Source organism: Protomyctophum bolini (genome assembly GCF_963924005.1).
Source record: "Protomyctophum bolini genome assembly, chromosome: 16".
Taxonomy (NCBI): domain Eukaryota; kingdom Metazoa; phylum Chordata; class Actinopteri; order Myctophiformes; family Myctophidae; genus Protomyctophum; species Protomyctophum bolini.
In genome coordinates this window covers 35,467,414-35,748,904 of record NC_137877.1, presented here as the reverse complement: position 1 = coordinate 35,748,904, position 281,491 = coordinate 35,467,414, and the positions used below count along the sequence as shown (strand labels likewise).

The 281,491-nt window shown below is 42.0% G+C and overlaps 12 protein-coding genes and 1 long non-coding RNA gene across 42 annotated transcripts; 5 read left to right on the top strand and 8 right to left on the bottom strand.

The window, feature by feature from the left end:
* Positions 1-19,810: 19,810 nt before the first annotated feature.
* Positions 19,811-71,516, bottom strand: LOC308331001 (uncharacterized protein). Of its 12 annotated transcripts, none has more exons than XM_080786086.1 (71): positions 70,948-71,516; positions 70,183-70,779; positions 69,435-70,034; positions 68,623-69,222; positions 67,858-68,454; positions 67,110-67,709; positions 66,306-66,905; positions 65,541-66,137; positions 64,793-65,392; positions 63,981-64,580; positions 63,216-63,812; positions 62,468-63,067; positions 61,656-62,255; positions 60,891-61,487; positions 60,143-60,742; positions 59,326-59,925; positions 58,561-59,157; positions 57,813-58,412; positions 57,001-57,600; positions 56,239-56,832; positions 55,491-56,090; positions 54,674-55,273; positions 53,909-54,505; positions 53,161-53,760; positions 52,349-52,948; positions 51,584-52,180; positions 50,836-51,435; positions 50,019-50,618; positions 49,254-49,850; positions 48,506-49,105; positions 47,689-48,288; positions 46,939-47,520; positions 43,603-44,211; positions 42,328-42,960; positions 41,597-42,193; positions 40,054-40,668; positions 39,518-39,852; positions 39,336-39,414; positions 37,763-37,908; positions 37,548-37,640; positions 36,846-36,899; positions 36,226-36,297; positions 36,083-36,109; positions 35,935-35,979; positions 35,576-35,629; positions 35,411-35,473; positions 34,689-34,754; positions 34,471-34,524; positions 34,341-34,376; positions 32,217-32,279; positions 31,867-31,929; positions 31,308-31,370; positions 30,824-30,886; positions 30,146-30,196; positions 29,750-29,785; positions 29,562-29,624; positions 28,891-28,953; positions 28,481-28,513; positions 28,267-28,303; positions 28,105-28,116; positions 27,292-27,785; positions 26,853-26,955; positions 25,763-26,464; positions 25,481-25,583; positions 25,347-25,402; positions 24,992-25,258; positions 24,398-24,472; positions 22,789-22,977; positions 22,084-22,146; positions 20,972-21,160; positions 19,811-20,630 (listed from the first exon to the last, which is right to left on the bottom strand). In XM_080786086.1, the coding sequence occupies exons 1-71, from the start codon at positions 71,468-71,470 to the stop codon at positions 20,590-20,592; spliced, it is 25,479 nt and encodes an 8,492-aa protein (XP_080642212.1). In that variant the 5' UTR covers positions 71,471-71,516; the 3' UTR covers positions 19,811-20,589. The 12 variants fall into 12 exon arrangements, with proteins under 12 accessions (XP_080642212.1, XP_080642201.1, XP_080642211.1 ...); XM_080786075.1 differs by having other exon boundaries at positions 20,972-21,163; positions 70,948-71,515; XM_080786085.1 differs by having other exon boundaries at positions 20,972-21,163; positions 48,506-49,102; positions 70,948-71,515.
* A 225-nt stretch (positions 71,517-71,741) lies between these two features.
* Positions 71,742-72,383, bottom strand: LOC308330935 (collagen alpha-3(VI) chain-like; the record flags this gene model as incomplete). Its single annotated transcript, XM_080786003.1, has 1 exon — positions 71,742-72,383. One exon carries the CDS (start codon positions 72,381-72,383, stop codon positions 71,742-71,744), a length of 642 nt encoding a protein of 213 aa, XP_080642129.1.
* A 111-nt stretch (positions 72,384-72,494) lies between these two features.
* On the bottom strand, positions 72,495-79,380 carry LOC308330933 (collagen alpha-3(VI) chain-like; the record flags this gene model as incomplete). Its single annotated transcript, XM_080786002.1, has 9 exons — positions 72,495-73,129; positions 73,347-73,946; positions 74,112-74,711; positions 74,929-75,528; positions 75,694-76,293; positions 76,511-77,110; positions 77,276-77,875; positions 78,093-78,692; positions 78,858-79,380. The coding sequence occupies 9 exons, from the start codon at positions 79,378-79,380 to the stop codon at positions 72,495-72,497; spliced, it is 5,358 nt and encodes a 1,785-aa protein (XP_080642128.1).
* A 271-nt stretch (positions 79,381-79,651) lies between these two features.
* LOC308330932 (collagen alpha-3(VI) chain-like) lies at positions 79,652-83,303 on the bottom strand (the record flags this gene model as incomplete). The annotated part of the gene is made up of 5 exons (XM_080786001.1): positions 82,770-83,303; positions 82,008-82,604; positions 81,260-81,859; positions 80,443-81,042; positions 79,652-80,274 (listed from the first exon to the last, which is right to left on the bottom strand). The coding sequence occupies exons 1-5, from the start codon at positions 83,290-83,292 to the stop codon at positions 79,652-79,654; spliced, it is 2,943 nt and encodes a 980-aa protein (XP_080642127.1). The 5' UTR covers positions 83,293-83,303.
* A 265-nt stretch (positions 83,304-83,568) lies between these two features.
* Positions 83,569-86,129, bottom strand: LOC308330931 (collagen alpha-3(VI) chain-like; the record flags this gene model as incomplete). Its single annotated transcript, XM_080786000.1, has 3 exons — positions 85,374-86,129; positions 84,291-84,878; positions 83,569-84,191 (listed from the first exon to the last, which is right to left on the bottom strand). Exons 1-3 carry the CDS (start codon positions 85,903-85,905, stop codon positions 83,569-83,571), a joined length of 1,743 nt encoding a protein of 580 aa, XP_080642126.1. The 5' UTR covers positions 85,906-86,129.
* A 671-nt stretch (positions 86,130-86,800) lies between these two features.
* On the bottom strand, positions 86,801-113,337 carry LOC308330930 (collagen alpha-3(VI) chain-like). The gene is made up of 10 exons (XM_080785999.1): positions 113,011-113,337; positions 100,867-100,982; positions 96,283-96,879; positions 95,016-95,609; positions 92,562-93,188; positions 91,843-92,433; positions 91,124-91,735; positions 88,815-89,414; positions 88,045-88,653; positions 86,801-87,468 (listed from the first exon to the last, which is right to left on the bottom strand). Exons 2-10 carry the CDS (start codon positions 100,949-100,951, stop codon positions 86,825-86,827), a joined length of 4,959 nt encoding a protein of 1,652 aa, XP_080642125.1. The 5' UTR covers positions 100,952-100,982; positions 113,011-113,337; the 3' UTR covers positions 86,801-86,824.
* Positions 113,338-137,275: 23,938 nt separating this feature from the next.
* mlphb (melanophilin b) lies at positions 137,276-182,750 on the top strand. 3 transcript variants are annotated; one of them, XM_080785158.1, is made up of 15 exons: positions 137,276-137,425; positions 142,193-142,363; positions 156,909-157,130; positions 157,770-157,903; positions 161,343-161,384; positions 163,630-163,694; positions 168,560-168,734; positions 169,432-169,670; positions 171,554-171,637; positions 176,358-176,729; positions 177,806-177,955; positions 178,908-178,976; positions 179,345-179,393; positions 179,820-179,914; positions 181,882-182,750. In XM_080785158.1, the coding sequence occupies exons 1-15, from the start codon at positions 137,418-137,420 to the stop codon at positions 181,906-181,908; spliced, it is 1,902 nt and encodes a 633-aa protein (XP_080641284.1). In that variant the 5' UTR covers positions 137,276-137,417; the 3' UTR covers positions 181,909-182,750. The 3 variants fall into 3 exon arrangements, with proteins under 3 accessions (XP_080641284.1, XP_080641283.1, XP_080641285.1); XM_080785157.1 differs by having other exon boundaries at positions 176,358-176,735; XM_080785159.1 differs by lacking the exon at positions 179,820-179,914 and having other exon boundaries at positions 176,358-176,735.
* Positions 182,751-186,160: 3,410 nt separating this feature from the next.
* LOC308330483 (ras-related protein Rab-17-like) lies at positions 186,161-188,406 on the bottom strand. 2 transcript variants are annotated; one of them, XM_080785354.1, is made up of 5 exons: positions 188,218-188,406; positions 187,794-187,945; positions 187,522-187,647; positions 186,611-186,704; positions 186,161-186,344 (listed from the first exon to the last, which is right to left on the bottom strand). In XM_080785354.1, exons 1-5 carry the CDS (start codon positions 188,399-188,401, stop codon positions 186,214-186,216), a joined length of 687 nt encoding a protein of 228 aa, XP_080641480.1. In that variant the 5' UTR covers positions 188,402-188,406; the 3' UTR covers positions 186,161-186,213. The 2 variants fall into 2 exon arrangements, with proteins under 2 accessions (XP_080641480.1, XP_080641481.1); XM_080785355.1 differs by having other exon boundaries at positions 186,238-186,344; positions 186,618-186,704.
* A 2,088-nt stretch (positions 188,407-190,494) lies between these two features.
* On the top strand, positions 190,495-245,269 carry lrrfip1a (leucine rich repeat (in FLII) interacting protein 1a). 14 transcript variants are annotated; one of them, XM_080786525.1, is made up of 32 exons: positions 190,495-191,043; positions 210,467-210,553; positions 215,763-215,780; positions 215,920-215,991; positions 217,404-217,448; positions 217,758-217,799; positions 218,864-218,905; positions 219,274-219,315; positions 219,686-219,727; positions 219,953-219,997; positions 222,177-222,245; positions 222,341-222,382; positions 223,044-223,100; positions 223,392-223,451; positions 224,212-224,289; positions 225,817-225,879; positions 226,812-226,889; positions 227,454-227,552; positions 228,284-228,307; positions 229,149-229,274; positions 229,729-229,800; positions 230,386-230,556; positions 231,570-231,662; positions 232,462-232,554; positions 232,721-232,813; positions 233,925-234,036; positions 240,327-240,376; positions 240,962-241,079; positions 241,273-241,352; positions 241,447-241,551; positions 241,880-243,599; positions 245,163-245,269. In XM_080786525.1, exons 1-31 carry the CDS (start codon positions 190,954-190,956, stop codon positions 241,985-241,987), a joined length of 2,316 nt encoding a protein of 771 aa, XP_080642651.1. In that variant the 5' UTR covers positions 190,495-190,953; the 3' UTR covers positions 241,988-243,599; positions 245,163-245,269. The 14 variants fall into 14 exon arrangements, with proteins under 14 accessions (XP_080642651.1, XP_080642652.1, XP_080642647.1 ...); XM_080786526.1 differs by lacking the exons at positions 232,462-232,554; positions 232,721-232,813; XM_080786521.1 differs by lacking the exons at positions 240,327-240,376; positions 240,962-241,079; positions 241,273-241,352; ... (1 more) ...; positions 241,880-243,599; positions 245,163-245,269 and adding an exon at positions 235,660-240,149.
* A 247-nt stretch (positions 245,270-245,516) lies between these two features.
* On the bottom strand, positions 245,517-248,412 carry tyw5 (tRNA-yW synthesizing protein 5; the record flags this gene model as incomplete). The annotated part of the gene is made up of 8 exons (XM_080785998.1): positions 245,517-245,867; positions 246,197-246,313; positions 246,596-246,683; positions 247,013-247,150; positions 247,269-247,313; positions 247,566-247,635; positions 247,813-247,967; positions 248,404-248,412. The coding sequence occupies 8 exons, from the start codon at positions 248,410-248,412 to the stop codon at positions 245,542-245,544; spliced, it is 948 nt and encodes a 315-aa protein (XP_080642124.1). The 3' UTR covers positions 245,517-245,541.
* A 177-nt stretch (positions 248,413-248,589) lies between these two features.
* Positions 248,590-252,376, top strand: maip1 (matrix AAA peptidase interacting protein 1). Of its 2 annotated transcripts, XM_080785382.1 has the most exons (6): positions 248,590-248,888; positions 249,397-249,468; positions 250,472-250,598; positions 250,738-250,897; positions 251,822-251,905; positions 251,993-252,376. In XM_080785382.1, exons 1-5 carry the CDS (start codon positions 248,604-248,606, stop codon positions 251,898-251,900), a joined length of 723 nt encoding a protein of 240 aa, XP_080641508.1. In that variant the 5' UTR covers positions 248,590-248,603; the 3' UTR covers positions 251,901-251,905; positions 251,993-252,376. The 2 variants fall into 2 exon arrangements, with proteins under 2 accessions (XP_080641508.1, XP_080641507.1); XM_080785381.1 differs by having other exon boundaries at positions 251,822-252,376.
* Positions 252,377-255,172: 2,796 nt separating this feature from the next.
* LOC308331246 lies at positions 255,173-257,353 on the top strand. The gene is made up of 3 exons (XR_013965559.1): positions 255,173-255,279; positions 256,773-256,901; positions 257,136-257,353. It is a non-coding gene; the product is annotated as an uncharacterized lncRNA (long non-coding RNA).
* Positions 257,354-259,130: 1,777 nt separating this feature from the next.
* pgap1 (post-GPI attachment to proteins inositol deacylase 1) lies at positions 259,131-281,191 on the top strand. 2 transcript variants are annotated; one of them, XM_080785849.1, is made up of 26 exons: positions 259,131-259,481; positions 260,220-260,373; positions 264,391-264,566; positions 265,014-265,185; positions 265,742-265,902; positions 266,035-266,087; positions 266,243-266,309; positions 266,392-266,497; positions 266,982-267,040; positions 267,179-267,262; positions 267,469-267,518; positions 268,401-268,452; positions 269,134-269,211; positions 269,923-269,998; positions 270,305-270,378; positions 271,003-271,054; positions 271,948-272,014; positions 272,302-272,407; positions 273,256-273,294; positions 273,389-273,573; positions 274,085-274,315; positions 274,838-274,973; positions 275,180-275,230; positions 276,114-276,322; positions 276,896-277,000; positions 277,136-281,191. In XM_080785849.1, the coding sequence occupies exons 1-26, from the start codon at positions 259,350-259,352 to the stop codon at positions 277,272-277,274; spliced, it is 2,814 nt and encodes a 937-aa protein (XP_080641975.1). In that variant the 5' UTR covers positions 259,131-259,349; the 3' UTR covers positions 277,275-281,191. The 2 variants fall into 2 exon arrangements, with proteins under 2 accessions (XP_080641975.1, XP_080641976.1); XM_080785850.1 differs by lacking the exons at positions 259,131-259,481; positions 260,220-260,373; positions 264,391-264,566 and adding an exon at positions 264,690-264,768.
* The last annotated feature ends 300 nt before the right edge of the window (positions 281,192-281,491 follow it).

Here is a 281,491-nt window from a genome sequence, read left to right as displayed (position 1 = left end):
CTATTAATGACAACTTTAATTTATTTTATTTGTGAATTTATAATCTCACATCCACCCGTCTGTTGCTGTTTGGATCATATCTGGGCAAGACTGATTCAACAATATGATGTCAGAGATTCACATGGAAGCCACGCCTTTGTGGACCCCATAATATTTTTCTATTAAGAACAGGTTGTGACGCCCCTGACTGACCTGACTTTCATTTCAGTTGCAGATGGACTTAAATGCATAGCCCTATCCCTACCCTCTGGTTTATCTGGTTGTAACATATATAGCAGTACTATGTCATTGTGTGCATTCTGTGTATACAAACACGTGTTACACACCAGCACATGTCCTGGCATGAATACTGCTGATGGTCCACATGGCTGTGAGCGAGAGAAGGTAACTCAATCTGACCCCTTTTAGTGATTTACTGCTAAACTTAGAGGCACCCACAATGTTCTCATACCTGGGAGGGGAGAAAGCACTACATTTGTACATGTTGTTGCAGACAGATGGACAACATGCATTTGGATCAGTGTTGTTTTTGGCAGCAGATTTTAGTTTTAGTCATAGTCTCTTCAATAGTTTTCATTTAGTTTCAGTCACATTTTAGTCACCTGGAATGTTATAGTGTAAAGTGTAAAATGACTTATACTGGATCTCTTGTCCACTAGTCCCTTCCTAACATTGTAGTCTAGTTTTTATTTGTTGACGAAATTATCAGTATATTTAGTTTTAGTCATCATAGCTCTTTTTCATTTAGTTTCCATTTAGTTTTCGTCAGTTTTCGTCAGAGGTCGACGAACATTTTTCGTCTTCGTTTTAGTCAACGAAATCAACACTGATTTGGATGCACTTGCACCACTGACTCCACTATGAGCTAAACTCAATGGCTATCTACTGCATAGTGTGGGCTTAAAGTGGTTCAATAAAATAAAGTTCAGTTTATGTGTATTTTCCTTTGTTGTTTGCTCTTTGGATAATTTAAGTGAAATGTTATTTTCACATTTTTAAGTTAAATATAAAAGTTAAAAAAAAGTGTTTTGAAAACATCAGCCTCCTGGTGGCGCTATAACAGGCCGATGTGAAAACTTTGTGGCAGAGGTTCTGGCCTCCATTCACGTTGATTGGGCCAAAGTTGCCGGAAATTCTCTGTACATAAACGGACAGTCGGGGACACACGGTCAGGGGTGAAATTATAGTCTCTGCCATGCCTTCGGCCTGGTGGAGACAATGAAGGAAAGAGTAATTCCTCAGAAGTGTCACAGGGTTGGCAAATACTAAATCATTCTTTATAGGGCCACTTAAGACTTCTTATCAGACCTGTAATATTGAGTAATATGATACGAGTGTGAAGCCAGCAAAGGTCTACCAGCGGTGGGAGATATATTGAGAATGTCAGAGGAATGTTGAGAACCAGCTGGAGAAGCTTTGATGTTGAAGACAGAGGTCAGAGGCTGGCAGACTTCAGGAATAGACCATTGTGAGTTTTTTCTGGAAGTCATGTTATATTGGGAGGAAGGGAAACGACAACACAAGTAGCCTCCCTATTTACTAAAATAACTAGGCCTAACTACAGTACAAGGAGGCTATTACTGTAACAGGAGTGTTGATTTTGTTCAGTGATCTTTGTAGTCACCTTTTCGCCACACGCACACCTAAACACAGGGCCTTTTTGATGAGGTCACTTTTTCCAAGGGTCAGAGGTGAGTTCTGCCTTGCATCACAGACTGCAAGGTCCCTGGTGGTTTCATGAAGAACGGTAATAAACCTGCACACTAATCTGCTACAATGTAATTTAATGACATTGGTTTATTATTTTTCTTCTTGATCTTTTCCTACCCAGCACCTCAACCAAGTGATGTAACCCCACTTATGCCAGCGCCTATTAACATTCTTCACCACTAAAGGTAATTAAATTAAATGTGCTTTACATTCACTGCTATGACAACTGTAGTGTTGTAGCCTACCTCTGCTCTTCTGAACAAAGTTCATACAATTGTTTTGTAGAGGTTTTTAAAAATATAATGCTGCTATAATGGCTCTGGTGGTTAAGGCTTAATGCCTAGACCTATAGTCTAGAAACCAGACAAATCAGCCACAGCTAAAATAAACAAATATCTGTGATGTACGGCCATGCCATGCTAATAAACTGCAAAGCTACAGTATAGAGGTTACTCGCCATTCAAAAGGGAGTCACTTTAAATAAAATGTGAGTGTTTTATATAATTTAAATAAATGAGAGAACCTCAAAAACACAATGGTTGACTGAAGGGGGGGAAATGTGTGAGGTGAAACTGTGATAAGAAAATGCTATTGGTCAGTATGGCCAGTAGGGGTCAGTCCTTCACTTGGAAATAGACTACCTGACTTACTGCACATTATGTTAAAAAGCATCATAGGAGTTTATAAAGTTATCACCCAAAATGCAATGGTCAATGCCAGAAAGAGAAGGTAGGGGTGTGTGTGTGTGTGTGTGTGTGCGCGCACGTGCGTGCAAGAGAGATCATGAGAAAGAGAGGATATTTGTAGATATTTTCATTAAGAGCAGTAAAGCCCTCTTTCTGGTCTCGGGGTCAAAGTGTTTCCATGTGGGACGGTGAGTCATCCACATGAAACGGGAGGAGGACACTCCAAGAGGATGTGGGAGAGAGTATGAGAAGAGGCTGATGAGAGAGAGAAAGATGGGGGAGGGAGTCTGGGAAAAGAGAGGGTGGAACTGCTGAAAGGTGGGGGGAGTGGTAGGGTAGAGAGAAGTCTTCAGTAGTATTGTCGTCCATCCATCTTCAACCGCTTATCTGTAGTCGGGTCGCGGGGGCAACAGCTCCACCCGAGAGCTCCAGACTTCCCTCTCCAGAGCAACATTAGTAACTTCCTCCTGGGGGATCCTGAGGCGTTCCATGGCCAGTGTGTCGATGTGATTCCTCCAACTGCGCCTTCATGGTTTGCCCCGGGATCTCCTTCCAGTGGGACGTGCATCAAGGACCTCCCTAGGGAGACGCCCGAGAGGCATCCTAACCAGATGCCCGAACCACCTAAGCTGGCTCCTTTCCAAGCGAAGAAGCAGCGACTCTACTCCGAGTCTCTCTCGCGTGACTGAACTTCTCACCCTATCTCTAAGGGAGATGCCAGCCACGCGTCGAGGAAAACTCATTTCGGCCGCTAGTGTTCGCAAGCTTATTCTTTGGGTCATGACCATAGGTGAGAGTAGGAACGGAGGTTTCTCGCCAATGCTCGGTAGACACAGAGCTTTGCCTTCTGTATTGTCTTCTAGTATTGTCGTATGTAGGTAAACCGTAAAATTATGATCCAGTTTGAATCACCTGGGCGTTGAAATGTCTCAGCATTGAGGGCCAGTGCGTAATTCTGTCATTACACTTTATAATTGATGGATAGTTATGCAGCTACACAGTGAAATCCTCACCGTTTTGAGGATTAAAATAGACGCTGATGTAAGCCTACCCACCCAAATAGATAATGTACGGTACTGTGGGTGTCTTCTCCTCTCATGGCTGTAAATGTGAAATTTACAGCATTGCAGCAGACGGGCTGCAGTAAAATGTGACGTTTACAATGGCCACATGCTGCATATAATTACCGGTAAGTGTTTCTGAGTTGAGAGTTAAAAGTGTACATTTGTAAAGGATTCTAAGAGGGAGCGTTTGGGTCTTGTTGGGAGGATTTGTGTCAGTGTGGATCGTTGAAGTCTGTGTACTTCATGTGATCATAACAGCAAACAGCTAGCAAATAAGCACAATATGAACACAGATCAAAGTGTATTCTATTAACGAGTAAGACGCGCAAACGCGGGAAGCGAACGCAGCTCGTACATATTTGGGTTTTGGACGTATAGCTGCTTTGGGGACTCCTTATATGGTGCCCCTTTTGTGCCCATATATGGAGCTGAGTGATTGCTGATGCAACACACTCCATATTTGGATAGCGGGACAGACACACAGACAGACAGACATGATCTGCTAGGTCTCATAGTAAGTGCTCACTGCGTTCGCAATTAGACTAAATATCTAAATATATTTCCAGCGACTATCAGTGAATGTTTTCAGAATCTTATTTCAGGTCATATCCTAATAGTCTGTAAAGGTCATCGGCTACCCATTTAGCAGCCTCCATTTCCCTGACCAAAGATTTAACAACAAACTGTTTTAGTAATTTTCTAAACTGTGAAGTGGAACAAAAAGACAGCATGTGTTTGCTTCAGATTAACACTTTTGGATATACATCACTTCCAGACACACATCAGCACCTCACCCTGCCAACACAGTGCATGTTGCAACCTCATTCTCATGGGAGTGGAGCATTAGATACACTTTTCTTTTGCAGCTGTTTTTCTGTGTCATGTGACCTCTGTAAAGAGTTCTCAGATAAAAAGCTCTGGGTTCCGTGTCGTCTCATTCTCGGTCCAGAAGATTTCCTAATTCACTGTTAAAACTTGAGCTGTCCCCTAGGAGACTGTTGTCAGTGAGCGGCATCCCTGACTGCCAAGATGGTGAATGGGTCATTATCCCCACCAGCAGATCTGCCCCGTGTCCTGATGTCGAGGTGAGGTCTTAAGTTCACCATTGAGACTTTTTCGTCATTTGCCAAGGTAATTGAGTGAGCAAACAATTGCCCACAATTGACCGTCACCAACAAGTCAAAGAGTAGCAGCAAGGAGTGTTTGGGTGCTTTGAATGGCTGCTCTTTCCATATTTTGGATATTGAGAAAGTCTGTGTTTCATGAAAATCGTATCAAACTGCAACAAAGCCAAAAACAAATGGCATCCTACTGCGAAGAACCATTGCTGCTGAAAATAATTTAACAGAGTTCAAACTGACAAGACTTGTATATATGTTACATTACTCTTTTCCAAAAGACGGCAAGACCACCCCCTCCCCTCAAGGTCTTATAGAGCTGGTTAAAATAGATTTTAATGCAAATTAGGGTACATACAGTATAAGCTTCCAGAGTCAGAGGACCATATTGGAGATAAGCCTGCTGGCTTTTAATTGCGTAATCTTTAAATTGATTATTGGCTCCTTTTGGTGCAGCCATATTTAAATTTTTAATTTAAGCAATTCATGAATTTGTTATACTGTAGGTTATATACCAGCGCTTGCCCTGCAGTCTGCTGTCACCCAGATGGATGTGTGTGATGATGTGTGCACGCGATCTCGCCCTTTAGGGCGAGATCGCTTCTCGCCCTCAGGAGACTTACTGGTTTATGAATTATGATGATGATGATAGGGTGTACATTTGCAGCTAGTGTGACAGTTTGCTGTTTACTGACTGGCTAAAAGGAGCATTTTGATTTATTCTAATTAAGTGTCCCACTGGCTGTGACTCAGACACTCCACATGCTAATAGAGACCTATTTCAGAGTTTGCTCGTCCGATCGGCAGTTTGTAGAAAGTGTTAACTTATTACTCATGTACCAGATATCTAAAATGTTACTGTTGGATTGAAAAGAAACTGACTTTAAAGATGTTTAGATCTTCAATATTCAGTATCAGAAATGCTTTATTCAGTACATGTTGTGCACATCCATTCTTATGAAAATACTATGAGCGCAATTTGACATATTATATATGGTATTCAGTTGCTCTATAATGAAATGGTCGTCCATCACAGGGTTAAACCAAGTCATTGAGTTGTGGTTCTCAGTGAGTCATCACTAACATACCGTTATTCCATACACTGTTGTATTATATTTCCATCTTAAGAATTCTGTGGATATTTGAGGCAGCAGAGGAAACCTTTATATAGACCAGTATGACATGTTTCATATAGTATACAAAGTGACCGTTGGATACTACTCTGTCTGTCTGTCTGTCTGTCTGTCTGTCTGTCTGTCTGTCTGTCTGTCTGTCTGTCTGTCTGTCTGTCTGTCTGTCTGTCTGTCTGTCGTCTGTTCTTACTAGCATATCTTGAGAACCGTCCATCAAATTAACTGTGACTTTAAGGGTAGAACAGGCAAGTTACATCTCAATTTCATCATATTTGATGCTGTTATTACAAATTACTAATTTTGCTATCGACCCCCTGGAGATACTTCAAGGACCACTGGGGGTCCTCAAGCCCCACTTTGAGAACAACTGCTATAAACCCATGAGTTTGATTTGTACACTACGTTTCCCTTACTATTGGTTGTGGACGTGGTATTTGATTCATTTAGTGAAAAGAAAATGACTAAATCGGAACTTCAGTGAATACAAATGAACACTTCTTGCCTTTGGCCACTTCTCCACCATTTCCTTTACAAATGGTCATCATGTTTTAAAGGATATAATTGTGTTACATTCAGATGTTTCTAATCCACCCCTGAGGTACGTGATTTCTCTCCAGGAATCTGCCTGGATACAGATGGTGTTGTTCTTCATTGCTGTGTCATTATCCACTTGCACCATGACGCCATGGGCTTTGCAAGCTGTTAAAGCAGGATCATTGTAATTGTGACACTTCAGTGTTCTGCTTAGTTTTGCATCTCACTGGTTGGTTCTTTAGATCACTGGTTCTTTAAAAAAAAAAAATATATATATATATATATATATAGTTTTTATCCCACAATATTGCAACCCATTTTTTTCACCCAGTGTCAATTATCTAATGTAATCCTGGGCGCTACACTTCCTCTGCCAACCTGGGGGGGCAGTGGACTGACCTCATGCTTCCTTCTATGCATGAGGAGTCCAAGCTGCTTCTTTTCACCAGACAGGGAGGAATTTCCCTGGCCGGCTGACCAGGGGGAGGTAGTTTGGGGGAGTTCCAGGGGTCCCCAGCAAAATGAGGAACATTTTAGACAGCCATATTTTGTCGGCAACTCGAAAATAACAAATGACAAAAGCAACAAATCCTCTCTTATGGGGGTGAAATCTTTTCAAATGGTTTCCGCCTCAAAATATAATATATGAAAATGTTTTGGAAACCATTGTGGAAACTCCGGGGGCTGACGATCCAGGATGTTTATCATCTTGTTCTATTTAGCCAAATGTCCTTCATTTGCATATTTTATTGATTGTTGTGTTGTGTAAGAACATTTGTAGGCCTTCTGATTTAGGAGAGACAAGATAGTGAGGACAGGTCCTGATGTTCTGAGTTAGACCCAGGTGTGTTCCATATGGTCTGCTGGTTGAATCAGTAGCGTTGCTGCTGGTTCCGTGTCCATTACATAACTCTGCTGCATGCTATTATGTAAGTGACTCCATTTCAGAATGATGTCTTGCACGGTTTCATGTAACATTACTGGCGGCTCTCCTCTCCCCATGCTCAGGAACACCACCATGGCCTTGAAGCCCCAAAGTAGCCTAAGAGAAGTTCTCCAGTGTCAAGAGTTAATGGATTGTGATTGTGTATCACTGCCTTTTCAGTAACACAGAGCCCGCTAGAAACGTAGTAAGCGTAGAATTACTTTTGTATGGCAGCCCGCCAGAACCATAGCCTACGTTTTCTAGGATTTATATTCTTTAATCCATGTTTTGATCGAATCGTTAGCTGCTGCTCGCGTTAGAATCACAGTGTAAGTGGGACAGTGGCCACGGCCATTTTGAAGATTCACGCGCATCCACTTGCACTCTATGTGCTGCTTTCAATGGCCTGTATCTCCAAATCGGCGCAATGAATGTCGTTTTTCTGCACCGAGAACAACAACCGGTCAAGACGTCACACCACACACAGCATTATGTCATCGTAACACCCGGTTACGGATATTTGGCTCTTAAAAATAAAGGTTGAAAGGGGAAAAACCTTGGCAATGCGCGATAAATAGATGAATTAATGCTGGCGGCCATTGTGCAGTGAGCTCACAGGCGTTACTACTGACCTCAGAGCTGCAGGGTCCACAGTGGGGGAACCACCAAGACAAACTGACCAGGCAGGAAATTGAACACAGAGCTGTAAAACTATACTGTGTGTTTTAGTTCAAGTGAGAGGATGTTTGGTTATGACATAGAGCGATAAGAAGACATTCTTTGGCATGCTAAAACTACCTGGAAATAAAAATTGGGACAATAACAAAATAATGAGGAAATGAGGAAAATCATGACAATAAGATATTAAATAGCCTAGAGTTCAGACAAATGATTTGGTCTACTCGGTCTATATAGTGGTAAAGAAGGGCCATGAATTGAAAAATACATAATTTAAAACTGTATCCAGTTGTCCAAGACTGTATAACATCAATAGGGCCTATGGCATGTTTGTTTATTTATATAGTATAAAAGAGAGCTGGTCATCCTGTACTAAGTTATTAAAGTTGAAATGGAGACTGAAGTCACACTACAGTATGATTCATGTCCTGCACTTGTCCATGTTTCCATGATGAGTAACATAGTTATTAATGATAGATTAGATCTATTGATCTAGAATAGCCACTATAGTGATCTATTCTAAATGATAAAACTGACATCAATATAACCTGAAATTAGGTAGGCCTATAATCTATGAATACAGAGTCTTTTATACAGAGAATCATTATTTCTGAACAAATGAGGAACATTTAATTCACCTTGCTGTTTCCATTAGGTTTGGAAATGTGAAACCAAGTCAGAATGTCTGTTTTGCTTTCATGCCGTGAGAAAAATAGATCCCACAAAATAACATCCAAAGGTTTGTGGGCATGTTGTGAATTTGCACCAGCTGGAAATGTGGTGTCCATATTGGTAATGTCATGTGACACACGTAGGCAGTTAATGTGGGGAGGAGAGGGAGTTCCTTCTCTTCTGTGCCAATGTCCCTCTTTCCTACCGTGGAATGTTTCCACATTTAGAAACAGAGAAGCTCAGTCAACCTGCCATTGAACTCTCATTACGTAGCACATTATACAGTACAATATAGCTAGCTATACATTACAGAAGGACAAAGTAAATCAATCATGTATACTGCACGCACACGCGTGCACACACACAGTACAAAATTCTGTAATGCATACGTATGTCCTGTGGATTGCTACAGCTGTTTTATTTTATTATATTATATTTTATTATATTGGGATATGTTAGTAGACACCCTTACCAACACATTGGTGAAGAAAATTCTTGGTAAGAAATGTATTCCCAGATTTTATTAATATCCCCTGACTACATCGATCAAAGAATCTCTAAACTCATTCAGATTGAATATACTGTTATTACCAATATTTTTGTTAAGCCATTTACATTAAAATAGATATTATAACACAATGTATGCCATTCCTACTAATTTAGCAGTGAGTGTGTTTCACATTGAAATGTTTCAGCTCTCAGATTCCTTTCAGGTGTTTGAGGGAAAACATTCGTCCCCATGGAGAAATTCTGGAGAATTCACTGAACTTTGTCTTGTCAAAATAAGTTTGATAAGAGAATGTCTCTCCTTCTGTTTCTCCCCCCATGGAGACCATGGAGGTTCCCAACTTCCCATGAACTCCTTCCTGTCTAAATGATGAGGATTGGCACTCCAGGTTGTTTTACTTCATCTCTGCTTTCCAGTTTTTTGATTCATCAGGTTATCTGTTTGCACTTTGATGTGGCTCCTCAGAGGCAAGCCCCCTAGATGAGAGTATGTCTGTCTGTCTGTCTGAACGAACCTAATCTCACAAAGCGCTGGACCGATCAAGACCAATTATCTTGTGACTTCTGCACACAAGGAGATCAGCTTCAGGCAAACTAATGTTTTTTGCTGTTTTCCAAAGCACACTAAAACCAGCTCTAACATTTACATAAACAAATGATTTAACAGCACAAACATATTCCAGTAAACAACTTAGTGAACGATTATGAGCCAATTCAGTAAAAAAAAATACATAAATCATTGCAGTTTGTTTAAAAGTGAACATTTCACCAATAGTTTTGGTCTCGACTGACGGTTGACTCTGACCTCTGACTGATTCAGAGGATCAGTACAATTACACATGGTATTACACATGGCGTCGGTAAGAACTGGAGTGAGTCTACTCACATGGCGGTAAAACACAGAACCTCTCATTTTCAACTCTAATTCACATGAGTTCTAAATGACAGAGAGAGAGATAGAGAGAGTCCCTAGCTCTTTCCTTTCTAACTGAACCATGAAGGACCATATGGTTCTTCATGCTGTCCTCACGCAACTCATAAAAGATTTTAGCACATTCTTCTGGATAAAAACGCTGGTGAGTAAACTGACCCCTGCACCCTCTAATTCCCTCTGATCTTCTCGTCCAGCTCCTACGTCGGATGTTGAACTTGGCGCACAGAAGAATGCGTGGTGGACTGCACGCTCAGCATAAAGGCAGTCTGTGAATCAACATGGATGACAGGCAGGTTCATGGTGACAAGAAATGCCTGTTGGTGAGCGTGGCAGCCAAGGGGAGATGCTGGGAGGGAGAGGAAGAATGTTTCCATGGGAATACAGCTGTATTAATATTAGATGTTCAGTCTTTAAGGCACATTTTCTGAACTAATTCTGCTTCATTCACAGGGATATTTTTTCATATATAATTTTTTTACTTTGGATCTCTTGTTTTCAACCAAGGCATGGTCTGGTAAATAGTTGGTTTAAACATTTGGTTCTACTCTGTAAAACAACAAGGGGAGACTACTAATGACTACCATATTTCAGCCACATTTGCCCTGGCATAAAGCTACAGTCAGCAAGCATCACACTATAAGTAAATAAAAACACATATAATTTTGAGACATTTACCATTTGTTTCAGCGGGATCTTTCTTCTGAGCGGACAGGAGGCTGACTCATAGTGGAAAGAGATGGGAGTGCGTTTACAGCTCAATGTGAAAGTCATTACAGACCCCTGAGTTTGTGGCTCCTGTGAAAAGATCGAGGTCCAGCCCAGTGACTCACTGCTGTAATGCTTGTACAGTAAAGGTGTATAAACTGTGAATGAATGTATCTATTAGTAAACTACTGTACTTTAGTATTTTAGTATTTAATGTAACGCAGAATAACATGTTATTCTACAGATTTGTGATGGTGTTAAAAAAGCCGCCCATGAAAACATGATGACACGATATTGTCATTGTCCAGCACCTTTAGGAAATGGACTGTTGGTTTTATTGGGAACAGAGCAGAAACACAGCCATGGTCCAGCGACTGTGAGATAAATGGAACATCTAACACGATGTGAACCCTGCTCCTGAAGCTACATCTTCTGTGTAACGGAACAGCAATCCCACACTCTTATTTGAACACAGACGTAATTCATCAACTGTAGAACACAGCCTGACTAAAAGAAATGCAAGCACATGGCTGTTTAGATAAGCTTGTGTTGCAGTTACCGAATGGCCTCGCGGCTCGTTTCCAAGGAGGTGCACACTGTTTGAATCCCAGCGATCGGTTCACCGGTCATCACAGAAACATCACGCGCATGAAACCGTTTCCCTTTGCACTGCCAAACAGTTTCTCCCCAATTTAAGAAGGAAAGAAAAAAGAAATCACAATTCATGTCCAGCTACATCTCTGAAGACTGATATTGGCACCAGTCCTATTAAAGAGTTTATATTGGCAGTCTCATGGACTAATGCCTTCTGAGTAGCATACATACTGTATGACTCATCAGGCTGATGGAGGGGAATTGGTACTGTGGTAGGGTCAAAGTTCTCCTTTTGGTGTAATGGGAAGCGAGCAGACTCCCTTGCTTCCCCACTCTGTGGTTCCAAATGAATATGGGGTGTCAGAAGTAGGCTACAGTTGAACTGCTTCAAGTAGATGCAACAATTATGCGCAGTTACAGATACAACAGAACCAAAATATTTTAGCGTTGTTACACCTAAGCAATATTACTGAGTCTTCTTAGAGAGCTAAAGTATACTGAGTACAGACCAAAGAGCCAGATGGAAAATATTAAAACATTGAAACATGACAGGACCCAGATCAGGTGTAGTGGACCATAGAAGCGGACAGAGGGAGATGATTTAAGGAGGATAGGCAAGGACTTAAATACCACAATTTCAGACATACGGTATTCCTTCTTTATGAACCATACCATGTTTATCATCAAACGGAAAACCAAGATGATCTGCACTGTTAGGAGGTGAGGAGGTTATTTGTTTAAGAGGACTTAATTCATTTCTGTGACTGCAGTGGTTGCGTGGTGGTGAGGAGAGGTCCATTTGCTTTGGCATCAACTGAATGTCTTTGCAATGAACAGCACTTAGTCACTGAGCCGAACGGAAATTTTGAGTCACGCTGGTGCCAGCCTGCTTGCCTCGCATTTCTATAGTACATGGAAGCTTTTCAATTGCTTTCGAAAGCCTGAAGGGCCATCGACACCAAGCATTATATAAAATGAGAAAGAAAATGCTCTGTAATATAGTTAAAAGATGTTCTTCTGAATCAGATGTTGACTGTATATTTATAAATGTACTTACTAACTATAATAGCCTACTGACATTTCATGAAGGATGTTTACTTAATGTCTCACAGTGGTAGCAGTTTTGTTGACGCACATCACTTTTTCTGCTGCTAACAAATGAGTCAGCAGCAGCCTGATAAATAAAAATGGCTCACAGCTCACGCCTTTTCTCCAACATTTATTTGGACAAATAGCACAAATACAACATTTCCATTTCCAGCAAACATCACTGTAATTATCAAACATTAGCCAATGCTTTGACTTAATAAAGGCACTAGACAGACAGACAGACAGACAGACATTTATTGATATGGAGAGGGAAATTGTCATAACTCAGTAGGCCTACATAATGTAGGCCTACAGACAGCTAGAGAGATAAAACAGAAAATATAAGTACCAAAAATGAAAGGAGATGTTAGTGTCCATGTTAGGACCACCCAGGATTTGCATGTGAATATGCCAGTGTCGTGTGTGTGTGTGTGACTGTGTGTGTGTGTGTGTGTGTGTGTGTGTGTGTGTGTGTGTGTGTGTGTGTGCACACACACACATGTGTGTGTGTGCGTGTGAAAGAACGAAAGAAAGTTCCTGTGCATGTGAGACTGAACCCATGATGTTTCATCTGGTCTGGTGATCATCCCTCATGACTGGACAGGAAATGAAAGAGAATGAAGAACCCAGTGCTTACCTGCAACATGCAAGGTGGTGAGACAGATCTTGGACTTGGTATCCTGGTGTCTCCTTTCATCATACAGCGTGGCAAATGCCCAGAATGAGATCCCATTATCTCTCAGGGTTACATTGTTCAGACAGACTGGAATATTTCTGTTATTGGCCTAGCTAATTGGTGTCAATCATTGGTGCTTCTGATCAGAAGTCAGAAGCTGGTGGCAATCACTGATTGGCTAGGAAAACAGGAAATGTTCAAAAGAAAAAGCAGCAGTGGTGAACACTGGAGAGGAAAGAACAAGGAACAAGAAGACTAACCAAAGATTGGAGCTGAGAAGTCTGGAACCTATAGTATGAAGCCATCGAGGGGAATGCCACTGGTACGATAAGTGTTTATTATGCTTAATCATGGTGTCGTCCACAGTAACAGTTTTGTATTGAGTTGTGCTTTCGTTTGAAATGTACGCATTCTGCATACTGTTAATAAATTCATCAATCAATTATTTTACTTAAATTAACTCAAGGTTCAAGGTTGTCTCTATTTGTCTCCCTTGGGAGAAATTTGTCTTGGAGACAGAGTCACAGCTGCATACAAATAACAGACAGACCCTTGATAAAGTGCAACTAGTCAATAAAGTGCTTTTGGCAATCCCTGAATCTCTGAGTCAGTAACTCAAGTTTGATGAACTTTAGTGTTGTTCAGTTTTTACGCACTCCTTTGAGTGGGTAAAATGAACTGCCGCAAGCTTGAATGAATGAATTATTGTACTTCCGTGTCATGCGACTTTATGGCCCATATGTGCTTCAACACACCAAAATAACCTCTGGGTCAAAAAGGTCAGAGAGGTCACAATCAAGTGCAGGATAAAAACTACATAATCAATCATTCATATCAGATCTAAGGCATATGGTATTGTAGTTGCATAATTATATTATGTTGATGGAGGTATGCACTATAGCTATACTGAGTAAAATATTTCCATTTACTTTTATTATGTGTGCAGATGAACAGATGGCCCAATATACAGTAGCTATATATGTACAAGTTTTCCTTATCTCAACCTCTCAGTCAGTGACTAGTCCCACCCACCCCATAAATAATACGGTGATGCTCACAGTAGAAAGTAGCTTTTAGGGTTACTAAACCCTTGCAAGCTCACACTTACAAGCCCCTATAATCTCACAATGCATCGCTACGCAGCACACAACTTGGTGTTTTGGAGGAACATGTAGCCTCGATACCCAGGCTTTCATTTCGTTTGAAGAAACATGTTATTGGTGATAATGTATGTTGGAATAGATGCTTTGCAACTTCCTACCAGACATGACCACAGGGCCACAGATCATAGGAGATGCTGTTATTTTCATAGCATTATGTAAATGTTGGTGTTAATAATCTGTGTGCAAATTATGTCATTTCTTGGTCAGTTAAGGTGTGACATTCATAATTCTCTATATATTATGTTCTCTATTGTGTCCTGTTTTCAACATGTTTTGGTGTAGAGGGGAATACTAGCAGAACTAAGTAGTCTAATAGAGCCCAGGGCCATACTCTGGTCAAAGTATATGGTTCAAGTTAAAACATGACCAACAGATTCATTAAGGGACAGCAGAAGCCTGTCGAAGAAAATAAATGGTTACTGTAAATCATTAATGTCTTTCAAATCTTTAAACTATGCAAACCGTTGCTAATCCCTGACTGTAAATTAAAATGATAAAATACAGACAGGGTTATCGAAATGCCATTCATTACATTTACATTCCATTCAAGATGTTTCTCAACCTTCCTACATATTTAAATTGAGATAATTTATCCAGTGCTGTGTAATTAATTGGCTTGCAAACTAAATTGCTTTAATATAATTGGAGCTCTCTGCAGTATGATGAGCCAAGGACTAGAGCAGCAACCTGTAACCAATTCAATAGAGGGGGAAGAATCGATGTACAAATTCAACTGAAAATGAGATAGCCCACATTGCTGCTGAGTGTAAAATGTAAAAGCGGGCAAAATGGTGAAAACTCTTGTTAATTGTGTGTTGTGTTGTGTTGTACTGTACTGTGGTGCTTGTTGAAATGACTGATAACAGTAGAGTAGGCCAATTGTTTTAATAACCTGCCCAGGGACAACAGATGAAAATTTGCTCATTAGCTATGTTGATTAATGTGCACTGTCTGTGGTAAATAAACACAATAACAATAATAATCCATCCGTCGAATGTGCTATCAAAGCATGCACTACAACTATAATGTAATTATAATATAATAATACAATATAATATCGTACCATGTTCAGGCAATGTGTTTCTAGAGCTGACAATGACACAGTCAACATGTGTTGGTTATTTGCAGTATGTGTGCTAAACACAGTAAATCAGTTTAGACAGACTGCATTGCAGTGGAATGGGTTGTCAATGAGGACAGGAATGGCTGATCTGGGACCGATTTACAAACACGCAGAGCGGCCTGCCAGGAGGTAACGTGTGCGTGTTCAACTGCAACCTGTGAGGTTTGGACGCCACATGTATACGTACTGTATGTGTCAAGTGGCGTTTGTGTTTGTGTGGGTGACTGCATGCAGCACAAATACAAGCAATTCCATTCATTGGCGTGTTGTATACAGCTGTCAGGATCCTTTACACATCTGTGTGGAACATAGCTGAATGCTGTGCAGCCTATTCTGTCCAAGTACAAATTCCGGCGCCCCCTCCGTGTGTGTGTGTGTGTGTGTGGGGGGCATCTTTATTTATTTTTATTTGCTGCTTTCTTTCATTTTAACATAAACCTTGGTTGAAAAAAACTAAAGTTGTCCTTTAAGTGAGAGACTATAAGGTCAGTAGGTCACACAGACAATTTAATTGCGTGTACCACTAATGAGCAGCAATTGAATTACAATTCCTGTGCTGATGTACGTGGGACTTAACCCTGGAGGTTTCATCTACTCTCATGCCACACACGCGCACACACACACACACACACACACACACACACACACACACACACACACACACACACACACACACACATAGTGTGTGAAGTCATTTCCTGAAGGCTCAGCAGTCCCACCTGGCCCATAGCATTCCAATACAAATAAATAGTGTTACACGCACATAACACAGAAAACACAGTTGTTTTTACATGTAGATGATGCTGAGTCAGTTCAGAGGTTTCCATTGTTTAATCGTACAGAGAGTTCAAAGGCAGAGATACAGCTCCATCAGACCTGCATGGTTCATATGGATGACAGATTTAGATTTGTGTGCTCCAAACTGAAAAGTTCTTTCTCCACACCGTGCAGGGTGGTCCAGTCATTCTACGTTTTAGAATCTAAAACTTAAACTGCTCCTCAGTCCCTAGCTGTAGCACAAATTCCTTGTGGATGTGTTCCTTCACAATTGATTGATTGGTTAATTAATTTTCATTCATTCATTCATTTATTCATTCACTTATTGGCAACATGCTGAATATGGGTGTAGGTTTCACTGTCTTTTTTATTAAAAATATAATGTATTAATTTAATTATATTTAATTTTTTTACTGACAGTAAAAAAAAAGAAGATATAATTAATACATAAATCGATTAAGGCTAAAATATATATTTATTATTATTATTTTGTAACTGAAACTGTAACACCGGGGCTCCACCATAGGGGGCTCCACTGGGCGCGGTGCGTCTCCGTCACGTGTCAAAAAACGAACCGGGGCAATTTTAATGCAGTCACGCAACGCAACGCGGGAAGTGGAGCCACCCTTCTCCAAGACTGACGGTGACGGAGACGCGACGCTGACGTGCCCGGTGGAGCCCCGGTGTTACTGTTACAGCTATCTAACATACGGTAATAGAAATAGCAGAACTACAGTTCCATTGACAATAGTGTGACGCTGTTTTATAGCCTATTGTAAGCAAGCTTCAACTTTCAAGTCGGCTCCAATTCCTCCCCACACACGTGCGGGAGACAGCAGTTTAATTGACACAAGCTCCGGTTATGTTTGGAAGTAAAACACAAGAACATATATAGGCTAATGTAAGTTTAGTTTACCACATGACATATGGAAGTTGAGTGGAGTAACAAGTTGTCAGTGTTGTTGTCAGGTGTTGAATAACCATGCTAAAAGAAGACGTTGAAAGAGAAGAGAAGTTTTCATTACAATCTGCATTTTCTTTCCAGTTGAGTGGATTATCCATGCAGGTGAGTTAGCTAATAGCTAGTAGGCCTAGCTAGCTACCAACAGCTTTTTCATGCTTTAGCCTGATATTGAACATTTTGATGAAATAGAGCTGAAATGAGTGCAAATATTTCACTTTTATAATTTTGCTCTGTAAATCAATAGCCTAAAGCATGTGTGCTGTGTATTGAATTGTAATGAGCTGTGTTTGAAGTAGCTCCATATATAATATGGAACATTGATATCTCCCTGGGGCTATGTTTGACATAGTCTAGATGCCCCCATAGGTCCCATGTTTGACCCAGAAATGTTGTTTAATGTAAACTTTTATGATTTAAATGTCATCTATAGGTTTATAGCAGATGAGATTAAGCTTGGTTGCTAAAAGTTGCACATTGAGCAATTTGAGTAGGCAAATTAGCAAAATATGTGACCATACAGCTATAAGGCTAATAATAATAATAATTATTATTATTTAAGTAGCATGTGACACAAACTAGGGGGTTTTCATGATTCAGAGTCCATTCCAAAAGCACTCCTTGGGCAAAAAATTGCCATAACCGTCAGCATGTTTGGGCAATATAATGGCAGTTTTTAGCCCAATGTTTTTTTTGTGCAAAACTAATGCTTGGAATGGATTCAGAATCATGAAAAACAACTAGTTTCACACGTCACATGCTACTTAAAGAATGATGAAAAATGTATTTAATTATTTTCTCCTTCTCCTTTCTCTGCCAGGAGGAAGGAAGGCACTGGAGCAAACTCGGACAGTTAAAGCCTTTTATTCAACCGGGTGCAGGTAAAAACGACGTTTTGACGTAACATCTTCATCAGGTCAAGAAGTAAAAAGACCAGATATGTATGTAGGCCTATTATATTAAAATGAACGGCTAAATAAGCTTGTGCTTCAAGCTTATTTTGTGCATACATCGGTCATATACACTTGAATGAAAGCATGATGTACACCCTTGTCCCTTGTCACTTGAGTTGACCATTACAGTCATACCATACGTACTGTAATGTAGTAAACGTACATAATATGTCTAAAGGGCAGTCCTTACTGTCTCCGACCACCAAACTTTTCGTCTGAAAGATCAGACTTTAATTTTTTCTCCGAAGTAGAGTTCGGCGAGTCACAACATTTGGGAGTGCAGCTTTCAGAACAAAAGTTCAGAGGAATGCGTTTCAGAAGTTGCGAGTGACGTCATGTTGTAGTTGTACCGGAGCTTTCCGACGAAAAGTTCGATGGTCGGAGACGGTATGGACTGCCCTTAACAAGTTCAGTTCTGAATCAGGCATTATCATTTTCTTCATGCAGTTCTAGGGTCTGTCATGGCAGTAATTATGACATAATTGACAGTAATAAAGACATAAAATGTAAAAATACATGACTCACATTGTTATGTATTAGTCTGTCTGACACCTTGATCGAGTTGAGACTAAGATCAACTGCAATTATACTGCACGTATATGCAGCCAATACACAACGACACGGTGCTAGACCATGGCATGCACCAACGCTGGTCGGGAAAAATAAATAAATAAATAGACCAGGCATCCCCCAATACATACAGACCCATGTATGTTGTGTGGTGGCTCTTGTTGAAGGTAGGGAGTCATGACAGGGTACAATATGTGGCTTGTCACTTCAATCTTTCTTTCTTTCTTTCTTTCTTGCACACAGGTATACAAGAGTCTTGCTGATGACCCCAGACCCCAGCGAGGAGTTTAACATCTTGGCCGCGGCATTGCAGAGAGAAAGCTTCGCCACCTTGCCGGACAGAACGGGAGGCAATGCCCTGAAAGCTGGAGACGGCTAAGGTAGAAGACGGCTCAAGGTAGGAACCTTGTTTTTTTGTCTTTGCTGCTGCTGCTTGTGTTCTATGCTGTCTATGTACTTACATGAAGGTGTTGTACTGTTGTTGTCGTATTGGGACCCAATGACTGGGTTGCAATGAGACAAGTTCAGTGACTGTTTCCCGCCGTGGAATTGAATGCTGATGTGGATCTACAGATGTGTCGTGGCTGATGTTGAAGCTTGTGTGTTGTGACTGTATATGACTATTGACTAGCCTTGGAGACCACATAGGCGTTTTGTTTCAAAGGAGAAAAACGCCTGGGTCGAGACATGCATGAGAACTGGCATACGAGCAGAGTGAACCTTGTATTTTCACTAACCAATAAGAGTGCAGAGGGGCGTCACTCCAAATGTGGTGACGTCAGTGTTCTGCGCTGTGTGGAGTCAGGGGCGGGGAGGTGGGCACATAGGTTGGTGAACCAATAAAGTCCCCAGTCTCAGCCGGGGGGTGGTCCGCCTGTCTATGCCCACTGGCTTGTTGGCGAAACCTGTCTATGTAGACCTATTCCTCTCTCACACTCTCTCTCTCTGGATAGGAAACTTTTTTCCCTTTCTTTTCCTTTTTCCTTTCTTGCAGCTTGTGTTGTATGCTGTGTGTACAAATGTAATTCAAGCTTTTGCTCTATTGTTGCGAACGCACAGTTGTGCTGTACTTTTAGTCAGTCTATCAGATATTCTCTGGGAGGGATCATTTCCGGTCATCCCTCTGCAATTCATTTTTATTTTTATTTCGTCGTCCATAATGTACAGTATGTTCCATCTTCAAAGGGACGCCATTCTGTGATTCAAAGAACCATGGAAAAAAGAATCCATTGCTCGAGTTTATTAGAAAGTCTAATTCATTTTATTTCCCCCCTTCCCAGATGAAACACAACTTTAAGTAAAACAAAAACTAAACAAAAAAAATAACAAAAAACAGCTTGACAAGTACATTCCCTTTCTCAATAACTGGAACATGTGCATGTGTTTGAGGCAGCGGTTCCAGAAGTGCATTTGTGTTATATGAATTCTCTTTCCGCCTCTGAAGCAATTGGTCACTGTCTTTAAAACACACATTAAACGTGGCCGTTGACTTGGTGACTTTAGGAGTCTTTAACATCGCGAGGGGGAGATTCCATGGTGAACAAACTGATTTGAAATCAGTATCAAATCAAGGGTCGCTGTCGTGTGAGTGTGGATTGTAAAAAGGTTACTGCGTTTCATATTGACATTCCTGCAAATAACGATTTATCGATAATCTCTGTCCAAGATATTCATATATAGCATAGGTGTTTCTTGAATTTAACATAAAACTGCATTTAACAAAGATGAGGCTGTAGTCGTTCGAAAAATCATTGTTTACTTTACTAAACTGGATGTACGCCACACCTCCATCTGAGCAAAACAACAAAAACTATGTAGCACCAGTAGGTTTAAACAAATCATGCAGCAAATTGTGTTGCTTTTCTTTCTGTTTGTGAGGAAAAAAAAGACTACTTCAAGAAGTTTGGTGGAATCCAGTGCATCCACTTTTGTTTTGGCATTGAATCTCTATGGCCTGTTGATCTTCTTCACAATCCCCTGAAAAGAGGAATACGTCGGCCACCTTGTTAATGTCCTCCTATGTTCTTATTGCGGCGATAACTCCTTGTCCGACAGGTGCTGTATGGAAGGCAAATTAAAACAGCATTAGTTTTTGAGCTAGTATTCACATGTCTGAATTATTTATTAGTACTATTTAATTTTAGTTCAATATACAATATTTAGTGTTTTGATCCCTCCTTTTGTGATTTGAATAACTTTTATCTGTTGTACGGTTGATTACAGATGAGAAAGTTGTATAACCTTTGTGTTGTATGTTAAGCCCAAACCACATCAAAGGACAACTCATTTGAGTTGCAATGAGTTGCATTGGTGTGGTTGACCTTAAAAACCGTTATGCTCCGTTATGAGCGTTATCAAGTCTCATATCTTATACTTGATAAACCAAACTGGGTTCATACCTGGTTTTCCACAGGCCTTCTCACACTCGTCAAATGTGCTGAAGCGGTTCAGGTTTCCTCCACAGCCTCCATACCAGAAGCGCGTGCAACTCTTGCTGAGGGCATCGTAATGCCACTTGAGCACGAACTTGGCACACTCGCCCTCGTCTTTAGGAAGCTGGCAGAGGTCCACTACTGTAACTGTAGAGTCTGCTGGAAGACACAGAACAATATAAGAGCACAATTAATGGCAGGCAGTCATTTGACATACTGTAAACTGTAAACCCTTCCCCCCCCTTCCCATTCTATCATTCACAATTGGCCCATATCTTCATTTTGTGTTGAATTTCATGTTTATTTCTTCCAAAAATGGAACCAATTAAAGTTTGAATATTGGCAGCATTGGATAGTGCAACAGTAGATGTACTTAGCATGATGTTAACAGAGAGGTCACACTGGATGTTTTTGATGACCACAGATTTGCCTATTGGCAGACAGCAAGTTTTAGTTTAACTTACACATTGTTTAAACCTCTGACTGCTAATTTACTGTGAGATTGACAATCCACAGAAGAATAGAGTTTGCAGTTCTCACGAAGAAAAACAATGTGCTGCCAGAAAACCAAAGAAGCAGTGAAACAAGGCTTCCATTCATGGTTGTGACTTGGCCAGCTCATCAGAATTACTGAAGTAGAAGTTAGAGTTTTTTTTCCATGGCTAGAGTTTCATTTGTTCCTTGGATCGTTGTGGAACAGTTGGATAGCATAGCATGGCCACCATCAAACATAACCAGTCTTGTTTATCTATTTATTTTAATTGTGAAAGGAGTAAAATTGAATTAGTCAACAAATACTAGTATGCCCAGTGTAGTGGACAGAAATTCCATAGATGTTGGCAGGAGGGTCCGATTCAAATCACATTGAGTCGCTTGTTGGAAAAGGAGACTGGGAGAGGAAATGCATTCTCCTTAATGTTGGCTAGACATTTGCATTACATATGCATGCATGAATGCGTGCAGATCAAAGCGGGTCATATGTTCAGCAGAGGTATTTGGAGAGGAAGGAAACGTAACAGAATCAGGCTTATGGGACCACAAAAGACCCAGAGGCGCGTGTAGGGTGGAGCAGGACTCACCAGGTGTTGGAAGGATCTCAACCTGTTCCATCTGCTGTGATTTCTGCTGAGGCTCCACAGTTACTGTGGAAACATTAAAACACTCATTTGTGTTCAACTCTAAAGAAATACCCCTTCAGAGCTGGTTAGGAATCACAGTACAGTATCTATCTAGTATCTACTATCTATTATTTCATTTGAGATAATTCTACACCCACATTTCTTTGTGGCAGAAGCTCACATTTTTGTACTCAACACAGAGGTGGCGACATAATATATAGTCGGGCACATTTTCAAGAGAATAACAAAGGAATGTGGTCATGAGTCACCTGCACCTGTACCTCAGTAGCCTACAGTCTAATGTGTGGTCTATTTCCACGGCCTGTAACTCATTTAAATGTTTAATGTTGGCACAAAGATCATCATTTCCAGAGATGCCCCCCCCCCCCCCCCATGAATGAATGAATGAATGAATGCCCTATGTAAGTAGCAGAATTTGTAAATTATCATCAGATATTTGTTAACTTTCCTATCAATAATAATTACTCTGAGCAATGTGATTTGTATTCCGCTTTAAATTGATCATGCTCAAAATAGGTAAGCCATGTTGAAAATGCATGGATTGACAAACATTTAGTAATCAAATGCTAATGTTTTACATTGTGATGAGCATTTACCATCATTTTCTATCTCACACCAGGCAGTTCCTTAGACAGCCAGCCTTACCTGTCCTCATGCAGTGTCTCAGGCACAACGCCTCGGTCTCGAACCTATTGTCATTCCCTCCACACCCCCCGTACCAGAACTGGGTACAGATTCCGTTCTTTTTGTCAAAGAACCACCTAGCCTGATAGTCTTTGCACGGCATTCCAGGGTCATAGTCAAGTGAGCATGATGAGTCTGCAAGCCCGTTAACTATAACATGCAACAACACCAAAAATGACACGAACAAACAAAGAAACAAGATGGAGGACAGTGATGGACAACAGACAGAGACAGAGTGAAGATTATGTTTGTGAAGAATTAATTGTTGTTACTGTGAGCAGTCGCCTGCAGTGGTTTAATTATATTAGAAGATTACAAGTGCTAGCAGCTATACAGTTCACTGCTATAGGAAATAAAATAGCATTCAATATGTCACAATGACATTCTACAGAGGGTTTAATCTATTTTTATTAGCATTGTGAGGTGTATTAAAATGACTGAGGTGGTCAGTGCCAGTGGGAAGAAAGAGTAGAGATTAATATCAGTGAATATAAATTAGTTCTCACCACAGTTAATGTGTGTTAGTTAACTAAGTGTCCTAGGACCTGTAATGTCTGTAAGGTGTCTGTTAATAAAACATTAGTTACAGACAGTATCACTACAGTTAATGAACGTTAGTTTATTTTAGAGATCTCAGATACGTCAAGGTTGTGTGGTCACACATTCTGTACCAATCCTAAGTCCAGTCCAGACAACCTCAGAAAGGCCAGCTGGCCTTACAGGAGCAAAACCACAGGCACACACATTGGTTCTTCAACACCCGTGAACCTTCTAGCGTTGGTACTGATGTACTTTTCTTGGAACAATATAGGGCTTGTCTTATAAACTACTACTGAATGACAGGTCCTGTTTCAAACCTCTCTGTGGTGATGTCATGCCTCAGTAATGCTGCACCTTGTGTTTCTGCCATGCAGGAGGGGCCGACACGTCAACTATAAATCTGCATCGGTGGATTTATTTTCCACTGCAGTAGAGATATATTTAATCCAAAATGACTCCAGCCAGTAAGGTTAGTGGCTTGACACAACGCTAAGAGACAGTTCCAACTTCTTCAAAATACCTCTGCAGCAAAAGGAACAGGGCTGAGAGGAGATTTTTTATCTACATTCAAAGACAATAGAGTATTTTGTTGGTGAGCCGTAATGAGTTGATTAAGAACACATTTTTGCTGTAGTAAAGTTAAAATACTGTGATTTGTTTTTTTCTGCGCCGTTGAGCCATATATGTGTCATTTTTTATTGGGTAGCAAACGCTGCCAATGAAAACTAGCACAACACAATATTATGGAGATCATTAACAGAACAGGACAACGCCAGATGTGAAAAAGTATATATATCTGTCCCACATTTTTCATTTCCCATGATTCTTTGTTGTCAGGGTCAGGATTCCTCTAATTGGTCAGAGGTCATTTTCCTTGCAGAAATCTTCAAAGGGCTGGGTCAGAACTTAAGATGAATTGGGAGTGTCTGTTAGCTCTCTCCCACGCGCACGCACACACACACACACACACGCACACACACACACACACACACACACACACACACACACACACACACACACGGTTACTCACCAGTTTGCGGGTTGTCTACGGGAGGTGTGGATGCCACATGTGTAACTTGGGTGGGGGGGCTGTGATTTGCTGCTTCTGTCAGAGTGAAGCAAGCATGCAGTTATTAGAACAAAGTCCAAACCTATCCATTCAAATTCTTTACAGTCACATTCAGGTCAAGCACAGCAAATCGGCCATCGCTGGAAGCACGTACACTCTCCTAGTTTAATGTCTCTTGACACAGTATGGTGCTACCCGACCGCTGGTGGGCCGTGTGGATATTTAAAGTAGGCCCGCACAATGTGTGTGTGTACATGTACATACATATACATACCATCTGACCACTTAATGGGTGGGCCGCGAACGCTTCCAAGATTTTCAAGTAGGACCTTTTTTATACATGTCTTTTACTCAGAACTCAGTATTTTTGTATGGAATTGATACTTTTACTTCGTCCACTACTGGCATTAAGGGCTGACGTGTGTGACATAAACACAGCCCTCCAGTTGGGCTGGAGGGCTTTCAGTCGTGAGGTTTCAGTCGTGAGGTTGTAATCTTTACTGCCTGGAAGCACTCCTTTAGCGTTTATCAGAGTAATCATGTTGAGAGTCTTACTAGTGGTGATGACACCCTTGTGCGTGGAGACAACGTGACCCTGGACGGTGTGCGCCGAGACCACGGCATGGTACGTCTGGCTGCTCTCCAAGTTGTCCAACGACAGCTCTGTCCCTGTTACGTTGGTCCTCAGAACCAGGGCGTGGTCACGCAGGCGTGTCACTATCACCTCAAAGTAAGCCATGATCTTAGGATCTGGACTAGACCAGCGCAGCTTCAGGCCGCTAGAGGTGACATTAGTGACGTGGAGCTCGTCCGATTGGGACTCTGAATGGGGCAAAAATAAATCGGTATTTAATACACCGTTTCTATAGAACAGCAGCGTTCAGTCTGATAAGTATATTGCCGACTTTACCTTTGTGCTTTCTTTGGTGTACTGCCTGGTGGTCTTCATGGTGTTTGTGATCTTTCCTATGAAGATTTACAAGAGTTAGTGAATAAAAACATAGTGAGCAGGACTGATTAAATTAAGATGTTCAAAGGACTTACCCCTCAGGGGGTGAGGATTTAAAGGGGTTTTTCAATGGCTGATCATTCTGGAACCACTTGCAGTTTTTGGAGACTTCAGGGGACATGTAGAATGCATTCTCAACTGAAAAAAGTAGGACAGGACAACAGTTCTTACTGACAGAGACCTGCAGCTGTAATGGCATTATGCTCCAGGGTAGACAGGAGAACTTGTCCAGCATGGAATTGATTATGTAGTAATTGGTAAATAAAATAGTATTGTTGTTGTTGCTATTATTATTATTATTAATATCTTGCACTCACTGCTAATATACTTTGGCAGTAGTCGACCAAAGTTCTGGATGTGTTTGTCGTAGAAGTACGAGATGCTCTCCAGTCTCTTGAAGAAGACGTCGGATGGTTCGCTGGCCATGCGTGACAACACGCGAGTGTCCCTGGCGGTCAGCTTCTCACCCACACCCAGGATGACTAGGAAGTAGCCCTTGCACTTGACCTCGGTGGCCACGCGTACCAGCCGCTCCTCGTCATCGGCCACGCCGCCAGTCACGAACAACATCAGGACCTTGCGGTCTCTTTGCAATGGCGCCTTCTCGAAAACATGCTCCACCGTCTGCTCGATGGCTGCCGCCAGCGCCCGGCCACCCTCCAGCTGCGGCGTCTTCTCCAGCAGGAAGTTGATGATGTCCTGGGAGGAGCGATGATCCGTCAGGCCGATGTCCACCTGGATGGGAGAGCCGGTGTTGTTCAGGAGGAACTCGTAGGGTGCCTGCTGGACCACTGCCACTCTGGCGTGGTGAACGGACAACGTGGGGTCCGAGGCCAACTCCAGCTGCTCCACGATGTGTGACACGTATCGCTTCATCTCGGTGAAGACGGTGGGGTAAGTGGACTCCGAGCTGTCCATGACGAAGGCCATGTCGATGTCCACATCGGTGGTGAAGGACCTCCTGTCTCGGCTGGAAAGTGGCGGAATGTAGTCGCACACTTGGTCAGGAGAGCAGGTGTCTGCGGAAGAGAAGTTGGCTCAGAGGTTTTGTCTTGTTCTGAATGATTTTCTATTGACTGAATGGATTTGTTTGGAGAGTTAAGTGCGACTTTCACTGTTGTAAGGAGGCAATGTGCTTCCAATTAGGCAACAATGGGAGTATTGACATCTGATGCAGTGTGTGTAATACTCTTGAGATGTCTTGTTAAAAAAGGGTCAAACAACATCCTTTGGTTTGGCAGCATTACTATGAGGCTATTATTAGTACATATAGAATATGTATACTGTAGAATTACTTATATATACTGTAGTATACAGTGTCATTATTAGTACATATATAATATGTATAGGCCTACTGTAGTATTACCTGTTAGTACATATATAGTGTGTATAATACTATAGTATTACCAAGGCACACATGGCAGTTCATAATCTTCTGGATGGCTGAGTTGTATTGAGCACTTCCAGGACTGGGCAGGACAATCACCTGAGCCAGGGCTGTGTTGTTAATCTGATGCAAAGAGAACAAGAAACGATGTGTTGAAAACGCAGGGCATGCAACTTGTCAACAACATTATGAAATATACAATATTCGCATACCGGTAACTCCCACCCTGTGTAACTGGAGCCATATGTTTTACTGTGTCAATGGATTAAATAGGTTTGAATGCAATCCCAGCTGAGAAGCAAAAGTGGGGTCCATTCTGAATGGTGCTTTACTGTCTGATATCCTACAATACCCAGAATTCACCCAGAGGGCTTTGTTCTCAATCTGTACTGGGGTGCCCCAATTGGCAGAGGAAAGGGACAAGGGGTATTCTTTTCCACAGTACACTTGTGTGTTCACCTGCAGTGCTCTGGTCAGGGCTCTGTCTTCACGGTTGACCAGGAACACAGATGCTATCCCAGAGTCGTAGAGGCGGAGTGCTGCAGCACTCACAGGCTGTGCGTCCTTAACTGGTCCGTTGACAAAAAAGATGGCCACCTTCCTCATGAGGAAACCACTACGGACCCTCTTGAAAGTGTTCTGAGCCACAAAGTTCATAGCGGTTTCCAGGCTGCGCTGCTTGCGGGTCTGCAGAGTCTGCAGGCCCTCGATGCGCTGTACAAGGGCGCGTCTCTTCAACGCGTCGGCAAAGCGGATCTCTGTGGTCACCTCGTTGTTGTAGAGGGTCAGAGCCACTCGCGCTCCTCTTGGACAGTTACTCTCAGAGATGGTTATGTTCCCAACCAGACGCAGCACTGTTTCGCGCATGGCGTTGAACGCTGGGCGACCCACGCCGTCAGATGCGTCCAGGGCAAAGGCTAGCTCCGTCGGGTACAGAGGACACTCCTGTTGGCCTGACCACACAAATAAACACTTATTATTATTATTAAACATTGCTGTATTATGGAGTAATGGCACACATGATTATCTATGTTTTACTGGATCCTCATTCATGATTGGTAGTTTTAATGATTTTATAGGTGTTTAGACTATTAGAGCAGCTGGTGTAAATTAATTGTAATGGTTGACAGGTCAGTACTTCTCATTTACTAATTGTGGAACTGTGGAGTTTATACACCACAGTATATACAGTATGGTATATGATTTTTACTCTAAAATGTGTGGTCGTACAACACTTTAAAGTTAGACGCTTACGATCCCGGTGTTACTCACCATAGCAGCATGCTGGAGAAGAAAAGAGGGAAAAAGATATTTAGAGGAGTCTGTTATACAAGTTATCACACTGGACAATGTACATACTACATCAGTCTTATTATATTAGTATATAGTATATGAAAGTATTAAATAGCTATCACATTTTGTCATTATACTCACGACAGTTATCTCTGATTTTCTTGACCAGGTCACATTGCTGGGGAAAAACAGGCAACGGAAAAGATATTTGAACCAAGTCGATGCTACAGTGTATATATATATATATATATATATATATATATATATATATATATATATATATATATATTACCATATATATTTGGTGATTTTATAGCACAGTATGCATACATACAGTATAGTACATAGTACATACCACAACACCAGGTCCTCGAGGGCCCTTCTCCCCCTATGAGAACACAGAACAGTTTTATTAACAGCTGGACAGAACACAAACTTCCTTCGCTTCCTATGTGACAACTTTATTTGTGTTAAGTTGTTTAAACAACCATGGAACTTACTGTAATACACAATACATCTGGCAGCCATAGTCTGAGTCCAAATCACAGGGTCAAAGTACAAACCAAACCAAATGGACTCATTCAGTTAATTTGGTTCCGTTTGTATATACTCTGAGAGTTGTATTAACTGAGAAGTTTAATGTGCAGCGCCCTGCAGATAAAAGTTGTACAACCCCCACTCCATTAACTGTTATGGAGGCTTTTGTTTAATTTATATGGATTTTCCACAGCTTGTAAACAAATGGAAAAATGTTTAATTACTCACATAGGGTCCAGCATATCCGACCTCTCCCTTCTGCCCTGGTGTTCCGATAAGCCCTGAAACGCCCTGGAAGGAATAAACCACATAATTAAGTTATGTGATTCTGGTTTATGATTGTTTATTTTGGTTTATTCACTTCAAAGGATCACTCATTTCCCTTTAAAAGGGACTGGGAAATACGATCTTATTTCTGTGAGTGCACGCAATCGTTTCGCTTTCTACACTGCCATAGTAACATGTATCAGGTACACTAAAGTGGTGTATTTCAATTGGGGCTTGTGACTCAAAGGCTTTCAGCTTTCAGGAAGAAACCAAAAATACATAGGGAAGACATATTTGAATATTATAACCCGACCACACCCGGGGGTCTATTAGATTAGAGTAATGTTTACTCCATAGACACATACAAAACTATGGCACTCCATCTTTAAATACCAGTAGTTTAAAAAAGTATAAAACATGTGAAAATAAATAGTGGAGGTACTACTGTGGCCTACTGGCAGTGTTCACAAAGACATTGGCGCTGATTGGTCCTGCCTGTGGTTTGTGAGATTCGCCACAGGTTCTACTGCATGTTTGTTTTCTGTGTGCAACATTTGCATTTGACCCTGATCATCCAACAGTGCAAATAGGAGAGACCCGCTGATCTGAGCAGGGGTTTAACGCTCGCTCACCCTCTGTCCGCGGTTTCCTCTGGGTCCAGGGCCGCCACCCGTACCGGAGTCACCTGCTGCTCCCTGATCAGTGACAAAGACCGAGCACAAAATAGGAGAATGAAGTGGTGTGAACATTACATTGAAACCTGAGTTCTCTGTATCGTGAAACCATTGTATGCATGGCTCAACAGTTCTGACAATGTTACCTTAGGTCCTGGGAACCCTGGGAAGCCTTCATCACCCTGTGACACAAACACGTAATTAGTGTATCGTCATTGGTTTAATCATGATTGAGTGGGGTTGCCAGTTGCCAAAGCAAATTCCTTGAAATACTGTACTTGACTCTGTAGCAGAGGTTAACTACCTATTTTATAGTTTCAACAATTTAAAAATAACATAGGTGATCTATAAGCCCCCAGAGAGTCATGATGCAACACATGTGAAATTAAATCACTGGAGGTGAAGTGCATGCAGAGTGGAGAAGAGCAGTTCTGTGGCTTCCTGTCTGATCTCTCACTTAATCTGTTACGTGTGTGGAACATTAAACTCCTTTAACTTGATTTGGGGTTTGTATGGATGTGACAAGGTCATATTTCACTGACCCTCCTGCCGTTAGGTCCAGCAGTGCCAAACCCATCTCTGCCGTCTTCACCCTACAAGAAAACATTCCAACACATTAATACATATATTCTACATTTGTATTACTCTACATGACAATATGTATTTATCTAGCAAGAACTACATTTAGTTTAATCATATAAACTATTTACGGTTCACCATATTATGGTGATCCTAGTATCAGCTGTCAAACCATGTAGATGACAGAATGTACATAAAAGATCAACTAACCGCAAATACAGTCAAATGTCACGTGTATTTTGGTACAGAAGCAACCGCTTAAAGGCAGTAAGTTTGACGCAGGGAAATCCACAGGGAAAATACCATCTCCCTGATTAAAAACACACCATAGATACGTTCTTGGGGCCAGCTAAGACACAGAGACATAAATCCTACTTAAAACCATCCATGACGCACAGGCTAGCGTCTGGAGTTGATCCTAAGTTCTACTGCCAAGAGCATTCTCTTTTACAATGCCCAAAAATGACTACAATGACCCTATAAATTCATCTATTTAATAGTATGGAGCAGGAATGAACGGCTGGTTCAAAGACAACATGATTATTTGCATATGTCCTTATGCAACTTATTTATGCGGGGAGAAGGAAAAGGCTGCGATTTTACTGCCGTGGTGCACAGAGGGGATGAGAATGTGTTCTTACCGACTCCCCACGGGGGCCGAGGGGTCCCACAACACCTTTGACTCCTGGGTCACCAGGCTCTCCCTGCAAAGATAAGGGGGAATCATTTAGAGACCAAGACAGACAGTGCCCATAAAAGACAGAAATACACAGACAAAGATTACAAAGAGAGCAGTCAAGGTTAAACGTGATTTACAGAGGTAAAATAATACATTTATATACAGTATATATTTCTACAGGATATTGAGTGAATTTCTACAGGCTTAATTGAGCTCACATGCCTTAATTTGAAGTGGCTGTGAGAAGCAGCATGGTTGTTTTTTTAAGGGTTCTTTCATGTTTGCTCACACTGTGGGTGTGTGTCCAGTAATGTGAGAGTTCAAGGCATATGAGCCGATTGTGTTTCTAACTGAAACAAAGTATTCTTTTCCCTCCTTTTCTCTCTCTCTCTCTTTATTTTTTTTACAACCATGTCAATCATATTTTCTGTATTATGGTACTGTACCTTGCGACCGAGACTCCCTCTTCTGCCCTTATCTCCATTAGAACCTTGCAGTCCTCCAGGACCCTGGAAAACACAATCTGATTTTAGAAAATGTCTTAGTGATGGTTTGTGATGTAAAAATAGTCAGGACGTAATGTTGTGAAACCTCAGAGATAAGTGTCTTCCATATATTTGCCACCAACGGAAGATATTTTTGACTGCATTTTAGCGTGTACCTTAACGTGTATCACATAGGCCTACTTCCTTCCAGACATATTGCTGTTTTCTTCTGACTGTATGATGTTCGTGTGGACACATCGCAATCAAAACATGACGGTTGAATTAAGTTAATTCAAACTGAGATATACTCTATGATACAGAGGAATGTTCTTAGTCACGAGGCCAATATTCTCAAGGCCAACCTCTGTAGAACGTTGGCATAGCACAAAAAGGCTGGGCCAACATGGCATTACAGAACGTCCCAAGCTTTCAAAGCAGTATATCTTCATATTATCTTATGACCAGTGGGCGGAAGGGAGTCACAGAATAAATGGTCCTGACTCCTGACAGGTGCACTCACTCTTGGTCCAGGGTTCCCGTCCTCTCCTCTGGTTCCAGGTGTACCGATTGGTCCAGGAGGGCCCTGAAGAATTTGAACCAGACATCTTGACTCAACACATCTTGTCAAATAGAGGAAGGCTAAAAATATACTACCAAAAAGTATGCCAAAATATATATTCTGCGTAATTCAGTCATCAAGGTCCAGTCAAAACATTTAGTCATGCAACAAAAGCAGCCAATATAAGCAATTACAAAAGAGGCCTATGACAGAGGACTGTGATTTGTATTTGGCAATGGAGGACACGCGCTGCAATGAGCCGTCTGTCAAACACTGTATAAAGGATAGATGATGATAAAAGATGCACTCACCCTGGATCCTCCAATACCAGGCTCTCCCTGCACACCGTCAATTCCAGGTTTTCCCAGAGCTCCCTACAACAAGGTAGAATGCCAAAGCTTCAGTCTTAATGGAGTTTAACACGGCAATAAACATAGCATTATGGGAAAGATGCCATTTGTAAAACAAAAACATGACCCCCTCCCTTTGTTTTACAAATGAGGGGCATTTTATTGACCACTTAAGCTCAGTCTATACTTCATCGTAAAAAAACAAAAAAAAACTAGCTTCATATAGCTGATGTACAAGCTCAGCATTGTGACACATTGTGAACTTGTAGAACGGCTGTTTACGATATTTAAGATATTTTCTTTAAATATTTGAAAGATGCCCAAATACGGACGCCAGGGTTCATGTCCTTAACTAAACAAACTAAATTGTTGAATTGTAACATTATCAAATATAAATATCAGATGTCTATTTAATTTAATGACCAGAAGCAGGGATAAAATATATCCCCACCAGCTATTGTTATTTAGGAATTATTTTTTTATTGTATATTATGGAGCACCCCAACCTACAGTATATTTCACAGTGCATGTACTCATATGTCCTGACAATAAAGCTTTTTAATCTTGAATACTGTTGGGTCAATCAACAAACTATACTATAAATCAGGGGTGGGCAACTTTGATGCTGGAGAGGGCCAATATATTTCCACACTCACTCCAGAGGGGCCACATTGCATATACCATCTTAGCAAAAATAGCCAATATTTTTCTATATATTTTAATTGAAATCCTGAATAATTTTTTGCTATTATTTTATTGGAATCCTGAAAAGTAACCTTTTGTATTTTATTGATGCATTTAATTATAATTCTGTTAACATTATGAACAGCTGCAGTATTACGATATTAACCTGAGGGCCGCATTGAGTGAAGGTGGAGGCCGCATGTGGCCCCCGGGCCGCCAGTTGCCCATGTATGCTAAAAATACTGGTCAAACATTGGCCAACTTGTCAAATAATATAAAACATTGTGAAAATAGCGATATACAAGTTCACAATACCTCACAACGAACGCAAACTAAATTGATGTTGGGGGGTCACAGCCTGAAAATGTTGAGAACTACCGAGGGGAAGTTCATTTTGAAAGCTTGTGTCATCACATTGTGGTGACTGGTGATGTCATCCCACGGTGGTGGCTTGGACAACCAATGAAAAAACCAAATAGAAAAGTACTATATATTTATATATTACTAAATATTTACTTAAAGCAGCACTATTTTTGTTAATTACCCATTGACAATGAATGGAGAATTGTGTGTCTGAGCGAATCGACATACGTCATGAATGATGATGTATTGTACGATGATAAGAGGGCCCCTCACTTCACACGGGTGTGATTTATTTTTATACCATTGAGCTAATCGAGCCTGCCTGCTTGCTTGGGAGATAAATTGAATCTTGACCACCAGATCAAACTTCATGTGAGATCCTGTGTCATGACCTTTGACACCATCTAAACGTCTCGATTGAAGAGCAGGGAGACACAATACAACCACCCCAATTGTATATGTTATACTGTATTAACATACATACATATTGGACATTTTATTAATTAGAAAAAAGTTACATAGTGAGGCTTTAAGTACAAGTACTGTAGCAAGTTGCAAGCAAAAGTCCTGTATTCAAAATGTACCTGAGTAAAAGTGCAAATATATGGACATAAAAAAATGTAGATAAAGTCAAAGTACCCAAAGTAAAAGTTTCCATTATGCAGTTATGCTATAGTTTTCAAAATGTGTCAGCCACAGGTATGTTTTGTAATAATGAAAATCTGTAAAATAACTATGCTGTCAAATTATTGTTGTGGAGTAACAACAATATTTGCCTCAGAAATGTAGTGGAGTAGAAGTACTGAAAAATGGAAATACTCGAGTAAAGTAAAAAATACCTCATTAAATTGTATTTAAGTACTGTACTATCTCGACCGCAGTCGAAAATGATGATGATGATGACTGTAAAATATTGAATTACGTTCCAAAATAATAATAATGATGAATGCATCGAGCCCCTCTGTAAACTGTGTGAATCTTATACAGGCTTATGCTCGTACTGTTATACAGATAGTGACTGGAGATAACAATACTCACAGCCTGTCCAGGTGGACCTCTTCTGCCATCGGATCCCTAAAAAACAGGGCATAAAAATGCGTTTTAAAACACAAGTGAGCATTTAGACATTGTAGAGGTAGTGAACACAGTAAAGATAGTGACGTCATACCCTCCTTCCTCCTTCGCCAGGGCCTCCCTTCTTCCCGTCCTCTCCAGATTCTCCCTGTCATTGCAACACAATGGCATTGTTACCAGCAGTACATGGTTAGAAACAAGCAAAGTAGCCTGCATACTGTGCATAGCCATTAACCAGTGGGTCATTGGTGTAAAACGACAGGCAAGTTGATGATTGCAAAAGTAAGATGAATGCTGGATAGAGGACATTACCACTGGTCCAACATCGCCGTGATCGCCTTTGGCTCCGGCCTGTGTGTTATCTGCTCCTGGTGAGCCCTAAGAGACACAAAAAACAGTTCTCTCAAACTCAAAATCAGTTGTGGGGCAATTTTGTTCTGCCAGTATTATCGTTTCATGTGCCGTGGTTTTGTTTTTTTTTGCTTTTTTTAAAGATATTTTTTTATTGGTTTTTTGAAGGGACAGACAGTAGGCTGACAGGAAACGGGAGAGAGATGGGGGAAGACATGCAGTAAAGGCCGTGTCGGGCTCGGGAGTCGAACCCGCGGCACACTGCGATTGGATTACCAGTCGGGTGCCCAGACGGTTACGCCACCGCCTGGGCCTCATATGCCGTTGTTGATGCAGCTTTGGCTATATAGGAAAAGCCTGAGAGTCGTCGCACGGCTCTTGGGACTCTCAGGTACTTGGGACAGTAGTCATGACTCTCAGGTACTTGGGACAGTAGTCACAGGATTTTTTTAAGTGGCATTACACTATCTATCACTATCTATCTATCTATCTATCTATCTATCTATCTATCTATCTATCTATCTATCTATCTGAACCAGTAACTAAACCCATTTCATTCATCTTCAGACGTATACCTCATTACCTACCAATTTTGCATGCATACTTCAATAAATGTTATATATTATATTACTTCAGCCATATACAGTAGCCTACATAAAAAACAAACAAAGAACTGCACTCACAGGGTCACCTCTGATACCGATGTCTCCTCTGTCCCCTGCTCCACCTTTAGCACCTTTAGGTCCCTATAAACAATGAAAAAAGCAATTAGCAAATGCAAACTTGATTGAATATACTGTCTGAAGAGGCAACAAAGTGGAGTTTTTATGATAATTCAAGACACTCACTCTTCTGCCAGGGTTTCCGAGATCTCCCGGGGGTCCAGCCACTCCAGCTTTGCCCTGCCAGAAAGCAGCAGATGTCAATTAAAGTACACAGTCCATGCATAAACCCCAAATTAGGTTTGCATGTCTTTACCACAAGCAATATAGACTATCATTTGATTGATGATTGCTGAGAAGTCTCAAGTGAGATACTGTACAGTATATACAAGTCTGTCCAGACTGTGGGAGAGAAACAAGAATGTCCATTGCCAGAGTGGTAACATCAAGCCATGGTTATTCTTATGTTTACAGTACACTATGAGCTTCCATTTGGGCTTGGATTCCACACAATAATTAAAAGCAAACATTCACAACAGACATACCTCTTCTCCATTAATGCCATCCAGGCCAATTTCTCCAAATTCACCCTGTAGAACGATGGACATGGTTACAAATAATCATAGCAAAAGTCAAATTTGGCAGATTCTTAATTAGCATCTGACAATGACAGACAGTGGGAAACAAACTCACCTTTTCTCCAGAGTACCCACGACCACCCTGAAAATGGAGGGGAAAGCAGTGTTACATTGTTTTCCAATAGGCAAACGTGAATAATTATGTTTTTAGTATTTGCACTCCATATTAACACCAACAGTTGAAGGTGGATCTTTTACCTTGACGCCCCTCTGTCCAGGACAACCCTGGAAACCTTGAGTTCCATTCACACCGGGTGGACCTCTATCTCCCTGTTATTCAAGATCAAATATGTTATTCAAAGTACACATGTTGAAATATATTAGAATATTACATACTAAATGCCGATTCATTCTGATTGGTCAATCACTGAATTCAGCTGACATCATTAACAGACCACTGTCTAATCAAAGAGAACCTGCTCATATCAATTGTGTATTTTGTGCCGTATCCATCATGGCAGCTATGTTCATTGCACTGGAAGCTCCTGGCATGAATTTATGGAATACTTTTTTTTACTTTTGGGTCAATTTTTTATTTATTTTATTAAGTAGCCATGTAATAAGCAGGATCATGGGGAGAACAAACCCTTTCAGGGTGAATTGTGTTGCGGACTAAACACCCTGTCAAGATGTATTACTCAATAATTACCTGCTCCCCATTTATTATTTGACACATGAAACACATGAAAAGTTGTGATGGATTTTTCTTTTTTTTAACAGTAGGGAATCAGAAATGTATTATGACAAGAACAGCCTGAGTCCATCACATCAGTATCACATCATATCAGTCCAGCTTGAGTCCAGGAATTTGAACTTACAGGACCGCCCTCGTCTCCAGGATGTCCTGGGCTGCCCAGACCTCCTGGACCTCCCTGGAAGACAAGGCAAAAGACAAAAACAACAGACAGACAAAATTAGCTTGTGTCTGTATGACAACAATTAGTATATACTATTATAGTTATAACCTTTACGGCCCTATTTCTATGAATACAATATAAGCATGCCCATTATTTAGGTTCTTAAACACAATTTTATATTATAAGTTGTATGATGTGTTATTTTCTAGTAATGTTAAGACATATCTTGTGTGTCTGTGGGTTTAACAAATAATTAAGGATTGAAAAGTATTAACAAGAGCTTGTGACACTGAAAAGCACACTGAAAAGCACTGGTTTTGGAAAGGGATGCGCCATCCGATACTGATTTTTTGTTCTTATTCATTCCCCACCTTGTATGCCAATCCTCATTATAAAAAATAAATGACTTCAGTTCCAGTTGATTATGAGGCTACAGGTAGCCAACACACCAACAAAACCAGTGCATTACAACAGATAAATATCGGCTACTGCCATTGGTTAATACAAACGTAATATGCAGATAGCAGTCAACAAGGCACTGATATACAGCCGATATATATCGGTACATCCCTAGTTTTGGATATACAGTACAAAGGTTTCCACCTGACAGAGACAACATGGTGTATCTTAAAAAAATAAATATAAAGATGTTGTTCTGGTCACCTTGGGTCCTGGAAGGCCCACTGCACCACGGTCCCCTCTGGTACCCGTACACTTGCATGGTACAGCACAGCATTCCCTCTCAGCGATGTTATCCTACAAAGACACAGCGAAACACCAGCATTTAGAAACTAAATTCAAAGTTGAAAAAAAGGTTATAAGTGTATCTCACTGTATCTCTTTAACTTATATTATGTTATGGAGTTATAGCTCCTCACCAGCTCTTCCAGCAGCTCATAGTCCAGGTCCATAATGTTGACACGCAGGGGTCTGGTGTATCTGAACCCTCTGCCAAATTCCAGCATCACAGCCTCATCGAATTTGGGCACACGCTCCAGACCCACGAGGATGAAACTGTTCACACCTGTCAGGTACATAGCAGAGTTATTGGGCGGGAACCCCTTTTGGTGTTTTAAACATTATGTTATAATTTAGCTATTGAAAAATAGAAGCTCTACAAGCTCATAGCGCGCCACCGAGTGGCGAGCTTGTAGGTCTGCTATTTTTTTTTTATCGTGAAAATATTTATTTCAGAAAGCTGGAGGATTTTTTTTGTTGAGGTCAGGCCTAAATGGGTTAAACAAATCATTTATATAACCCATGTTAGGACATGGAAGTCAATTCAATTAAATTCAAAGGGCTTTATTGGCATGAGAAAACATACGTTTACATTGCCAAAGCAGAAAGAACAATACAACAATACAGCAATACAATCAAAACAAAAATTATGTACTTTGAAGGTCAGAATCTTCAATAGATCAACTTCTGTGTACCAAGATAACTCGATGCAGGTATAGTGCAGGAATATACACAATGATTAGTCTTTAGGGTGGTTGTGTTCCATTTGATATCCTTCTCCTATCACAGCAACTCACAAATCTTGCTGCTGTGTTTGCACATTGTTGTACTTCGCCCAGCAGATATGGGAGTTTTTTGTCATTGGTCATGTTTTCAAAATCTCCGTGTGTGGTTGTAATCTGTGGGAAGTATGTGTCTCTGATGTCTTGGTACAATGGACAGATGGTTAGGAAGTGTAGCTCGGTTTCCACTTCGTTTAGTGTGCAGTGGGTGCATAGTCTGTCTTCTCTCGGGATACAGGTCTGCCTATGACGGCCTTTCTCGATCGCGAGACTGTGCTCACTGAGTCTGTACCTAGTTAAGATTTTTCTTTGTTTTGGGTCGGTCACGGTGCTCAGGTATTCAGCCACTGTGTATTCTCTGTTTAGGGCCAGATAGCATTCTAGTTTACTCTGCTTTTGTGTTGCTTCTTTCCAATGTGTCAGATAGTTTTCCCTTTGCTGTTTTATAATTTGGTTTAGTCCAATGGGTTTTCTATCTCGTGGCTCTGTTTGTGTTTGTGCCCGGAGTTCCAGGGCCAGCTGGCTGAGGGGGCATCTCTCTAGAGTTTCACTGTGTGTGAGTGCCTTGTTATGGAGTGCATCTAGGTGACTTTCTTTTAGGTGGTTGTAGAACTTAAGTGCTCTCTTTTTTATTTTGATTATGAGTGGGTATCGTCCTAATTCTGCCCTGCATGCATTATTTGGTGTTTTTCCCTGGGTACGGAGAATGGATTTGCAGAATTCTGTGTGTAGGGTCTCGGTTTGGTGTTTATCCCATTTTTCCAGGTCATGGTTTGCTAATGATCCCCAGATCTCGCAACCATAGAGGGAAATTGGTTCTATCACCGAGTCCAGTATTTTAAGCCAGGTTTTAATTGGGATGTCTATTGATGTCAGTGTCAGTGTCAGACAGTGTTGTTCCAAACGGAACAGTTCATATTATGTTTGATACCTGATAGTCGAAGCTCCTCAACGCGTCCCCTCATTTCAGAGTATGGTGCATCAAGACCGTCAGTCAGATGAATGACAACCTTAAGGCGGTTAAAACAGAATTTACTTTCACATTTCATTTCAACACTGATAAGCTGAGTTTGGTGTGTGTGTGTGTGTGCGCGTGCGTGCGTTATAATTCACCTTGACAACATTGTCCTGTCTGCTCTTGAACCGGTTGGTGTAAGCTGTGATGGTCCTGCCGTTGAGGAGGAAAGGCCCGCGGCTACGCAGGGCCTTGAAGGCCTCAAATAGCTCATCAGCGTTGTCTGTGAAGTCCAGCTGAACCGGCTCGTTGGCAGAGTCCAGAGCCAGCATGCCCACCTGCACAGAAGGAAGCTGGCCTGATGAGCAGCTAATGCTTGCCATCTTGGAGATCCTCTGAAGAATAGCACCCATCTTGCTCTGGAGGTTGGTCTGAGCAGCGAAGATATTCTGGGATGAAACGTCAAAGCCCACCAACACCTCCACATTGCAGGCTGTGTGTGACAGAGCAAGGTTGTTTTAGCATAATGGCTTGATCTTCTAACCAGAAGAATTTCTATTATGTCAGAAGCATGACTTATGCTCCATTAGTCATGGTTATATGACGGTATATATTCGATTGTATTCACGAAAGAAATTATTAAAAAATATATATATATTTATATATATATATATATATATATATATATACTCACTTTTGGCGGTGTCTGTCGCACCAGTGCACAGCTTCACACCCTTCACCTCATCATCCAGGGTCTCCAGGATCTGCTCGTTGAGCTCTGACAGCTCCTGGAACGTGCTGGCTCGTGCCACCGTGGATGGCTCGCTCGCCAGATTTTCCAGCTCATCCTCGATGTCACCCACTCCCACAGCGTAGATTCTCACCCCGGTGCTCTTCAGGGCCAGGGCTGCCGTCTTGCTGTCATCAGACGAGCGTCCGCCCGTGACGACCATCAGGATCTGTGGGACGCCCTCGTCCTTCCTGCTGCCCCGTTGTTTGACAAAGTGGTTGTTGGCAACGTGTTGAATGGCAGCACCGGTGTTGATCCGCCGTCCGCCTTTGTACTCGGTTCTGCCGATGGCGCCGATGATGTCGTCCTTGTTCTTATATGTGTTCAGGTAAAAGACGTCATTGACGTCGGTGGTGTAGTGTGCCAGGCCGATCTGCAGGTGGTCTCTCTCGGTGTAGAACAGGTCAATGAGGTTCAGGATGAACTCCATCGTCTCTTTGAAGTTGTCCTTCCCCAAGTTAATGGAGCCGTCCACCAGAAACACAATATCAGCTTTCTTAGGCAAGGGGAGGCCTGATGCTGTGATATGGGAAGTGGAGATATAACGGGGAAGGAGAAGTGAAGACAGGAAATGGAAAATAATTGACTCAATGGAAAAAAGATCATTCTTGTTAATCTAAAGATGTATTATATTTTATTTTATAAACTCAAGGTTTCCATAACAGCTAGACCTCATTTACTGTACATGTTGGATTAAGCACTCCTTATATACTTTGTTGGCTGGGGTCCCCCAGGGGTCTGTACGTGGCGCCCTCTTTTGTCCTAGTTTAAAAAGCAGGTGGCTAGCGCACATCCAGTTCTTTGCTGGTGCTGGACAAAAGGTAGATGCATACAGAGAAGGCGTAGTCCGCACACAGTCTTTGCTCCAACAGTGTTAAGGACACGACGTTTCGGCCGTGAACGGCCTTCATCAGGTGATGAAGGCTGTCGTGTCCTGATTTAATGGTGTTTTAACAAAATAAACACTGTTGGAGCAAAGACTGTCTGCGGACTGCTACTCCCTCTTTTGTCCTCTCTACACAACATCTGTTTGCCGGAAGTAGCCAATCTACAAGCTCACAAACGCATAGCAACAACACCGTGAGCTTGTAGATGTGCTATTTTGCCAAATGTTTGCATATTATCATGACATGCCAGGAATAGGGATGCTAGGGTTCATATGGTTAAAATTTAATCTGTATGACATGTTATCGGAACAAGCCCATATCACTGCTGTGTTTACATTTTGCAACTTGGTGACTGAGATCGCATACATTCGCATTGAACCAGACTACCTCCAGAGGTGGTCTGACAGAACTGATCACACTATGACTTCAATGTGCTCTGTGTTTTTACACCTTGCATTAATTTCGATATCCAAATAACATATCCAGATACATATCATAGCAATGAGTAAATTACATTATTCAGCATTATTATGTATACAATTTCGTTTTCCATAACTTACTAGGATCTTCATAAATGGTGGGGACTTCCTCAGGCATAGACCCATTCAGCCTGGCGATAAATCTGTCATGAATGCCAGGCAGACTCGGGAACGTTGCGACCTTGAGAACATCCTCTGGGCTGGTGGCAACCTGAGTGAGCTGCCTTGTGTCAGCTGCACCAGCTCCGATACCAATGCAGTTGACTCGGGAGCCTTTGAGCAATGATCCGTAGAATGACAGATCACTAGGGGAACGGTCGCCAGTGAGAACCACAAGGTGTTGGGAAGCTTCTGCACGCACGCCTGCTGAGGATACCATCTCCTTCCTGATGACATACTCAATGGCCTCAGCGAGGTCAGACGATCGGCCGCCCATTTGACGTAGCCTCTTGATGGCTGACAGAACAGCCGGCTTGTTGTTGTGTGAGTTCAGAGAGAACTCCGTCTTGGCTTGGTCAGAATACTGGACGACACCAACGCGCACCTGGTCAGGATTTACATCAAGCTGTTGGACAGTGTTGATGATGAAGTCTCGGATGTGGGCGATGCCATCAGAACCGGTGGTGTCTGATCCATCAATGAGGAAAATGATGTCTTTTCTCCCAAGGTGCAGATTGCCTACAGAGAAGAAGAGGATCAGGGTGTCATCACCATGTTCAGATGAGTAGTAGAATCTGAAACTTGCATTACATGCATAATAATGAATATTTATGTATGTAATATATATGATTTTGTAGTGTAGTTGTTCTTACGTGTTTCCACCACGGTGGTAGGAACATATGCGCTGGCGATATCATCGGAACTCATGGTGTTGACTGAAGCAATGAGCTGCTGCTCCACATTTGGAAGCTGCTGGAAGCTGTTGACTGTATATACAAGCTCAGGCTTCAACGAGATCTGTCTCAGTTCATCTGCGTCTGCGTTCCTTGAGCCAATGGCGAGAGGCGCCACACGGCTAGCCTTGAGATGGTTAGCTGCAGCTGATACATCATCTGTCGACTTTCCCCCTGTGACAAGGATTAGGAATTGCGGGACACCTTCCTCAATACGGCTTCCCGCTGATCTCTGGTAGATGTTTTTGGCAACCCACTCGAGAGCACGTCCTGTGTTAAGGCTGTTCCCACCTCGACTCCGAAGCCTTGAGACGGCCTGGCGGACTTCATCTTTGGTAGAAAATTGGTTCAGGAGGAACTCTACCTTGGCGTCGTCACTGTACTGCACAACTGCGGTACGAACATTATCTAGTCCCACATCCAGCTTGTCCACAACCCGCCTTATCATGTCACGGACAGAGGGGAACTCACTGCGCACCGCTGTTGAGCCATCAATGAGGAAAACCACATCCCTCTTGTCTCCTGAGGCGGGTACTTGACCACTGGTTACCACTGTAAAAGTTATACCAAATGTTGGTTAGCTACAGTTTTTACTTCATCATACATGACAAGCCATAATTATCCTTAGTTTCTACGATATATGTAAATGCAGTGTGAGAATGAATTGATAAAGCTATTTTGGAAGTTTGTGAGCAGCACATTAATGGACCACTTCACTCATTTTGAACCTTATCTTAATGTGTCTCAGAGGAAGGCTATGGACAATTCAGAAACATCATCATTGGAGAATCATTAAATAGAAACCGCAGACTTTCTATTCCTTGTTAATGACCAAACTTGCCTACCGATGATGTCACTGGTAGACGGGTTTCTGAACTGTTCACCCCTCTTCTGAGACACAAAATTATATTTTTCCTTTTTGAGGGGCGCTAGCCCCTCCTATATACAGGTTTAATGTTTGTTTTTAGTTCAATGTTTGTTTTAAAAACGCCATTGACAATGAAGGGAAAATGTATGTCATCTTGTCCCGAACACAAACATTAAATGCCATTAACAATAAAGAGAATTTAATGTTTGTGTTGGCACCCCTTTTGTGGTTGTTGTTGCTATGTACAGTATATAGCAACATATTTCTTTGTTTTGTACCATATTAGAAATAAAGGTATTAGAAATAATCAGAATGAGTAATATTACCATCGTAGGTTGGGAAAACTGGGCTTAAACGGGCAATGTCGTCTGCTGACAATGTCAGAGTGGCAGTGATCTGGTCCTGTACTGTGTACAGCCCAGGGAGGTCCTCCACGGTGTAAGCAAAGTTAGGAACATATGAGACCACCTGGAGCTCTGTGGGATTAACGTCTCTGGTCCCAACACTGAGTGACAGAACGCCAGACTGTTTGATGGATGATGCTGACTGTCTGAGGTCATCTGTTGAAGGTCCGCTGGATACAACAATTACAAACTGTGGTACACCCTCTTGCTTTCTGCCACCACGTGCTGCAGTCAGAACATCTCGGCTGACAAACTCCACGGCCTGGCCCAGGTTGCGCTGCCTTCCTCCCCTGTGCCTTAATCCCGTGATGGCATTCACAACACCCTCTTTGGTTGTGTGTGTGTTCAGATACATCTCAGCGCTTGGAACATCACCGAACTGGACCACAGAGATCCGGGCCTTGTTGTCGCCCACATCCAGGTTGTCCACAATCCTGCGCATGAACTCCTTGATGATGGGGAATTCCCGTCCAACGCCATCCGACCCATCAACAAGGAAAACCACGTCCTTCCTGGCAACCTGGGACTCGGCTGAATGAAGAGGAGAATAAAAAGAGAAAATTAGTAATGGGAAATGTTTTACCACTTAAACTCTATAAATAGACACCTTGACCAGGATCTGCTCTGTACTTGGTCCTCTTTTTCTTCCCCTCTTCACAAAATCTCTTCACCAAAACGCAATGCGTTGTGAGCTTGTAGATCTCCTATTTTTGGTGAATGTTCCCCCCGGAATAGTTATTCAATATGTGATTAATTACAAACAAAAGGAAAACAGCATTTTGACAGTGGTATTCATAATGAGTACAATTTACATCATTCACAAGTTCCCAACATATAAATGGCACGGAAATACCATTTATATGGTATTGCAACTTACCTGTCACAGAAATCTGCTTTAAATGAAAAAGTACATCTGATAAAGTGTCAGGGAGATCTCCAAAGTCACTGACTGGGAACACAAACGTGTTATTCAGAATAGCTGTTAAGGGATCAACAGGTTCCACACCGATGATGAAGCTGAGAATGTGACGGTTGTGTAGGGATTCTGCCTGTTGCCTAAGACTATCACTGGAGGGTCCTCCTGAGAGAATAATTAACAACTGTTTAATGCCCTCAACATGCCGACTACCAGCTATGGTTATGAAGACCTTGTCCAAAAGATGCTGTAAAGCTGCCCCTGTGTTCCGCTGACTTCCTCCCTTGTGCCTCAACGTTCGTATGATGCGGATGATGGTGTCTTTTGTTGAATGTGATCTCAAGAAGAAATGCACTTTAGTGTCTCTACTGTACTGGGCTACTGCAACTCTATCCCTGTATTTATCCACGTCAAGGTTTTCAACCACTCGTCGGATGAAGTCACGCATGGCTGGAAACCCTCTTCGGCTTTTGTCAGAACCATCGATGAGGAAAACAACATCTCTTCCCCGAGTGCGCAACTCTGCAGAGGAGAGTATGTCATGTGGATGAAATCGTTGACAAATCAAACTTCATGGGAAAAGCTGGAAACATGCTATAACCGTTGAATATAGCACAAGCAGGTGAAGTAAAACAATTTGAAAGAATGCCAACATCATTCAAAGTATGGAATGATGAAAAAAGTGTTGACAGGCAGAGAAGACGAATCCAGCATTTTATTTCAAAATACTGCTTTAAAGTTGACAGGTCCATGAAACTGCAGGAGGTCATCATGCTAGCAGAAAAAAAAACGCAAGACTACTAAACTCAATGTCCTCTTCAGGTGGACAATGGCAATTTCTTTACAATGCAACCATGTCAAAGAAAACACATTTTGACACAACTGGAGATATCAAAGAAAGTAAAAACAACCCATTGTTCTTCTATCAGAGAACAATGTCAGCCAAGCTTATGTAACATCCTGCAATTCAAAGAGAAACTTGGCTTAGAAGATTTGTAGAATATTTAATCTCATAATCTCTGCAAGAAGATATTAAAACTCTTTTTTATTTGAATTGGAATTGAAATATTTGCACATTTTACAGTTGACAGTTAACACATGGAGCCAGGGAGCAGCTTGGTTTTGGTTTGTAAAGGCTATCATTGGGTATCGTTATTAAAATAAATGTGATCCCTCATTTTAAGTCAACTCAATATTTTGTCATGAACAGTTGACTATTAATAAGGGATGGCTGCTTCCTTATTTCCTTCTAACTAATGCCATTACATCACTTAATTGGAAGTAGTTACCACTAGCAAACTATTTCGGTTACACACCGGAATTCGGAAGCACGCTATTCTGATGCGCTCAAAACTATTACTAACCCTGTCCCTAACCCTAAGCGCATGCGGGAGCCACATAGTCGGAGTGGCAGTGTGTGGGAATGCCACTCTGTTCCAGACTATTTCTTGAACATCCTGAAATTCAAAGAGAACAAAGAATGATGCAGGGTTTCAGAAACTTTCACTGTTTAAAATGGCTCAGAAGATTTGAAGAATATTTCATCTTATTGTCTCTGCAATAAGATATGTTTAGAGATAGAAAAGGGGGTATTTTTGATTAAACGAACAGTGAGAGGTTTAAGAAGAGAAAGTAGGAGAGAGGCTTCATTTGGATGCAATCCTGGGGAGCACAAATGTCTAACTAACATGGATGGATGAAGAGGACTTGGAGAGAATGGGGGGGGGGGGGGGGGGGGTGTAATACAAGTGTATGACTTTCATTATTTTCAACTAATGATCCAATGTATGACGGTTGTTTAAAAATGAAGTTAAAGGACCACTTCCCCACTTTTCAACCTATCTTTATATAATTGGTCCTCAATATTGATCATGATAAAATAAGCACAATTGTTTTCCTACTCAAGTCTGTGGACGGCTGTGGGCAGTTCCGAAACCTGTCCACCAGAGACATCATCGATGGGGAATCCAAGCTAATAGAAACGGCAGGGTTTCTATTCCTGAAAAGTTGCAATGCAAAAATGGAAGCCATCGTTCTCACAATAATAAAAATGTTTTCTGTTTAATAGAAAATCACTCTACATGATGTCATTGGTGGTGGACGGGTTTCTGGACTGCACACAGCCCTCCTATGAGACACAGACAGGGTAGAAAGATATTGTGATATTATCATGATTATCAATTTAATTATTTTAAAATGTTGGTGAAGTGGTGCTTTAACAATTACGGTAAATCAAAACAATAATGAATTGTTAGCAAAATAATAATTAATAATGATAAATATTTTGGCAACATGGAAAAAGTAAAAGAGTAAACATACATCAGCAGAGTACAATGATTTACCTGTCGGTCCCACATGTGAGACTTGAGAAAGAGCTGATAGAAGTTCGGGCTGTAGTCTTGGCAGGTCTGAAAACTCTCTTGCCTTGAAAATTAGCTGGGGATTGGTTGTGATTGTTTGCATTTCTCTAGTGTCATCCTGGCTAATAACAATGCCCATAATCTGGACTCCAAGACTTTTCAAATTGTGTGCAGGCCGGTTAAGGAAATCACTGGACCGCCCTGTGCTAAACACTACGAGAATCTGAGGGATGCCCTCTTGGCGTCTACTTCCAGAGGAGACAGTAAAGACGTTGTCCCTGACATATTGGAGGGCAGCCCCTATGTTGAGGGGTCTGCCTCCCCTGTGCCTCAGCCCTCTGAGCGTATCAACAATATCTCCTTTTGTTGTGTATGTGTTCAGATTGAAGTGGACCTCTGCATCTCTGCTGTACTGGACCACAGAAACACGGTCTTTGTTTTCACCAATGTTCAAGTTCTCCACCACTCTCTGAACAAAATCACGCATGGCAGGGAATCCATTCCTTGTGCCATCAGACCCATCCAGAAGGAATACTACATCCCTTCCGGCAGTGTCATCATCAACTGGGGAAGCAAAGACAGACATTATGTCAGATAAACTAGATCGAAATGGAGCAGAACACAATCATAAGTACTGGAGATGTTTTACTACTTCTTCAGTGTCCCCTAAACTTGCCTGAAACAAATATGTTTTCCTCTACCACCAGAAAAAGGTCATGCCTGTGAACATACCTAACACAGTTGGAGTTTCAGTAGTAACCTCAACAATCACTGTTTCCATGGAAGAGCGAAGTTTCTCCTGGACACTGGGGAGGTCAGTGAAGTCAGAGACAGACACAGCATTACTGGGCTCTTGGGATATCTTTTGCAGTTCCCTAGCATCAGAGCCCCTGGTTCCAATTGCAAAGGTCAAGACTCCCATCTCTTTGAGAGCAGAGGCTGGTGTGTCAACATTGTCAAAGGACCTTCCACCAATCAGCGCAATTAGTAACTGTGGCGCACCTTCCAGGCGCCTGCTTCCAGCGGAAGCTGTGAATACATTGTCTATCAAATACTGGAGAGCTGCTCCAGTGTTGAGGGGTCTTCCACCTTTGTGCCTCATGCCTCTGACAATGTCAAGGATCTCGCTCTTTGTTGTGTATGTGTTCAGATAGAATTGGACAGCTTCATCTCTGCTGTACTGAACCAATGACACACGATCTTTGTTCTCACCCACATTCAGGGTCTCTACTGCTCTCTGGACAAAGTCACGCATTGCTGGGAATCCATTTCTTGTGCCATCGGATCCATCCAGTAAGAACACAACATCCCTTCCGGGAGCACTGCGCTTAACTAGGGAACATGAAATGTGCATTACTATAGGGTTCATGTGTGTGGTGAAATGTGAAACAAAGGTCATTTTATCTGATCACATCAATTATCTGACCTTTATCTTTTAAAGTGGTGGAACTACTTGCACTAAGTTCAAACTGAAAGAAAACTAAATGTGGACACATTATTAAATGAAAAGACACTCTGGGTGTCTGTTAAACAATAGTCAGTGTCTTACCAGTTACTGTTGGAGTCATGGGTATAGCCCTCACAATGACTGTGCTCATGGCAGCGGACAGCTGCTCATGGACGTTGGGGAGGTCAGTGAATTCAGACACTGCAATAGCATAACTAGGCTCATAGGATATCCTCTGCAGTTCTCTGCTGTCAGAGGTCTTGCTTCCAATTCCAAACACAACAATGCCCTGCTCTTTGAGAGCAGATGCTGGTGTATCTACATTGTCAGAAGACCTTCCACCATTCAGCAGTATCAGCATCTGTGGAACACCTTCCAGACGCCTGCTTCCAGAGGAGGCAGTAAAGACGTTGTCCCTGACATACTGGAGGGCTGCCCCAGTGTTGTGGGGTCTGCCTCCCCTGTGCCTCAGGCCTCTGACAGTGTCCACAATATCGTTTTTTGTGGTGTATGTGTTCAGATTGAAGTGGACTTCTGCATCTCTGCTGTACTGGGCCACTGAGACACGGTCTTTGTTTTCTCCGACATTCAGTCTGTCCACCACTCTCTGAACAAAGTCTATCATAGCTGGGAATCCATCCCTTGTGCCATCAGAACCATCCAGTAGGAACACTACATCCCTTCTGGCAGTTCTTTGATCTACTAGGAGAATCAGAAATCAAAAACAATTGATTTCAACATACCTTTCTACTAGCTGCAAATTATTTGTCAGTTTGCTATGCATGTGTCGCCTATGCTAAGCAGGATATTGGGTGCACGCCGGGAGCTAACAAAGCAAGTGTTGTCTTACCTTCGACTGTTGGGGTTGTGGGGGTCTCTTCAACACCTATGGTGTTGAGAGAGGCAATGAATGTCTGCGGGACATTAGGGAGGTCAGAAAAGTCAGACACAGACTGGGCATAATTAGGATCTGAGGCAATCCTCTGAACCTCTCTGCTAGAATTTCTAGTTCCGATGCCGAAAATCAAAACCCCGTCCGACTTGAGGGCGGAGGCTGGTGTATCGACGTTATCACTAGAACGCCCTCCGCTCAACACAATCAGAATCTGAGTGAAGCCCTCTTGACGTCTACTTCCAGAGGAGACAGTAAAGACGTTGTCCCTGACATGTTGGAGAGCTGCCCCGGTGTTGAGGGGTCTGCCTCCTCTATGCCTCAGCCCTCTGACCGTATCAACGATGTCTTCCTTTGTGGTGTGTGTGTTCAGATTGAAATGCACCTCTGAATCTCTGCTGTATTGAACCACAGAAACACGATCTTTGTTTTCACCAATGTTCAAGTTCTCCACCACTCTCTGAACAAAATCACGCATGGCAGGGAATCCATTCCTTGTGCCATCAGACCCATCCAGAAGGAATACTACATCCCTTCCGGCAGTGTCATCATCAACTGGGGAAGCAAAGACAGACATTATGTCAGATAAACTAGATCGAAATGGAGCAGAACACAATCATCAGTGCTGGAGATGTTTTACTACTTCTTCAGTGTCCCCTAAACTTGCCTGTAACAAATATGTTTTCCTCTACCACCAGAAAAAGGTCATGCCTGTGAACATACCTAACACAGTTGGTGATTCAGGAGTAACCTCAACAATCACTGTTTCCATGGAAGAGCGAAGTTTCTCCTGGACACTGGGGAGGTCAGTGAAGTCAGACACAGACACAGCATTACTGGGCTCTTGGGATATCTTTTGCAGTTCCCTAGTGTCAGAGCCCCTGGTTCCAATTGCAAAGGTCAAGACTCCCATCTCTTTGAGAGCAGAGGCTGGTGTGTCAACCTTGTCAAAGGACCTTCCGCCAATCAGGGCAATTAGTAACTGTGGTGCACCTTCCAGGCGCCTGCTTCCAGCGGAAGCAGTGAAGACATTGTCTATCAAATACTGGAGAGCTGCTCCAGTGTTGAGGGGTCTTCCACCTTTGTGCCTCATGCCTCTGACAATGTCAAGGATATCGCTCTTTGTTGTGTATGTGTTCAGATAGAATTGGACAGCTGCATCTCTGCTGTACTGAACCAATGACACACGATCTTTGTTCTCACCCACATTCAGGGTCTCTACCGCTCTCTGGACAAAGTCACGCATTGCTGGGAATCCATTTCTTGTGCCATCGGATCCATCCAGTAAGAACACAACATCCCTTCCGGGAGTACCGTGCTCAACTAGGGAACATGAAATTTACATTACCATAGGGTTCATGTGTGTGGTGACATGTGAAACAAAGGTCATTTGACCTGATCACCTCAATTATCTGACCTTTCTCTTTTAAAGTCGTGCAACTACTTGGACTAAGTTCAAACTGAAAGAAAACTAAATGTGGACCCATTATTAAATGAAAAGACACTCTGGTTGTCTGTTAAACAGTGGTCAGTGTCTTACCAGTTACTGTTGGAGTCATGGGTGTAGCCCTCACTATGACTGTGCTCATGGCAGCGGACAGCTGCTCTTGGACGTTGGGAAGGTCAGTGAATTCAGATACTGCAATAGCATAACTAGGCTCATAGGATATCCTCTGCAGTTCTCTGCTGTCAGAGGTCTTGCTTCCAATTCCAAACACAACAATGCCCTGCTCTTTGAGAGCAGATGCTGGTGTATCTACATTGTCAAAAGACCTTCCACCATTCAGCAGTATCAGCATCTGTGGAACACCTTCCAGACGCCTGCTTCCAGAGGAGGCAGTAAAGACGTTGTCCCTGACGTACTGAAGGGCTGCCCCAGTGTTGAGGGGTCTGCCTCCTCTGTGGCTCAGGCCTCTGACCGTGTCCACAATATCGGTTTTTGTGGTGTATGTGTTCAGATTGAAGTGGACTTCTGCATCTCTGCTGTACTGGGCCACAGAAACACGGTCTTTGTTTTCTCCGACATTCAGTCTGTCCACCACTCTCTGAACAAAGTCTATCATAGCTGGGAATCCATCCCTTGTGCCATCAGAACCATCCAGTAAGAACACTACATCCCTTCTGGCAGTTCTTTGATCTACTAGGAGAATCAGAAATCAAAAACAAATGATTTCAACATACCTTTCTACTAGCTGCAAAGTATTTGTCAGTTTGCTATGCATGTGTTGCCTATGCTAAGCAGGATATTGGGTGCACGCCGGGAGCTAACAAAGCAAGTGTTGTCTTACCTTCGACTGTTGGGGTTGTGGGGGTCTCTTCAACACCTATGGTGTTGAGAGAGGCAATGAATGTCTGCGGGACATTAGGGAGGTCAGAAAAATCAGACACAGACTGGGCATAATTAGGATCTGAGGCAATCCTCTGAACCTCTCTGCTAGAATTTCTAGTTCCGATGCCGAAAATCAAAACCCCGTCCGACTTGAGGGCGGAGGCTGGTGTATCGACATTATCACTAGAACGCCCTCCGCTCAACACAATCAGAATCTGAGGGAAGCCCTCTTGACGTCTACTTCCAGAGGAAGCAGTAAAGACGTTGTCCCTGACATGTTGGAGGGCTGCCCCGGTGTTGAGGGGTCTGCCTCCTCTATGCCTCAGGCCTCTGACCGTATCAACGATGTCTTCCTTTGTGGTGTGTGTGTTCAGATTGAAATGCACCTCTGAATCTCTGCTGTATTGGACCACAGAAACACGATCTTTGTTTTCACCAATGTTCAAGTTCTCCACCACTCTCTGAACAAAATCACGCATGGCAGGGAATCCATTCCTTGTGCCATCAGACCCATCCAGAAGGAATACTACATCCCTTCCGGCAGTGTCATCATCAACTGGGGAAGCAAAGACAGACATTATGTCAGATAAACTAGATCGAAATGGAGCAGAACACAATCATCAGTGCTGGAGATGTTTTACTACTTCTTCAGTGTCCCCTAAACTTGCATGAAACAAATATGTTTTCCTCTACCACCAGAAAAAGGACATGCCTGTGAACATACCTAACACAGTTGTTGGTTCAGGAGTAACCTCAACAATCACTGTTTCCATGGAAGAGCGAAGTTTCTCCTGGACACTGGGGAGGTCAGTGAAGTCAGACACAGACACAGCATTACTGGGCTCTTGGGATATCTTTTGCAGTTCCCTAGCATCAGAGCCCCTGGTTCCAATTGCAAAGGTCAAGACTCTCATCTCTTTGAGAGCAGAGGCTGGTGTGTCAACCTTGTCAAAGGACCTTCCGCCAATCAGGGCAATTAGTAACTGTGGCGCACCTTCCAGGCGCCTGCTTCCAGCGGAAGCAGTGAAGACATTGTCTATCAAATACTGGAGAGCTGCTCCAGTGTTGAGGGGTCTTCCACCTTTGTGCCTCATGCCTCTGACAATGTCAAGGATCTCGCTCTTTGTTGTGTATGTGTTCAGATAGAATTGGACAGCTGCATCTCTGCTGTACTGAACCAATGACACACGATCTTTGTTCTCACCCACATTCAGGGTCTCTACCGCTCTCTGGACAAAGTCACGCATTGCTGGGAATCCATTTCTTGTGCCATCGGATCCATCCAGTAAGAACACAACATCCCTTCCAGGAGCACTGCGCTCAACTAGGGAACATGAAATTTACATTACTATAGGGTTCATGTGTGTGGTGACATGTGAAACAGAGGTCATTTGACCTGATCACATCAATTATCTGACCTTTATCTATAAAGTGGTGCAACTACTTGGACTAAGTTCAAACTGAAAGAAACTAAATGTGGACACATTAAATGAAAATACACTGTGGGTGTCTGTTAAACAATAGTCAGTGTCTTACCAGTTACTGTTGGAGTCATGGGTATAGCCCTTACAATGACTGTGCTCATGGCAGTGGACAGCTGCTCTTGGACGTTGGGGAGGTCAGTGAATTCAGACACTGCAATAGCATAACTAGGCTCATAGGATATCCTCTGCAGTTCTCTGCTGTCAGAGCTCTTGCTTCCAATTCCAAACACAACAATGCCCTGCTCTTTGAGAGCAGATGCTGGTGTATCTACATTGTCAAAAGACCTTCCACCATTCAGCAGTATCAGCATCTGTGGAACACCTTCCAGACGCCTGCTTCCAGAGGAGGCAGTAAAGACGTTGTCCCTGACGTACTGGAGGGCTGCCCCAGTATTGAGGGACCTACCTCCCCTGTGCCTCAGGCTTCTGACCGTGTCCACAATATCGTTTTTTGTGGTGTATGTGTTCAGATTGAAGTGGACTTCTGCATCTCTGCTGTACTGGGCCACTGAGACACGGTCTTTGTTTTCTCCGACATTCAGTCTGTCCACCACTCTCTGAACAAAGTCTATCATAGCTGGGAATCCATCCCTTGTGCCATCAGAACCATCCAGTAAGAACACTACATCCCTTCTGGCAGTTCTTTGATCTACTAGGAGAATCAGAAATCAAAAAAATATGATTTCAACATACCTTTCTACTAGCTGTAAATTATTTGTCAGTTTGCTATGCATGTGTTGCCTATGCTAAGCAGGATATTGGTTGCACGCCGGGAGCTAACAAAGCAAGTGTTGTCTTACCTTCGAGTTTTGGGGTTGTGGGGATCTCTTCAACACCTATGGTGTTGAGAGAGGCAATGAATGTCTGCGGGACATTAGGGAGGTCAGAAAAGTCAGACACAGACTGGGAATAATTAGGATCTGAGGCAATCCTCTGAACCTCTCTGCTAGAATTTCTAGTTCCGATGCCGAAAATCAAAACCCCGTCCGACTTGAGGGCGGAGGCTGGTGTATCGACGTTATCACTAGAACGCCCTCCGCTCAACACAATCAGAATCTGAGGGAAGCCCTCTTGACGTCTACTTCCAGAGGAGACAGTAAAGACGTTGTCCCTGACATGTTGGAGGGCTGCCCCGGTGTTGAGGGGTCTGCCTCCTCTATGCCTCAGCCCTCTGACCGTATCAACGATGTCTTCCTTTGTGGTGTGTGTGTTCAGATTGAAATGCACCTCTGAATCTCTGCTGTATTGAACCACAGAAACACGATCTTTGTTTTCACCAATGTTCAAGTTCTCCACCACTCTCTGAACAAAATCACGCATGGCAGGGAATCCATTCCTTGTGCCATCAGACCCATCCAGAAGGAATACTACATCCCTTCTGGCAGTGTCATCATCAACTGGGGAAGCAAAGACAGACATTATGTCAGATAAACTAGATCGAAATGGAGCAGAACACAATCATCAGTGCTGGAGATGTTTTACTACTTCTTCAGTGTCCCCTAAACTTGCCTGTAACAAATATGTTTTCCTCTACCACCAGAAAAAGGTCATGCCTGTGAACATACCTAACACAGTTGGTGATTCAGGAGTAACCTCAACAATCACTGTTTCCATGGAAGAGCGAAGTTTCTCCTGGACACTGGGGAGGTCAGTGAAGTCAGACACAGACACAGCATTACTGGGCTCTTGGGATATCTTTTGCAGTTCCCTAGCATCAGAGCCCCTGGTTCCAATTGCAAAGGTCAAGACTCCCATCTCTTTGAGAGCAGAGGCTGGTGTGTCAACCTTGTCAAAGGACCTTCCGCCAATCAGGGCAACTAGTAACTGTGGCGCACCTTCCAGGCGCCTGCTTCCAGCGGAAGCAGTGAAGACATTGTCTATCAAATACTGGAGAGCTGCTCCAGTGTTGAGGGGTCTTCCACCTTTGTGCCTCATGCCTCTGACAATGTCAAGGATATCGCTCTTTGTTGTGTATGTGTTCAGATAGAATTGGACAGCTGCATCTCTGCTGTACTGAACCAATGACACACGATCTTTGTTCTCACCCACATTCAGGGTCTCTACCGCTCTCTGGACAAAGTCACGCATTGCTGGGAATCCATTTCTTGTGCCATCGGATCCATCCAGTAAGAACACAACATCCCTTCCGGGAGTACCGCGCTCAACTAGGGAACATGAAATTTACATTACCATAGGGTTCATGTGTGTGGTGACATGTGAAACAAAGGTCATTTGACCGGATCACATCAATTATCTGACCTTTATCTTTTAAAGTCGTGCAACTACTTGGACTAAGTTCAAACTGAAAGAAAACTAAATGTGGACCCATTATTAAATGAAAAGACACTCTGGTTGTCTGTTAAACAGTGGTCAGTGTCTTACCAGTTACTGTTGGAGTCATGGGTGTAGCCCTCACTATGACTGTGCTCATGGCAGCGGACAGCTGCTCTTGGACGTTGGGAAGGTCAGTGAATTCAGATACTGCAATAGCATAACTAGGCTCATAGGATATCCTCTGCAGTTCTCTGCTGTCAGAGGTCTTGCTTCCAATTCCAAACACAACAATGCCCTGCTCTTTGAGAGCAGATGCTGGTGTATCTACATTGTCAAAAGACCTTCCACCATTCAGCAGTATCAGAATCTGTGGAACACCTTCCAGACGCCTGCTTCCAGAGGAGGCAGTAAAGACGTTGTCCCTGACGTACTGGAGGGCTGCCCCAGTGTTGAGGGGTCTGCCTCCTCTGTGGCTCAGGCCTCTGACCGTGTCCACAATATCGGTTTTTGTGGTGTATGTGTTCAGATTGAAGTGGACTTCTGCATCTCTGCTGTACTGGGCCACAGAAACACGGTCTTTGTTTTCTCCGACATTCAGTCTGTCCACCACTCTCTGAACAAAGTCTATCATAGCTGGGAATCCATCCCTTGTGCCATCAGAACCATCCAGTAAGAACACTACATCCCTTCTGGCAGTTCTTTGATCTACTAGGAGAATCAGAAATCAAAAACAAATGATTTCAACATACCTTTCTACTAGCTGCAAATTATTTGTCAGTTTGCTATGCATGTGTTGCCTATGCTAAGCAGGATATTGGGTGCACGCCGGGAGCTAACAAAGCAAGTGTTGTCTTACCTTCGACTGTTGGGGTTGTGGGGGTCTCTTCAACACCTATGGTGTTGAGAGAGGCAATGAATGTCTGCGGGACATTAGGGAGGTCAGAAAAGTCAGACACAGACTGGGCATAATTAGGATCTGAGGCAATCCTCTGAACCTCTCTGCTAGAATTTCTAGTTCCGATGCCGAAAATCAAAACCCCGTCCGACTTGAGGGCGGAGGCTGGTGTATCGACATTATCACTAGAACGCCCTCCGCTCAACACAATCAGAATCTGAGGGAAGCCCTCTTGACGTCTACTTCCAGAGGAAGCAGTAAAGACGTTGTCCCTGACATGTTGGAGGGCTGCCCCGGTGTTGAGGGGTCTGCCTCCTCTATGCCTCAGGCCTCTGACCGTATCAACGATGTCTTCCTTTGTGGTGTGTGTGTTCAGATTGAAATGCACCTCTGAATCTCTGCTGTATTGGACCACAGAAACACGATCTTTGTTTTCACCAATGTTCAAGTTCTCCACCACTCTCTGAACAAAATCACGCATGGCAGGGAATCCATTCCTTGTGCCATCAGACCCATCCAGAAGGAATACTACATCCCTTCCGGCAGTGTCATCAACTGGGGAAGCAAAGACAGACATTATGTCAGATAAACTAGATCGAAATGGAGCAGAACACAATCATCAGTGCTGGAGATGTTTTACTACTTCTTCAGTGTCCCCTAAACTTGCCTGAAACAAATATGTTTTCCTCTACGACCAGAAAAAGGACATGCCTGTGAACATACCTAACACAGTTGTTGGTTCAGGAGTAACCTCAACAATCACTGTTTCCATGGAAGAGCGAAGTTTCTCCTGGACACTGGGGAGGTCAGTGAAGTCAGACACAGACACAGCATTACTGGGCTCTTGGGATATATTTTGCAGTTCCCTAGCATCAGAGCCCCTGGTTCCAATTGCAAAGGTCAAGACTCCCATCTCTTTGAGAGCAGAGGCTGGTGTGTCAACCTTGTCAAAGGACCTTCCGCCAATCAGGGCAATTAGTAACTGTGGCGCACCTTCCAGGCGCCTGCTTCCAGCGGAAGCAGTGAAGACATTGTCTATCAAATACTGGAGAGCTGCTCCAGTGTTGAGGGGTCTTCCACCTTTGTGCCTCATGCCTCTGACAATGTCAAGGATCTCGCTCTTTGTTGTGTATGTGTTCAGATAGAATTGAACAGCTGCATCTCTGCTGTACTGAACCAATGACACACGATCTTTGTTCTCACCCACATTCAGGGTCTCTACTGCTCTCTGGACAAAGTCACGCATTGCTGGGAATCCATTTCTTGTGCCATCGGATCCATCCAGTAAGAACACAACATCCCTTCCAGGAGCACTGCGCTCAACTAAGGAACATGAAATTTACATTACTATAGGGTTCATGTGTGTGGTGACATGTGAAACAGAGGTCATTTGACCTGATCACATCAATTATCTGACCTTTATCTATAAAGTGGTGCAACTACTTGGACTAAGTTCAAACTGAAAGAAACTAAATGTGGACACATTAAATGAAAATACACTGTGGGTGTCTGTTAAACAATAGTCAGTGTCTTACCAGTTACTGTTGGAGTCATGGGTATAGCCCTTACAATGACTGTGCTCATGGCAGTGGACAGCTGCTCTTGGACGTTGGGGAGGTCAGTGAATTCAGACACTGCAATAGCATAACTAGGCTCATAGGATATCCTCTGCAGTTCTCTGCTGTCAGAGCTCTTGCTTCCAATTCCAAACACAACAATGCCCTGCTCTTTGAGAGCAGATGCTGGTGTATCTACATTGTCAAAAGACCTTCCACCATTCAGCAGTATCAGCATCTGTGGAACACCTTCCAGACGCCTGCTTCCAGAGGAGGCAGTAAAGACGTTGTCCCTGACGTACTGGAGGGCTGCCCCAGTATTGAGGGACCTACCTCCCCTGTGCCTCAGGCTTCTGACCGTGTCCACAATATCGTTTTTTGTGGTGTATGTGTTCAGATTGAAGTGGACTTCTGCATCTCTGCTGTACTGGGCCACTGAGACACGGTCTTTGTTTTCTCCGACATTCAGTCTGTCCACCACTCTCTGAACAAAGTCTATCATAGCTGGGAATCCATCCCTTGTGCCATCAGAACCATCCAGTAAGAACACTACATCCCTTCTGGCAGTTCTTTGATCTACTAGGAGAATCAGAAATCAAAAAAATATGATTTCAACATACCTTTCTACTAGCTGTAAATTATTTGTCAGTTTGCTATGCATGTGTTGCCTATGCTAAGCAGGATATTGGGTGCACGCCGGGAGCTAACAAAGCAAGTGTTGTCTTACCTTCGAGTTTTGGGGTTGTGGGGATCTCTTCAACACCTATGGTGTTGAGAGAGGCAATGAATGTCTGCGGGACATTAGGGAGGTCAGAAAAGTCAGACACAGACTGGGCATAATTAGGATCTGAGGCAATCCTCTGAACCTCTCTGCTAGAATTTATAGTTCCGATGCCGAAAATCAAAACCCCGTCCGACTTGAGGGCGGAGGCTGGTGTATCGACGTTATCACTAGAACGCCCTCCGCTCAACACAATCAGAATCTGAGGGAAGCCCTCTTGACGTCTACTTCCAGAGGAGACAGTAAAGACGTTGTCCCTGACATGTTGGAGGGCTGCCCCGGTGTTGAGGGGTCTGCCTCCTCTATGCCTCAGCCCTCTGACCGTATCAACGATGTCTTCCTTTGTGGTGTGTGTGTTCAGATTGAAATGCACCTCTGAATCTCTGCTGTATTGAACCACAGAAACACGATCTTTGTTTTCACCAATGTTCAAGTTCTCCACCACTCTCTGAACAAAATCACGCATGGCAGGGAATCCATTCCTTGTGCCATCAGACCCATCCAGAAGGAATACTACATCCCTTCCAGCAGTGTCATCATCAACTGGGGAAGCAAAGACAGACATTATGTCAGATAAACTAGATCGAAATGGAGCAGAACACAATCATCAGTGCTGGAGATGTTTTACTACTTCTTCAGTGTCCCCTAAACTTGCCTGAAACAAATATGTTTTCCTCTACCACCAGAAAAAGGACATGCCTGTGAACATACCTAACACAGTTGGTGATTCAGGAGTAACCTCAACAATCACTGTTTCCATGGAAGAGCGAAGTTTCTCCTGGACACTGGGGAGGTCAGTGAAGTCAGACACAGACACAGCATTACTGGGCTCTTGGGATATCTTTTGCAGTTCCCTAGCATCAGAGCCCCTGGTTCCAATTGCAAAGGTCAAGACTCCCATCTCTTTGAGAGCAGAGGCTGGTGTGTCAACCTTGTCAAAGGACCTTCCGCCAATCAGGGCAACTAGTAACTGTGGCGCACCTTCCAGGCGCCTGCTTCCAGCGGAAGCAGTGAAGACATTGTCTATCAAATACTGGAGAGCTGCTCCAGTGTTGAGGGGTCTTCCACCTTTGTGCCTCATGCCTCTGACAATGTCAAGGATATCGCTCTTTGTTGTGTATGTGTTCAGATAGAATTGGACAGCTGCATCTCTGCTGTACTGAACCAATGACACACGATCTTTGTTCTCACCCACATTCAGGGTCTCTACCGCTCTCTGGACAAAGTCACGCATTGCTGGGAATCCATTTCTTGTGCCATCGGATCCATCCAGTAAGAACACAACATCCCTTCCGGGAGTACCGCGCTCAACTAGGGAACATGAAATTTACATTACCATAGGGTTCATGTGTGTGGTGACATGTGAAACAAAGGTCATTTGACCGGATCACATCAATTATCTGACCTTTATCTTTTAAAGTCGTGCAACTACTTGGACTAAGTTCAAACTGAAAGAAAACTAAATGTGGACCCATTATTAAATGAAAAGACACTCTGGTTGTCTGTTAAACAGTGGTCAGTGTCTTACCAGTTACTGTTGGAGTCATGGGTGTAGCCCTCACTATGACTGTGCTCATGGCAGCGGACAGCTGCTCTTGGACGTTGGGAAGGTCAGTGAATTCAGATACTGCAATAGCATAACTAGGCTCATAGGATATCCTCTGCAGTTCTCTGCTGTCAGAGGTCTTGCTTCCAATTCCAAACACAACAATGCCCTGCTCTTTGAGAGCAGATGCTGGTGTATCTACATTGTCAAAAGACCTTCCACCATTCAGCAGTATCAGCATCTGTGGAACACCTTCCAGACGCCTGCTTCCAGAGGAGGCAGTAAAGACGTTGTCCCTGACGTACTGGAGGGCTGCCCCAGTGTTGAGGGGTCTGCCTCCTCTGTGGCTCAGGCCTCTGACCGTGTCCACAATATCGGTTTTTATGGTGTATGTGTTCAGATTGAAGTGGACTTCTGCATCTCTGCTGTACTGGGCCACAGAAACACGGTCTTTGTTTTCTCCGACATTCAGTCTGTCCACCACTCTCTGAACAAAGTCTATCATAGCTGGGAATCCATCCCTTGTGCCATCAGAACCATCCAGTAAGAACACTACATCCCTTCTGGCAGTTCTTTGATCTACTAGGAGAATCAGAAATCAAAAACAAATGATTTCAACATACCTTTCTACTAGCTGCAAATTATTTGTCAGTTTGCTATGCATGTGTTGCCTATGCTAAGCAGGATATTGGGTGCACGCCGGGAGCTAACAAAGCAAGTGTTGTCTTACCTTCGACTGTTGGGGTTGTGGGGGTCTCTTCAACACCTATGGTGTTGAGAGAGGCAATGAATGTCTGTGGGACATTAGGGAGGTCAGAAAAGTCAGACACAGACTGGGCATAATTAGGATCTGAGGCAATCCTCTGAACCTCTCTGCTAGAATTTCTAGTTCCGATGCCGAAAATCAAAACCCCGTCCGACTTGAGGGCGGAGGCTGGTGTATCGACATTATCACTAGAACGCCCTCCGCTCAACACAATCAGAATCTGAGGGAAGCCCTCTTGACGTCTACTTCCAGAGGAAGCAGTAAAGACGTTGTCCCTGACATGTTGGAGGGCTGCCCCGGTGTTGAGGGGTCTGCCTCCTCTATGCCTCAGGCCTCTGACCGTATCAACGATGTCTTCCTTTGTGGTGTGTGTGTTCAGATTGAAATGCACCTCTGAATCTCTGCTGTATTGGACCACAGAAACACGATCTTTGTTTTCACCAATGTTCAAGTTCTCCACCACTCTCTGAACAAAATCACGCATGGCAGGGAATCCATTCCTTGTGCCATCAGACCCATCCAGAAGGAATACTACATCCCTTCCGGCAGTGTCATCATCAACTGGGGAAGCAAAGACAGACATTATGTCAGATAAACTAGATCGAAATGGAGCAGAACACAATCATCAGTGCTGGAGATGTTTTACTACTTCTTCAGTGTCCCCTAAACTTGCCTGAAACAAATATGTTTTCCTCTACCTCCAGAAAAAGGACATGCCTGTGAACATACCTAACACAGTTGTTGGTTCAGGAGTAACCTCAACAATCACTGTTTCCATGGAAGAGCGAAGTTTCTCCTGGACACTGGGGAGGTCAGTGAAGTCAGACACAGACACAGCATTACTGGGCTCTTGGGATATCTTTTGCAGTTCCCTAGCATCAGAGCCCCTGGTTCCAATTACAAAGGTCAAGACTCCCATCTCTTTGAGAGCAGAGGCTGGTGTGTCAACCTTGTCAAAGGACCTTCCGCCAATCAGGGCAATTAGTAACTGTGGCGCACCTTCCAGGCGCCTGCTTCCAGCGGAAGCAGTGAAGACATTGTCTATCAAATACTGGAGAGCTGCTCCAGTGTTGAGGGGTCTTCCACCTTTGTGCCTCATGCCTCTGACAATGTCAAGGATCTCGCTCTTTGTTGTGTATGTGTTCAGATAGAATTGGACAGCTGCATCTCTGCTGTACTGAACCAATGACACACGATCTTTGTTCTCACCCACATTCAGGGTCTCTACTGCTCTCTGGACAAAGTCACGCATTGCTGGGAATCCATTTCTTGTGCCATCGGATCCATCCAGTAAGAACACAACATCCCTTCCAGGAGCACTGCGCTCAACTAGGGAACATGAAATTTACATTACTATAGGGTTCATGTGTGTGGTGACATGTGAAACAGAGGTCATTTGACCTGATCACATAAATTATCTGACCTTTATCTATAAAGTGGTGCAACTACTTGGACTAAGTTCAAACTGAAAGAAACTAAATGTGGACACATTAAATGAAAAGACACTGTGGGTGTCTGTTAAACAATAGTCAGTGTCTTACCAGTTACTGTTGGAGTCATGGGTATAGCCCTTACAATGACTGTGCTCATGGCAGTGGACAGCTGCTCTTGGACGTTGGGGAGGTCAGTGAATTCAGACACTGCAATAGCATAACTAGGCTCATAGGATATCCTCTGCAGTTCTCTGCTGTCAGAGCTCTTGCTTCCAATTCCAAACACAACAATGCCCTGCTCTTTGAGAGCAGATGCTGGTGTATCTACATTGTCAAAAGACCTTCCACCATTCAGCAGTATCAGCATCTGTGGAACACCTTCCAGACGCCTGCTTCCAGAGGAGGCAGTAAAGACGTTGTCCCTGACGTACTGGAGGGCTGCCCCAGTGTTGAGGGGTCTGCCTCCTCTGTGGCTCAGGCCTCTGACCGTGTCCACAATATCGGTTTTTGTGGTGTATGTGTTCAGATTGAAGTGGACTTCTGCATCTCTGCTGTACTGGGCCACAGAAACACGGTCTTTGTTTTCTCCGACATTCAGTCTGTCCACCACTCTCTGAACAAAGTCTATCATAGCTGGGAATCCATCCCTTGTGCCATCAGAACCATCCAGTAAGAACACTACATCCCTTCTGGCAGTTCTTTGATCTACTAGGAGAATCAGAAATCAAAAACAAATGATTTCAACATACCTTTCTACTAGCTGCAAATTATTTATCAGTTTGCTATGCATGTGTTGCCTATGCTAAGCAGGATATTGGGTGCACGCCGGGAGCTAACAAAGCAAGTGTTGTCTTACCTTCGACTGTTGGGGTTGTGGGGGTCTCTTCAACACCTATGGTGTTGAGAGAGGCAATGAATGTCTGTGGGACATTAGGGAGGTCAGAAAAGTCAGACACAGACTGGGCATAATTAGGATCTGAGGCAATCCTCTGAACCTCTCTGCTAGAATTTCTAGTTCCGATGCCGAAAATCAAAACCCCGTCCGACTTGAGGGCGGAGGCTGGTGTATCGACATTATCACTAGAACGCCCTCCGCTCAACACAATCAGAATCTGAGGGAAGCCCTCTTGACGTCTACTTCCAGAGGAAGCAGTAAAGACGTTGTCCCTGACATGTTGGAGGGCTGCCCCGGTGTTGAGGGGTCTGCCTCCTCTATGCCTCAGGCCTCTGACCGTATCAACGATGTCTTCCTTTGTGGTGTGTGTGTTCAGATTGAAATGCACCTCTGAATCTCTGCTGTATTGGACCACAGAAACACGATCTTTGTTTTCACCAATGTTCAAGTTCTCCACCACTCTCTGAACAAAATCACGCATGGCAGGGAATCCATTCCTTGTGCCATCAGACCCATCCAGAAGGAATACTACATCCCTTCCGGCAGTGTCATCATCAACTGGGGAAGCAAAGACAGACATTATGTCAGATAAACTAGATCGAAATGGAGCAGAACACAATCATCAGTGCTGGAGATGTTTTACTACTTCTTCAGTGTCCCCTAAACTTGCCTGAAACAAATATGTTTTCCTCTACCTCCAGAAAAAGGACATGCCTGTGAACATACCTAACACAGTTGTTGGTTCAGGAGTAACCTCAACAATCACTGTTTCCATGGAAGAGCGAAGTTTCTCCTGGACACTGGGGAGGTCAGTGAAGTCAGACACAGACACAGCATTACTGGGCTCTTGGGATATCTTTTGCAGTTCCCTAGCATCAGAGCCCCTGGTTCCAATTACAAAGGTCAAGACTCCCATCTCTTTGAGAGCAGAGGCTGGTGTGTCAACCTTGTCAAAGGACCTTCCGCCAATCAGGGCAATTAGTAACTGTGGCGCACCTTCCAGGCGCCTGCTTCCAGCGGAAGCAGTGAAGACATTGTCTATCAAATACTGGAGAGCTGCTCCAGTGTTGAGGGGTCTTCCACCTTTGTGCCTCATGCCTCTGACAATGTCAAGGATCTCGCTCTTTGTTGTGTATGTGTTCAGATAGAATTGGACAGCTGCATCTCTGCTGTACTGAACCAATGACACACGATCTTTGTTCTCACCCACATTCAGGGTCTCTACTGCTCTCTGGACAAAGTCACGCATTGCTGGGAATCCATTTCTTGTGCCATCGGATCCATCCAGTAAGAACACAACATCCCTTCCAGGAGCACTGCGCTCAACTAGGGAACATGAAATTTACATTACTATAGGGTTCATGTGTGTGGTGACATGTGAAACAGAGGTCATTTGACCTGATCACATCAATTATCTGACCTTTATCTATAAAGTGGTGCAACTACTTGGACTAAGTTCAAACTGAAAGAAACTAAATGTGGACACATTAAATGAAAAGACACTGTGGGTGTCTGTTAAACAATAGTCAGTGTCTTACCAGTTACTGTTGGAGTCATGGGTATAGCCCTTACAATGACTGTGCTCATGGCAGTGGACAGCTGCTCTTGGACGTTGGGGAGGTCAGTGAATTCAGACACTGCAATAGCATAACTAGGCTCATAGGATATCCTCTGCAGTTCTCTGCTGTCAGAGCTCTTGCTTCCAATTCCAAACACAACAATGCCCTGCTCTTTGAGAGCAGATGCTGGTGTATCTACATTGTCAAAAGACCTTCCACCATTCAGCAGTATCAGAATCTGTGGAACACCTTCCAGACGCCTGCTTCCAGAGGAGGCAGTAAAGACGTTGTCCCTGACGTACTGGAGGGCTGCCCCAGTGTTGAGGGGTCTGCCTCCTCTGTGGCTCAGGCCTCTGACCGTGTCCACAATATCGGTTTTTGTGGTGTATGTGTTCAGATTGAAGTGGACTTCTGCATCTCTGCTGTACTGGGCCACAGAAACACGGTCTTTGTTTTCTCCAACATTCAGTCTGTCCACCACTCTCTGAACAAAGTCTATCATAGCTGGGAATCCATCCCTTGTGCCATCAGAACCATCCAGTAAGAACACTACATCCCTTCTGGCAGTTCTTTGATCTACTAGGAGAATCAGAAATCAAAAACAAATGATTTCAACATACCTTTCTACTAGCTGCAAATTATTTGTCAGTTTGCTATGCATGTGTTGCCTATGCTAAGCAGGATATTGGGTGCACGCCGGGAGCTAACAAAGCAAGTGTTGTCTTACCTTCGACTTTTGGGGTTGTGGGGGTCTCTTCAACACCTATGGTGTTGAGAGAGGCAATGAATGTCTGCGGGACATTAGGGAGGTCAGAAAAGTCAGACACAGACTGGGCATAATTAGGATCTGAGGCAATCCTCTGAACCTCTCTGCTAGAATTTCTAGTTCCGATGCCGAAAATCAAAACCCCGTCCGACTTGAGGGCGGAGGCTGGTGTATCGACATTATCACTAGAACGCCCTGCGCTCAACACAATCAGAATCTGAGGGAAGCCCTCTTGACGTCTACTTCCAGAGGAAGCAGTAAAGACGTTGTCCCTGACATGTTGGAGGGCTGCCCCGGTGTTGAGGGGTCTGCCTCCTCTATGCCTCAGGCCTCTGACCGTATCAACGATGTCTTCCTTTGTGGTGTGTGTGTTCAGATTGAAATGCACCTCTGAATCTCTGCTGTATTGGACCACAGAAACACGATCTTTGTTTTCACCAATGTTCAAGTTCTCCACCACTCTCTGAACAAAATCACGCATGGCAGGGAATCCATTCCTTGTGCCATCAGACCCATCCAGAAGGAATACTACATCCCTTCCGGCAGTGTCATCATCAACTGGGGAAGCAAAGACAGACATTATGTCAGATAAACTAGATCGAAATGGAGCAGAACACAATCATCAGTGCTGGAGATGTTTTACTACTTCTTCAGTGTCCCCTAAACTTGCCTGAAACAAATATGTTTTCCTCTACCACCAGAAAAAGGACATGCCTGTGAACATACCTAACACAGTTGTTGGTTCAGGAGTAACCTCAACAATCACTGTTTCCATGGAAGAGCGAAGTTTCTCCTGGACACTGGGGAGGTCAGTGAAGTCAGACACAGACACAGCATTACTGGGCTCTTGGGATATCTTTTGCAGTTCCCTAGCATCAGAGCCCCTGGTTCCAATTGCAAAGGTCAAGACTCCCATCTCTTTGAGAGCAGAGGCTGGCGTGTCAACCTTGTCAAAGGACCTTCCGCCAATCAGGGCAATTAGTAACTGTGGCGCACCTTCCAGGCGCCTGCTTCCAGCGGAAGCAGTGAAGACATTGTCTATCAAATACTGGAGAGCTGCTCCAGTGTTGAGGGGTCTTCCACCTTTGTGCCTCATGCCTCTGACAATGTCAAGGATCTCGCTCTTTGTTGTGTATGTGTTCAGATAGAATTGGACAGCTGCATCTCTGCTGTACTGAACCAATGACACACGATCTTTGTTCTCACCCACATTCAGGGTCTCTACCGCTCTCTGGACAAAGTCACACATTGCTGGGAATCCATTTCTTGTGCCATCAGATCCATCCAGTAAGAACACAACATCCCTTCCGGGAGCACTGCGCTCAACTAGGGAACATGAAATTTACATTACTATAGGGTTCATGTGTGTGGTAAAATGTGAAACAGAGGTAATTTGACCTGATCACATCAATTATCTGACCTTTTTCTTTTAAAGTCGTGCAACTACTTGGACTAAGAAAACTAAATGTGGACCCATTATTAAATGAAAAGACACTCTGGTTGTCTGTTAAACAGTGGTCAGTGTCTTACCAGTTACTGTTGGAGTCATGGGTGTAGCCCTCACTATGACTGTGCTCATGGCAGCGGACAGCTGCTCTTGGACGTTGGGAAGGTCAGTGAATTCAGACACTGCAATAGCATAACTAGGCTCATAGGATATCCTCTGCAGTTCTCTGCTGTCAGAGGTCTTGCTTCCAATTCCAAACACAACAATGCCCTGCTCTTTGAGAGCAGATGCTGGTGTATCTACATTGTCAAAAGACCTTCCACCATTCAGCAGTATCAGCATCTGTGGAACACCTTCCAGACGCCTGCTTCCAGAGGAGGCAGTAAAGACGTTGTCCCTGACATACTGGAGGGCTGCCCCAGTGTTGAGGGGTCTGCCTCCCCTGTGCCTCAGGCTTCTGACCGTGTCCACAATATTGTTTTTTGTGGTGTATGTGTTCAGATTGAAGTGGACCTCTGCATCTCTGCTGTACTGGGCCACTGAGACACGGTCTTTGTTTTCTCCTACATTCAGTCTGTCCACCACTCTCTGAACAAAGTCTATCATAGCTGGGAATCCATCCCTTGTGCCATCAGAACCATCCAGTAGGAACACTACATCCCTTCTGGCAGTTCTTTGATCTACTAGGAGAATCAGAAATCAAAAACAAATGATTTCAACATACCTTTCTACTAGCTGTAAATTATTTGTCAGTTTGCTATGCATGTGTCGCCTATGCTAAGCAGGATATTGGGTGCACGCCGGGAGCTAACAAAGCAAGTGTTGTCTTACCTTCGACTGTTGGGGTTGTGGGGATCTCTTCAACACCTATGGTGTTGAGAGAGGCAATGAATGTCTGCGGGACATTAGGGAGGTCAGAAAAGTCAGACACAGACTGGGCATAATTAGGATCTGAGGCAATCCTCTGAACCTCTCTGCTAGAATTTCTAGTTCCGATGCCGAAAATCAAAACCCCGTCCGACTTGAGGGCGGAGGCTGGTGTATCGACGTTATCACTAGAACGCCCTCCACTCAACACAATCAGAATCTGAGGGAAGCCCTCTTGACGTCTACTTCCAGAGGAGACAGTAAAGACGTTGTCCCTGACATGTTGGAGGGCTGCCCCGGTGTTGAGGGGTCTGCCTCCTCTATGCCTCAGGCCTCTGACCGTATCAACGATGTCTTCCTTTGTGGTGTGTGTGTTCAGATTGAAATGCACCTCTGAATCTCTGCTGTATTGGACCACAGAAACACGGTCTTTGTTTTCACCAATGTTCATGTTCTCCACCACTCTCTGAACAAAATCACGCATGGCAGGGAATCCATTCCTTGTGCCATCAGACCCATCCAGAAGGAATACTACATCCCTTCCGGCAGTGTCATCATCAACTGGGGAAGCAAAGACAGACATTATGTCAGATAAACTAGATCGAAATGGAGCAGAACACAATCATAACTACTGGAGATGTTTTACTACTTCTTCAGTGTCCCCTAAACTTGCCTGAAACAAATATGTTTTCCTCTACCACCAGAAAAAGGTCATGCCTGTGAACATACCTAACACAGTTGGAGATTCAGTAGTAACCTCAACAATCACTGTTTCCATGGAAGAGCGAAGTTTCTCCTGGACACTGGGGAGGTCAGTGAAGTCAGACACAGACACAGCATTACTGGGCTCTTGGGATATCTTTTGCAGTTCCCTAGCATCAGAGCCCCTGGTTCCAATTGCAAAGGTCAAGACTCCCATCTCTTTGAGAGCAGAGGCTGGTGTGTCAACCTTGTCAAAGGACCTTCCGCCAATCAGGGCAATTAGTAACTGTGGCGCACCTTCCAGGCGCCTGCTTCCAGCGGAAGCAGTGAAGACATTGTCTATCAAATACTGGAGAGCTGCTCCAGTGTTGAGGGGTCTTCCACCTTTGTGCCTCATGCCTCTGACAATGTCAAGGATCTCGCTCTTTGTTGTGTATGTGTTCAGATAGAATTGGACAGCTGCATCGCTGCTGTACTGAACCAATGACACACGATCTTTGTTCTCACCCACATTCAGGGTCTCTACCGCTCTCTGGACAAAGTCACACATTGCTGGGAATCCATTTCTTGTGCCATCGGATCCATCCAGTAAGAACACAACATCCCTTCCAGGAGCACTGCGCTCAACTAGGGAACATGAAATTTACATTACTATAGGGTTCATGTGTGTGGTGACATGTGAAACAGAGGTCATTTGACCTGATCGCATCAATTATCTGACCTTTACTTATAAAGTGGTGCAACTACATGGACTAAGTTCAAACTGAAAGAAACTAAATGTGGACACATTAAATGAAAAGACACTGTGGGTGTCTGTTAAACAATAGTCAGTGTCTTACCAGTTACTGTTGGAGTCATGGGTATAGCCCTTACAATGACTGTGCTCATGGCAGTGGACAGCTGCTCTTGGACGTTGGGGAGGTCAGTGAATTCAGACACTGCAATAGCATAACTAGGCTCATAGGATATCCTCTGCAGTTCTCTGCTGTCAGAGCTCTTGCTTCCAATTCCAAACACAACAATGCCCTGCTCTTTGAGAGCAGATGCTGGTGTATCTACATTGTCAAAAGACCTTCCACCATTCAGCAGTATCAGCATCTGTGGAACACCTTCCAGACGCCTGCTTCCAGAGGAGGCAGTAAAGACGTTGTCCCTGACATACTGGAGGGCTGCCCCAGTGTTGAGGGGTCTGCCTCCTCTGTGCCTCAGGCTTCTGACCGTGTCCACAATATTGTTTTTTGTGGTGTATGTGTTCAGATTGAAGTGGACCTCTGCATCTCTGCTGTACTGGGCCACTGAGACACGGTCTTTGTTTTCTCCTACATTCAGTCTGTCCACCACTCTCTGAACAAAGTCTATCATAGCTGGGAATCCATCCCTTGTGCCATCAGAACCATCCAGTAGGAACACTACATCCCTTCTGGAAGTTCTTTGATCTACTAGGAGAATCAGAAATCAAAAACAAATGATTTTAACATACCTTTCTACTAGCTGCAAATGATTTGTCAGTTTGCTATGCATGTGTTGCCTATGCTAAGCAGGATATTGGGTGCACGCCGGGAGCTAACAAAGCAAGTGTTGTCTTACCTTCGAGTGTTGGGGTTGTGGGGGTCTCTTCAACACCTATGGTGTTGAGAGAGGCAATGAATGTCTGCGGGACATTAGGGAGGTCAGAAAAGTCAGACACAGACTGGGCATAATTAGGATCTGAGGCAATCCTCTGAACCTCTCTGCTAGAATTTCTAGTTCCGATGCCGAAAATCAAAACCCCGTCCGACTTGAGGGCGGAGGCTGGTGTATCGACATTATCACTAGAACGCCCTCCGCTCAACACAATCAGAATCTGAGGGAAGCCCTCTTGACGTCTACTTCCAGAGGAAGCAGTAAAGACGTTGTCCCTGACATGTTGGAGGGCTGCCCCGGTGTTGAGGGGTCTGCCTCCTCTATGCCTCAGGCCTCTGACCGTATCAACGATGTCTTCCTTTGTGGTGTGTGTGTTCAGATTGAAATGCACCTCTGAATCTCTGCTGTATTGGACCACAGAAACACGGTCTTTGTTTTCACCAATGTTCATGTTCTCCACCACTCTCTGAACAAAATCACGCATGGCAGGGAATCCATTCCTTGTGCCATCAGACCCATCCAGAAGGAATACTACATCCCTTCCGACAGTGTCATCATCAACTGGGGAAGCAAAGACAGACATTATGTCAGATAAACTAGATCGAAATGGAGCAGAACACAATCATAACTACTGGAGATGTTTTACTACTTCTTCAGTGTCCCCTAAACTTGCCTGAAACAAATATGTTTTCCTCTACCACCAGAAAAAGGTCATGCCTGTGAACATACCTAACACAGTTGGAGATTCAGTAGTAACCTCAACAATCACTGTTTCCATGGAAGAGCGAAGTTTCTCCTGGACACTGGGGAGGTCAGTGAAGTCAGACACAGACACAGCATTACTGGGCTCTTGGGATATCTTTTGCAGTTCCCTAGCATCAGAGCCCCTGGTTCCAATTGCAAAGGTCAAGACTCCCATCTCTTTGAGAGCAGAGGCTGGTGTGTCAACCTTGTCAAAGGACCTTCCGCCAATCAGGGCAATTAGTAACTGTGGTGCACCTTCCAGGAGCCTGCTTCCAGCGGAAGCAGTGAAGACATTGTCTATCAAATACTGGAGAGCTGCTCCAGTTTTGAGGGGTCTTCCACCTTTGTGCCTCATGCCTCTGACAATGTCAAGGATCTCGCTCTTTGTTGTGTATGTGTTCAGATAGAATTGGACAGCTGCATCTCTGCTGTACTGAACCAATGACACACGATCTTTGTTCTCACCCACATTCAGGGTCTCTACCGCTCTCTGGACAAAGTCACGCATTGCTGGGAATCCATTTCTTGTGCCATCGGATCCATCCAGTAAGAACACAACATCCCTTCCGGGAGTACTGCGCTCAACTAGGGAACATGAAATTTACATTACTATAGGGTTCATGTGTGTGGTGACATGTGAAACAAAGGTCATTTGACCTGATCACATCAATTATCTGACCTTTATCTTTTAAAGTGGTGCAACTACTTGAACTAAGTTCAAATTGAAAGAAAACTAAATGTAGACACATTATTAAATTAAAAGACACTATGGGTGTCTGTTAAACAATGGTCAGTGTCTTACCAGTTACTGTTGGAGTCATGGGTATAGCCCTCACAATGACTGTGCTCATGGCAGCCGACAGCTGCTCTTGGACGTTGGGGAGGTCAGTGAATTCAGATACTGCAATAGCATAACTAGGCTCATAGGATATCCTCTGCAGTTCTCTGCTGTCAGAGCTGTTGCTTCCAATTCCAAACACAACAATGCCCTGCTCTTTGAGAGCAGATGCTGGTGTATCTACATTGTCAAAAGACTGTCCACCATTCAGCAGTATCAGCATCTGTGGAACACCTTCCAGGCGCCTGCTTCCAGAGGAGGCAGTAAAGACGTTGTCCCTGACATACTGGAGGGCTGCCCCAGTGTTGAGGGGTCTGCCTCCTCTGTGCCTCAGGCCTCTGACTGTGTCCACAATATCGGTTTTTGTGGTGTATGTGTTCAGATTGAAGTGAACCTCTGCATCTCTGCTGTACTGGGCCACAGAAACACGGTCTTTGTTTTCACCAATGTTCAAGTTCTCCACCACTCTCTGAACAAAATCACGCATGGCAGGGAATCCATTCCTTGTGCCATCAGACCCATCCAGAAGGAATACTACATCCCTTCTGGCAGTGTCATCAACTGGGGAAGCAAAGACAGACATTATGTCAGATAAACTAGATAGAAATGGAGCAGAACACAATCATCAGTGCTGGAGATGTTTTACTACTTCTTCAGTGTCCCCTAAACTTGCCTGAAACAAATATGTTTTCCTCTACCACCAGAAAAAGGTCATGCCTGTGAACATACCTAACACAGTTGGAGATTCAGTAGTAACCTCAACAATCACTGTTTCCATGGAAGAGCGAAGTTTCTCCTGGACACTGGGGAGGTCAGTGAAGTCAGAGACAGACACAGCATTACTGGGCTCTTGGGATATCTTTTGCAGTTCTCTAGCATCAGAGCCCCTGGTTCCAATTGCAATGGTCAAGACTCCCATCTCTTTGAGAGCAGAAGCTGGTTTGTCAACATTGTCAAAGGACCTTCCGCCAATCAGGGCAATTAGTAACTGTGGCACACCTTCCAGGCGCCTGCTTCCAGCGGAAGCAGTGAAGACATTGTTTATCAAATACTGGAGAGCTGCTCCAGTTTTGAGGGGTCTTCCACCTTTGTGCCTCATGCCTCTGACAATGTCAAGGATCTCGCTCTTTGTTGTGTATTTGTTCAGATAGAATTGGACAGCTGCATCTCTGCTGTACTGAACCAATGACACACGATCTTTGTTCTCACCCACATTCAGGGTCTCTACCGCTCTCTGGACAAAGTCACACATTGCTGGGAATCCATTTCTTGTGCCATCGGATCCATCCAGTAAGAACACAACATCCCTTCCGGGAGTACTGCGCTCAACTAGGGAACATGAAATTTACATTACTATAGGGTTCATGTGTGTGGTGACATGTGAAACAAAGGTCATTTGACCTGATCACATCAATTATCTGACCTTTATCTTTTAAAGTGGTGCAACTACTTGGACTAAGTTCAAACTGAAAGAAAACTAAATGTAGACACATTATTAAATTAAAAGACACTCTGGGTGTCTGTTAAACAATGGTCAGTGTCTTACCAGTTACTGTTGGAGTCATGGGTATAGCCCTCACAATCACTGTGCTCATGGCAGCCGACAGCTGCTCTTGGACGTTGGGGAGGTCAGTGAATTCAGATACTGCAATAGCATAACTAGGCTCATAGGATATCCTCTGCAGTTCTCTGCTGTCAGAGCTGTTGCTTCCAATTCCAAACACAACAATGCCTTGCTCTTTGAGAGCAGATGCTGGTGTATCTACATTGTCAAATGACCGTCCACCATTCAGCAGTATCAGCATCTGTGGAACACCTTCCAGACGCCTGCTTCCAGAGGAGGCAGTAAAGACGTTGTCCCTGACGTACTGGAGGGCTGCCCCAGTGTTGAGGGGTCTGCCTCCTCTGTGCCTCAGGCCTCTGACTGTGTCCACAATATCGGTTTTTGTGGTGTATGTGTTCAGATTGAAGTGAACCTCTGCATCTCTGCTGTACTGGGCCACAGAAACACGGTCTTTGTTTTCACCAATGTTCAAGTTCTCCACCACTCTCTGAACAAAATCACGCATGGCAGGGAATCCATTCCTTGTGCCATCAGACCCATCCAGAAGGAATACTACATCCCTTCTGGCAGTGTCATCATCAACTGGGGAAGCAAAGACAGACATGTCAGATAAACTAGATAGAAATGGAGCAGAACACAATCATCAGTGCTGGAGATGTTTTACTACTTCTTCAGTGTCCCCTAAACTTGCCTGAAACAAATATGTTTTCCTCTACCACCAGAAAAAGGTCATGCCTGTGAACATACCTAACACAGTTGGAGATTCAGTAGTAACCTCAACAATCACTGTTTCCATGGAAGAGCGAAGTTTCTCCTGGACACTGGGGAGGTCAGTGAAGTCAGAGACAGACACAGCATTACTGGGCTCTTGGGATATCTTTTGCAGTTCTCTAGCATCAGAGCCCCTGGTTCCAATTGCAAAGGTCAAGACTCCCATCTCTTTGAGAGCAGAAGCTGGTTTGTCAACATTGTCAAAGGACCTTCCGCCAATCAGGGCAATTAGTAACTGTGGCACACCTTCCAGGCGCCTGCTTCCAGCGGAAGCAATGAAGACATTGTTTATCAAATACTGGAGAGCTGCTCCAGTTTTGAGGGGTCTTCCACCTTTGTGCCTCATGCCTCTGACAATGTCAAGGATCTCGCTCTTTGTTGTGTATGTGTTCAGATAGAATTGGACAGCTGCATCTCTGCTGTACTGAACCAATGACACACGATCTTTGTTCTCACCCACATTCAGGGTCTCTACCGCTCTCTGGACAAAGTCACACATTGCTGGGAATCCATTTCTTGTGCCATCGGATCCATCCAGTAAGAACACAACATCCCTTCCGGGAGTACTGCGCTCAACTAGGGAACATGAAATTTACATTACCATAGGGTTTATGTGTGTGGTGACATGTGAAACAAAGGTCATTTGACCTGATCACATCAATTATCTGACCTTTATCTTTTAAAGTGGTGCAACTACTTGGACTAAGTTCAAACTGAAAGAAAACTAAATGTAGACACATTATTAAATTAAAAGACACTCTGGGTGTCTGTTAAACAATGGTCAGTGTCTTACCAGTTACTGTTGGAGTCATGGGTATAGCCCTCACAATCACTGTGCTCATGGCAGCCGACAGCTGCTCTTGGACGTTGGGGAGGTCAGTGAATTCAGATACTGCAATAGCATAACTAGGCTCATAGGATATCCTCTGCAGTTCTCTGCTGTCAGAGCTGTTGCTTCCAATTCCAAACACAACAATGCCTTGCTCTTTGAGAGCAGATGCTGGTGTATCTACATTGTCAAAAGACCGTCCACCATTCAGCAGTATCAGCATCTGTGGAACACCTTCCAGACGCCTGCTTCCAGAGGAGGCAGTAAAGACGTTGTCCCTGACGTACTGGAGGGCTGCCCCAGTGTTGAGGGGTCTGCCTCCTCTGTGCCTCAGGCCTCTGACTGTGTCCACAATATCGGTTTTTGTGGTGTATGTGTTCAGATTGAAGTGAACCTCTGCATCTCTGCTGTACTGGGCCACAGAAACACGGTCTTTGTTTTCACCAATGTTCAAGTTCTCCACCACTCTCTGAACAAAATCACGCATGGCAGGGAATCCATTCCTTGTGCCATCAGACCCATCCAGAAGGAATACTACATCCCTTCTGGCAGTGTCATCATCAACTGGGGAAGCAAAGACAGACATGTCAGATAAACTAGATAGAAATGGAGCAGAACACAATCATCAGTGCTGGAGATGTTTTACTACTTCTTCAGTGTCCCCTAAACTTGCCTGAAACAAATATGTTTTCCTCTACCACCAGAAAAAGGTCATGCCTGTGAACATACCTAACACAGTTGGAGATTCAGTAGTAACCTCAACAATCACTGTTTCCATGGAAGAGCGAAGTTTCTCCTGGACACTGGGGAGGTCAGTGAAGTCAGAGACAGACACAGCATTACTGGGCTCTTGGGATATCTTTTGCAGTTCTCTAGCATCAGAGCCCCTGGTTCCAATTGCAAAGGTCAAGACTCCCATCTCTTTGAGAGCAGAAGCTGGTTTGTCAACATTGTCAAAGGACCTTCCGCCAATCAGGGCAATTAGTAACTGTGGCACACCTTCCAGGCGCCTGCTTCCAGCGGAAGCAATGAAGACATTGTTTATCAAATACTGGAGAGCTGCTCCAGTTTTGAGGGGTCTTCCACCTTTGTGCCTCATGCCTCTGACAATGTCAAGGATCTCGCTCTTTGTTGTGTATGTGTTCAGATAGAATTGGACAGCTGCATCTCTGCTGTACTGAACCAATGACACACGATCTTTGTTCTCACCCACATTCAGGGTCTCTACCGCTCTCTGGACAAAGTCACACATTGCTGGGAATCCATTTCTTGTGCCATCGGATCCATCCAGTAAGAACACAACATCCCTTCCGGGAGTACTGCGCTCAACTAGGGAACATGAAATTTACATTACCATAGGGTTTATGTGTGTGGTGACATGTGAAACAAAGGTCATTTGACCTGATCACATCAATTATCTGACCTTTATCTTTTAAAGTGGTGCAACTACTTGGACTAAGTTCAAACTGAAAGAAAACTAAATGTAGACACATTATTAAATTAAAAGACACTCTGGGTGTCTGTTAAACAATGGTCAGTGTCTTACCAGTTACTGTTGGAGTCATGGGTATAGCCCTCACAATCACTGTGCTCATGGCAGCCGACAGCTGCTCTTGGACGTTGGGGAGGTCAGTGAATTCAGATACTGCAATAGCATAACTAGGCTCATAGGATATCCTCTGCAGTTCTCTGCTGTCAGAGCTGTTGCTTCCAATTCCAAACACAACAATGCCTTGCTCTTTGAGAGCAGATGCTGGTGTATCTACATTGTCAAAAGACCGTCCACCATTCAGCAGTATCAGCATCTGTGGAACACCTTCCAGACGCCTGCTTCCAGAGGAGGCAGTAAAGACGTTGTCCCTGACGTACTGGAGGGCTGCCCCAGTGTTGAGGGGTCTGCCTCCTCTGTGCCTCAGGCCTCTGACTGTGTCCACAATATCGGTTTTTGTGGTGTATGTGTTCAGATTGAAGTGAACCTCTGCATCTCTGCTGTACTGGGCCACAGAAACACGGTCTTTGTTTTCACCAATGTTCAAGTTCTCCACCACTCTCTGAACAAAATCACGCATGGCAGGGAATCCATTCCTTGTGCCATCAGACCCATCCAGAAGGAATACTACATCCCTTCTGGCAGTGTCATCATCAACTGGGGAAGCAAAGACAGACATGTCAGATAAACTAGATTGAAATGGAGCAGAACACAATCATCAGTGCTGGAGATGTTTTACTACTTCTTCAGTGTCCCCTAAACTTGCCTGAAACAAATATGTTTTCCTCTACCACCAGAAAAAGGTCATGCCTGTGAACATACCTAACACAGTTGGAGATTCAGTAGTAACCTCAACAATCACTGTTTCCATGGAAGAGCGAAGTTTCTCCTGGACACTGGGGAGATCAGTGAAGTCAGAGACAGACACAGCATTACTGGGCTCTTGGGATATATTTTGCAGTTCTCTAGCATCAGAGCCCCTGGTTCCAATTGCAAAGGTCAAGACTCCCATCTCTTTGAGAGCAGAAGCTGGTTTGTCAACATTGTCAAAGGACCTTCCGCCAATCAGGGCAATTAGTAACTGTGGCACACCTTCCAGGCGCCTGCTTCCAGCGGAAGCAGTGAAGACATTGTTTATCAAATACTGGAGAGCTGCTCCAGTTTTGAGGGGTCTTCCACCTTTGTGCCTCATGCCTCTGACAATGTCAAGGATCTCGCTCTTTGTTGTGTATGTGTTCAGATAGAATTGGACAGCTGCATCTCTGCTGTACTGAACCAATGACACACGATCTTTGTTCTCACCCACATTCAGGGTCTCTACCGCTCTCTGGACAAAGTCACACATTGCTGGGAATCCATTTCTTGTGCCATCGGATCCATCCAGTAAGAACACAACATCCCTTCCGGGAGTACTGCGCTCAACTAGGGAACATGAAATTTACATTACCATAGGGTTCATGTGTGTGGTGACATGTGAAACAAAGGTCATTTGACCTGATCACATCAATTATCTGACCTTTATCTTTTAAAGTGGTGCAACTACTTGGACTAAGTTCAAACTGAAAGAAAACTAAATGTAGACACATTATTAAATTAAAAGACACTCTGGGTGTCTGTTAAACAATGGTCAGTGTCTTACCAGTTACTGTTGGAGTCATGGGTATAGCCCTCACAATCACTGTGCTCATGGCAGCCGACAGCTGCTCTTGGACGTTGGGGAGGTCAGTGAATTCAGATACTGCAATAGCATAACTAGGCTCATAGGATATCCTCTGCAGTTCTCTGCTGTCAGAGCTGTTGCTTCCAATTCCAAACACAACAATGCCTTGCTCTTTGAGAGCAGATGCTGGTGTATCTACATTGTCAAAAGACCGTCCACCATTCAGCAGTATCAGCATCTGTGGAACACCTTCCAGACGCCTGCTTCCAGAGGAGGCAGTAAAGACGTTGTCCCTGACGTACTGGAGGGCTGCCCCAGTGTTGAGGGGTCTGCCTCCTCTGTGCCTCAGGCCTCTGACCGTGTCCACAATATCGGTTTTTGTGGTGTATGTGTTCAGATTGAAGTGGACTTCTGCATCTCTGCTGTACTGGGCCACAGAAACACGGTCTTTGTTTTCACCAATGTTCAAGTTCTCCACCACTCTCTGAACAAAATCACGCATGGCAGGGAATCCATTCCTTGTGCCATCAGACCCATCCAGAAGGAATACTACATCCCTTCTGGCAGTGTCATCATCAACTGGGGAAGCAAAGACAGACATGTCAGATAAACTAGATAGAAATGGAGCAGAACACAATCATCAGTGCTGGAGATGTTTTACTACTTCTTCAGTGTCCCCTAAACTTGCCTGAAACAAATATGTTTTCCTCTACCACCAGAAAAAGGTCATGCCTGTGAACATACCTAACACAGTTGGAGATTCAGTAGTAACCTCAACAATCACTGTTTCCATGGAAGAGCGAAGTTTCTCCTGGACACTGGGGAGGTCAGTGAAGTCAGAGACAGACACAGCATTACTGGGCTCTTGGGATATCTTTTGCAGTTCTCTAGCATCAGTGCCCCTGGTTCCAATTGCAAAGGTCAAGACTCCCATCTCTTTGAGAGCAGAGGCTGGTGTGTCAACCTTGTCAAAGGACCTTCCGCCAATCAGGGCAATTAGTAACTGTGGCGCACCTTCCAGGCGCCTGCTTCCAGCGGAAGCGGTGAAGACATTGTCTATCAAATACTGGAGAGCTGCTCCAGTGTTGAGGGGTCTTCCACCTTTGTGCCTCATGCCTCTGACAATGTCAAGGATATCGCTCTTTGTTGTGTATGTGTTCAGATAGAATTGGACAGCTGCATCTCTGCTGTACTGAACCAATGACACACGATCTTTGTTCTCACCCACATTCAGGGTCTCTACCGCTCTCTGGACAAAGTCACGCATTGCTGGGAATCCATTTCTTGTGCCATCGGATCCATCCAGTAAGAACACAACATCCCTTCCGGGAGTACTGCGCTCAACTAGGGAACATGAAATTTACATTACCATAGGGTTCATGTGTGTGGTGACATGTGAATCAAAGGTCATTTGACCTGATCACATCAATTATCTGACCTTTATCTTTTAAAGTGGTGCAACTACTTGGACTAAGTTCAAACTGAAAGAAAACTAAATGTAGACACATTATTAAATTAAAAGACACTCTGGGTGTCGGTTAAACAATGGTCAGTGTCTTACCAGTTACTGTTGGAGTCATGGGTATAGCCCTCACAATGACTGTGCTCATGGCAGCCGACAGCTGCTCTTGGACGTTGGGGAGGTCAGTGAATTCAGACACTGCAATAGCATAACTAGGCTCATAGGATATCCTCTGCAGTTCTCTGCTGTCAGAGCTGTTGCTTCCAATTCCAAACACAACAATGCCTTGCTCTTTGAGAGCAGATGCTGGTGTATCTACATTGTCAAAAGACCGTCCACCATTCAGCAGTATCAGCATCTGTGGAACACCTTCCAGACGCCTGCTTCCAGAGGAGGCAGTAAAGACGTTGTCCCTGACGTACTGGAGGGCTGCCCCAGTGTTGAGGGGTCTGCCTCCTCTGTGCCTCAGGCCTCTGACTGTGTCCACAATATCGGTTTTTGTGGTGTATGTGTTCAGATTGAAGTGAACCTCTGCATCTCTGCTGTACTGGGCCACAGAAACACGGTCTTTGTTTTCACCAATGTTCAAGTTCTCCACCACTCTCTGAACAAAATCACGCATGGCAGGGAATCCATTCCTTGTGCCATCAGACCCATCCAGAAGGAATACTACATCCCTTCTGGCAGTGTCCTCATCAACTGGGGAAGCAAAGACAGACATTATGTCAGATAAACTAGATAGAAATGGAGCAGAACACAATCATCAGTGCTGGAGATGTTTTACTACTTCTTCAGTGTCCCCTAAACTTGCCTGAAACAAATATGTTTTCCTCTACCACCAGAAAAAGGTCATGCCTGTGAACATACCTAACACAGTTGGAGATTCAGTAGTAACCTCAACAATCACTGTTTCCATGGAAGAGCGAAGTTTCTCCTGGACACTGGGGAGGTCAGTGAAGTCAGAGACAGACACAGCATTACTGGGCTCTTGGGATATCTTTTGCAGTTCCCTAGCATCAGAGCCCCTGGTTCCAATTGCAAAGGTCAAGACTCCCATCTCTTTGAGAGCAGAGGCTGGTGTGTCAACCTTGTCAAAGGACCTTCCGCCAATCAGCGCAATTAGTAACTGTGGCACGCCTTCCAGGCGCCTGCTTCCAGCGGAAGCAGTGAAGACATTGTTTATCAAATACTGGAGAGCTGCTCCAGTTTTGAGGGGTCTTCCACCTTTGTGCCTCATGCCTCTGACAATGTCAAGGATCTCGCTCTTTGTTGTGTATGTGTTCAGATAGAATTGGACAGCTGCATCTCTGCTGTACTGAACCAATGACACACGATCTTTGTTCTCACCCACATTCAGGGTCTCTACCGCTCTCTGGACAAAGTCACACATTGCTGGGAATCCATTTCTTGTGCCATCGGATCCATCCAGTAAGAACACAACATCCCTTCTGGGAGCACTGCGCTCAACTAGGGAACATGAAATTTACATTACTATAGGGTTCATGTGTGTGGTGATATGTGAAACAGAGGTAATTTGACCTGATCACATCAATTATCTGACCTTTTTCTTTTAAAGTCGTGCAACTACTTGGACTAAGTTCAAACTGAAAGAAAACTAAATGTGGACCCATTATTAAATGAAAAGACACTCTGGTTGTCTGTTAAACAGTGGTCAGTGTCTTACCAGTTACTGTTGGAGTCATGGGTGTAGCCCTCACTATGACTGTGCTCATGGCAGCGGACAGCTGCTCTTGGACGTTGGGAAGGTCAGTGAATTCAGACACTGCAATAGCATAACTAGGCTCATAGGAAATCCTCTGCAGTTCTCTGCTGTCAGAGGTCTTGCTTCCAATTCCAAACACAACAATGCCCTGCTCTTTGAGAGCAGATGCTGGTGTATCTACATTGTCAAAAGACCTTCCACCATTCAGCAGTATCAGCATCTGTGGAACACCTTCCAGACGCCTGCTTCCAGAGGAGGCAGTAAAGACGTTGTCCCTGACATACTGGAGGGCTGCCCCAGTGTTGAGGGGTCTGCCTCCTCTGTGGCTCAGGCCTCTGACCGTGTCCACAATATCGGTTTTTGTGGTGTATGTGTTCAGATTGAAGTGGACTTCTGCATCTCTGCTGTACTGGGCCACTGAGACACGGTCTTTGTTTTCTCCGACATTCAGTCTGTCCACCACTCTCTGAACAAAGTCTATCATAGCTGGGAATCCATCCCTTGTGCCATCAGAACCATCCAGTAGGAACACTACATCCCTTCTGGCAGTTCCTCGATCTACTAGGAGAATCAGAAATCAAAAACAAATGATTTCTACATACCTTTCTACTAGCTGCAAAGTATTTGTCAGTTTGCTATGCATGTGTCGCCTATGCTAAGCAGGATATTGGGTGCACGCCGGGAGCTAACAAAGCAAGTGTTGTCTTACCTTCGACTGTTGGGGTTGTGGGGGTCTCTTCAACACCTATGGTGTTGAGAGAGGCAATGAATGTCTGTGGGACATTAGGGAGGTCAGAAAAGTCAGACACAGACTGGGCATAATTAGGATCTGAGGCAATCCTCTGAACCTCTCTGCTAGAATTTCTAGTTCCGATGCCGAAAATCAAAACCCCGTCCGACTTGAGGGCGGAGGCTGGTGTATCGACGTTATCACTAGAACGCCCTCCGCTCAACACAATCAGAATCTGAGGGAAGCCCTCTTGACGTCTACTTCCAGAGGAGACAGTAAAGACGTTGTCCCTGACATGTTGGAGGGCTGCTCCGGTGTTGAGGGGTCTGCCTCCTCTGTGCCTCAGCCCTCTGACCGTATCAATGATGTCTTCCTTAGTGGTGTGTGTGTTCAGATTGAAATGCACCTCTGAATCTCTGCTGTATTGAACCACAGAAACACGATCTTTGTTTTCACCAATGTTCAAGTTCTCCACCACTCTCTGAACAAAGTCACGCATGGCAGGGAATCCATTCCTTGTGCCATCAGACCCATCCAGAAGGAATACTACATCCCTTCTGGCAGTGTCATCATCAACTGGGGAAGCAAAGACAGACATTATGTCAGATAAACTAGATAGAAATGGAGCAGAACACAATCAGTGCTGGAGATGTTTTACTACTTCTTCAGTGTCCCCTAAACTTGCGTGAAACAAATATGTTTTCCTCTACCACCAGAAAAAGGTCATGCCTGTGAACATACCTAACACAGTTGGAGATTCAGTAGTAACCTCAACAATCACTGTTTCCATGGAAGAGCGAAGTTTCTCCTGGACACTGGGGAGGTCAGTGAAGTCAGAGACAGACACAGCATTACTGGGCTCTTGGGATATCTTTTGCAGTTCTCTAGCATCAGAACCCCTGGTTCCAATTGCAAAGGTCAAGACTCCCATCTCTTTGAGAGCAGAGGCTGGTGTGTCAACCTTGTCAAAGGACCTTCCGCCAATCAGGGCAATTAGTAACTGTGGCGCACCTTCCAGGCGCCTGCTTCCAGCGGAAGCGGTGAAGACATTGTCTATCAAATACTGGAGAGCTGCTCCAGTGTTGAGGGGTCTTCCACCTTTGTGCCTCATGCCTCTGACAATGTCAAGGATATCGCTCTTTGTTGTGTATGTGTTCAGATAGAATTGGACAGCTGCATCTCTGCTGTACTGAACCAATGACACACGATCTTTGTTCTCACCCACATTCAGGGTCTCTACCGCTCTCTGGACAAAGTCACGCATTGCTGGGAATCCATTTCTTGTGCCATCAGATCCATCCAGTAAGAACACAACATCCCTTCCGGGAGTACTGCGCTCAACTAGGGAACATGAAATTTACATTACTATAGGGTTCATGTGTGTGGTGACATGTGAAACAAAGGTCATTTGACCTGATCGATTGACATCGATTATCTGACCTTTATCTTTTAAAGTGGTGCAACTACTTGGACTAAGTTCAAACTGAAAGAAAACTAAATGTAGACACATTATTAAATTAAAAGACACTCTGGGTGTCTGTTAAACAATGGTCAGTGTCTTACCAGTTACTGTTGGAGTCATGGGTATAGCCCTCACAATGACTGTGCTCATTGCAGCGGACAGCTGCTCTTGGACGTTGGGGAGGTCAGTGAATTCAGACACTGCAATAGCATAACTAGGCTCATAGGATATCCTCTGCAGTTCTCTGCTGTCAGAGCTGTTGCTTCCAATTCCAAACACAACAATGCCCTGCTCTTTGAGAGCAGATGCTGGTGTATCTACATTGTCAAAAGACTTTCCACCATTCAGCAGTATCAGCATCTGTGTAACACCTTCCAGACGCCTGCTTCCAGAGGAGGCAGTAAAGACGTTGTCCCTGACGTACTGGAGGGCTGCCCCAGTGTTGAGGGGTCTGCCTCCTCTGTGCCTCAGGCCTCTGACTGTGTCCACAATATCGGTTTTTGTGGTGTATGTGTTCAGATTGAAGTGAACCTCTGCATCTCTGCTGTACTGGGCCACAGAAACACGGTCTTTGTTTTCACCAATGTTCAAGTTCTCCACCACTCTCTGAACAAAATCACGCATGGCAGGGAATCCACTCCTTGTGCCATCAGACCCATCTAGAAGGAATACTACATCCCTTCTGGCAGTATTATCCTCTACTGAGGAAACGAAGATAGACAAGATGTCAGACAAATTGTGTCTGTAGACAGCTAAAGTATTTTTTTTACTATGTTAGATTCAACACGCATTTGGCTTACCAGGCATTGTTTCCTCTTCTGCTGTTACTTGACTAAGATGTGTCAGCAAACTTTGCTGAATGTTACTAAGATTTGCAAAGTCAGGAACTGAATAAGCGTATTCTTGGTCTGAGGAAATGGTTTTAAGCTCAACCGGATTTGTCATTCTTGAGCCAATAGCAAACGTAATAATTCCTTCGTTTTTTAGTGCATTCGCTGGGCCTCTGGGAAAATCTCTCGATCTACCTCCAGCCAGTACAATAAGTATCTGTGTAGCACCTTCATCACGTCGACTCCCAGCATTTGGAACAAAGATACTATCCTTCACAAACTGTAGTGCTGTACCAATATATTGTGGCCTTCCACCTTTTGGTTTTAGGTTTGTTACATGGTTCAGAAGATTGTCTTTCGTCTTATAAGTATTCAAGTTGAAGTTGACCTCAGCATTGTTACTATACTGCACTACAGCAACTTGATCTTTCCCTTGGTCCACATGTAGGGTACCCACAACCTTTGCAACAAAGTCACGTATGGCTGTGAATCTATTCCTAACGTCATCAGATCCGTCAAGAAGGAAGACAATATCTCTTTTCCCACTGGGTCCTGAAACTAAGATAAACAGTCTCCAGTCAATTACATTAAAGGTTTTATGACATTCATTTTCATTTATTTTTGTTTTTGTTTTTTGTTTTAGGTTTCATGACCTCAATTACACCCAAAAAACCTGAACTTTGAACATTCAGTGGATTTTCTTTTGTCTGAAGTTTTCTTTGGGGTTTGGAAGCCTTTTGAGCTACAATGAAAACAGGCAACACAGTGAAAACAGTGACATCTGCTGGCAAATCCCATTGACATATATGGGATTTGCAGGCTCTTACATCACAAACTGCCGGCAAATCAGAGCACCTGTTTGAGCCAGAAAACCCCAGATCACAGAAAATCTACTGAATGTTAAAAGTTCATGTTTTTTGGGAGCAATTGAGATTAGAAAACCTAAAAAAAAATTAGAACAATTCCAAAACTTTTTTTTTATGTCACAATCCCTTTAAATCATGTACGATTTGAATATGCACTATGAAAAAATGTATGGTGTGATTAACTCACCTACACCAGGGCTGACTGTAACTTTGACAGATGCAACATCTGAAAGCAACTGCTGTCTCACAACACTAAGGTCAGAAATGTCATTGATAAAGTATGCCTCTCCGGGACTGAGAGCCAGGCTCCTCATCTCTGACCTATCTGCCTTATTAACCCCAACAGCAAAAAGCACAACTCCAGCAGTTCTCAGATGATCTGATGGAATTAGGACATCATCTTCCGATTTTCTCCCGCTCAACAGAATTAATATCTGGGGGATGCCTTCTTGGGCTCTGCTCCCAGAGGGGGCAATGAACACATTGTTTTTCACATATTCAAGCGCTCCCCCAGTCTTAGTGGTCCTCCCTCCTTTAAGCCTGAAATGGCTTATATGATTCAAGATATCTCTTTCTGATGAATATGTATTTAGGAGAAAATCAGCAGTGGGTTCATCGCTGTACTGAATTAAAGCAACTTGTGCTCTGCTGGGCCCAATTTCAATTTGTTTAACAAACCGTCTGACAAAGTCCTGAATTTGTTTTACACTTCTCAGCATTTCATCAGATCCATCAAGGAGAAAAACAATGTCCGCATTTTGGAGATCTATTTTTGATAGATCTGAATCGTCTGAAATGGATACAAACAAACATTACAAGGACACTATAGTATATGCACGGATGATGCTGTTTATGCATAACTAAATATACTTCTTAATACAAACATATGCAAAGTGTAATGATCTCCTTTTAATTCTTACCTACAACAGTTGTAAATTCTGTTGTTTCATGAGAACCACTCATGACGGTTTCCAAAGATGAATGTATGCTGTTAAGACTTTTGAAGTCCGTGACAGAAAATGAATAAGCTGGTGTAAAGGACATAGTCTGTAATTCCAGTGTGTCACCATTCTTTGTTCCAATGCTAATGGTCCTTATACCATTGTCCCTAAGAGACTTTGCTGGACTCCTTACATCATCGCTTGATCTGCCACCACTGAAGACAAACAAATACTGAGGCACACCATCTCCATGTCTGCCACCAACAGATGCCGCAAAGACACTGTTTCTGACAAACCCCAATGCTCTGCCAGTGTTGAGGGGTCTGCCCAACTTATGCCTCATTGTTTTTATGATGTTCAGCACATCGCTCTTGGAGGAATATGAATTCAAATAGAAATTGGCTTTGGCATCTCGGCTGTATTGAACAACTGCCACCTGGTCCCTGTTTGCCTCGAGAGTCAAGCTCTCAACAATTTTCTCAATAAAGGCACGTATGCCCTCAAAGCCATTTCTAGAGTCATATGACCCGTCAATGAGAAATACTACATCCTTTTTATCAGAACCTGCAACGAAGACAAAGAATTGCAGAAGTAAACAAATGGTCCCTGTCAGCTTTAATTACAGTCCTGACAGTCCTGTCAGACATTGACTTAAAATGCAAGAGAAATATTCAATCAAAGCAGGGATGACAATGATTTAAATAATAAAGCCATCCTTTACGGAACAGGATTCAGAGAACATCTTACCAAATGTTTGTGTGGGAGCGGTTGGTTGTGTTTGGTATGAAGCCTCCTTTAACAATGACAACACATCCTGCTGAGCAGATGGAAGGTCCTCATAGTCGGTGACAGAGAGGGCATAATTAGGCTCATGAGATATGGTCTGTAGCTCTAATGTGTCTGCATCAGCCGTACCAATGCCAATTGAGATGACACCAAACTCTTTCAACTCTCTGACAGGGATCAGTATGTCATCTCCAGATCGTCCACCACTCAGCAGCACCAGTATCTGTGGAACCCCCTCAAGATGTCTGCTTCCGGACAGAGGGGTTAAAACTCCATCCTTCACATACTGTAGAGCCACTCCAATATTGAGAGGATATCCTCCTTTGTGACTTAAATCACTTATTGCTTTGAGGACATCATCTTTCGTTGAGTATGATTTCAAATTGAAATTGATTTCCGCTGTGTCACTGTACTGGACCACAGACACGCGATCTTCGCCTGTGTCAACATTCAGGTTTGCTACTATTCTCTGCACAAAGTCTTTAATGGCAGGGAATCTTCTCCGGGAATCATCACAACCATCAAGTAAAAACACTACATCTCGTCTGTTGTTATCTGTGGCAATACAAACAGTCATACCAAAGGATTATTACTGATGGAAGTTTTCTTTTTCTTCATGATCGTGAACACAATATCAATGTGTTGTATATTCTATACAGGCAGTGGTTCCCCCCCCCCCCTCTTATATCTGACAAAAGCTGAGATCTCCCAATGCACGCACACACATACGGTATGTACAGTACCTCTCGTACGACGAATAGTGAGAATAGCCCGTCAAGCTCACAATGCAATGTGACACATTGTGAGCTTATAGATCTGCTATATTTGCTTCTTTTTGTTAATGTTCACGTTTTCTGACCATATAATGACATGCCCAAAATAGGGATGCCAGGTTGAATGTGGTTAAACAATGTTATTTATGTGCTTCACAATGATGGTACATTGCAGGAGTTACACGATAATAGATTATGTATGACAAGTTAGACTGATATCACACTGACAACATACAGATAGATGTTGAAAGTAAGAAAAATAATGCAATATGTTTCAAATTTCTCCAAAAATCTCCAAATAGACTAGGCCCACCCGACCCTAGGTTGGGAAGCACTATTGTGATAGTTATGCTCTTACCATAATTTGATGGCATACTTGCAGGCAGTTCGGCTTTCTCAATGGCAGACAATATTTGCTGGTGAAGGCCTGCGAGATCATTTATGTTTGAGGCAAAGAAAGCTTGACTGGGCTCATGTGAAATAGTTTGAAGCTCCAGTGTGTCTGCATTCCTTAGTCCCACCACAAATGCCATCACACCAGTTCCTTTTAGATTTGTAACAGCATTTCTGACATCATCGCTGGACCGACCTCCAGTCAACAGAATCAGAATCTGAGGGACTCCCTCATGATGCCTACTTCCAGAGGAGGCAGTAAAGATGTTGTCATTGACATACTGTAGGGCTGCCCCGGTGTTGAGGGGTCTGCCTCCTTTATGTCTCAGACCCTGTATAGTTTTAACAACGTCCTGTTGTGTGTTGTAAGTGTTCAGATAGAACTGGACAGCTGGGTCTCTGCTGTACTGAACCACCGAGACATGATCTTTGTTCTCATTCACATCGAGTTTCTCCACCACTCTCTGAACAAACTCAACCATTGGTTCAAATGCATTCTGCATTTCATCAGAGCCATCCAGTAAAAACACAATATCCCGTCCAACAGATTCAGCTTTTTCTATGGATTCAAGAACTATATAGACAAGATCTCTCAGTTAGAGTAGAATTCTCAATCTTAAAATATGGATTGTTAATAGACAACAACAAAACACTGAATGAGGCCAATATCAGGAAACATCTTCACACATCAAACATAAAGGTGAGAAAGACAGAATAAAAATTAAAAGATCTTACCCAATACATTTTGTGCTTTAAGTCTTGGCTGACGAGGCACTCTTTTCACAAATGACACAAGTTGTTGCTGGATGCTCTGAAGTTCATCAAACCGAGGGACAGAGAATGAATAGGCAGGGATGTGTGCAATCATTTGCATCTCTAATAAGTCTGCACTCCTTGGTCCTACACTGAATGGAACAATGTGATCTTGTTTAAGAGCTGCAGCAGCACGTGCAACATCATCCTGTGATCTCCCTCCACTCAAAATAATCAATATCTGGGGGACACCTTCTTGATGCCGACTCCCCAAGGACTCAACAAAAACATTATTCCTCACATAGTTGAGTGCTTCTCCAGTGTTACGGAGGCTGCCCCCTTTATGCTGTAGCTGTCGGATGGAGCTAAGAAGGTCTTGTTTTTCCATGTATGTGTTGAGATTGAAATGGGTCTGTGGCTCTCTGCTGTACTGAACTACAGAGACACGGTCCTTGCTCTCTCCAACACTTAGGGTCTCTACCACTTTTTGGACAAAATCTCGCATCTCTGAGAATCCATTCCTAGTGTCATCTGACCCATCCAATAGAAACACTATGTCTCTTTGTGTAGCATCTAATTCAACTAGGGGGAGAAATGGAAAGAACCTGTTTAGGAACCATTCAGCATTAAGATGACAACATACGTTATCTTTGAACTACTAAATGCATTCATTGTTCAGCAATGATACACAATATTATGCTTGTTTTAACGTCAAACCACATGCTTATATACAACATACCAGTTCATGCAAAGAAAATGGCAATACAATGGCAGAATATTTATAAACATTTTAGATAAAGACTTGTTTGAAACACTTGAAATTAGCTATGAGATAAGGAAAAACACCCCTTCTCCACAATTAAAGGGGGACAAAGAGGAGATATATGAGACAAAAGAGAACCTATGAGCAACTGGCAATATTCAGTCAATGATACGATTATCATTGGCTCAAGGAAGAGCGTATGATTAAAGTGTGCGAACATTCGTTGATGTCAAGCATTCAAGAGAGGATCTCCAATGTATAAGAAATGGCCAAAAGGAATGCAAACACAATAAACTTGTGTCCTCACATGCATGAAGCAGTTTGAGGACAATGAAACTCATCGACTGATTTTCTTCCAAAAGATAATGCAGTTTCATTAAAACCATCAAACTTTAAGACCAGTTATCTATAGTATAAATGCATGGCATCTAAGGAGGTCATCTTGATTCTCAATCTTGAATCAATGACATGTCTTACCTATAATGGTGGGGGGTTCAATTTCCATTTTTGACTGGACAAATGCAAGGATCTCTGGCTGTATAGACAAGAGTTCACCAAAGACAGTCAGGTTGAAAAGAAATCTGGAGGAGTAGGCAATTTTCCAAAGCTCTTCCTCTTTGGCGTTCTTCATTCCAATGGCAAAAGAAAGAACCCCGAGATGTTTCAGGCTGGATGCAGTGTCTGTGACGTCATCACTGGACTCCCCGCCGGTCAACAAAAACAGAACCTGAGGAACGCCCTCTAGGCGTCTGCTCCCAGATGAAGTGGAAAACACATAGTCTCTGACGAAATGAAGAGCAGCTCCCGTGTTCCGCAGAGTTCCTCCTTTGTGGCGCAGGCTTCTCACGGCATAGACGATAGCCTTTTTTGATTGGTGAGTAGTTAAGTTGAAGTAAGCTGTGGCACGGTCACTGTAATGCACCACAGCTACTCTGACATTGTCCCCATCGATTTCTAGCTCTTCTACCATTCTTCTGATGAACTCTCGCATGGCTGGCAGTCCATTTCTGGAGTCATCTGAACCATCAAGGAGAAACACTATGTCCCTTTTGGTGCCATCTGTATCAACTACGTGATAGATAGAAATGGACTGGCTGTTTAAGACTTAAATACATTTTGGAGAACATTTTAGAAAGAAGAACGTATTTGACAATGCTCATGCATATATATCAGCATGAGTGACAAGCTGGAAATTGAGGGTTGGTTGCTCCAGCCACTCTTCTGAAAGAATAATTGCTAACAGAACTACTAAGGAACCATCTTTTCATCAAAAAAGATGTCAGGAGAGGCACATTTCATCCACCAATGGTCAAATGAAAAAGAAATGTATGGAAATGATGGAAACATCATAGCAATACAAGAAAGAAAGACAGGCAGACAAATCAGAAACAAAATGGGAAGGAAATAAAATAATACAAAATAAACTTTTATTAATCTGCAAAATCATGCAGGCTATTCTGGAGGGAAAGAACAGAGCACAGCTCTTTGAAAGAGAACAATATTGTATGCCATGTATTGAAATTCTTACCTGTTAAATCAGGGACCGCAGAGGGCACAAGGACCTCTGTGTCTTTTGACATGCTGAGTGTAGCAACAAGTTGTGACTGGATTGAGGGCAACTCAGAGAAATCAGTGACTTTATATGCAAAACCAGTGTTGAAACCAATCATTTCCATCTCTGAGAGACTGGCATTTCCCACTCCAACCCCAATGGAGACAATTCCACGTTCCTTAAGAGCCACAGCTGGTCCTTTAACACCATCTCTGGACTGCTTGCTACTCAGAAGAATCAGCACCTGAGGCACACCATCTAGTCTTCTACTCCCCGTGGAGGTGGTGAAGACATTGTGTCTCACAAACTGAAGAGCTGCCCCAGTATTGAGGCTCCTTCCACCCTTGTGCTTCATATTATTTATGGCATTGATAATGGCATCCTTTGTTTTGTGAGAGTTCAGATAAAAATTGGCCTCTGGCTTTTCAGCATATTGAACCAAAGAGACCCTGTCTCTGTTCTCACCCACAGACAGCCTCTCAATTATGCTCTTAACAAAGGCTTGTAATGCTGGGAAGCCATCTCTTGTGCCATCAGAACCATCCAGCAGGAACACAACATCTCTTTTTACACCTGTTTCACTATGGACTAAGACACAACAAACAACAGGCATTGTTGTGTTACACTTGACCTTGGTACGGCGCCAAGAATGAAGCATCAGATGGAGCAAGACGAACAACACAGATTTTGCTTACCTTGTTCTATGACAGTCTGTAGCTGATCCTTGGGAAGGCTCACATAGGTATTGAGCTGCTGTTGGACAGTGTCAAGCTCACTGAACTCCTTCACATTGAAGGCAAAGGCGGGGTTGTGGGAAATGTCCTGAATCTGCTTCGGGTCTGCGTCCTTCACACCAACACCAAATGGCACCACTCCATCTGTCTTCAGGGCACCAGCAGGTTCTTTCACACTATCCTTTGACTTGCCTCCAGTCAGAACAATCAAAAATTGGGGAACATTTTGTCCTGCACGACTGCCATACTGCTCAGACAAGATGGTGTCCTTCATGAAGTTCAGGGCAGCTCCTGTGTTTAGGCTTCTCCCCCCAGCCAGTTGTAAACCACTTACAGCTCTGAGCACATCATCTTTGGTTTGATGGGTGTTGAGGTAGAAATTGGGAGTTGGCCTTTCACTGTGTTGGACAACTGAAATTCGCACTCTGTCAATTCCAATATCAAGTGGCTCAATGACTCTGGTGATGAAATCCCGGATGTAGGGGAAATCAGCACGAACATTGTCCCTGCCATCAATCAGGAAGGCAACGTCCCTCTCAGCTCCTGTGACAACTGAAAGAAAAGAAGCACATAGTGACAATGTAACTATTCATATTCAGCACGTTGTGATTTGAGGTTTAGATCAGTACAAAATCCTCATTCACTCACTGTACTTGTCTTACAATAAAAGTAAAACTCACCAGTTTCTTCATATTCACCAACAGTCTGTTCTGTGTCACCAACAACTGTTATCAGTGGTGTATAGATTTGGGTAGCAACATCTGGCAAGCTGGAGAAGCTGCTTTCATGGTAAGCCAAGTTTGGAACAAAGGCCACTGCACTCAGTAAGTCAGGATCTGCCTGTCCAGAACTGACTGTGAAGGTCAGAACTCCAGCCAAAGCTGTTTTGTCTGCAACACTTTTGACTTGATCATTGGCCGGGCCACCAGTGATCAGAATCAGCACTTGCTGGACACCCTGCCTCTTCCGTGACCCAGCAGAACGCTGGAACATGTTGGTCAGGGCGTGTTCCATGGCAGCTCCCGTGTTCACGATTGAGCCTCCACTCAGCCTGAGATTATTGATACCATCCAGCACTTCTTGCTTAGTACGGTGGGTGTTCAGATAGAATTCAATCCTTGGACGCTCAGCAAATTGCATGAGGCCAATCTGAACTCGGTCAGGATTCACCTCTAACTGGTTGACCACTCTGGTCATGAACTCCTTCACGTATGGCAGGTTTCCGCTTCCCACATAACTGGAGCCGTCAACAAGGAACACAATGTCACGGACGACTCTTTGAGTCTGTACTGTTGTAATCTCCACCACTGAAGGAAAAGACAAAGCACAAAACAAATGTTCAAATATCACTCTCCTCGGATTAGAGTTCTTTTCTTTTGGGATATCCTGTAACTTCCATCAATGTGTCTTGTCTACAACACATATCACCTGGATTTACATGATTTCTGTCTGTCTTCACACTTCACAGTACAATAACAAAAGCACAAAACTATTACTTATTTTTATTAATGCTCTAATTAAGAAATGTTAGATGTAGGATAGTTTCCATGTATCTAGACAGTCAGAGAACAGAGATATTCGCCTGATACTGATACATCTGGGGAAATATAATTTACGACTAGACTAGAACAGCAGAGACCATAACAAATATATGCTTACTGCTTTGTCCTGATACTGTCCCAATTTACACTCCAAAGTCGTTGGTGGTCACTGGTTCTACAATACAATTACTTATTTTCTCCCTTAATTGTTTCAACCCAGTTTTAGCCCAGATTGAATTTAGATGTCACCAGACATATCAGTAGGCGGAGATCTCCAATCATCTTTCTAAATGTTTTTGTTTGTGGCTTTTGCCTTTATTTTATATTATTTTATGGAGGGACAGACAGTAGGATGACAGAAAATGGGGAGAGAGATGGGGGGAAGACATGCAGTAAAGGCCGTCGGGATTGGGAGTCGAACCCGCGGCACACTGCCAGACTGGATTACCAGCCAAGGTGTCTGGACCACTGAGCCATGGCCCAGGCCTCCAATCATCTTTCTACATGAAATTAGACAGATAACTAATCAACCTGTGTAGGTTAATTTAACTCCAAAGAGTGTACAACTGGAACCAAATGGACATGTGTACACTCATCAGAGTTGAATGACTGTCAAGAGCAGTGGTTCCCAAATTGGGGGTTGGGTTTGGGGGGGTCCCCAGATGATTAGCTTAATGTGCAACATTGTTGTTTATAGCTCAACAGTAAACAAACTAACATACAATATAATTGTATAAAGGGTATCTGCACATTTCTAAAGTTAATATTTAATTATCTTTTTAATACCATATTGGCCAAATTGTCAAATATTACGTAAGAAAGAGCCAAGGCAAACTTTGTGAAAATAGCTGATCTACAAGCTCACAACGCCTTGCATTAGTGAGCTTGTAATTTGGCTATTTTCACAATATTTAGCTGTGGAACAGAGTCAAAGAAATGTAATGCCTACAATTCGTGCTGGTCAGGGTGGGGGGTCCCCAGTTCAAATTTGATTACGTTGCGGGTTCGCAGTCTGAAAACCTTTGGAACCCTTAAGCTACACAGCATGACTGTTTGAAAAACGCTTAAACCTGATTTTCTGCCAGGATTGTTGAGCAATTTGTGTGAATTGTTCTACACACAATCTTCTACACTATCTATGTACATGAAAATTTGTACAAAATATAGCTGCAAGCAGCGATAACAGGCATAACTTATGCCTCGTCTGTCAGTATGGTTGGGGTACGGACAGCTGCAATACCACTGGGTGGCCTAAAGTGGCGATGTTAAGCAGCCTAAAGGGGCATATTGCTTGGTCCCGTTTTATCGTTGCTTGCAGCTATATTATTTCAAATTATTCATTTTTTTTAATCACAAAAACATTTGTCTTAAGTTAACATGTAAGTTATGTAATGTTTTTTTATTTTACTTTTATGTAGTGAAAATACCAGATCTACAAGCTCACAACAAATCACATTAAGACGTGTTGTGTAAATCATCTATTTTCGATAGTTTAGGTCCTGGGAATACATGCGTATAAGTTATCTTTTTGGTCTCGACCAAAACATGTGGGAACCACTGACCTAGAGAAACCACAGGATAGTTGGAGCATACCTGTCTCAGTGGGTCCTTCTGGCACCACTACACCCGTCAGAGTGGAAAGTGGTGAAATAATCATCTTGGGGTTGCGAAGCAGCATGCGGAAGTCCTTCAGCATGAAGACCAAGTTCTCATCGAAGGCAATCCGTTTCAGTTCCTGCTCATCAGCAGACTTAGAACCTGCGGCCAGGGTCAGAACCCCCATGCGTTGGAGGGCCTCGGCAGGCTGGTCAACACTGTCACTGGATTTTTTGCTGGTCAGCAGCAGCACGAGCTGGGGCACACCCTGCTGAATACGGCTGCCCTTGTCAGCTCGAAGCATGTTTGTTCTCACAAAGTCCAAGGCAGCACCGATGTTCACTGTCTGGCCGGGTCTGGGCTTGATTCTGCCCAAAGCAGCAGTGAGTTCTTCTTTGGAGCCATAGGTGTTCAAGTCCATCTCCAGTCGAGGGGCATTACTGAACCCAGTAACACCCACTTGCACCTCATCCGGTCCGATTGGCATGGCATCAACAAACCTCCTGATGAACTCTCGCATGGAGTTGATGATTGTGGCCCCCATCGTACTGTCAACGAGGAAAATGATGTCTCGCTTTCCAACTTCCAACGCTGAAAGACAACATAAAGTTGCATCAATGCTGGAATTCAAGCAATAGAAAAAATTTATATAATTCCTTTATGTTTGTCCTCTAAAATAGGAAAGAAGATTCTATTGATAATTAAATGTATTAAAAATAATTGATAACTAAATATAGTTTGAAGAGAAATCACGTAATTCATTAAATAGATGTAGTCTTCTTTGTAAATATAAAAATCATTATTTATATTGGAAGTAATTTTATTTAAATTTTAACAGTTTTTGATTAAATACTGAGTATGAAATGTGAAAAATCCTGGGTTCCAGGATGAAGCAAAATGATAATAAGAAAGGAAAGCAATGATGGTAAGGTTTTTACACATCAGGAGCGTGACGGATTGAATTATCCGAAAATGTGTTCACATCAAACATTATACCTATTTGATTACCTAGTTACCTAGTTTGATTACCTATTTGATTATTTGATGTGTAAAATTGACCATGTTTATTTGTTTTGTATGGATCTACTCACAAACTTCATAAATGAACACTCCCTGTGTGTGGACCTTAATATAATTATAAACAGTTCTTACCTGGCACATTACAAGATTCATATATAACCTCTTTCTCGTGTTTTGCAAGAAGCCCCATTCCACCACCATTCCCACCACCAACTCCCACCCCGTTTGCAGAAAAGTTACATACCTTCTGTGAACTCATTCTGAACGACAATGGTGCGCTGGGCCACCCCGTTAATGTATGGGAGCAGCTGGTCACCCATACCTGCCAGCGATCGGAAATCGGGGGCTGACAGAACAAAGCTCTTATCTGTTGCAACTGTCTCCAGATCAGCGGTGGCAGAGCTACCGACCACCACACCAAACGTCAGAACGTTGGCTTGTTTAAGGGCCCTGTCGCCTGCACCGGTATCATCGGTGGATGACCCAGCACTGATTACCACCACAGCCTGGGGCACGCCCTCCTCCGCCCTGCCCCCGGCTGACTGGCTCAACAGGCTCTCAGCCACCTCCTCCAAGGCCGCGCCAAGGTTTGACTCGTCACCCCCCGAGAAAGTGAGGCCTTTCAGAGCGCTCATGACGGCAGCTTTGGTGTCATAGCTATTTAGATAGAACTGAACCTCTGGGTCGTTGCTGTACAGGACCAGGGACACCCGAATAGTGTCCCTGCCCACGTCAAGGCCCTCTACGATTCTCAAAGCCAAATCACGCACACGGGGGAAGTTTGCAGCTCCAACGTTCTGTGATGCATCGATTAAGAGTACTAGGTCGGCTGATTCTTGTGCTTTAAAGGGAGAGAGAGAGAGAGAGAGAGAGACAAAACAAAACAAAATGCAACATGTGAAAGCGTTACAACAGTGAGAAAGAGAGGAAACAAGACAACGTGCTAGCACTTCTTTGCATGTGTAAATCAACATACATAGTGAACACAATTTGTCATAAAAACATCACAAAAGCACATTATACTGCATGTAGGCTGAACCAAGGAGTGAGGAAGTTATTCTCTGAGTTAATCACCTTATATATTTGAAGTGCGTCAAATAGTGATATGGCCAATCTACAACCTCAGAAGGCATTTGCGTTGTGAGTTTGTAGATCTGCTATTTTTGCAGAATATTCACCTATATTCGCTGAATGTTCATCTATTATAACAGAACCCTAGTGGTTTGTGTGGTTAAGAGTACTCTCTACACGTGGTATATTTTGTAGATTTTAACTTTGAATTTGAATTTGAATAAGTTGGCACCCATCATAAAAGTGTAATGTGTTCATGTGAAATAAACAATACTGGTTATAAATACAATATTACATGTATTACTTGTATTGTGTATCTAAAAATGGAAATAGAAGTATTCTAATGTAGTGTAGTCTTGAGTAACACACCATGGGCTATGGATTAGGTCTGCTATTCATATTTTGTACACATAACTACTGTATAAACTATACATAACCTGTCCCTTGCCCTATCTCCATTGAGTTCAGCCACTCCATGCAGACTCATGTTACAGACCTCAGGTACATTGACCAGTCATGGCACTGTGGTCCATCCTTGCTGCTTTGCAGTTTCCTACTTTGTATTCAAATCAAAATACAGAGGGACAGCGAGTGCTTGTTGCTACCAGAACATGCACACACTCCTTCTGCAAATACAGCAAAATCCTGAGTCTAAATTAGAGTTAAAACTCAGGATTCTGCTGCAAATTAATGGATAAATGGAAGAGGTGTTCATTTGGATTTGTGTGCACACTAGACCAACAGTATAATCTCTTGATTACTATCAATATTTATCAGTATATGGTGGTTTATTATACTCACTCCTATTGAAGTTATAGACTAGTTATACACTATGTTCAATGTATTTCCTAAATCAACTCCGCTGCAGACCAAGGATGGATCCAGGCAGTTTCATCACTGTCCCAGTTATAGAACATTGCACATATTTAACACAGTTTTAGAGACAGTAACTGATGAAGACACACACAAGACACAAGCAGTGGTGGGTGGTTAGCTATTGTTAAAAGCTTGCTGACTTAATGTGGAGCGTTCGTCCTTGAAGGAGTCACTGACACCTGGTTCTCTCCTCGTGAGATTTGGTAGAAATGTCAGTTCATACACTAGATTTCCGTGAGGGTTTTGCTCACGTGTGTGTGTGTGTGTGTGTGTGTGTGTGTGTGTGTGTGTGTGTGTGTGTGTTTGCGTGTGTTTGCGTGCGTGCGCCCGTGCATACGTGCGTGTCTATGTGTTTACAAATATCTTGTTATATATTTGTAACGTATACTGCTTATTTTGCCAATAAGCAATTCATTAATTATTGTAATAACAAGCATTGGACTTTTCCCATGACTTAGATGATCTCAGGTCATGCTCAAGTGTCCAGAAGTTCCTGTGACCTGGCTTTGCACAGACACACCTTTGCAGCCGTCATTGTCATCTTAAACCCTCATCTGAGATGCAATAGCAGTATCAATCACATGCAAACTGTGTGATTTAATAAAATATTATGGAGGTATTAAATTGGTGACAAACAAAAACAAGTGATGTTAATGTTGCTGGTGGATGTGAAGAAGGGTTATTGTGGTTAAAATACCCTTAAAAGACAACTTCACCCATTTTCAACATATCTTCATGTAATCGGTCCTCACTAATGTAATGATATACTCTGTGTCTCATAGGAGGGCTGACACTTCATCTGACACTTCAGAAACCCGCCTATCAGTGACATCATCGTTTCAGATGTAGATTAGAACAACGGCTTCCATTATAGCATGCTAACTTTCCATGAATAGAAAGCCTGCAGTTTCTATTGGCTTGGATTCCCCATCGAAGATGTTACTGGTAGGCTGGATTCTGAACTGTGCAACAGCCCTCCTGAGACACAGAGTGAACAGACAAATTAGTGAGGACCAATTATATAAAGATAGGTTGAAAATGTGTGAAGTCGTCCTTTAAGTGTGTTAATAATCGGCTCTTGTTATGGCCACATGAAGCTGCTTCTTCTTGGACATGTGGGCACATTAGTATGGTAGTGACACAGGCCCCCTCTCTGTTACCTGGCCCACCTTGTCCCACTTGCCTGGCCTCGATAGCCATTGGAGGCTCCCCTGCTCGGGTCACTGCACCACAAAGTGCGACCACTAAATCTTGTATTATGTCCCGCAAGGCCGGGAAAGTGTCTACGCTGAACACGTGAGTGTCATGGGGCGTGCTAGCCATGTCCCTGAGCTCCCAGTCCACTGCGTCTTGGACGCCCACTGAGAACACCTCCACACCCGCCAGGTGCAGCACCTGTGCCGGCTCAGTCACATCATCCTGGGAGCGCCCGTCGGTCAGTACCACCACCAGCTGGGCCACTCCCTCTGCAGCACGGCTGCCCGACGCCATGGTTAAGTGAGCCCCGATCAGGAAGTCCAGGCCGAGGCCAGTCCTGGTGCCACCGCCACGGTAGGTCATGGTGTGGATGTGCGCCAGGACTCCCCGCGTTGATGCGTAGGTATTAAGCTGGAACTCGTTTCGGGGCGAGCTGTTGTACTGCACAAGGGCGAACTTAAAGTGGTCCCTGCTGCCCCCGTGCAGGGCTTCGACCACGCTGTACAGAAACTGTCTGACATGTTCAAAGTTCTCCTGTCCAATACTCCAGGACGAATCCACTAGAAAGTATATATCGGCAGGCAGCCCTTGTGCACAATCTTCAAAAGAGAAAATCCGTAGTTTTGAGGACTTTTTCACTCAGCAACTACAAAAGCCAAGTCCAGTGATATGAATGAATGTTTCGTCTTGGTTCATTTTGCTGCCAAATACCAGCATTGCTTATGAATGCAACCGTAATCTGATTGGAATCTGGTAGCATAATTTTGTTCTCTGCTGTTCAATACTGAAGCCAAGAATCCAAAGCATCCCACTGGACTTGCTTCCTTTACTCTTCTAGACACTGTATGTCTGGTTGATCTTTCACTAAATATACATTTTTTTGTGATTTTCTGTTCTGTAAACCGTACTTTGTACCTGAACATATTCTGTCTCATGGAGAAAAAAGGGATTTGAGCATCGTTCCCAGCTCAACAACAATGCTCAGCAAAGGCACACTGTTGTTGTTTTTGTTTTTCTTATTGCCTTGTTAAATATCTAATTAAAAAATCTAATAGTTGTAATGCACTTGAATAACTTAATTTTTCTTCTCACTGATCTCTGCATTGCTTTGAATAGTACATATAACAGTATGATGCCCTTCAAGTAGGCTACTGTATGCAATAAGATCAATGGACGTTTGGGTCAATTGAAGTAAAGAGAGTGAGCATTGTTGAAAACTGAAAAGAAATATGATTTGACAGTCTTGATATCTCAGGTCATCTGATGAAAATACACTGTCGGGTAGAAACCTTGTATCTCCACATTTCATCTTTTAGTTTTTCTTTTTTATAAATGAATGCCATATTTTATACTGTACTTTGTTGTATGACAGTGCAAGCTCACAAAGTGTTACAATGTGCAATGTAACACAGTTTGAGCTTACAGATCTGCTATTTTGGAAGATTTGTTTTGCCTGTAATGCCATGCCCATAAATAGGGACGCCAGTAAGTAAATGTAATCATCAATGAAAAGTATTAAAGAGTTTGTGACTAAATAATTACATTGGATCCACTGGACATACAAGTTCCATTTCCAAGTATGGAAATGGAACTTGTATGTCCAAGTGTTGGACCTACAAGGTCGCCATGCGACAGTGACACTGTGCTTTCTTCACCTGGAAAGAAAAAGTTGAAGTGAACTTACCATCCTGGGCATCAAGTCTGCGGACGTGTCCTGCAATCAGGACGCACAGGAGCGCGCACAGCGCTGATAACCGATGCTTCCTCATCTTCTACCACTGCAGCACCACACAGGAGAATCTGTCAGACAAGAACATTACAATTACAATTTAAATATCTACAAGCTTTAGGAATCACTGTCTTGTTTCTCTCACACACACGGGTAAACACGTAAAACGACGTGGAATCATATAAATTAAATATTTTAAAACGCTAATAAAGAGGAAAGAAAAAAAATGTAACAGAAATGATTTAATAGGTGGTGGAGGAAGGCTAAATATTTAAACCATGCTGGTTTAAAAAGTTATGTCTTAATCATTTAGAGTGCCACCATGCACAAAAACATACTGTACACAATATACCCAGATAAGAAATATCAAACTGTAACCATCTCTAAAAAAGAAAACAAGGAAAAACTAAAAACACCCAAAGATATGTATTTGTTGAGGGACGCTAGCACCTCCTATGACCAGCTTTGAGGGTTTCTGTAAACACAAACATTGTTTTTCTACCAGTGTTTGTGTAAACACAAACATTGAAGAAAAAAGTGAGGACGCAAATTGTGATTGGCCAGAATGAGATGAGCACCCCTCACTTCACACGGGTGTGATTTCTTTATCTATAATGTCTTGCCATTACAGTTGGAATTCCCCATGTCGGTAACTAGCAAATTATATGTTTCAAAAGAAGTTCACCACCGCGACCATCTTCTTCTCCCACATAACTTCCATTCCATTCAATAGAGAAGGTTTTCCTGAAGGTCTATCATTGGAAGCATGTCTGTATTCATGGACTATGTTGGTGTCACTGCTTATTTCTCAGCAGCAGCACAACATTGTGTAACCTTCTTCAATGGGCCACCAGAGCTAAATTTAATCTTAAACACTCCATCATAGAGAGAAAAATGAAGTCTCCTCCCAGCCCAGCCTCCACACAGCTGTTCAAAAGTGGAATGAGTAAACGGCCTTGCAGCGCTAACCACATCAACACCAAGCACAAGCAAATACCCTGCAGGGTTCAAGGTTTAAAGCAATAACAGCAGCACTTGTTTTGATTGTGTGTTGCTCCACCTGTATTTGTCTAAGAAAGATGTTTTATGACTTACTTCAGCCTCATGCAGCTGCACAGTTTTACACCTAGCTGCTCTACCACTGACACTGATACACTGATTATATCACTCACACAGTGTTCAGAACACACCTGTTCTATCACTCACACAGTGTTCAGAACACACCTGTTCTATCACTCACACAGTGTTCAGAACACACCTGTTCTATCACTCACACAGTGTTCAGAACACACCTGTTCTATCACTCACACAGTGTTCAGAACACACCTGTTCTATCACTCACACAGTGTTCAGAACACACCTGTTCTATCACTCACACAGTGTTCAGAACACACCTGTTCTATCACTCACACAGTGTTCTATCACTGACACAATATTGTATCACGGTCACCTCTGGGAGGAGCGGGGGGAACGTGTTAGTCCGACATCCTGTTAGTCTGACTACGTGGCCGGTTAAGACTCACCCGTGGCTTTCCGCGTGTGGATAGGGTTACCGGTAGTATGGTTTGAATATTGGATAGTCGGATTTATGGATGTTGGATTATTAGGGACGTCGGACTAACGCTACGCACCCGAGAGGAGCGCCCCAGAGGCCCCGCTGTGGAGCAATGTGGGCGATGTATTCGACTAGCAGGTCGGTAGCAAACCTGAAAACCGGAGTGGTCTGATTAGAACCACCTGTTTAAACAAGCAGCCAAACCACATTAGTAATTACCCGCCGCTGGCAGTGGGACGATTTTCCATCTTAGAAAATCTTGTGTTTTCAGGAGTGGTGTTGGAGTGGAACGGCATCAGTTTACTCTACCTTCGTTACGTCACTTATTACTCCATTGCAATGTTAAGTAACCATGGAGAAGATAGAAGAAACATGTATCATAATGCTGACTCTAAAGCTTGCAAAGGAACTGCATATCAACATACATGCAAGTGAACGTGCATGTGTACGTGTGTATATCATTTTTTTAATATTTATTTATTTGTCATTCCCACTCATTATTTCTTTATTTCATATTAAACGTGTACATGCAACTAACTGCTATATCATTTGGGCTAAAAGGTCAAAGCTTAAGAATGAATGGGATCTCTGCAAACACAAACACAGCTGGTTATCATCCAGACATGCTTTGCTGTGTGCTATCTATAAACATTGACCAAGCTACTTGCAACATGGCTACACACACACACACACACGCGCGCGCACGCGCCTTGCAACATGGCTACACACATACAAGCACACGCACCCACACACACACACACACACACACCCCTATACTAAGTGTGCACACCTCCAGAGTCACTTGGACTTGAAGGTCACTGTAAGGACATCAGAACTGCAGAGCCCCTGGTGCCCCCAGTACAAAACCCTCTGTACAGACCTCCCAGTTAATATAGAGGCCATGCGAGCTGCTGGACCTCTGTCTGCACACCTTTTAACAGCACAGCAACAAAAACAGCTGAACTTTACATGCTGAGATTGGCTTTTTATTAAAGCACCCCAAACATAGTCCTCCATGACCGTATAAATGCAACGCAAATGAACCCAATTAAATGTACAGTTGGGGCCTGGCAGCCACAACAATTAGGGGGATGGATTTTCATCATTTTCACATAAGAAAATAAACGGCAGCACCCAACAGAGTAAGACACTAAACAAGAAATGGCCTGGGTTGGCACACATGGCCCATAACCAGGGAGCCATTAACCAGTAAGTTAATGATGGAGAGTGAAATCTCTCCAGAGCCCCATGGCAGAGGCCAAGAACAGGCCTTTTTAAACTGCTGCGATGGCCTCACAGAGTCTGTGTGCTGGCAGCCTCATGTGCCAGGGCACTGCATGAACAGCACTTGCAACGTTTATGGTGAGAAAAGTGTTGGATTTTATGTTATATTTATGTCTATTTTGATGTGAAGTAAATAGGAGTAGTGTGAGGATGACGTGTTTTGGGTGGTGAAGTTGGTGGTGAGGATGTGTTTTCTTCATTTATAGTTTATGAAGATACGTGTAGTGATGATGACAATGATTACGATTCCGAACTCCTTCTGACTCACTGTACACATACCACTGCCCTCTTGTGGTTGACTGAGATATTATCAGTAATGTACTCATAAGTGGATAGTGCTGAGAGAGCTGGCCAGCATATTAAGCTTACATTGAGTGCATTTGATGTTCTGATGAAACCTTTGGTTCACAAGAGCAAATATTAACTTATGAGTTGGCTTGAGGAAATGACTCATACATTACAGAATGGCTAAGTATGGAAAGTACTGCAGAAAAGTGGAAAGTGACATTTTTTTCCTTCACTGAGACTACATACGTCATCCTTCAGTTTTGCCTGCAGGTTGGAACTAAGACCTGCACTATAGCTGTGACATCCATACTGCAATACAAATACAACTCAATTGATTACGGCATATACAGTACAGTAACAGTATGCAGCATTCAAGCAGTATTTGCAGTTCCTAATTAAGAATAACATTGCAGCTATTTCAACAAGAAGCTGGGTGGAAGGAAAGTCTGACCTGACAGATTAAATGAGGCTATACTGTAGTAGGCTATACTGTCTGCTATCACTAATCACTATTGGCTCTTGTTGGTTGTGGAAACATAATCAGTGTCGTCTGTGAGTTCTAAGTCCAGCATCTCTCTGAACTTACCAGATCCTTCAAAGCTTTAGGGAAGCTGAACCAAAGCCAGCCACATGTACCAGGCAATAAGGAAGCATAAACACTGCTGCATAAAATGCACCAGTGTGGGTGAAGCTGGAGTCTGTTTATACTTTACCTCGCTCACTGTTTATCCAGACCTCGTTCTGAATGAGAATGCCTATTGTGGTAACATCAATAACCCTGCATGAGTCCTCACTTTGTAGACGGGCAAGTCCCTCGTCTGAATGTCAAGATAAAAAGCCCCAAACAAACCTTCAGGAATGTCGGGGGTTCTGGTTCAGGATTGGAGTGTGATACTGAACCCAGACAGGACCTCCAGCTGAAGGAAGTGTGACAGACAACATGTGCTTTCACCCACCGTAAAATAAACACTCTTGCCACCGAGGAGGGGCTGTTCTCTGCAGTACCCAAGAGGATTCAGTTCAGTCAGGTATCAAGAGGTGATAACGTTGACAGTCTTTCCTGGTGTTGTCACCAGTAGCCACCAGCGCACCCTCTGTCTAAACATCCTATGAAACTGGATTACACTTTACAGATACAGACTGTGTACATTTGATATTTCTATTTCAGATTTTTTTTTGTGCCATTTGTTTTAGTGGCTCTTTGTCTGTATACTCTTGTCTGCCAATCACAAGCCGTGGCTCACATCTCACATTTGACTAAAAACATTGGAAACACACTGCAGTACTGTACTGCACTCAGGAAACACACACCAAGAATCCAAGATAACAGTGACACAAGGAGGCCGATTTAGAAAGACAATTAAGCATGAGAAATATCACAATCTTGCACTTGCAAAAATGTCTCCCCAATTAGAGTTCCTGTCAGTGCCAACTCCTTCTGTTTGATATGGGAAGGGTTTAGACAACTGCATCTCCATATGGAGTTCACCAGCCGCTTCTTTTCATCTATGAAAAGTTTCATCAAGAGTAAGTAAGGTGTGAGGAACATGCTATTCTTGATCGCTAACAGCAATAGATGCCCTCCCTGGGAGGCTTTGCAATCTGTGAACATTCTTACATTTACAGGTTTATATTTAGCATCTTTCTGTTGACAGCGAGATGGATAAATATGCAAATTCCAGTATAGTTGAAGGAACATCTTCAATATCATCTCCATATATTTTTCCTCAAGCTCACTATATGGCATTTCTGTCTACACACTGTCCAAACTCCAATATTAAAGATTAGTCCTGCTATTTCTCACATACATTCATTGCTGGATGCGAGATTTGTTCTCCACATTTGACCTATCTCTTGGAACGGTGAGCCGCAGCCATACCACGCTCGGGAATCATTTGTATATTGAAGTGTCTGCTTTATACTGTATATCCTCCTGGATGGCAGCGTTATTGTGAAATAAGTGACCTGACGAAATATGTGACCATTTTGTGGACAGACACTGACATATGTGTCCACTAGATGGCCACTTAATACTAGCAGGTCACCAATGTCTCATGACAGAAGACGGAGGATTCGATGAGGTTGAAATCTGAGTCATGGAATTTGGCTTGTGTCTTTGATGTGGACTGTTGATGGTTCCAAATTATGCCGATGATGTCATCAGTTGAAATTTCACACTAAACTTCTTATTGTATTATTTACTGATTCAATAACAGTGGCTTCAGGGATGTAATTTCGGGGTTCCAGGGGACGGTAACGGTTCGCATTTAACCTAAAATTATATTATTGTGCACGTAGCCAGGCACATTCATGCATGTATGCATGTGTAGTACGTCATGCTCCCACTCGCAACCTTTGAAAATGAGGGCATGTAATTTGAAATCAATTCCTGGCGTGACGTATGACGGTATGACGCACATAGATTGAACCGTTCTAATGCAATTAGAGGGAAATTCCAGAGGTGTCTGCGATTTCAACATGCAACGATTGTTTGTATTTCGATACGCCATACGCACATGTTTTTTCCCACTGCGTGCGCGCGCGTGTGTGTGTGTGTGTGTGTGTGTGTGTGTGTGTGTGTGTGTGTGTGTGTGTGTGTGTGCGTGCGTGCGTGCGTGCGTGCGTGCGTGCGTGCGTGCGTGCGACTTTCAGTCACATGTAAAGTGCTATAATCTAATGTAAACCTATGTGGTTCAGTGTTGTATTGTATACTGTATGTTCCATATGGGAATGTTCTGCACAAGTATACTGTAGCCTTAGGATATCTTGTGGGTCATACCAGGTTTATAGAGCTACTGTTTCTATGTAATCACTCCAGGTCAATATCATATTCATGTGAATAGAGAATACGTTTGTATTCCGGCCAGCAGTGGCTCAGGAGGTAGAGAGTGGCCACTTGGGAATTGGAATGTTTCCGGTTTGATTGTTGGCTCCCACTGGGCGAGGGGCGAACTGCCCTTGAGCAAGACACATTAGTAACTACCCCAGATAAGCAGTTTTCCTTTTTTTCCTTTTTTCTTTTTTTTTTACAAATCTTATGAACGGTTGTCAGCAAAACCTCTTCACAGTCAGTGGTTGGCAGTCAGCTCTACAGAACATGAACGCTGTCACCACATTTTACAGATGGACCTCACACGTTCTTCGTTTAAGCAGGCAAAGACCACACACACACACACACACAGTCTCTGTCATTAATGAGCAGCCACAGTTATACAGAATAGAAAGCAAATTACATTTCTAACACTCAGTGCCCTTGCCAAGTGTGACAGTAAAAGATCCACAAATCAAGCTGTGACCAGCACACACTTCACCCACGGCGTCCACGCAGTCCCTTGTAAATGGTTTTAGTATAAAGCAGCAAATATGCACCAGCCCAGTGATAAATAAGGAGACTCTGTTGTCCCATTATAGAAGAAAAACACAGTACCCTGTAAACTGTGTGAACAGAACACAAAGATATGAAACGGGTACTCCCATACACATCACAGCACTCACGCACAAAAAACATTCACTCAAGTACGCATGCTCTCACAGACATACTCTATGCATGCATGTGTAGCACTCAGCCAAGACCCGGCCCACAACAGCCCTGCCAATCGAGCTCAGCCATATTGGCACGACAGGTTGTGTGTCAGTCTGGCGAGTGGGAGACTGGGGTTCAATCCCCACACACACACACACACACACACACACACAGTAGCAGGGGAGGTCTGTGGAGGGTGTAGACAACCACACATTTCTTCCAGCCACTTCCTGTCACCTGACAAGAGGATTTTCACAAGAGGCCAAATTCCAATACCCGACTTCCACACTCCACTCGCGTTCTTTACTTGCACTTTAGTCCCGTGACTTCCGCCTCCGAGTGAGGAGGAGCAATCAATCCAGCTGGACTGACAGAGCTGTTTGACAAACAGTATATAAATAATTTAATTTGTTGCTTTGACTTTCACCCTCAACCCATTCAACACATGCATGCAGGCACGCTATGTGTACATTTTCATATATGAGCACAGAGCACGCAGAACAAAGTTTCCCTTTGAAGTCTGCCAGAGCCTTAGATTAAGACAGAGTTATGGCATTCACTTCATGGGGCCAGACCAATGGCGGCTCTTCTACATAGACTTCTATTGGCGAATAGTGACTGAACCGGACTTTTTCAGAGTGCATTGGCGTCTATAGACTTTACAGTGACAAACTTTACAGTACATGAACCACGTGTTCGGGCTGTTTTCTGCCCCCTCAATGTCGTAACTCTGTCTTACTCTATGGCTCTGAAGTCTGCAACATGTTTTCTTAAGACCCCATATCCCAGACAATGTAGTCATGGTTTCCCTCCCATAGCCAGAGGAGACGATCCATCCAACAGAACAGATATGCAATAAACACTTCCGGTGACAGGACAAGAACAGGCTGAAGCCTAAAGCTGAATTCCAATACGCAAAATCTTGGCCACTCGCTCACTCCAGCATTGCAGTGTTATGGTGATATTGGTCACCTGCTGCTGAAATATGTGCTATTAGCACATATTAAATCATGTATATAGACATCACATCATTGTGGTTTGTTTAATAGCAGAGTTCAACCTGTAGCTGTATTTAGGCCACGTATTTAAAGACCTGTGAAATCCACAAGATCGTGGTCACATTTCAGCAGGTCACCAATTTTACCGTAACACTGCCATGCTGGAGTGGCTGGAGTATTGGAATTTGGCATAACACTGTCTGTTTGACGCTAGCCTGGCATGACTAATATCACTGTGTAGATATTAGTCTGGAATCTCTGCATTTCCAAGGCCAAGGGGCAGATCAAATAGAATGCCTCTTGGTGATAAACCTGCCCCATATTTGCATACTGGGCCCTGGTTGGTCCCTCACTATACTTCATAGGGTTGCCAGACCAAATCTGCTGAGGCTTATTTTTTTCCTTTTTTAGTTTTTTAGGGTTTTGGTTTTTTTGCAATAACAGATTTGTCATGGTTTCCAGGCTAGTTTGACACTGCAACGCGGTTTGGAGAGCTCACCGGTCTCGACCAAAATTATTTCTGGGTTAAGCTGGAGGTCTGACTGTGGAGTGAACGAGTAAGCAGAGGTTTGGTTTGGCTCAGGAGACGGTATAACACCTGCAGTGCAGAGGTTCACACTCTTCCCCAGTTCTCAACCAGTAAGTGTCACTAGTGCAGCGATAAGAACACAATCCCCCTGTTGGCTGAAAAGAAAAACAACCACTGTGTTAGATTGGACGCCCACCACAAGGGCATCACTTTATCACCCATTTCAAACTAGATCTTGTCACTTATCTCTGCTACATAAACACCAGCATGTCCACACCCACGGGCATCAAACACAACAAATCCATGAACAAGCCACAAGTCCTGCACTGGGATCATTAGATCACGTTCTCACATTAGCTTCACATGAGGAGCTCCTTAACAGCTAACCACACATGAACGCAACATCCCATCTATATCCCAAGTTGGAATCGGATGTTAAGTGCTGCTCATAGGGGGCGCCACAAATGTGATTTATACAGCCTGATTTATACTTTGTCGTATAAACGTGTTGGGAGCTTGTAGATCAGCGATTTCCACTGTGCAATGACCGGGTAAATTAAGCCTTTGACTATAGGGACGTGATCATCATATATAGAAAAATGCTGCTGCTACCACCCTTAATTCAATTCAATTCAATTGTATTAAAGTCTCAACACGTTGTCTCAAGACACTTTACAGTTTACATGTAGAGCAAAGGACCGACTGAGATCCCAACCACCCATACACCCTTAGATGCCATCTACCACTAGGCTCGCATACATAGCTAGTCTTCATCTGCCTTTGCCATGCATATTGCCCCCGGCAGATTAAGGCCCAATTCCAATCCGTTCCCTTACTGACTTAGGTGCACGTTCATGTGAGGGCTAGTCCTATTTGAAATTGGTAAGTCAGTGAGGGCTCAGCCCCGCCCCTTTGTTCACCTTTTCCGGAAGTCAGCATCGATGCTGACTTTGGCCAAGGAATTACGCACAGTTCATAGCGTTTTCCAGGGGAATCAAGGGAATCCTCCAAACGCCAACCATTTAAGTATGCAAATTACATGATACATGGTTTGACATACTAGATCTGCATGAAGCCGGCCAGCAACTCTACATCTGACCTCACTGACATCAGATTAATAGTTTAACTCCTGCTTCTCAACTGTGCCGTATAAAGAAGCTCTGTTGTTTCAGTGACCTCTTCTCACCCTCAGGGTGTCTTACTGATATAGTTTCATATTTTTGATAGTATATTCATTATTTAGGCTGATGATGCTATACTGTAGATTCTTGATTTACCTGTGATCCTAGTTTACTGAGGCACTGTCTCTCTGCATTTGTGTTTACCTTGCTTTTTGTAAGTCGTTAATGCCTAAATTGTAATTAGCAAGCTTGTAGATCTGCCATTTTTGCAGAATGTGTTTGTTCTGAATGTTCTGAATTTACTGAATTTAGAATTGTGACGCTAGGGTTCAAGTTAAGGGTGTGACCGTAACCCGTCCAACTATCAGCACATGACACATGTGGTGCAGATGAGAGGTGGTGGATCGATCAAACTTCGGGGAGTCAGCAGGGAGGCCAGAGGTCCAGAACGACACAGCTGGTCTCTGTCAGCCTGTCTGGCACCTCGGCAGCTGTAGGTCAATCTATGGCCTTAGGTTATGGCTGAATTTCACGTTGAACTTGACACTTCTGCAACATTCATTAGGAATGCAGATGTTTACCTTAAATCTATTATAGAAAAGGGGGGGAAAAACATGCATGTTCCATGTTGACAGCTGAGTGAGATGAGTTAGTAATTAAAAAATAATTACAGCCCACCTAAAGGCCAATTTTTGTTCCAGAGCAATACATTTTGTCACACATTTGAGGTCATGAACTCTGTCTTTAATTATATTTTGTCTGTCAACAACAGGCTGTGCATTCCTAAAAGATGGCCACAGATATACTATCATACTTTTGAGTTAATTAACCACTTCCATGATGTCTTTACTTGGGGGGAAGATATAAATAAATTCATGCATGCAGTATATCAGAACTTAAATAAATAGCCCTATTGTTTTCATATAATACAAAGCTCGAAATTGAAATGCAAGGTTGTTTCCTACAGTACAGTAATAACGCATTTGATATGGCTAATGAAAACAAACATATCTGAAGAGTCTTGGTGAATAAATAAATCGGCAAAAGCCATTTGTGTTGCACTAAATCCCATATTCCCCAAATTAACCATGCACGTATTGCAGCAGAACTGGTGACTAAATGTCTAATGTCTATCTGGCAATTACCAAAGAAACAAACCATCAGTTCTACTTCCATCCTTCTGAAAGGAATGATCATGATGAGTCATGAAACATAAACTCCCAAATGTCTATGCTGAAGGAGGAGTCATGAAACAAGCGTTATCTGTCCAGGACCCTCAGTTGCAAATTCTGTCCCCTCGGTTTAAGTTTTATGTATTATTTTGTATGTTTTATGTATAAAAACGAGATGTTCCCCCTCCCCTCGCATTTTCAGTCCTTTCATCCTGGAGCCGAGCCTGATTTGTGATTTGGCTACCAGCATCAAGTCTTGACTTATTAACCTATAAAAACTATGTGACTCTCATAATATCATAATTTAAGGCCATTTTCAGCATTCATTGTTCCAGTTTAATTAATTTGGCAGATGAAATTAAAGTAAAGTACTGGAGGAAAATAAAATACACAAATTGCATACAATAAAACATTTCCACGAAAGTACACTTGAATTCCTCTGTCTCCAGTTGGACAACCTTGTAGGAGAGTTTGAAGATTAATGGCTCGCACCTGGTTTTTCACCCTGCTCGTTGGTCCGAGGGACCAAACTCCCCTGGTTTCCATAGCCCATCTGGCCAGTGGTGTGGAAAACACTCTTTCTTCACACTTTCCACTCGTGCCTTTACTTCAGAGGGTGTGGTGATCATCTACTGCTGTACTGAGGATATCTCAGTACAGTACAGTATATTCAACCACTGATTGTAAGAACCTTTCCCTGTTTAATACAGTAAATGTTATCTTATTGTTCATAGGGAGGATTTCTTTCTTTAGAACTAACCAGACCAGTGGTTCAATTTAGTCATTTCAAGGACCCCCATGAGATTGTACGTCTGCATGTACAAATTGGAACCAAATGGAATGGCCCATTTGGTTCCAATGTTCCATTTGTACACTCTCAGACTAACAGACCTGTAAGAGTTCATTTGGAACCCCCTAAAGCAACCCCTGAGGTTCCCTGGGCCCCACTCTGACAATCCCTGAACACGATCATGCTTATCCTATATGTTCATAGATCTCGGACTACTCAAGTATCTCAGCTTGGATCTTTGTGTGGAATATACACAGAGTGTATATGGAGTGCAAAAGACAATTATTCTAAATCCAATCAGTAAATAGAAAGTTTGCAACAGAGAAGAAGCATCTCACATCAGAAGCATCTCACACACACACACACACACACACACACACACACACACACACACACACACACACACACAGAGAGAGACACACACACACACACACACACAGACACGCAAACATGCGCACCCCTCTCCATTGGTTTCCAGTGCTCCCCACATCACCAGAGTCAAACACATTGCAGAGGGCTCCTCCTTTGCCCTGACTGTGGTTTATACCTCCAGCTCTTCCACTCTGCTCCACACCAAAATACAGGCTTCACTCACATGTTAAACGCACGCTGTCTGATATTTACCAACTGTATGTCAAAAGAAGTCTCAATACCCCGTGATTATAGCACCCATCATATGCTCACAAGTTAAGACTAGAAAGCCATCTGTGGTCATTCTCTCACACACATGCCTTCAATCAAGGTCAGTGTCACTGTGCAGTGAACAGAATGTCTCTCTTTTTTAAGCTTTTTCTATTTTGGAAAGTAATAAAACACCCAAAGCTTCTCCTTCCACTTACCAAGAGCTGAAGCAGTTGTATTCCACAGTATTTGGTTTAGCGTTTAAAAAAATGAATGAATGAAAAAACAAAAGGGAAGAGAACAGCTATGCTAAATGACGACACCACGTTGGCCTGTTGGTCATTATCCTCCTGGGTACTTTCTCCCTTGCTGGACAGTCCAGCTCCTCCCGAGAGAATGCAGATGAGAAGAATAACGTTGGTGGGGTCACTGGTAAAGCGAGGTGCAGAGAAAACAATCCCGGGTGAGGAAGGGGAGGAGGAGGGGGGAGACGTTTGGAGACAGACAGAGACAGGAGACAGACACCCTCTCGGTCACTCACCAGAAGGAGCTGTGGCTCGGACTCCAAGGCTGGGATGGGACAAACTTCCAAATCCTGGAGCTCTGCCACCTCTCTTTTCCCTCCTCCCACTTTCTTCCAAAAAAGACAGAGGGAAAAAAGGAAGAAAAAAACAGAAGGGAGAGAGGAGGGAAGAAAGAAAAAAAAAAGAAAAGAAAAAGAAAAGTCGACTTAAACGAGAACCAGACTCATACCCCTGTTTGGTCTGGATGTGAGCAGTGGGGAGGATGATGTCACAAACCTGGAGTGGGATTCTCTCCTTCCTCGTCACTCCCTCTCTCGCCTTTTCTCCCTCCATCTCTGTAGGGCCCATGTTGGATCATTTGGTGAAGGATGTTCTCCCTCCATCTCTGTAGGGCCTGTGTTGGATCATCTGGTGAAGGATGTTCTCCCTCCATCTCTGTAGAGTCCATGTTGGATCATCTGGTGAAGGATGTTCTCCCTACATCTCTGTAGGGCCTGTGTTGGATCAACCTGTGAAGGATGTTCTCCCTCCATCTCTGTAGGGCCCATGTTGGATCATCTGGTGAAGGATGTTCTCCCGCCATCTCTGTAGGGCCTGCGTTGGATCATCTGGTGAAAGAAGTACAGTAATGAAGTCTCTCTGGCTCTGTCACAAATTAATTAGCAATACTTTGTCTTATGGCCAATAGCCCATGAAATAACAGAACTAGGCCTACACAACATCACAGTGAAAACGTGTTGCATCACAACAGAGCTATATATACCGGTATATATAATTATAATTATATATATAATTATATATTACATATCACTGTATAAATAGGCACGCCAGGTTAAAAGTTGTTTAAGAGCACTAGTGAAGTAACTAGGTACCGGTATGTATAAAACAAGTTGGTAATACAGTGGTGGTGGTGATGATGATGATGATGATGATTACAATTTACAATTTAGGCATTTAGCAGACGCTCTTAATCCAGAGCGATTTACATTATGCAATAACAAAAAAGCATGGCATACATCACTATAAAAAGTAGTTATCATGAAACATGCGTAAGCTAAGAGCGTAACAGTGGAGTATCTATATCATGAAACTATATATAAACTAGAACTGCACTCTGCCGAGTGCATACTTGCTTGTTGCACACTAGTAGGCCATAAATGGCCTACTAGTGCGCAAGCAGAGCGCGCAAGTACTTTCGACCGCTGGAAAGTATCACATCTCAGTATCTCTGTGAAGGAACGTTTGAAATGTATAATCATTACGTGTAACTATTTGCTACCTAACTACTTTTTTACAGAAAAATTAATCATTGATATGTGATGAAAAAGAAAAGGTATATAAACTGAATTAAAATATATTATACAGTATAATTATTTTATTACTTATTGTAAATTGTCAATTGTTTTAAATGTATTTCATTTTGTACTATAGTGATATTAATACTAAATCATGATCAGAGTAATATGTGTCTCTAACTTCAATTTCTGTAATAATACTTTCAAATTTGTTGAAATATACATGATCTAAAATACTTCCGAAATCTGTAGTTGTAATTTGATTAGCAGTATACCGTGGTTACTTGGTTCCAAAAAGTGAAGCCAAGTTTTTTTTCAACCGTAAGTCTGTGCCTGGTTTGCTGGGACCAGTTACAACATTACGTCATCGTTGAGAACTGGGACCAGAGTACATGGTGTGTATATGTATGACTAGCTCTCAGTGATGACGTAAGAGATATGGTCATCTGTGTAGTCTGTTCCCAGCAGACCAGGCACAGATTTACAAATTAAAAATCACATTACAACTACATACAGAGTATGTAGTTGTAATTTGATTAGCAGTATACTGTGGTTACTTGGTTCCAAAAAGTGAAGACAAGTTTTCTTCAACGGTAAATCTGTGCCTGGTTTGCTGGGACTAGTTACAACATTACGTCATCCTTGAGAGAGTACATGGTGTGTATATGACGTAATGTTGTAACTTGTAACTTGTAACTTGTAACATTACGTCATATACACACCATGTACTCTCTCAAGGATGACGTAATGTTGTAACTAGTCCCAGCAAACCAGGCACAGATTTACCGTTGAAGAAAACTTGTCTTCACTTCGAAGAGACCAAGCGAAACGATTACTTGCGCGCTCTGCTTGCGCAAGTAACTATACATACTATACTATATTATACTATACATATGTACTACAAAGTGCTATGACTACATGAAATGCAATTCTAGTGCTATCTACGTAACATGCTATAAGTCTGTTTAAAAAGCTATCTATTCTGACATTCCATATGTTGATCCTTCCCCGTCCATCCTTCCTCTTCGATGTCTCCCTTTTGACTTATACCAGTCCATTCAAACTCTAGACAGGCCTGGCCCAAAGTTATTAGTGCAGCCAAACCCTTCACTCGGCAGCCGGCGAGTTCTCAACAGGCCCAAAAATGTAGGCACATCAAACCCTGTACACTCAAGAGAATGTCCCCGCTACCAACTTTAGATCTCCATGTACTGTATGGAGCTGACCTGTTCTGACACTTGATCTGACCTCATCAAACCCTGTACACTCAAGACATGCTCCTTATATGGCCAGTACAGAATTCATTCCATGTTGGTCTGACCCCCCATGCCAAAGCGCCACTGCTCACCCAGCAGTCTGCCATCAACAAGGCGGATGCGTGCATTTCTCGCCCTCAGGCGTCTTACTGGTAGTGTTATGTATGTGAGGTGGGTTATGTGGGGTTTAGATTTGTTGCATGTTTGTAGAACGGTGGTAGAGTCCACACTGATTGACTCAGCTGTCTATAAAAGACTGCCAGAAGCATGCACACACATGTAGTAGTGTTAGTTCAGTGATATGACATGGTGGAGCTTCACACCAAAATTACACTTATTGGGCAAATTAACCCTTTCAAATGATAATATATATTTCTTAAACCTACTAAGTGCAGCGAAATCAGTTTACACAGTAGTGTTATTAGTTTTTATTATATTATTATTATTAATGTTATTTTTGTACAGATATGGATACAGGTGTGCCTTGAGATTTTGACTTAAGACACAATCATTTCCAAAAGCACTGAGCACCCTTGCAGATGTATCGTTGAGGAATGTGCAAGATGTTCTGGTTTGGCAGAGCCAACATGTGCCTGTTGAGAGAAGCACCAACACGCTGCCATAGATATAATGAACTGCCCCAGCTGCACAGCTCCCTATAATGATTTGTTTTCACTGTGACATTTGCATCTGTGTTGCAACTGATTCTGTTACAGTTAGAAATCGCTCAGTAAGTAGACAGTTGGATATAGAGCAATTTACTATTTAACTGAATAGTGGATACAATGTATGTACTTTTTTTTACCAACTGCAAGCGGGTCAATATTAGCTTGTGAAAGTCCCGACAGGAGATCGACAGGAGATCATTTTCTGCCATTTTCCACTGGTTGCCAAGCCTACATATTTCCAGCCTAACGTGGATTCATTCACAGTTGCTTGCCTGGTTTGGTTTTTGGAGGCTGCTTAGCTTATTTCTGTCACGACAGTTGCCACTGGCAACAACCCATAACATCCCATCAGATGCACGGCATGGCTAGTCGAGCAGTTCTGATTGGCTGCCTCGTCTCCAGCCATGTTGCCTCAGAATTCTTTAGGGTCACTAATTTGAGCATAACAGCGGAGCGCAGCTAAAAAGTGGCATAACGTCAGCAGCAGACCCACAGATAATAATAATGCAGCTGGTATAATTAATTGATTTAATCAATTTGGGCTTGTTTATTAGTACTTTCAATACTAGTTTACTAATTACTTTTACTGTCTTGTACTGTTTTTTTTTTTTTTTTTCTGACCTTGATTGGGGGGGGATATTTGTAGGATACAGCTAAATGTACATGTACACATGTACATCACATTGCTGCACCAACTAGTGGAAAAAACTGCAATTTTACTACTGATGCAAAATGCGGTCATAAAACCAATTGCTCCACAGCTATTTCAGTAAAATGACATTTTAGGCTGCAGTGAGAATGCAGCCAGTAGTATAACTTTCACAGCCATTTCTCAGCCAAATCTGTAAATTCCACAGAGCATAGTGATAATTCATAGTTTTCAACCAAGATGCCCTTAATGTCAGCCAGCAGCTTAGAGCTGAACTTTATTATGGAGGCCCAGACCAACCAGAGTGAGGATTTCTGCAGCGGAATCTCTGTATTTGTCAGTGAGATAAAACAGACCTTCTCCCATTCAACGCTGTGCAGAGAAATGAACCTTAGTCCCTCACATCCCTTTGAATAAAGTCTCTGCGAGCAAATAACTATTATGTAAGTGTAACTTATTTAGACAGAACACTAAGAGACCTTTGACCAAATACCAAAAACATGCGATGCAGAAAACTCTTACATACATACATGTTCTGTTGCCTGTTTGTGGATATTTCCTGCATTGCATTGTAATGTTATGGTGTTGCTTGGCAACTGTAGCCTGGAAATGTTGTCATATCCCATTGAATTACAAGCTGTTTAAAGTTCTGACACATGACTGTGTGTTAACATATGCTAAGCAGTTAGCCTGGTCCAAATGACTCAAAGATGCATGGAAATTCCGCTTTAATGAGAAATGGCAAAAATCCAATAGATTGCTGCAGTCACTTCTTAGGAGGTAATGGAATTCCTCTTGGACTATTAGGCATTTCAGCTATTTTCTCTATTACTTGCATGCTATGATCTGAGCCATATTTGAAGTGTTAAGCTTGTTAAGGGTAAAGGTGGAAGAGGAAGGAAAGATTTCACTATTGCCAAATATCTCTCCTCACTTCAGAAACATGTATTACGTATAGTCCCTTGTGAGAGTACACTAAACCGAACACAGGCCGTTAACAATTCAAACCTTTTGTGGGTCTTATGTGATCTTGTGACAAGGGCCAATGGTTATATTGTCTCGCTCACAGCTATATTGACCAAGATGTAATGATGTAGCTGAGCTGACATCTGTAGTTACAAGGGGATTGTTTGATGTGTAGACAACCTACGTATGTGACCTCATCTGGGTGGATGAAAGTACAGCTGCTTTCTGCAGAGGGGTTTCAAAGCTGTCCTGACCCTAACTCTCTGCATTAATGAGGTACAGCTCTCACATGGAACAGAATCCCGTTAGGTATGCAACACAGGACAGATGAGACTCAGGGCCAGACAGGCTGTGCAGATTATCTGAGGCACAGCACACACTGCCAGAATTGTCCAAAAATTACATTCGGATATTCATTTCAAAAACCCACGTGGATTCGAGCCATTCGGATTTCGATTTTGATTCGGGGCCATTCGGATTTTTTTATAATTATATTTACACGAATACAACCTGAGACATAACATTTAAGATCGCATTGCTGGCGCAACAGTCTCTCTCTCTCCGCGCATTGGCGCTGCTGAAAACCGAGTTGGAACACAACGCATGCATTCTCCCTTCTCCCGTAAAACTTCACCGACATTTTTCTTAAATGAGCCATGCTACCACACATAGCCGTATCAAAACTAGGCACGGAGGCAGTATCAATTCACAGAACAGAACACTGCATTGCTGCTGCTGCTGCCGGACCGGCGCCGCAGTTCATCCTTACGCATTTTATTTATCTTTTTATAATTTCCTGAAGGATAAAGTCACTTCATGAATGAAGATTGATGAGTGATAGATCCGTGTGTTGCAAAATAAAACAGTTTCGGTGTAGGCCAGGCCTGTCCGGCTGTCCCCGATTCTGATCACTTGGTACGCTGTTGACGGAAGATTTCACCCTTCTGAGCAGTGTATACACTCACTGCGCAAAGAATGTAAAAATAATGTAACAACAATGTGATCATTGATCTTGCACCTGAAGTTCAAAAAGGAGTAGGAAGAAGTAAAAACTTTAAGAGTGCGAGGCAGCTAATTTATTCTTCAATGTATGCCGGTGTCGCGTGGCAAATATAACTAATCTACAAGCTCACAACGCTTACCCATGGCACCGTCTCGCGAAAACTTGCACAGCATTTATTTTTTTTCAAACCTTAATTTTATATATTCAGTTATTATTATTTTTTTTTATTCGAAAATTCGTTCGAATATGGAATATTCGTTGGCAGCACTAGTATGTATGTGTGTGTGTGTGTGTGTGTGTGTGTGTGTGTGTGTGTGTGTGTGCGTGCATGAGTGCGTGTGTGCATGAGTGTGTGCGTGCGTACGTACGTATTTATGTATGTTGTAGACGCACACAATAACATTTTAACGTTTAGCCAGTTTAATCAGGTTCAATTTAGTGTCCCTATTTTGGGCATGTTATTGTTGTGATACGACCCATTGTGAGCTTATTGAACAGCTATTTTTTGCTATTGTCGGGTATTTGGCAGTAGCAGCCAGACAGAGGCTATGGCTTAGGGGTCCTTGGCATGGAAAGATTTTGGAACCCCTGATATGAGGAACAACTGCATCAGGATTGGCCTTGTGACCAACATCCACACGATGCTCTGGGTGTGGTTTGAAATGCACTGCTCTTCACTCCTGCAGTTAGTGGAAACTATGAAAAAGCAGAGGAAATGTCTCCTTAATCCAAGTGAAAAAAACCACAAAGACACACTGGGCGTTTATTTTCTATTCATGCAAAAGCACAAGACTGTCTTGGTCATAATCGGAGTATTTGCTTGCCTTCCCCTTATAGTGACGACATTACCTCTAGGAACAAACCGTTCACTGGCAAGGTGGGAAAAATGTGTCAGTTCAACCAAAATACTCATTTCCATTTGAGCACAAACAAACGAGAGGGTGGAGGTGTCTGTTGTTCACTGGCATCAGGCTGAAAAGGTCTTGCCTGCAGCATTCTGGGGAAAACATTAAGTTCTAGCAGTTTCAACATCTGGAGATGTCACACTGGAGCAGCTAATTAGTGTGAAGACACTTAAGACATGGTGCAGGTAAAGAGACTCATTTCATGAAATAATGAACACATGGATAAACTAACTTAAATGTGTTACAGGTCACTTCTAATTAAGTCCATAAAAAGTATCTAGAAAAACGTTTGTGCATGCGTGCGTGCGGGTGAGTGGGGTTTATTTCCTTCATTATATTATCCAATCAGCTGCTCAGATGAAGTTGGCTGAAATAAATTCCTACCAGATGTAGACTGTGGATTTTTGTCGCGCAAGCTTTTCACGTCAGCTATAATAGCTGCAATTATAAAACACATCCTTTCATATTCTGGTCTGTCAAAGCTACAAGTCCTCTACAAAGGCAACCTCTCCCCACTGTCCCCAGCCACACAAGAAGATGGGAAAGGCTTGGTAGAGGGTGAACATCACGGGTAATTCTATAGCACCATGTCAGAGAATGAGGATATGAGGTCATTGTCACATGTAACCGGTCTGTTGACAGACGGATGTACGTATGTTGGCGTCGAGCAGTGAGAATTCACTGTTCACCTTCTGCTGCTGGAGCAAACTGTCTTTCCTAACAAAAATGCCATTTATTTGGTTCTGGTCTCAGCGCCATCTGCTAGGATACATTTTACAACCTTTAGCTAGACGTCCTGATGTTAGCGTCAGCTTGGCACAGCATGATGTGATCACGTTGGTTCCAGAGTCAGCAAGCTTTGAAGAAAAGTCGAGTTTAGGTCAGGTTCAAATGAATGCAGGACCAGCCTTTAGGGTGCTCTGGAGGATTGAGGCTGAACCTGAAACAAGGGGGCTAAATACTGTGATGTAGTATCATATTTCTGTGGAGGGGGATCCTCTGCTCTCTACTCTATGTACGCACAACTTTCTGCTCATGTTACAAGCTCTCTCTGCTCAAAACAATGCAGATAATCTCATGAATATCCGTACCCATTTACATTATCTAGGCTGTCTGTTTTGAGTCCGTCTAGTTTTCTGAAATAAAACAATGCAGATTCAAGACATGCATTTGATTTGCCAACGCAGTTCCCACTCCCCTTCCCAATAGTCGTTTGTTTCTCTATGTCCAAATGACAGAACTGTTTCCATTTTCCAATGGTTGTATCAACCGTTCCAGCATTATACTGTATGATGTGTGATCCCTGGAACTGCTTAGCAGCACTGATGAGACACAAAGGGCCTGTGTGTAGGCTTCTCGATTTGATTCTGATTAATCATGTGAATGAAAACTCACAAATACTCACAAATACTTCAAGGGAAAGGCAGTATGAGCTGCAGAGCTGATGAGAAGGCGACAAACAACGATGGGAATACAGCTGAACCTAACCACTGTAGGACAGCTTTTCAACAGTGAAACCAGTAACATGGACGGCTGCCACGCACAGCAATAATACGGCCATTATCATAAAATGATTTCTGCGGTCTTCATGTTCCTGCACATGCAGTGTGAGTGAGAGGCATGTGCTGTATTTTCCACTTTGGCCTAATGAAACTGCTATGAGTCAGATGAGCCTGTGGGACCCGCCCACGTTTCATTGAAAATATCTCCTTTTCACCATTTTACACGAGGAGAGGACTTACTGTATAGTTGGTTTGAACCATCACAATTCAAGATTCACGAGCAGTGGGGGAAAAAGTTCTAAAATGTTGTACTAATAGTAAAAGTATCAATACTTATATATATACAAAAATATAATAAATATATATATTATATATATATATATATATATATATATATATATATATATATATATATATATATATAGCAGTCCAAATATTATTAAATTAAATTTCAGAATGGTAGACCTGAGGCCTACCATACCAGGGCATCTGAGCATGTGCGGCACTACAAGTCTTACACCGTATGCGTTTGGGAAACCCAGCCAGAACTAACAGCTAGGTTAACAGAGAAAGTATTGTGCAAGTATGTACATTACATTATAGTTAGTCATGACACAGCTGCTGCTTGAATGCTGCTGTGTGCATGGTTCCTTCTAAATATGATGTTGAATATCAGTTGATTGAAAGGATTGGAACATGCTTGTGACATAGTGTGGTTTTAAGATGACTAAATATCAGTGTGTGTGTGTGTGTGTGTGTGTGTGTGTGTGTGTGTGTGTGAGGCTGCCTATCCCTTGAGCCAAATAATTCTCCCAAATGTGTTCTCTGTCAGAAAGGCTATAAGGTTTTGGTGCTGGCAGCAGGTGGGATCCTATTTTTTTTGGTGCTTGCAGCAGGTACTGGGCACATCCAAAAACCTAAGCTCCTGTTCATTTCCTGAGCTCGGATAGAGTCGTCACTCACATCTGGACACACAGGCTAAGGCCTGAGTCAGAATTTGAACTCGTCTTCAGAGGATATAAATTCCTTTGGGCCGTAACTTGAAGAACTAACCAGATTTAGGGGCTTCATGCTGGAGAAAGAAAGCACTGAGTAATCATTCTGAGTTTACTTGAATAGCTGAAATCGACCATGGTTGACAACTCCACAGTGAAAACACTTGTGATCCAAAAACAATGCTAACCCTGACCTGAATGGAGAATTACCAGCAACCTACACAAAACAACATGTTTTGATATGTTTAATAACACATTATTATTTTAGATAATCATCATCCTCAGTCCTCACAATAGTGCACTAGGGTTCAGGTTGAAAAATCACTGCCCTATTATCTCTCTTTGTTTGGTTGTTTGTTTGCTTTTTTGCATTGCGTTTACTGGAGATGCACATGTCCAGTATAACCTAGTCTCAACATGATGATCATGTCCTGTACAACCTAGTCTCAACATGATGGCAGAGGTTTGTTTCGGAGGTAAATAAAGCCTGCCTCTTTACAATGAGTCATCAAACCAAAGTTTAAACATATGCTATTGTCTTCAGGGGACACAAATAAAACTAGTAATAGTTTCCATGTTACACTCAGCACCATGCAGTGAAACATCCTGGATGAGAGCATCTTCACTGCTGCAGAGGCTGTTTTCTCCATCAGACACTGGATATAAAACTGGACCAATATGGAGATTCCTGCCTGGACAATTACTACAACCAACAGGTATCCTAGTCTTCAATTATATCTGGAATATACATATCTGTGTGTGTGCGTGCGTGCGTGCGTGCGTGTGTAAAAAAGACAATAATTTGTATCTTCCTGTTCAAAGCTCTGACAGTCGTTAATGCTTATCCCACCATACATCTGCAATTTATCCAGATTGTATAATCTTTCTAAAGTTCAGTACTGGCAATAACGAGGAGGTCTAGAATTTAATTACTGGACCACATTTTCCGCTTTGTCATCAAAACTGCAGCTTCAAAGTTCAGTATTTAAAAGTTCCATACGATCAGATAAACTAAATTTACTGAGGTAAGAGGTGTGTATTTTATATAGCCCACCATGGGATGTGCACCATGGGAGCCCCCCCTAAAATGTTGTCTGTTTAGACGTTTTGTTTAGTTTGAGCATCAAACATTGGTCACCATGCTGAGGGACACAGGAGTTTGCTTAATTTTGTTAAAGCACTCTCAAATGAAAGGCAGATTTTGCCATAACAAACGCTTGAGCTCCATTATCTGGAGCTACTGGTGATTTACGATCTAGATAGCCTACTCCCAAACCAAACCCTTCAAATTTCAGCGCCCGTAAATTTGATGAAAATTAAGGCCACCATGATCATGCATAAACAGATGAAAACACAACCAAACACTTTTTCACAGAGAGTAAAATGCACCTTTTGGAAAATAGAAATGTCAGCCAACAAAGCTTAACATAGGTGTCGCTGACGATTTTTGCTATTTTTGATGGCATCGTCCATGGGGCTCTAGAGGGGAGGAATTTTTACAGACAAAGGCTAAATGGGAAGCAGACATCAGCAACAGCCGGGCCAAGGGGGCAGAAAAAAGGCAAAGAAAAAAACATGCTTTGGGCCTAGGAGGAGGTATAAAATGGCAATGTGTTACGCACATGGGGAACGCAGCTGCAAGCCATCTTTCAGTGATCCCATTTCCTTTGATTCCCCTCGTTCTTAAAGGGATTAAACAGTGATATTCTGGAAGGACAGGCCAGGCCTTCCAGATGATTGGCCGTGGTGAACAGAGGAGTGACGTGGCTCTCCATTCTCATACCTGGACTCCTTATCTGCTGTAGTGTCTGAATGGTTCAATCTGGAGACAGGGAAATCCAAGCTGCAAATCCCCAATATGCAGTTAAGGGAATGCTTAACTGACAGTCAGTTAAGCATCCAATTAGTGCATCGACCACATAATTGTAATGTCACCCGGTTCAAATCCCACAGGTAGTCTGTGTTGCATGTCCCCCTCTGCCTGCCCTCTGGAACCCTGTCTCTTTAAACTGACCTATTCTACTGTCTACTGTAAATAAAGTAGAAATACCTAAAACAGGTTGAAATGGAGAAACACAAAATACATTGTGCTAAACAATGGTACATACGGTAGTTGTGTCCTTATGCAGTGGTGGGCCATGCCCATGCGTCATCTGTGTCCTTATGATGGTCGGTTATAGAGTAATATTTGTCCTTATGTCTATGCAGTGCAATGATCGGTTATAGAGTAATCTATTCATTGTCCTAATTATGTCTATGCAGTGCAATGGTCGGTTATAGAGTAATCATTGTCCTTATGTCTTTGTGCAGTGGTGAGCGTCAGGTGGGCTCAGAGTGCTGTAATCTGTGTTTATGCAGTAGGGAGCCATATAGAATGCTGAGTGCATGCAGCTGATTTAACAAATTAGCACACTGTCACACAAAGAAGGTTTTTTTTGTGAAATCAGCAGGTGTAGCGTGTGATTTAAATGAAAACCTACACTCAACACGTCATGTAATACAACAATGAGTCAATGATAGATCACTGTGAGCTACAGGAAGAAAGAATTTGATAGGTCCATACTACTTGTTTTCATTTGAGACCAATTGGCCCAATTATTTTTCCTTTTTTATTTTTGGTCATGTCATTGTACTTTGTAAATACACTTGTTCAAAGCTATAATAATATTTCAGCTTTCTTGATGTTCTAAATTGCAACATCAAAGGAATAAAACAAAATAAGCAGTCTCACCCACGCATTAACCTGGATCAGCCTTTCATTCAGTATGAAGACATCAAAGGCTTGGTCCCAGAGCAGAAGAATGCCTTTCTTTTCAGCGTGACTCATACCCAACCCGAACAAAGTTATGTCACTGATCGCCTCTCAAACTCAAGAAATCTTCGCCAGACTCAGGGTCAAAGGTCAAATGTCTGTTACAAAACATCCTCAGTTTCAAAGCATAAACTTGGGGTTACAATCTGTTTTGATGAGCTCACACATGCAGCTTTACACTCACATGGTCATGAATGAAACAAAAAAGAATAGTTCACCTAAAAGATTACTTATTTTCTATCAGTTACACAACCCATGAAGCCTTGAATTCATGGAGATTTTTTATTTGATTAATTATTTGTTTATTTTCATTTAAGCCAATAATTTGATGACCGGAGGAGGAGACTCAGAGAGTTTCCTACTGAGTCTCCTAATCTTACATTCTTATGATGATTTACATGATTGAGACACCAGGGACTGTGGTTGAAGTGGCCCTATAAGCAAGACACTGACCTTGTTCCAAGGTCAACATCATTCACCTTTTGGTCTTGAGCCACAGTCATTGTGTGCATCAAGTGTGCCCAATACTAAAAGCTAGTCACTTCCAAAACCTAATAAGCCTAAATTGTTGTACTTCAGAAAAGCATTTCAAGATGTTTCATGTGAGGTCTTAAAGGACCACTTCACCACTTTTAAACCTATCTTCATATAATAGGTCCTCACTAATAATCATGATAAAATGGCACAATTGTTTTCTACTCAGTCAGTGTCTCATATGAGAGCTGTGGGCAGTTCAGAAACCCGTCCACCAGTGACATCATCGTTAGGCAGATTTATTTCAATTTTTTTTAGATTTTTATTATCGTGATAACGATGGCTTCCATTTTCGCATTGCAACTTTTCAGGACTAGAGCCTGTAGTTTCTATTAGCTTGGATAGCACTGGTGGACAGGTTTTTCGGAAAACCGACAGAAAAACGCAGCTAAAAATCTGAAAAATTACCTTTAATTTCAGCCATCAAGGCGGTAGTCAAGGCTGTACTTGTACTACTGTGTGTTGACCAGGCTTTTATTTGGGTAAAAGTGTGACTAATGCAGCAGAAACTAAACAGCCAAACTTCAAGGATTAACAGCCTGTTCCAAATGTAATTATTTAGTTATTTCTCTTTGAAATGATATTCAGAAGGCTCTACTGTGTTATTTTACAGAAACCACGCTGCAAAGCTCGCTAACATGGCCAAACATGGGATGCACATCATGCACATCATGCACACATATTTCCATCATGGTTTTGGGTTTGGAGAGGGATTCCGGGATATTCCTCCCAAAGCATTCCCATGGTCACAATATGTAGCTCCACCTTCCTGCATGACATCCATGGAGGAACTGACAACACCTACACTACAATAGTTTCAATCCACCCATTCTCCTACAAAACTACTGTATACCTATAGTGTTGTTTGCAGATCATGACCTACTGTGACAATTTCCAAAATCATTTCAATAAAGAGGTGTAGAGAGAAAAAGTATAAGGAAAGTATAGAGCCTGGGGAACCTGGGTCAACAAAGTATAGGGTTTAACTGCTTAAAGTCGAAGTGCAATGGCTTTTTCTGTAATTTCATTTTGAAGTTTCAATCTGAAACGGAAGCCTGTGTGTTTCTGAATCAGAGCGTTGCTTCCCTGAGGCAGCGGTGGCCGAACGGTTTGCGGAGCGGTCTTGATATCGGAAGGTCGCTAGTTCGTATCCCCGGACCGGCACGTTAAAATTACCACGGCTGAAGTGACCTTGGACAAGGCATTGAACCTCTACGATGAAATGTTCTATGAGCAGGGCCTGGCTGTAAACAAGTTCTTGAGCTTAGTCCAGTTACCCTGGGTAAACATAGTCCCTTTCCTTTCTTTCCTTTCCCTTCAGACTATGGGACATCCGCAACGCCTGGAGTCTGTTTGTTTACAAGTGAGAGACAGACGGCCAGCAATTAAGTATGTTTGCTACTTGCTACTACATGACTTATTTCTAACCTATAATGTTTTCAGAATTCAGATACATATTTTAGCATGCTGATTAAGTTTAAAATGAGTAATACACTGTCTGGACTCTGGAGGATGTCATCTTGAATGAGATCAAAAACGGAGTAGTTCTGGAATCAAAATCAGCTGTGTTTGGAGGAACATGCAGCTATTGGAATCAAACAGGTACAATCAAGATGAATTTATATTCATAAGAGTAGCGGTAAATCATCACACAGCACGCTTTTTTATGGACTTTTGATATGAAAATACACAAAAATTGAGGTGTTCCCATTGTTTTGGCATCTTTAGGTGTGCCCATTATGATGACCAAGGATATGCTCTAAAAGTGTGAAAAACATATTTTTCTTGAAGTCTTTAATAAACAAAATGACAATATTTCAAATAAGAGTGCATTCTTCATAAAGTTAGTGCTTTTTCCTCATGGTTCTCACAAGAGTCAGCGGCGGGAACTGGATGTCTTTCCAACAGTTAAGTGCTGCTGTAACTGGCTTCTGGAGTATCACATATATCTCCTTCTCACACTGCCAAATGTTGCCGCACAGTCTCCCGCCTCTGGTGTTCCTCTGACTCACCAATCAAACCCAACAATGGCCGCCATTGAAGCCTCAATGGGTGTCTTTAATTGACAGATGGAATCTATTAACACCCGGTAGCCATGGCTACTCCACAATAACCTTACCTACATACATATTCATGACTAAAAATATATTTTCAGCGGGACGCGACATGGAAACATGGCCACACTTAGTTTCGTACGAGAGATGTTGAAAAAGGCCCTTCGGAGTCGGGCATGTTTCAAGGTTGACTCACCATACTGTCGCCTTTTCCAACCCTTTGGTTCGTGAGTGGTATTTACCTTTTAGAGTTATAATTTCCATGATTTGGATAAATGAGTTCGGTTCGTGGTGGACATCTGGAAGCCATTGCTGCTCATCAGGCTCGTGGTGTGTTCTGCTCCATTCTTCATGTACTGTACAGTACTGTAAGTACAGTTACACACTGCGGAGTATGTGATTAGAGGCTCATTTGTTGGATTGGCCTGATAGTGTGACAGATGGATACAAATCTGCATTTCCACTCTTTCAAACCACATGTGGTTTTGTTAAGAGGACATAATGCATTATCTTATAGTACTGTATGTTGTTGGTTTTTGCTCTAATTCATGGAATCCACATCAGCAAGCATTTACAATGGGACAGTTTTTATGGCGTCATCCCTATGTTCACCGGGTTCTATGTTCCCCACTTACCTAAGGGTTATAGGGTTAGGATTTACGGTTTAGGGTTAGGTTTATTGTTTTAAGCAGGGAACACAGAACCTGGGAACATAGGTACAGTCCCGTTTCCATAGTACACGACTCAGAGCAAGAGTATATCTATCTATCTATCTATCTATCTATCTATCTATCTATCTATCTATCTATCTATCTATCTATCTATCTATCTAATTCCTGCAAAACACAGGACATAGTTAAGTTTTCACACAGGTACATAAAGACATGTACAGTGTAGTTGAGTGTACGAAGCCAAGTTCCTCACAGGGGGAAGCGATCTGTTTAAGACCTTGAGTGTTCAACTTTACAGGTTCACATAGGGGAGCAACTGTTACGTAATGGTAGAGGCACGGCAAACGCTTCAATGTGGGTGTACAACAACCAGCCCTCCCCTTCACAGTGAGTGATGGAGTGAAAATGATCTGAGGCTGCGGGTGCCCTAGCTCCGACTGAAAGGTATATCACAGCCAGGGGTTCCCAAACCTTTTCTTACGAACCCACACACACACACACATGCACACACACACACACACACACACACACACACACACACACACACACACACACACACACACACACACAGTGAGATTTATTTTCGTCTCCTTTCCAATTGCCCGCCATGGCCGCCTCTGTGTTATATTATACAGATGTGGTCCAAGGTTCTGAATGGTGTGTTACACAAACAGAAACAGGGGTGGTGGGGGGGGGGGGGGGGGGGGGGGGATGCTTCAAGCTAAACTCAAAAGGTCAAAATCCAATTTGGATAATTGGACTGAACTGATCCTACACCAGAGTATTTACCCTCCTAATTGGTGTGCTTATGTGCCATTGCACATACGTTAGTGAATCCATCTCGCTCTCCTCTTTTTCTATCAGCTTGCAGAGCTGATCAGTGATCAGACTTTCTATAGTCACATCATGGTCTAGTATAGCTCTGGTCCATAGCTATAAAATGCTTCCGCCGTTCGCATGAATGCAGACCAGCAAAAACGTTCCTTTTGTTTACGCTAAAGAGGAGAGGCTGGTCTGCATTCATGCGAGCGGCGGAAGTTGAGAGTAGCTCTAAATGAAACGCATTAGAGCTATGGACCAGAGCTAATGGTCTAGTAGCGATGTAGTGGCCAGGTTTCCATGATTGGCTGGCCTGATGGCCTCTAAGCCCAGAGACTAGCCCCATATGGCAAATGGGACACCAAGCCCCACGGCCAATTTCCAATTTAGGCATTTAGCAGCAGGTGTTCTTAATCCAGAGCAATTTACATTAAGCAAGAACAAAACATGGTAATACAACAAATAAAATACATTAAAAATAGTCATCAAGAATCATACGTACGCTAAGAAACTGGCTAGGGCAAGTGCTACGGTAAGTACTACAGGCTAAGATGGATTCTGAAGAGGTGGGTTTTCAGACTACGGTGGAAGATTGGGAGTGAGTCTGCAGGCCTGATAGCAAAGGGAAGTGCATTCCATAGTTTGGGAGAGCTCTCCTCTCCCCCACGGCACCATATGTCTAGAGAATAGAGACTGCAAACGCGACTACACCAATATGCAAGAGAATGGAATGCAAGCTGATATATAATAACTTAAATAATTTATTTTATTTTTATTGTTTTTTTCATCATCATCTTCTACCATTTTTCTGTCCTGTTTGTGTGCCTGCTTTCACTGTGTGTAATAAAAATGGATAACTGGAACTGGAGCACACTTCAATAATTTAGCAAAAATATGCTATATATCTTCCTCAAAGGATGTGAATAGCACGTTTTACCATCAGTCACTTAAATTCTTTCTTGTCACATAGCAGTCGTGGAGTTCAGTCCTGGCTGTTGGTCAGGCAGCCAGCTGATAATATATCATTCAGACATTTGATCTCTGCACTGTTGGACTGCTAGGGATATTTCAAGGGTTCCAAAACATTTCAGGCACCTCCGCTCCCGGCCAGATAGAACCCGGGAGGTGGTCCACTGAAGTTTGGGCATCTGCTTATCTCCACAGGTCATAAAATGACTTAGCCCACAGGAAGATGGTCTCCCGGTTTGCTATTTACGACCCCCATGCTCTCCTGTGCAGAGAGAAGTCCCTTTATTTAAAAATGCATTTTCCTATAAAGATGCATTTTTAGGGTGGTCCGACATTGACCTGCGGACACGGCCTTAGTCACTACAGAATTCATGTAATATTATATCACTTTGGATAGACCAATTCAACCAGAACTGAATTTGGAGAGGGGAAAGCACTAACTTGGTCTTCAGTCACCATGTATTGTCTGTCTGCATGTCTTGCCTTATAACCCTAGTGCTCTCTCTCTCTCTCCCCCCATTTCTCTCCATCATCTCTCACGTTCTTTTTCTCACAAACAGTCCTGTGTCTGTCACAGTGTTTAAGCAGTTTCTATAATAAGCCTTTGTCAATGCTTTAGGAAAAAATGTGTTGCTGACTGCCAGTGGTGCCCAGCTGGATGTGAGAGAGGAAAGGAAAGCCTTATACACAAAGCGTCAGATGGGAATTCCCGTAAGCTGTTAGGCCTTTTGAAGCCTGACTCCCCCCTATGGGATTCTAGAGTTCCAGGGTTAACAATAAGAGCATTGAAATATGAACGTCTCTATTCAAATGCCAGTTCTCAATTATATTTCACTGGACAATAGTTTGTGAATGGTCTGTGTGACCATGGCATTACAACCAAATTATTCTCTATGTACCATGAAATACTGCATAATGAGAACCGGATCAGTTGATTTGAAGTGTGAAAAGCCAATCCAGACATGACAAATCACACAATAGATGCGTTTCTGTGCAAATAGAGCATAGCTGGAACTCATCCTTCTAGTTTAAGTCTTAAGACCATAGAGTATTAAAAGGATAGAGACTGAACCGGAGCGATAGCCCCACGCCCCAGGGCCCAGCTATTCATTTCAGTGGAAGTTGCTCAGTGGTGTTTTGAAGCACCCGGAACAACGGTCAACTTAAAAAATATATATATTTGGGCACCAAAATGTGGTGCCCAAAATGCGGAAGAGCGAACAAGTGCTCAATGTTAAAGTCCAGCTGCACATAATGGGTTTCCTCGTGCTATATGCACGGACCCGCCTGCAGTTCCAGCTTTGACCAGTAGGCTCGGCGGCTTCAACGTTGGCCAGCCGTTCTGGGGGCTTGGTTCCGACACGTCGGGACGGGAAGGCGACATCGACGGAAAGCGACGGAAGCTTATTGTCGGTAGGAGTCTCACATGCCGACAAGCTCCCAACGCTTTCAAACTTGCCGAGAGCCGACCTGGGACTGGGTACAGCACGGGGGTGGTGGTGGATGGGTTTTAGTACCCATGAAGGAATGTGTCCATTTCCTGCTGCATGTTTGTGGCAGGAAATTGATAGGCATCACAAACCACATGAATACTGGCCCACATCACTGAAAACTGTTCCACTTCTTGTTTGTTTCATGATTACATCAAATAAATATTATTAATTATCCAACATTTCAATGGCTGATGAAGAATTTTCATGTTTTAGCTGTAGTGGTGCTATGACTGACTATGAATTTGTGGGCCCAGGAGGGCACACCTTTCTATTTTTATTTTTATTTAACACTTTTTAATAACACTTCCAATTTCACTTGTTTATCCTGCATTAGTTCTCTCTCCTGATTGGATAATACAATATACCGGTACATAGGATACACTATATACAATCAGATGATATATGTCACAGTCACAGACTTTTGTCATTTATTGTACAGTCTAGGTCTTGTATTTCTATGTTTTGTTCCCTGGTCTAGTTTTCATGGTTCTATGTTTGTTTGCTCCAGCTGTGTCTCATTTTGTAATCAACCCTCATGTGTATATCAGTCTTGTTCCCCAGTCAGTGTTTGTTGAGTCATTGTATCCTGTCACCTGTTTCAGTCTGTTTTAAGTTATTTCATGTTCACCTGCCTTCTGAATTAAAACACCATTTCATGGTTTCCAACACTACATGCCTGGCTGTCCTGCGTTTGGGTCCTTACCTCACCTACACGTGACAATATAGAGGTATTTAACACAATTAAATTAACAAAGGGATATCATTTACAGTTTTTCACGATTGTTAACACACGTTTTTCACAACCTAACGGCATTCTCAAAACTGCACACACAACTGAAAACCTCAAAATGCTAAACACTGACTCCATTAACATGATGACTCTTTGCCATCAAATCTCTTAACTGTTCCCAAAATGGAACTTGTGTTTTCATTTGGTATACACACAGCCATATTTTCAAATGAAACACATGGACCAAAAAAAATTCATATATACCTCAACCACAGTTTCCCGAATCTCATTAGATATGACCGTTCTCCTCTTCCTTCTCCTCTTCATCTTCCTCATCTTCCTCTTCCTCTCCCTCCTCCCCGTCCTCCTCCTCGTCCTCCTCTCACTCTTACCCCTCTCCTTCTCTGGTTGTCGATCTCTTCAAGGTTCTTCATTGTTCAAGGCTCTCAAGTCCCTTTTATGCTGCAGTCCTGCTTGTAATTGCTCACCAGATTTGAATGTTTAGAGATTTGACTATTTGTGTGTTGTAGGTTGATGCTTTGAGATTTCATGTGAGAAGTGTGTGCAACAACTGAACATTGTGTGTAGTGTTTGGACAACAAGGTGATGTGTAATTGACATCAGAGTGTAAAGAAGGAAAGTCAGATGCAGATAAGGGAGTGTGATGTAATGCAAATTGTGTTTTCGAATGTGTTAACAATTGTGAAAAACTGTAATCCCTGTTTTGCAATATTTCAAAAATATTGTGATACTGTTAAAGCAAAAATAATATCCAAGGATCATTCTGAGGCTCTGTGGTCTGCAGGGGTGGATTTCCGAAAGCAGTTTGGTAACCCAGTTCAGTCAGGACAACTCAAGAATGGATGAAATATATATTTATTGAATATAAAATGAGCAATATATTTATTATGGTTTGGCGATTCATTGGATCTGCTTTTTGAGGACACGGGTTTAATGTTTGTCTTTAGTTCAATGTTTTCTTTGTAAACGCATTGACAATTGATGCGTTATCCCTGTGAGAGAGTTATCTGATGGTCCAATAAGCAGGCTGTACACGTACGTCATGGAATCATAAGATCTGGCATATTTTATTGTCCGGGATACTTATCCCAAAATGAGTGGTCATGTGATATGCATATGAACAGCAAAGACACATATGAAAGGAAATATGACCTGTTACATCACGAATCAGATTCGATCATATCAGTCCGTTGATCAGGGCGCCCCTTGATGCACGCCAGAGGGGTTGTCTGTCCTGGAGAATTCTGACGTGTCTCTACTTTTTCAGACACTATATAAGAATCTTTCTGTCCCTCTGTGACCTTGCTTGAGCACAGCTAGGGTCCACACTCTTATGAGTAATGGTAACAGCTTAAAAGGTCTACTTTATCCCAACACAATGAAGGGAAAATTTACCTATTGTTAATGGCGTTTAATGATTGTGTTTTCACCGTTTGTTTTACATCACCATCATATCACCTAATCACCAGAGTTAGACTTTAATATATTAGCGCCCCTCACTTCACACGGGTGTGATTTTTAGGTACTGAGATCAAACTCATCAGTCCCAACCAAAGAGACTCCGAAAAGTCTGAATCCCCCGTACCTAAACAGCAGATCCAAAACGACAGGCGGTAGCTGGGGTGAGGACACAAATTCTCATTGGCCGGAATGAGATGATGTATGATGATGTATGATGATAAGAGAGCCCCTCACTTCACACAGGTGTGATTTTTTTATTCTTTAGCAAAGGGCTTAATCATTCATGTCAATCAGAGCCTGAAAAGGCCTGTTGAAAACTGAAAGAATAGCCCTAAACTTTAACTTTGAAGATGTCATAAGAAACAAGCCTTGTTTATTCTCATACAGCACATAATGCTTTGCATGCATGTTGCATTGAGAGCTTGTAGATCAGCTATTTTGACGCGCTACACCGTCATACGACATACAGGTAGTTATTTTGCTATTGGCTTCACATCAGTTGGCTGTGGGGACCTTTTACAAGCCTGTTCCCAGTACATTGTCTCATAATCGGCCTATTGTTGTGGTATGGGGGGTACTGTCTAATAGTTGTATCGTGGGAATGAATATTATCTTGTAATTTCTAATCTAACCACCCCAAACTTTTCTCTGCGATGTTTACTTTGTAGCCGCACCTATCCAGAGCTGCTTTCAAAAGTTCCATAGTGAGTGTACTGTGGGCTTCACAGTCACACCAGTAGGGGGAGATTCAAACAAATGAGAGCTACTGTACATGTTTTCTCTATTGAGAAGCAGTAGGCCTACCTGTATTTGTAGCCTACAAGTGCAGTTCAACAAGTGGGAATGATTGTCGTGATAAAATATTCTGCAGCCAAACAAAAGATTTATAGTTATTTGGGAGTACTTGAGTATCTTTCCTGTTGTGTTATGTTCCATTTGTTTCTTGCTCTTATATTGTTTGTTGTTTCATTTTTGTTGGAGCAGAGCTAGGAGATGTGGGTTTGAGGTTGCAGATAATATATCCAGTGTGTGCACTAGTCTCATCTAAACTCACTCCATATTTAAAGTTCTGTGTTAATAGACCTATATTGACACAGCTGATCTAGCATACAAAATGCATAATGAAACAGTACTGGCCAGAATGTACAATGTATGTGACTGCTAATGTAGCCTATGCTCTAGTGTTGGACTTGCTGACTACTAGAGATAGGAGCTAAACAAGACAAGATAAGAGATCTTCAGGAGCTGATTTTGAATCCAGGCCAAAACACAGCGAGTGATAGGATCCACATGAAATACATCAATTCTGCAACACAGTTTCAGGATGGTCATCATGTGCTCTGAAGGTTTTTCATGGATGAATGTTTGTTTGTGTTGGATGTAAGCCAATATGAGAGTGTTTCAATCCATGCATACATGATGTGAGTAGATAGAGTAGATAGTGAGTGATAGATGTAATGAATTCAAGCTTTTATACAAGTCAAAACAAAGTCAAACATTATACTGATGCATGTTTTTAATTGAATGCCCAGATGCCTTTTCCATTGGATACATCCTCTTTTCTATAAGCAACTAATTTCCCACAAATTCCCTTGCAGTAGCTACATCTGCCAGCAATGCCTTTGCATGCCTTTGCATTTACAGTGCAGAACATACAGTACAGACTTTTTAAAGGTGGCTAACTGTATTATAACACTGAAATGGAGAGTAGTCAACTTGAAGAGATCACTATTCAAAACAGCTGACTAATACATTGGATTGGTAACAACTTTGAAGTGACAGGAATCTTGTCACTTCAAAGTCAAATCATCAAATCAAATCTTAACATTATTTTAATGCATGCATACTATGTTACATGATAAAAATAACAAATATATTTGTTTGTTTGTTTCCTTGCTTGTGTAGTAATTAAGTATTATAATGTATTGATCTATCCCATAGGTCACGATCACGAGGACGTCCAACGCTAACATACGTGGATGTACTCAAGAACGACGCAGGAGCGCAAAGTACCAACGAACTGGCCAGATGTATGGAGAACCGGGATGACTGGAAACGACGATGGAGGGCTCGTCTGAGGACGACCTAGAGAGATAAGATCCTACGGCATTAGATCCATAGTATCAATTTAAATGCTGTTTTAATACTACAGGAATAATCATACTGAACATTTCATTTTCAATGTAATGTTAAATAACTGCTGTATGCATATGTATCTTGACTTATCCTGTTCACACATTTAGATAGTAGGCTACTTACTGTATATAGCTTTAATGTACTGTATGTGAACCCTAAAACTGTACACTTGAAGTGACAAGATTATATAAATGAGTGCATGTGTCATGGATCAGCTCCATATTTAGAACCATGAATGAATAATATCTCTGTTCCAGGAGGTAAACAGGACATGTTTAGCGCAAAGTTACCTGCGTTGACGAGGCTGTGATTCAATCAACTGAAAAAGCACTGCATATTTCTCCACTCTGCTTTGATCAGCCCCTAAATTAAATCAAACTGCCTTGTTATATAACTTTATGTACTGAACCTACTGAACCTGACAGCTGCGGGCTAATCATTAGCCTAAAGCGCAATTTTAGGATTTGGTCATCAGGCAGAGGCTCTGATCCACTACTGCTACATATAGACACTAATAATTTGCTGAGAGCTGAATTAATTTTGCTTGACAAATTAGAACATGATATATCCCACAAGTTTTATATCTTCATCCTGTTTGCTCTGTTGAAGTAAGTGAAGAACGGTGGCGAAAACAAGAAAATTGGATTGCTGGAAACTTCACATGGCTCCAATTAAATCAGACACTTTGGAAAACAGGAAGTACTGAACAGATGGGAGGATATTGAAAGTTTGTGAAAAAAGTGTGGAATGAACTGACAAGAGATTCTTTGTGGTGATTTTGGATCTGCCCTGATTTGAATTCATATGGTGTCTGGAATTAAGGTTTTTACTTACATTAACTACATGGGCCTAACAGCATATTAGAACGGACAACTGTGGCACTGAAAGAAATTACATTTCGTCATGTCACGAAGTGGTCAAGACATAAACCTCTGTCTGTATGATGGCCCGTGGCTGACCCACCCCGGGACATAAAGGACTAGCCTGAGGCCTGAACCTCTGAAGAGAGGGCAGCAGCAGGGAGGCGGAGATGAGGCCGTTTGCCTCCTGGTTAACTAGACATGTGATTAGCTTTGCTGCTGGCTACTTACTAACTTAGCTGCCCTGCAGTCATTCTGTCAGTCTCTCAGGGGAATAGGAGCTGGACTAGCTGCCAGAAGCCATGACAAGGTAAGCTAATAAATTGACCTCTAGAGGGACGACGTTGGAAGGTTGTGTCAACTGTATATTACTGTTTATTCAAGTCTGAAACCCTTGGCTTGTATTGATTGATTCATGAATGATAGTACATAAAAACAACTGCTATACAGCTACTGTGCCGTCAGTTGTGTTCAACGGGCTCCAGGTTGTGTTGTTTGCGCAAAATCAGCTGTGAGAAGCATCCCCTTCTCATGTGAAAGGGAATGTATAGACTTATAGGAGACTTTGGTGTAAAAATATGTTTTGTTAGGCTTTGGTGGCTCTCTGAAACTTCAGGAGTTTGAGTCTGTAGTTTGCTAAATAAAATATAAGAAAGAATAGGATGAAGTTCTGTTGAACCCAGAGCATGGCAGACAATCATTGACATACATTTTTTCCAAGATAAGGTGCCATATATAATTTTGAGATAGATTCCCTTTTGAAATAAGGACATGTACTATTTAAAGCAATTGCACATACCTCAGTTGTCCCATACCGGAATGAAATGACAAACAGTACACACCCTCTGTGCAAATACTTAATGAGACCATGTGTGCACTTGGCACTGCACTTCCATCCTTGGGTGTGTGAACTTGGGAACATTGCTTGCAAATAGATGTAGCCAAATATGCATTAGCTGCCATTTGTAGATATAAAAATCACACCCGTGTGAAGTGAGGGGCGTACATTTTCCCTTCATTGTCAATGGCATTTAATGTTTGTGTTGCCACAAATTTACATCATATTTGGCGGACATACAGTATATGACCTAATTTCTCCTTTCATTGTCAATGGCAAATATGAGACATGTGGAGACAAAAGCTGTATATAGGAGGGGCTAGTGCCCCTCAAAAATGAGATTACTGCATCGTTTGAACATTATGTTCATTGTGTGTGACTGTGATCATTGTTCATGTGGTGTGTGTGTGTGTGTGTGTGTGTGTGTGTGTGTGTGTGTGGTGTTTGTCTACATGGGTAGCAGTGACATCATCTTCTCCTAAATTGATGTTTTGTCCTGATGGTTAAATGTCCCAGACTGCAGACATGTCATTCATCTACATTAAGTCAGTAGCAGATCTTGAGACCATCCAAATTGGCTATTTAAGATAGTTTTTTGGGCAATTTTGCTTGATTTTAGGTATGCACGATATTGATATTTAGCAAAAGATTTGGCAAAAAAAATCACACCCATGTGAAGTGAGGGTGCTCTTATCATCGTACATTATCATATACATCATCTCATTCTGGCCAATCAGAATTTTCATCTTCACCTTCGTCTTCAATGTTTACACAAACACTCAAAATTGTCCATTCATTGTGTTTGTGTTAGGACAAAGTTTGTGTTTACACATGCACTAAAAGCTGGAAATAGGATGGGCTACCCCCCCCTGATAACAATTTTACAGATATTGCATTTTTAAGTAAACTAGATCGGTGCCCTTTGGGTGCTGGCCTATTAGGCACAATGCCATAGGCGAAGTCAGGAATACAGACAGACACAGCCATTACTGGGGGGGGGGGGGGTTTAGGCCTCTCCAATGTCTGGCTTTCGGAATTACGTCATATGGCAGCAAAGTCTATGGCTTTTTTAATATTTACAAAATGAATTCATTTTTATAAACTTGCAAAGCTGATCAATGATAGCCCCAACTAGTAGCGATGTGGCGATGTAGTACCCGAGTGGAATATTAGTGGCGACACAAGCGCTGAGTCCCATTGGTAACAATGGATTCTATCTCAATGGGATAGTTCCAATATTTGGAACTATAGCCCATAGGCACCCGCTTTGCGGCGAGATCAAAGTGTGTCGCCACTCTCTTACTATTCCACTCGGTGTAATGTAGTATTAGGGGCGAGATTTTCATAATTGGCTGGCCTCTAAGCCAATGGGTGACTAGCCCTATAGGGCCAATGGGACACTAAGCCCGCTATCCTCCCCCCCAACACAACGTGACTAGAGACTGAAAACTTGACTACAGAAAGCGCCACTAAGGTACAATATGCAACAGAATGGAATGCAAGCTGATATAGGACGTGAGTCATTTCTATGTTTTCTTTTAACATTCTTGCTTGATGACCAAAATAAGGACACTAGATTGAAAGTGATTCCTCTTACTGTATAGTGAGTAAGAGATTGCAGATAGAGAATTAGAGACAGACAAGTCTTGTAAACAATGTACCACTAGATATATTGTTCTGTTCTCTTTCATCACCTGACATAATAAAGGCATGTATGTCATTAAACCCCCTTACTGACCAACCTAATTTAACATTGGATTGATAATTCTGCCAACACTATTAAATTAAATTATATTACATTTTAATGCCAAAAGAAAAATCTGTGATATAGTATATACATATCTTTCACACACAGCAATCATATTGTAATATATATTATTGCCACCAGGTGGCGGGAACGCACCATTATGCCTATTTTGACCAAATACAGCGAATCTGGCGATGTCATTTCCGGTTCTACGGATCACAACATCCACTAGCTTTCTGCAGTCAGACAGACAGTCTGATGTCCGGAATGCTAAGCTATCATCGTTTATTTTCATAACTAAGTCAAATTAAGCTCTAATCAAGCCCCAAAGATCGCATTTTACACAGCGATGCACATAAAGACGGCGCGCGTGCATAATCGCCCGTGCACGCGCGGATTTCGGCCGGTTTTTGGTAGATTACATCAGCCGTTAGCCAAAAAAGCTAAAAGTTGCTACATTTTGTTATTATTATGCTCCCGATTTCAGGGGAGAGTGTCATTACATCATTACGTCAGTTCGCCATGATGGATTTATGGCTTTCACTACGTCATCCACGTCACTGGTTTTAAGGTAGCCCTGAAACATGTCATGATAATCATCATGGCAGTCATGTTTCAGGGCTAGTTTTAAGGTAAATAACCCGGCTGTTTTAGTGCTGCTGGGATGAGATCCTTGGATGTCATGGTAACGTTGACCAACCTTAAACCTTCCTGGTTGTTAAACAAACACCCAGGATGTTTGCTTAACAGGCAGGTTAATACGTACTGCCTTTATCACATAATGGGACCATTGCCTGTCTAGTGGTGGTGGATGCTGATGGGTATTTTGATAGATGTAAACCTGTGAGAAAAACTAGAATGGAGAAAGACCAAATGAATCAATAGTATTACCTTCTAAAGTAAAATAGTAAGAATCAGAAAACCCTTTAAAAATCCTTAGCCAACCAGGCAATGAAGAAAACCTTAATAGACCCAAAATAGTAATTTAGACGACTCCGGAATGAATGCACACGACACCGAGAAATAAAAGAAAGATAATTTAGTGAATAATTTTCAGTAAAATGATGTTGCAAAGATTCAGGAAGTTACAAAGCATTATACTCCATGTTACAAAATGTCTGTTTCCCCTGAATAATGTCTCTAGCACTGTCCATGGTTTTTAAGATGCAAATGGCGTCACAGTTGTTGTTATTACAGTTCAGTCAGAACTCACGAATAGTTAAACCAATATTTATTGCAGAATGAGTAATGAGTGTGCATATGATATTTGACTTGGCATTCGGCTCTGCTGGATTTCTCCCTGCTCGGCACGATTAAGCAACAACATAAACATAAGAGCAGGGAGATAGATATACAATAACGCCCCGTGGGGAGCATAAATAGCAGAGCCCACCGGTGGTGGTGGGAGAAAACATCACATACAACCGGGAACCATGAGTGGAGGAAGGCAGGAAGAGCATGGAGTCTAGTGAGCTTAAGTAGCCTGCTCAATTAGTCAGCTGACTGCCGCATCGGCGAATGACGTGTGAGACTTGCACACACGTATACTCCGACATAGTAATGCATCATGTTAACCCCTTGAGCATAGTATGCGCCTTTGAGCATGGCAAGAACCTCCCTTGAGGTTGACTGACTGAACTGACTCTGCGTGCTGCGTTTGATTAGTTCATTGGATGAGGAGAGTCCACAGTGAAGGATGACATGGACCGACGTGGCAGATGTTGCGGACCCTGGTTGGTCCGGCGAAGCGATGATGGTGGTGATAAGACCTAAACTAGGGAAGTCACGTTGTAGCTGGAAGACACCGCTGCTGCAGCAACCTTTCATTGGTGTGGTTGACCTTAAAACGTGTATTGTCCCAAGGAGTCCCTACCGGTGTGGTTTGGGCTTTAGACAGCCTGAGTTCACCTAGTGACCTAACATTTCCCTGCTAGCAGGCAAACATGTTCATTCAGCTCTGTTTTCATACCAACTGGGCTGGATAACGAGGCTACTGTAGCAGGCTTTTAAAAAAACAATGTCCATCCAGTATTATAAGTTTGCTGAGTGGGCTCATTAAGATGAAGTAGAGTCTGGAACTACACCAATGACAAACAAATCTGAGTAATTTGTTTGTCATTTCCGTTCACGAACATATATTTAGAAATATCTTTAGAGCTTATTTTTATTTCCATTTCTGCTAAGCAGAAAACTATAATATGTTTAGGTGATTTCTATTTATATTAGGATAAATGTGTGTGACTGTAAGGAAGGAGGCTTCACGCTTCGCTTTATATTTTACTTGTGATCAGAGCTTCCGTTCTCCATACTGTAGGACGGAAGCATTTGAAAATTGCGAGAGGCAACAATCTGGCCTCGCGAGACTACACCCATATAGGCAGGACCATGGCCACATGTTACCTACTAGTTAATATTATGACCATCATCATCACAAGGTTTTGGGTTACAAAAGTGATATATATATTTATCTTTTTATCCCACTGTTACTGTAGCCCATCAGAATTCCGTGTGGCAGGTTCTGGTCCTCCTGATCTCATGATGATGCGTGACAGCGTGGCTAAGAAGTTGGACCTGTCCAAGCTCACAGACGAGGAGGTCCAACATGTCTGGGATGTCGTGCAGCGAGACTTTGACCTGAGGAAGAAAGAGGAAGACAGACTTGGGTAAGATGAATCCAAAACACTCGTCGTTTGATATTTATTTTACATAAAGATCTGTCTGTCAAGAAAATGAACAAATATAGATTTGCCAACTCGGCTGCTGACAAATCATGACAATAAACAATTAATTAGAAAGAAGAAAAAAAGGGCACGGTACACCTTTTTTCTAATTATTTGTTCGGCCCAATTTATTTAGTTTATTGTCATGATTTGTCACCATCCATGTAGGGCCAGGCTTTGTCCGAGGCTTACATGTCTTTAAATAAATACTTTTTGAAACGTTTATGGGAAAAAGTTATTGGGAAATTATCTTCTCGTCGTCATGAAAGGGGGCGGGACTGCGACACTCTATAATATGCACTGTGCAACCCACTGTATGGCTTTCGTTAGTTTAGTCTAGTCTCTCTCGTTTATCCATCCTTGTTTATTGACCATTTCTGTGATATGGCATTAGAAGTGAGGGATTATCAGAGAAGTGAGTGAGTGAGTGAGTGAGTGAGTGAGTGAGTGAGTGTGTGCGTGCGTGCGTGCGTGTGCATGCAGGCATGTCTGTGTGAGATTTAAGAAAGTTGTCAGTTCATGAAGGAATTGTTACGTCATGACAACATCGCTGTTGGAAAACAATTCTTCAAAGCCTTTCTTGCTCAAACAAGATATGTTGGATCCAACTGGAAAGTAGCTGGGATAAATCTTTAGGTTTGCAGTCTGGGAGAGTGCAATGCTGTGTATCTCTGTGTTCAAGAATCCAATTTAAATTAGACTTGGCAGATGACATGGGGATACAGATTTAGTTTTTCTAATGAGTCAAGCATTACAGCTAGCACAAGGTCACAGTTTAGACCTATGGGTCATATTAATAATGACCCTAACACAACAAATGTGTACAGTACCATCTATGAGTGCATGTCTACAAGTAGTATACACAATAATACTGTATAGCTGCTTGATGACAGAATCAGAAATGGACAGTGTACTGTACTTAATTACAATAAAAGGTATTTTTACTTTTACTAGAGTACCGGTACTTCAGATTTTCAATACTTTTATTTCTACTTCATTACATCCCAAATCCAAAATTTGTACTTTTAGTCCACTACATTTATTTGCAAACTTTAGTTACTACTGTGTTTTTTATTATTATTACAAAACATACATTAACCACTTCAGCACTTTATATACTTCTCAAGCGCACAACGTGTTACATACATTCCTCTGGTGGTTAACCCACAGACAAAGATTCAAAGAAACAGAACGACTGTGACATGTGCATAGTTGAGCTGCTAAATGTCATACTATGTTATGCAGGGAGATGAAAATGCTTGACCTTATTCACCACATTGCACCATAAAGTGTCAGATACATCCATAGATGTCCTATATAAAATGTTATGCCTTAAGCTGTTGTGATGTGATAATGATACCATTTGTACTGAGTCAGGGACATATTCTACGACGTAGACAGCAAAATCCTGTGTTAACTGGGTGTAGAAATGTATTTGTTACTTTTCAGTACATTTGTACGGTCTCAGATAAATGTGTACGGTCACAGATAAATCCTGAGGATTTGACTGTGTAGCAGTGTGTACTGTGTACACACATACACATCTGGTTCAGTGAACCAAGAAGAACGCAGCCTGTTTCTGAGTCTGACCACTCGCTCACATTAAACAGTGAGACAGGAATCACATGAGCCTTGGAAGCTGTGCGTGTAATGCCACCTAATTGGTTCAGTCCCAGGAATCTGCTGTTTCTATTCCCTTTCAGACAGATTTTATAATTCATCGGTTTCACTTTTTCAGCATACTGTACAGTCTATGCTGTGTGCTGTACGTTGACCTAATTATCTTTATTCATCGTGAATTATGGTGGGAACTAGGGTAAAAGAAAGAGAGTCATAATTTTTCAGCAGAATATTTACTTCATGTACGTAAGGGGAAAGAAATAGGACCTCAGTCTCTTGTAGAGACTGAGGTAGAGATAATCACCAAATGGAAAGGTGCGTTCATGCATCTTCTGGGCAGCATTAAGGTGCAGAGCCAATTCCATGACAATCTATCTGGAAAGAAGTCTCTGTCGTTTTGTTTGGGACCAGTGTTGGACTGACCAAGCGAACGGTCAACCAACCGACCAACCAATCGACATGATCATCCTTAAAGCCATGCACCGCAAGTGGGGCTAAATATGTCAAAATGAATATAGAAATAAACTGCTCTAAAATTGAACAACCTTTTGAAGGCCGCCAGCCCCTCCAATGCCTGGCTTTCGGCATTATGTCATGTGGCAGCCAAGTGTGTGGACTTTTAATGTTTGTTTTGAGCACTTTAAACAAACATTACCAGCCCCTCACTTCACACTTCAAGTCCTAACCGAACATGATTGTATCCAGGGTTTTGTACTGTACACTACAGTATGCGTTTTGTTGATATTTTATTATTTGTATTATATTGAATAGACTTATGCTGTTCTACCTGGTAAATAATTGCATTCAGGTGTATGACCGAGCATGATTAGAAATAGTACTTTCGGTTCCCATGATACAACTGGATAACTAACCTGCAATCCATTTCATTTGAACAACCCTCTTGTTGAAAGTGTGTCCGTTGATTTCATCTGTTTGAAAATGTGCATGTACACTGAAGCACATGATTGGACCGCAGCAGACCACTGTAACAAACCAACAGCAGATGACTCAGACAGACCAACCACACGTGTCTCCCATGGGAGACAGTCTGGTGGAGGGGAAGAGATGGACGGATGAGGGAGGGAATTTCCTTCTTGTTTGGTTGTGTTTACAGTACAAGCCAGAAAACTTGGTGTAGTTATAGATTCATATCTACACATCAAGTCAATATCAATCAATATCAGCCTAAATGAGCCTATATTATTTCCATCTTCACAATATAGCAAGAATCAGAGGATTAATGTCCAAACAAGAGTTAGAAAAACCTTTATCTACAGTAGGTTAGACTACGTGGGACATTGAGGTCTTCCAAAAAGCATCAGACATCAGGCAGAGCTTATTAAAATGGTTACTATATATACTGGGCTGGCAAGGTTTCATAAATCAACTCGGGTGCAGAAACACATAGACACATAGCAATGCAGATACAGCAACACAGATGCTGCAACACATTCTTCCTTTAAACCAGACATAACTGACTTATTTTAACTTCCCTATACACTGGTTGCCTGTCTGTTTTAGGTTAAGATTTCTGCTTTATTTTCCGTAGTGACAGTGAGGGAGACAAGAGGGGTCTGAGAGAGAGAGAGGGTGTCCCTGCCAGTGTCCTGTGTGTGTATTTTATTTGTGTTAGTCTGTCTGTGTGTGAGCATGTGTGGGCGTAGTCTTGGTTCATGGCTTTCCAGATTGGCACACCTGGCTCTGATCATCTAATCTCACTCACCTGCCTGCCATCTTCTCATCACCACCACTCCATAAAAGCCCTGGTTTCCTCGCTGCACACTGCCAGATAGTCCCACAGTTCTCTGTGCGGTAACGCTTCTAGCTGTTATTTCCTAGTGACAATTATTCCTAGTGTTTTTTGCTTTTTGTCTTTGGTTTTTTCCTTCTGCTTCAGTTGCCTGACTGTTTGCCTGCCAGCCTACCCACCACCCCAGCTCCTGCTAACTTTCATTTTGAAAAGTTGCATATCTACAAGCTCATCATTAGTTTCAATAAACACCCTTGGACTTTGCCCTCCTTGTCGTGTCTGCATTTGGGTCTGCCAGTTTGGTTAAACGTGACAGAGGGAATGACAAACACTCAAGCAGCAAAGTGCCTATTGGGTTTGATTCGAACCCGACCCAACTGTGGGAAGGGAAGGATTGCAGCCAAATCTATGTGGTATGCACGTCTCCAGGTGGGCCACTGGGGCACCCCCCGCCCATTACTGATTACATTGAAGGCACTTCATGGCCTGGCCCCTAATTACATGTTGCGTTATGAACCCTTTACAAGCCTGTGTGCAGCATGAGGTCCAGGCTGGAACTTGCTGGTGGTTCCTGAGTCAAGGCTGAAGAGAAAACGTGATGGTAACTCAATGGCAGGGCTCCTCATGACTATGGAATGATCCATCACTATTTTCTTTTGAATTCCATCTTAAATCTTACTTTTAAATGTGTGGGAGGTCGGGTGGGACATACAACTCAGAGTGCAGTTTCAGGGGTTAGACACACGATGGCGCCCCTTGCTTTATTTCTCCAACAGGTTCAAACAAAGTCAGTTTTCACAAACAGAACTCAGACAGTAATATTCTTTGCATGAGGTCCCGGTTCCGAGGCGGGAGTCGTCACTGCAGAGGATGAGAGGGGATGTTAGCATACGGTCAGAGCACAAGGTAAGTACAAAGTTGGGGCCTGAGACACCCGGTCTAGGCAGTCTACCAACTAGACCTTTGTATAACTCTTTCTCTTCTTCTTTTCCAGGTTCCAGAGGAGGCCAGGAGGCTCCCCCGGAGGTAGGTAAGGGGGTGCGTATCTTTCTCTATCCACAAGGCACAGAAGAGTACTTTAGAGTAGAAGTACTCGGATACGGGGTGGTGAGTAATTAGAGTAAAAGTACTTGGTATGGTACCGGGCGGGGATGGTACGGAGGGCCCCTTAGGCTCGGCCAACAGGAAGATACACAAGCATTTATATTCTCATTTCTCTCTATCTACTGGGTGGCCGTGTCGGTACGACAACGGCAGTCAGGGGGTTAACACCAAGTAAGCGCTCTAGTTTCTAACGGTCTTCTTTCACCAGGCCTGGCGGCGCAAGCCAACTTAAAGTCTCTTCAAAGGGTGAAATAAACATAACACGGGCCTGTCTTCTTTCACAGGGTGGACGTGACACTTTTTCTAGAGCCTGCTAGCTTCCATTAGTCTCTACGGGGTTATCTTCATTCAACAATCTTCAGTGTACAACACCACGGTGACACTCTTCATTCACAGTCTTCATTTAGCATCGACAGGGTGACTTCCTTCATTCACAATCTTCGTTATTATCCTTAGCTGCTCATTTGCCACTATGAGTGCCTCTTCTTAATAACACGGGTGATAGATAGTGAACGGTTTGTCTTACTGCGACCTTATGGAGCGGTTGAGCTGCCGTTTCCATACGAGGGTCCCGTCTCCGCACTCGTCCCCGATACGAGCCAGGTGGGTCTCCAGCATGTATGCGGCTCTCCGTGTATATTTGTCTATGGGGGGCACACGCTCCTGCGTGTGCTTCCAGCCCCACTCCTACAAGCCATCCAACGCCGAGTGGACGGCATATGCTGCGCGAGCGTCTGTGTGTAGCAGGGATCTGATACTGCTAGGTGCGCAGGTTGTTTATAAAGGGCGCGGCTGACAGGCTGCGGCTGTCCTTAATTGCTAACCAGGGCGGCGGGCGGAATGAGGCGCAGCTGATTTAGAATTGCTCTGGGATAGTACACTGAGTCTATGACACGGCCGTGGGCGTGCCTGGTTGTCATGGTAACTCGCCCCTCCCCCTGAGGTGAGACCTGACACACTCCACAAATGGTATTGTAACTTGTTTAATGTTTTGATAAGAACTTAAAAGATACTGTGAATAGTGAGGTACTGTGACAGGAATGTAAAACTATCAAGATGATAATTAGAGGTTTGTGATCAGAAGAATGGCAGTAGCCTCTCTCTCTCTTTCTCCCATTTGTCTCATTTAGATTTCTCTCTTCCTCTCTCTCTCTCTCTCTCTCCCTCCCTCCCTCCTCCCTTTTTGAACTGGTGAAGCAGAAAAGGCTTTGAGACCAGGAAAACGGTTCATCACATACAAACAAATTCAAAGCATAAGTGGGGAATAGAACATCTGATGAGTTCAATGAAATGTGGATAGGAGAAACAGAGACAGAGAGACAGATGTGGTTAGAGAGGAGAGGCAGTGACAGAAATAAAGATACAGATGTGACTCTGGAGTAGAGAAAGATGAATGTGGCTGGAGAGAAGAGACAGAAAGAAAGACAGACAGATGTAGCTGGAGACGAGAGACAGAGACAGATGTGACTGGAGATGAGAGACAGAGAGGCAGATGTACTCTAGTTGGAGAAGAGAGTGGCTGGAGAGAAGAGACAAAAATAAAGACAGAGAGACAGATGTAGCTGGAGACGAGAGACAGAGAGACAAATGTGGCTGGAGAAGAGAGACAGAAAGATGGACAGCGAGACGGATGTAGCTGGAGGGGCGCAGGCGTTGCTCCAACTTGCAACAGTCTGACACATGCAACAGTCTGACACATGTGTGGCTGGTTAAGACTCACTTGTGGCTCCCGACATGCGTTGCCGGTTAAGACGCATGCGTGGCCGGTTAAAACTCACCGTGGCTCCCGTCCCGACATGCGTTGCCGGTTACAACTCACCCGTGGCTTCCATGTGAGCTTAGGTTTTGGGGTAGAGTGTCGGACTAATGCCTGTTGGACTGTTAGTACGTTGGAAACAAACACATGCACCCGTAGCTGGAGAGCACAGACAGTTACAGATCGTGACAACTTCAGTCTTTCTAGGTCTTTGTCTCCAGGTCAAAGTTCTTTGTCGGCTGTTTGTGTTCTGTTTCAGAGGAGGACCAATTGTTTGTTGCTTGGCCAGTGTGTCGCTGTTGTCTTTGTCCAAGGCCTCTGGAATCTATAAATAGATGGTGAAGACTTTGAACTCATGTGGTTTCATGTTTAAAAACTGTCACGCCTCGATGCTGTCAAGCCACAGACATGTTGGATGGTAGGAGGCAAAACAACTTATTTTGAAAATGATTTGGGACATTTTCCTCTCCTAACCTCAGTAGAATAACTCTGTGGGATCATGTTCCTGTGCATAATTTCCAATCAGAAACCTTTACCTTGACACACGGTGCGATGTCAGTACAACATTTACACATGACCGCAGGAGGAACAAGCACATGGATGCAGTACTCAGCTTACAGTCTAACATGAAACTTAAATACTTGAATTTACATTTAGATATTAGACTAATGCACAATGGTAAATTACTCGAAGATGACATCTCGTTATAAGTCGTATTTGAGTACTCATTAGCTTCAGGGTGTCTTGTGTTCTCTTGGCCTCTACTAGGTTATGCAATGAAATGAAATCGTATTAATTTACTTTGAGGTTCTTAACCACTTTTGTCCCTAATCTGGACACCAAAGAGACAGAAAAAGGAGGGGATAGTATTGACCGTTGGGTGGATCCCGGTAAACAAGACAATTGTACAAAAATAGAATCCAAATAGAAACAAAATGATATGAATTTAAATAAGGTGCGACAAGTATTTTTCTGTTTTCTGGCCTTTTGAAAAACACATAACTAATGTTGAGTTTTTAAGTGATCTGGACCGCTCTCTACTTCTATTGGGAAAATGTGATTCAGATATTCAGAGAACTAACCCTGCATGCTTTCACTTATCTGCTTGGAGGATGATCCACAAGTGTCTGTATACTCTTTATATCAGTGCCTCATGTTCTGCCTGCTTTCCCTCAGTGTGAAACGCTAAATGCTAAAATTCAGACTACAGAGTTCATTATCAACCTCAAAATCACACAAAAATGATAACTGTAAACATTCGTAACAAATGTGTCTTTTAGAAGCACAGCAAGTCTTACCAAGTACAGTATGATTCAACAAAGTAAATCAAGAGTTGGAGATGTGTACAGTGTGTGGTTTTTATTATTACAGCTATGTGATTAAGAGAGACTTGGAGGAGGTTGTGTTAGACCTGCCAGTGTGAATGCTGTTTGTTTGGAGAGTCTGACTGTTATTTATGACAGGATGATGGCGTTACCTTTAAAAATGATGGTTTATATACAGATTACACAACAGCATTGGAGTCACTGAACCTGAATGATAATTTTTGTATGAAAACACGGTCTCCTCCAAAGGCAGCACATTTCCACTGCAATAAGATGTATGTGTTTTTATTGGTAAATAAATAGCTTGGTTGAAAAAGCATAGACAGACTCACAGCTGGATATGAAGTCAGACCCTGTCAAGTCATATTAGTTAATTGCTTCCTCCTACACTTGAGGATGAACCTGCTTTATGTAACTGTCTCTCTAAAAACTGCTACGGCCAAAGATTTAACCAAGAAGCCGTAACTTAACCTTAACCATGCTTAATGTTATAGAACTGTGGGCCTCCGGAAGCCATTATCTTTATATGGTTTTAGGTTTTATAAGATTCTCTCTCTCTCTCTCTCTCTCTCTCTCTCTCTCTCTCTCTCTCTCTCTCTCTCTCTCTCTCTCTCTCTGCGTGCATGTGTGTGTGTGTGCGTGCGTGCGTGCGTGCGTTCAGAGCAGATCTCCATGTATGGGAGCAGACAGCAGCAGTCTGGGTGAACGTCTGGCTCCTGCAGGATTGTTCAGCTAGACACTGCAATTCCTGCTCTTAATCACATTATAAAGAGGATCTGACTGCTGCAGTACTGCAACCAAAATGCTTTATTATGATATTTCTATAATATGTGTGAGAAATTCTGTCCTTTTGTTGTACAGTAAAGGTTTAAAATATAGGATACATTGTGTACAGTAGAGTGAGTCTTGAACTAAATCAATCGCAAGATGCACAGTAAATTCCTTTATTCATTTAACTGAGTGTTAACCAAATGGACGCATAATGGTCCACTTGGTTACATTTGTACGTGAGAATGTACAAACAGTTGTACAAGTGTGAATCAAATTTAATAACACTAAGGATTTTACTGTGAAGATTTTGTGAGTGCACAATGTGGCTCTCCACCCCAAGAGAAATAATTCAGTAAAATTAGCCTGATTTCTCATCTGATCTCTGGTGAGAGACTGATGACTGAACCATTTCAACTGTTGTTTGTTGCCTTTAGTCTGTGGTGTTGTTGCTCAGTAACTAGAATTAACGTTATAATTACTAGCTCTCCATTTTAGCATAACATCTGTGAAACATCTGTGAACAGAGGACACTTCACACGAATAATAACACACACTCTCGCCGGCTCCCCAGGATCTCTAAATATAGGCGCTAATTTGGTCATGACATCATAATGTGTGTATTGATTTGTCTTAGTGTAATTCTCTCATGCCCCTCCCGAGCACACATTATGTAGTTCTTTCCCAGTCTGAAATTGCTGAGTAATTTCCAGCACAACATTGCTGAGTCATGCTATATGGGCCTGCCATGAAGCTGACCGTCAGGACTAGGACAGCCAGCTTCAGTTCTACTAAGGCCACTTATCTTTTCCATTTCCTGAAAACGTAACGGTTTTGGCCATACAGTACAAGGTTTCCACGCAACAGCGATGATATATTCAAGTCGCTGCCATTTGCTATTCCAGAGCCTGGTAGATTTATACTGTTGTACTGTAGCTACATCTAAACCACAGGGCAGCAGCTGCCCAACCCCTCTACGTAAGAGAGAGGAGGATGCTTACTAAGTCTCCCTTTTATCCCGTAGAGCTGGGCATGATTGGAGAAGCATGACCTTTGATAAACAATGACAGTCTCATTCTGAACAGGCCTCTAGTCAAACTCGTTTTTTTGGGGGCTTGTTATTGCAAACATCTCTTTTGCTGCTGTCAGCATTTTGCAGCACAGAGCCGCCTGAGGCTTTCACTGTTCAGAGTCTCAGAGTCACAAACGTTATCCAACCGAAATGGAAATAACTCAAAAGTCATAATGTCATTTGTGAAATTCTATAAGTGTACAGAGCTGCCAAGAGGTTTGGTGCAACACAGCACTGAGGAGAGAGTTGGGTCTGGAAAGACTTCTTGGCTTGGCGTTTTAAAAGCATGTCAACTACAGTTTGAGTGTGGTTGAATCTGTCCTGGTTGTAGGGTTATTTTCTGATTATGGTGTTCAACTATTCATTGAGGAGTTCGGGCTGGCTGCAGTCCTTGCCACACCAAAAGAAAGGACACTTTCCTTCTCAAGAGCCTTGTAAGAAAAAGACGGGTTAGAGGACGAGCAAACTTGAAGAAATCCTGCTGGCTTCTTTATGTTTTATATGAATAAAACCCCTGCGTTGATCTCCTTATACGTCCTTCCCTTTCTTTGTTTTCTTGGAAAAATAGTGTGAACAAGGTTGAAATAGTTGATTTAGTGTATAGCAACAAAAGACTTGTAGTTTCTCAGTGATTCAGATTCAGATACCTTTATTTGCCATTGTGTATACACACATAGGAATTTGCTTTGACATTAACATGAGTGCATTCAATAATCTTTTCACAACAGACACAAGACAACACAACACCGTGCAGGGAAAATAAATATAAGGTGCAAGGTGTAAGTTATAGTTCATATAGTGCATCAATGTTGCCGGTGTTTAAAGTGGTGGTGAGCTGTGTGTTTTAACGAAATGCCTGTGTACCTTTTTGGCTCCATTGAATTGTCAGGGCACAAAAGGGTCATAAAGGCCTTCGGAAATTTTTATGAAACCTCATATTTGGTGATGAAATCATTCAGATTTGTGTGTGTGTGTGTGTGTGTGTGTGTGAGATGGTTGCCATAGCAACATGACATGAAGGAAACAAACAACATAAGATCATACGAACATCATACGCAAAATACATGAAAAGACATCATACGTACATGTTGAATGACATCAAACATCACTATTGTGATTACACATACATTATTATCATTTACTGTACATTAGAAACGTGTCAGAACACTGCACACGTATGCATACATGATTGTGGGCTTTGATTTGGGTGTAGAGTAGGCTTGTCACAATCCGTGTCATGTTCTGTTTTCCTGTTGTGTTCTCTTAAGAACACAACCCTTGTTAGTCACCTGTGTCTCTTCTCTTGTTCCTTGTGTATTCCTTGTATTTTGAATCCCTAGTTCCTAGTATTTGGTCCTCATATCACTTACCCAGTGCATGTCCCTTGTGTTTTGGGGCTCTGGCTGTATGTCCTGCTTTTGGGTCGTACCTTATCCTGTCTCGCAGTTTTAGCATGACGTAAAGTAGACAGCTAGAGCTAGTATATTATTTAAATGGATGACGTACAGAGAGCTGGTTCAGTAACTTCAGTTACAGTTTCCATAAATGTTTAAGGTAAATACACTGAAAATGTAATGTGTTGTAATTGACAGCCAACTGAGAGGTCTCTTCTGTCGTTCTTTACACTTTATCTGAACTGCCATGGGCATGGAGCATAGGTCTATTGTGGCCTCCTGGTGGGCCATTGTGAAAAGGGTGCCATTTCTTCTTACGCCTTTTACAGCAATTGGATGTTCAAATTCATGATTTGAAGCATTTAAATTTGTTCCAAAAATGACAATTAGGATGGAATATGAAATATCGGACAGCTCCTGACTATTGAGATACTGTGGGATACTTTTTGCACAGAATCTGAAGGAGTATTGTAAAAAGAATGTGTTTTACAAAAACATATTGTGCCTCCCCTGGTGGCACAATAAAAGGCAGATGTGAAATAAGCAGGTCAAAGGTTTTTCCTTGGCCTCTAGGGAGTGTGCATGCAAAGTTTCACGCATATCGGTGCAGTTATTTGTAAAAAAAAAAAAACACAAATTGGCTTGTTATAACACCAAGATGAGGCTGATTTGAAATTTCGTCCTTGGCCTAAAGGGAATGTTTGTGCAAAATGTGATACAAATTGCACGCTGCGTTCATGATTTGAGGCATTTTGTTCAAAACGGACCAAACTTTGAAAGCCAATCAGGATGGAATATGGAAAATCGGACAGATCCCTGTTGATCACATGACTACAGAGATAGTGTGTATCGATTTGCGTGATGTATGGATAAAATATGTAGTAGTAAAAAAAAAAGTGTTTTGCAAAAATTAAGTTAAATTAAGTGGCATTAAAGGATAACATTAATGTATCGTCCAGTTTGGGATAAGAGATTTACCATAAAAAGCATGAATTGAAATAACTTTTCATAAATGGGGTCTGGTAAAACATGGTACTGTAACGGACGTGCAGTTAAAGTGATTAAAGAGGCTTAGTACACATGAACTTCTTCCACCTGTTGCATACGGATGGAGTGAGAACAATCATCTTCCATCAATAGACACATTAATCCCCTGTTCTTACCGATCACCTTATCCTTTTTGCAGGCAAGCTGTAGCTTTGATGTTTTAGCTTTGATGTTTTTCTATCTGTTTCTATATGTTTATTGTGGTCTCTTGAGGATATTTCTCACTTTCAAATTGTATATAAAACATCATCGCATTCATGTTGTGTATGAATTATGATGCTCCTTACAGATTGGAGAGGGGCATTAACATTTCAATAAAAAATGAAAGTCTCCTGGGCCTATAGCTACAATGTTGGGATTTGCCCTTGGTCTGTTCATATCAGTTTTGTATTCCCTGGAGGCAGAGGGAGTAAAAAGGGAATGCCTTTTGTTGCCTGGGGTCCAGTTTTTCAGCTTTGTTCCCACTTCCCAGATGTGAAAACAAAATAACTACAGGCATGGAGAGTCTTTGTTCTTTTGAATTTCTTTGGTTTGTGTTCTTTTGAATTTCTTTGGTTTGTTGGTACATTGTGTACAGGCTCTGACTGTGAAGCCCCATGTGTTACTTATTCTCTATTTAACTTTATGCCTCAAGCAATATTATAGATATAGACGGACCGCCGGCCAATTTAGATATGTAGAAATTGTTGTACTTTGACCCCCCCATTTCAAAGCGGCAGCTCTCTTCCAGCTATCTGCCGTCACCCAGGTGGATGTGTGCTCGCATCTCGCCCTCAGGGCGTCTTAAGGCCTATTCATAGTCTGGATTTTCGGGGGTGAGGTGACCACCGCTCCGGTGGTGAGGTGACCACCGGAGCTGAAATAACGTTGAGCGGTGGTGAGTAAAAACAGAGAGAAGGGCTGGAGCGGTGGCGGTCGTTTGCTCTTCACCGCGGCTCGTGACGTCATGTTGTAGTTCGGTGGTCACCCCACCACCGTAAATCCAGACTATGTATGAGCCTTTACTGGTGGTTATTTAAGGTGATTAGATTCTCAGTGGAAATACATTTATTATTCAACTGTAAAATATCCGGCCTCCATCACACATCATTGTCACAATTGTTTGATAAAAGTGTGTGTGTGTGTGTGTGTGTGTGTGTGTGTGTGTGTGTGTGTGTGTGTGTTGCCGTCCATGCACGTTGTAACTGGCTGCTCTCCCACTGTCAAACTGCACTGGCAGTGTTTATGTCCTTTGTACAGTAACAAGGTATTCCTGTACTTCTCATTATGTGGACATAAATAAACATTTCAAATGTGTGTGCGTATTTAGTATACTGTAGGTCAAGTATTTATAGCAGCAGACAAATTAACTGCAGCCATGGTCCATGTATCTGACTGGCTGAGGAACTCATGCTTGCATCTGAATACAAAAAAAACTGTTGGTATGTTTTTTTCACGGAACTCCACAGACCCTGACACTGACATTCTTATTGAAGGTAGTAGTATTCAGGTAGTATCAGAATTTAAATATCTTGGAATCACACTAGACTCAAACTTGACATTTAAAAAGCATGTTAAAAATGTAGCCAATAAAATCAAATTCAATTTATCCAATTTCAGACACATAAGACCATATCTAACAACCGATGCAGCCAAACTCTTCATGCATGCTATGATTTTTTTCACACATAACCTACTGTTTCACAACCTGGTCACAGACAAATCAGACAACTTTAAAACCCATAGAATCACTTTACAAACAGACATTAAAAACACTGGATCAAAAGCCCAACCGTTACCACCACTGCCATATAGTTAAAAAGTACAATTTATTTAATTTTGACGGCTTTAAACACTTTGCAGATGCCTGCCTCATCTTTAAGATCTTAAATGGACTTGCACCTCCACCACTGAAACAGTTCATAGATCGAACGGACAGTGGTGACAGAACAACAAGGGCAACTACCAGAGGGGACTGTAAAGTGCCAATCAGACGTAGTGTGTTTGGTAAAACAGTCTTCTCTGTTAGAGCCTCCCATCACTGGAACAGTCTCCCCACAGAATTAAGAGAGACCTCCAACTATCTGACCTTCAAATCCAACCTGAAAAGGTGGCTAAAAACAACTCAAATTTGTAATCATGAGTAACTAACTATCAGCACTATTTAGTATTCATCACCGGTGTCATTTCTCACTTCACTTGCCGTTGTTCTGTCCCCTGTACCATGTCGATCTGTTCCTGTACTGTATTGTGTTTTTGTATGGACGTAGTGTTGGGTGCTTGCACATATGCACACATGGCATCAACGCATGGTGTTGTGTGCAGGCACACTACACTTTGTCCTTCTTTTATCTGTATTGTATTGTGTTTTGTATGGACGTGGTGTTGGGTGCTTGCACATATGCACACATGGCATCAACGCATGGTGTTGTGTGCAGGCGCCCTACACTTTGTTCTTCTTTTTTATCATTCATTCATTTTTTAAGAGCCTGCCCAGGGACTACAGATGAAATTTAGCTTCGGCTAACTCTGGCCCATTTACATTGATGTGAAAACTGACATGTTGATTAATGCGCTTTGTCCCTGTCAAATAAATAAATAAATACTGTGCACAAGAGAGTGAGTGGTACAACTGTTCCATGGCTTTCTCCTCCCTGCCATGTCTTTATTCAGGGACCTGAAGACCCAGATCGAGAAGGAAGACACTAAGAGAGAGTTGTTGGGCAGGAAGAGCAGTCTCGCAGAGTCGCACTGTATCCGCTGTCTGCAGCCCTTCAAGTTCCTGGTCAACAGCAAACGCCTGTGTCTGGACTGCAACTTGTACACCTGCAAGTCCTGCAGCCGCTACAACAAAAAGGAATGTGGCTGGGTGTGTGACCCCTGTCGCATGACAAGGTAAGACAAACCTGCAGCTCAGGCACACCGCTAATATACTGGTCTGTGTCAGCTGCATGTGTGTTATGAGTGATGAGTAGCGTAAGATTTCAAGTTGTAATCATTATTTGTCACAATTGTCTTTTGGATGACTGTCGAAGGCTCCCATTCGCTGCAATGTGGCACTGATCTGCTATTGACATGCATAGTTGAATCTGATGCATGTAATCTACAATACGCTGTCTGATCATCATCCAGCCCCAGAGGATCTGGCTCTGGCTGCACGCAAAAGCAGATGTTCAGGGATAGTTCAACGGCTGTTTGTGTTCCCAGTGTGAGCAGTACGTTGTCTAACATTTTAGGCATTTTAGCTGACTTCTTACTCATACAGATCATAATGTACTCAAGTACATAGTGTACTTGAGTACACTATGTAGTTTCTATGTAGTTTCATTTATTACTCAAAGATGTTGACTACTGTAGACATCTATTTGACTTGACATCTATTTGACTAGACATTTCTAGTCAACGATGTTGACTAGACATCTAAAGATGTTGACTAGACATCTATCGATAACTATCAAATCTGTGACATCCAAATTACAGTTCTTCTGCTCTTCTGTTCTTCTTCTTCCTTTTGATCACCTCTCCTCTCTACAGGGTCCTGAAGATCGGCACATTGGAGTGGTACCACGAGAATGTGCGTGCACGTTTCAAACGCTTTGGCAGTGCTAAGGTCATGCGATCACTCTTCAAGAGGCTGAATGGAGAACACAGTACCTCGCAGCATGACGGTAGGAACACCAACATTTCTTATTATTGTCTCCACCAGGCCGAAGGCATGGGGAGAGAGTATGTTTTGTACTCTGTCCATCCGTGTGTCCGTCCGTCCGTGTGTCCGTCCGTCCGTCCAGCTGTCTGTGACCAGCTAATCTCTGGTACCGTTGGCTTGATTGCAGCCTTACTCTGCAAAGGAAAAACCTTTGCCTGGAATTTTTCACATCTGCTCTTCATAGCGCCACCAGGAGGCCGACATATGTAAAACACATTTTACTTCAGATTTTATCAAAATTTCACGCAAATCGGCTCTCCATATGTGATCAAGACGGGTTTGTTTGATTTCTCATAATCAATCCTGATTGGCTACGATTTGCTTATTAAGTTAAGTAGCCCATTTTGTACAAATCGCCACAACTCCTCAACACAGCGACCGATTGCGGTGAAATTGTTATATTCCCACTAGGCTGAGGAAGAAATGCCACTTGACAGTTTTCAATTCAGCCTCATGGTGGCGCTACAACAGGCCAAGTCATGTCTCACACACACACACACACACACACACACACGCGCGCGCACACACACACACACACACACACACACACACACACACACACACACACACACAAAGAAATGTTTATATTACTCCTAAATATTTGACCAAACATCACACACTAGTATCCTCCTGGTGGAGACCTGTGCCCAGAAGGGCACTTTTTCTAGTTCTCCTTCTTCTTATTATTATTATTATTTTAATATTTTTTCACAGCTATGTGCTATCCTGTTTAGAGCATAAATGTATAATGGTTATGCTATCAAATTGCGCTATGACGAGAAGTTTGAGTCCAAACCAGAAGGCTGCTGGTCTCAAACCCTGAACTAATTGCTTAAGTCTGTGTGGGATGTGACAAAACACTTTCCTGTTTTGTCAACTAAAACATTTGCTTGGCTCTTAATGGAACTGTGTGAATTGAATGCAGACTCAGCCACCGTCCTCTAGTGAAACAACTTGTAAAGACATTTTCTAGGATTTTAGTAAACTAAAATCCTAGAAAATGTCTTCATATCAAGGTCAGAATGTCAGAATGTGAATCTGAGGAGGCCTACTCTTTCGAACTCCCATCTGTTCCTCTCATTCCATTGCTAGCCCAGAGGAGACATCAGGTCAGAAGGGAGCCACAGCGTGCCAGCTCCCAGAGTGCTGGAAATCTGTTGTAGCTTTTCCTCATATCTTGAAATCCACAGTAAATTAAAAGCTTCACGGAGAAGCAGTATTGTTCTGTAGTGTACCTGTAACTGCTTGGTTTTGCAGCAGGGCTACATAACATGTATTGTGATTCATAAATCATAATATAATAACCTAATGTAATCACAATAAACAAAACTGAGAAATAATATAAATAATTAAAACATTCCAAGTTTATGTGTGGAGCCCAAAGACATTTTACAGATGCTGCAGACGTAGAGGGTTAAACTTAGGGCACTATACGTCCGGCCCATTGACTTCTCAAAACGTTACGGTATTCCCTTCTTGCAGACAGTAAGGCCCACAGCAGCACGTTGCCAAATCTAACAGATCTCTTCCATCTTCTCTGATTTTCCGCCTCCCCCAGCTGTGTGTACTGAGCACTCCTCAAGTGACCAGCAGTACTCAGGAACTTGTGTGTTGCCTCGGGTGAACATTATTGCTGCTGTGAGGAAAAGCTCTATTTGTGTTTGTTCCGTGTTTGAAGTCAAACGTGGTGACGATGGACGATTTATCTAAGTCCCGTTAGCTGCAGCTCTGCTCCCTCTCTCAAACACAAGTGATAACATCCTTCTACACCCGAGGCTGAAAACACATCTGTCATACGATGGGTAGCGCATGGGCATTCTGTAAACAGAGAGAGCAGCTCCTACTAGGATGTGACCAGTGGTGGACAACGTACTTGAGCCAAAGTATAGACAAGTATCATAGACAAGTATAATAGGCTACTCAAAGAATTGACTTACTGTAAGTGCAGTACTCAAGTAAAGGTACTTTGTTACTGTCCACCGCTGGATGTGACTGTTATGTCCTGTTTGTGGCTCAATATAGTTGTTCTGATTCAAAATGCACCTTAATATTGTTGCCGTCAGTCTGCTGTCACCCAGGCGGATGCGTGCACGCAGGTCTTACTGGCAATTTCTGCTACTTTTGTGTGACACTGTATGACAAAGTAGGACATTCAATTATGAAAAAAAAGCATAAAATGTGGACATGAGAGGTTCCTGCCTGACAGCGATGATATACAGCATAACTGTAACTATGCAGTTGCAGCATAACACAGCGGGTTGCCAAGTGAGTTCACAATGCATACATCATCATGAGATCAATGCGTTTATAAGAGGCTCCTGGTACCGTTTACACTGAGTCACCCTGGAGGATTGTGGGAAGGGACTCGGAGTGAGACGGGCGGTTTACTGGGGCCCGTGGGGCCATGTGATCATCCAATCACATGTCTCTAATTCTTTGCAATGGAGATAGAGGGGAGGGAGGGAGAGAGATGGAGGGAGATATAGAGAGAGAGGGGGAGAGAGAGAGAGAGAGAGAGAGAGACTGATAAGGCAGAAGAACAGGGAGTAAGTGAGAGAATTAAGGAGGGTGACGGGGAGGGGCGAGAGTGGAAAAGAGTGAGAGAGAGAGAGAGAGAGAGAGAGAGAGAGAGAGAGCGCAGAGGTTCATTTGTAAACCTCATATGTACATGATATATGTACGTATAAGTGTACTATGATGTGGTTCAACTTCAAATGTGTAGATTTATGTGAGCCATACTTTTGACATCCTATGTGAGCACACTGTATGTGTGCTCATTTTGCACAGACTGGCCCACCACAACTGGCGCACAGATACTCTACCCTGCCCCATTGAACCTTGAGTAAAATAAAATAGATCATATCAGTCAAAAAATGACAGTAACTATATGTAATTTGTACCGATTTGTGTGATGTCTGGACAAAATCTGTAGGAGTAATTTCAAAAATCACACCTGTGTGAAGTGAGGGGCGATCTTATCATCGTACATCATCATACATCATCTCGTTTCGGCCAATCAGAATTTGCGTCCTCACCTTCGCCTTGTTTGTATTACGCAAGGTTTGTGTTTACGCGAACACTCAATATTGTCCATTCATTGTCGATGGGATTTAATGTTTGTGTTAGCACATACACCAAAAGCTGGACATAGGAGGGGCTATCGCCCCTCGAACAAATCTTTAGCATGGCAGCAATGTAAAGTAGTAACACCGGGGCTCCTCAGAGTAGTGAGTGTGTCATTAATGCTCAGCTAGTGCAAAAGGTGCAAATTAATGGATGAGGAGAACGGATCCGTGTTCGAGGCTGCCATGATGATGATGATGATGATGATGATGATGATGATGATGATGATGATGGTGGTGGTGGTGGTGGTCTCATGATGTCTTCTATGTGTTTTACAGAACCCAATGAATATGATACATCGAGCATCCCAGAGACCAGTGGTAGGTTCACAACTTTACAACCATCTCTACAGACTACTCCAATGTTCCATTTGTAAACTCTTATTTGCTGCTTCTAACGTTTTTTAAACCATTTGAAAGTGGCACAAAACATTTTCAGATGGGGGCCAAATACGGTATATAAATATCAATGTGGGGGTCCTTGATACGAAATATTTTTAGAACTATTGTTTTTAGAAGGCGGTTGTAGAATCAGCCTCAGGTCTTAAAGGGATATTTCACTTTCAAAAAAACTTTTGTTAATTTTATTTTCATCTACTCAGGCTTTTGTGAACATCCCAGACTGTTTTTATGTTGCTCGATTCAGTATTTAGATATTTGATATTCATTTTTAGCTCCCACATCCCCTTCCAATACAAACTTCAAACTCCATTTTAACCATGTTAGATTAATTGAAAACACCCGTCCTTTTTTCTGATGAATGCCCTCCTAATACGTGATACCGTGTTTTTCGGTTTATCTAGGATGGTTAAAATGACAAAATGAGTGCACAAACGAGCACGTGAAAATACACTTGCGTAATCGCCTCTCTCCGCATCAGTCGCTCCCCGTCTGAAAAGGCCACTTCACCCCTTTTTCAACCAGATCCTATTTTAACCCATTTTGGACGATTCTAAAAAGCCCTCTAAATCCTGACCTAAGCTTTCTGAAAAACTTCAATTATTTATATAGCAGCATCAAAGTTTTTTAATTTTTTAATACTGTACATACTATACAGAACCCCAAGAGGGGTTTCCGTCCAGAAGGGTTAGAACACCAAAAGGGGTTCCCGTCAGGAATGGGTTTTTAATGTTGTTTAGGACACAAAAAACACTTTCATGGGGGATCTTCATGACCAAAATTTGTCATGAAAATGTGTCAGTGTCACACCTCCACGCAGCCTCCCCCCTCTCCACAAAGAGAGGCAGTGCACCAAACCATTATGGTCATTGTAGGAACACAGCAATCCAGTCAAACACAGAGACTCATGATTATAGGAGTTAGTTGTTCCCATTACTGAAGTCTTTTATTGATGAGAACATTAAACCTCTAAAACGTTTGTAGCTCTGGTGGGTACAGAGGTTCTGGACCCTGCCAGGTGGCTGTGGCTAGGCTGGCATTAGCTAGGCTGGCATTAGCCTGGCATGCTTAGCTGGGGTCTGGAGGCATGCCATGCAGGGGAGGGGTAGTAAAAGAAGGTTAAGGGAAGTTTTAGTCACCGAGTCAGTGAGATTTGCTATTCGTCAGCATTTGCTTGCTGTGTGTGTGTGTGTGTGTGTGTGTGTGTGTGTGTGTGTGCGCATGCGCGCCTGTGCATTGATTGATTCTTTATTGTCTGAAATGTGTTGTGCATCATTAGTAGAACAAGAGTGTAGTGTACAGTACTGAACAAACAAAACAGTACAGTTACTGTACAGTTAACAACCAGTAATAATCGCAATCACAATACACAATGAGGCCCTTCAACATAGTCTAACCTTATTAAATGGTGGAACCTTGTATCTCCTCTAATGGTAAGAATGTGCAACCCAGTCTTGGGTCACAGCCCAACCGCTGAGAAACACGGCTCTGTTAACCTTCAGATTTCAACCCTATGACTTTTCTGAAAAGCTGAAACGCTGTTCCTTATGTTTTCTGTTTCTGATCCTCTCTCTCTCTCTCTCTCTCTCTCTCTCTCTCTCTTACTCTCTCTCTCTCTCTCTCTCTCTCTCTCTTTCTTTCTCTCTGTCTCTCCCTCTCTCTCTTTCTCTCTCTCTGTGATCTGTTGTTCTCACTTCCAGTCTAGCTCGCCCTCCCATCCTGCGTCTCCTTAATTCAATAAAGTGGATCAGAATGTAGTGGAGAAATGAGGCTGGCTCATAAACACACTCATAAAAGTGGACTGACAAACACAGTGTTTCTGTTCCCTATCTCTTGTGGTATGTGTAGCTCCGCGCCAGATAGAAATATAAAACATTTGATTTGATGCTTCTTGTTATGGAAGCTATTCTGTAAGCAAGCGTCTGAAATACCCATAAGTAGAGGCTGTGAAGATCCTTACACACGCTGCCATTGTTAGCACCCCATGCACACACTAGGACTGTATTTGTACAAAATATGTATTAATAGTGCCAGAATGGGCTTGAGTAACGAGTAGCGAACACTGGCTATGTTGTAGTAGTAATAATAATAATAATAATAATTATTATTATTATTATTATTATGTGTCTCTTTAAAGCCTTCCATTAACATATTTTTTCTTCCTTAGTGGACGGATATGAGGACACAAGCTACAACAACATGGATGCCGCGGATGGACAACACTACAAAGGGGTACTGCACTGCACACCTTAAAGAATGTTTGGAAATGTTTCATCACTGTGTGACATGAACTTTGTTGATCAACTTAAAAACCTTTTGATTCCATCTACAATACCCAGGCTTGTTTCTTGGAATAGTTTACGAGGGCATTGCGCCTAGACCTAGTGGCCCCTATTCTACCATTCTACCAGTAATGCTAATCTAACAATAGGCCGATGATTGACTACTCCATGGAATCTAGCAGCTACAGTACATAGCTGCACAATGAGAGACTAATTCAATTTAATGTTTTCACCTCGCTGAAGAAGGAATGCATGATTAATTGATTATGCATATGTTTGTTGTGCTCTCCAAATTCAGCAGGCCTGGCAGCCTGGCACGGCTGCACAGCCCAACATTTCCCCCCCTCCTTATTTTGCTGCAGTAATCTGATTGTAGGTCAGCCTAATCATCATGCAAGTTACACAGCACTTCATGCGTTTCACTCCTGATTTATAACGCTGAGCATGGGTCTACACATAATGCTAAACAGACCCAGGACCCATGGTAATAGAATTTGAACCGAATTGACCATAATTTTATTATATAACTGACCTTGTGTCTCGAGTGTATTTTTGGGTGGACCCGTGAAGACCTCGACTGTGCAGATCTTTTTATTTTTGTTCTTTCAATTGGCATCCTCTGTGATACAGATGGAGACGGCAGAATGAATTTTGATTGATAATTCCACCTGCTGATAAATACTTCCTAAGCCTATACTGTAGCCTATAGTTCAATCATCATACAACAAATAGTGACATTTTCTGATCTGTGTGAATTAATTTTGAGGGTTAATGTTCTGGAAGTCTTGGACATTTTCTAAAATAGTCTTATTCTCCTGTAATTACGTGCCCAAAATAGGGATGCCAGGTAAGTGGTTAACTGTCTCTGATTTACATAATGTTTAATAAACCTACTGTATGTATTGCCACTATACATTATCCCACTCATAAGCAAACTCAACAATATTTATTAAGTTAGAAGTTTCCACTTCCGCAGCCACGTAAACGGAGGCAGAGCAGCAGTCTGTCTTGAGTCTTCACCAACCATTGGCTGTGTTGCATGCACTGATGCCAAGAAACTTCTGACAGGGTCCTCATCCTGAACAATGTTTAGTGAACCTCAGAGATCTAGTGAGTGTGATTGGTTGTCATGGTGTCCACTGTCCAGATCTCTAAGCCAGGCCATGTACTGCAGTGCACGTGGTGTGTTCACATGAGCATTCTTTCATCTTCGCTTTAAAGTGACTAGTGCTTAAGTGGTTAAGACTTTTTGAGTGGTGCTGGTGCAGCAACTCCACTGACCATGCAGCAATGTCTGTCCCTATCTATGTCTACAGGTATGTCCCTTTTGATTACATGCAATACTTTGCTGCCTGAGCCTACAATACCCAGGCTTGGTTCTTGAATAGTTTACGAGGGCATTGCGCCTAGTGGCCCCTATTGGCAGAGGGGAGAATAGCTGTAGTTTTTGAGTGGTGCAGCCACTCCAAGGAACAGCAATATCTGTTGAGCTTCACACTGTGCACTGGTGCGTGATGGGAAGTTTTAGTGTAAAAGCACAGAACAGACTACCAGGCGCAAGAGCATTTGTTGACCACCAAGTGTCACTGCTGCACCACTCACTTCAGACAGGTCTGATTTTCTTTGACAGATTGAACCCTGCACACTGAGAAAATGTTTATGGGGCATGTTGTTGGTATTTTCTAATAGCATACTGTCTGTAGATCTAAGAAGCGTGTGGCTGGAGGTAGACACCCCCTGTACACACATCTACAGAACCAGAAGCAGATTTACAGCCAGACAGGAGAAGTGTAGCAGCTCTGGACCTCTTCATGGATAATTCATGCTGAGACACACATGGAAACATTGTAAACATTACCTGGATGTGTCACCAGCAGTAAAACCACTTACAAGAGGAAATCATAACTAATGGGTGGCTTGCATATGTTGCAAACATTAACATATGCAAACATACTTGACCACTAACGGTACACTATCGTGAGAGTTTAGAGTGTAAAACTTGACCTTTAACAGTCATTTTAAACGTTATTTGTTGCATTAATTTGCATCCAGGATTGTGCTGCGTTTACTTGATGCACTTCTGTAAGTGTGATGCACGTCTTGGCAGGTCAAAGATCAATCTCCGTTCTGGTGTCAGGCTCAGGCCGACTTTCGTCAACAGTTGGAATGATTCCACACAGCTGGCCAGGGTTAAGGTTAGGCTTGGCGGACACGCACCCCGTCCCAGTGCATCCTGGGTAAATACCAGGTTGTCATACTGTACATTCATAACACATGAAAGCGTCTAGGGCAGGAGCTGAATGAGACTGGTTATGGTCACAAGCTTTTTAAAGAGCCAAGAACAGTCCACTGGAATTCATCATAAAAGCTAGACTACTATTGTTTACACCACAGACTGCAACGTTGTACAGTATGTTTATATTCAATAGTCATGTCTATTATATGCTGTGGACTTCTGAGTTCTGCTGGGTTCCAAATACTTTCCCTTTGCTTTGTGTCTGCTTAATTGTGACTTTGAAAACCATTCAAAACTCTATCTAAGGTAAAAAAAATAAAAAGGGGGGGAAAGTGTTGCTGCACACTCATTGCTCAGACACTAATTTATTTATAAAAGGCCTACATTAAAGCCGTCCATGCTGCCTTCATCAGGGTTAAGACAGAAAGGATTACCAGGAAGCCAGTTGGGCTATATCCACTGTTATTGTTCCACTTAGACACAGTGCCCTCTAGTGTTTACAATACAGTAGTGCAGCAGTCACTGACCATGTAAAACCAGATAATTCACTGACTTCCTGGTCATTGGTTGCCTGGTTGGTGGAGGAATTACTCAAATTAGACACCATTAGACACAACAAACTCATAACACATAATATGTATACAGTTCCTCTATCATGGATTACAACATTCAATATGATTCAATGAGTCATTTTGATGTGAAATTCAAAGTATATAATTATCGTGCTTAATGATACATAAAAAACAAAAGTGTGAAGTGAGGGGCGCTCTTTAATATCATCATACATCATCTTATTCCGGCCAATCACAATTTGCGTCCTCACCTTCATCTTCAATGTTTGCAACTCTCAAAGCTGGCCATTCATTGTCAATGGCATTCAATGTTTGCGTTTACACAAACCCTCAAAGCTGGACATAGGAGGGGCTAGCACCCCTCAAAAATGTAGGTTGATGCAAGTTGCTATAACAACATCTGTGAGCTACACATATGCAGTCTTTTGGAAAACTGGGGCGTGCAAAGGAAACTTTGTACAGTCATGTGGATAATGCACATTTTCCCTTTGGTGGAATGGTCGTATGCGTAATCTTCCTTAATCTCCCATCTTTAGCCTAGTGTTCCAGCTCTGGACACCAGGTGAATGCAATTAACTCTGAAAATAGAAAATCAACAGTACCATCTGTAACATCTGGAGAACCAGACTCGGTGACCTCATAGTTATAGCCTAGGTCGAGATCTCCAATATAATAGAATTAATATTTAATGAAAATATTTGTGTCGACCCTGCACAATGCTGTTTGTTGCCCCATTGACAGTTCCTCGCCTCCCTAACAATATAGTTTTTTTTTTCTTTTTTCTGCTGTGTTTTCTTTAACTACTTAAAGTAAACCCTATAATTAGTTGACCGGAGTCCCTCAGGGCTCTATACTAGCTATTATGGGAACCAATTTGGTAAAAAAAAATTGAGCTGAATCTGTTTTAAGAGATTACTTACTAATAGCTTTTCTGTTCTCACTCCCTTCGCTGAAAATAGCCGAAGTTCACACTGCACGTTGTGAGCTTTAAGATCTGATATTTTCTGCAAAGGAAGAAAGGTTTATGTAGTTATGGCTGGTCTTCGACTTTCATTATTTCCCTTCCCTCTTCTCTTCTGTGTCTTCACTTCCTTATTTAATTCCCTCTCATTGCCTCTCTTTCCCTCTTTCCTCGTACCCCTCCTCTCTTTCTCTCTCTTGGTGATGGTGTATCTTTCTATACTATATCATGGTACAGTGTTTCTCTCTCTCTCTCTTTGTCCTTCTCTTTCTTGGTGACGGTGTTTCTGTCCCTCTGCTCTCTGAAGATGAAAAAGGCCAGAAAGTTGCTCGCGGTCCATCCTTTTGATTTCGATCTGGAACCTGATGACTCTGTGCAGTTGATGAGGAGACGTTCGTATCAGGTAGAAAACACCATGGAGTATCCAAACCAAGAAACTCCAAATAATTCTGCTCTATTGTGTTAGTATTCTGTTCTAATATGCAATTTATTCACTATGAAAATAATTCCGGTCCTTGACTGGATGATCCATGCCCAAAGCCATCTTTACTGTCATTAATGGCACGCCTGCGTTGCAGCTGGAACGAGACGAAAGGCGAGTTCCGTACAGGCAGCACAATCATTGCTGATCAGATTGCTTCCTCGAAACGACCTGTTGTATAATGTTCTATAAACATATTATTGCACCAAATTAATTAAATTACTTAAGTTGCAGAAACAGTTCTGATAAGCATTTAGGCGATAAATAGGCCATGCAGTTGCTCAATCCTACTATAAATACAAAATCACTGTCTGTGCATGTGTGTGTGTCTTTAGTTCACATATAGATGATATACATACAACTAAATGGTGATTCATAACTAGTTGCAAACTTGCAATGCACACACCGGTGTTACTTTGACATAACAAAAACAGCAGATCTACAAGCTCAGCTATTTTCGGTGTATGACACCAGCTCACAACTATACTGTAATTGTAAATCCAGCTTTAGGCATGTTGTTCTGATCTGTCAGCAGTGCTGATGGATACTTCTTTCCTCCATATAGGTTCCAGGCTACCATGACGTGATGGAGAGCGATGTGAGTGAGCCGCATATGACAGAGGCTGAAATGACATGCATGTTCAACCAGATCATAGAGGATAAGCATGGAGAGTACAACCCCAACAACCAACGCCACTACAACCACAGATTGAGCCTTGCCATGGCTCCACCACGTACTGGTAAATAAATATGTGTCCATGAGAACTATCGTCACACATGTACAAACACAAGCACTCACACGTCACTCATGAAAACTCACGCCGTTTTATTTTCGTCTTTTGATAGATTTAAGACGAACTAGAACTATTTTGGTTGGAGAGTGAAGCGGTTCTGCGGTGTGCCCCACTCTCGTTTGTAAACGAGTCGCCACGCTGTTTGAGATGCACCCAGCTGCAGCCTCGCAGACATTTCTCCTAAAGTGTCTCCCTCAAACACGTCCATTGTGCATGGTTTTTAGCGACAAGCGATCAAATATGTTTGTTTACATCCAACGGCATTCCAATAATACACTTCAGGAGTGGGTGTACAGATTTGGACCAATCAGATCGTTTTGTAGGCATACCGGATCTTCTTTCCACCCAAACTAGTCAAAACAAGACAACGTTGAAATGTATTATTAAAAATGAAACCGCATGAGTTTTCCTGATGTCATAAACGGTCAGAATCAGCTTTTGCTGTGTTCGCTTACGTGCTACAGCAAATATATTTATTGACACTGCTTAACCATTTTGACCAGCATTGAAAGTGTGACCCGTCGCTAACGTGCTATTGGCCAAGAACGGGCTCAGTGATGCGTTGTCTATCTATCTCATGGAATACACCTGTAAAACTGTGATGTAACAAGTTAATTGGTTCTGATTCTGTCTCTATACACAGACGATATAATGCTAGTGTACTCGGACAAACCATATATGAGGACTCGCTCGCTCTCTCGGCTCAGTCAGTCCTCGTATGGCAGTGGTAGTGCCGGGGGTCATCGCCACAGCAGCTACCTGCCGGGCCCAGATGAATTTGAGATGGACGAGGACGAGTATCTTCGCTACCCGCTTTATCAGAACCACTCTCGCCTGCAGAGCCACGAGAGTCTGAACTCACAGGCCCTGCAACCACCAGAGGTAGAGTACTTATAATACCGTACTCACATACCTTTATGCACGCACGCACACATGCACGCACACACACACACACACACACACACACACACACACACGCACACACACACGTACACACACTGTGTAGTCGCTATGGGTTACCTTACTGAGTACAGTGCTGGCAGTTCAGAGATCTCATACACACATTGCATCAGTTTCTATTCATGTATTTTCATTATCATACATCTCTGGAAACCCACTGATGAAACATGATCTGTGTTGTGTACCATCACTTTAGTTCATCACTTCATTCATTACATGAATTACACGTAATTGCATGTACTGTAATTACACTTGCTGACCCTCCAGGAGTTATTTTTTCATTTCTTAACGTCATCCCAGTGACGTACATAATGTGTGGAATGCGCAGTGGTGTGATTTCCGCAGTTTGGCTAAATCTTCAAAAAAATTATTTTGGATAACGTTAGATTTAAATCAAACACACCCTTTGTACAGTACTTCCTCAAGATTAGACCTAATAGGAGAGAATTAGGAACACAGGAAGTGATTTAGCCAGATGATTTTCGCCTGTCATGGTATAAAAGCCCTGATATTATCGCACCCAGCTGGCTCCCGGCTGACTGCCACCTTTCAATATTGAGTGCTGTGCTAAATTTGTCACAGACCAGCTGCGTGATAGGGGTAAAGCGGACAGTGGTGGATAAAGTACTCAACCACAGTACTTAGTACTAACTATAGTATACACCTAGTCATATATTACTCACTACAAGTGAAAGTTGTGCTTGAGTACTGGAGTAGCCTACATACTAAAGTCTTAAGTATTCCAAAGAATAAATTACAAAGTAGATTTTGCTTTTAATATCATTGCATTACTGTACTGACATATTTCATATTCAGGTATCCATAAATGTAACACCGCTGGCTGGCTGCAGTTATAGTTATAGTGCTCAGTGTGAATGCTCAACAGTGCCACTTTAGGTCACCTAGCGGTATTGCAGCTGTTCGTACTCCAAACAGACAGACATACTCATACACACGCGGCCAGTCATTGGAGTGGTGGTTAGGCAGACCTCAAAGATACTGTCTGTCCACCACTTGTATATAGACAGACCAGACAGATATGCCTTGTCTGACATCGAGGATAGCTGTGACACAAGGGAATGTTCTCTGCGAGGCTGCTTGCTTGTGGACTTCTGTCTCATTAGCGAGCAGGTGTGAAATCTGAGCGATTGTGTTGTCTCTGTGAAAGCAAGGAAACAATATTGTGTCCCGTCAAATCTAATATCCACTGTATTATGAGGCATTTTAGACAGGAGGCAGGAGCATCTATTTTGTATGCACACTTAAGAAAAAGAAACATGTTGAATATGAAAGGCAAAACCCCCAGAATAATAAGTATTTTCTTGCTTCTTGTAAACAATATAATCTGATACCAGGAAGCTGTTATGACTTGGCCAGGTTCATTTTCCACAGGAAACTCTCAATTATTGTGAAATTGCGTTCAGCTGTGAGCTCAGAGCCTCCACATACGGATTAATGCTTTTTATAGTGGAGGACAGCATGAAAATCAAGTGGAAAATAAATTGCAGAACATTTGTATTTGACAGAAATATCTGACTGTTGATCAGCTCATCATTATGGATGAAAGATACCAGCGTGGGATCTGATAAACTCACACCACAGCTTGGCAAAATATTTATTTCTGGGCTATCATACTTACTGCCTGTATGTTATTTGTGTGTGTGTGTGTGTGTGTGTGTGTGTGTGTGTGTGTGTGTGTGTGTGTGTGTGTGTGTGTGTGTGTGTGTGTGTGTGTGTGTGTGTGTGTGTGTGTTTTATTTAAATATATATATATATATACCGTATATATATATGAAAATCTCCAGATTAGCGAACTGAACAGACGTATGTCAGCTATTGAGACACTGTTGAACCGTTTGGAACAGAAGGTCACCTCTCCATTTAAACAGGTATGTCATTGTCACCCAACGCATCCTCAAAAATATCACCATCCAAATGTCATTTGGATGATGTTTGAAGGTACACTGTTTTTAACAGCCGTTCTCTAGACTATAGGACAACACGGGCTCGACACTGGATTGACGCCAGGCGATCCTCCAGCGTTTTAGTCAATGGAACGGGCATGAACCGTGGACTTAGCTCACGTCGTTATAGCCCTAGAAGGCTCTTGTTGTTTCATACAGTTTGTACAGTATTTCACATACAGAGCCATAGAACACGCTACTTAATTTCTGTTTGGGTTAAAAATACGTGGCCTAAATGTGATAAATGCTCCGTTTGTACTCACCCATTAAATAATTCCAAAGACGTGGAGTGAAATATGGTCCTCTAGTTTCATATCCATGTGAAAGTTCTGGCACAAAACGTGTATTTAGTCAATTATCTCCCCTTTTTCACGAGATGCACACGGATGTCGGGCCCGGAATGACAGCTGGACAGCTGAAATGTTTGGGTCACACATTTGGCAGGTGCCTTGCAATAGGTGCTGGGTAATTAATCACACCACTTGCCAATTGTGTGACCCAAACTTTTGTGTTTCCCTGGTCAATTGGTGATGACGTCTGTGGTAAACAACAGGAAGTATTGGTAAAATCAGTCCATCGATCATTCCGGACCCCTCGCACCGGAGAGAAAGACGTCTGTGTGCATCTCTTGAAAAAGTGGAGATAATTGACTAAAAATACACGTGAGTACAAACAGAACATTTATCACATTTAGGCCGCCCATAATTCAATTCAACCAGAAACGGGTGGAAGGGATCTATGCCTCTGATACATGAAAATTCACGAAGTTAATTAATTGATCACAGGCATACTAGGTCTAGCGTCGTTACTACTGCTCCAAAAGGGTAAAGGACATGGAAACTCGAGTCTTCACCTCACAGTCTTCACACACCACCGGTGTCCACACTCCCGCGCCTCTGTTCATAGTGACAGCTTCATGTCTGATATGGGCTGGGCTTCCGTGGCATGACCAACCAGTGTCACATAACTGCCGACTTAACTCAGACAGCATACAGTATGTGTGGGGAATGAAATGTTTATTATTATTATTATTGGCGGATCACCACATGCTTCTCTAGGGTTTGTAACCTTTGTAAGTAGCAGGTCACTGGGGGTGTTATTAGATTAATGGGTGCACCATGCACTCCTGAAAAGCCTGGATGACCATATTGACCACTAACCTCAAACTAAACAAAGGGTGCAAAAACAGAGCTCATGGTTGTGGCTCCCAAGGCACTGTTCAAGAAGGTTGGACATTTTCTACTTCATGTTGATGGCAGCTCCATATCTCCATCTCTGGAAGTGCACAACCTGGGCATCATTCTGGACTCAAGCCTCTCCTACCAGTCCATAACAAAATTCCGCCCCTCACTCTTAGAGTCCGTGGCTGAGTCCCTCATTATCGCCTTTATTACCTTTATTACCTCCCTAGATTACAGCTCCGAAACAAGTATCTGGATAGGCTGAGGCTCCAGTATGTCCAGAATTCTCACCCGCAAGCCTTGGCAGCACATCACCCCCACCTGTAATGTTAAGTTCTGCATCTTTAACAAACTCCTCCTTCTCACCTACAAATATCAAAAGTACCTCTCAGGCCTCCTCCATAATACTCCGTCACGGAACCTGCGGTTCACAGACTTGGACCTCCTCTCCTGTCTGTCCCCAAAACAAACAAATAACCTTAGGGGACAGAGCCTTCAGTGTGGCAGCCCCCGCCATGCTCCAACACTGGAAAGTCTGCCTTGAAAAGACACCTAAGTTCTCCGGCTTATGGCATATAGTTGTTTGTTGTTTTGTTTGGTTGGTTGTTCATTTTGTAAAGCGTCCTTGGGTTCTATAGCGCTATATAAATTCAAGCTATTATTATTATTATTAGTAGTAGTAGTAGTAGTAGTAGTAGTAGTAGTAGTAGTAGTAGTAGTACTATACAGTACCGGCTGGGTGGAGTTTGCACTCGATCTAATAGTTAACTGACATTTAACCTGTGTGAAGTTGTCTTAATTCTTCTACTTCATTTTTGGATTTGCTTTCATCTAAACTGTTCCTTCAGCTAACCCAATTTTCATGTTACCCAAAAGTTGTTTCCACTTTAAGAATCTGGTCTCAATTCACACTTTCTTTTGGATCCCAGCGATTGTGTAAGAAGTATAAGCACAGCCCCATTATGTCCATTTATGTCTCCGCCAAACCACTGATATAGTAATTTCTAATGAAAGAGCTCTAGGTCAGGCCTTGTCAGGCTAATGGACATTTATATTGGCAATGTCTTTTGTAGTTTCAATGAAATGGAACCTTCCCAAATCTCTGTTACTTCTGGGTCCATTAACTTTGTTAAACACACCAATAACTCCTTCCACAATATTCCTCCAAACTCAGTAATTGACACAATCTTGGACATGAATCGGGAAGGCAAAATTACAAAAAGTACACCATGATTGACCATGTCACAGAAGCCAGTACTGATTTAAAAAGATCATAAATAATTCACAAGGACAGTATAGTTTTACCATAATTATTAGCATATAGATTACTGTAAGTTGCCAGAGGGAACATTTGACTCTGTCTGGGGCACTATGATTCAATTGAATTAAAGACATGTAGGACAAATGAAACTCTCACCATTGATGCACACTCTTTCCGTACATGTCTTTCTTTTATTGTCTCCACCAGGCCGAAGGCATGGGGAGAGAGTATGTTTTGCACTCCGTCCGTCCTCCGGCACCGTTAACCCGGCCGATGCCAAATTTTGCACACACACACTCCCTGGATGCCAACGAAGAACCTCTGCCCCAAAATGTCCAGAACGGCCTGTTATAGCGCCACCAGGAGGCCACTTTGTGCAAAACAAGTTTTTGGACAGTATTATATACAGATTTTGTCCAAACATCACGCAAATTGGTACACAGTCTCTCTAGAGCCATTCGACGAAACGGGTCTTTCAGATTCCTCAGACTCCTTCCTGATTGGCTAAGATTGGCTTCCAAAGTTCGCAGGAGTGCTCAGTTTCAAACAAAATGCTGCAAATCATGAACACATCGTATGATTTCCGTGAAATTGTGCACATTCCCACTAGGCCGAGGAAGAAAAGGCCACATGAGCATTTTCAACTCATGGTGGCGCTATAACTGGCAGAAAAGTGTTTTACCTCTAACTGCACGGATCTGTGGATAACTTTGTATGCCAACTCCCTAGAGGCCAAGGAAAAACCTTTGCCTGGAATTTTTCACATCTGCTCTTTATAGCACCACCACGAGGACGACATATGTAAAACACATTTTCTAATATTGCTCCTTCAGATTGTATCCAAATTTCACGCAAATCGGTACACATGCTCTCCATAGTCATGTGATCAAGACAGGTTTGTTTGATTTCTCATAATCCACCCTCATTGGCTACGATTGGCTTCTAAACTTTTCAGGAGTAGCCTGCTTTGTACCCGTTTTGTACAAATCGCCACAACTACTCAATGCAGCGTCCGATTGTGGTGAAACTGTGCATGCATATTCCCACTAGGCTTTGGAAGAAATGCCACTTGACCGTTTTCAAATCAGCCTCATGGTGGCGCTACAACAGGCCACACACACACACACACACACACACACACACACACACACACACACATTTATATTGCTCCTAAACATTTTGCCAAACATCACACACACACTGTGGAGACCTGTGGCCAGAACGGCACTTTTTCTAGTTTTTTCATTGATTTGACCACTGTTACAAGAACCTGACTGATTCCAGAATTTTGGTTCTGATGCCGTTCCCGAGTTTGGAGAGTACTAGGTTATTGTTATTGTCATTGAACATTTGAACATTTGCACTTTACAGGAAATGTGTCCTCTGCATTTAGCCATCCTAACTACTAGCATTGGGGAAGAGCACCCAAACTTTACCAATTCCCATTATGGCCTCTAGCCTTCTACCCACTCATACCTACAGCTGTTCTCATGTATCTTCATGTACTGTACCTGTTGGAGAAGCTTCTTCAGGGACCTACATTTTTGCCATCATCATATGAAGAGGATTCTGTGGAAACCAAGTTTATTTGGGTTTGAGAGTCAACTGTTTTAGTTGGCAACGTTTAAAATTGACTCATGTGATTCAAAATGTGTGTGCGTGCGTCTGCATGTGTCAGTAGCTTTATTTTATTAAGATCATAATAAAGTCAATAAAATAAGCTAGCTATAGCCAGTGTAGGCAATTAGGCTACTTATCATAACTATCAATTAAGTTGAAGTCTTCCCATAATTAAGAGAAGGGGGCAGAGAACCAGCAACAACAATAATAACAGAGAGATCTGCAATCCATTTTATCAGCAGAAGATGAGCCCACTAGCCCTCAAAAGCAGAGATTTCAGCTTGATTGGTAATTAGTGACTGTTGGTCACTATTTCATTGACAATATTTCATTGACTCATGTTTTGGCTTGCTTGTGGTGAACTATAATTTATGTCAAGTGTTTCAAGGTTTTTTTTTGTCAAAGTGTGATATGATACATACACAAAACATGTCTGTATGTCTGAGTGTCTTATAACAAGAAAATGTGTCAGTCGAGTTTTTATTTGTATGTATTTATCATGAAGAAAGGGGCTCCATAATTTTTTTTTGATTATTTTTCTTCAGCCCATAACCTCTCCTCTTTATTATTTCACGTGCCACAGAGTGATGAAGTGGATCTGCCAAAGAGCAATGGGGTCGACTTGCCCCTGAACGATGGGTTGAACAATCTCCACATCAATGGGATGAATCTGCCCCAAAGCGATGTGATTCTACCCCAGACCAGTGTGATGGATCTGGAGGTGATGCAGCTGAGACAGAAACTGGATGAACTGACAGGAAACATCAGTGACCACGGCCTCACCTCGGACGAGGATGAACCCAACTCCCCCCGGAAGACTCTACGCTGGAGCAGCCATGAGGGAGACACCAGCCCCACCAGCCCTACCAGATCCCTCTCCAGACCCTCTTCCAGGCCAGGCATCTTGGCCTCCTCACCACTGGGAGATGTGCTGGAGAAACCTGAAAACCAGATGGTACAGGTTTGTCTTTTTCCATCAAAAAGTAAAGCAAAGCAAAGTCAACTAACTCAACCAGATCAAATTCACAATATATGAATATAATATAATATGCAGAATGACACATTCAATTATGATGATAAAATGTTGATGTAACAACATTAACTATATAGTCCTGAATAGAGCTCAGCACACATACGTACTGTACTTAAATATTTAATGTATTTGCTTACTTGCCAGCGAGTTTCTCTCCGCCCCACTGCACCTACTGTAACACAGCGAAAGAAAAAAAAAGCTTCCCCTGGCTCACCAAAGCCTTATTTCTGCCACTTCAGTTTGAACCCAGCTCAAGCAAAGCGCCAAGTAATAAATCACATTGCTTAGCCTTATTTTTTATGCTCCCTTTTTGACCGTTTTTTGAATTCCAGATTTCTTGAGATGGAGAACAGGCTAGAAATGTATTTTTCCCTGCTCACCTGAACAGTCCATCCATGAGGGCTTGAATACAACCTGGTGTCTACTATCAGGACATTACACAGTTTGATTTCTATTTGAAGGTTTTGACCTAAGTTAAAATAATTATTGTATATTAAATTTCAATGTTGTGAAAAGGAGATTTAATTTTAATTATACAATGAACAAGCCATTGTTCATATACTGTAAACTTAATTTGAACCACTGAAACTCTATTAAAATAAATAGCAGATATAGTGATTAGAATTGACTGCATAATTGTCAATACTGATAAGTCAAACTGATGTGATTCTATTCACATAGTGAAATGTGCTGATTCCTGTTTCCTCTATGAACTTTGAACTTCAGTCCATCAGTAAAGTGCCTTGTTGGAGCTCTGTTAAATGGCTGCCCTGGAAAGCATTAAGCATCTCCTTAGATGAGGCTGCTATTGTAGTCTCCAACACCAACAGAGCTGATTGTTTAGGATATTAACAAGATATTGGTACTAGCAAGACTTTTGCGCAACTACAGTCGACAACTCATTTTCTAACAATATTCTTTGGTCCAGTTTGGCTCTGAATTGGAAATATCCTTCTATTATTGAATTTGTCTCAGCCCAGATAAAACTTCTGTCATAGGTCAACTATTCAACGAGCCCGAATGGAAAATGGCGCGCCCCAGAGGAGGGACCCCAGAAAAGCATCCGCCGGGGCTCCACAGCCCTACTGTGTGATTTGGAGAGCAAGATACTGCAAGCAACTGCCAGCGTCCAGAACACAAAGAGTGAGGTAATTATGACCTTCCCCTTGATCAATGTTTCCCAAAATTGACCTTGGTAGGGGGGTGGGGGCAAAGATCACAGGAGAGTGTGAGGCCTTGTCTGTTTGAACATAATAACATTTCAGATAAGAGAAAATCATACAATAGGCTACATACATAATCTATTATCCTGTAAGTTGTAACTACTGTAGCACTCTCGCTGTAGCTAACTCTCAAAGAATATCATTGTGAAGAATAATACAACTGCGATTTAGCTATTTTTAACCTGGCACCTCTAGTTTGATTTTTTTTACTTTTCAAACTTTTTCAAAAGGAAACAAGCACATCATGATACGATGTGAGCTTGTAGATTGACAATATTTGCAACTCATTAGAGAAGTAGAGTTAGAGAGGTTACGGTAGTTAGAAAAGTAGGGCTTAAGTGGTTAAAAACAAGCATGTTGGTATGCACTGCATACCAGCTTTCAAATATTGGTGAGATATTTTCAATAGTTGCTCCACTGATTAGAAATTGATATTCGAAAATATTCTACTCATTGACTGAAACCGGTCTCAAAGTAATTGTTTTATCACATTACACAATCGCTTATCTCTCAAGACAGATTTTGTCAATGTGTTGCCAAATTGCACAATCACAAAAAAAGCATATTCTGACAATATGTAATATATTTCTTTTAAAATATTTATGTTGATTTTACAATTTGAAATTGAACAATGATTCGGACTGGATCTTCAAATAATAAAATCAACAGGAATATGACCCTTTACAATTTTTAATGCCATGTTTATGATTTTATAATAATATCTTGCTTGGCCTGGGACACTTGGAATGGCATGGCATACATACAGTATATAAATATAGCATAACCAAAGCAATGCAGGTTGTTAACATCAATGTTTGACTTAAATGCTTTTTAGAGAGTTAGAAAATAAATAAATACAAGTTTTCTCTCCTCCAAGGTATCTTATATACAAAATCGGATCACAGCCCTGAATGCAGCAGGGATGTCATCACCTAAAGGAAGAAAGGTGAGGTCCATTTAGTTGAATGACACTCACAAACTGTAGCATCGTCAAACCATTCAACTTCATGTATTTGATCTCTATCTCCATATCTGACATACGTTGGAGCAGGTGCATTTGGCGTGCAGTGCCAGTAAACCGCTGAATTTGACAATTTCTAGAGGCCAAGTGGCATTTATTTTGTTTGATATTTTGTATTATATCAACTGCATTTATTTACTCCTATGGTCATTTGACATTCTCTGCTCTTGGTGGTCAGTTTGAGGTGCAGTTTGTACCATTTGTTGATCATCAGATCTTTGTTGTCAATTATTGTGAAACATGGCAGCAACCTTCTCATTCTCTTCTTTGTATTCTTTTCTCCTTGTTTCTAGTCTGCTATTCCGGTCCAAGCATGGAGGCTCTCCCAAGACTTTCCCACAAGTAAGAACAATCTGCTGCCTTTGAGCAATCCCCCCTGGGGGGCTCCTGACTGCTGGAATCAAACATCTTAACCTTGTTACACATAGAGAACACAATGCTGTCATCTCTGGCCTTACTTATGTCAAACAACGAGTGCCGTGCTGGATCGTGTTACCGTTCCTATTTTCTCATTGGGATAGCAGCCATGCCTAAGGTTGCATACTAGGGGACCAACAAATGCTGGCCGATAATATGTTTATCATATAACAATAGCCAAATTTATTCCCCAAGACAATGAAAGATTTGTGTGACACTTTAGATTTACAATACTGTCAACGAGTGTGTGCACGGTGTGGAGGGAGTTAGCTGAAAACATAGCTAGCCTCACACCTAATCTGATGGAGCATGAATGTACTGTACTTTGTGGCTATCGCATATTACTTCCAGGTCAGGTGGACAACTTTGTGAGGAACTCTCTCTATAGGGGCTCCCTGACCCAGAGGAATCCAGTCGCCAAGCCCAAAAAACAGAAAAGCTGTGCGGTATGACCTCTATATGACCTCCCCATCCTGTGGTGGTGGGTGCTGGGGAAATTAATGGTGTAGTTGGTCTGGTGGTGGGCTCCTGGTTTGTAGTCACGGGGGTTTGGGGCTGTTCTTGTATTTATGAACTCTTCAATATTTCAAGGAAACTCCAATGTGGCCAGAATCAGTACGCTGTGTGGTTCTATAGGACATCACAACCAGCACACTGTGTGGTTCTCTTGCACATCAGAACCAGCACACTGTGTGGTAAGGTTCTCTTGCACATCAGAACCAGCCCACTGTGTGGTAAGGTTCTCTTGCATATCAGAACCAGCAGTGCACACTGTGACCCACTTTCCACCGGTTGGTTCCCAATGGGAACCAGTTCAGCTCCAAAGTTGGTGGGAAAAACTAGACCTATATTAAATTGTTTATAGGATCAATACAAGTAAATTGATACATGATAACCCTTCCACAGTAGTAGCTTTTTCATATTTTCGATTATTTTGCATATTGTCCTACATAATGCCTCATTTGCATATTTAAAAATGTAAACTTTGTAATACAATAAATCATTTTTTTCGTGTAAGTACTCAATTGGGGAAGTTTCATGGTGATAACAATTTAATATAGGTATGGTTTTGCACACTCAATTCATAATTAACGTTCCAATTTTGGAGCTCTGGCTCATGGACTAAGAAGTTGTAAGAATCAAAAAGGACTGAACCGGTTCCCATTGGGAACCAACCGGTGGAAAAGGGGCCTGTGTGGACCGTTCTTGCATAGCTCAAGCAGAGTTAGCTCCCAATCTAAAGATGTCCCTCCTGGGCCTGGCTCATTTAGACATTATTGGAATAGGGTATTCAAGGTTAGTGAGATACCAGATGCCCTGGGCTGCCATGGGTCCTCTAAGATGCCACAGTTAATATGCTCTATTAGTTCATTAATTGTCACCACTATGTTATGGTGCGTGGGTGGGAACACAGAATTCAAAGCAGATCCAATGTTTGCAGGCATTTTGGCTCCATCATCATGAATGATGTGTTTTTTTGTAGTGCCACCATAAATATGACAAGATATTTGGAAGCTGGAAAGAGAACTGACAGAAAAATGAAACATAGGGGAAAGATGAGGAAAGAGAAGAGAATGAGAGAAGAAAACAATTTAAATATAGTTGTTTGGTGATCTTAAACACCCCAATGTGTTTCTTGTTTCAGAGGATTTGAAACACATGTGGTTGCATCACACAGAGCTGTTTCATATAGGAGGGTGTCATTATTGGAATATTATCTTACTGTACCACAGTGTCAAACATGTTACTGTATATTTCACGAGATTATTATGAAAGTCTCTGGAAAGCCATCAAGTAATCATGTTCTCTTCTAGGGATGCTTCATTAGAGGTGACTCAGGTGAGGCCACCTCACATGATAAACTGGATTGATAAACTTGGATTCTGTAATCCAAGTTTTTCCAACCAAGGGGTTGCATACAGAGTACAGACAGTAGGATAATTAGTCACTCTATCCTCTAGGCCGGGCTGTGGATGCCAAACAATGTGTTGGTTATTGAAAGATGAATAATATGCTTCAATTCAGGATTGTTCTACCTTATATACACACTGATGAAATTAAGTTAATTCTGCCCATTTTCTCTTCGACTTCTTATGGACTCATTGATATCTCAACACTAGACAAATTCCTCGTCCTCAGCATGCCATAACTCACATTGATCTGTCACGTCACTTTAACTCTGTTGTTTCCCAATGTGATTCATTCCAGATTCATCCTTGTCATTCTCTGTTCATTCTGCACATGATTTTATTCACCCACTCACTCACTTACTCATTCAATCAATTAACAAACACTTTGTCATTGTCTATATTTTCATTGTCTATTTGCCCATTTATCTGTCTGTCTGTCTATCTGTTTCTCTCTACCTGTCTTATCTGTTTCTCTCTACCTGTCTTTCTGTCTGTCTCTGCAGAAGCCAGTAATGGCACAGCTCCCATGAGAAGGAAGTAGAGCATTATCTAAGAGGCAGCATGTTCTGTGTCAAGAGTCTTACTTTATTAAAGCATAATGGCAGCTTCTGGAACAATAGTAGGCCTATTCTACTGACGCACACTCAGTTTCTTGCCATAGATTGTAATCCAATTCCAAGACAGGAGACTATAGGATTGTCAGTGGCTGTCAACTGGAACGGGACTAACTTAATGTCATGGTCATTAATGTCATTCATAGAAGTGTATATTTGTACATCATTAAATGTTCTGATGAATTGAAAAAGGAGGACCCTAATGTAAACAAGTCTTTGTGCTTTTTCTGGTTCTATTCTCAAGTAACAGTTTTTGTATTGACCTGTACTCTCGTTTGAAGTGTACCCACTACCCATTCTGCATTCTGTAAAATATCATTATTATATTATCATATATTGTGCCATAGGGCCATAACCATATCTCTATGTGAAACTGCTAACATTATGCAATTTACACAGCCTTTATTTTAAGGCAGAGATTAATTCTCTGCTGCAATTCAATATTTTAGTCAATCTTTTGATGTGGATGAATTCACAGATCTTAATAAGTGGGCCTTGCAAATGTTAAAAAGAACGTTTTGTTTTATATATATTTTTAGCATATCCATCTGAAAGAGTGGTTTTCTTCAATATTATCCCACATTGATAATGTATATCTGAAGTATGACTATAAATCATTAGTCATTTCATAATTCTGCATGAAAATTTTTATTAATTTATTCAATATTGTTGTTTTTTCTTTTAGAACCCTCATTTGCAATTAACCACTTGAACTGTGTTTTTAGCCATTAAAATGGCAAGAGTAATTAATAGGAGCCCATCAGCAAGTCCATTTTCCATCACTAAACTGCTTCAAAACACTTTATCTACTGTGTATGGTGCAATTTTAATAATGTCATAATATCACATAACTCATCAAGTCATCATGCTCATTAAATAGTTGCAAACTACATTGTCGTGGTCAGTTTGTCTTTTTTTTATGTACAATTGTGTCACAATATTGTTAAACAGGTATGTATTTAGTAGTTTATAATCTCTCTACCAAATCAAAGCTGAAGAAATTATTGTGGACTATAATTATTATCTATTATCTAACTATGACATCAGCATATACATAGACAATGTCGCCCCTCCTTCCAGAATATAAATAGGTAGAGATGGGTAACTAAACAGTAGTCATAGCAACTCTCACCTCGTCTATCTACATTAGAATACATGCAACTCAGTCTATGTATGACATCAGTGACATCTTTCCAGGGAGGAATTGAACTGTAACTTCCACACCTGTTTATTGAGGCTGACAGTGAAGCACATGCTGAAGTTTGGTTTCTGAAGCATCCTACAGATAGTTCTCTCCTAACAGTAAGTACGGTATATGTTTGGATTTTGTGTCCTATAAAGGCAACAGAAATAATGTAGAGTACAGCATGATAATAGATGCTTCTACATAACATGCTATTCAATTATGCTTTTGACAATAACCGAAGCAGATCCTAGGTTTGGAGAGTTTCAACCTTATCTTCATATAATTGGTCCAAACTAATGTTCAGTAGGCTTCTTTGTCTCTCAGAGAAGGATTGTTGAACACCTGCCTACCTGCAGCTTATTGCAGTAAGGCAGTTCAAATAGAGTCAGCCAAGAAAAGATCATTGAATTGACTTTTAAATTGTCTCAAACTGTATTGCTTTAATACTTTATGTTTCAAGTTTGGAATATCAAATGACGATGGTGTTTCAGGTGGTTCTGTGTGTAACTGACTGCTGATTCTGACAGCTCCTCCCGTTGCATGATGAGGTTGTGTGCATTTCTCTGGGTTTTCCTGATATTCCTGAGTCCAGTGTCATGTAAACCACACAAAGAAGAACACCTCACGCAAGACATAAGACGTAGGTACGACCTTTCATCTCAGACACACGGTTTCACCTGTCCAACCCTTGATGCTGAGTGCCAAGCAGGGTGGCACTGGGTCCCATTTTTCAGAATCTTTGGTATCCAGCCGGGGATCGAAACCCGACCTTCCAGTCTCAGGGCGGACACTCTAACCACAAGGCCAGTGGTTACACCAGCAGTGACAACACACAAATGTGAGTAGGAATTAATTGGGGAGAAAAAGGGGAACAAAGCACACTCAATTAATGCCACTCTGCTGTAACTGAACAATACATAAATGTTCCTCCTGTCTCTCAGATCCAGATGCCTTCTGGTACACTGGACGAGGGATACGACCTGTGGGGCGCTTTGGCCGGCGAGTACCAGAGAGGAAGCAGCATTTGGGTTTCCATACACACAGAGGATGTGCTAGTGACTGGCACTGAAGACTTAAGGTTAAATTAATAATAGTAATAATAACAATAATAACACACTGATGTTACATGCCAGTGGTTCTCAAAATGTGGGCTGTGAGGATATTGTAAGTGGGCCCCCAAATAATTGGCAAAACACTAATGTAATAATATGATTAAGATAAAAAAGTAAAGCAAACAAAAGTCGAAGTAGTTTTTCCTCTAAAAGTGTTTCCATTGTGATGCTGCTATAGGCTAGTTCCATTGATCCAAGCTTTTCAAGCACTCTTGAAATGTTCATCTGGCCCTGATCCAGAAAAGGTTGAGAACCATTGTTATATGCTATTGACATATCTCTTCACCACCATTTCTGTTTTATTTGTATGTTAAGTTGTCAGAGTTTTGTGCATATAGGATCCTTTTAAGTACCGGTAGTCTACCGGTACACTACCGGTAGTGTCTGTCTATTAATGTTCTGTGAAAAGAGTTGTGTGATTGTATTTATACGAGAAGGAAGCAGGAGTATGTGAAATGACCCTTTGCATTGACCAACAGTACATACTGCATCTCTCTAGGTCATCCTCAGACGAGCCCTCCATCGTCGTTTCCAGTCATCCCGATTCTCCATACATCCGGCCAGTTCGTTGGTACTTTGCACTCCTGCATCGCTCTTGAGTACAACTACATTCACGTATGTTAGCGCGGGGCGTCCTCGTGATCGATGCCCGTGTGTTGGTTCCCAGAGCACCAGTTTGCTGGCTGGCAGTTCTTATGCCTTTGGCAGTGTCCTGCTAGTCTCATTCTGCATTGTTCAGATGAATTATTTTTGTGGCACCCTGTTGGCTCGGTTGGTGAATGTACTGATCACGATCATGTCCTGTAACTAAGTAATCACATGTTCAAAATCAAGGACCAGAACCAATGTCTTCTCTGCTGTGCTATCAGATGTTCATACACTGAATATTGTATCTAGCTGATCTCACTCCATTTGAATAATAAATTGCTTTTGATGAGTTGTCACGACAGATTTTAGATTGTCTACAGGTTTCTTTTCATGTGAATGTTGAAACTTATTTGTACATGTGTTTGATGTTTGCAAATACTCTGAGACAGCTTAACTGTTCCTAAGTAAGAACAGTGCACAGATCGCACAAGAGCTTCAGTCTATTCCATCTGCAAACACTGAAAAGGGTTTCGTTATTTGTTTGTAATATATTTCCATGATTTATTTACCCATGATTTCAAACAATCCACCATTTCTCCATTTATCATTGCCTTCCAAGTACACAGTATTATCTCTCTCTCTCTCTCTCTCTCTCTCTCTCATATATATTTTTTTCTGGTCTCCAACCATGAATGTATTCAAACAATCTTCAGAAGCTTCATGGTTCCAATCAACAGTCTAACTAAGCATTGTTTCCATTGAGACAGCTAGGCTCTCTGCTATGCGTGTTTTCAATCAGTAAGTGGAACAGGCTGATGCAGAGTTAACAGCCTGTGTGTGTCCAAAAGACAAAGAGAATGTGCGAGGTAAACATTAGAGGTTTGATGCACAGTGTAGTGGGCCAATTGCAAACATTTACAGAAAGTCTGTGTCATGGTGTACTGTACAACATAATCTAAGCAGAGTGGACTTATGTTGCTGTGGTTTATGGAAGCATAAATACGCCATTACTCTGGGAGATGCTTGTCAGTTTCGTCCACGATTAATCTAAATTCATGGCGTGGTTAAGTCAGGCGCAGTCATTTATTTTCCAACAAAATATCAAACATGCACAGCCCTATAATGGCTGTGATCTTACATACTGTACATTTCATGTATTCCATACAAACAAAAAAACAAACATGCACATGCATTTAGGCTGTGGAATTACGTTAGTATTTAGTGTGTGTGTGTGTGTGTGTGTGTGTGTGTGTGTGTGTGTGTGTGTGTGTGTGTGTGTGTGTGTGTGTGTGTGTGTGTGTGTGTGTGTGTGTGTGTGAGAGAGAGAGAGAGAGATCAGGGTGGAGCATTGAAGCAGCAGGATGAAAAGGGGTTGAAGGTTCGTCTGTTAAGGTCCACCAGTGATGTGTCTTTCCACTCCGTCAGCGCCCCATGCTGTTCACCAATGCTCTGCTTCACTCTGTGGGCTGAGTGAGATGTTCTGGGTTAGAGAGGCAAGCATACAACTCTAATGTGAAATAAACTGTAATGATGTTGCTCTCTGCACTGGTATCTGCCGCCCTCTAGTGGTCAGAACATGACCCTGTTTTAGCTTCTTTTAGTTTCAAAGAATGACTTATTTTCAACTGCAATGGTTACTTAATGGAGAACCTGTTTGACACAAAAGAAACAATGTGCAATAACAAAACATGACAGTATTCTAACTAGATAACATTAAGGTCATGTTTTGTACCTATTACCAGTAGCAGCTCACTGACTTGGTGTCCTCCCAGGGCTGATGTCTCCATGAAAAGCAGACCGTTGTCCACAGCTAATCTCTGTCCCTCCTGTATGGTGACAGTATGATCAGCATTTTACACATTACACATTGTCTTTCACGTGTTAGGGCAATGCTTTGTCTAGCTTTTGGTGTGTGTCCACAAAGTTTGTCCTACACAAACATTATATTCCCATCCCATTGACAATGAATGGACAATTTTATGTCAGTGTCTCAGAAAATGTTACGTCATGATGATGTACGATGATAAGAGCGCCCCTCACTTCACACAGGTGTGATTTAGGCTTACAATAAGAAAAGATTGAAGTTGGGCCGTCAGAGTTAGGATTATAATAGGCCTACTAATACATTTAGAGGTTGGTTCAGGAGTTGGGGTTAGATTTATGACTGATACTGATACAGTCAGTTGTGTACACCAAAAATAGCAGATCTACAAGCTCATAAAGCATTGCAGCATTACATGTTGTGAGCTTTCAGCTGAGTCCACCGTATAACTCAAGCTTTAAAAGGACCCCTAGCTTGATACATTATAATTGCCCTCTATAACTAAAGTTTAAAATATTATTTTATTTATTTAAAAACTGTTATTTTCCCCAATGGGACGATGGCCATCGCAAATTGATGATATCAATGGTGTGGTGTGGACCAGCCCAGCCCTATGGTATGTGCAAATAAAACATATTTAAAATATTGATTTGATACTCAAATTAACCTTAGTAAGTATACCTTGCGGTATTAATCATCCTGTGTGTGTGTGTGTGTGTGTGTGTGTGTGTGTGTGTGTGTGTGTGTGTGTGTGTGTGTGTGTGTGTGTGTGTGTGTGTGCGTGTGCGTGTGCGTGTGTGCGTGTGTTTGTGTTGAAGTACCTCCTTGGCGATTTGTCTCTCGTCATCAAGGTCTTCTTTGTTAGCAACCAGGGCGATCACAGTAGATCCTGGGATATATTGTTTCTGCAGCTCCTTGACCCACAGCTGAGCTCTCATAAACGTGTCCTTAAGCGCACGCACACACACACACACACACACAATGCATATTTATATATTATACGGTATACTTTGCAAGCACACGGCACAGTGTGTGCGTGAGTGCGTGCACATGCACACTGTGATTATGTAAATGTTGTGTGTGTTAACTTTACTCTCTTGGTGATGTCATAGACGACCAGCGCAGCGTGAGCGCCTCTGTAGTACAGTGGGGTGACACTGTGGTACTTCTCCTGTCCCGCTGTGTCCCAGATCTCAAAACGAAGAGTGACATCACCCAGGTAGACCACCTGGGTCAGGTAGGCACCTGGTAGATACATGGTGGAATTCTGCAATGTTCAATAGCTGGGCAGCTGATATTCAAACTGCACAGCTCCCATGATTAGACCAAATCATTATTATATGGATGACACTCAAATAATCTGTATATAGCTCTGTCACCAATTGATTATAATCCCATTAAGAGACGAAACCAGGTGAGACAGCTGATGTTACAGTGAAACCAAGTAAGAGTAAGACATGTGTTAAATTACAGTGAAACCAGACACAACAGTAAACCCTGGCTATACAATAACTTACAGCCAATAGTGGGTGATGTAGTATTCTTGAAGTCATCCTTGCTAATTCTCAGAGCCAGGCTAGATTTCCCAACCCCTGAGCTTCCGAGAAGCACCATCTTCACCCTCAGGGTGCTGAAATCTCTCCTCAGAGTGTCACCGTGGTCCTGGGCCCCTGCTGGAGCCCCTGAAGACCGTTCCCCCATGACAAGTCAAGTCTAAATAGACTCAAGCAAAGCAGCAAACCTCAAAGAACACAGTGAAAGTAAAGCAAAGTCCAAACCTGAATTGTAAATGAGTGAGAAGTGAGAAAACAATATCATTTCCTCATTCACACCCACATGCTGACAACCTATAAAGTGCTCATATAACTGAGAGATCACAGGCACTCCAGACTACAACGGTTGAAACCTGGTCAAACCAACGTTTCAAACACTGCAGTGTCATTGTTCTGGTTCCCATTTACAGTAAGAACAGAACAGAAACAAAAAAAAGTACATAGGCCTATATGTCGAGAATGTTTGCAAACTTTGCACTGATTGAATGTCTTTCACTCCTCCCTATAGCCTAAGATACAACTCTCTTGTTTTGTGACTTGAAGCTGGGTTTATGTTTTTATTATTAAGTCACACGTAAGTGCAAGGAGGACAGCTGTAACACTAGGCAAGGGTTTGTTCTGCTTTGTGGTCACAATGCCAAAGCAGACACACACACACGTGCGCACGCACGCCGCGCACGCACGCCGCGCACGCGCACGCACACACACACACACACACACACACACACACACACACACACACACACACACACACACGCACACGCACACGCACACGCACACGCACACACAGACCATCATGACACAGGTGTACTATACTATAGTAACTATATGGTAACTAGGCCTATATGGTGCAGCATTTCATGCCAATTAGGACTCCCAAATTATTATGTAAATACATAATATTATTATGTAAAAACAGATGTGTGGCCGCGGACACACATCTCACACAATGCGTCAAATCACAATTAATGCATGTGAGCTTGTCGATTGGCTCTTTTCAAATAGCTGATATAAAATAGGATTAAGCAGTCAAGCTATTTTCATGCTGTAATAATTTTGCAGTCCCCGATTTTGGGGTCCCGGAGATAGAATTGTCATTAAATGGGGGTTTGTAGCCTTAGCCTAATGCATGACAAACTTGGGGTCCTTGAAATTAAAATGGTTGAAAATCACTGCCAGAGCAGTAAAAATATTTTAAACTGGGGGTCTGTGGCCGACTGTGACTAATATGTGTGTTGGGGGTCCTTGACATGAAAAGGTTTGAGAACCACTGTCTGTACGCCTAGACGCACTGCACTATACAACCACAGGGAGGAGACATTGTACTGTATGTTATCCAATTCCATGATACGTGCCGGCTACTGCTGATTTATTGTCATAATCAAAATGTTATATTTGGCGTATGGCCCATAATGAGCGTATGCTGATTAATGTATAGAAAATCATCCCCATGACAATGTATATATTTTTGGACATCATTATTTTAGGGGCAATGATGGTGTTCATTATTTTCTGAACTCAATTAATGCAATGCAACAGTTAAAAATATAAACGCATTTGAAACATTTTCATTATGCTGAAAAGGAGAAAGTTAAGCTTCTCGAACTATTCTAAAAATGAACACTTCTAAAACAAACACGCGTGGGCGCGTAGTTCATCTATTCTAATTATAAAGGGCTGTCGTTTTTGATACTTTCTCTATGTAGCTTTAAGACGTGAATGATAAGATCTGTTTTTAGAGCCCCTGGTCATCATTATAAATATAGACAGACTCAACCCCTGAACGTGAATGGAGCCCCACATTTGAGACTATGGCCTACGGTAATTTTTGTGCCATTTGATAAGTTGTGGGAACTTTTTAATCACGTTGTTGTACAGCCAACAGTGCACACTAGTAGTGTACAACATAGTCTAATTGTCTTTTTTAATGATTTGTATGCAGTGTGTACTTTAGTAACTCTCAGAGTGTAATTTGTTTTAAATATCACTGCCATCTCCTTGAAACTGCGTGTGTGTGGGGAAAACAGACTAAACCGTCTTTTCTTTATGGACAATTTTTTACGATTAAAATAAATTGTGTAACACGGTGGATGTTTATGTGTAAACTATGTTGCAATAACACTGTTACATTCAAAATCATTACGTTCGGTAACATTTAGAGCGAGGCAAAAGATTACCCTATGAGCTCAATAGTGGAGCTCCTGGTCCCAAACTTCTCTCTGCCAGTTGTTTTGTCCGTCCGTTGTGCGTTTATCAGGTGGAGAGAGTTGCAACTTGCACGCAACTTCAACGCGATATTAGGGGATATTTTGATTTAAATAGGCTATGAAATGTATTCCGCCGTTTAAGCGTGACAGGGAGGTAATGTAACGTCCTACTGTTAGATTTGTGGATTTGTCAGAGCGCACAAGGACGCACATGTTACATTCTACATTGCCACTTATTGCTGCGGGCGGCTTAGAATAAAATAAGTTGGGACAAAAGTCGGAGTTGCGCGTCGATACTAGAAACCACACACAAGAGGACGTGTGAAGAAGACGGATGTAAGTTTATCTACAGTGACCATCACCCTCGTGTTGTAACTTGTAAAACACCTTTGTCATGTTGTCAACAATCCACGCGCTTCTCTAGAACCGTTTCTGGAGTGTTGGATTTGTACTGCTCGGTCGGAGTGTGACAGTGACTTTAGTTTTAGAAATCATGGGAACTCAGGGCACAGGACGGAAGAGAGGCAGCACCAAGGAGAGATCTACGGCCGAGGATGATGCCTTGAGCCTCATCGCAAGAGAGGTAACATTAACTCATTATTTCTCTTGTCTAGTCTGTCTGTCTGACTAACTGACTGTCCGGAAGAGTCCATGATGACCACTTCATTGTCTACCCCCCCCCCCCCCGCGCACACACACACACACACACACACACACACACACACACACACAATAACGCCCCCCTTATGAGGTACAGTCTACAGATGACGTGTAGGGGAATTAAATATACCCTACCAGCCAAGATGTGACCCCAAAACCTACATACACCCATCATCTTCTTAACCATGATCATTTAAGACATTCCTTTGCTTGATTATCAAAGCCTAGTTGCACAGAGACTGTGCCCAGTGCATACACCTTATGTGTGCACTGGCATAACCATTAACCACCAGGCCATGGCCCAGTTGAATACAGGCCAAAGCATCTACCATTCTACCCTGTACCACCTTCCCAAAATAATCTCTGTCAAACCATGGTGTACTTGTACTACTTTGACAGAGTGTGGGTGTATTAACTGCCATTATTCGTGCCTCCTGGCTAAACATTTCAGCAGAATTCATAGTAATTCTCTTCTTGTGCAAACTTGCAAAGATGTTTTACTTGCCTAACAATGGGGGGGCTGTAGTTTGCAGGAGGGACATTAACTGACTCACAGGTGTTTGCTTCCAACAGGTGGTGAAGTTGTGTTTTGACTGGCTCACACTCCTTCAAGGGAGACCCTGCACCCACCCTAATCTCTTTCTTTATGTTGGTTGTGCCTCCTCACAGCGTCCAATTCCTGTAATTAACCGTTGTGATGAGACACTTGCAGCATAAATAGCTGTTTTGCATTCAGAACAATGTCTTGTGTGTGTAGAGAGCCGTTGAGTTTCTCAATCGTGGGTCAGGGGCTGAAATTGTGCCAAGAGATGTCCTAACTCCTAACCAGGTTGTGAAGAAGCTAGGAAGTCCGCACACCGTTCTTAAGCTCCAGTAGTTTATTAGGAAATGGTCAGTGAAAATGACAGTGTTTTCAGTCATGCTCGTTTATTAGAGCCTGACTCATCCTCTTTGTGAGGTGTCTGATATGAATAATTTTCTTTCTAAATGTGATATTGATATTACTGGAAAATGTTTACATCTGTGCTCACAAAGTGATTCTGTGAATTAGTTAAGTTATTCATCTTGGGTTTTTAGAAATTCTGAATTTAATATTTTAGAAAACAGAATGGGGAAATAGTCTGGAAACTTAATTATTTTCCTATAATCTCTTATCTTTTTCCATTGTGTCCATTATGTCCATCCAAACCAAGAAATCACTCACATGATTGATGTATATATCTAGTGGATTTAATCAGCTAATTGTCATGACATCTTGAATAATGACCATCAGATATGAATGATGGCCACTCATTTAACCCAACATGAAGTCCTGCTTACATTACAGTATGTTTTATGGAGGCATCATTCACAATGTAAATGTGGACACAGCTCGGCATGATGCAGTGAAGAAAAAGCTGCAGTTAGTCATGTTGTCCCTGCATCATGCCTGGTAGAAAAAGTTAGTTGAGGGGAAGTTTGGTGTGTGTGTAACTGCAAAGACCCAAGCCGGATGTTGCATCAAATTTGCATCACACACACGCACGCACGCACACACCCCTATCTTCCTGCTTTCTGATTCAAACCTGCAGACAGAGGTTGGCTATTTAAATCGTTATCTTTTTTGAAGTTGAACTGTGGCTGACTGCAGTTTGTTTGACATTGCACATTCCTATTGATGGTAAAATGTGTCTGGAATTTTCTCTGACTAAGGTTTACTGAGGTGGTCAGCAGTAGCTGAACCAGCAGCCACTCAACTCTTCCCATCAGTTTTCCTCTGAATCATTCGGTAAATTGGCACCCGCCCTGGACAGCCAGAGAACTTTTTCACAGTCAGCTTGTCGTGTGAACCTCTGTGAGGCAAAGAGAAATCTGACCGATATAGAGCGTCGCAGTCCCGCCCCCTCGAGAGACCCGGAAAAGAAATCCCCGTTCACTTTTCAGAAAGTATTTATTTAAAGACGTTTACGCTACGGACGAAGCCAACTCTTGTCGTGACAAATCATGACAACAAACACAATTCTTCGGGCTGAACAAATAATTAGAAAGACACTTTTTTTGTTGTTTTTCTTCTTTGTAATTATTAGTTTGGTCCAAAATGTTGTGTTTGTTGTCATGATTTGTCACGACAAGAGTTGGCTTTGTACGACGCTTATAAGGTCTTTAAATAAATACTTTATGAAATGTCTATGGGAAAAATGCATTGGGAACTATTTCCTGGGCCTGGCGTCGTCATGCAAGGGGGCGGGACTGCGACGCTCTATAGAGGTCATTTTTAGACATCAGTAATTAGTTACTGTATGCAGCATTTATAACCACTTTCAACCTCCTGTCCCTATTTTAGGCAAAAATAGTAGATCTACAAGCTCCCGATGCAATGCAACATGTGAGCTTATAGTAGTAGTAATACTAAAGTATTATTATTATTATTATTATTATTATTATCAATTATTTGCTTGTTTGCTTGACATTCATTCATTATATAATTAAAGTGAAAAGTTCTTAATATTTTCATATATTGAAGTTTACACAAATACATTTTCTAAATATAATACAAATATTAAATGAAGTAATTTAACGTTTGTATCTTAAAAATGTGTTTATGTTTTGTTTCGGCTACTTCAATTAGAAACTATGTTTCCCAAAACTTAATCAGAATTAGCATCGCACTCAAAAATCTGGCATCAGTTGGCTCTGGTGCCCTGTGCCTTTAAGTGGCGGCTGGGTCAAATCTCTTACTGGCAAGTTCCTCTGACAGGATGGTATGTCAGGTCTGATGAGCCGGCCCTCTCTGCAGAGCTTCAGAAATAGACCCTTCTGACAGATCAGCTGTTACTGTCTACACCCCCCCCCCCCGCCCCTCCTGTGTTCAGTGGGAGGGGGGGGGGGGTTGTAAATGACACTAACTGGCCAACCTGCCAACTTGAAAATGTGGAAAAGGCCAGTTGGTCAGTAGAGGGATTTTTCTGTCTTTAATGGGCTTTTTGGAAGCAACTGTACAGGAGCCACAGTGAGACACTGAACTGCTGAGGTGGTTCATTAGTGTCACGTTACTGTACATGTGTTTTCTGGAGCTGGTTCAGAGGAGTTCAGGGAAGCGTTCAATAGTGTATGACCCAAATGGAAGGAGACCACAGCACTGGACAGAATTGCAGCTCTGGAAACGAGAACGTTTGAGATTCTGTGCACAGGATTTCCAAACATCTGTCATATTGACTTTAAATCCTGTTGCTGTCCCCATACAGTTTATTGAGATTAAGCTGATTATTGAAAGGCATGATCTCATATTCTTTTGAGTGGTGCAACCACTCCCTTACTGAGCTATGTGTGTGGCTGGCTGGGTGCCTGGGTGCCTCGGTATGAGCACGAAAATAGCATGGTTGTTTTTCACCACCTGTGCGCAACCTAAAGCACACACAAACACACACACACACACACACACACACACACACACACACACACACACACACACACACACACACACGCACATATTAAGTACAGTACAGTACAGGGACCCCCACACGATAACTCTGTCATTTCTCAACCGTTGGCACGTTTCTGGGGGTCACTCTGGATGTTCCGGGGACCCCCAGAGACCCCCACATGGTAACTCCGTGGGGTGGCTCGCCGGAACCGGGCCGGCACCCTGGCTGTGGTCCTGTGGGTCTGGAACTTCCAGGGACCCCCTGGGGGTCCCATCTGGTTTGATATTTCAGTTTGCTTTGATTGCCATTTGTTATCATAGATAAAGCACGGTCAGGACCTGGACAAATTTGTGACGTCTTGATTGGGCCAGATCAAGTCAAACCAAGCCTAGTCAGATCTGGCCCAGAATATCACCTGATTTCAACCAACAAATTCTGCCCACTAAGACGGACGTCCCTGGATTAATCAGAGAGAGTCCGATTGAAGCCAGATCAACTTAACCCATTTTGACCTGAGATCAGATTCTAAAAATGTCTTCTACATCCTGACAGTTTTCTGAAAAAGCTATGTTTCTATGTCAGTCGATATTTCAAAAATAGCAGACCTACAAGCTCATAGCTATGAGCTTGTACATCTGCTATTTTTCAATAGCTAAAGCATAACATAATGCTAACACCAAAAGGGGTTCCCACCCAAAATGGGTTAAGTCATATCATAACTAGTCAGATATGGCCCAGAATAAGCTATATTATTTCAACTGGTGAAGAAGATCATCCCCATATGGGCTGGGATCTGGCCTAGTCCTGAACTAGGTCATCGTCATGACGTCATTTGGCTTGTTGCACTTGGGAGTATGTGGTTTGGTGCTTTGTGTGTCCTGTGTAGTTACACCCCGAACGCCCGGGGGTATTTAGGACCATTAAATAAGGGATTGCCCATACTGTATATGGAGACATCTGACCTCAAACCCTAGGTCAGCTCCATATATGGAGCTGACCTGTTCTGTCATTCCATAATGTTGATCCTTCCCCATCCATCCTTCCTCTTCGATGTCTCCCTTTTGACTGATACCTGTCCATTCAAACTCTAGACGGGCCTGGCCCAAAGTTATTAGTGCAGCCGCGCCTGGCAGCCAGCAACCTCGCCCTCAGGTGTCTTACTGATATTTATCATCGTAATTGAACATGTACTCCCCTGCCATGTTTTACCTATTGAGCTACACAAGCAATAGAACCCACAACCCTGTCTGGCGTTGTTGGTGCAATGCTCTATCCATTGAACTGTAAATAATTACATTTTCTGCGCCACAATGGAATTAAGTCACCTTGTGTATGTGTATGTGGCTGTTGTGGCCTTCCGGCTCTGTGAACAGAACACCAGTTTGACCTCCAGGATGGTGTTAGATATCAACCTCCACCATAATGACATGCCTGGAATTTGTTCTGGTTAAAGAGTAACTGCAAGTCCCACTGTGTGTTAGTGAAAGATCGTCCCGTGGATTTAAGTGTCATGTTGACGTTACCGTTCCAGCTGCATCGGTTTGAGAACACACATTTTGACCTGTGTGAATGCTGTTGCATTTAAGTGGAACAACATGCAGAGCATAGACCATGTCACTCAGCAGCCATGTGCAGTCAACAGAGCAGCTTCACCAGGGACTGGCTGCTTGTTGTAACTGTTCCTTCTGGGTGAGTTGTTAAATGGAGAACTGTTTCCCTTTTTAACAACATAAACCCTGTATACTTAGTTGACTGCCTGGGGTCCCCCAGGGGCCTTTTTCACAAAACGTAGATTAGGGATTAAGCCGGATCAGATATCCTGGCTTAATATCTCCAGGATCAGCGATTAATTGGTTTCATGAAAGCTGAGTTGTCTTGACTTGCCAGATTAATATAGTCAGTTAACCCTTGATTAGTTTAGCCTGACTAAAGCGAGTGATCGACATTTGCGCTGCTCTATGCCGAATTGAAGTGGATTCGATCTCAGACTTTCTTTTTCTCCCTGGAAATAAAAACGTCTGAGTTTCCGAGGCTAGGGTCGGAGAGAATGTGCAAGCCTACTCAGATCGGCGTAGCGCTAGAGGTGAGGGCCGTGTAGCGGGGCGAACCTCTATAGACTATAGATGGTATGCACTATGCGTAAAGTGAATGGCAAATCGAGTGGAAAAGTAAGTTTAACGTTGTTTAATGCAATCAGATAGGACTTTTCGGTTTGGAATTGGATCTATGGGCTGTCAATGCCAGAAAGTGTTTTTTTTCCCCACTTGGTAGGCGTTCCCGCATAACTTCCGGGTATGATGATAATGTCACATGTGCACGTGACATTATCATCGTACCATATACCCTCTATATAATTATTAGAATCGAATTGGCCTACTTTAGAATAGGTCAACTAAATTCAGTTTTCATACCTGCAGTGTCGGTGGTTAAAGGACCTATAACATAAAATTCAACTTTTTCAATTTCTTTTGTGTTTTTGGGGCTCCCATGTGTGTTTTCTATCCCCACAAATAACCAATTTTGAACAATCAGGCCTTCATGTCATATGGGTGTTTTAATGGAAATTGCTCTCAGAAACAGCTCGACTGATTTTGGCCTCATCGTGATGTCATCAATGTCACCCTACTTTGTATAATTCCTCCTTTTCTCAGTCTTCAGTTGCAAATTTGCAATTCCACTTCGTTTACAATGTCCACCATTGTTGATTTTCCAAGCTGGCATGGAATGGAAACAAGCCTGGTTTTATCTAGCATGAGTATTATAATGACTCAAATATTAAATAATCTGCATATCAGCACCCTCTCCACCTCAGGACATTGTGGTACTGCAGCTAAAACTGCTTACAAAGTCCAGAAAAAATTGACAAGGCTGGTTATATCAGAGTGGTGATTGAGGCTCAAACCATTAGAAATAACTTTGAGGGACATAGACAATATGATTATTAAATATTAAAAGCAGTTTTAAAATGCATGTTATTTGCGCTTTAATCAGCCTGTTGGTGATTTATCTATAAACGATGACCACTCACTCAGCCCTACATTATCCCGCTTATTGCACGGCTACTTTAATACATAAATTAAATAAATTGACCCAAAGCGCAACAAAACGAGGTATTTCCTGTGTCGCGCTGGCCGGCGTCTGCCCAGCTGCAGCACATTCGGAAAACATTTTCGGCTACTGCATCGTCTATTCCTCGCTCAAATGTTTTCAAAAACATTTCTGAGAGCAATGTTTATTTAGCTGCCTGTAAATGACATTGTGTCATTGCCATAGTGACAATGGCTGTCATGTTGGAAACGGCAGTAAATCAGCTGGGCACAGCAGGTGCTCCGAGGGTTTGATTAGGCATCGGTCTGTTATAGAGCGGAGCGGTCATTATCCAGAAATAACAGACCACTGAATTTGGCGATCAGACTCAAGCATTCAACCAAGCTGTGTAATACAAAACATTATATTTTTACACCTGACTTTCCTAATTCCTAGTTTGCTCGGTGCTTAAAGGACCACTTCGCCACTATTCAACCTAATCTGTGTGTTTTTTATCATTAGCATATATGCTAAAATACCCCGGAGTATTATCATTGGTAGTCTGTAGCTCCGTGGGCGCACTTTCAAAGCTGTCGTCCACTTACGTATTTGTCCCAAAGTGACGTAAGTGGATGACCCTCGGTAGGCTCTCAGAAACTACAAGGGACTGGACAGGTAGGGTTGCCGTAGCTAGCCTAGCCGCGAAGGACACGGTCTCTCGCCTACACAACAACAACGAGTTGTGGCTACTCCACAACAACAAGTCAGTATGGCTACTCCATGGGAGTTTTTGGACGAGATAATTTTAAATACATATTGGCAGAATCTGCGTTAGGGTCGTTATATTATGAACCAGAAATATACGGAGGAAGGAATGCATTGACGGGGACAACACTGCTAGTTGCTGTGGATGGACTGATGCCTGCTGGAGCGACCTAGCTATAGTAGCTAGTAGCTTTCCCTGAAACAGTACGTCGCACACACAAACTTTTCTGCCCAGGAAAAGCCCAGATAGTGTTGACTGTTTTACTGAGAAGTGGGGACATGCGTTCAGGATGCCTCAAACTGGAAGTTGCAACCGAAGCCCGATGGACCAAGAGGGACATTCAGATTTAAGTAAGTGTTCAATGTATTTACAGCTTATGTGTGTGTGTGTGTGTGTGTGTGTGTGTGTGTGTGTCGCCACACCGTATTGTTTACATAAGTGTCAGAGGATATAGGCACGGCTTCAGCCTACAACTTTTCGGTCCAAACATCTTCTATTCATTCATTCAATTCAAAACTGTATGTATGGCATGCCATCTGAAGCAATGTACAGTATTAGCCATGGGCTCGTATGTTTCAGGGTTAGCAATGTAAACATTCAAGTGTTATACCTGTGTCCATTCATTCACTTAGGTCAGCCCAGATGGTACTACAGAAGGCTGAAGATGTCTTTGATGGACTGATGGTGAGCCATACATACTCAACTCAAACTTCATACATAAAGCACATTACTGTATTTGCTGTATTTAGTTTGACCCCCTAGAAAACTAGAGGGAATATCATTTTCAATAAAGGTTCACATATTTATATATGCTTTTACAAAGACCAGTGGTCAACCAAAGTCCCGTAAAATGTAGTAAATATACTGTCATTTATACTATAGGCCTACTGTGTCTCACACACTGTAGTATTGAATTGTATCTGTAAATCACAACAGATGACAGCGAATTGACTTTTAACCTTTTGTAATATCTCAAAAGAAGAAAAAAAGATCATTATCAAAAGTAAGCAACAAACTATACTATAAAACTGATGACAACATTGTACAAATTACTCAAGCAAAGTGCCTTGCACTGATTCATAATCAAACTATTTGTATAGCATCTTTTATGACATGCAATGCAGCTCAAAGTGCTTTACAGAGCAATGGAGAGAAAAACGCAAGGCATAAAACATTGAAATAGAAGGCAGTCATGTAGGTTGGAAGGTCACAGATTCCGTTGTTTTCTTTGGCAGTATTCTGCAGTCCAGAATTGCAGTAATCGAGCCCAGAAAAAACAAAGGCATGGATCAGTGTTTTTGCATCATCTGACTGACAGGCTCTGATTCATGCAATATTTCTAAAGGTAAAAAAAGGCAATCTTGGTAACATGATTGTGTGAATACTTTCTACAAGTCAGGTTGCCAAGTCTGCTTATTATTATCATTGATATTTGATATAGTTGTAGCCTACCTACTAATTTGGTCGGTAATCTTAACAGTCCAATACCCAAGTGTACATCACATGAAACATACTGCACATAGCCTACACACTCAGTCGTCCATTCCAGTAATCATTTAGTGCTTTCACCATTACTGACTCTTGTCTTGTCTCACCACAGCATGTGCGTCTCCTGTCCTGGCCAGAAGCTGCTCCAGCGACATGTCATCATGCAGAACCACCTGCCTCACTGCCTCAGTGACCTCTGACTAATGCACTTGTATGATTGTACATGTAGTTTGTTAGTTTCCAGTTCAACCATAGACCCCTGTTTTTATAGATTTATGTAAATCAGTACTATTAAAAGATAGTTGATTTGATGTCAAGTTTGTTTTATTTTTTCTCATGTAGGCCTATTGTATTTATACATTTTGACCAATTCCTAATACTCTGTCAATATTGCATCAAAGGCCACCGTGATACAAATCATTCACATGTCTGTTTATACAAACAAGACCACAATGGAAATAAGTGTGACTTTATGTCAGTGAATGTGTTTTATTGTACTGTAACATAAGGTTTAAAAAACAAGGCCACACAGGCAAAGTTTGTCCTCCTACTCAGATTACAAAAATCGGACAGTGTGCAAGAATCCCAGAAGAAAAAGGATCTAATCAATATTGCTATATAAAAATACTCTGTTACAAGTAAAAGTCCAGAATTAAAATTGTACTTGCACAACAATATTGGTAAAGGCTTAGGAGTAGTACATGTCTAATATTTGAAAATGAGATCACATTCTTTTCTTTTATCAATCCAGATTGTGTTCAATAGCAACATACAAAGTAAATTGTATCTATATAATATACTGTATACTTGGGAGTTCCTTGAAAGCCACTTATTCATCTCTTGAGTTGAAGACAGCCACCGAGACCTCAGCTCCTGCAACAAATAAAGTATTATGCAATTATGGGCCTCTGACCAATCATGAGACAATATGGTAAACAATAAGGTTTTTTATTTTAGCAAAACATTTGAAAAATAGCAAATGTACAAGCTCGCAGCACGGCACCAACTCCAAGTGACGCACTGAGCTTGTATATCTGCTATTTTTGAATAGCCAATGCAAATACAGATGCTTTCCCGGTTTTAAATGCTTTTATGTTTGGTTTGTAGTTTGCAGCTTGATATGGAAAAATGTAGCTCTGTTCCATAGCCTTACTCTGAGGCTATGGACCAGAGCTAGGAAAAATGGTGGCGTTTATGTGGAGGGTGTTCCAGTTACAAACAGCAACAAAATCTTTATAATGCTGTAAGCATCAGAGACACTCGTATGTCAAATTAATTTATAGACATCACAACAACAACCACGTGTAACAACAACCATGTATTTTGAAAGGAAATGCATGTGGTCTCCTCCTGTAATGCAATCGCCATTCATTCAGTGTCTGGTGTACTGTACACAGCATTGTAGCTTTAGTTTATTATGACAATAATGACATACCTCTGTTCTGCAACTTCTGCTTCGATGATGATGATGCTCCGCGTCAATTCTTCCATTAGATTGCGGTTGAACTGGAAGATATCTGCGTTGGTGAAATGTTCACTGCACACCCAAAGTGGTTCACACAGCTGGGATTGCATCTGTACTTCATAACGATTTCTAAAAACAAAGCCAGCCAGTGGAATTTAGAGTCCGACGCTGCGCACGTTCGAAATCACTACTATTACGCTACTTACTATCAGAGACTACTAACTACTATACCACCACTACTGCTGTTACTATTACAACCGCTAAATATTAGCTATTATTATTACTTCTATCTATCGCTTTCAAGTCAACTCTAAACAACACGAGAAACTTTCAGCAGCTTCCTGGGGGCTGCCTCACTGCCTGTCTGTCTGTCGCGCAATGCACTGTGGGTATTGTAGGAAATGATATTACCGTGCCTCAGCTCATTACATGACTCGTTCTCCGCAGCGGTTTCGCCAAATGTAAATATTTTTATTGTTTTCATGAACGGATATCATACTAAAGCATGACAAAGGCCATATAATAGTGGCGAACCGATCCTTTAAAGACCAATCCAGAGGCTTATAACCCTGAGTTCAATATCAGGTTGACATACTCCAGGAAACACTGATTATACTCTTAAACAAACATTAATAATCCCAATATATCCCCTATATTTCCATGTGTAAACACACGGGGAAATGCACAGCCCACTGGATTCAGTTAATATCCCTCCCTAGACCCCCAGTACAAGACAAGTCTCCATAAAAGGACATGAGGACTGTGGGTGGGTGTGTGTGTGTGATGACATCATCCCATGCAGGACCAGTTGAGATTGTTATCACAAACGCCTTCCTGTTTATTCACCAGTGTGGAGCTCCAATGCTCCATGCAGAGCAGACTGTAGGAACAGTGATGGGTGGAGTTGGAGGCGTGAGCTGATATTCAATGTTACCAAATGAGGTCCAGTCCAGTTGATATGCTGCTGTTTATGGGAATGTCGAGCGGACTCAGAGGGCAACAAAGTCAGTCCTTAGGTCATTTTGTGGTTAAAGCGACAGTGGTACACAATGTGTCCCAAATGTTGCTGTGTGTACTGTAACTTAACGTCTTGGAGATGAGGGCTGGAGACGGTAAAGTCAGGCTGGTGATTTAATATGTCTAATCAATTTAAGCTTAATTCATTCTGCAATATCGGGATAGCTTCAGATATGCAGGCAGGGTGTGAACTCCGTTTTTAGAATAGGGATTCAAGTAGTCCTGTTCAAGGGTGTGTGTGTGTGTGTGTGTGTGTGTCATGTACAGTGAATGTGAATCTCTCAAATAAAAACTAAAAAGAAAGCAAATCCTCGTCATGCTATCACAGTGTTCAGGGGCACAGTGTTGCCATGGTAATAAGAGTCCTTTCACGGAATGCAAGAATGCCCATTTATCCTGTTAACAAACAATTCCCCAAGGCTCTGTTCCGGCCTATATGTGTCCATCGTAGGACTGGGCTAGGCAGCCTACCTAGGATGAACCCCCTGAATTGGGACTCAGAGATATTCTGTATATTAACTGTGTAATAATTTGGTGTTGATTACTGGATTATGTAAACAAGTCACAGAGTAGAACATAACTGAATGCTTTTCTGGTGTTGTATCTGCTCTACCACTGCACTGAAATGAGTAATTAGTTACCTAAACACACTTTCTGTTGAAGGCCCCCCCCCCAGTCCTGAATTAAAGTGTCCAGTGACAACATACATGTGTGGTTTTATATACTGTACGTGTACATCTGCCAGATGTAATGTATGCAGTACTGCAGCGATGCCCAAAAGGTAGATTGTGATCTACCAGTAGATCACAATGGCTGTGCAGGTAGACCACATGAAGATTCACATGACCCCTTAAAAAAATTAATATAAATATTTTTGGCATCTGCCATTTGAATTAAGGTAACTTGATTGATTTAGTTTTCAAGAGTGTTGCTGTGCACAAAAATGCCGGTAGCATTACAAATGAAATCCAAGAAAACCATTTCTCCCCCTCTATTTCCCATTCCGAGTGTGTTTTTTCTTGTATGTAACGCCAGCTCTGCTATATTCCAAAGCCCCCTCAGGTACATAAAAAAATATCAGCAATAGTATCATATTAAGAAAAAGAAATCAGCAATGGTATCATATTTTTTGGGGCTGAGTATAGATCTTGTTGAGCTGGTCATTTTGAAAGTAGCTCTCAAATCAAAAAGTGTGGGCACCCCCGCAGTACTGTATACAGCATGAAGCACAGGTTGGCTGGCACACTGTGGCACAGTTAGGATACATAAATGTAGAAGGATGAAGTGACTAAAGTGAGAAAACCAAATAAGACATAAATCAACAAAAGGAACTAAACATGTCCACTGTGCCCCTCTGAGAAATTCCTTCCTGAAGCTAACCGCCTGTTTTTCACGATACGCTCGCAACCACATTGTGTAACTTCCTGTGACTATATACTTACTGCCATTATAGAGCAACAACAGGAACACTACAGGCAGCTAGTAGTCATAGTACTATAGATATAGATACCTTTTATTGATCCTGTGAGGGAAATGTAGTCGTCGGAGACAGAACAGACATTTTAAGATACAGTTACAGCTTGCCATTATTAAGTACAGTAAGGGAAATCTATAGGAGCACTAACAAAAAAAGACGCCACCAATGACGACAACAACAACAAAGTGTAGTAGTAGTAGTAGTAATGTAGTAGTGGTTGTAGTGACAGTCGGTAGTAGTACTAGAAGCAGCAGTAGTAGTGGTGTTGGTGGTATACTGTGACAGATGCATCATGCTACATAAACTGTTCCAAGTGACCACAAGCTGCTCCATGTTTCTTTCTTCCTTTAGAAAAAAAACAAACCAAGGAAGTCCTTCCAGAAGCAATGGGAAACATCTGGGTAACCTCAACATGACTATTTTTATTCCCCAAGTGACACTTACGTGCACGTCACAGTCTGTGAAGTTATCACACCACGCAGCTTTCAGCGTGCCAGTGTGATGGTGCCTGGGTGGTGTTTGATTGGAAATGCATCATGTGCCATCATTGTATAACAATTGTTGGTACCAATGTGTCTTCCATCAAGGTTGAATGCTAATAACTTGTTCATTCCCACCAAATATATAAAAGTGAAACATTGTCTTTTATTCATTTGTGTTTGTTTGATGTTAAAACAGTTGCCTTTGGCCAGTGAATGTTTGAAAAATCTGACGCAGCATTCATTTCACTCATGGCCTGTGCGTGTGATGGTGTGTGTGTGTGTGTGTGTGTGTGGTGACAGACACCTCATCAGACAGGGAGGGCAGGTCTCCCACCTTCTGTCATTGACGTGATAATTTGCCAAAAAGTTGCCGTATAACTACTGACTGAGTTTCCTAGAACTGCTTTAGAGAAAGAGTTGCCTTAGGTTTATCTTATCGTGTCTTCAAACGTGATTTATTCACGTATTTATTACAAATATTTACTTTTACTGTTATCTTTTTAAATAATAAACAGGTATGTCACGTCATGTCACGTTTTTCATAAACTGACAACTGTGTTGCAGGCTCTGAATAACATATTACTGTTATTGCTGAATATTATTATTGTTATTGTCTACTTTCAGATCTTTACTCTACCCCTACAGGCTACACTTAGACTGGATAATATTGTAAAATGAACAATATGTTTCTCTCAACATAGCCTGAAGTGTGATGGTTCCACCTCATCTGAAGAATGACCTAACCTCCGCTTGCTCTGAGTTCAGAGTTATTTCTGTACCCCCCTCTTTGTTCCGTCTTTCAGCACTTGTGGTCATTAAAATGTCCGACAAATGTGGTAATGTAAAGCAGGCGTTGTGGGGTATGGGAGTGGTGGTACAGAAAGGCCAGACTGGTAAGGTGTGGTGGTGCTGGGAGCTCTGATACAGATCTGGTGTCCTCAGAGAATTGTCAGCAGCAGACAAAGAAGGATCCGTTTTTAAGGAACCAGGCTAATACCTCTGAGCTGGGCTAACCCTAACCCTAAACCATGTACAATACCAACATATTCAAACTACATTGTAAAGTCGTTTGAACTAAGGGAAGAAAATAGTAGAAAGGTGCCATATCTTTATATAAATTAATGCCTGGCCATTCATTCACATGCTGTAATAAGAGACACCACTGAGTTGAATTGTTAGAAAACATGCTGAGCACATTCATACACTTCCCGGAGGATGGCCCAGACAGAATTTGGTAGGACTGCCCCCTGAAATTCAAAGATTGAAATAGTTAGTCCTTAGTTGGAGATTCTTAGATTTTATTTTTTTATGTGGGTTAATTCAAAGTGTGTAATATACACTAGTAATATAAATACAATCTTTACACTATACCAGGGGTTCTCAATGTTTTTGGCTGGGGACCCCCGGAAATGCTTTGGCCATGTCTCGCGACTCCACAGTTTAAAGTAAACGAACTAGCTCATTTACTCTCGGGAGGACGGTGACACTGTTGCAATTGTACAGAATTAGAACGGTTCTGGTAGAAGTGCAGTCCATGTAGGTCATTATAAATAGGAAGTGAGGTGAGGTTCTGTCCTGTCTTCTGGCCCACTTAGAGTGCTGCTGGTGGTTGTGTTCAAGAAAAGGTGCCATACATAAACACAGGTACACCATGCATGTGGGAGAAAGCAGATGATCCAGGATTCCATAATTTATACTCGCTGGGACCGATATTGTGTGTGTGTGTGTGTGTGTGTGTGTGTGTGTGTGTGTGTGTGTGTGTGTGTGCGCACGCGGCCGTACGTGCAACCGACTCTGTGTGTGTGTGTGTGTGTGTGTCAGATCTGGTTGAAAATTGAAATAGTGTCCTAGGAATAAAATGTTTTTTTCTTCCACACGGTTTGGTATTAGGCAAGTCATCAGTCATGCACGCTAGGTTGACTTTCAGGTTTCCTGAGATAACCTTCAGGCACGCAGTATTTAATGGTTTGATCATGTCTGTGTGGATGCTCAAATATTGATTCATTCTGAGCATTATACAATATAGAGGCTTTTGTAGACTGGGTGGAACGCAATTGATTGATGGGGAAACCTCAAGCAAAGGGTGGGAACTTTTTTTTTTCTCCCACATCTCTCTCACGCAAGAATTGGGTGGGTAGACGTGTCGACAGGGCTACGTGGCCTCTTGTGTATGACTCGGCTATATCACTTCCTCTTCAGTCAAGGGCGTTCAAATTGATTGTTTTCAGACTAGTGACAATATCCTGTCCTAATGTAGGTCTCACTTTAATGAAGTTGCTCAATAAATGCTGGCATTCACCATTCAGAGTGTGTGTGTGTGTGTGTGTGTGTGTGTGTGTGTGTGTGACTGTGTGCGTGTGGCCGGACGTGCGACTGACCGTGTGTGTGCACGTGTGTGTGTGTGTGTGTGTGTGTGTGTGTGTGTGTAACTAGCAGAACAGAGTTGTGAACCGTAATCAATATAATTAGCTGTGCCGTCACCATTCATCCACCATAACATGCGGTTTAGCACCTGCCTCAGTAAATGGAACCTACTCCCTGCTCTGTTAACTGGGGTTGAGGTGCTGAGGTCGAGGTTCTGATTATCATCGTGCGTGCGTGCGTTTTTTCCGGTGCTAATCTGGCAAAACGCTGTCCCCTGGTCCAATCGGTATCAAAATGATAATAAGTTCACAGTAGGATCAGATTACGCTGAAACCTTGACATCACAAGCTGGACAAAATGAAGTCTGAGATCCACAATGCACTAAAAATATTCACACGGTGGCCATTTTGCACTTAAGTCATATAAGTGCCACCCGGGGTGTCATTTATTCCCAATCCGCAAGTATGACGTGACGAGAGCAAATTGGCCGCTGTGTGAATATAGTAAATTGGAACCATGCACTCATGGGCATTCCGAGATCCACATGATTACATGCTCTTGATGCCCCCTTGTATGGTTGGTTGTTACGCATATTGCTGGCTCATTGTATGAAATACAATAGATAGTAGTATGATTAGCACAGAGAGAAATAATTGTCTGCGTCAGAGGGGTGGTATTTAATTCACCAGGAGGATTCAGAATGTGTCTAATATTTGATCATACGCATATACAACTAACTGAATTTACTTTAAATGTATTTCCTGTCATTGTCTGCATATCCTGCTGTTCACAGCATGGGCCTGTATGGAAAACCCAGCCATCTGTCACCGCAGCAGAAGTACAGTATGTGACCTAGTTCTGCTCTCGAGTTAATGACACTGCTTGTCATTCTATGCAACCACTTTGACTTGACATTAAGATGTCTGGACTGTAGTTTCTTCTCTTCTTCCTGCCTTTGTCCTTACCTCTGTGTTATTATCCAGTAAAGGTAAAGGTAAACTTTATTCGGTGTATTAAAAAAAAAACTTGTTGAAGTCCAGTGACAAGCTGACAAAATCTGTGGCTCATCATTTAAATCCCTGGGACAGATAATGTCATTGAATGGATTGGTTGAACACCAGAGGCTGAGCTTGCCTTTCTGGCCCGGGGGCCACATGCGACCCCCACCTTAATATAATGAGTGGCCCTCAGGTTAATATCCGATTACACGTTCTGCTTCTGCAGGTAGAGCAGCCTCATGGTCAGAAGGTTCCTGGGTTCAATCCCGGGTTCCTCCTAGCATTGTGTTAAAGTGTCCTTGAGCAAGACACTCCGAACTGCTCCAAATGAGCATGGTGCGTGGTTTCCTCCACTGTCGTTTCGTGAATGTGTGTGAATGTAATGCACATTGTAAAATGTTTAGGATAAAAAGTGCTTTAGAAATGCACCATCTACCATTCCATTACAGCCTAGAGACACAACATGAAACAGACACACGGTTATTCATTGTTTTGATCTTTGAATAGGATGCTGGCTGAGCACATGGACATTAGGAATAAACATTAACAATACAAGGACAATGAGCTTAGACTCATGAGGAAATGCCATTTAATGAATCACTGAATGGGCTAAAGCAAGGTCAGGAAGTCACAATCAGTGAGGGTTTCTACACTTCCTGTGTTCCTCCCCTACACATATTTAGCTGTTTGCTGCTGCATATTTCCACTACTGTTTTTGAGGGGAGCTAGCCCCTCCTATACACAGTTCAATGTTTAGTTCAATGTTTGTTTTGTAAACGCATTGACAATGAAGGGAAAATTTACGTCCTAATGTGTCATTTACGTGATATTGTCTCTTTATTCTTAATGGCGTTTAATGTTTGTGTTGGCACCGTCTGTTTCATCACCATTACATCACCTAATCAACATGAGATAGACTTTAATATATTAGCGCACTTCACACGGGTGTGATCCCCCCCCATCTTGTTATATATAAAATATAAAATAATGTCCGATTGTAGAGGAAATTACAGTCAAATCCGTCGGTGATCCTACCCTCTGAGTGTATTACTATAACAGCTCAGCTGAGGCAGAGTTAAATGCCTGGCTCAAGAGTACTTAACTCAAGATACCTGCTTAGCGAGGGGAGTTCATTTTAGCCCCACCAGTGGCATGACACTAAGGATGGTGGCGTCGGTCCTCCAATTTGTCCCAAACATCATATCTTTAAAACGACTTAGTGGATTGTCATGACCCTTTCTCTGCTACATACATAACCCCAGAGGGTGACCTCTACTGATGGTGACCCCATGGCATTTCCAGTAGCACCGGACCAAACTTGCAAATATTATAGGCACATTCTACAAGGAACCATAGTGATTTTGGTCACGCTGGGCGAGACCTACACTGTTGATTGTCTAAACGTAAGTGCTGGAATTTGGCGGAAGCGGAAAAAGGACAACTTCCAGGGGAAGTTCAAACACTTCCGGCTAGACACTCTCTGCCTTAGGTTGGGACCAGGCTTTTCTCTTTGCAGATGAGTGAGGCTGCAGTATGAGGCTCGACTTTGGTGGCCGTGTGGCTTTTGCTTTAGCACCCCTCAGCCAATGATGATGATAGTAGGAGGGTTTCATGAGCAGTTACCCCGCCTATGGCACACTAACCCCACCCACAGTACAGCATTCACCAGCCCAGACACATTCTGACAGATGTAGAAGGAAGTGCTCTCTCTTGCTCCCTCTCTTTCTCACACACACACACACACACACACACACACACACACACACACACACACACACACACTAAGATAGGTCCTTTTAAGGAAAAGGTCCTGCTTTTGCCAAGTACAGTCTAGTCAATAAATACTAATATATTATATACATAAACGCAGACGCTCGCTCACACACATGCACACATGCATTAACCCATTAAAACCAGGGAAAGCTCTCTATCATTGTAGATTTTTACCATGGCTATTCAAAGATAGCCTGATGAAGGCCGCATAGGCCGAAACGTTGCTGTATCCCTGAAATAAAAGTTGGTCACTGTATTTGAAGACAGTGTGCGGGTGCTTGTTCCTTTTTCATTTTTGGGGCAGCGTACCCTCTCCTACGCACCTGTCGCCTGTAGGTGTGCAAAAGCCTTGCTTTACATTTTTTGGCTATTCAAAAATAGCAGATGTACATAGGCCTACATGTCACTAGCTTGTACTGTACATCTGCTATTTTGTTTTTTTTACATAAAAAAAAAGAACCTTGAAAGTGTGAGAACTGATTTAGATATAGAGAAGGCATTTGTAGAATCAGTCTCAAGTCTTAAATAGGTTAATACAAGTCAAACATGCTGTCAAGTCATGGATCACACACACAAATACACTGAGTTATGTGTTCCTAGTATTTTCTGCTTTTGTAGACACTGCCAGGATGCTATCCATCAATAGCATCACTGTCTATTTGTCTATTAATAGCCACCATTTGGCATACATTGTTACTAGTATTATTATCCTGTGTTTGATCATTTGGATAGGTTTGATAATTTTGTCCCATGTGGTTGCAGTTGTCTCTGATCCATGATATGACATAAAATGACCACAATGAGACCCTGCGACATTTTCACTGTTGTCATGTTGGCAACGAAACAAAACTGTTGACTTCTTCTGTCTCTACTCTCTAGTCATGACTTGCAAGTTGCAACTTTCCAATCATTCATCGTAACTATCTAGGAATAGGATTTCTGGTCGCATGTCTTCATCACTTATAGATGTTTGTTACTTGAATTGAACTGCATTAACTTTTCTCTCACTTCTCTCTCTCTCTCTCTCTCTCTCTCTCTCTCTCTCTCTCTCTCTCTCACACTTTCTCTCACATTCCCACTCTCAGGCGGAGGCCAGGCTGGCAGCAAAGAGGGCAGCTAGGGCAGAAGCCAGAGAGATCCGCATGAAGGAACTGGAGAGACAACAGAAAGAGGTACAATTCAGTGCTTCTTAAACTTCTACAAAAGCTCTGTCTGTCTATCTACATCAACTAAAAAAGAATGTTACTGCTAAACATTTTGATGAAGTACAGTATAAAAATAGTCCCTATACTGCATCCAACACTCGTATTAAAGCAGTGATGTGCAGAGCAACTTCTTATAGTAACATACAGTTCATTGTGTAAACGTATGTTTACAATTCACAATTTAGGCATTTAGCTGACTTCTCCGCTTTAGCGCTCTTCTCCAGAGCAACTTACAAGTGCGAGATCAAATTCAATGTCTTGAACCCTAATCAACAAACGATAATGACCTATCACCTATGTCCACACTCCACATACTGTCGGTAGTCCTGTGAGTGTTGGGTTTGTTTGTCTCTACACACGCACAACTTCCATTTTTTTTCTGAACCTCGTGTCGTGATGTACAAGTTCAGCTGAACTTCAGAGCCCAGGAATATACCTCAGAATGTTTCTGAAATCTTTGATATTCTGCTTTACGGTTACATAATCCGTTTCAGAAAGTAATTATACAACACAAATGGCTGGATATTACTGGGTGTCACATTGTGTTGGCTAATAGGAACAAAGGCATGTCCTGTCAACATTACTTTATGTTCTTATAAGCTCTAAGGCTTTGAACTCCTTCAGAGTGAGTTATGGGTCACTGGTGGCATTTCAGGTGGAACTGCAGGTGTTCATTTTCAACCAAATAATGCATTATTTCTGAAAAACAGAAAACTATAGAACTGCCAGTCAGTATAATGACTTTAGTATCTGCCGCTGTCGCTGACCCAATATCAGTAGTGACTTTACTGATTTCTGGCTTGAAATGTACTGTGACCAGTTGTTATTAATGGTCAGTGACTGTCATGGTATCAAGGTAAACGTAAACTGTAACACACAGCTGCAAGCACAACACTTGCATCAACACTGCAATCGTCGTATCTAGCCTACAGTATGTTGAAACAGGTGGTGAGGTGAAAGTCTGTGCGTACGTGTCAGCCTGTGTGTGTGTGCGTGTGCACATGCGTGTACTGCTGGTCAGCAGTGTTGCTTGTGTTTTCCTGTGCTCTCTGGTTTAACACGTCTGATCTTCTCTATACCAGGACGTCTGTGGTGTCCAGAGCTCTCTATTCTTGGCTCGACTTAATCCTGAACATGGAAACACATCTGATTCTCGCTCTACAAACTAACTAACCTCACAACGCATAAAAACTACTGCACTGTGTGATGTTAGCATCAAGTGGCTGTGGCTCCAGTCCAAAACATTCACACTTTCATTTAGCTGATGTTGTCTCATCCAGATTAATTTGCAACGGGAGCAACTGTAGAATCAATTGAAAATCCTAACATCATAAGATGCTATCATTTAGTAATACAAGGGCACACCCGTAGCACTCGGACAATGTTTCTGTGATCCTAGATGATCAGAATAGTATAAAGAGTACGGTAAATAGGCTAAGTCTACCAAACTACCACATGTATAGATGTATTTGTGGACAGCATGTGAAAATAGTGTTCTAGTCTAAATCAATAGATAGCATCCTGAAGTGGGAGTCATTGTAGCCTAGTGTGTACCTGCAGCTTAACATGTGAGGTACCTGCAGCTTAACATGTGAGGTTTTCATCTACTTTGATCGCTGCTTTAGCAGACTACTCTCTCTTTAAGACTCATCAGGATTATCTCCTCTGTGCCAAAATTATTTTAAAATCAAAACACGGGTACACACACACACACACACACACACACACACACACACACACACACACACAGAGTCATACTTAGTGGATTACTGTTAATCTGAGTCTGGTCAGGAGTTAGGTGTGTGTTTGTGTTTGTGTGCGCGTGTGCGTGCGTGCGTGAAAACCAAAGTAGCTTAGCAGGCTAAGCTAATGTATGGATGCATGCTGAACACTGGACCCAAGACAGTATCATCTGGACATTAAGTATGGATGCATGCTGAAGAGGGATCTAATGCAGTATTATCAGCAGTGTCACTCACGCCCGTGCTCACGTCCGTAGCTCGGAGATTGAGAGTCACAGTTCACTCCAGACACGCTGCAATGTCTGTCTTAGTGTGTCGGGCTGTGGGTGAGACACCTCGTGACTGAGGGCAACAAAACAAAGGCTGGACGACAGTTGGCATGCAGGGACGTAGGTGGGTGAGAGCAGCCTTCAATGGGTGGCAAAGAAAACCTCTGCTGAAAAAGGGAGTCTCGGTGAGTTAAGCAGTAGCTTACATGATTAACGTGTTTTGGGCAATTGTGAACATCTGTTCAGACTTAGAGATGGGGCTTATCGTTCACATACTAATTTGTTGACCAGACATATATTGGACAATATGCTAGCCGAGTACTTAATTCCGTTCTGACTTTTAATTACTTTTGAACTCCTGGTGTTTGAGTGAGTTGGATGCAAATGTGAACAAGGAAACAATTAAATGCAATGTTTGTTGATGACACCTGCATACTGTCTGCAGGTGTCATATTAGCTGAAAATTTCATCTATAATGTGGTACACATATAAATTCCAATACATAGAATTGACAGGTATTCAGTACAGCACATAAAAGTACTGCTTTCCCAACGATATGATGCATTGTGTTACATTTTTATTTAAGCTGCCTACGAAAACCTATTTTCAGGGGCAAGTATTAAACAATTAAATTAAATTAAATCAAATTAGACATATCAAATAAGAAATAAAACTCAATCCCCTATCGCACCCACCCACCCACCCACCCCCCACCCACAATCCCAAGGATAACGAAAACCTTTTTTAATCACATCCCGGCCTCTTAAAAATACTTGAAATTCAGAAGAATAGATTTTTTTTCATGGCTCTTTCTGACGTGTTATTTCTCACTTGCTTGCCTTGATGGTGAGGTTACCTTCATTAAGGATCTGCTGACTGATTCCAGAGCTGGCAGGGAGACTTATAGTGAAGATGAGAGCGGACTAGACATGCTGACTAATGTAGAACTACTATGTTCTGCTGCGATAAGTCATTCCTAATGTCAGAGCGTGACCTTTCACCTCAATTAGACGTGTGAATGAAGACGAGGGATTCTATGTGGACAAGAGCCCAAAGTCTAGAACAATAATAGCTGAGATAATCAAAGTTACTGTGTGTATAACCTGTATATATACACTGTGCATAGAGGTCAGGTCAGAGGACATGGATTTTTGCCAGATTTTCAAACCGGCACAAGAGGTACAGTAGACCATGGTTCTAAATTAGAATTACAGGTTTAATTGGCCCTTTGGAATTGCCAGTGCAGCTTGTACGGATTTATGGAGGGTGTAAATGTGGGTGAAACAACATTGGCTGGTACAGAATACTACAGATAGGAGTTGCAATTCCATCCAGCTGAAATTCATGAATCTGAAGAAAAGAGCTGATCAACAACCAATGAACCATCAGTTTGTATGATAGTTTATTTAACCTCTGGTCCTGGAACAGAGACGAGGTTTAAAGGCTTTAAAATCCAGTTCTTATAGGCCATCAGTGGGAAACTGTTTATAATGTAGTCATATAAAAATATGACTATTTATTCATACAGAAACATTGCTGGGAATGTATTGGTAGATTGAATGTTCTTATAGACTGAATGTTCAAAGTATCTTGCTAATGCAATTGAGGTCATGGTCAAAATGAGTCATAGTTGCTGTTTTAAGGTTGTCTGGTATGATTCAGGATATGAAGAATTTTTTTTGCACATGATGGCAATGTCCAAGACATGAGCCTTTTAGTGTTGTTTAGTGTTTTTACTGTTGGAGAACCAGTGTTGAGCTATTGATTGGAAGTCCAGTGCTGGCAAGTGTTCTTTCTAGACCCCGGTTTTTGGCATTTGTGGAAAGGTGTGTGAGTTCATGAATAAGTTGATCTGCTAATCATTGACCAGTAGAACCACCAGACACCAAGCATTACCTAGGCCTTGGTTCAGTGATGACTAAATCAAAACGGGCTTTAAGATACTTTAAACTTAAGGCCTATTCATAGTCTGGATTTTTGGTGGTGAGGTGACCACCGGAGCTGAAAGTTGAGTGGTGGTGAGTAAAAACAGAGAGAAGGGCTGGAGCGGTGGCGGTGGTTTGCTCTTCACCGCGGCTCGTGACGTCATGTTGTAGTTCGGTGGTCACCCCACCACCGAAAATCTAGACTATGTATGAGCCTTGCCCTTTACTCATCTGTAACAGATACACTCCCCACTGTCTTGGTCATTTGGACATTATTCATCTGCTTTGTCCTTTGTTCGTTTCTTCTGTCAGTTTGTGACAGTATATGTTGATCATTGTGCGTGTGTATTGATATTTGATGCAAGACCACGCAGCAGGTGACAACAAAGCTCCGTAGTATTCTGAACTCTTTGTATTCTGAATTCTTTGTTTTTTACTAACCTGAAGATTCTTCATGGATTGGATATTATTATATTTGGTCAGTAAAGAGTGCCTCTGTGTACCGCTACTTCCAAGTTCCTATGTGCTTGCAGATTATCTTCCGCTACAGTAAATGTTTAGAACCGAAAACCTGTCTATCCAACTAACACAAAGATTGCCCTGAAAGGCAAACTCAACCTTGCTTCATGTAAACGGCACAGTAAGTGGTTGCGATACAGACCCAATTATGTTTTTTGGTGGTGTTATATGATTATCCTGCTAGCCATTGCCAGAAAGTAATGTAGACAATACATAATGCAATGCATTAATGCATTGTCTAAATGGCATCTGTGGTTTTGCGTTATTTTTTCTTCTCCATACTAGCTTAAAATACTATGGATGACATAATAAAATCAGACATATTTCCAAGTGGTACAGAATTTTATGACACATAAAGTTGGCAACTTGGCATCAAATACAAAAAAACGAAACAATAGAATTTGTGTTGAAAGTCGTAAAGAAAGAAACATTTTTTTTTAGATGTGATATTGTCCAGTTGTGATAATGTTCTGACACTTTCCAGCAGCCATTTGACCTTTTGTATTAATTATTATTTCAAGAGAGCAGCTTGATGTCAACTCTTTCACTCTGTTCCACTTCCTGCATTCCCTTTAAATGCTTGTGTTTATTTGATATTTGTCTTTTTTCCACTGTTTTCATTTAGCCAGTTTATTTATATATCTTTTCTGCTTCCATATCTTTTATTCCTCCCTCATGTCCTGGCTCATCTTCTTTCTTCTTCGTTGCTGATGGTGTGTAGATCTTTCAGGTCCAGAAGGTAGGCCTCCTCTAAGTCCTTGTCAACCCCCTAGCCTTTCATTATCATTTGATTTTATTTCATTTGTTTAAAATGTCTGTCTTCAGGACTCTGTCTGTTTTCATGTACTCATGCCTCTTCTCTTCTCGGGTTCAATTAGAAATATTATGGCTTGGACACCAAAGTGGAGGACAAAGGGGACGGAAAGTGGGCCGATATAGAGCAATGGATGGTACAGTTTTTTTTGTGCTGAGAAATGGACACTAACAATATGCCTCCTTTTAGCATGTTGTTGATGTAAGCTTTTACACACAGTGCGGTATGCTGTAGAATGTCGGATAATTCCTGTTAAGGCTTGTTATGACAAAGCCAATTGCAACATAATCAAGGCTGGCTCATAAAAATAATTATCTTTGAGCCAGGGTCTGTTTGGGTTTGAATCTGAATAACCTTGTCTTTAGTCTGTTTGTAACTGCATGGGTTTTATCACATTTACTTATGCAGCTATTTTTATTTTATTTGTCCCACAGGATTGTGGGAGGTTGAACCATTTGAGATGCATGTTTTTTTTAACTAACCATAGCCCTACATCTAACCATTTCCTACATCAAACAAGCCATGTACATTGGAAAGAAATACTATGCTGCATAAGTGCATATATACTATTCATATATCATAAAATAGCATGCCGTTTCCTTGAATATCAGCTGATACAATTTGAGTATCTTACTTTTTTCCAGTGCATTCCTGGCAAATCCCAAGGGGGGAAATAAGAGCACAATACATGATTTTTACAGTACAAATATAGTACAACTACACTGGGGGACAAATGTTCCACCAACAGTAGCAAGTGGAACCTTTACAATGTTGGATCAGTTGTTAAGATATTGTTTTCATGTAGTGGTTTGGTGGGAGCAGCATTGTGGTTCGGTGGAACCCGCAGTATCAGGACGAATGCTAATGGTGTTTGTGCAACATGTTTGTCTGTGTGTTGATTGGATTACTGACTATACTGCATCACTGTTGGTTACTGCATGTGGATAGTCTGTGTGTTGAAACAGTGTGTGTACTTACCATCAACGCTATTGGTTTGAAACCTGGTTCTTGAATTCATGGTGTTTATAAAATAACAAAAACATTGGTGGTTGTTTTAAAAATGAACATTATGTACAAAACAGAAGGTGATATATTGGTGTATGCTGAGGGCCCTTCCAGATGCGAATTGGAGATAGTTTAATCCCTTGGATAAGTTCTGATCTAGGGCTGCACATTTAAACATGTTACAATGTTAGACTTTAATTTCTACTATAAATGATCACATAATATTGGCATTTGAACAAAATGGGATAATTTAATTAAAGCAATGAAAAGCATACGATTCTAATAGGATCATGTTTAAATGTTTTCCCATAACCATTGAGATTATTATAATACCACAATATCTAGACAAAATAATGTTATTTCATCCTGAAATCGTGCAGCCCTGTTCAACTCCCATCATCTCTGGTTGAACATACTTTCCCACCTCTTGTCTTTGCATCTAATCTCTCCATCTCTCTTTTCTTTTCCTTCCATATCTCCTTCCTTTCATTCCATCTCTTTATCTCTTCTTCCTTTCACTCCATCTCTCCTTCCTTTCTCCAGGAGGACAGTGAGAGATGCTCACGTCCATCTTCACGGATACAGACGGTTTGTAAACCCTCCCTCTCTTCCCCCTCTGCTCATTGCATCCGTTTCATCCTTTCAACCCAATCCGACCACATGGGAAATGTAGTTCTGTAGGGCCAGTAACATAAACACTTTGCATATTATTGGCATATCAGCAGTATGGGAATTCTAACACATTTAAGTCAAATGCTGTCTTTGAAAAGTATCATGTTCATATGGGGTTTGAAGAAGAAGCTCTAAACAGTTATATTGGTTTGCGGTTCTCTGTTTGAACTTCCCCATCTCTCCTTCCTTCTTTTCCAACTCTCCATCTCTCCTTTCTTTTTCCAGGATGACAGTGATAGGTACTCACGCTCTTCACGGATACAGCCGGTTTGTAAACTTTTCTCCAAAATTTAGAGTAGCCAATTATTTGTTTTTACCACTTTTTGTCACTATTTAGTCATAACTGCCTAACGGCACTGTGCACAACTGTAGTCGCAGTTTTCAGAAGGTGGCATACCTATTTCCTGTTCCAATTAATTTTCACATGGCTTTGTTTGTTTGACTTGTCAGCAGGTTTGAACCCGAAACACACAACATACCTTCACATGTGTTTCCACAGTTCAGATCTGCTGCTGAGCCAATCAAACAAAACTATGGGAAAATGAACTGGAATAGGAAACTGAAAACTGGGACTACAGTTAATACAGATGCTATTGATACTCCACACATTTCCGTATTGTCACTGATATTGTTACCCACCTGCCAAGTGAGGAGCCTCATACCGGGAGGCCATTTATTGTCCATTCTGCTCCCTCCGTTCCGCCATAGGGCAGGCAGTACGAGTTGCTAGTGCAGCAACAAAGGTCACCCTCCACACCGACTTCCCCGTTCGGATAGAGTAGACGATCGGTCAAGCTGGTCACGATGGATTCGAACCCTACTGAACCCGCCTTTTATTTCCCCTCTACTCCCGCTGTTGCATCTTTCATCCTTTATCCAACCACATGGGAAATGTAGTTGTGTTTGGGCAATGGGCATTATTATACTATAATTAACGGAATCTGTGTGACACAAAATGTGTCCATGGCATAGCTTGGACAGCATCTGACGTTTGTTCAGAGTCTTGACTGGTTAACCCAACCTGTCGGCTTAACTGATTGGTGAAGCTTTGTATCGCAGCTTGTTGTCGCATAGCAGTATAAATGGAATGACTTGCATCGTTCCTGACATAGGGCCCGTATGGGTATGTGTCAACGCATGCTGTGTTTGTGGGCAGATGTTCACTAAACCATTGAGAATTCTATGCTCAAATTGTGTGGCATCAAATATGGAATAAAATAAATCAATAAAGATTGATTCTGATTCTGAACTGAACTCCCATCATCCATCTCTCTGTTTGAACTTTCCCGTTTCTATTTTCCTTTCACTCCATCTCTCCATCCTTTCTCCAGGAGGACAGTGAGAGATACTCACGTTCTTCAAGGATACAGCCGGTTTGTACCTTCCTCTCTTTACCCTCTGCCCATGTATCTTTCATCCTTTGTCCAACCACATGGGAAATGTAGTTTCCAACATAAAGACTAGGGATATTGGTATATCACTGAAATTGATTAAATACATTTCCACGTCAAAGCATGCTGTGTTTGAAACGGATCATGTTCAAATGTTCCCAAAAACCATTTAGATCTTAATACCACAATATCTGGACAAATTCAATAATGTAATCCCATCATCTGCGTCTCTGTTTAACTTTCCAATCTGTCTATTCAATTCATTCCATCTCTCCATCTCTTCTTCATTTCCATCTCTCCTTCCTTCCCATCTCTCCATCTCTCTATCTCTCTCTCCATCCTTTCTCCAGGAGGACAGTGAGAGATACTCACGTTCTTCACGGATACAGCCGGTTCGTAAACCCTTCCTCTCCTTCCATTCTACCCATACTGTTGCATCTTCTATCATTTCGTTCAGTATGGAAATCGGTGACATAACTAACTAGGGATATTGGCATATCGGCAACATTGATTATTTACATTTTCATGTCAAAGCATGGCGTGTTTGAAAAGGATCATGTTCGAATGTTCCCCAAAGCCATTTAGATCACAATACCTGGACAAATACAATATATTTTTATAATTATAATAATAATAATTAGCCCTGGTCAACTCCCATCATCAATCTTGGTTTGAACTTTCCAATCTGTCTATTCCTTTCATTCCATCTCTACATATTCCTTCGTTCCTTTGCATCTCTCCATCTCTCCTTCGTTTCTCCAGGAGGACAGTGAGCGATACTCACGTTCTTCACGGATACAGACGGTCTGTAAAGCCTCCCTCTCTTTCCACTCTGCTCATAGTCATACTGTTGCATCTTTCAATGTGAAAACAAGCATTTGTTTTGCCATCAATTGTACATTAAGCTGCATTTCACTCCAGCAGGTTATACCTGTTATTCACAGTCTGATTATGTTACGATGGGTAACCAATCATCCATTTGTTACCATTGTCAAACCCTGACCTTCCACCTCCATCCTTCTCTCACAGATCTCGGACGATGATGAACGGATGTCCGTGAGCAGCAGTGTGAGGGTCAGTATGTACATTGTGTTTGTGTGTGTGTGTGTGTGTGTGTGTGTGTGTGTGTGTGTGTGTGTGTGTGTGTGTGTGTGTGTGTGTGTGTGTGTGTGTGTGTGTGTGTGTGTGTGTGTGTGTGTGTGTGTGTGTGTGTGTGTGTGTGTGTGTGTGCGCGTGTGCGTGTGCGTCCGTGTCTGTCCGTCCGTCCGTCCAGGCTTTCAAATTCTACACAACTCCTGCTGAGGCTTATGATGAAATCCAAGATGGTTCTAAGACAGATAATACACTTGTTGTTGGAAGTTCAATGGTTGCTGCTCAAATAACTACGGTAATCTAATAAGAATCCAATCAACATACAGTACACCAGAGAGGTAGTTCATGCTAAATCATCTTTATGGCCTCAATTCCACAGTGGAATTGAATGTAGATTGTTCGTTGCAGAACGACATATCAAATTAAATTAGATTTATTTGTAGAATGAGCTGAAATTTTAATCTATCACATACTGTGGTAGATTATAATACCACAGTGTGTACTGTACTGTAGTTGCACAAACTGGCACTTGTGTTCTGGTAAATATTTCTTCCTTCTTGGGGAGTTCTATCTCTATCCCATTCCTGTCTGGAATCAACAAAGGTTTGATGTGATTTCTTTATTGCACAGTCAGATCTTGATGGAACATTATTCTGTCAAGTTTTGTCACTGACCTTAGTTGTTACATGTTATGGATGAACAACACATCATTAGATTGATGCAGATGATGATAACGATGATGATGAAGACAATGACAAAATAGTGGTTTAGATTCTCAGCTCCCTTGATGGCCTGCTAGAACGCTCTCTCCTTCTCAGCTTTCCTACCGCCTGTGACCTGTCTCTCCTAAACCGTCACCTGCTAAAATGTCCTACCATCTGTAGCTACACTGTCTCTCGGTTTGCCTACCATCTGTTTTCCATAGACTGTCTCCTTCTCAGCTTTCCTACTGTCTGTATCTCTTATTTAATACTAAAGTCAGGTCATTCAAAAATCAAAAATTCTGAATTGAAAGGAGACAATTCTACAGTATTTAGTCAGTTACCTATAGTTCCGTTAATTACGGTAACCCATTTAGGACTGAGGCTGAATACTAAATCCAGACCTAAGTTTTCTGAAATCCTTCAATTATTTATTCAAAAATAACAAAGAAAATGTATGTTGATATACTGTATATAGCAGCAACGAGCCCAAAGGGGTTCCCGTCTTGAAAGGTATAGTTACAAAAAGGGGTTCTGTTTTATTTCATTTGGCGTGACCACCAGACTTAATCACTTCAAAGGCATTTGAACCATGTTTGTGCCCGCCTGTACACGCACACACACACACACACACACACACACACACACACACACACACACACACACACACACACACACACACACACACACACACACACACAGCTCTATTTTAGGCTCAGATCTCAAATATGGGGTCATATTTATACTATGATAAGATCAATTTAGAACAGGATCATGGGCATCAGAGGTGTGTGTGTCTGGCTCAGTCCATAATGGGTCAAGTTGGTGTTGGCATGTGTATTGATGGAAATACACATGCCAAATCTGGAATAGTGAAGGATCTATTGAGGTGTGTGTGCGTGCGTGCGTGCATGCGTGTGTGTGTGTGTGTGTGTGTGTGCGCGTGCGTGTGCATACTATACCCTACTACAGTATGTCTCTATTCTTGGGCTTGATTACCGTAATCTGTTTTTACGTCTGGAGACTCCTGTCCAGGGCAGGATTCAGGCTTCCTTGCCTTCTGCAGGAGACGTGGCTCAGATCTGAACCTATTAGATTAGGTGTTAGTGACCCGCATGCCCTTTGCTGACGTCGACCCCAAGTAGGGTTCCAAGCCACGACCTTGGCTTCCGCATGAAAGGAGTATGCTCTAACTAGTGCGACCCCTATCCTTGAGCTTCATTAATATGACATTATGAGTGCGTGTTGGGGTTAATGAGATGCATGGACTGATCAATAGCTGGTACAGTGAAACCACTAATAATGAGTTGTTTAGCTTTCGTCTAACAGAGTAAGACGTTAACATACATTACAGTCCGCCAATGAACGGCTAAGCATGTTGGGTACAATGTGGTGATGTGAGTGACCACTGGACTGGGTCAAAAACCACCAAATACACTGTTACTTCCTTTCCCCCGTAGAGCTCCTCCTCGCACTCACATAAGAAGTCAAAGAAGAAGAAGAAATCCAAACATAAAGACAGAGAAGACGTATGTAAAACCTCACCCTAGAAGTGGCGTCATTGAACAACCAATGAGGACGTTTCATCACTCATAACCCATTAACCATTGCTCTCTGTTCACAGAGTAATGGCTATGATGATGAATCCCGTGTGATGTCCAGTCGGGTTAGTGCAGTTAATACAGTGTGTACACTCAGTACAGTTAAGTTAATAGGAGTTAGTGTAGTTGTTGTAGATGTTGGTTGAACTGGCCCATGTGGTCTGTTCTAAATGGGAGCTATGGGTAAATTGACAGCATCAGACAATATGAAGAACATCACTCATATTTACCCAAACCTGAACCCACTAAATAGTCCTACATTTGAAGAATCAGCAGGCTTTGTTTAATGGAGACGCTTGAAGCCAACATTCTGAGGCTTTTGACATTGGCAATGGCAATGTCTCAAGTTCTCAATAATGGAAGAGTACTGTAGGGAGACCAGCAGATTGATTGATTACTTAGTAGTAGGTAGGTAGTACAATCAAAGATTATGCTAAAATAATTACACAAAAAGTTTGTTTCCATTGTACTCAATTCATCAGTAGTTGTATTGCATTACAATACATACTCCCATACAGATCGGTTAAATTAAGTTTTAGTCATATAAAATAAGTTTCCGGTTGTAGCATTAATTAATTCAGGTAGCATCCCACTGAATTCACATGTAGTACAATCAACAATGTAGTATTTTGCAGTGTTTGTACTTTGTGATTTCTTATCAGAGTTCAGGAACGTTGTGTTTTATCCAGTTCTTCATATTTATGTCCTGTTGTGTTGTTCTGTCAGAGTTCCAGATTAAGTGATGAGAGCAGAGCATCTCGCTCCTCCAAGTTAGACTTGACGGTGGGTTCCAATCCAACTTAATTTATGCTCCGTCCTCGTTGTATCAGTGTGGTTTGGCAATTTGTTCTTTTTGGCAAGTGACACCCTCAAACGATGTAGTATAAATTATGCTTCACAGGTCGGCATATCACAGTATTCATAAAACAGATGTCAGTATTTTATATGGTGTGATACTATACTGACTATATATTTTCTTTACATTTTCTTAATTATCCAAGTCATCTGTTATTTTTCTTTTACGTCTCCGACGTTTGATGTGTGTCTGGTGGTCTCTCTTCTTTAAACCTCCAGAGCTCCAGATTGATTGATGACACCAGGGCGTTGCGTTCTTCGAGACTAGACCTACAACCAGTGTGTACTTCTGCTCAGTAAACCGCTGGTGTTATGCTAAGTTGCTAACGCTTCTGCTGTGCTAACTACTGACACAAGTGTGTGTTGCAGTTTGTGTGTAGTTTTAACTTGCGTGTTGTTTTTGAGCTCCACTATATTGTCTGTTGGGCTACTGTATAACTTCATGTCCGTTAATGAAATGAAATGTGTTGGTGAGTTTTGAACTCACCTGCTCACTTTTGAGCAACATGAGGTTCAAATCCACCTCATGTACTAGACAGCGCATGCTGTCCCACCCCTTTGCTTTGTCTTTCTTCACTGTCCTCTCCAATGAGGTTCCAAATTCCAATGCATTCAAATTTACCTTCTACGTTTGGTGACGTTGGAATAAGGAAGAGGCATGCGGTGGTGCATGCAGTGATGCAGCATTCCATCTGGCTGTGTATCTGTATCAGTGGGATTAATGACACTGTTGTAGTGTCATGTTCTGTATATAGGTCGGATAGTGCATTGGTCTTGCTTTAGTGCACGCCACTGAGTGTGTGAGTGCATGTTCTGTTTCACTGGTTTAGCTGTACTTGATATTGACAATAATCATATAACAATAATATGACAATCATAGTTATTTGCAATTGTAATAATAGGAAAGAAAATTATTGTGAGGTGCTGTTTGACCTTTGACATTCTCTGCTTCCAGGTGCATGCGTTCACTCCTACCTTCTCATTTCCTGTTACACATTTCTCTTCTTCTCGTCTCTTCTCTTCTCGTTCATTCCCTCAGGCATCTTATGCGTCCTCTGACCTGTACAGTCACAATGGACTGTCCTCCAGACAGGGCTTAACGTACAACGGCTATCAGGTCAGTACAGGCTGACAGACAGACTGACAGATATGCAGGCAAATAGACTCACACCACACAGGCTGACACAGAGAAGACACAGTGACACGCACACTGTACATGTGTACTACACACACACACACACACACACACACACACACTTGCTATTTCCTGGTTCATTCATACGCTCTGTCCTCGTGGTGGTTTCAGTTATCCGGCCTCCTCAGTCGCATCACCTACCAGCGCCAGCGTAGGGTCAGTTACCAGACCTTTGACCTTTAACTCAGCACAGCTCCCCCCTTTGCCACTGTCACTGTCTGACCTTTCACCTGTCACTTGTGATTGTCACTCTCATCACTTTAGCCCTGTTTCTCCCCTGAATTATTCCACGCGTTTCCAGGGTGTCTAACTTCACGTTTGGTCAGATTTAGCCAAGCAGGTTATTTTACAGTACAGTATGAAGTAGCGGGTCATTCTGTAATTAAATGGTAAGTGCAAGTTAAAGCAGCAAGTTAAACGCAAACGTTATGATGATGCAATTAGACACTAAAGTACAGTAGCAATGGCATACAATGTTATTGCGATATGAGGATTGGCTAACAGTAACCGCCGTGTGTTTCCGCTTGTGCAACCAGGAAATGTGACCCTATGCCTCTTGGTGGGAGAACATATCTCCATACAATGCCATCGAGTATGGAGAGAGTCTCTAGAAACCTCAAACGTGGCAGATTTCTTGTTACTAATCACAGAAATGGACTTATCCTCATGGTTACATGAATTGCCATTAATCACACAGGATGCACCATGATGCAGGTTATGAAGCCTTCATTAGGATGTAATGCGGGTAATAATGTCATGCAACCGCTGTATACTCATGCACAGGCAAATTAGACAATCAAGCTCACATTCCTGACCCCTAGTTGACGTCTAAGGTACGAAACAGGAGTTCAGGAAACTTACATGATATATTGTTCCTATAAAGTCCAAATAAGGATGACATGAGAAATATATCAGCAAAGCATAACATCAACAAAATATCACATCACATTCAGAAATATATATATATATATATTATATATACAAATTAAACTCAATAATTTAATTTGGTAGGTCATTAATTTAGCCTAATTGGTCACTATTTAGAGATTATAGAATTCTTTTCAACATTGAGTGGATTCAAATGATTGTTGTGTTCGCATATCCCACCATACAGCTGGATTATACGACAATGTACTAATTAAAACTTTAGTTAAAACTTTAATCGTGTATGTACTGTATGTACCAGGCTGACTCCTCCATACATGGCAAATAGCTGTACTGTAAAATAATCTAACCCTTTGATATTCAAAAGCACAGCACTTGTAGTTTGTGGAGGGAAACTTTTGCGAAGCACTAGATAAAGGCTCATGTTTAAACGCGGACTAAAGAGCATGTTGTCAAATCTCTAGCAAAGGAATGGTGAAGTGATATCTGTTCCCATCGACTGTACTACTAGTCTGTTACAATGTGTGTGTATGTGTGTGTGTGTGTGTGTGTGTGCATCTGCAGAACTCCCTGTATGAGGACAGTCTTTACAGTGGTTCTAGACGAGTGACTGCCTCCAACACTCGCGTAAGGTCGTTTACGGATTATGGGATGGTTTGGTTTGACGTGCATGAAGTTTTGGTTGTGTTCTGTCGTGGTTTGCCCCATTTCAAGTTGATATTACTGACTGACTAATCTACAGTATATGAAGCTCAGAGTGATACAATTTGTTTTTGTTGGGGGAAAAATGGGAGCTCCGTTCCAATCGTGCTAGAGCAGCGGTGGCCTAAACAAGGGTAGAGGAGCGTGTTTTGTAAAGGCTGACGTGCCCTTGAGCAAGGCACTGAGCCCCCAACTCCTCCACTTATAAATACATTACTACAATAAACTACAAAAAGAGTCGTTGAGCAAGGTATTCATCCTCAACCCAACGATTCTTCACTGGCTCCTCTACATGGAGGCTGGAAAACAACAATAATAAAGTTTGTAATTAATACAGTATTAACATTAACAGTATGATGTTTAGTGTGTTTCATGCTGTGTCTGCAAGTTGTCTATTTACTCCTGTAAGGGAACTGTTTCACTGATGAGATTGCCATTCGTGAGTTTGTTTGCGGTGTTGGAATTTAGATGACTTTGCTTCCAATTCGTTTTTAGAACGTGTCAGTAATGTAGGTTAGATAATTGTTCTAATCTCGGACTGTGACTGTTATTTTCGTCAGCATGGGTGTTCTGCAAAGTGTGCGTGTGTGTGTGCGTGTGTGTGTGTGTGTGTGTGTGTGTGCACGTGTGTGCGAACACATGTGAGACAGCATTAATCTGCTTGCATGCGTGTTTGTCCATACGAACAACACACAAAGTGTATGTGCTTTTATTATGTAAATATGGACATAAACTTGTACGTGTGTATGCATAGTGTACGTGTGTGTGCGTGCATGTATGTACACTGTACAGTATGTGTGTGTGCATACATCTACTGTGTACACACACCAAGACAGCAGTATTCTCTCTCTCTCCAGCCATCTGAGTACACTAGCTACCGTGGTCCCAGTTCCAGAACCTCCTCTAGGGCCAATTCAGCTCGTACCAGCCCAGTGGTGAGCCCCCCTCCTCCAGAACCTTTTAGGCTTTGTAAACCAAAATAAATCTCAAAGGGCAAATAACTTAAATATACAAAGTATTACTAAAACATACACAGACATGACTGACAATGACGTTATATTTTTGCAATGTTTTGCTCTAAATGCCTCAAATCGGGACTTCACTTTGGAATGGGCGCTGCACTTCCAAAGCCTTTGGATGTCGTACAGTGGCTGTTTTGTGTCACACTTTGTCACAAATTAATTGTGGGATGATGTGCTACAGTGTATATGTAGTACATTTGAACAGAAAATCCCTGCTGTGGTTTACGTTTAGAAATTGTTTGTGTAACAGTTCATTTCAGTACATGACATGGCTTCAGAATACATATTCTATTAATTTACAGTAGATAGACTTCGAGTGGGTACTTATGACAACTTGTTCCATATCAATCTGATGTACATGAGGTGATAAGCAGTGACATGTTATCCCTTTTAGTTCATGAGATTCAAATGCTGTGTAAATTCTGACACATACATCCCTATTCGCTGTTCCATTGCACCCTCTGGTGTTGGTTGTAGGATGACAGCGGCTCTTTGGCCAGTTATCGGAGAAGCACAGCCACTGGCAGTGTCATGACCAGAGACCTTGACGATGTCACCATTCCTGACTTCTCAGATGTGAGTTGGTCCTGCCAACTGCAGTGCACGGCATGACCCATGCTGATCTAACTCCGTGCTGAGCCAGTTGAGGCTGATGATGTTGTGAGGATGAACTTTCAATAACAAAGCATGCAGCTGAATGTGAAGATTACATCATGAATATATTAAATCACTCTAATTATGTCAATACAATAATACAATTACACATTCAGTGCAAGAGAAGGGTGGTTTGTGCACGACAGAGAAGAGAAACCCAGTGTCTGAGCACGAGACACTGACAAAATGACCAACATCATCTTTTGATAGTGTATTTTGTTGTATGTGAAGTGATGAACAATTGCCGTGCTGTTCGGTTTTTATTTATTGCAATTGTTGAAATATGAATTGCACACTAATCATATGCATGATGTGGCCTAATGAAACGATGGTTGTTTGGTTGGAGGTGGCTTTTGTTTGGATCGTGACTACAACGTGAAAATGTTCTCTTGAGTGAGGATGGGCTGCCAACAGTGAGACTTTCCCTTGTCGTGTGTGGCACGGTTGTGTTCCTGACAGGTCTGCAGAGGACATCCAACCTATACTGGTTGTCCACATGCAGTCCAGGCATCAGTGGGCTTTTAGATGTTGTGGAGCTCATGAACAAGCTGAGCTCAAGCAGCGTCTTCCTAATCGTAGTGGATACACTGGGCTCTGTGGCCCTTATGTCTGGTCTCTGTATTGTTCTGACCTTGTTTTCTTTCTCTCAACAGTCTGATGGGGATTATATTGAAAAGGTGAGTGGAGCTAATTCAAAACATTTTGAACTTGTTAGATCTCATGAAAAGGGTGCTTATAGAGGCCTTTGATGACGTGATTATCGTGTGGAGAAAGACCTTGAACAATGAAAGTGCTCTTTTTCATTTCTGTTCAAAAGCAAACATGGCATTCTGTGGTTTTTTCTTTTTAATGAACTAAATGTCCTCTATTCAAGGATGTGGCCTGCACAAAATGATTACACAAGCATTTCTCTTTGAACCTATAAAATGTGATTACACGTGCAGTTCTATCAGTATGCAGTTATACCACACACATTTATTTTTTATAGCAATCAAAATCAAATAAAAAATATTTTTCTCTGGATACCTTGGATACCAGTGTTTCCCCTATATGCATTATTGTGTGGCGGGCCACCACACAATCATAATCAACTCAGCCACCACAGTATGATTTTTAGTAGGCAACCGTGAATAGGCCAGAAAAAGCAAATAGCCGCAAAAGACTGAAATAGATCACAAATATTCTAGCTCTCCCCACACTATCGGCTTCTGGCAAGGGGAAACACTGATGACGCATCTATATATAATCCCCAGCCATGTGTGGCCCACCATTTCATGTTCTCTTCAAAATACACTTTTTGCTGCTACTCATACAAATGTTGTCCAAAACTCAGGAGTCATGATCACAATGTATCAGTCAGTCATCTTTTCTAGTTCTAGTATATTTAATTATATTACATAATTATATACTACATTATTGTAGTGATAATCATGCTGAATGATGCATTATTGTAGTGATTATCATGCTGAATGATGCATTATTGTAGCGTTGCTGTAAAGTCATGTTTGTCTCCCTCAGGGATCCAGAGCAGCTTCCGTCTTGACGGCAGGGACGCTCACTTCCTTAGGCGGGACTTCCTCCAGGAGAGGAAGTGTTGACACAGCCATTGATGCAGATGCAGAGACGTCCATACGAGAGATCAAGGTAAAACTAAGGAGTTGGTGTCCCCCAAGTATTGGATAACGAGGTGGATGATGTCAATATAACCCCCCCCCCCCCCCCACAATTGCACTGTTGAAGTGGCCACGATAAGCTGGAGCTCGTGCACTGTGACCAGAACGTGGCACTACCGTGGAAACCAGATTTTTAGGAATCTTATATTTTGGGGCAAGCTGTCAGTCTGGGTTGGCCTGGGCTCATCCAAGCCCACCCGATCTGCCCTTGCTTCCACATCAGAGACGCTTCACTTCTCGCTACTGTTATTCTTCACCTGCTCTGTCCTGCATTACTTTGTCACCAAGCTGTTGCAGTGCTGCTGTCTTTCTGTCTCTGTTCACTGCTGTGTGTTCATCCAGTGCTGCTGTCTTTCTGTCTCTGTTCGCTGCTGTGTGTTCATCCTGTCACTATAGCCTCTGCTCACTGCTGTCTGTTCATATAGGAGATTCATGAGCTGAAGGATCAGATTCAGGATGTGGAAACCAAGTACATGCAGAACCTCAAAGAAGTCAAGGTACCAGGCTGAGGTTCTTGGTCCACTAACCAGTTGGTTTTCCTGTCCCCAACTTGCAATTGGTGTTGGGAACTTTGCTGTACTACTAATTACTGGCCTTTGATAGATCACATTTGGATTAGTTTTGATACAATTATGAACTGTAGTCACTGACAAAAATGACCCCCTGCCTCTCCATAAATTAATTTACATATGGATTAGCCCTCTGGAATAATTCCCTCTTAAATGTTTCCATAGAACAGTGTCTGGCTTTTAATCCATCCCTTGCATGTTGACAAAATATCAGACTGATTGTGTTACCCAAGCTCTCATTTAATGATGATTATACTTACTTTCATAGATGACATAGTTAAGTGCCTTGCTTGTCATAGGAGTGGCTCAACCTCCAACCCTCCTCTTTCCTTTAACCCTCATTTTGCTGCACATCAACCTGCCACGTTTTGTTTGTGAATGTTTTGCATGCTAGCAACCGTTTGGAAAACAACATACAGTAGACTAGACATACAGTACAATAAAACACAGCAGGAAAGAAAAACTATAACAATTAAAACGGAAGATAAAAACAGTGTTTGTCGTTGGTCTCAGGATGCACTAGTGCAGGTGGATGAGAAGTATCGAAAGGCCATGGTGTCGAATGCTCAGCTGGACAATGAGAAGAACAACCTGATGTACCAGGTGGACACACTGAAGGACTCACTCATGGAGCTGGAAGAGCTGCTGCACGAGTCCCGGCGCGAATACGATGAGAAACTCAAGGTAGATTCAGAAGACATGTGATGAATGGGGTGGGTGGGTCTCAATAAAACACAAAAATAGACACAAAGCCCTGATTTTTTACCCTCTAATCCATATATAGTTCAACTCGGTTCCACAGACAAATATTGTGAAAATAGCCGATCTACAAGCTCACACCGCTCGTAGTGTGAGGCAGTGTGAGGCCTTGTGAGCTTGTAGATTGTCTATTTTCAACAACTTGACCAATGTTTGACTAGTTTTTATAGCATTGTTTGTTGATTACTTTTGATGCGGTAATGGTCTTAAAAGTCCTTAAATTATCACTTCACTGTCATCTGGGGACCCCCACAAATCATGTGGGGACCCCCCTGGGGGCCCCGACCCACAAGTTGAGAACCACGGCTCTAATCAGTGACTCGGGTCCTGGGGGCTCAAAATGTAAAGTTTGACCTGAGGGTGTTCTGATAAGAGAACAGCTCTTGGGGTCTCCTAAATCAAATGAGTTCTTCCATGGTAATCTGCCCTTTACATTATGAAAGGTGCAAGTGGAAATGTGTTCACCTAATGGTGGTGCTAGAGGAACATGTTAACTGTGTTGCTTCTAAAAGGATAGTACTGTAGGTGATGTCCGTCCTTGATAAAAAAATAAAAAAGGTCCTAACACTTTATCTTAACTTAAAGAGGAATACCACTCATTTTCAACATTTTACTATGTCATTAATATACCATAGAGGAGTTGTGTGGAAATAATAAAAAAAAGTCTCCCCCCCCCATTCTGTGTTGCCTAGAACTGGAGGTCTGAAAAAAAATCAGTAACATTATGAAGTACATCTCAGTGACATCACAAAGATGTACCGGTACTTCATAATGTTACTGATTCTTTTTCAGACCTCCATTTCTATAGGCAACACAGAATGGGGGGACTTTTTAGTAAAATGTTGAAAATGAGTGGTATAGTATTCTCCTTTAAAGATGTGAAATTATAAAACACCAGGGACAGTTCTTCATGTTCATGTCTTGTGTTCACTTCACAGGAGCATGAGAGAGAGAAACAAGCCCACAGCACACTCCAGTTCCAGTTCAACAAACTGCAAGATACACTAAATCAAAGTGAAGAAATGTTAAATGTGAGTACATCGTTTTCTGTGGCATCCCTTTAAAAGGTCCCAGGTGTGAACCTGAGCACCTGTAATAGACCGGAGGCAGTACAGTACAGATGAAAGGCATCACCTATAAGCCCAAACCATACCAAAGGTCAGGATAAAACGTTTTTTAAGGTAAAGCACACCAATGCAACTCATTGAGTTGCAAGGAGTTGCATTGGTGTGGTTGACTTTAAAAACAGTTGTTTGGTACAACGTTATTCACAGTAGAACAACGCTATCGAAAGAGTTGTGCGACAAAGTATAAATGGATTTATTTTCCGATGACTTAAACCCTATACTTCGTTGACCAGGATCCCCCCGGGGTCTTTACTTGGAACCCTCCTTTTTTTCCCTCTACACGAATTTTCTTTGCAGAAAATAGCCAATCTACAAGCTCAATGCGTCACAAACAAATGAGGTTCCACTGCGCCTCAAGCGCAGTGGAGCGCACTGGAAGGCACTGGAGCATCTTCGACAGCCTTTTAAATGTTTACGGTGCAAGTAAAAGATGACAACGTTACGATGTCAATACATCTTCAGCAGGCCAGAATGTGTCACATCGCAGCGTTTTGTGAGCTTGTATATCTGCTATTTTTCCAGAATGTTTGCTTATTATGACATGGTCAGAATTGGGTCGCTACTCGCTAGGGTTACAAATGCCACATGCAGGAGCACTCCTCACCTTTCTACCTGTGTGCATGCACCACCATTTCTTCTTTTGCTCTCTCTCTTTCTCTTTCTTCTTTTTCTCAACCTGTCCTGCATTTTCTATGCTGTTCAGGAGATCCGTCAGCTGAAGCTGAAGCAAGGCGGATTTACTAGTGAAATCAGTGACCTGCAGGAGACAGTGGAATGGAAGGATAAAAAAATTGGGGTATGCCCTGTCAACCCCTGAACCATTCATTTAGTGATTTGACTCAGGTTTTCACTTTTATATCATATAGCTTCTGCTTTGCATGAAACTTTAAGCTGCCTTTCATTTTCTTCATCCTTCTTTCATCCATATCCTCCTCCTCTGTCGTACATGACTGGATGTACAGGCCTTAGAACGACAGAAAGAATACACAGATACCATCCGAATTGAACGGGATGAGCTGAGAGATGAGGTGGTCCAGCTGAAAGATATTCTCAAGGTATTCAACATGTGTGGAAGATCATCGTCTGTGCTGTGGTATTGCGTTCCAACTGTGCATTGATTATTTTACTGTAATTGATTATGTTGCTTTGTCTTCAGACAGAACTCTGAATCGTTCAAAAATGTTCACGGTATTGGTACTGAATAAAATTTTCTAAAGGTCCTTCCTCACCAAAAAGACTTGTTCAGACTACTTCAAACTGTCACAGATTGTAACAGATTCAATGTCAAAGTCATACGATTTGTCACACACGTTTGATTTGACCCACCCCCCCCCCCCCCAATCCAACCCATTGATGCTGTAAAATAGCTTAAATATTCATAGTTGCGTGTTGCTTTAGTTTGGTCTCGTTTCTGTGTAGTTGTTGTGGGCTTGGTTTCATGATTCTTTTTGAAAATAGCTGATGTAAAAGCAACCAGTTTCACCACTTAAGCCCTATTAAATAGGCCTTAAGTTGTGAAACTGGTTGCTTTTTTGGGCTTGTTTTCATAGATCTGGTCGCATTTTTGTGCTAGCTTTGCTTTGGAGTTGATCGATTGGTATAGGAATTGAGAGTTGAGATTGAGAATATGTAGTATAAACTGGTGTAGTTTACACTACACCAGTAGTCAGCCCTGCAACATGACGAGCAGACTAGAGATCCACTCTAAAGTGGATTATTTACCCCCTCATAACTACCACACGGATATCGACGGCTCCCGGAGTCGGATCTCTGTCAACGGCAGGTGAATGTGTTAAGAACTTTTTCTTAAAAGGTCCAAAAGAATGATGAAAAACGGCTGTTAGGATAGGTTAGGAAAAGATAGACTGGACAGCAATCGGAACACTGAACATTCAGTGAAGTGTTTGTAGTTGGTTTTGTTGTTTTGTCCAGTTGTTTTGAGTGTTCAGCACTTTGAGTGTGTAATGGTCCTGGACCATTATGAAAATATATTTGTGTCATCCATTTGGGGTGTTTTTCACTCATTGTACTGCCGGTACCTTTAAACAGTATTCAATCAATCAAGAAACAAGCAGCAGCCATCTGCAGATATTAAGCAACATGAAAACACACCTGTACTAACTGGCACAGAGATGAAACCTATGTGTCTGCTCTTTTTTCATCCAGAAACATGGAATAGTGTTGGGACCTGATCTGAACATCAATGGAGGCGTTGAGGAGATCGATGGACAGCCGCAGGACTCACCGACGTCCCCTACAGAAGGGAACAGCGTGCTTGGTACAGAAACAAAATTATTTTTTGTAAATTATTATCTTCACAGCATGCTTCTCTATCTCACAACAACACTAATTGTGCTGTACTATAGTAGTGTAAAGCTGTGTTACTAGTTATCTCTGACACGCTGAGAGTTACAATTGGGTAAATTAACATTTGACCCTATAATTGTGCTGCACTGTGGTGGGGCTGTGCTACTAGCTAACATCTTCAGACCTCGACTCTCTTGCATTGCACGTCCTGCATTCCTGCCTATGCTTTACTCTTTGAATTCTTCAAAATTGTCTTCATTATTAATACTAACTTATAGACTTGTTTTTCTCTTATAATTTCTAGTCATTTTCTTGCTTGAAATCATATATTTCAATTGCCTTTCAAATCAAATCACATATTGTGCACATGCAGTTAGGGCTGTCACGATTACAAATTTAGGTTGACGATTAATTGTCACACAAATAATTGTGATTAACGATTTAATTGTGTTTTTGGCATTGGAAATTGGAACACCATGAAGAGAAATTACATTTTTGTTTGGCTTTTAGGCTTCGTAATAAAAAAGTGCACAGGGCAGATATGACAAATAACTAAAATATGGCAATAAATTACTGGCATTTTTATTAATTTTATATTTAAAAAAGGTAAAACTAGCGGAAATAGCTGATCTTAGCTTGTCGATCTGCTATTTCTGCTGTTTTCATTATGACGATTATGACAAAATTATTATTATTTATTATGTAATAATTGTGACAACCTTACATACAGTACCATGAAGATAAATAATTGTCTATACAATTTTACAATTTAGGTATTTAGCAGACGTTCTTAATCCAGAGCGATTTATAGTAACCTGCAAGAACAAAAAATAAATAAACATGGTAATACATAAAATACATAAAAATAGTCATCATGAATCATACGTAAGCTAAGAACCTAACAGTGGAATATCTATATAATGAAACTATGCATATACGGTACACTTTTGAGTGCTAAGTCTACATAAAGTGCTAAGTTTAGTTGAGTTACATATGTTGAGCCTGTAAGTTGTTGAGGCTAGGGAAAGTGCTACTGCAAGTGCTATGGGCCAAGATGGAGTCTGAAGAGGTGGGTTTTCAGACTACACAGAATACACTAAAGTCGATGAATGGAAGAAAACATTTTTTGTCTGTGAATAGAAATGTTTTGTTAATCAGTCAGACAAGCTACAGAATAACAGCTGGATGTAATACAATGGTACGTTTCCCTCTAAAACTGACAGTAGCGCCTGCATATTTATTTATTTATATATTTACATGCTTACAAAGAAATACATAGGATGTTTCAAGTTGACAGAGTCAGTGATACAGTACACTAGACTACAGTATGAGATTTACATTCTGGCAAAGGGCCTGTCCCACTCCCTCTTCTTGTCTGTCATGGTGATTTTTTTTCCCCGATCAAGAACTTCAATTGGGTATTGGTTATTACTTTGTCTACTCTTTCCTGCTGCTGGATCAGTCATGACTGTTCTTCAATTCCTTTCAAGCTTTCTTTTTTCCTTTTTTACAATGTTGCTTACTGGCCAACATTAAAATGAAGAATTTTGACAAAACATCCTTTTACCACTCACTGCTTTTCATGATCTCTCAGGCAGAGGACAGGAGCCTCAGCTGGGAAGTAGTGGAGCAGAGAAGTTGGATTCACAACATCAAGAGACGTTTGAGGAACCTAAAGAGAGCCTGTTAAGCTCTACTGCACCCTGTAGTCTTGCTATTGTTTCTGGAGACAAAGTATCCAATGAAGAACAACCGATAAATGTATATTCAGTGAGGGATAGTGTGGAAGAAGGAACCCTTCTCAAGAAAGACTCTGATGAGGACATTCCAATTACAGATGCGCAAAACACAGCAGATACAGTGTCTGAGGTTGTTGAGGTCATAGCCAGTACGGAGGAGAAGGATACAGCTGCTGAAGTTAATGGAGTAGAAAGTACAGAGAAGGGAGATTTGGTAGACACAAGTGATACCGAGACGGAAGCTAAAACTGTTACTGTTGATGACTTGGAACCTCAAGTCAATGAAAGGATTAACGGCATCAGAGAGATGACTCAAAACGATCTCGTAGAGACGGTTGAATTGAACATGAGTATAGACTCTAGTGCACGGCCTGGGGAAATGACAGAGAACGAGAACATACCTGATGATTCAACCCCAATCGTATTAATAGCAGAACCTCACGTCGAATCGGAGAGCGCAGAGGATGAGGGAGGCAACGAGGAACCAAAGGAACTCCCCGCTAACCCTCAGCCTCAGGGCACTGCAGCTGCAGGAAAGAAGAAGAGGAGGAAGAAGAAGAAGAAGAGGAAGAAGTCCTCCTCCCAGGAGGAGGACAAGCACAGTAAAGATACAAAGGAAAAAAGTATGCCAGAAAAGATAGAAAGCGTGACGCATAAGGGGAATGGAACAGAGAGTTCTCCTTTTGAAAGCCTGAATGAACCAGAGATGGAGCAACTTATGAATGAGCAGGACAGACAGGATGTAGATGCAGGGATATATGTACCGAGTCCAGATAAAGAGTCTAGTGTCAGCACCACTAATCTTACTGGCCATTTGAAAGGTTCAATCAGCGCTGTTTACAGTATAGAAAACTCCAAAGATGGAGCAGCATCTCCAGGTGAGACTGATGCCCTTAATGCTGAACTAGAAATGAATGATGAGTCTGTGTCTGTTAATGAGGCTAATTCTGAACCTCCGACTGATAACCAGGTCAACAGAACTGACACCACAGACAGTACTGCTAACATTGAGGAGGAATTACATGATCCATGCAATACTGAAACCAGTGTCCAATCTGAGGCTGTAAGCAACTCTGAAAGCAAGAAAAACAACTTGCATCTTCCATCCAAAACTAACATTGTCTTTGACTGTGTCGAGTGTGTTGACAGTTTGCCTGGTTCCAAAGTCCCTTTAGAATCTGACCAAACAACAACCGTGATGTCAGACACCAAAGACCAAACTGACATCCAGAGTTCTCTTGAGGGTGTTCTGGACATAATGGAGATGGTCAACAAAGAGGACGAACCAACATTGCAAATGGAGACAAAAGCTTTCCCTTGCAATGATGGGAATAATGGGGATCATTCAATGTTAAGTCAAGAGGAGACCGGAAAGGATCCAGAACTGAATGTCGGATTGATGGAGCCTGAAAATGGTCCTCATGAATCATCTGAGAAAAGCTGTATTGTTTCTCTAGATAAACAGTGTGGTTCTGATGTAACAATCATGTCTGAACATGTTGATCATGCCTCTGGTCCTACACGTTTGAGTATGCCAGTGTTTGTTGGTGAAACTGAGGCCAAAGTGACAGACTTAGACTTAGAAACAGTACAGGGGGACACCACAGACATATCACAGACATCAGATTTAGCCAAAGAAGCAGCCAAGACAGGTCCCTGTAGCCAAGACCCTGTAGAAGAGTATGACGAAGAGGGCGATGAATGTCTTACTTTTGACTTTGATGACCTTGATGCAGCTGAAAATGTGCCTTCAAAAAATCAAGTGGTTGAACCTGAAACGGATTTGGAAGTCACGCCAGTGGAGGTCAACCATGCTAACACAGAGCTAGGCCAAGGTGATGCCATCCCGTCACAGGAGGAGGTACAGCTGCCGGTCGCTAGCCCAGAGGAACCAGTGGAGAGTGACCAGGAGAAGCGTACGATCCATGACACACTAGACGAGGATCGGGACAGTGTGTCTCAGGATCATCAGTTGTCTTCTGGCACAGAAACAGTCCTTGCTGAAAAGGGGGAAAACGAGAGTGAGGAAGAACACACAATCGAGAAAACAAGCGGAATAGATGAACAACATGGTTCAGACGGACCGGATCATGATCATGCATCAGAGGATCCAGCAAATGGTTCAGGTGAACCGGTGCACAGTTCAGAGGAACCTGAAAATGGTTTAGAGGAACCAGTACATGGTTCAGAGAGGGGAAGTGGGAATGCTAGTGAGCTGGGTGTTGTAGAAACCAACAGTGTCGAGGAAGGAAAAAAGGAAGGTGTCTTAGTTGAAAAAAAGGATGGAGTCAAGGTCATTGAGCAGGACCTGGAGTTTGTTCAAAATGCAGCGGGCCAAGCGATCAGCAAAAAAGAGTCTCCACCATCCGGAAAAGATTCCAAAAAGAACGCCAAGAAAGGCAAAAGCAAAGGAAAAGAGGACTGTAAGATGGCCTAGTTTATAGACGACAAGGTTGGATCTGTAATCCTCTGCTCTTTCTGGGTTTCACACCATTATCAAATCTAGTCATGTGCAAAGTACTAATTTATAATAACTTAACTCATTGCAGTCTCCATACTGTACCTATTACTGGGATTAAATTACCTTGAAATATGTCCTGGTCTTACAACAATAACTAATTATTGGACAGAGTAAAACAACTCTTGAGAATGTCACTGTATGACTTGTTGATAATATAACAAGTAGATAAAACTGCACTGGGCATGTAGTATGAAAGAACATATTTATTTGTTATGGAGGCACACACTGTTTGTAAAAAGTTATAATTTTTTACGTTCTCACTCTGAAAATGCCTTTCAAAAATGGCTGTTTCTAAAATGGTTAAGAAGATTGTCCCTTAATGTATTTTTGTACAATATATCTGATTCATACTTAATTTCTAGGCTGAATGGTTAGTTGATAATCCTGTGCACTTGATTATAGATTTTCATAATGTGTGTTACACGCTCTACCTATTATATTCTGGTTTGCAGTTATTGATATGCCAATCAAATAAAGCAAGTTTCATCTCTCTCAGCTATGGACTGAGAACACAAAACGGTTGTCTGTTGGATGTCAATGACAGCCTGCTTTTTGTTGCACATGTGGCTGCAATCAAAACCCAAAAGCACGGCTGTATGTCTTATTAAATGTTAATCCATATCCATAATGTGGATACAATGGTTATATTTACAACATTTGTTTAAGAATGATTCTAGATCCCAGAGTTAAGATCATTGTGCCCGTGGGGCGCGGTGGCACAGTCGGTACTCACAGCTAGAGGGAGTGTAGCGCCCAGGATTACACTAGACAATAAGCACTGGGTGAAAAAAATCCTGGGATAAAAGAAAAGTAAAAGATCATTGTGCCTTCATGGTTTACTGTACTTATATTTGACCACATATACACATAGATTCTGATTCAACTTTACTGCAGAGGGGTGGCCATGCACTGAATGGGTAGTAATGTAAAAAAAATATCGATATGAATCAGTAATCGATTTGAACATTAACAATGCGACTACAATACATCGATGCACGTATGTCTGGACCAGTCAAAATAGCATCTGAATCTAGCATCAAATGAAAAATGAAAATAAAAGTGTATATATAAAATATATCGTCTCTGAATCGTAGTCCATGCATCCGTATCGATACGTATCGAATCGTCTTGTAAGGGAGAGATCGGTTAACCCCAACATCCCAGTGTCCCTAAACAACAGCCCTATGAGCACTGTATTGATAGCACTGACTACTCCTAATGGTTATCATGGTTAAATGCCGAGGACAAATGTGGAGTATATGCAAATGTACAGTGACAAAAATACCCCAAAAGAGTGGGGACCTCCTTGCAATATATACTATATATATTTTTTGTACAAGCTCCCAACATTTGTCTATTTTTAGTTAGAATAGAAAAAGGAAGAAAATAAACTGAACAAGTCAATTAACAGAAAGGCACTGAGGGGAAAAAACCTGTATATATAATGTTAAATTTACATACTGTAGGTGCATGATTCACATGGGCCTAGATGTTTACATGTCAGTCTGTCATTCATTATGTAGCATGATCGATGAGTGTAACATTGGAAGCAGTGAGCCGTAGAACTGACCTGTTCTCCACAGTCTGCATGCTAACCTTCACACTGCATCACATTACACCACAATCACCACCACCGCCACCACCCATGGATGCCTGCTCTGTTGCATGTCACCTACCACCCTGACCCAGACCCCTCCCTCCATCTCCTTGGCTCCTCCCATCCCCGGTAGGTTAACACCTATTATACAAGGTCAAATCCTCAGTGTTCATTTAACTTTTGAGTTGAGAGGATGCAATTGTAACAAAATGGAACAGTAAGGGTTCTTTTGGTTACATTTATACCCTCTCCGAGTTACAAACTCAAATGGATAAAATAAGGTGTGTGTGTGTGTGTGTGTGTGTGTGTGTGTCATTGTATTTGTGTTAACTGGATGTTTCTACAAGAGTGAACAAAGTGAAACGGCTTCTTGGTTTCTGAACTGTTTCTGATTTATCTTCCAGAAATCCGTCTAAGGAAGCTGGTGGATGAGCGTGAAAAGATGATCGAACAGGTTGGTAAAATATTAATTAATTAGTATTAACAATCTTATACTGTAATTTACTCCGTTTTTAAGTGTACACTTAACAATCTAAAAACGGAGTAATAATTGATAGATATGCTTCATTAATCTTTGACTGTGTTTCTATGCACACTATTTTGTGTATAAATAATACAAATATTCATAGAAAATGTTAACATAATAATTATACAATATGCCAGCAGAGGGTGCTGTAACATAAAGCAGACCAACCAGATACTTCCACTCAACCCAGATATGATAAATCCAGTTCCAATATTCCCAATCAGAGCAATGACTGTATACGAGTTGATTGACTCATTGTTCTCTCAGCGTACCCTGAATATACATGAATATATTTCTCATCCAAGCCTCTTGATGGATGAGCTGGTATATTCTTAGATTTTTGGTTTATTTTTGTACAAAAAACTAAACAAAAAAAGATAATTGGGAGAAGTAATAGAGTTTTTGTTATGTCTCACCTACTGCTATTGTACACCGAATATATACAAAATGTGCACCTCCGGGATTTGATCTAGAGATATACAGTACATGATGTCAAGCGTGTTTTGTAAACAGGTAAAGAAACTGAAGGCCCAACTGGAGCAGAAACCGCAAAACGGCACTACAGGAGGGCTGAGTCCAGACGGAGAGCTCCTGGAGAACGGGACAGATCCAAACATGCTAGAAATACAGAGTAGGTTTTTTGGGGGGCGTACGCGTGTGTGTGTTTGTGTTAGAGTATGTGTTTGTGTGTTAGACAGAGTATGTGTTTGTGTGTGTTAGAGTATGTGTTAGACAGAGCATGTGTTTGTGTGTGTTAGAGTACCGGTATGTTAGAGTATGTGTTTGTGTTTATGTATTCCATTTACATATTGTTTATATTATAGGAGACTCCAGCAGACAATTAAGTGAGCTGAAGTTCAAACTGGCCAAAGCAGAGCAAGAGGTCACAGCCTTGGAGCAGAATGTGAGTGAACAATGTAATAGTCTATAGGCCTACTGTATGTATTTTATATAATTTTGATTGTACATTTATCATTGACGTTTTTGTTGTTGTACAGGTGACTAGACTTGAGGGTCATGTGACACGTTATAAGGGTGCATCAGAGTGTGCAGAGAAAGTGGAGGATGAATTAAAAGCAGAGAAACGCAAGCTACAGAGAGAGGTACAAATATATACTATGTAAATGTAAAAACAAAAAAGCACTCCTTGTCCATTGGTTAGCTGCCATATTGTACAGACTGTGGTTATAGCAAGCTTATCACCTTCTCATTTTTATCAGATCGTATGATCGTATACTAATCTTTTCACTAGATACTTTATCACTCTTAGTCAATAATTATTTTATTTGGATCACTACTTTTACTTGAGTCATATTATTTTAAAGTAACACTACTTTTACTTTGATACAGTTTTTGGCTACACTACCCACTTCATGCAATTTATTCATTTAATTTACATCCGTTTTATTCTGTTTCTCTCCTCCATGACAGCTGCGCTCAGCACTGGACAAGATAGATGAAGTAGAATCCAACAACAATCACTTATCTAAAAGACTGGATAAGATGAAATCAACCCGTGGAACAGCACCGACGCCATAAGAATAAGAACCCCTGTGGTCACCTCTGCTCTTTTGCCCTGCGCTGACATCTCATCTGGGAAATGGTGTCCGCACTGTTGTCTGCCTATTAGCAAACGCACCGTATGAAAAACTAAGAAAAAGAAAAGATACTTCAAGAACACAAACACACGCAATGTGCCATCTTTTTCCGTCTGTTTGTTTTTGTCCCAAGAGAATTCCTCCGTGTTTCTGTACATACTGTACACACCCAGAGAGCTCCCCAGAATTACATCTGGAGTGGGAACACGGATGTCTAGGTGCCGCATGCCTTTAGGAAAGCAGACAATGGTTCTGTTCTGCACCATGGATGAAGGAAAATGGCCACAGGGTGGTTGGATTAGGTGACAGGAGGACGGTAGATCCTGCACAAGAATAACCTCCATTCTGGCACAAGAGACAAATGGTTTATTGCTGTATTTCTAAAACTTTCTGCTGCCTGTTTTCAAGATTGAAGATATGGGTTTGCCTTGTTGCCATGGAGATTATAGGGATGCTGCATCGTCCAGCTCCATCATCATATCTCAATGCCATGACAAACTGTCGTTGAATGACTGTTATTCATGCCTGAGAGGACATGATTACTGCATGTCTCAACAGACCGTGTGTGCCCGCGCACACTAGCGTGCATGTTGTAGATGAGTGCAAAGGTGTGAGTGATTTTCTTTATTATGCTCTCACAACTTTTTTTGTCTCATTTGCATCAAAAGCCAAAGTATAACAAATGAAAAAGAAAACAAACTATTTAGGTGTGTATGTCTGTCCACAATTATCTACTTTTTTTGTTACTTTTTGTCTACACAAAAGCTTTCTTCTTAACACAATGATGAATGCCATCACAAGCAAAAATGCACTTGCTATTCACCAGCTTTCAAAGATTTGTGATAAGATGGCCTGATTCAGGTTATCAATCCTTTGAGGTACAAGTTGAACATTGTTGCTTACATATCTGCTACTGTGCCTCCATAAACCTGCAACATAACTTGGTGCTTATTTCTGTCACATATAATGTAGGTCTCTATAGCCTATAGTAAGTCACTGGTTGGCTCTTGCACAAAAACGTAGTTTTAGATTTATGGAAGAAGCCGAGATATTTTACTTAAACAATGTTGAAATTATAAGTACACAATAACACCATGTAAGTACTTTTGAAAATGTCTAATATAAGTTGTCAACAGGTAAGATGCACACTTCATTGGGTACAGAGTATATAATATCCTAACAAGTACATTGTTTTATGGATTCCAAGTAACTTTTATGAAAGTTGAATTCACTGGTTTGGAGGTTAATTCACAAGAAAGAAAACCGTTGTAAAATACATTTCTGCTGAATTTAATAAAAAATGACTGATAGAAATGGACTGTTGTTTATTAGACACCTGCTGCTTCACTGTTTACAAAGCTTTAAAATGTTTCTCAGGAAACTCTCAGTAATCTTTGTGCAATAAACTTTCTAACATTGTTTTGGCATAAGTGTGTCTATGCTAGACCTATGAGATTGTGTGACTGAAGCCAGTCTTGTACCGGTACTTAAAAGTAGGTTTCTAGTCCTAAAATGTGTGTATGTATTCTGAGGAGAAATGATCACATAGATCGGTGATACTCAACCTCAGGCCCGCGGGACCATTATGACTGGCCCACCAATGAAAATCTAAAAAAAAGAAGAAAAAAAAATCTGGAAAATGAAATAAAAATAAATAAATCTGAATGAAGTTATCTTTAATTACATTATTATAAGTAATACTATTAGAGTTGTACTATTACTCGAACGAAAATAAAAGCTTGGGGGGGGGGGGGGGGGGGGGGGGGAGATGCAATGCAAATGAAAGACATATACTGTGTATCCCTATTCCCTGACATAATTTTATAGCTAAACGGACAGAATTCTATTTTATTTGAATGATGAAACCCAGCTGCCATTAATAGTTGGAAATGGAAATGGAAATTGCGGAAATGGTGGAAATGGAAATTGAGGAAATTGCGGAAATGGAAATTGCGGAAATGGTAATTGCGGAAATTGCTCTTCACTTATAGCTATCTATTTTCAGGTAGATTGTTTTATTTTACTCAGTCAGCCATATCACTACTCATTTTTTTTTCATGAAAAAGGTCATAGCTGGGTAATCTATTTTCAGGCAAATTGTGTTTATTGTATTTTATTTTACTCAGCCATAACAATTTATTTTCTGTTAACCAACTTGCTGGCTGGCAGGCAGGCAGACAGCTACTCATAGACAGGCAGACAGACAGCTACTCATGGAGAATTGGACAGGCAGGCAGTCAGACAGCTACTCATAGACAGGCAGACAGACAGCTACTCATGGAGAATTGGACAGGCAGGCAGACAGCTACTCATGGACAATTGGACAGGCAGGAAGGCAGACAGCTACTCATAGACAGACAGACAGCTACTCATGGACAATTGGACAGGCAGGAAGGCAGACAGCTACTCATAGACAGACAGACAGCTACTCATAGATAATTGGGCAGGCAGGCAGACAACTACTCATAGACAGACAGACAGCTACTCATGGACAATTGGACAGGCAGGAAGGCAGACAGCTACTCATAGACAGGCAGACAGACAGCTACTCATGGACAATTAGGCAGGCAGGCAGACAGCTACTCATAGACAGGCAGACAGACAGCTACTCATGGACAATTAGGCAGGCAGGCAGACAGCTACTCAGACAGGCAGACAGACAGCTACTCATGGACAATTGGACAGGCAGGCAGACAGACAGCTACTCATAGACAGGCAGGCAGACAGCTACTCATAGACAGGCAGACAGTAAGACAGCTACTCATTGACAGACAGACAAATAACTACTCATGGACAGACAGACAGGCAGGCAGGCAGGCAGGCAAAGAGCTACTCATGTTATGTTATGTTATTATAACAGCTACTCATGTTATGTGCAATAATTTGTGCAGTTATGGAAACAGCTCTTTGTGTTTATGCAAGAAAATGTAACACATTTATTTATTTACATATTGTGTGCATGCACATTGTACTTTGATACATTTTGCGAAAATAAAGCAATTGAAAGAGAGAAGTTATCAAGTATCATTAATGTCGTAATTTTATCTACTGGCCCCTTGCCATTTTTGTAATGTGGCCCACAGGTAAATCTATTTGAGTATCCCTGACATAGATAGTTGTCAGGTGAAAGAAGTGCTGGTTCCTCTATTTAGTAACGAACACTCCTATCAACCGGCCAGTCTCAATCATAACATTACATAACATTGGGTGTCCACCGTACGGTCTTCGCTTCATAACCTTATTTAATTAACCTTGTTACCTGTGACCTGAGTAACCAATACATGACAGCAGCGTGTGTGGCAGCCAATCAGGACTAGGAGCCAAAGTCGTCATTAAATTTGAGTAAGACAGGTCAGGTTTCACCGGACTAAAAATATAGCGCTCCTGTCAGTCCGGAGGAATTATTTCATGTATATTACTGTTCCACAATTCTTGCATAGTACAGACACACCACAGTTGGTCCACAAGACTCCACATTGGACCACTGCAGTGGATTCAACCAGGCTTGTCCAAGTTACTGCTTGGCAATGTATTTCTAGAGGCCGAGATCTGTGCAGTTCTGATAGGGTGGCAGGGAGTGGAGTATGCACGCTGTTGGATGCGTTGAACCATCCGACGTCCATAAAAGTCCCGATAGTCTGGTGGAAGGTCGTCAAGAGTGTTCAGGGCCCTCTCCATGGCCTGTAGGGCCCGAGTGGCAGATAACAGGTCTTTATTTCCATAGGGGTCCTTCTTATCATAACTCTCTGCAGCTAGATGGCGCCAGAACACATTAACACCCACACCAAACTCTAATGCCAGGGTGTTATGGAACCATAGGGCTAAAAGGGAAAGATAGATAGACCTTAATTAATACATATGGCTGAGGTAAAGATAATATGCATTAATAATATATAATGGAAATAAAATATATTTTCTTTAGCACAATAATTATGGGATATATGTTACTATAAACAAAAGATCAGGCCAAATCACAATGTGATTAAGATTAATACATTGGGAAAACAGGCTGTATGGAGCACTAGAGATCATTAGTGCATTTGCACATGAAAATGTCAGTGTGTCCAGTCGCACAATACGGTCAATCATTTCCACAGTATGATAGCATGCATAGAAATGTGCAAAGAATAAGGAGACAGTTGAGACATACCAGGGATGTAAAGCAGGTCTCCAGCCTCCAGCACACACTCATATCTCTGTGCCTTCACAAACTCAGGAAACTGCTCCAAGTCAGGGGAGTCGATCTCAAGGACCTCAGATTTATCACCTGTTGGTTAAATGAACCATGAAGAAAAAGCTGCATTACAACACAGCATAAATCTTCATCACTTACAGTAAGCAAGAATGGAAATACATCAAATTAATAGAAATGGTCATCAAAGATCATACGTAAGCTAAGAACCTAACATCCATCTAACAGTAGAATAGCTGTACAATGAAACTATGAGTATACATAGAATGCTATGTCTACATAATATGAATATGCCTGCGGGCTATGGTGGACTGTGAAGAGGTGAGTTTTCAGCATCTGTCTATGTGGTCCACTCACCTGACAGGTAGAGGTGCAAGGCATCCTGGGGGCTGTACAGAACCACACGTTTCCTCCCAGTCACCTGAGCCAGCAGATTATCCATCACCTGAGACCAAGGAGAGAGGTGGTTTGTAGAATCACTCTTCTAGTACACATTGCATATTAGCATTCCACTTCAAATTTATCAAAAACGTTTTTAGCAAAAAGCCGATACACACGTCAAAAGGCTATAGTGACAGGTGCGTAAGGCAATAGAGCATATATTAAAAGGGTATTTTTGAAAAACAAAGAGAACGTCCCGCACACTGTCATACACTAAAGATTTGGCAAGTGTCTGACAGTGTGTGGGACCTTCTCTTTGTTTTTCAAAGATACCTTTTTTAATGTATCAAAACAAAATGAAGGTTCCCACATCCCACTGGTTCCAACACTCACATCGTAGTGTGTCCACAGCTGCAGACCACAGGAACTGATACGGAAAACACTGGAGAAAAACTGGTCGGGTGCAAAGAACTGTGGGATACGAAAGTCCTCGGCCAGGTCAGGAAACTGTTTAGTCAGATCAGCAGGTTCCTGTGGAAGGAACCAGATCACATGGATCAGAGTACTGCTGGTTCTGTTATATATATAAACTACACCTGATATATTATTACTAAAGTATATTAAATAACTGATGGATGTAGCTGGATACCTTTCGAACGTCCTCTCCCAGTGATCGAAGATAGTAGCTCTCATCCTGACAACAAAAAGAGACTGTGCATGATTATGTAAAATATTGATCTACAAGCAGGAACTGTTTGAAAGGTGAAGCAGAGAAAACTTCAAAGTTTATCTCCAGTCCCACAGACATACCGGTAGATAGTATTGCATTTAGAAGCAATTCGTAAAAAAAAGAATATCCATAAACTATAAGCCATAATTTGTGGCTTTTAAAATAGAAAATGCAAAGTGCATAACAGCTGCTCTGAAGTGAATATTAAACTCTTACCTCACATAAGAAGAAATCACAGTGTTTCTTCTCAGATGCTCTTTTTACAAATTCATTAAAAGGCAGAGTCCTGTGAATACAGCCAGATAGGTTTGATAGATTAATATTTTGTATTTTCAGCCACTTCTTTATACCTAACTTTGTGTGTGTGTGTGTGTGTGTGTGTGTGTGTGTGTGTGTGTGTGTGTGTGTGTGTGTGTGTGTGTGTGTGTGTGTGTGTGTGTGTGTGAAACTGGCATCAGCTCACCTGTACACAAAGTTTTTGTGCAGGAAGTCCATCTGTGGGACAGCAGATACATGGATCTTCACTTCTCTGTCGCCTCCCTTCTGCCCCAGATACTCAACCGTCCATGTGTCCACACAGGGTCCCAGATGCACTCCTCTGAGCACAGCTGGACGCCGCTACAATGGATATGGAGGGTATGAATTTATAATCTTATATGAAAAAGAGAAATGTAAAGGTTTTACATTTCTCGTTTTCATATAAAGTTATATGATCATATCTTTATATTAAAGCATTTGTATGCTTTATTAATAATACCACCACGAGCTGCTGTAGGCTACCTGTGGATATAATTTCAGCAAGAAAAACATCCCGATCCACCTCAGTGAAGATCTGTACTGCAACCTTTTCCTGAGACTCCATTTAACATGATGCTGTACTGTAGCAACACGGTGTTTTTGATATAGCATGGGCTGCCTACTGTACTTCTGTAAAACCACAGAAACTAACCTCGCGTCACCATGATATTTATTGACGCAGGCTTTCCAACTGAGATAAACATTAAACACAGAAACAGAACAGATCCATCCTGAGAACAGGTGTCACGTTGTTTACCTTCCCCATAGCGAATATAGCAGACCTTAGTATGTGTAGAAAGAAAAAAGTAATACTGACTAAACTTCAATTACTTGCACATTATTAAGGCCAATTTGTTGACTTTATATGCATTTTTACATATATGATAAATTAAGCATCTAATGTGTTTCCAGTCGGAAGATATATGTACACGGACAGGAGGTTGTGGGATAATCAAGATGGCGCTGCCCATGGTGTTGTTGAGAGGTTGTTGTCTGTGCAACAGGTCGGGTGTTTCTCGTCTGTTTAATAAAGCTCAACATCTGGTTCTGACCAGGTCCACGCCGGTTCTGTCCTCAGTCCGATCTTACGGTTCGGATCCGCCACCACCACCACCGAAGCTGCTTGTTGTTGGAATACCGAACCCGGTCATCTGGTTCCGAACTCGGTGCTATTACTTTCTGATAAGAACCTTCTTTGATAAAGAATTCAATATCGATGAATTCACCGAGGGAGCAAAACAGGCGAGTTTAAAACATTTCAATAAAGTTAAGATTAACAAAGACATGCTTAAATATGTACAAGTTTAGCTGCTTCCCTTTAGGGTGTCATCCATATGTTTGTTCTCCATGTTCTATGTTCCCCACTCCTCCCGCCCCCCCAAAAAAGGTTCTATGTTCCCCGCTCAACCAAAAAGAGGTTATATGTTCCCCACTAGCAGCGTAGATATAGAGGTTCCAAACGGAGCTAGTACAAGTTATGATGATAAAGACAACAGATCATTGTCTGCTGTTGCTTCTGTGTGACACCTGGGCTACCTCCTGGGTGATGATCAATAGATGTTCATATTATATTATTATGCCACAACTCAAAGACAACTATGATTCGATCATGGTATATCCATCTCCTGCTGTCCTTTTTTTCCCTTTCAATTCACTGAGACAAATTCCTAGCAGCTGAAGCCGATGTCGCAAAAAAGAATTTAATCTTTAAACATTTTCATAACTGTGCCCATAACGTGTGCTGTTGCAGGCTTTCTCCCATGTCTCCAGACTCCTGTCACAGTGTCAGTTTGAAGCTTTGGAGGGTCTTGTGACTGAAGATGTGAGTACAGAAATGCATCACATCCTAAAGTGCTACAGCAAAGTCAGCAATGACAATGTTCAATATTTGAATTGTTACAAATACATACCATATTATCTAAACTGTGATTGTAGTAACCGCAAGCACGGGAGCAGACGCTAGTCCGACATGCGGACGCATGTCGAACTAATGCCCTGAATTACATGCGGTCCCCCAGGGCTCAGTCACCTTTATCTATTTTTTTTTTTTTAATATATATATTTTTATCCCACGATTTTTTAAGCCATTTTTCACCCCTTTGTCAATCATCTAATGTGATCCTGGGCTCTACACACCCTCCACCAACCTAGTCCCCATACAGTATATGGGGGACATGGGGAGAGCAATGGACTTGAACTCATGCTTCCTTCATGCCTGAGTGTCCAAGTTGCTCCTTTACACCTGACAGGGGGGAGTTTCCCTGGTTGGACGTAGCGTGTGGAAGGAACACGTTATTCCATACCTTTATCTATTCTAAAGCATTCAATCACAAGGGACGAGCCTGATATTGATTGATTTTTATTCACAGTTAGTTTTTGTGGGTACAGTACAAACAAAGGTACAAGTCAATACAAAACTGCTACGAGGAATGGATAAAACCATAAAATGCACTAAGACTAAGACATGAGGGTCCTCCATTTTCAATTAATCAGAACATTTAAAGACGTACAAATATACACTTATATATAAAAAAGGGGAAATCATCCTAGTGATTCATTGATTGATTGATTGAAAATGTTATTCGCATTTTGTACAAAAGTTCAAGTACAGGTCAATAAAATACATAAGCAGACAACCATCTTTCCATACTTATAAACAGCACAGTATCTGACTGTTTTGTATGGCAAAATTGAATGTCCACTTGATGTTCATCACATTGACCGCATGGTAGCAATCAAACTGTCTGTACTGTCATTTTCAGCTTCTCACAATTAGGGCCATATTAACCTGCTCTGCCCTTTTTACCCTTTTTGCTTTCTTACAGCTGATTGAGAAACTGGAGGAAAAATGCAACCTTCTCCCATCAAGTCACCAGAAGGCTCTCTCTGCAGAGCCTGAAGACATCATGTACTCCACTCCTGGGGACGTGGGCATCTACTATGATGATAACGGTAACCATGATGACACGTTTTACCTAGAAAAAGCTCATGAGAACATGGGCTTAAGTCGTTAATAAACCACTGTCAGTGACAACAAGTTGATGTGTTGAGGTTGGAATCTTTCTCTTAAAATACAATGTTTACTTTCCAGGGAGGAAGTTTGTCAGTATTCTGATGCGTTTCTGGTACCTGACGAATGTACGTCTCCCTGACCATGATTTGGAGGGAAGTCGCATCTTCCAGGTGTCCATTGGTGGAGAAGAGGGAAAGAGATTTAGAGAGACTAAGAGAGTGCTAACAGCCATTTATGAGTGAGTATTAGGAGTGCTAACTAATTATCACAATATAAACTCATCACAAAATGTCCGGAAACTTAAAGGTAGGTTAAATGTTTTCTTTGGTTAAAATAAGTGTTAAAAAGCTCTATATATTGTGATAGAACTCATTGCTATAGGCCTGTAACAATATATAATATATAAATATGTTTGCCTGATGAAGACCTAGTCGGTCAAAACGTTGCAATTTGTTGTCTTACAATAAAGTAAGTCTCGGAGCTCTACAAACTGATGTTCTTCCTCTAGTGAGGAAAAGCCAGGCTCTGCATTCAGCCAGGCTTTATGATCCTGGCTCAATAAATCCGCCCATTCTAAGCCTCGCTTGGCTTTAGTGGAATGGAATAAACCAGGCTGTACAGACCAGGATTTTACAAGCCTGGTTTTGGCTTAAATCCTGGATTAGTTCATCCAAGTTTCGTGAAACAGGCCCCAGGTCCCTTACAAGCTGTATCTTATTGTGAAGGTGACTAATCAACGATTTAAAAAAAGATAATAATATAAAATCCAATACAAATTGGTGTTTTTGAAGGGGGGAAATAATTGACCAAAGTTAAGTTTACAAACTTATAAAAAAGAAAAAACGTGTTTTAAATCACAAAACAGCCGTCCTACAAGCTCACAAGTATCACATTGCAACACATTGTGTGATCTTGTAGATGTCCTATCACTACTTTTGCATGACACTGTAATACGACAAAGTATGCATTTATTTATGAATAAATAAACAAAAATAAATGAGATATGGACTGGGGATAACAAGGCTTCTGCCCAAATGCAACGATATTCATAAAAAACAATAAATCCAAGTGGTGAACAGTGGAAAGCAGAAAATAATATACAGCATAATTATGTAATCTCTACAATAACAATTATTGTGCTTTCTTTTTGATCGTCTGGCAGATTCCAAAGGGAGTTAACTAAAGGAGTGCTTCCTGACTGGACCATTACAAGGATAGAGCACTCCAAACTGTTGGATTGACGGAGGTTAGACGGAGTTAAGGAAACTAATTCCAGTGATGTGCACTATAACATAACATATTGTACTTTAAGGAAACGGCTTTGCTTTGGCAGGCAGGATTATCTCCCCAGCAGCCTCCAGATGCCCCTATTGAACGACGGACAGTTACACCACCTCAAAAAGAACCAGATAGATAGATGCTGAAGAAACAATTGCCAATTTCAAAGTAGATAAACCAAACACAGATGGTCTTAGATACTGTCCAAATCCAAAACATATGCTGTGTGACAGTGCATATTTTCCCTCTCTTTTCTGAAGTCTAATTGACACTGGAACGAAGTAAAAAACTAAAGTTATGATTTTAATTGTGGCGAGAGCTCCTGTTTCAATAGAGACATACATGCGTTAGGGGTTTCCGCTTGCCCTGACCAATAGAGGGTATGCGTGTGACATCATCATCAAACCCAGAAGTTATGCAGGAACGCCTACTGAGTGGCCTTTGTGGCCTTGACAGCCTCATACATCCAAACAGAAAAGTCCTGTTTGATTAAACAACGTTAAACAATGTCAAACTCACTTTGCATGTTGCTTTGCCACTCGATTTGCCTTTCACTTTAAGCATGTGCATACCCTCTATATGGGGTCTGCATTGATGCATCACTCAATGAACAGCAGCTGTGGCCAATGGGTTTTGGCAGACAGAGTGCAAGCAGGTGACTGCATCATATTTTACCGACACACAACTGACTCAAGCGTAGAGAAGTTTAGTGGATGACAGGAATGTATATGAAAAATAATTCAGTGCAGTTTTGTGAATGACAAACCTAAGACCACCTGAGTTGACCTGAAGCAGTTAAACTTGCTTATCTGAAAGTGACAACTCTTGCAGTGTGTGTGTGAGGGAGCTTCTTCTCAGCATTTGTTCTCAAGTGTCTTGATGTGAGAAAGAAATGTGGGAGAGAAATATGTCAGACATGTATAAAATGTGTTAATGCGTGTAAAATCATTCCCTGAGATAAAGTGCATAATTATGTGATTGTCATTGTATTTATTTTTGAGAATATGGAATATCCATCAACTTCTTATATGCTCTGATTGTCTCCACCGTCCGTCCGTTATCAGCTAATCTCCGGCACTGTTGGGCCCGATCCATGCCAAACTTTGCACACACACTCCCTGGATGCCAACGACGAACCTCTGCCCCAAATATTCCTCAACGCCACCATGAGGCAGATTTAGGCAAAACACATTTCGGTAAATAACTCGTAAACATTTTATCCATACATCACACAATTCGGTATACACTATCTCCATAGTCATGTGATCAACACGGAGCGGCACCATTTCCCATCTTCCATCCTGATTGGCTAAGATTGGCTCACACGATTGGTCCGTTTCGAAAAAATGCCACAAATCACAAACGGTGTGCAATTTCTGTGAAATTATACACGCACATTTCCACTAGGCCGAGGACGACATGCCACAATTCTTTCCCCCAAATCAGCCTCACGGTTGTGCTATAACAGGCCAATTCCTGTTTTTAGCTATAACGATCTGTGTATACAACTTATGTATGCGCACTCCCTAGAGGCCATGGAAAAACATTGTCCCTGCATTCCTCCACATCTGCCGGTTATAGTGCCACCATGAGGCCGATTTCTGCAAAACACAGTTTTGGAACAAAATGCCTACAAACATTATCAGATCTACAAGCTGGTACTACTACAAACATTAGCAGATCTACAAGCTTGTACTACTACAAACATTAGCAGATCTACAAGCTTGTACTACTACAAAAAACAGCAGATCTACAATCTTGTACAACTTGTAGGTTGACTATTTCTGACGAGAGTTTAGTGTTTAGAGAAAAAAGGAGTGTATCTAGTAAGGAGCCGTGGGGGACCCCGGTCAACTATGTATACTAATATATGTAATTAATTATACAATTAATTTGTATTAATTTGACAGTACAAATTACTAGTCATGCTGTGACCGCCCACACACACGTCACACACCCCATGTGAAGATCAAACAAAGTGTTTTAGGTTTCTTTTGAGGACAGATATATACAGACATCTTTTACATTTATGTCTGGTGGATCAATCACCTTTAGACAGAGACATTGTGCTTCATGTCTGGTGGATCAATCACCTTTAGACAGACATTGTGCTTCATGTCTGATGGAGAAATAATCTATTTTTAATTGATCATTTCAGTTACATAATATCTCAAGGCACATTTTAACCTCATGGAGCACATCACACCATACTCTATTACTTTAAAACAACGACAGCTGATAACATTACACATATTCACAGCCACTCTTTTCAGAACCAGGATATGCAACGTTGCCAGATCTTATCAAAGCACATGTTGAAGTTCTCAGGAGGTCCTTGACACCATTTAGTGTCCCGTACACTAACTTTCCACTGGGCACAGTGACTAGTGTCTAGTGTTGGTGGACGATCAGGGAGAGGATATAAGAAGTAGCTGCACGATATCATATAGTGACTCGGCTTCAGGATGAAGGGCTGTGTGGCTTTGCATGTTTTACTGTTCTGTCTGTCTGGGGCTGCTGGGGCTCCGGGAGAGAACGGACCGGTCAGCGAGAGAGATAGTGATGACCTCTGGGGGATGCTGATGGAGCTTAGAGACATGGTGGTGGTGCAACAAGAGAAGATGAGGAACATGGAGACCAGGGTGGCAGCCAGCGAGGAAGAAGCCAAGAAGCAGAAGATGTTCATGACAGGTTAGCACGGTCACAATGGAGCTTGAAAGGTATACAGCCTGAAATGTGGATCAAATGTTTCATAGTTTAACATAATGTTGCTCTTGCCTATGATATTTTCCAGTAATGGCTGCTAAATTGAGTGCTAGCGAGAGCAATGTGAAAGACCTCCAGGTCCATGTTGCAGACCTCCAAACCAGACTCGGTACCAGTGAGGTCCATGTTGCAGACCTCCAAACCAGACTCGGCACCAGTGAGGTCCATGTTGCAGACCTCCAAACCAGACTCAGCACCAGTGAGAGACATGTTGCAGACCTCCAAACCAGACTCAGTACCAGCGAGGTCCAGGTCGAAGACTTGAAGAAAGAAAGTGAAGGTAATTTGAACGAGATGATGTTCAGTGAATAAGGGCAGTGTTGAAAAGGGACTTACTTTGATGTTAATAACTTTAATTGATCTCAGAGAATATATTTTTTATTTTTTATCGTATAATTTACTGTACAGGTGATCCATATAATCTATAATGGAAAGCTTACTCAACAGTGAAAGTGCATGAGTATTTACTGTATGACTGACTTAATGCTAATGTACTGATTTCAGCTCATCTTGCTCAGCTGACCACCATAGAAACCAGGCTGACTGCTGCTGAAAGCCAAGTGCACCAACTGTGGAGTATGCTTTATAAATATAATATATACTAACATTAAGTATACATGTATATCAAAGGTAGGAATTGAAAAAATCCCAAAAGGTTTAATTAAATGGAGTATAAGTACTATAATAGACTAATATACTGTAATATATACATGCATAGTAAACATTATGTTCAGTCTTCATCATGTATGAAGACTGAATACTGAGCATTATTCCCCAAATATGCATAGAAAATTAAATGATCTGAAACTAGTTCTGTGAATTTATAATCGGTTTAAAAGAACCGGAGCATAACTATTCTTTGGCACACACTTGGCCAAAGAAAGTGGAAAAAAAGAAGAAGCTCACAACGAAGTGTGACATGTTGCGAGCTTGTAGATCTGCTATATTTGTCAAAGAGATTTGGTGTAAAGTGAAATACTAGCAGACCTATTATACAGCCCTGGGGGACCCCAGTCAGGTTTAAGTGGTTATTAATGAGTAATTATGTATGAATATTGATGGTACTGTAAAGCCCAACACACACCGGGTGCGCAGCACGGCACAATAAATAAAATAAATGTACTTACTTGTGGCAACGCCTGGAAAATAGAACAGTGGCGTATTGGAGCGTCAGGCGAGGCATGAACGCGCGTCGGTGTGGGATAGGTTAATTGAAAATAACGGAGGCGGCTGTTTTGACGCGCGGCGTTCGCAGAAGGTGTGTGATGGGCTTCACACTCACAACATGTTACAATTAACCAAAGTATAATGACTTTACCGTCTTCCACTGTTAGAATCTGGATCTGACCATTAAGGTGAATGAAATATTTAGGTTTACAGTTTTCTGGATCCCCAAGGTCTCTGTTTTTATTCTACACTATATCTTTGCTGAAAACAGCAGGTCTACAAGTGCCCAGATCAACACATTGCAAGAGATCTGTTATTTTTGCTCCAGAACAGAGGTGATAAATCCTGTCTCTGTATAGACAGTAATAATATTCCATGGAGTATTTAACTCATAAACCAACTAAATGGAAAAAGCGGCACTCCCAAATAAAAGATGCAAGACTGGCTCAGATGCAAATTCTCATGTTTATTTGCGAACACTGACGCGTTTCGGCAGAGCCTTCTTCAGAGCAGACTTTTTATGTCAGTCGTTCTCAAACATTATCATGTCAAAAAACCCCAAAAATGTATGTAATTGGCCGCCGACCCCCATCTGAAAAAATGTTTTTCCATGGACCCCCCCAGAAGCAAAGCAAAAAACACACTGAAAGAATATATATTCAAAGATTTGCACCACATTTTCACGATTTTTCAAAAATAGCAGATCTACAAGCTCGGCACTCGTAGATCTGCACACCAACACCATCTGCTTAACCCATTTAGGCCTAAGGCCGACTTTTCTGTGTGGATGTATGGGCTGTCGAGGCCAGAAAGTAGTGTTTTGCCGTAAGTGATTGGCTTAATATAAAATTATGCTTTTATAATATTTAAACTGTTTGATAATGCTCCTCCTGTGTTGACAGACAAACCGAAGGTGGCCTTCTCTGTTGGTTTGGGTAATGTTGGACAAGTGGGACCGTATAGTTCTACCACCACTCTGGTCTACAAGAAGGTCTTCAGTAACATCGGCAACGCCTACAATCCATCTACAGGTAGGTGGTGATTAAACTACAAGTAAACTACACATACCAAAACATTGTACTTAAGTACACGGTATTTGTACTTAATTACTTTCCACCACTGTGCAACAGTCCAGAGGGGATGAGGAAAGTAACCTCTTAACTCACACAACTTGTAGATCTGACTTTTTAATTAAGGGTTTTATTTTTATAATTGTATTTTTAATTTCTATTAATGTAATGTGTTCTCTCATCCTGTGTTCTCAGGGGTATTCTCTGCGCCCGTCAAAGGACTCTATCACTTCACATATGCTGCACTTAACTTGTGGTCATCAGAGTATTTCTGTGTCTACATGTATAAGAATGGGCAGAAGCTCTTGGCTAACTGTGGATACAATAGTGGAGGTCATGAATACGTATCTAGTGGAATGATGGTAGAGCTGGAGGAGGGAGACACTGTTGACATGCGTTTATATGCAGGGGACAGGCTCTTTGATGACTCAAGCAACTACAATGTGTTCAATGGTGTTTTGGTCTATTCTATGTAACACTGTCTGCTACTGGTACCATTACTTTATAGTGTTCTGGTCTATTCTATGTAACACTGCTACTGGTACCATTACTTTATAGAGTGTTCTGGTCTATTCTATGTAACACTGCTACTGGTACCATTACTTTATAGAGTGTTCTGGTCTATTCTATGTAACACTGCTACTGGTACCATTACTTTATAGTGTTCTGGTCTATAATTCCACAAGCTATAATTCCAGTTGACATCTTTAAGAGTCTCCTGTCTAGATTATCATGACCACAGGCTTTGTTAAGATTTCAATTCAGACAATGGGTTTTTAATTTCAGATACATTAGTGAATGAAAATTCAAATTTGCATCATTTGATCAGCATGATAGCATTTTTTATAATTGATCCAGACCGTTTGCAGGAAGCATGTCATTTCTTATGGTATCAACTTTACTTCTGAAATACAAGGCTTCAAGACTTGTATATTTGCACAGTAATTCATTCAGCTACAGTGCATTTTCTTCACGTTTGACACTGCCATTCCTATACTTAATATGAAGGACCTCTAATAGATGACCTAGCACTAATCAAAATTAGACAAAAAAGTCAAGAAATGTAAGACCCAAGAGTCAGTCACGTCTCCTTTTAAGATAACACAGGTCATGATTTAAACCTTTCATAAATAAAATGACATGCCGTCTACATGTCTACCATAATGCGTGATCCATGTTTTCATTTTTGTGGAGATTGGGAGATTTATTTTTATAATATTAATTAGAGTACACTCAAAGGTGATCATGGGGTACAGGTCCTGGCAGGGAGAGAGGACTGGCAATATCAGGGGTACAGGTCCTGGCAGGGGCACAGCCATAGGGCACAGCTGCTGAGAGGAGGGAGGGCTGGCAGTGTCAGGGGTGCGATTGTCCGAAATAGTGCATATAGTGCCAACGCTAGTGGTTTGTAAATAATGGGTTCTTAAATTGTAATGCATGTTGTAAAAGTAATTTAGTAGCTACACCTGATCTTACCCTACTTAGAGAGTAGCTGAGATATACAATTGTTCAATTGCCCCACTACACTAGAATTACAAGTTGTAGACTATTCTATATATAACTGGGATATAGTATACGTTATTTATAGCACATAAAACATCATCCACCTAATTAGGCAATTTTTACGTACTCTCAGTTGCAATTGGTCAACCAATCTGTCAATCAGTGACATATGCTGCTGCATACTATAGTAGGATCAGAGCCGTAGAAGAAGAGAGTCGCGACAAGCTTTGAAACGGGGGTGTTATATTATAGTTCCAAACATTGGAACTATAATCCCATTGAGATAGAATGAGCACTTCCGCAATGGAGGATCAGCGTGATCTGGAGTAGGGACCGTGGAAAGCCTGGTGAGGCGAGGTTAGGACCGAGGGGGGCGAGGCTAAGTAGGATCAAAGCCCTATAGATCCCATGCTTGGTGGGGACGATGCTCTGTGATTGGTTAATTGGTTGATAGGTGACCTGTGTCGTTATGTCGATCAAACTTGTTTTGGATGGCATGTCTAGTATGTCTACACAATAAAACTAAAACCACACTGTAAAACACTACTAACAACGGACTTAAACGTTTAAGTACATGCCTGCCTCCCCAAAGGTCTTACATTCAGAACTAAAACTGACCTACATATTCTGCCAAATTGCCAATGTTGTGTTATTTTTTTTAATATTTAGTGTAAATGATGGTTGTCAGTCAGCTAGTTGTCAGGCGGGGCTTCTCAAAGTGGGGTCCGGCTTTGGTTGCCCTGTCAACCAACTCTCCAATCACAGCGCGACTGTCCCCTCGGCCTATGGGACGTAAACAGCACCTTCCCTTTCCTTCCTGCTCGGGAGGGGAGAGCAGACAAGTGGTCTGTTTGAAGGAAGGAAGCGGATGAAAACATGGATGTTTTCTGCACAGACTGAAGCGTGATGAGGGTCTTCACGGGGGTCTTGTTCGGTCTGTTTGCGGGTCTTCTGGCAGTGGGTCTGTGGGAGATGATGAAGGGATATGAAGAGAATGGATGCAGCATGACCTACATGTTTGAATACCCAGAGTACCGGGTGAGTGAATTAGTGCTTATCATTATAATAAGTAGGCTAACTACTATGGTTTATATTAATACTATACTTAATTATATATGCTTCATCACCGATAGTGACATTTCAGTCCGAGCCTCGTGTGGTTCTACCCGAACTAATCAACCAATTAAAATTGTATTAAAACGCACGTGTGATGCGTTATCATTCTAATCAAGCTGTTTCCTGAAAGCTGTATATCAATGTACATACCTACCTATTCTGAAATGAATACCCAGGTTATTTTTAAGTGGTGTGTTTTTTAATATGAGAAGCTATTGGAAGTAGAACATATGACATAATCACTCACCCCTAATCTTTTTTAATCTCTGAGGCTGAGTTAGGTGGTGAGTTTTGACAATACAGAGAATGAGACAGTTTTCATATTGAACAGGATCCACACTTTATGTGAGCCATGCTCTCCCATCATTCCTTGCAACACCAACAGGTGCACTACACAACTACTTAGTGTTACACTTGTGTCCTGTCCTGTGCCATCTGTTGAGCATATTGCTTTGTATAAAATAAACTTTAACTGTGTGTGTGTGTGTGTGTGTGTGTGTGTGTGTGTGTGTGTGTGTGTATTTGGGAAGGGGTAATGACCCCTGATGTCATGTGCAGCCTTCTTGGCTGCTTACAGTTGTTTTCATCGCACAAACCTACAGAATGTTGTGAAATGATTGTGCATATTAAATGATTGTGTGTCTGTGTTGTCGTTGCCAGCGGGTGGCCCTGCCTCGTCGCGTGTCCAGGTTGTATCCAGCGTATGGTCTGTACCTGTACGGGGAGGGGCAGTACGCCCAGGAGACCCGAGATCTCAAACTGACTGGGGCTCCCGTGCTCTTCCTGCCGGGAAACGCTGGCAGTTACAAACAAGGTACGGGCTGATGCTTATGTGCATACAATTGATACCAGTGGAGTATCCAGGAATGACATTTCAGGGAGGCAGAAATACGGGGGTTAAGTTAAATCTCTCTCAAACGCTAGGAGACAGACTATTTAGGCGAGAGGTTGTCAGTCTACTATCTAGTTTAACATGATGCGTCAAGGTAATAGCTCGCACAAATCCAACTCGTCTCAAACACACATTTTGACCTGGTGCGCGGTCTGTACCTAACTTTACAGAAACAATCTCTAAAAGAGAAAACACCAGCACTCACGGAACTCTCGTTTTAAGGCACCTTTCATTCTTTAAATACTTTGCATGGTGTGCTGCAGAGCAGCACAGCGTACACATTTCGGCCCACAAGCCTTCATCAGCGTTGATTTCGTTGAATGCTACAAACACCAGCTACAAACGTTGTCTCCCTAGGTGAGACAGTTTTTTTTAACATGATGCGTAAATCATTGTCACAATTGACTCTTTTAGTGAACAAGAGTCAATTGTGACAATGATTTACGCATACCAGGGAAATAATGACGCTGCTTAAATTGAGATCAAAGCATTGTCGGGCTGTACTAACTTCATTTGCACTTTTCAAATGCATTTTGTGGTTGCAAAGTGATTGTTCCTAACTTCCTGCCAAGCGAGTACAGGTATTGGTCCACTTAGACCCTCACACCTGGCAACCAATGAGACAGCGGGGTACATTTACATTCCTATGTGTGAGTGTCGTGCGACGGAATGGGCAAGGAGCCAATCCGCTGCCCACTAATAGTTCTCGGGTTTGGTGTTTTTCCTCTCTTTTATTTCTCAGTCAGGGAGTCGGGTATAGGCAGCTGCCTGCCTTGCCTCTATTGTAAATACGCCTCTGATTGATACTAAATACTACAATTTCTACTACTAGTAGTAATACAAATCATTATAGTGGTAGTAGTACTGTAGTAGTAGTAATAATAATTATCGGTAACCTACTTTAATGCATCTCACAAGTGCTTTACAAACGGCGCTAGGACAGATAAAACTATGAAGAATCTTGAAGAGATAACAAAGAGAGAATATGAATGAATTAATTGATTGATAATCCAAAAATTTCAGCTGGGAAGTCGTGGGCAACTTTTACTTCATAGATACTTTCTTTGTGTGTCGATCATTTTGGAATCATTCATAGATGCCTGTATAGTTTCCAAAACAAGCACGCCTCTGTTGTCTGCTAACAATGAGTCTGTGTTCAGTCTGGTGTCATAGATCAACAGTCCTTGACTGGAAGAGGCAGCCTTAGTAAACAGAGTAAACAATGTGATGCTGTTTTGGAGTTACATTTTGGCCTAAATTCTAAATGGGCAACAAAACCAATGATGCTAATCGATCATCCACATCTCCACTCTACATATAAAAGAGAGGGAGAGAAACTGGAGCGAGAGGAGGAACTGAACCAAACGACAAATAATTATCTGGAGAGAAAAGATGAGGGTGAAATTACGTTATGAAGTCAAGTGAATCTTTTTTGTTGGTTACCCAACTTTAGCATGCTCTCTTCACTCAAATAATATAACTAGGGCCGGGACATTAACGCGTTAATTGAGATTAATTAACTACAGAAAAATTATCGCGCAAAAGAAATTAACGCATTTTTATCGCACTATTATTTTCACTGCGGAACGTTGTCACTGCACAGTTTTCAGATGGACCGGCGCACCACCCAGTGCACTGAGTGAACAGTGAAGTGTCCGTGTCCTCTTCAGACAATAACACCACCAGACAGTTCACTAGCTCTGGTCCATAGCCTTCTACTGCTTCTACGATTCTCCCCTGCAGGGCAGAATCGTAGAAGCAGTAGAAGGCTATGGACCAGAGCTAACAGTTCACCAGACCGGGGGAAGCCGCTGAGATCACTTTGCTTGTCCCCGTGGATTGGAAATAGGATTTAAAAGGCTTTCCAATGATAGCGTGGATTACAGCACATTTGTGTGCAATTATTCAATGAAGAATTCGCATATCACCGCACCTCGTCAAGCCTCCAGTATCGGCTAATGTCAACAACAGTAGCTCTGGTCCATAGCGTAGTTAGGACTCAGGAGGAGTTCTATGGTACTTAATTAGATCCTTTCCCCTCACACCCGTGGAAGTGCAGGCTGTGCAGCCCCTCGTTTTTAGCACAAAAAAGATGTGAGAGCCTACTTTCCTCCTTCTAACACTATGGATCAGAGCTAACGTTATTCCAACTCCCAGTAGCAGTTCAAGGACCCGACCAGATGATATGGTTTCTAACTAAACGGTTATGGCCAAATAAAATGTAAAATCTGTTATGGCTGTTACTGTATGTCCACGGAAGAAACGGGTGTTTCCTTATGGTCATGTCACATATTTGCTGCACCAAGCCCACCCCCCCCAACCCTGTGGAATGCATTCCCCAAACTCTCAGAGACATGCCCCAGGCCCCCAAACTTTCAATATTGCTTTCCCCAGCTATTTAATTAATTTAATTCCTTAGTGTTTTTCCCCTAATAAAGTTGTTTTTGATTTATCATGTCCCCCTTGTAAAGCATTTTTGGGTAAATTATTAAATTTGAGATATTATTACTACAAAAACAATGCTTTATTGCTTAAACGTATGTATTCACTATTCATTTATTCAGTTCACTAGTATACCAAAATCCATTTAAAAAAATGGCTTTCTCACTGTTCTCGGGTCAAAAAATGCGATTAATCGAGATTAATTAATTACAAAGCCTCTGATTAATTAGATTAACATGTTTAATCGAGTCCCAGCTCTAAATATAACCAAAAACAGTGGCTTATGTCGAGCAAAGTGTTGCGTCACAGAGTCTGAGCTGCTCCTTACACCGAATCAGACCAAACTATTGAACTGACCATCATTGCCATCCACATGGCCATGCTACTCTCACTAGTGGGGCAAAAAAATAGGCAAATTCTGGTACGAGGATGGCGCTAGACGTTCCGTGACATGATTAAGGTTCCTCCACCACATGCAGCCAGGGTGCTCATAAACCTCCATGGCATTCCACCCTTTTTCTTTTGATTTTGAGAGCAGTAACATTACTATAGTTAGACTTTCAAAGTACTGGAGGAATCAGATAAGATACAGAGTAACAGACGGTACAGACACACATTCAGGTGCCAGGAGGTGATAGTGTATCAAGTGTAATGGACTGGAAATGTGCCAACTGATAAACTCCCCAGATTCGTCGTTCAGTTTGACCACATTCTTTGAAACAAAACCCTAGTAGTCACCTCTTCGTCCTCTTTGACTTACCAATTTACTGCCATTATAAGAATTCTGTCAAATATTTCAAGAAATATAAAACATACATGGAAAAAAATCAGTATTACTTGCAGTGTACCCAAGAAACTGATTGGTCCAGTGGTTTGTGATTAAATCTGTCTCGCGCACACACTCCCTCTTAGATAGCTAACCTCCTGTTGAGTAAAAATGAAGTTGACTTGATAATAACGATTTGACTTACTTGTCAAAGTGAAATTTCAGCTTGTCATATTTCGGCTGTTAAACAGTTCAAACGGTAATATACGCTGTAATAGTGGCACTATAATGTAACATTTGGGGAGTACCTTCTGTGTCCCCCATAAAAAATATAGAATTGCATTTGCCACCTGTTTATTTCACATTATTTTATTATTTTCAATTTATTTCTTAATTTTCGATGGCCCAGTCTCAGTCTACATATTTGACATAATCATCATAGTTTATTCGTTGCTGCTGGGTGGAAACCTTGTATGATTAAAACTGTTACATTCCTGAAAAAAACCCCAAAACAATCCAATGTAGTTATTTAGTCACAAGTTATTGTGTTACTTTTAATTGGTTAAATATTTATACAATCCATGTATTTAAAAAACAGATCTACAAGCTCTATACAAGCAGTATCACATATTTTCACTCTTTTTCACTGCGATACAAGGTTTCTGCACAAACGAAGCAAAATGCCAAGTTAAAAGACAATCGGATGTAATTTATTTCTGTTGTCCTTCCAGCACGTTCCCTGGGCTCGGTGGCTCTCAGGAAGGCAGAGAACATAGAGGGAGGAGTCCACCTAAACGTCTTCACAGTGGACTTTAACGAGGAGCTGGTGGCTCTGTATGGCGGGAGTCTGCGTCGGCAAACACACTTTCTGCACGAATGCATAAAGGCCATCCTCCGCCTGTATAAGGTCAGAACTCTACTGGTCAGCTTGGGGGTCGGACCAGAAATCCAAGTGTGCCACTTTAAATGGTATTGGGTCCAATAGAATAAAGCAACAGTTCTATTCTGGTACATGTGTTCATGGTATGTTGCCTTATTTCTGGCATGTGCTTCCAGTGCCAAGTACTTAGTTAGATGATGATCCTGTGGGGGAAATTCAGTTGCCAATGGTACAGCAGTAAGAAAGAAACACAGCACAAATACATACAAATCAGACCTGTACTGTACTGTACATAAATTGCATGTGTAACTGGGATATATATATATTATATATCCCAGTTACACATGCAATTTATTAATAAGCATTACAAATGTCCTGTAATGATCACATGTAATGATGAGACGTGTAACAATCTTTTCCAATGTTTGCTTTCATCACTAGCTTCACATCCTCTCCTTTTCTCCTCCCCATCAGGATGTGGAGTCACCCCCTCGTAACGTGGTCCTGGTGGGTCACTCCATGGGAGGGGTGGTGGCCCGTGCTCTGTTCACCCTGCCCCGCTTCAGTCCTCGTCTGGTCAGCCTCATCATCACCCAGGCCTCTCCTCACCTGGCCCCTGTGCTGGCCCTCGACACCTACCTGCTGGGTAGGAACAATGCAATATGAGTGACTATACATAAACATTGTGCAGAAGGCCAACAGGAGTACAGTAGTCTAGGAGCACGCGTCACGCCTTGTTGACTGTAGGTTTGAATCCTCTGTGGTGGATAGTTAATCTGTTAACGCCACAGACGGTTAGTCAAGGTTTAATTCAATAATGTCCAGGTTACCAAAGATGTTAAGACTTAAGACAAGGTATGATACATTGAGCTTCATCTAGATTAAACAAAACAATATTTTTACCTTGATTTCACTTCAGTCATTAGCCGCCGTTAGCATCCATGTCAGAAACAGCCAAAATCCCTGCGTGCCCAGCGTTTTTATTGACATGGCTCATAATAAGAATTCAAGCTCCCGCTAATCAACACACTGATCGCATCGCTCGTAGACCTCGGTGGGCCTCAGCAGAGCTCTTCTTCATGTTGCAGATTTAGCTGGCACTTGCCACCTACCACCTGTACCACCCCCTGGTGTCTATAGAGTTTTAATGAGCATCAATTGTTTTGTTTTAGTTTTTATTTTTATTTTTATTTCTATGACAGACTTCTACTCAGCAGTGAGACAGAAGTGGGTGGATCACGCAGAAGGCCTCCGCAGTGTCACTGTCCTGTCTGTGGGAGGTGGTTACCGTGACTACCAAGTGCGATCTGGCCTCACGTCCCTGCCCTGCCCCCCGGGAGACCCCAGCAAGATGGCACTAGTGGTAAGGATCACTCATCACTTAGTAGTATGAGAGTTGAAGTTCTCTAAATCTCAGCAATTGAAGCCTTATTTCACACATGTCATAACATATATAGTAGAATGTTATTACTGTGTTTCTCTTTCTTTTTTCAAGGCAACTGCAGTTCCCAGGTCATGGGTCTCCACTGACCATCTCTCCATTGTTTGGTAAAAAAAAAAAATACAACATCCTTTACACAAGTTACACTTAACCGTGTGTGTGTGTGTGTGTGTGTGTGTGTGTGTGTGTGTGTGCGCGCGCGCATGCATGTGTGCAATTTACACTTAAACAACTGTTTTACTGTGTGTGTGTGTGTGTGCAGGTGTAAAGAGCTTGTTCTTGCCACTGTCAGAGCTTTCTTCGATCTCATTGACCCCGATACAAGACAGGTGACCATGACACTGACTCATCTCATGCCTCCTACATCTAATGAACAGGGATGTGGTATTGATCACTGTGTGTCATGTTCAGTTCTCAGTGGACCCAGAGAAGAGGAGGTCTGTTCTGAACCATCACTTCATCAGACACCCTGTCAGGATGCCGGAGGAACCTCCAGAGACCTCCATCTCTTTCTCAGGTTGGTTCCTGGTTGGTCATTTTATCTGTATAGACCAGATGTTCTTTCAGCCCACCCTTCTGACCACTTAACACCAGTCTGTGTTAAGTGGTCAGATGGGTGGGCTGTATTTTTAGAGCATCAATCGATTGGGTCCCGGCTTCGATCGTTGGAACTAATGTAAGACACTTTTAAGTTCTTATTTATTGGCATCTCAATGAAAACACATTTTCAAGGTTTTAAAGAAAAAATATATTGTGAATTGTGATTTCTTTTTTTTATATTCATGTTATATTATCATTATGGCCCACCAGTGGGCCCCAGCCCACAGGTTGGAAATTGCTCCAATATGTAACATGTCATGGTATTAGCCATGTTTACTCATATAATGTTTAATTAGTGGTCTAGGACTCTCCAAAGTTGACATAGTTGTTACAGTATACTGTAGATCCCACCACTCAACTCCCCCCCCCCCCCCCCCCCCCCCCCAACATGTTCCATCCAGATTCTCCTGAGGCTTGGAGTGAAGTGAACGCACTGCGTCTGGCTTATAGCACACCAAAGGTACTTCACCCCTTACTTTATCAAGAACATGAATGAGTTGGTGTTTATAAGAGTTGTGGGAGTCTTAAAGTATGAGTGGGAGTCTTATAAAAGAGCACTGGCCATGAATCCAAACATCTCCAATTTGGCTGTTCACAGGACGGACAGGTGAAATACTTCTTGTTTGCACTGTCTAGTCGGAGGAAAGCTTACAGCCACTTCTATTGTCGGAGCAACAACCTGGTGAGACTGCATTAATAATGCACTTTAATACAGAATGATTATGTTGAATTTTGGAATTGCATAATGACTAAACGGGGGAGAAAACGGGGGGTAAATAAATGGAAAAATGCTAAAGTGAATAGATCGTGAATTTGTGACAGTTAAATATTGACAGAGATCAAATGTATCATACAGATTGAATACAATTATTATCAATCCCCCAACAGGAGATGACCAGCTGGATTTATGGCTGCACACATAGGATTGGCTCTATTTGGTAAGAAGAATTATGAATATTATTAATGTTTGGCAATAAAACAATTTATGAATGAATGTTTTAGTAGAACCATTATTTATAGTGATGCACCGAATATTTGTCCAACAGAACTATTTGGCCGAATAGTGGCAAAAAATGCATATTCGGTTTGGTTGATTTTAGAGCCGAAACCGAATAGTCGAAGAACTGGTTTACCTTAACCGACCGTTTTGTTGTGATGATGTCATCAAAATGCGGCTTCAAGTACAGCGTACACACACATGCATAGCATCAAAGGTATGGCTATGACAGCCTTGGTACAAAAACTGCTAAAAAATATAATACAAGATATATAATTGTAATCATATTTGGTTTTCCCATTCGGTGCATCCCTAATTATTTATGTTATGACTGTGTTCACTTCGCAGAGCCACTTTGTTCATTAAATCAAAGTTATCATCTTATTATGCTAGTTAATAAATCGCTCAAATTGCCTGTTGGAAAAGAGGTACAGTAATGAAAACTATGACCTGGTTTATTTGCATAGTTGTGGCCACATGGCCAGTGCTAAGAGATCATTTGTACAGTTAAATTTCATGGTTAAAAACTGGGTAATGCAACGTTACATGAATAATCTCTAACCGTGTCATGAGACAAGGAGTTTGTGGCAATCACACATTTCAATATACGGTATACATCTCTATACAAGAAGTTATTAATTATCTCAAAATTTGCTTTATCCGTACATTCACAATACGTTCACTTACTTTCCAACACAGAAGCCAATTCTATACCCATGTTGACTTTCCCTTTGGTGTGCCTTGAGCACAAAAGGTGCAAACCAACATTGTCTCTAAAATGTGTTAACACCATCATGTTCTCTTTTGCTTCCAAATGGTCCAGTGTGCAGGCCGTGGATCTGTCTTTGGGAACAGAGCTCCTCCCAACATACAAGGTTTGTCCCCCCCTCTTAAGATAAAAAATAATATGGTAATATTTAAACGGTATCACAAAATCAGATTACAACTAAATCACAAATGTCCTGATATTCTGTGAGACACACATACTGTACAGGTATTTTGGGGCGTGGCCAACTCCACCATTATTGTTTAAGGCTAAAGACCATTACGGAACCTACATTTTGTTTTTTTCTTCGTCCTACAGCAACACTATGGTCAAGTATTGTATTGTCGGGAACTGCAAAAGCAGCAGCAACATAAAGATAAAAATGTGACGCTCAAATGCACTTTTTCCTTGTTCCTCAGCCATGAAAAAGAACTGGAGAGAAGAGCAACACTTGCATACGGGTATTTTGGGGCGGCAACTTTTGTTAATTCCGAGCTAGCGTGCTTGGCGTGAGCTCTTCAAAGTCAGCTGACATTAAAAATTGAAAAGTCGATAAAGCAACAGTTCAATGAAACTAACAACGAAAAGTAGGAATTTTCACCAAAACCCCCGACATTTTACAACTTCTGCACTGATTCCCATTGGTTTCAACTGACTGTTTAGCCCTATTTCAAAATGGCGCAGACCACGTCCTGAATGAAACTTCACACGTGACACATGTGTAGGCAGAAGAATACAGTATGACTTCACTCCCTCTCATTTACAAATGCTGTCTGTGCTCTTACCTCAGGTTATCACTCTGAGTCTCAGTGACCTGTCCTCTGTATCTCATCTGGTGGTCAGTGCATCCAACATCAATGGCAAACAGGTATACTTTGTTATAATTTCACTTGTTAAGTAGTGTGCGCATAAAACTGAAAATGACATTGTAATTAACCATTACTAAATGTAAGTGGTTATAAGCTATTGTAATGCTTTAGTAGTAGCTAATTGGTGATTCCCTTTTTTTAATTATATTTCAAGATATGAAATAAGTAAGTTTATATATATATATATATATATATATATATATTATTTTTTTTAGCCACCAACAGTGGTTCACATACACATTATCAACAGAATTCAGTAAAAAAACGGCTACTGCGGAATTCCCCTTTAAGAAACATGCCTGTTGCGACTGCTCCACTAGCCCTTGGTCAGCACACCCTTGGCCAGCTGTCGAAGTGGGTACCTCACCCACTTCGACAGCTGACCAAGGGTGTGTTGTCTATAGGGAGGGGCGGAACGGCGTGTTGAAAAGTTGATACTTGACACACCACTTGACAGCCCAGGAATACTGTATGGAGGCACATTTTTGTATCAAAGTTTTTAACCAGCATTAATGAATTTAGACTACATAGCATAACATTTATAAATAGGTGCTCCCTATTTATACTAATACTAATTGACGAAATACTGCAGGTTTCAAGTTATTAAACGGCATTAACATGATCTCGATTATTATTATAAGTCTGTGCAGTTACAGTTGGTTAAGGATTTGGAATCTCACAAGGCCTAATTTGCTCTCATGTTCCTATAGTTCACAGTGGAGTGTGAGTGGCAGAGACAGGAGTCTCAGATGATTTCTGTTCCTGTGCCACATGTTATGTCCTTTGGTGAGTTGTCTATTTTGTCTGTGCTTCTAAAGATTACAGAGTTCTGTTTGTCTGTGCTTCTAAAGCAGTGGTTCTCAAAGTGGGGTCCGGGCAGTCGAGCACCCCCAGAGTTCCTTAAGAGGTTCCAGGGGGTCCCCAGGAAAATGAGGAAAAGTTTAAGCACTTTAACCTTGTTTTATACTTTGGATACTGTGACGTGTTGTGAGCTTTTAGACCTGCCTTTTTCAAAAGTTCTATACTGCATAATTCTTCTAAAGCGTTCAGCTGAAAAGAGGTTCTCCTATTGACTGTCTGTTGATTTTGCAGGTTTGACTGTTAGTGATGTTGTTGTTAACTCCTCCGGCCTAGTACACACTGTCCAACTACAGCATTTTCATCAGGTATGACTTTGTACCAGTTTCATTCATTTTTGTGTTTCAGTCATACAAGAACATATACTGTATTATGTATAGTGTTGGATGTATTTCCTGTTCAGCATTTAATAATAATTATTATTCATAACAATTGATTATTGTATGGGTGATGTCTTTCTTATTTACATTTCTAGTAGGCATTCTATTTAAAACCTCAGGGCACACTTCTCCACCAGGATAGGAGTGTTTTTGGAAAAAAATGCACAGTTGCACTGCAATCGGACGCTATGTTAATGATTTGCAGAATTCTGTGCAAAGATGTATGGATACATTGTAATGTAAAGAAATGTGTTTTGCAAAAGTTAGCCTCATGGTGGCGCCGTTGTGGAAAAAATGGGGCAGAGGTTTGTCATTGGCATCCAGGGTGTGTGTGTGTGCAGACTGCACAGTCTGGCATTGGCCAGGCCAACGGTGCCGGAGATTAACTGTACACAGACGGACGGACACACGCACGAGTACAAAACATACTTTTTTTTTTTACTTCGGCCTGGTGGAGAAAATAAATGTTTCATACCAATATTACATGATCAACTGGTCTGTGGAAATGAAATTGAAACCTAGATTTTATAGTCAAATTTTATCTCTCTGCAGGTTTATCAGGCTTTCAGAATCACTATTGCTAGCCACTGCAGAGTACAGAAAGGTATGTACATATGGAAGACTGATATGAAAATGTGCATTTGCATTTTCCTCAGTACAACGTTTTTAACCAGCAGTTGATGGTGTTATAATTAATTACCGGTATACGTACGTCTTGGTCTGGCTGATAATGTAATGTAATGATCAGGTAATGTTTCCCAGTTTTTAACCACTTTCAAACTGGTGTCTGTATTCTGGGCATGACATTATTCACTTATTATAGGTGAAAAGGTTTATCAAAATATTCAAAAATAAGAGCTCTACTATATTTTCTTTGAAGTGGTTAAATAAAATAGTTTACCGTAGGTCTTTTAATATTTATAAGTTCAGTGTTTTGAAATGGAAGCTTTAGTCAAAAAAATGTTTTTCAAATTTGTTAGAAAATGTTTTGACAATATGAGTCACAACATCTGTTTTGATTGATTGAATACTTTATTACTCAAACTTTTAAACCGCAGAGAAGTACAGTAAAACACTAAAAGGATAAGACAAAAAGTCCCGGAGACTTGTTTCTATTGTGATCCTATGTATCAACAGAGCTTAGAATATTAACGTGTTAATGTTAATTAAGTTATCATAATTAATTATCAATATCATATTAATTAAATTAACGGTAATTGGTGTGGGAACCTCTAGTCTAGGACTCTACGACATTGATCGACATCAGACAAAATAAATTTGTTATAAAGATTTATTTAAAACAAATCAGGTTTTTTAAACGGAAGCCCAGGGGCAAGCATAAATGTCATTAAGTCACAAGTTAATGCAAGTTCAATCCCCTATCCCAATATATATTGCTGTATATCATGACGCGTTATAAAGATTTTATAATCGTTACTATGCATGACTTTAGTTTTTAATACTGAGATGTACAGGTGCTTGTATCTCTGCCTGCAGACAGACTGTCTAACGTATACAGAATGAGGGTACCATGGTTCAGGGAAGACTCTTTAACCACTGTCAGGTAAACGGGTTTGTGTTTCTTAAAGACTCTTTTTCCCAGACTCGGTCAGAAAACTGGTTTGTGCTTCTGTGTTGGAGTGTTTCATCTCTACAGTATGTCATTACAATGCTAACTTCTGTATTCCTGTTTCCCGTATATAAGAGGCTTAGTATTATCAGTATGATGTGCACTCACAAATAGCTTTATTATTATGACAGTAATGTATACGGAGAGGCATGACTTGAAGGATTTCTTAATAAATGGTGAGGAAACTTGTTCCACCTAATGTTCTTGTGTGTGCGTGCCAGTGTTCCATCAGTAACGGAGATCTCAGGAATGCTCCACACCAGCAGACCAGGGAACACCACCTCTGTTCTCTTACAGATGCACACTGCCCCCAACTGTCAGTATAAGGTACTGCAATTAATGTTAGGCATCCATGTGCTAGTTGGATTCTCAGTAATAGACAGATTTTCTTTCCAGCCAAACTCTAGAACAGGTGAATTAACCAAGTAAAAACTCTGGTTTAACCACTTGCGGCCCATTGTATAGACCAAGGGTTTAGATTATATAACCTGGCTGAGGTAGGTCCTACCGTCCTGGCCTGGCTATGTTTATCATGTGTAATAACCGAGTGGATCTGAGAACACCTGTACTCTGTTGATCAGGAGAGAAAACACAGTGGTGTAACTCCCTGATTAGGCTGACCTGTAGCCTGCCCCAGCCATTGTGATTTCTGGTCTAGAGTGGTGGATCGTATTTGTTCACCGATCTGTACGCCCACCCCTCCCCGCTCCTCCTCCCCTTCCCGGTAGAACACAGTGGAGAACACTGACGTCACCACATTCTTTGCGATGCCCCTCTGCACTGCACTGAATCTTGTATAGCGAAATACAATGTTCAATAATTTTTTTTCTTTTGAAAACAACACGCCCGTGGTCCCAGAGGCTAAGTTCAGATTAGTGCGGAGTGGCGTGCTGCAGGGAATTAAACCATGAGATGACTGACCAGTCAATGTGAGCTTGTAAAAAACATAAAGTAAACTACATATTGTAACGTGCTAATTTATCCAAATAAATAATAACAATGTTTACATCCGGCCGGCAATGTTTATATTTAACGGTATTGACGACTAATACAATATAAACACGGGATTGGACACCAGTGGCGTTCTGACTCTGTATTCGTTCATAGAGCCATCAGGTTATCAAAACTTGTATTCGTTAAATATTATATAAAGATTCTGTCCATTTCTACTGTAGGTGTCAGTAAGGACTTCATTTCCCAGAGTTCTTGGACAGGTGAGACACCACTTTAAGAACATGCCATCGCACTTCTGCAAAACACACCTGAGGAACTTAAATCACCATTATGATGTCCTCGTGTCCTGTCCAGGTGTTGAGGTTCTGTGGGCCCGTGGTGCCTGTGTACATGGCTGTAACACTCCTGCTAGCCTGCAGGGAACAGCTGTCTTCCATCCTGAGGACGGGCCTGGTGCTGGACATGAGCGAGGCACTGTTAGGCGCTCTGCAGCCTCACAAAGTGGATCTTCCCGTTTACATTCTACACCTGCTACTGGGGTAGGAACTTATCAAACGCTTGACCCGTCGTGTCCCTATTTTGGGACTAGGATTTGGCGAAAATGGCCGATCTACATGTCGTGTGCTTGTAGAATTTAATGTAGAGGAAAAACAGGAGTGGGCCTAGTTTAAACTAAAGCCCTGGAGGTCTATCAAGTATGGGTTTAAGTGGTTAAAAATGTCCCAAGTTTTTTGTTTGTTGGTAAGAACATCTTTGTAATAGAGAGCACAGGTTATAAAAGAAAGACAATTGGTAAATAATATCTAGCAGCTATTTACTCTACTTTTGCATGTCCCTGTGATAATGCTTTAATATATATTTAATAATATAATTGTTGCTAGCCTCCTGTTTTTAAACATTTATTTTAATATAATATTCTGTGAAGCTCATTGAAGTGCACTTTATGTATTATACGTTTGATAATTTATGTACGGTAATGGGGCATTACTTTATAAATAAAACATAAAAAGTATGATGATGAAATATGGAGATATATGGTTACGTGTGCAGGTGCAGCTGGTTTCATGAGGCCTGGTCCGTTCTTCGTCTCCCCTCCATGGACGACCTCCCCCCGACGACATCTGATGGTTCCTTCCGAGAGGGCGTGGCTCCAGTGGAGGAGTGGCCCCGCCTCCTGTCTCCTCTGCTCTACGTGTTTGGGGCAGCCGTGGCATTTTGGTTCAGCACCCTGCTCCGCCTCCTTGTATGTCTGATGTCACTGATTCTGGCTCCACTACACAGGTACAGTAGACTAGAGACGCTCCAGTATGATGCCATTATTCTGGTATTGTGTCATCAGACTAAACCAAAACAGGATATTGGCGTCTCACAGTAATTATTACAAAAATTATATACTCGGAGGCGCCACCATGTCTTTGTTTTTGTGCAGAAAAGGCTGAACCTCTTATCTGTTAGAATTAATGTAATCAATTCAAATGTAAGGTGAACTATTATGTTAACCCATTTTGGGTGGGAACCCTTTTGGTGTTAGCATTATGTTATGCTTTAGCTATTGAAAAATAGCAGATCTACAAGCTCATAGCGCGACACCGAGTGGCGTGCTACGAGCTTGTAGGTCTGCTATTTTTGAAGAATCGTGAAAAGTGACGTGAAAGTGTTTGAGAACGACTGACATAGGAAAACATAGCTTTTTCAAGAAAACAGCCAGTATTTAGAAGACATTTGCAGAATCGTTTCCAGGTCAAAATGGGTTAACTGCATTTGTTGACTTGTGATTTGCTTTGTACTTTATTGTGTTGCCAGACCCTCTGTGTCTCGACACTGCTGCACCCTGCGTCTCCGCACACAACTCCTCCTCATCTTGTCTCTTACTGTACTGGGCGGGGCTTCCTGTGGAGCCCTGGCACTCTTCCTTAGCTTCCTGCTGCACCTGTACAGGGTGAGTCTGGAGAAAACCAGTTAATTCATACAGGTGCCATTGGAAAATATATTTAAAAGAGTGAAAACTTGATCAAAATTTTTGCCTAAATTGGGACCAGGGTTATATTAATTGGGATACCAGGGTTATATTAATGTGGTTAATATTATAATAATCTTGACTTCCTGAAGTGACGACTTTACCACTTGTGTTTTAATGTTGTCCAGGTCCTGAGACTACAGATGGCAGAAAGGTATCTGAGTCACATGCTGAATCTGGTAAGATCTTTACTGACACTGCAACATTCAAGAGACACAAAGGAACAGTGGTTTCCAAGGTGGTCCATGGGGGGGAAAAAAAGGAAAATGTATGAGACTAAATTTGCACACGGCCACTAGGGCAGTGTTTCAGAAGTGTATTATTAATTAAAATTGACTTAAGGGAGGACCGGCCCGCGGGCGGACCTCTGACGTCATGCTCATGTCACCATGGCTCTGTTCCATAGCTCTAATGCGTGCATTAGAGCTATGTTACTATCAACTTCCGCCGCTCGCATGAATGCAGACCAGCCTCTACTCTTTAGTGTAAATAAAAAGAACGTTTTTGCTACTCACCAAAACAAAGGCGGGTTGTGTCAATAGAAAGACTACTTTCCTTAGTGGAAGCACTCTGAGCCCCCCACCACACGTATTAACTGTACTTTTTGGCCAAAAAGGGATTTTGTTTCCACCGGAAAAAAAACATTTTTAGTTACTCCGCTGCGCCCTCTACTGATATTGCCCAGAGAACTGCCTCATAGAGGATATTTTTCCTCCGGTGAAAACAATTCCCTTTTTGGCGAAAAAGTACCGTTTATACGTGTGGTGGGGGGCTCAGAGTGCTTCCACTAAGGAAAGTAGTCTTTCTATTGACACAACCCGCCTTTGTTTTGGTGAGTAGCAAAAACGTTCTTTTTATTTACGCCAAAGAGGAGAGGCTGGTCTGATTTCGATTTGAGATTTAAAATTGGAAGTCCCATAGCCTTGTACTGCGCAGGGCAGAATCGTAGAAGCAGTAGAAGGATATGGATCAGAGCTAGGGAGTTCCCAATGCAGCTATGCCCAAGTTAGGGGCCACGTAGCTGAAGGAACACTATATACTAGTCCCATGTAATCCATGCAGGCGCCCCAGAAGCATAGAGACGCAGGGAACGGCTCGGTCGATGGCCAAGCCCTCAGCAGGCCTGAGTGTAATGGCGCCCCCTTGCTGTCAGAGTGTGCACTGCAGGAGACGAGGCACGACCTGCAGCTCCACCTTTGTTTGTTGACGCTCTTCACACTTCCTCTCATGCTCAGTGGACCCTCGCTCATTCACTGGACACGCAACCTGAGGTACTTACTGTGTGTGTGTGTGTGTGTGTGTGTGTGTGTGTGGGGTGCGGGTGTGAGACGGAGAGGTTGAGATTGTGTCTAAGTCTAATTGTCTATAGTTGTGCTTATGCAATATGCATAAACGAGAACTTTCTTTTGTGAATATATGTTATTTTAACCACTATCTGGTAGTATATTATATAGTATGTTAATTAAGCAATATTACACGAGAGGGTGTGGTTTAACGTGATTATTACCACGACAGTGATGCGGTCAGGAACGAGACGTATTCGAGTTCCGCAAGCATCACTGAAGTAAAGAAAAACTACATATGGAACGTGCTTCCGCGTGCCTTTGGGCTTAGTTCACATGCACACGCATGCCAAAGCGTGTCTCATTTGTGCATGAGACGATTACGGTACTTAAGTACTTTACAATGAAGCTACTCATTCCCAAAGTAGTTTAATTGTAAGTACACTTCTTCATTCACCGTATGTTATACCAAAACAAATCTCCTCGTATTCAAGCCATCACAGGGAGTAAATTATAGAGGGACAAAAAGTAGTTATTTAAACATTACTGAGTGTTTTGCAGGTATTCCACCCGGTTGGATCCTGACCCCTGTTGGCCACACACAGTGCCTCTACTAACTGCCTATGTGCTGCTCATTAACTCCAACACTCTGAAACTCAGTACCAGGTAAACACACACACACACACACACACACACACACACACACACAACAACATGTCCAACATTATGACACAATATAATGATGGAACATAATATGTAATCCCATGATATTACTTACGATTTGTTTTGTGTCAATTTCAGTAAACTCCTGCCTCTGACCTCCCGGCTCCCTCTGCCCCTGGCTGTCGCCATGGTGACCTTCTCCCCGCTCCACCTCTACAGAGTCACCTACTTCCTGTCTGCGGCGCTGGTCCCCCTGGCCATTTCCTGTCTGCTCTGACGGTATCTGGCTGCTATCATCCCCCCATAAGGGTCCTAACGGAACAACCTCAAATCTGTCTAGCTGCCATGGAGCAGAGCCATAGACATACTTAGTTTGGGAAACTGCCTGCTAAGCGTCCGCACCAAAGGCTCTAAGGGCCATTCCGCTGATGTGACGTCTCGGGGCCCAATCACACAGAGTGCAAATAACAAACAAACCCTCAGGTGCTTTACCCAGGGTATCTGCGGGTCCTTAAAGTCTTAAATAGTTTTTAAATATGTCAATGAATCAATCATGGCAATAAAGTATTTTGCCAAGTGATAAACGGAAAGAAAACCAAATATGATAAAGACAGTTTCCGCAGCGCCTTGTTATCAGTCGGACGGCTCATTGTTCTGACGGTGCATTGGTCTGACTTGCCCATTACTAACCCTATCCCTAAACCCACGTAGTCAGATTAATGGTATGTTGGAGTTATGGGCAGGCCCCGTTTCCGCAAAAAATTGCGGTGCACTAACATTGAAGGCATCTGTCTTAGTGCACTAGTGCAAACCGGAGTAAGTTCCTGCAAAGTGTCCATTATTCTCCAAATAGAAGCTGCTGCTCAGTTTAAAGACACCAGAACCACTCCTGATATCGTCATACTTGACAATATTGCATACTCAGTTGAAAAGTAAATTTTTTTGTTGCAAGTGTAGTCTTAAATGTAATGCTAGGTGGCACTAAAATGTCTTGAATTTAACTTCCTGATACCCGCAGACACCCGGCAACCCCATGGTGATCCACGGTGATAGAGAATGCAATTTAAGTATTTTCAGCTTGTCTGCTTGGAGTGTGTGCATGAAAGGTGCATTGAATATGCGCATGTAAAACAAAGAAGGAAAAAAAGGTCTGTATGACCAAGCCCTCGGGACGAAAGGACACAATGGCCTTGTAACATTTGGTGCCAGTATGGCTCTACACGATTTTATCCTGAAACCGAGTTTGCCTTACTCTGTATATCTATAGCTCTGCCTTTAAGGAGCCACGACAAATGAAGCTAATTATACTAGATTTCGAAAGGGTGACACTGTTAATCATAGACATGTATGGCTGGTGTTTTGGGTTTCCCCTCGTCTCATATTTATTTATTCAAGACACAATCTGTCTTTCAGGATAACTGATTTAGTAGCAATATTATTGTGGGAACTTTAAGTATTTTGTTTCATGGGCATTAGCACTTAGCAGATGTGTGTCTGTCTCCACTGTGGAGTGAAATTTGGAAAATGTGAAGCTATAATTTGAACCATAACATGGAATCCATGTCAAGAGGAAATGAGGTGAAATGGCCACATTGTCATTCATAGTGGGAAGACTGTTTTGATTTATAGAGAGATTATACAATCTGTTTTATAAGTACAATGTTTTTTATTTTCTCAACAACAAAACAATTCAGTCAGGCTGCTCATTGTTTGTGTTGAGATTTATACTTTTATTTATTAGTAACATTATACATTAAATATGTTACATATTTGGGAGCTTGTTGCAGATCACGTTGAATTAACTTAGTTGAAGTACACTTAACTTGTCCATTAGGATGCATCCCTTGACCAGGACACGATGAGGCTGCAATGAGAGTAACATGCTGTAATCAAAGTGTTTACCAGTGGCCAGTACATTGTATATACTGTGGCTGTAGTGATGGAGCATTTTGAGATTCTGTGGTTGGGTAGGACTAGCCTGGTTAAGTAGCATTTGGTCTTGTATAGATACTAATGTTAACCACACATCATACAGTAGAACTTGGCTATGAGCCATCTGGCCTAAAGTGTTGTTTTTTTAACTTGAAGAATAAACGTCTCTGACCGGAATTACTCAATATTCACCAATACCGGACCAGAACTCCCACCACGGAACTCAGGCAAACAATACCTTTGCAACCACTATATTATTAATGGCAACATTGGCAAGTATTTTATACAGCTTTAAGTCCAGAAATCTGAACTAACCCTTTAATGCAGGACTATACAGCTGTGGCACCCTGGTTGCTCAGTTGTTCCACATTACTCAAGGAGGAACCAGGGAGTCACATCAACCCCAGATTACATCACATGGTCTATCACCTGGAAGTATCAGAAGAAGGGGAAATTTGATAAATATTTCAAAATGAAAACAGTGGATGCTTTGAAAAAGTTACAGTAATGTTTATCTCATAGCTCATAGTCGGTGGTGTGCTGGTCATTTTATAGCACAGCATTAAACTGAGAAACGGTACTAGGTGGCATATCGCTGTAGGAGCAGTGGTTGAAGACGACCATTTGAATGTCTTTTTACTCAAGAAACCACACACAAAAACATCTTCTATGGATATGATTGTATATTCATTAACAAAGTAATGTTAGAGAGACTGTCACAGCATATTTTAGCTCATCTCAGGTCTCATACAGACTTTGAGACATGTGATTGAAGCGCGCAGATTTTAAAAGACTGTAAAACACTATCACCTTGAAGTATCAGATTGTTGCTGTCAAGACTGTTTTGTGTGTGTGTGTGGGAAGTATGTCTGGGTAGGTGAGGTGGGTTGTAATTTGCATTAGAGTTTTATTTACTTTTATTCAGAAAAGTACACATCTTTTTAGTTGGTATTTAAGACTGAGCCAGTTTACCAGTTTGAGTGCACACAAGAACGTTCTAATCTGTACAGTCACTGTTGACACTCTTACCTGCCAAAACGGAGGTCTCCGTCCTATCAAATAGTTACGCCCCACACCCCGGACGGAGATTAATCAAAAGACGGAACATTAATCATTTCATAACCGAGCGCAACAGTCTACAGGCTGGGAGCATCGATTGGGGAACATCCAATGTCATTTCCGGTTGGGACGTCATCCAAAGTGGTCCCCCTCCATTTTAATGGATGGGATGAAAGATCTTAAAACGTGAATAACTCTTAATCTTTGGTTAGAATTGGAAGCATTGATTTAGATTATGTTTTTGACGGCCCATCGCAGTCCCGTCGCTTGTCACGTTAGAAGTAATCATACCTCCCGGTTCCGGCTACATCTAGATACTTCTGGGTCCTTCCAAGATGGTGCGAAGCAACCTTGAAATAGCTGCAAATCTGAAGCTGCAAGTCGCTGGGCGCCCTGTTTTAATTGTTCCAAATACCCCCGGGGCGTTAAGGGTGTTAACAGCGGGCTGGGTTACAAAGCTGGATTAACAATTGACCAATTTAATGGATTTATATATTCAATTATGTTCAATACATTTGCTTCTGAATCAGATGCTGGTACATTTGTCATCTGTCATTAAAAGGTAGGGACAAGAAAGTGGCCGCACACACTGGTGCCAATTTATTTTAGGACGTTGAGAATAAGTGAACCATTCTTTTTCTCCGAGTCCTAAAATAAATTATTTGGGGCTTTGTCTATGTGTAGGGGCCACTTTCTTGTCCCTTGAAGATTGTGTGCGTAGCATTAGTGCGTAGTCATTTAAACCAGCCCTGTGCCTTCCTGCTCCTTCAAAAATCATTGAATGTCACATATAATGAAGATGCATGTTTTGGGGCATTAAGATTGTCAAATATAGTACACACAGTATGTCCTTTCCACAACCACTTTGGGATCCTGAGAAACAGGACGAACCCATCTTGTCTCAGCTGATGTGAAAAGAATAACTGTACATGGTTTTGTTGTTACGTGTGAGTCTGAGCAGGCACAATGATGGATGGATGGTAGATTTGTGTGACTTTACACTATACCAGATCTTAATTCATCTTAGGACCAAACATATTGCCTATTGCTTTGCAGGCTGACATAAAGGGTGCAGGCATAATAAAGGGTCGGACAGTTAGTCCGACACCCTACCCAAACACTGAACTAAAAATCAGAACGCGTCCAGTGTGCAGGGACCTTAACCTAACCCTAACCACACGCAGACGCCACAGGTGATTTGTAACCGGCAACGCATGTCGGGTAGGTTTGAGGGGCACTAGACCCTCCAACGCCTGGCTTTAGGAAATTGCTGTGCGTCGCATGGTGGCCAAGTCTATGGACTTTGTTTTTATTCAAATCTTTTTTTTTTTTACACCAAATAAGAATGATCGAACACAAGTAAAACATATGAATCAATGAAAAACATACACAAACAATAAAAATAAAAACAGCTTGACATTACTACTATGGTACAACCTTTCCAAGTTAAGTTAGGCAGGAGAAGAGCTGGAGGCATGACTCACAATACACTTCAGTTATATA

Coding starts and splice junctions, on each gene's coding strand:
- LOC308331001 (XM_080786075.1), bottom strand. CDS start 71,470: ATGCGTGACTTTGTCCAGAGAGCGGTAGAGACCCTGAATGTGGGTGAG. Junction 70,035..70,182: donor CACAACCCCAACACTCGAAG/GTAAGACAACAC, acceptor TGATTCTCCTAG/TAGATCAAAGAACTTCCAGA. Junction 59,158..59,325: donor TGAATCACCAACTGTGTTAG/GTATGTTCACAG, acceptor TTGCTTCCCCAG/TTGATGATGACACTGCTGGA.
- LOC308330930 (XM_080785999.1), bottom strand. CDS start 100,951: ATGAGGAAGCATCGGTTATCAGCGCTGTGCGCGCTCCTGTGCGTCCTG. Junction 95,610..96,282: donor TCAGAATGAGTTCACAGAAG/GTATGTAACTTT, acceptor GTTGTCTTTCAG/CGTTGGAAGTTGGAAAGCGA. Junction 93,189..95,015: donor AGAAGGACCCACTGAGACAG/GTATGCTCCAAC, acceptor CTTTTCCTTCAG/TGGTGGAGATTACAACAGTA.
- mlphb (XM_080785157.1), top strand. Junction 163,695..168,559: donor ATGGACAACACTACAAAGGG/GTACTGCACTGC, acceptor TCCTCCATATAG/GTTCCAGGCTACCATGACGT. Junction 168,735..169,431: donor CATGGCTCCACCACGTACTG/GTAAATAAATAT, acceptor CTCTATACACAG/ACGATATAATGCTAGTGTAC.
- LOC308330483 (XM_080785354.1), bottom strand. CDS start 188,401: ATGGGGGAACGGTCTTCAGGGGCTCCAGCAGGGGCCCAGGACCACGGT. Junction 187,946..188,217: donor TACATCACCCACTATTGGCT/GTAAGTTATTGT, acceptor TGTATCTACCAG/GTGCCTACCTGACCCAGGTG. Junction 186,345..186,610: donor TGAGCTGCTACTGGTAATAG/GTACAAAACATG, acceptor CATCTCACTCAG/CCCACAGAGTGAAGCAGAGC.
- lrrfip1a (XM_080786521.1), top strand. CDS start 190,954: ATGGGAACTCAGGGCACAGGACGGAAGAGAGGCAGCACCAAGGAGAGA. Junction 223,452..224,211: donor CGAGACTAGACCTACAACCA/GTGTGTACTTCT, acceptor TCATTCCCTCAG/GCATCTTATGCGTCCTCTGA. Junction 232,555..232,720: donor GGAAGGATAAAAAAATTGGG/GTATGCCCTGTC, acceptor CTGGATGTACAG/GCCTTAGAACGACAGAAAGA.
- maip1 (XM_080785382.1), top strand. CDS start 248,604: ATGGCGCTGCCCATGGTGTTGTTGAGAGGTTGTTGTCTGTGCAACAGG. Junction 249,469..250,471: donor AGGGTCTTGTGACTGAAGAT/GTGAGTACAGAA, acceptor GCTTTCTTACAG/CTGATTGAGAAACTGGAGGA. Junction 250,599..250,737: donor CATCTACTATGATGATAACG/GTAACCATGATG, acceptor TTTACTTTCCAG/GGAGGAAGTTTGTCAGTATT.
- pgap1 (XM_080785849.1), top strand. CDS start 259,350: ATGAGGGTCTTCACGGGGGTCTTGTTCGGTCTGTTTGCGGGTCTTCTG. Junction 267,041..267,178: donor TGGCTTATAGCACACCAAAG/GTACTTCACCCC, acceptor GGCTGTTCACAG/GACGGACAGGTGAAATACTT. Junction 268,453..269,133: donor AGCTCCTCCCAACATACAAG/GTTTGTCCCCCC, acceptor CTCTTACCTCAG/GTTATCACTCTGAGTCTCAG.